At 39.5% G+C, this 288,358-nt stretch overlaps 6 protein-coding genes across 8 annotated transcripts; 3 read left to right on the top strand and 3 right to left on the bottom strand.

The window, feature by feature from the left end:
- The first annotated feature begins 51,111 nt into the window (after positions 1-51,111).
- On the top strand, positions 51,112-52,363 carry LOC135702286 (uncharacterized). The gene is made up of 2 exons (XM_065223314.1): positions 51,112-52,147; positions 52,218-52,363. The coding sequence occupies exons 1-2, from the start codon at positions 51,112-51,114 to the stop codon at positions 52,361-52,363; spliced, it is 1,182 nt and encodes a 393-aa protein (XP_065079386.1).
- A 20,074-nt stretch (positions 52,364-72,437) lies between these two features.
- Positions 72,438-75,051, bottom strand: LOC135702285 (uncharacterized). The gene is made up of 2 exons (XM_065223313.1): positions 74,992-75,051; positions 72,438-73,910 (listed from the first exon to the last, which is right to left on the bottom strand). The coding sequence occupies exon 2, from the start codon at positions 73,908-73,910 to the stop codon at positions 72,438-72,440; it is 1,473 nt and encodes a 490-aa protein (XP_065079385.1). The 5' UTR covers positions 74,992-75,051.
- Positions 75,052-79,638: 4,587 nt separating this feature from the next.
- On the bottom strand, positions 79,639-255,118 carry LOC135702299 (uncharacterized). Of its 2 annotated transcripts, none has more exons than XM_065223329.1 (2): positions 255,114-255,118; positions 79,639-81,055 (listed from the first exon to the last, which is right to left on the bottom strand). In XM_065223329.1, exon 2 carries the CDS (start codon positions 81,053-81,055, stop codon positions 79,640-79,642), a length of 1,416 nt encoding a protein of 471 aa, XP_065079401.1. In that variant the 5' UTR covers positions 255,114-255,118; the 3' UTR covers position 79,639. The 2 variants fall into 2 exon arrangements, with proteins under 2 accessions (XP_065079401.1, XP_065079403.1); XM_065223331.1 differs by lacking the exon at positions 255,114-255,118 and adding an exon at positions 81,958-81,976.
- LOC135702284 (uncharacterized) lies at positions 90,206-91,073 on the top strand. Its single transcript, XM_065223312.1, has 4 exons — positions 90,206-90,278; positions 90,342-90,456; positions 90,520-90,895; positions 90,951-91,073. Exons 1-4 carry the CDS (start codon positions 90,206-90,208, stop codon positions 91,071-91,073), a joined length of 687 nt encoding a protein of 228 aa, XP_065079384.1.
- Positions 141,065-144,002, top strand: rec (recombination-defective). Its single transcript, XM_065223310.1, has 4 exons — positions 141,065-141,387; positions 141,446-141,879; positions 141,936-143,214; positions 143,273-144,002. Exons 1-4 carry the CDS (start codon positions 141,090-141,092, stop codon positions 143,770-143,772), a joined length of 2,511 nt encoding a protein of 836 aa, XP_065079382.1. The 5' UTR covers positions 141,065-141,089; the 3' UTR covers positions 143,773-144,002.
- Positions 146,732-207,071, bottom strand: sas (stranded at second). Of its 2 annotated transcripts, XM_065223325.1 has the most exons (9): positions 206,342-207,071; positions 191,067-191,884; positions 165,397-165,604; positions 152,534-153,388; positions 151,644-152,357; positions 147,738-148,617; positions 147,498-147,673; positions 147,213-147,434; positions 146,732-147,151 (listed from the first exon to the last, which is right to left on the bottom strand). In XM_065223325.1, exons 1-9 carry the CDS (start codon positions 206,436-206,438, stop codon positions 147,144-147,146), a joined length of 3,978 nt encoding a protein of 1,325 aa, XP_065079397.1. In that variant the 5' UTR covers positions 206,439-207,071; the 3' UTR covers positions 146,732-147,143. The 2 variants fall into 2 exon arrangements, with proteins under 2 accessions (XP_065079397.1, XP_065079398.1); XM_065223326.1 differs by lacking the exon at positions 151,644-152,357.
- Positions 255,119-288,358: the final 33,240 nt, after the last annotated feature.

Below are 288,358 nucleotides of genomic sequence, written 5' to 3'. Positions count from 1 at the left end.
GCTCAAAAGCGTTTGACAAGCTCTACCGAATTGCGTATCACTTCTGCGTAAGCTCCGTAGACGCAGGTGCGTTGATTCCGACAGCCGCGAAAAGTTAAACATGCATCAAAACCACATAAGGAAAGATCGATGTTACGTAGGGTTTAGTTCATAGATTAACATTGACTGCTGTTTACAAATGTAAGTACTTGAACACTAAGAAATAAGTTATCTCAAATGCTTTAACCGCATATATAAGAGATTTCACGTATTGAGAGAATAATATAGTAATCCAGTACAACAAACTCAGGGGGATACAATACCTCCCCAAGTTTAAAAGTTGTTAATTGTCACATACCTCTACTTTTACTTATTTCCTAAACTATTCCTCTTCTTGTTAATCCGCTCAATGCTATTGGTCTACTTGCGTTTTCTTATTGCAGTTCAAGACTAAATAGGAAGATTTATTCTACCCCCCTCATCCTAATTCTTTTGTTAATCTACTTAATGTCATTAGACTTTCTGAAGTTTCTTATTTAAGTTCATTTGATGATTATGATATCTCATTAGTCTAATTTAATAAATTATTGAAATCTCTAATTCACCTAATCAATCATAACCCATGCTTTTTTAAGTACCTGCACTTGTGCTTGTACACTGGAGTCGCTTTTTACGCGGTTTTTTTTTACGCGGTTTTTTTACGCAGTTTTTTTTTCATCGGTTTTTTTTACACGGTTAGTGCCGCTGAGTCGCAATTTACGCGGTACGTTTTTAACGATTTCTCGACAACGATACGACCTATCGACTTGATTCCAATCACATTATCCGTTTCAAACTATAGGTAATCGAATGGCACAATTTTTGGTGTAAACACAGACATTTTTAAAATATGTCTATATGGACCATAGCATGCTATAATAACGAATGGCATTAAAATCCGATTTATAAAAAATATTTAAGCATGTGAAAAATCAAAATCTCGGTAGTTTTTTTTTACGCGGCACGTATCTCCCGCGTAAAAAGCGACTCCAGTGTAATCTATAATTGATCGTGTTTCAAGTACTTTTGATTTTGGCCTAAACCGATTAATTATATCTTAGTTCGACCCAGGTAACACCTTCATGTGACAAAAATGCTTCATTTTGAAGTTAGTTTCCTAGCAGATTTTTTAAATTATATAGGGTATATGCTCCAACTATGCTCACACGCTTCCACTATGTCACACCACAAAGATACGTATGGGTATGTCACAATAGAAGCACGCCACAGTGGAAATCCCGAGCCATAGTTCAAACACTTATCCCAAATTAAAATGAAGCAAATATAAGATTAGTTACAATACCATGTACAAAAATGATATTTAACATTGTGTCCTGAGTAATACTTCAATGAAAACAACAATGAAAGCTTGTCACGCAAATAGAAGGAGCACCGTTGGGCACTTTCTGAAATATTTCAATAGTATAATTCCCTTGTAAACCCAAGTAAATCTATCTGCGTAAAAATAAATAAAATAAGAGTGATCACAGTATCACACCCAACGTCAGTTCCTATACGTAAGCATGCTACAACGCGGCTCTCAATCAAAGGAGTAACAAGTGTGATATTATCACTGATAAACTAGATCTTTGGTTCTCTCATGCAGTGGTTTATCAGAGAGGGGAAGCATTCTATCGCGACATGAGCCAGCAACGCCGGGCATAAACCTACCGTCTCCAACACTCGACTATAAAGCATGAAATTAAGCCCGCCCACCAACAGCAAGGTGCAAAAACTAACCAAGGGGAGGGGCCACCGTACCACATATTGTTGGGATGATAACCCGAATAGGTTGTTAGGCACTCCTTATGCTTATCGTCTTTGTGGGTGTTTCAAAGCAATTTACATCTAATCAACCCTCTGTGCGACCCAACCCGTGCAATGTATTCAATGTTGAGAACCTTGTGTGCTTCATGAGTGATCACAGATCTGGCAATCCTCACATGACTAAGCGTCCCGGTGGAGACGACTGCGATCTAGCCGTTTTACAATAGAATAGATCGGAGTATACTTACCGTTTTCGACGTTCCCATGTACTCCTTGTTTATCTTCAATCCTACTTCCTTCTATTATTGTATTGTGTTTCTGGATGCGCCATTTCCATCATCCCTCTGACACAAGATAATGGATCCTCGCTCCGGAATGTCTTCAAAACTCGGGGGATTAAAATAGCTCCTCATGCACAACTCTTCCAGATGACAGTCCGCTCAGCATCCGAAAGAGCGCTCGGTCCGTAATACATTTGATATGGTTTGTAATGTGACATAGCAAACAACAAAAAGATAAAACCGTAATATTACCAATAAAACAAAGAAAATAATACAAGCGGAACACTGCATAAGCTCCCAAGCGACACCTACATACTCTTTTCATCGATACCCTCCCTGCATCCACATGGCCATGAAAAGACATTTTCAGCCATTGCAGTACACAGTTCGATATGTGCAGCTATTATCTAGCACATTAAACGGAAAACACGAAAAGAAACGTTTTTTTTTTTGCAAAGTTATTAACAAAAAAGGAAATAGATAAAGAGACTCGGTCAATGTCACTGTTGTGCGAGCAACCGACAGGAAGAAGAAGATTTCCAATTCTCTAATACGTAATTATGTTGATGGCTACTTACGTTTACTGTTCTTCTAGTAATAAATCTGTCCTTACTCGCAACAATCCGTACTATTAACGTGTAGCTGTGGGAAATTTTTATGGTTAGGTTAAACTGTGCATGATTTGCCTTTTGATTTTTTACCTGCCTTTTGTCTTTTGTGTAGTTAGTAGTATAGTTTGTAAAGGGTGATACGGTCAAAATTTGGTCAAGGGAAAACGCGTGTAAATCGGTGAAATCGTTTATTTAAAAAATCAAATTAAATTTCTTTTTCAAGTTCAATTAGTATAAAATTCAGGAAAAATATTCAGTTAGGCTTCCGCTTTTCCAAATCCGAATTGCCGGGCCTTACGCTTGACCCCTGCCATCAGATTTTGTACAGCCACCTTGTCCACCTTCTTCGCCGCAGAAAGCCAGTTTGCCTTGAACTGCTGCTCGCCCTTAGCAGTTTTTTTGATCTTCTTTAGGTTACGCTTGACAATAGCCCAGTATTTCTCAATTGGGCGGAGCTCTGGCGTGTTGGGAGGGTTCTTGTCCTTGGGAACCACCTGCACGTTGTTGGCGGCGTACCACTCCATGGCCTTTTTACCGTAATGGCAAGATGCCAAATCCGGCCAAAACAGTACGGAACAACCGTGTTTCTTCAGGAAAGGCAGCAGACGTTTATTCAAACACTCTTTCACGTAAATTTCTTGGTTGACAGTCCCGGAAGCTATGAAAATGCTGCTTTTCAAGCCACAGGTACAGATGGCTTGATGGCAGATGATGAACGAAGTAGGCTGTGGCGGCGAACGGTCGTGTTTATTTTTGCTGTCAAGATTTTTTCTCGTGATTCCCCGTTCTGAAGTGCTTTTAATGAAGAACAATCCCCAGTTTAGTTTTCGTGAAGTGGATTTTAGTCTGAAATGTTAGTTTCTGCTAAATTGGAACGCCTTTGGATACGGTTGTTTGTTCTCTGTTTTGTGGTGCGTTCGCGTTCATAGTTTTCGGCTGCATTTGCCGGATTAGCGCTGGTGCTCTGCCTCCCGGACGTTTATACGTGTGTGATTGGTAGTTTTCTCGCTTTCCGGGAAGTTTTAGAATAGAGAAAGAAAACGTGATTCAACATGTTTGCAAGCATCAGAAGAAATGTCGCAATCTGCGTTATTTGATTTTCTCCCGGACCAGAAATTAGTGGCATCGCGAGTGATAATTTTTAATTTCAGTTTATTTACGCGCTGCAAGGTGCGTGAAAGAGTTCGGCACAATCGGTGTTGATGTTGGCTCGCTGCTTGAAACTTTTTTTTGTGTGTTCGAAAGAAATTGATCGAAAGTGTACCAAAAGTGCTTCTGAACGTGTTTCGCAGTTGGAAGTGGTGAAGTTCGTTAATTCGCGGTTTATGTTCAGTGAAAATTCCGTATCACAAAATTGCTCAACGAGTTCCCTTTTTTTTGCCGTTTGACGATGACGGGCATACGAGAGAAAAATAAGCATCGGGAATGTACTCCCGGATGTATTGATTTGGTGAGTTCGTTCCAGTTGAAGATTGTTCTTATACATATCTCGATTGCATTTTCGAGGGGACGTCCGGAGAGCCTTGAGATTTAGGCGTTGTTGCTTTTGCGGGCAGACGAGTTGGTCGCCGGTAAGGTCCAGTAAGTGCTGCCAGCAGATGAATCAAGAGGTATTCGAAACAAAATTGGTAAGAATGTCCATTCAAATCGTTTTATTACAGTTAAACAAATTTCAAAACTATATACGTGCCAGATTTGGAAATAATATTTTTTGAATCTGGAAGTGTGTTTATGATACCTTTATCCATTTGATAAAGGTAGAGTGAACATGCGGGGCTTATTGTAAGTAAAAGTGACCTCGGAGTGGTCGTGAATTACCAGGCATTCTGAAATGGGTCACTGGAGCTGCAATAGAGCTAACACCTTCTAACTCCCGGACTAAACCTGCTTTAATTGAAGGGTAATAAAAAGCAGTTTTCTTCCATAATAACACTGCCGGACAGTGGGGGTTAGATTGTACACACACACACACACACACACACACACACACACACACACACACACACACACAGGTACAGATGGCTTGCCAAACCAGATATTTCTTTGCGAACTTTGACAGTTTCATGTGCTTGAAAACATCTGCTACCTTTCCCCTTCCTTTTGCCGTATAAAACTCCTGTCCCGGAAGCTGCTTGTAGTCGGCTTTGACGTAGGTTTCGTCGTCCATTACCACGAAGTCAAACTTCGTCAGCATCGTCGTGTACAGCCTCCGGGATCGCGCTTTGGCCGTCGTATTTTGTTTATCATCGCGATTTGGAGTCACTACCTTCTTGTAAGTCGATAGTCCGGCTCGTTTTTGGCTCGATTCACGGTTGTAGACGATACACCCAGCTTATTTGCGGCATCTCGGAGAGAGACGTTAGGGTTTCGCTTGAAACTACCGGCAACTCTCTTTGTCGTCTCAGCGGCTTCCGGTTTTCGATTTCTCCCCGATCCAGACTTCCTGGCTGTCGACAAACGTTCCCCAAACACTTTAATTACATTTGTAACGGTTGATTTGGCAACTTTTAGCGATTTTGCCAACTTTGCGTGCGAGTAGCTCGGATTTTCGCGATGCGCGAGCAAAATTTTGATACGCTGCTCTTCTTGCTTGGACGGCATTTTGACAACTGAAGAGTGAATTCCAAAATCAAAATAGGAACAACATTCTACACACACACACCTTCAAAATGAGGGGTGTTCAGGTTTTTTAAATGCAAAATTGAAAGAAATACGTCAAGTTGATATTGACCAAATTTTGACCGTATCACCCTTTAAGTAGTTCATAAGTTTGCAAAACACCGCCCTAGTATTTAATCTAGATTTAAGTAGGAGTAATTAATTTTTAAACAAAGTTGTTCCTCTTTCACAAAAAACCTCACCTATCCACATGGAAGTTGTTCACTGTTTTGCCCTACCAAGAAAAAACTTCCACATCATCGCGTTTGACAGCTGGAAACCACGGTCGGAGTTGAATTCTGGTGGCGAGGTTTTTGTGGTGGATTCTGCCACCGAGGTTGTTGTGGTAGGAGATGTGCGTCACAAGGCACAGGGTTGTGACAGTCACCTAGGACCCCACGCTCAGCTTTTATAAGTAATATCACATCACTAACCCATTGAAACGCCATTTAAACGCCAATTAATTTACTTCGGCCTATCGGATGCAGATAAAGATTGATTTTTATTTGAGAATATTGGATGCAAACATTCATATCACGCGTTCTTATTTACTTCGTTCAGTAGCATTTGAGTTAAAGTATCGTACCAAACGCATAATAACACCTGTTAACGCCGAAATCACGGATTAATTTGATGTTTTCTGCCTGATAGGCCCAAAATGAGCGCTAAGGCCGAAGTAGTTATCTACCCTACGTTGCAAAACACTTGCACTTTATCGAGCAGCACCGTACTCTACAGGTGGCGAAGGTGGCATTTGCTATACACAACAAAAGCCCGAGGGGCAGAAAATCGCCTTAATGTTCCCTGAATATCTACGAAGTACCTTTATCCTTTCTAATTGAAATTATGATTAGTTTCCAAAAGTTCTGTCAACATTTTCCAAGCACCATAAGGTGTGTTTTCTTATTTATCTCATATCATACTTTACTCTCTCCTAATTTCAGGAAAAACCTTTCTACAATTTTTAGAATTTTAATAAACATTCGTGGGCAAAACAAAGTTCCCAAAACTACCAGAATGTTATCAAATCAAAACCTCCGCACGGAAAGAAAACTCACATGATTACCAATCGCATCCGGGAGCTACTAGTCGAACGATGCAAGAAAATCTTGAACTTCCTTAAGCGAAAAAATCCGGTAATCCTGTTCACCGACGAGAGCATGTTTACCGTCGATCCCGTATCAAATTCCAGAACCGACCGGTATATTAGTTCTCTTCCGGTAAAAGACATGGCCGACGAGCACAAGAACGTGTATGTGACCAAGCATACTGCTAGCGTTATAGTGTTTGGATTGGTGGCTTCCGATGGCAAAAAATGGACCCGGTGTTCATTTCAGAAGGCGACAACCCAAGTAGCAATATCCAGTTGAAGAAACGCTTTCGTTTTGATTTTGCTCAGCTGCATGTTGAATAATAATTGCACAATGTGTTCACCACAACTTTTATAAAACCCTTGTTTACACTGGTTTGGAGAACCTATACAACTGCAACACAAAGGTGTTGTCTAACGTATTCAGTAAAACGTTTACCCAAAATCAATTTCTTGTTGAAGAAACGCTTCGATTGTGATTTTATTCAACTGCATGCTGAATAATAACTATACAATTTGTTTATTACAACTTCTGTAAAACTCTTGTTTACACTGGTTTGGAGAACCTGTTCAACTACAGCATTATATGTATACGCGGTATAGGAGTAGAAGCAACTTTTATACAACGTTTATAGATACATATTTAAACTCAAGCTTTATTATTTTGGTGAAAGCTCTTATACAACGTTTGTAGACACTTCTTAACAGCTGCTTTGAAATTTAGTAGAGAGTAAACCTGAGAGGCGTTTGTTGCACTCTTTTATGACTCCTAAATAATCATTGTACAGCAAGCGGTGAAAAGCGTTTATAGCACTTTTCAATGACTCCTTAACAACCGGATAGAAGCAACTTTTATACAACGTTTATAGATACATATTTAAAGTCAAGCTTTATTGTTTTGGTGAAAGCTCTAATACAACGTTTGTAGACACTTCCTGACAGCTGCTTTGAAATTTAGTAGAGAGGAAACATGAGAGGCGTTTTTTACACTCTTTTATGACTCCTAAATATTATTTTAACAGCAAGCGGTGAAAAGCGTTTATAACACTTTTCAATGACTCCTTAATAACCGGATAGAAGCAACTTTTATACAACGTTTATAGATACATATTAAACTCAAGCTTTATTATTTTGGTGAAAGCTCTTATACAACGTTTGTAGACACCTCCTAACAGCTGCTTCGAAATGTATTAGAGATTGAACCTGAGAGGCGTTTGTTACACTCTTTTATGGCTCCTAAATAATCACTATACAGCAAGCGGTGAAAAGCGTTTAAAGTACTCACAATATTCACAGATTAAAATTAGTTTAACAATTGTCGTGGTACGCCAAAATAATTGCTTGTACAGTTTTTATTAATTTAATTTATTTGTACACATTGAAAAAATATGTAATTATGCCATAATTCACATTTTGTGATCATGGAGGAAGTAGTAACAAGCATCTGTTTAATCTTTGATTGATATTCTTTCAATTAATCTCTCTAATCATTAATTGAGAGAATTTATCTAGAAATGTTATCGTTGATTATATGATATATGTCTTAAATTAATGTTTGCATTTATTAATAACACCTATATATAATTTACCTCTACTCCACCGAGGGTTTCTCGAAGCAAGATTCGAACTCATGATCCCGGATTGCCAGCCGCTTCTGTTTCCATCTGCTCTATTCTTGAATACATATTTTGATCATGTGAGAGAAGTATATGAAGCTCATCTTGAGTGACTTCTCTTGCAGTCGAATAATCATTTGCCTTATGGTCATATAAACGTGCCTATCACTTGTGCTATTTTTAGCCACAAAATTGTGGTTGGTGGTTGGTCGAACGTAAACAATCATTTAAGAGTGCTCCAAGCAGCTTTTGAAGCTTTTAACCAAATGGCAATACAACTACATTCTTGTTCAACTCTGAAAGCTATTATTCAACGTTTGATCAACTCAGGTGTTTTATAAGAGTTCCCAATGGTTTGTTTTTATGCGTTTATTCCACATCCTATATAGCTCTTGTCAATCAGTTTAACAAAGGTGCTATAAAAGTTATCGTAGGTCTTATAAAGCATATAGGTAAACCGAACGTAAACAATCATTTAAGAGTGCTCCAAGCAGCTTTTGAAGCGTTTAACCAAAAAGGCAACACAATTACATTCTTGTACAACTCTGGAAGCTATTATTCAACGTTTGATCAACTCAGGTGTTTTATAAGAGTTCTCAATTGTTTGTTGGGAAGGTCAACACGGAGGTCTACATCTGGATTTTAAGTAAGTATGTTTTTCCGTGGATCAAAGAACAGTACGGTCCGAAGCCAAATGTTGTATTTCAACAAGATAGGGCTCCGTGCCACACCTCGAACCGCACTCAGAAGTGGTTGCAGGAACATCTTCCGTTCTGGGCGAAGGATATGTGGCCACCATCCAGCCCCGATCTTAATCCGCTGGATTACTCAATATGGCGCGTCATAAAGGCCAAGGCCTGTTCTAAACGCCACCCGAGTACAGCAAGCCTCAGACAAACATACCTGGAGAGAAATGGATCCAGACTACAGTATTTGAACCTGCCGTGCATTCCGTAAGCGTGTGGAGGCCGTAATTGCAGTAAGTGGAAGCCCGATCGATGATTAACATAGTTTAAGACTCTGAGAAACATCCCCGAAAACGAAATTTTTGAGATTTTTTTTTTAAATTTTGGCATTGCTCAATGGTGCAAACATTATCACGCATACGGTACAGTGCACTCTCTACAACTCGAGTTATAGAATTATCGAGTTATAGAATAACAATCCCATACAAATTCGCTATCGCAGTAGCCATGTCACTCATTTTTATTATGGTTATACAACTCGATATCGAGTTAGTGCACATCGAGTTGTTGAGAGTGGACTGTACTTCATCTATGTTGCCTAAATCGAGACCTTTTTCGATGTGTCACAATTGAGTGGCTTAGCGATAAAAATCAAAACTCCCTTAAAATTCGTGGATGTGATGAGGATCTCTTGGTTTTTGATAGTCTAATTGACCTACATTTGGAAGCGACCAGCGCTATTAATGCCTATCGTAAAATATGAGATCACCAGTTTTTACACATTGCAGATGCATGCTAGTCCAACGTATCGTTTGTTGCTTCTCTGTCAGGTAATCTGGTAATAACAGAGTAGCAACCGCGAGCGGTTAACCATACTCATGCTCAATTATGTCTGTACTATCTGAAGTGATTCAGTACATTCTGAAGTTTTTCTGCAGTAATTAAGTACTTTGGCTGACGGGACATCTCTGCCGGACGGAGGATTACCCCTCCTACGGTAGAACTCCGATCTTTTTCAAAACCCTGCATAACTTTGATGTACCAGATTGTGATTTTTTTTGTCGTTGCCTGTGTTGTTACCCGAAAAAAGTCTTGATATCTTGATTAATATCAAAATTATATCAAATTATGTTTTTTGAAATCATATTGATAACATATTTTGATAAACTATTTTTTAATTTCAGTTGAATTCATATTTTGATATTATTTTGATATTTCTTAAAAATATAATTAAAAACTAATTTTGATATTTTATGACAAGAGCAATGTGGATCACTGAAATCTACATTTTTTTTCATACGAGTAAAAACTGTAAAAATCATAATTGTCTTTGTGATGTTCATAAAGAATACAGCAAGCATGCTGATTTGCTTACTGTTTTCTTCGTGAACATCACAAAGACAATTTTGATTTTTTACAGTTATATTTTACAGCATTTCCCCAGCAGGCCTGGGTTCAATCCCAGTCAGCGCCGCCGGGATGTTCTGAGGCATAACATCTCTGATCACGCCTTCCTTCGGATGGGAAGTAAAGCCGTTGGTCCCCGGTTCATGAGTTGATGGGTCGATAGGTAGGGTCCAGGTGTGGGAGCTGCCTTCGTGGCACGTCGGTAGCATTGGTGCTCAGCACGGAAAACAAGATCAACGGAAAAACAAACCAAAGGAAAAAAAAAAAAAAAAATTACAGCATTTATTGATATTAATATAACTGCAAATTTAATTCACAAATCGATATAAGATAGATATCGATAGAACTGATTGAAATATAGGTTTGTTTTAATTCGAATAAATCTTATTGATAACATTTTTCGATTTTGAATCTTGATATCAACCAATAGATTTCAAAACATACAGATTACTAAATTTGATATCATGATATCAAAATAATAACTAATTTAGTTTATTTTTTTTTGTTTTGCTACCATAGTTATAATAACCCAATGATTACTTATTTTGTTTATTATTAACGAAATACTGATATCAAAACGCATACATTAGATAAGTTATCAAGAAAACATGATTTGTTATCTTTTTAATATCCTTGATATACCATTTAGATCTCATTTTTGTTATGATTACTGTTAACTCGACCACACTGTAGGCAAAATATGTTATCACGGATGCTTATATCAAAATATCAAATTTATTTTTCATTTTGTTTTCATTCTCTGCTCGGGTAGTCTTTTTACTAGAATCTGTTTTAATTGCTTTTTTTTTGAGTACATGTGAATTGTAAACCAATTCCGTAACAAAATTTGCAGGAAGAACCCCCCCCCCCCCCTATTTTATAGAGATGAACTAGCCAACTGCTAAACATCTCTCTAATAAAGTCAAACAATATGTACTTTTTAAACTGAATCTGAGATTTTCTAAAGTGTTTCAGTATTTTCAGAAGAGATTTTGAATTTTTGACGTAGGACTACATCTTTGATTTCTATATGGCGGTACACTTTGTGAAAACCGAAGATGGAACATGTAACAAATTAAGAAAGATTTTGAACGTTAATAACTCAGCTGCCCCTGGTCCAATTTCAATAATTTTATCGCCAATCGATCAAAAATATGGCTAGCATCGATAACAATGCTTCCGAATGTTGATTTTCAACAAGAAACTATTGAAAAACTAGTAAATGTCTAGCATTGTCCAAAAGCGTCGAATTAACTAACAAATCCACCAATTACCTACATGCATATGCTGCTTCCCCAGCACAGTCGTCAGAGAGTAGTAAGTAGACGAAACAAGTCGAAGTGGCATTCGCCTCCGATCCTCGGACGCGTGCGACTAGGGAGGATGGAATTGCGTAATATTTTGCACACTCATCGCCATATTCAGCACCAAACGCAAATTCTTCAAGATAACCACCATCCGTTGTCTGGCTCGCCGTGGAGGTGTCTAACGTATCTCCGGTTTGATTTACGAGGTGTGCTGAAGGTGTTCCTGAAAAATGAGATCCGTGATGCTGTCACCTACACTAAACACGCCAAGCGTAAGCGGCCATGGATGTCATCTACGTTTTGAAGTGACAGAGACGTACTCTGTTTGGTTTCGAAGGTTAAATCATCACCAACTTTGGCAACAAAACGGCTCTTTTCAGGGCCACCAAGCTTATTACAGTAAAGAGTAGCAATAGAATTCATCTGCCTGTTTGTCCATATTCAGAACCAACGACCACACAAAATGCTCATGTAATCAAACTGGAAGCAGGGATACAAATTATTTTGATCAACCTTGATCAACTTTGAATCGCCACGGCCGGATATTTTCGATGGAAGCAACAATCTAGCATCTAATTCGACGAAGACGGCAGGAAACATTTGTGAAGCCGAGTTATTTATGAAAGAGAGTGTCGATGAAGAGAGATCAATGTAGATAGGACCTATTGAAAAGTGACGCGAGATTTGTTTTCAATACTGCGCTCCAATGCTACCGACGCCAGGGAGGCATCTCCCAGAGATGTTATGCCTTAGAACATGCCGGTGGCACCGACTGAGATTGGACCCAGGCCTGCTGGGGTGAGAGGTAATCACGCTAACCACAGGCGCCGATATCTATCACGGCGAATGAGAACGACCCAAGTTATCTCAGAAATAAGAAATAAAGTGCAGGAACTCAGCGATGAGTAAATTTGCCTCATGTTTTTCCAGGATTTTCCAGGGAAAAATACCTGAATTTGAGAAAAGTAAAGATTGGATTCACTATTGGTACTACACCGAGACTAAATAAAATTTTCGTCAATTTCCTCTTTTTCTGGCTTTGACTCGTCGTGGCAAAGTAGGTGCCAATCGTCATCGCAAATTCTTCGAGATAACCTCCATCCGTCGTCTGGCTCGCCGTGGCGGTGTCTGACGTATCTCCGGTCTGATCTACGAGGTGTGCTGAAGGTGTTCCTGGAAAATGAGGTCCAAGATGCTGTCACCTACACTAAACACGCCAAGCGTAAGTGGCCATGGATGTCCTCTTCAATAAAACGGCCTTTTTCAGGGCCTATTAAGCTTACATCAGCAAAGAGTTGGAATAGAATTTATCTGTGCTTGTTTGTCCATATTCAGAACCACAAGCCCCCAACGACCACACAAACTTGGAAGCAGGGGTGCAAGTGATTTTGATTGATTCTCGTAATCAACTTTCTCTTTGAAAAAGATTACTACAAATTTGGTACGCCTACAATTCAAAAACGGAAAGAGTTGAGATAATAGATAATTGATCAATTAAAAGAACTTAATTCTCTTCACATTTATTCCGTCCACTAGCGGTCCTACGTCAAGCTTCCGTTCATGCCCCTAGGCACAGACCCTTCTACCTTTTTTAAATGATCCTGTGCTCTCCAAAGTGATTTCGATTTTCCTGAAGATATTAAATAATTTCTGAAGGGATTCCAAGCTTTTCTGAAATGATTAAGTTATTACAAAGTGATTCAACTCTTGAGGAAGTGATTGTTAACTTGAGAGAATTGATACAGTACTTTCCGAAGTTTTGTGAAGTTTTTCAGTTCTTTCCGGAATTATTTAGTTTTTATGAAAGCGATTACAAACTTTCTGAAAAGGGATTCAGAAATTTTCTTAAGTCATTCAATACTATCCGAAGAATTTCTGAGCAGAGAGATTCATTTCTGTAGTGATTCAGTACTTTCAGGAGTGATTCCATTTTTTCTGAAGTGATTCATTTCTTCCTGGAATGGTACAGTGCTTTCCGAAGTGATTATGAACATTCTGAAGCGATTCAGTATTTCCAAAGCAATTCCGAACGTTGCTGAAGTGATTCAGTACATTCCTAACTGATCCAATTATTTTCGAAGTGGTTCCGTTCTTACGAAAATGATTACAAACTTTCTGGGGTGATTCAGTACTTTCCAATATGAATCCGAAATTTTCTGAACTGATTCAATACTATCCGAAGAGATTCCGAGCTTAAAGTGATTCAATACTTTCCGAAGTGATTAAGTGCTTTCTGAAATAATTCAGTACTTTCTGAAGTGATTCCAAACATTCCTGAAGATAAGTATTATCCGAAGTAATTCCGAACATTTCTGAAGTGATTCAGTGCATTCCTAAATGATTCAACTATTTTCAAAGTGAACTTTCCGCAATGATTTGGTACTTTCCAAAGGGATTTCGAATAGTTATTAAGTTTTTCCGGTCTTATTATGAAGTTATTCAGTACTTTGTGAAGTGACTGATAATATTTCTGAAGTTATTCAGTACTTTCTGAAGTGATTCCAAACTGTTCTGAACCGATTCAGTACGTTCAGAAGTGATTCCGAACATTTATAAAGTGATACAATACATTCCTACGTGATTCAATAGTTTCCGAAGTGATTGAAAACATTTCTGAAGTGATTCAGCACTTTCGAAGTGAGCCCAAACTTTTCTGAAGTGGTTTCGAACTTTCCATAAGCTATTTAGTGCTCTCTGAAATGATCCAGTACTTTCCGAAATGATTCCGAATGTTTAAGAAGTGATTTCATTATTGTCTTCAGTGATTCAGTACTTTTCGAAGTGATTACGAGCTATTCTCAAGTGATTAATTACTATCCGAAGTGATGTGGATCTTTTTTATATGATTCCAAACTTCTCATCCATACCTGACCGTGAAATTTTTTGAAACATCATCATGTCAAAATTTATATCTTACGCCACTAAGCAGCGCCGGCGCCGGTGGTGTAGTGGTAAGCGTGACTGCTTTCTAACACCCCAATGGGTCTGGGTTCAATCCCAGCCGAGGTCAGTGGAATTTTTCTGAGGCATAAAAATCTCTGGTCACGTCTTCCTTCGGAAGGGAAGTAAAGCCGTTGGTCCCGGCCCATGTGTGTTGAATGGGTGCGATATCCTGCGCAGGTGTGGAAGCTGCCTTCCTGCACATTCGGTTGCCGTCAATGGATAGCAATCAATGTCCGTTGGTAATTGGCACTAGATTGTGGAACAGAGACCGTCGTTAAATAAAAAAGGAAAGCCACTAAGCAGCGCCAACTTTTGTCCGCCAATCAGGATTTGCACCGTTAGTGGTTAACCACTTTTTAACAGAGTTCAGTTTTATAATTTAACTTTTTTTTTCCCCCGATTAGGGGCACAGGCAGCTTCAATTTACCATTTTTGATTGATTGTTTTCGTAACATGTTTATCAGGGGCGCAAGCCATTTCAAATTTAAGATTTTGTCAATTTTCCCGGAACATGTTCACCAGAGGTGTAAGCCATTTTAAATTTAATATTGTTTTAAAGATTTCATCATGATTAGTCCAATTTAAAGATTTTTGTCAATTTTTAAGAATATTTTTTCCTTACCAAAGACATGTTTATGACACCAGGGGCGCTAGCATTATACATTTTTTATTTTTCTTTGATCATATTTCCATTTAAAATTTAACTTTATTTTTAAATTTTTCCGGGATCATGTTCACCCGAATGGCAAGATATATTTTTTTTTATTTTTCCTTAAACTTGTCTACCAGGGACACTCCTTATTTCACATTTATATGTGTTTTTAAATGTCCCTCTGATCACGTTTAGCAGGGGACGCATTTCGCGTCAAATCGAATCGAAGCTGGCAGCACCCTCTCAGATTTCAATAAAATTTTCTGGATGTGTAGACTTTGACTAAATAAGCACTTTTGCATACTCGGTTTTTCCAAAATTTATCTAGACTAACATTTGAGAAGAGCCAAACTTTTTCTGCCGATTTTTTTCAAAACAATATTATGGAAAAATAACAACTCCAACGAAAATATGTTGTATAGATAACTTTTAGGAAATTGACCAAATTATCGAAAAAAAAATACTGGAAAAAAATTTCATTTGAGACCTACACTGAAAAAACTCGATTTTTAAAATTTAAAGTCGATTTAAAAAAAATGTCCATGTTTGATTTGGATGAATCTTTGCCCCAAGATAGGTAATTATGTTTACTACCATCCGTCCATACATCGCGAGATGGGCACTGTCTGAATTGATTTTTTTAACGTACCATTTTTACACAAAACTAAACCAGAAAAAATGCTTTGTAATATTTCTACTAGAACAACTGATTGCTTTTTCCGTGCTTGCGAAAAGTGTGCTTCCAATGAACATATTGAAGAGGAACTTACTTTGCTATTAGAATCAAATGACAAACAAGATGTTGTGTTTCAACAGTGGCTGAATACTGATCGTTGTAATTTGGAAACGATTATCAAGCCTGTTGATGAATTTGTTCCGTATCTCATTGATAAAATTAACAAACTTATAACTCATGACTTTATTTACAAACAACAGTCATCTTTTCTAAGAAATAAAAAAGAATCATTAAAAGAAGGTGAAATTCTAGCAATTTGTGATTTTTCTGAAAATTATTCATTCACTGTCCAAAACGCTGCTCAAGGATATCACTGGAATAATTCTCAAGCAACAATAAACTTGAAAATGTTAGCTTCATTATCATATCCGAAGTAATGACTCACGATACAGTTGCAGTTCAGTTGTTCATCTAAAAAATGACAGATTTTATTAAACAATCGATAGATTTTTCTAAAATTACTTTTATGTCAGATGGGGCAGCATCACAATACAAAAATAAAAAAAAAAACTTTGCTAGTCTGTGTAGATTTCAGTCAAAGCATGGATTAAAAGCAGAATGGCATTTTTTCCAACGTCTCATGGAAAAGGTCCCTGTGATGCCATTGGTGGCACTCTCAAGCGAATGGCAAAGAGAGCTAGTCTTGCTCGAGATTATGGAAACACCATAACAACTCCACGAGAATTATATAACTGGGCAGTTGAACAAACAGATAAAAATATCACAAAACTACGTTTCGAGTACATATCCATTGAACAGTACAGAATGTCAGAAGAACTCGAAGAACTATATAACAGCACAAAGACAATATCTGGCACACAGAAATTCCACAGTTTTGTGCCTATAACTGGTGACAAAGTAGCGGCAAAAAGGTATCCTAATTCAGAAGATAAACCAAAAATATTTAACTTGATTGGAAAAAGGAAAAAATAGCATGTATGAAAATAGGTTAAAAACATTGAAAATATATAAATAAATGATATATGAAAAATCTTGTCTTTTTTCTCTCACATATTATCAAATTTTGCATCAGTCGTAGACAACAGAATAAGGGAATGATATTTTTTGACAAGGTCTACATGTCAAAATAGTTTTATTGAACTCTAAGGGGGTGCTGCCAATTCCAAATACGATTTGACGAGAAATGCATCATGAGCCCTTTTCATCTGAAATTCTCGATTAATCAAAGTGAACTTAAGTGCTGATTAGACAAAATTGAATCGTAAATTGAGCTTCATTGGATTCTGAGATGATTTTCAGCTTCACTGGTTTAGTTTTGTGTGAAAATGGCAAATCAAAAAAAAAAATCAGTTCGGACATGAAAAAGTTTTTGTAAGAAAAACTTTTTTTTTCCATAAAAGTGCCCATCTCGCAATGTATGGACGGTTGGTAGTAAACATAATTACCTATCTTGAGGCAAAGTTTTATCCAAATCAAACATGGCCATTTTTTTTTAAATCGACTTTAAATTTCAAAAATTGTTTTTTTTTCTGTGTAGGTCTCAAATGAAATTTTTTCCAGTATTTTTTTTCGATAACTTGGACAATTTCCTAAAAGTCATCCATACAACACATTTTTGTAGGAGTTGTCTCTTTTCCATAATATTGTTTTGAAAAAAATCGGCAGAAAAAGTTTGGCCCTTCTCAAATGTTAGTCTAGATAAATTTTGGAAAAACTAAGTATGCAAAGTTTGCCCCGTAACGTGGGTAGATCACCTTTTCGTGGTACGTTACGGGATGTAAGATCTACCACCGATTCCTAATCCTGACTACTTCAAACTAGGGGAACAGGATTTTTCAGTAATCCAAGGAACACATCTTAGTCCTTGTTACTTTTTACGCCTTGTTGATAGTGACAAGACTCGGCTTTGTCTACCGAGGATGAACTGGATACAAGGAAAAAAATGAGTTAGTTGTCTTCATCTATGTGATTCCTAATCTTCTATTCGTTGTTCCCTAGTTTGAAGTGGTTAAGACTAGGGTTCTGATGCATGGTCATTATCGGTGTCATACCTTAATTTTGTTGCTAAGGAATCCAATTTTGACTGACAAAGGAGGGTGTTTCAACACTCCGAAGGGTATAAATAGCGGGACCTTTCAATTAGAGTCGGATCCTTGCGATAAATGCAAGAGTGGCAACTGTAAAAAAAATCGAATACTTCATCATTTCTCAATAGACGGATTTCACGCCAACTCATCCAGTGGTTGGCAGCACCCTCTCAGAACCTTATGGAACTTTGTGGGTGTGGAGGCTTAGCAATTTTAAGCAACTTTGAGTACTTATTTTTTTCAAAATTTATCTCGCCTAACATTTGATAAGGGTCAAAGTTTTTTGTCGATTTTTTTTTCAAATCGATATAGCTTAAAAATGACAAGCCCTACAAAAAAGTGATGTATGGCGAACTTTTAGCAAATAATCTGAAATTTTATAAAAAAATTTAAATAAAATAAAAAATCGGTTTCTACACTCTAAAAAAATATATTTAAAAATTAAAAGTCATTTTCCCAAAAATGGTACCCCTCAGATTTGCTTGATATTTTTTCTCATGAAAGGCAATATAATTACCTAACTTTTCTTCATACATCGCAAAGTGGGCGCTTTTAAGGAAAAAAAGTTGTTCGAACAACAACTTTTTCATGTTAATTTTTTTTAGCGTGTTCCACTCAAAGTCGAATAGTAATACGCGCACAACCTTATTAAAATTCGATTAAACTTTATGGGTATGCTTTTCGATAATCTGGGCGAAATCTAGCCTAACATTTGAAAAGGGTACAGAGAAGTTACCTGCAAATCGTCCAATAAGAGTTCAGAACAAAACGTTCTAATGAGGAACAGCCATCTCAGCATGGTTTGCACTTTCCTGTGATGGATTGTATTATAATATATGCATACACTCTATCCAACTTCTATAAAACCACCCTCAAATTGTTCCAAATCAACAGGTAAACTAAGTAAAAATCACTTAGTATGTGGCAGTGCGTAAAAATATATTTGGGATGGATTCAGACGATGTCAACAAATCAAATGATTTTGACGAAATGATCATGCAGTTAAAGGAGAAATTTAATTTGCCTTCTACGAGTACAAATGACAAATTAAAAGTGTTATCAGTGCTCCCTAAATCATGGTCAGTGAATCAAATAGTTAATGAGTTTAATGCACCCCATCATACAGTGAAACAGATGAAAAGGCTAGTCAGAGAACAAGGTATTCTTTGTAGTAAGAAAGCAAGAAGTGGTCATGGATTTAATGATACTGAAAATCAAATTGTTTTAAATTTCTTTGACAGTGATGATATTAGTAGGCCTATGCCAGGAAGTAATGATTATGTTTCTGAATATCGAAATGGATATAAAGAGCATGTTCAGAAACGTTTATTGATGATGTCTCTTAAAGAGGCTTTTATGATTTTTGAAGAGAAATACAAAAGTGTTAAAATCGGATTTACTTCGTTCACTCAGCTCCGACCAAAGCATTGCATACTGTTGGATAGTACAGGTACACATAATGTATGTGTCTGTACTATACATGAAAATGTTAAATTGATTATTAATAGTGTAAAATTTGATTCATATAAAGAAATTGCAGACAAAATACTTTGCAGTAGTCCTATTAGAACCATAGATTGTTTTTATCGTACATGTGAAGAATGCATTTCCACAGATAGTATCGTGAGGGAACTTACATCAGTATTAGAAGCAGATGATATGGAAGAAGTTTTATTTCAACAGTGGTTGACTACCGACCGTTGTAATTTGGAAACTATTATTAAACCTGCAGATGAGTTTGTTCAATATTTGACGGAAAAAGTTGAAAAGCTCATAACCCATGATTTTATTCATAAAGAGCAATCATCTTACCTAAGTAATAAAAAAAATTCTCTTCAAAACGGTGAAATTTTAGTGATTTGCGACTTTTCTGAAAATTATTCATTTATTATTCAAAACTCAGCACAGGGGTATCATTGGAACAATAATCAAGCTACGATACATCCTTTCGAAATTTACTACATAAAAGAAAACAAGTTGGAAAATTTAAGCTTTATTATTATTTCAGAAGTATTGACCCATGATACAATAGCAGTTCAATTATTTATATCAAAATTGTTAGATTTCATTAAACAATCTATTAGTTTCACAAAAATTACTTTCATGTCAGATGGAGCAGCGGCTCACTACAAAAATAAAAAGAATTTTGCCAGTTTGTGCAACTTCAAGTCCAAGTATGGATTGGAAGCAGAATGGCACTTCTTCGCAACGTCTCATGGGAAAGGCCCATGTGACGCAATTGGAGGAACTCTCAAACGAATGGCAAAGAGAGCAAGTCTTGCTCGAGATTATGGAAACACAATCACAACTCCACAAGAACTGTATGACTGGGCAGTTAAACAAACAGATACAAGCATAACAAAATTGAACTTCTGCTTCATATCAAATGATCAATACACAAAGATGTCCGATGAACTCAAGGAGCTGTTCAGTCATGTAAAAACTATACCTGGTACACAAAAATTCATTGTTTTGTACCTATTTCTCAAAACATAATTTCTACTAAGCGATTTTCACATTCAAAGGAAACTCCGAAAAATTTCACTCTGTTTCCGATAGACTAATAATCAATGAAAAACTCAAATTATGTATGGAGAATTATAGGAAAATAAATTATGCACTAAACAAAAACACTAGAGTTTTCATTTATTAAAACACCATTCGAAATGCAGGAAAATCCTCTGTATTAGGCCCTTTCAAATGTTAGGCTAGATTTTTGTTTTAAGCACGCCCAGATTATCAAAAGGTCAAAATCTTTATGCTCATTAAGTTTCAACGGATTTTAATAAGGTTGTGCGCGTATTACTATTCGACTTTGAGTGAAACACGCTAAAAAAAAATTAACATGAAAAAGTTGTTGTTCGAACAACTTTTTTTCCTTAAAAGCGCCCACTTTGCGATGTATGAAGAAAAGTTAGGTAATTATATTGCCTTTCATGAGAAAAAATATCAAGCAAATCTGAGGGGTACCATTTTTGGGAAAATGACTTTTAATTTTTAAATATATTTTTTTAGAGTGTAGAAACCGATTTTTTATTTTATTTAAATTTTTTTATAAAATTTCAGATTATTTGCTAAAAGTTCGCCATACATCACTTTTTTGTAGGGCTTGTCATTTTTAAGCTATATTGATTTGAAAAAAAAATCGACAAAAAACTTTGACCCTTATCAAATGTTAGGCGAGATAAATTTTGAAAAAAATAAGTACTCAAAGTTGCTTAAAATTGCTAAGTCTCCACACCCACAAAGTTTCATAAGGTTCTGAGAGGGTGCTGCCAACTCCGAAGACGAGTTGGCGTGAAATCCGTCAATAGTGATGGAGTAATACGACATGCACTAAACTAAGGACACGGGATATACTACAATAGATCAATTTACTGGTCGCAGTAGTGTTAGGTCCCGAACAGAGGAAAAAAAAAGTATGCAAAGTGGCATACTTAGTCAAAGTCCGCACATCCAGAAAGTTTCATTTAAAATCTGAGAGGGTGCTGCCAGCTCCGAATACGATTTGGCGCGAAATGCGTCAGGGGCACAAACCACTTCAAATTTAATAATTTTGATCAATTTTTACCTGCACATGTTTACCCGAGGTGCAAGCCATTTTAAATTTTACATATTTTTCATTTTTTTTCCCTGACGTTGTCTACCAGGAGCGCAAGCTGTTTGCAATTTGACATTATTTTTTGTCAAATTCGCTGAACCAAATTTAATATTTTTATCATTTTTTTTTTTCTAGAACATGTTTAACAGGCGCAATCCATTTCAAATTTAACGATTTTGTATCCTTGATCATATCAGGGGCGCAGACTATTTCAAATTTCATGTTTAACAGGTACACTAGCTATTTCTAATTTTCACCTGAACTTGTCTACCAGGGGCGCAAGCCACTTGAAAGTTAACATTTTTATTTAACTTTTACCGCAACTTGTCTACCAAGGGCGCTAGCTGTTTCAAACTTTATATTTTTTAAAGATTTTCCAGATTTAACATTTTTTTAAATTTTTCCCTGAACATCTATATTAGGGGTGATTGCAATCCTTTTAAACATACTAACCAGGGGTGTAAGTCATTTCAAATATATCCTTTTTAAATTTTTTCAAGAACGTGTTTATCAGGGTCGCAAAACATTTCCAATTTTACAATTTTGATAAATTTTCTCTGAACTTGTCTACCAGGGGCAAAGTTATGTTAAAGTTAAAGTTATGATAAAGTTAAGTTCAAATTAAGTTAAAGTTACGTTAAAGTCTAGTTTGAGTTAATTTGTAGTTAAGTTAAAGGTATTGTAAACTTATGTTAAAGTTAAAGTTGAGTTAAAGTTGCGTTAAAGTTAAAGTTATGTTAAAGTTAAGTTAAAATAAAGTTAAATTAAAGGTAAACTTATGTTAAAATTAAGTTAAAGATAAAGTTATGTTAAATTTAAATCAAAGTAATGTAAAAATTAAGTTACAGTTAAACGAAAGTTAAGTTGAATTTTTTTACGTTAAAGTTGTATTAAAGTTAAGTTAAAGTTATGTTAAAGTCAAATTTAAGTTAAAGCTATGTCAAAGTAAAGATAAAGTTTTGTTAAAGTTAGGGTAAAGTTAGCTTAAAGTCAATGTTAAGTTGAAGTTATGTTAAAGTTAAGGTTAAGTTGAAGTAAAGGTAAATTAAAAGAAAAGTTTAGTTATGTTAAATTTAAGCTAAAGTTACATTGAAATTAAGTGACAGTTATGTAAAAGATTCGTTTAGGTTAAGTTAAAGCTATGTCAAAGGCTTTGGCAACTTCTGACCCAGATGGCAGATATCTACATCAAGGTGATCGTGAATGAAATAGAGGAGACTCCTTTTGGGATTCATCATCTAAAGATGTTAGTGGAGACCGCATGAACCGAGGATGCGATATACCTAGCTGCGGTCCAATGCAAGAAAATTGGAGACCGAAAATGTGGAGTGTATTTGTGAGTGAAATGAATTATGTCGAATATAATATGTGTATATTTATATAATTATAAACTCCTGTTCCCCTAGTTTGAAGCAGTCAGAACCAGAATTTGGTGGAGATCTTACATCCCGTAATGTGCCACGAAAAGGTGATCTACCTACGTTACGGGCCACGTTGGCTTTACAGCGACCGTTTTTGCTTACTAAGCCGAAGATCGTGGGTTAGAACCCAAACACCTTACGCAGCCCCGTAGCGTGAGTAGATCACCTTTTTGTGGTACGTTACGGGATGTAAGATCTACCACCGATTCCTAGTCCTGACTACTTAAAACTAGGGGAACAGGATTTTTCAGTAATCAACGGAACACATCTTAGTCCTTGTTACTTTTTATGCCTTGTTGATAAAGACAAGACTCGGCTTAGTCCTCCGAGGATGAACTTGAAACAAAGAAAAAATGAGTTAGTTAGTCTATGTTAGTCTATGTGATTCCTAATCTTCTATTCGTTGTTCGCTAGTTTGAAGTGGTTAAGACTCGGGCTTTGATGCATGGTCAATATCGGTGTCATTCCTTAATTTTGTTGCTAACGAATCCAATTTTGACTGAAAACAGGGGCGCGCCTTTGGAGTGTGTTTCAACACTCCGAAAGGTATAAATAGCGGAATCTTTTTATTAGAGTCGGATCCTTGCAAGAATGATAACTGTAAAAAAATCGAATACTTCATCATTTCTCAATAGTGACATGCACTAAACTAAGGACACGGGATATACATTGGATCTAAACATAGTAACAACAAATTGAAAGGAACTTTGATCGTATTTGTTTTGCGATATAAGGAGCTCGGTGGCCTACTGGTGACCAATTTTGCTTACTGAGCAGAAGACTATGGGTTCAAACACTAGTTCCTGCACGTTCTTGAATCGTTAGGACATCAATTCAGCATATCGTTTACCAAAACGAATTCTGCTGCAATCCCAACCCTTTTATACAACATTCCAGTGATTTCTCGTGGAAGTGCAGAGGATTTCTCGGCTTACAACATAGCGGGTATCACGTCAACACATTCCTACCCATTCCTTTCTTAACCAGCAGTTGGGCGTGGCCAGCACTGGTATTGCCTAGTTTAAGATCACCAGTTTTTACAAATTTAGAATGAATACTAGTTCCAAGCATCGTCTATTGGTTCTATGTGTAATTGCACCTGATCTGGCAATAACAGAGTATCATCCGCGGGCGGTCAATCATGCTCATGCTAGACCTTTTGTCCATTCGATCTTTTGTTTTTTGACCTTTCAACATAGATTCGTACCAGTGTTGCATGATACCGACAGTATTTCTTGTAATCTTTAAGACACTCAACATACTAAGAAAAGTGTCACTATCGCAATCGGGCCACATCCCTGCCCTTCCGGGTATTAAATATTACGCACTGTTTTTTAGTATCAATGAAACATAACACTAACATACTTACGCTATTTCACGAAATTTACTATCAGCGAACTTTTGTAGAACCAAAATGCTGATAACTTTCGCCATGCTGTAGTTCTGGTCCAGGTAATCCTATATAAGTTTCATTGTTATGCTCACTTCAAGCAGTTACTTTTTAGAGTCAGAGAACCATTGAACGGTGAGTGGATTAATAAATAGTGCAGAAGTGAAAAAAAAACAATATGAACTTGAACATTGTGATACCATTTTCAAAAAGAACACGGACTCCTGTTAAAAAAAAAACAAACAGAAATCATAGAATGAAAAACCATTCGTATAGCGTGATTGGCGTTTCTCATATGGCAGAATTCAATGTTGTGTCAAAACTGGATTTTTAATACTTCATATAAGGGAAAAGATGCGTTTGCGATCATAACAATTCGATTCAAAACCCAAAAATTAAGGCAAGGGGCAAACTATTGTTAAATTTCATAAAGCTTGGGGTCACGTAAGTTTGTGTCGGGACACATTTCTACCACCTTTTCCCCCGTGTTTGTGAAAACTACACACCGTTGTTCACATCAACACAAGTGCCGCTGAAAGTGAAATCAACGTACTGGCTACGTTTGCATTGTGATCTGTTTTTATTACCAATAAAGCAATAGTTCATATGCCTTCATGGCGAGAATACAGTTCACGTTTTACTTTGTAAATAATCAAAACTAAGGAAATACTCGCCCGTACGCGATCATATTTTGGTCCCGTGACCATTCTCACCTTCGGTTTGAAGCCTGTCGGAGGTATTAAAAGGTGATTAAAAGTGAAGTTGGAATGCATTTTGGTTTTATACCGAGGAAGAAAGTATGTCCGTTGACCATTGGCTAATCCCATGTAGTCGAGAAAACTGAAAGTTACTTCACAACGTAGGACTACAACCTGGATCGATCACCCTGTTTTTATGACAGTCTGGATTTTTTGCCCTATTATTCGTGCCAAGTACACCAATGTTGCCTGCTGACCAGTTTATGGAGCATACCAGAAAAACATCATTTTCGTAATCAATTAATAACGAATTTTCACATTTTTACCGTTAGCAAACTTTTCCGTATATCGTGTAGAAAAAAATTCAAAGTCCAAAATTCCAAATTTTTGCAAAAATATTGATGATTGCCCATAACACACAATTTTCTAACACAATTGCTTCGATCAATCTTTGAAGTGACGACTATACTGGCCGAAAGTCACTCTTATAAAAAAAAATCAATCTCTTACTTATCGAAATTCAGCGCAATAGCCTTAAGCATAATTATACAGCCGTTCTATAGCAAAACAATATAGTGGTTCTCGAAATTTCGTAAAAAAATGTAGTTTTGTTCCATATCGCAAAACATTAGACCTAGGTATATATATTTTTTGTCATTAGAGTGACCATTTCCATGTTAAGGTGGACCAAAAAATCATTTTTTTTTTAAATTCATAACTTTTGAACCATTCATCCGATTTCAAAGATAAAAACATCAAATGAAAAGCAATAAAAAGTACTTTTTATAACAAAATTTAAATATTAAAAAAAATGATTTTGTATCGAAACCATTGATTTTTTTTTAATGGTTTTCAGATTTGCGTTTTTGACCAATACTCCTATGCGACTAGACTACCATGCGCCTCCATTGATTTATAGCATTTATAGCGACTGTAATCGTACTTTTGGACCACTCCAACATGCAAATGATCACCTTGATGACAAAAAAAAATACGGGTCGAATGTGTTGCGATAAGCAACAAAACTACCCATTTTTACGAAATTTGTTGATGGCATTCACTGGATGATTCCAGTGTTACATTCTTAATTCTGTTTACAAAATATTACCTTGTAAGATAAAATCAATTACATATAGAAATCTAATAATATTGCGTTCTTTATTGATGCACATATTTCATTTGCGTGGCAACACTTTTATTTCCAGACGTGAAAATCAGATAGGGTTTACGTGAAACGCACATAGAAACAGTGTATGTGAAAATCACGTACATTGCATTGATTAAATAAGTGTGCTTCATCTGAATTCCCTAACATATTCAACAGGCATAACTAACAATCTACGTGAATCACGTACAATTGAGGCAAGAAAATTATTTTGAGTGTATGATTTTGTTAATAAAAATAAATTTAAAAAATCTGAGGCCTTGAAAACATTCAAAATCTTGAACTGTAAAAGTAATCTTGAACAAGGAAAAAATGTAAAGGGGCCAGTGGTGTAGTGGTAATCGTGACTGCCTTTTAATTTTTTTGTGAGACATTAATTCTCTGATCACGTCTTCCTTCGGAAGGGAAGTAACCGGTTGGTCCCCGGTCCATGAGTTGATGGGTCGAAAGACAGAGTCCAGCTGTGGGAGCTGTCTTCCTGGCGTCAGTAGCATTAGTGCTCAGCACGGAAAACAAAATCGACGGAAATCAAATCAAGGAAAAAAAATGCCAAAAAATGTCAGAAAACACATAGAATTATTGCATATAAATTAGACCGTGAAAAGCCCAACCGAGCGAGAAGTTTGTCTCAATTAATTGTTTTGACGTTTTGTAAGTCTGGGAGATATACGGTATTTTAGATTCAATGTTGATCTATTATGTATTAAAAATTTTCCTAGAACCATGTGAATTTCAAATAGAACTGGCTGTGGTCCATTTTACCCCGTCTTCCCCAAGTACATAATCAAACATCGTAATCCTTGACAGTGACACCGAAACACACTTACATTGTATTCCGTACCCAGCGGTTGCGTAATCAGGTAACTCATGATTCCAATAATGCTGTCTTCTCGTTTCATTTCAGATGGGAACGTTCACTATAGCTTTAGCATGGATTTCGTTGCTGGTGATAAGCACCAGCACGACCTCGATCAGCTTACGTAATTTGAAACTCGATCCAACCAATTCAACCGACACAGGCAAATCGCCGCAAAATCGTACCAGCCGTCAGTTTGGAGCTCCCTGTCCCTACCAAAATATGTTTGGTGGTTCGTTGTGTTCTGCCGGAGTCCAACCGATGCCGATGCTTTGCCCAGCCGGTAGCGTCCTAGAAAACGGACAGTGCGTCGTCCGCCAGTCGTACTGCCCGGGTGGTTTTACGCTAGCGGGGAATACTTGTGTTGGGGCATCTACGTGCCCATCGGGTTATTCTCTTTCCAACAACATGTGCAATCGTCAGCCGATCAAAGCTCCGGACATTTGCACGAAGAATACCGCCTTGCCCACATGTCAAGCAGGGTATACTTTCTCCAATGGTCAGTGCGTAAAGCATGACGTTCAAAATTCAGTCATGAGAAATAAGACATCATTGATCACGGCTTCCGCACGTTGCCCTGAGGGATACAAAATAGACGGACAGAACTGTTTGTTTTACGAGCGCAGACCAGCCACATGTACACAAGGTGAGTTGCGATTGGGAGAGTGTGTCGTTCCAGCGGTATGCCAACCACCATACACGATGGATTCATTCGGTCGATGCGAGCAATCCATCCAGCAACCGTCAGCTTGTCCTCCTGGATCACGTTTCATCAATGGCATTTGTCAGTACGGCGCACCCACCTGTCCACAAGGCTATAGATTTTCCAATAGACAGTGCATACTGGAGCGGACGATTTCGGTTCAGTGCGCAAATGGAACCAGTATGATAAACAACTACTGCTTTGTTTCCGAAGCCAAATGTCCAACAGGCTACGAATCACGCAATAGCCAATGCGTACAGGTACGGTACGATCAGCTACGATGCCCTGCCGGTAGCACTATTCGGGATAATGTCTGTGTAGTTCAAGAGGTTAGCTGTCCAGCTGGCTACGAACAGAAGGACAGCCGTTGCAGTCGTTTCGAGAAACAACCCGTAATTTGTCCTTATGGATCCAGTTTGCGTAACGGTGTTTGTGTATCAGAGCAAGAGGTTTGCCGAAGGGACTATACATATGATGAACGATATGGAAGATGCATGAAGTATGATCAGCGACCCCTATCGTGCCCGGCTGGTTTTACTTTGCGAGGAGAAGAGTGTGTTACCTCTGTTAATTGTGACATGGGATACATTCTACAGAATGGAGAATGCATACAAATAGAAAGAAGCAGTGAGAAATGCCCCATGGGAAGTCAATTGAGGAATGGAGTGTGCATCACAGCTCAACCGTCTTGTGAAGTTGGCTACCAGTTCGAAAATGGAGTATGTGTCAGGCATCATCGGAGACATCCTGTCTGCCCAAATGGATCTCAATATATAGATGGTAACTGCCGACTTCAGAATGTTGGATGCCGCCCACAGTACAGGCTTCGAGACGGACAGTGCGTTCTAGAGACTTCCATTCAACCTAGATGTCCATCGGGATATACGTTTTTGAGAGGCTATTGCTTGACAAGACCTTACTGCGACAGTGAATATACCTTGCAAGACGGACTTTGCCGAAAACAAATTTTTCAATCGGTGATATGCCCAGCAGGGTCAAATCTACAGGACGGCGTTTGTGTTAGTAACGACTTCGACTGTATCACTGGCTTTGAAATGCGTAATAATATGTGCGTTCGGAGGCATACAACGTCCGCAACCTGTTCCGGTAATGCGGAATTCAGAAATGGTCAATGTTTGATTAAGACAACTCCATCGTGTCCGTTTGGGGCAGCATTTTCCAATAACAAGTGTACCACAGTCCAAACAATTGCACCCACCTGTCCAGCAGGATACACCTACACAAATGGGATGTGCCATGGAACGATGGTTTCAAACGTTGCACAACAGGCACCATCGCCATGTGCTACTGGTGTCTGCAACCAACAACCATGTGGTTACAACAACTATTTATGTGGTGCCCAACAAAACTGTGGATCATGTGGACAAACTCAGCAGGCACAGTACATCACCACTACTCAAGCGGCCGTATGTCCTGCTGGCTACGTGTCCGCAAACGGAATGTGCACTCGTCAACAGACTATTCCTAAACAATGTCCACCTTCGCATACCATGCAAGACAATGAATGCGTCTTATATATAGCCCCAGTCTGTGAACATGGCTCTGTGATGGAGAATGGACGCTGTGTTCGATTAGAACAGATGCCACTAAGCTGCCGAGCAGGTTTCATTCTACGAGACAACCGGTGCGTCTACATGAGTCCAGAATGTGGTGTTGGTTTCCACAATATTGGTGGAAAATGTACTCAAGCGCACGAAGTTCAACCCCGTTGTCCATCTAATCACAAACTACTGAAAAACTTTTGTGTTGCTCAAGCAGAATGCTCTTTTGGATATGAGCTGCGTGAAAATACGTGCTATAAGATCGAATACGAAGCTCCACAATGCCCTCCCAACTTTATGGTCCTGGATGACTATTGTGTTACGACGATTCAATGTGAACATGGATACAGTTTTGAAAATCAGACCTGTACTAAGAGTGAGCAACGTTCGGTCAATTGTCCACCAGGATCCCGGCATTTCGACAACTTCTGCATTGTTCCTGGTCCCGCTTGTGATCCTGGTTTTAGTTTGCAAAATGGCGAATGTGAACTTATGAAACGGAAACCAATCGTTTGTCCTCCCGGAAGCATCCTCCAGCGTGACTTCTGTGTTGTGCAAGCTGTCTGTAATCAAGGCTACCAGATGATATCTGGACAATGTACACGCCATGAGCTAGTTCCCACACAGTGTCCATCCGGCTTTTATGTTGAAGGTAATAGATGCACCTCCAAGAGATTGATCTGTCCGAATGGTTTCAATCAAGAGGGTGCAGAATGTGTCCGACATAACTACGAAACTATGACATGCCCCGCAGGTACAACGTATCGTAATAACCTCTGTATAAATGGTCAACCTTCGTGTGATATCGGATTCAAAGAAGAAAATAATCGGTGTGTAAGGTACTCATACCAAACGGTACAATGTCCGCCAGGTGCAATTATGATGGAAAATCGTTGTGTAATGAATCCTACCTGTCCAACCGGTTATCGATTTTCCAGAGGTCAGTGCATACAAATCCAACATGCATCAATGACCTGTAAGGAAGGTACTCTATTCAATGGCAACTGTATGGCTCCTGGCCCCGACTGTCCGGTTGGTTACCATTTTTCGGAAGGTCAATGTACCAAGAAAGATCACATCAATCCAACATGTTCATCTGGAGCAAAACTTCAGCAGAAGTACTGTATCATCGGCACTCCTATCTGTCCAATCGACTTCAAGCACACCAATGCCATGTGCTTAAAGATTTCTACAGCAACCGCTACCTGTCCACCCAGCTACACTAGCCGTGATGGTCGGTGTGTTTCTGAAGTCCACTCTTTCGATTACGTTTGCAATGCCGAATACACTCTTCAGGGTTCTCAGTGTATGAAGACTTTGTATGCTGCAGCCTCGTGTTCGGCCGGTTATACTCTACAAGGAGGGCTTTGTGAAAGTGTAACCTGTACGGCTGCTCCACAACCACAAGCCAGCAATCAACAGTTTGTTGCGACTGGTAACACTGCGACAGTGATTCAGCCTTCATATGCATCACAAATAACCAATATCGTATCCGAACAAAAGTACACACCATCACCATTTATAAATACTATCGCGGCATCGCCAGTTTTCAGTGCACCAGCAGTTTCTACAATAAGCGAATATGATGATTTTTTCAAAAACATACATGTCAGCAGCTCCTATACGGCAGTCCCAGAAGTATCATCTCTTACTAGCAGCTCCTTTACGGCATTCCCAGCAATATTCTCTTATTCCACACCATCTCCAATAACTACATACCAAGAGGTGATGGTAACGAGTGGATCGAATACGGGAGAACAAATCTTCACTTGCACAGTGTATTCTCCAAAGATTTGTACCAACAATGATGGCGTATGGGATTGTAAACATAAAGAGTTTTCTTATGTTCGCAGCCGCTACTGCGTGGAAGACAATGCAAGCCTATATCTGACTCTGGACGAAACTAGCTACGATGACGAGAGCAAGGTATTGATCATGGCTGCTAAGGGCACTGATCAATACGTGGAGGAGTATGATGAAGACTACAGGAATGAAATTGGTACGTAGACCATTGATTTTATTCTTCATTGTCGTTATTTCATTTTCTTTCTATTTTCAACAGATTGTTCCGGATGCACCTATGGAGACTACAGCTGCTCGAAGAGTTGCTACGAATACGAATGCAAAAAGTGCAACTACATCAGTATGCGGGACTTCTGCAGTGATCATCCCAAGCCCACTCATGGTTGCTCCTTTGATGAGGGATGTCGAGGAGACTTCTGTACTAAATGATACACTTAGTCAAATTAGCTCTGTCAAATGATGGTTTCTGGAAATCTTGAATGTAGACAGATTGCGCATTTAATTATTAAAACCTTCAAATATATTTCGCCTTTTGCTTCAACTGTGAAAATGGGCGAATTAACTGAAAAAAGTCGTCATTCATAATATACGTTAAAATACATCCGCGTCCAAGTTAGCTTCCAGAGCGGCACCGGTGGTGTAGTGGTAAGCTTGATTACCTCTCACCCCAGCTGCAGGCTTTGGTTCACTCCCAGTCGTCGCCACCGGGATGTTCTGAGGCATAACATCTCTGATCACGCAAGGGAAGTGAAGTCGTTGGTTCCCGGTTCATGAGTTGATGGGTCGATAGGTAGGAACCAGGCGTTGTAGCTTCCTCCCTGGCGTCGGTAGCATTGGTGTTCAGCACGGAAAACAAGGTCGACGGAAAACAAATCAAGGAAAACAAATCAAGGAAAAAAAGTTAACTGAAGACTGTTTTTTTTTTCTACCTTGATTTGTTTTTCGTCGATCTTGTTTTCCGTGCTGACCACCAATGCTACCGACGCCAGGTTAGGGAGGCAGCTCTCCCACACCTGGGCCCTACCTATTCGACCCTTCATGAATCAACGTCTTTACTGCCCCTTTACTTCCCTTTCGTGATCACATATTTTATACCTTAGAAAATCCCGGCGGCGCCGACTGGGATTGAGTTCATGCCTTTTAGGGTGAGAGGCAATCACGCATACCACTACACCACCGGCGCCGATTAGCTTCCAGCCTATCTTAGGCCGATGACATAGTAACGCGGAGCGTCGAGCAACGCGTGTTGTTCGCGTTTGCTGAAATTCAATAAAGCGTCGAGTGATGCGTGCTATGACATACTAGAAGCGTTTTTGAAAGCGCAGCTCACATTGTTGTCAGTCAAAATCACTGTCTTCGCGCTTATTCTAAACTACCCAATTTTCAGTAGGATCTACTCAAATTCCGTCCGTCTCAAAATTCAGTGCTAAAAGTTGGTACTAATAAGATGACATATTAACAACATCGGTCGGATTAAGGTCGATGTTGTCCATTTGATAATCTATTTTACATGTAGCATTTATTATTAAGCATTTAACATATAGCATTTATCATTTTTTTTTTCTTGTCTATTAATTTATTTGATAAGGCTCAACCGAATTAACTTTACAGAGCCGAGGATTCTTGGTCACTTTACAATACATCTTAAAACTATAGTCAAAAGGTACAACACAATAAACACTTTATCTTCCGCTATCCAAAAAGCCTCCTCCATCAGAACTGGAGCCGCTTCCAGTAGTTTCATTGTATGGCAAATTGTTGTACGCCAACGAGGGTCAGAGCGCGTCCATTGCAACAATGGACGCAAAACGTGGTCAGCACTCACACACTCATCACGAAACGGTTGCTTTCCAAAGTCGACGACGCATCGACCGAAAGAACTGCTGATGAAGAACAATGTGGAGGACCACACAATGGTTGCTGCCGAGAAAACAGACGATCGCGTAGCACACATCGAGAGTGGCCTGCTTTTGTCGACAGCCGAGTGAACACTGAGCATTTATCATTTACCATCTTACATTTAATGTTGAATATTTATCATTTGCTTTGAACATTCAACGTTTATGATTTCACATATTATATGTAACCTGTAACATTTAACATCTGAGCTTTAACATTCTCATTTAACATTTACCCATTAAAATTTAACATTTTACATTAAACATGTATTATTTAGTATAAAAAATTAAGCGTTTTATTTTTTACAATTCACATTTAGCATTTATTATTTAGTATTTAAATTTAGCATTTAACATTTACCATGTAATATTTAATATTTAACATTTATTATTTAACAATATGTAACATGTCATAATTAACAATTTACATTTAACATGTAACATTTAATATTCAGCATTTAGCATTTGACATGCACATTCAGCATTTAACCAACAATCAATACGAAACTAACGATTTTAAATTGGCTCACTACTTGACTAGCCTATTGGTCCCAAGCAACTCGATTAACGTACCCCATTCTAGTACAACACTATGTTTGTTTTGATTCGCTATGGAAGTTTGACAGATAAAATGAGGGGTTCGTGGATTTTTCTATGTTTAGAGGGGTGCATCGATTAGCTTGGGACCGAAAATAGTACCAGAGCTGAGCCAAAAAGTTGAGCTCGTTTCTTCGGGACCTTCTGGTCTTAGAGTTACCTCTATGATTTAACATCTAACATGAAACATTTCATATTAGCAATTAACATTTAACATTAAACATTTAACATTAGCAATTAACATTTAACATGCCCATTTAACAATTAACAATTAACATCTAACATTTTTACAATTACCATCCAACATTTGGCATTTAACATTAAGCATTCAGCATTTCACATTTAAAATTTATCATTTTGCATTTAAAATTAACCAATTTAATATTTAACACTTAAAATTTAACATATAAAATTTCAAATTTAACATTTAGCATTTAACATTTTACATATAACATTTATCATTTAACAATTTCTTATTATTAGTTTGGTTAACATATAACATGTAACATTTAACAAAACAAAAATGCCGGCTATATTTAAAATTTACTTTAACTTCTAGACGTCCGATCTACCGATGCTATTTATAACTTAATTATTCATATTCATTTTATAGAATACGACCGAAATTCCAGTTACCTAGTCGATCACAATTTAATTTCAATGGCACTACAACAGTCTTTTGCGTGCACGCGCGTGAAAACACTTCAAGGAGTGCTTTGACGCTATTGCTGACGCGTCGCAACGCGTTTACTATAAGGTATAAGCGTTTCACCAAGCATTTTGCATGGACGCTCATCAAAGCAGCTCAGACGCACACGCACACGTGCACGCGCACGCTTCGCTAAACGCGTTACTATGTCATCGGCCTTAGTCGTATTTACAGCAGTCGGAAAGGATATACTGAACTATGAGTTCTACTCCGCTAAGCTCACAATCTTTACTCTCGCTGGTGACAAGTGGGGTAATGAGTAATGTTCGTGTGTCCAATACATCCAATAGACATAGTTCGCTGTTCCTCATTTCATCTACCCGAAGATACGAAGAAACCTTTCGCTGGTGCTCCGCCATTTTTCTTCCCAGCTCCAACGAATGACATTGTTTACAATCTTTTTGGCATCATGCTCGGAATGGGCAGGTCGGCAAATCGCGGCAAGAGTATCTGCATTGTCGTTTCCACTGGTTCCCATATGCCCTGGAGCTCAACACAGTAATACGTTCCTAAATATAGCTAGCAATTAAGGTTTTTGAATCCAGGGGTCTTTTGATACTCCTTATCAATAGCTGATGGAATCGGAAAAGATTACCGTCCTTGATTGCTGTACCCCTCAGTATTTTTTAGAGCTGCCATTACCACAAACGCATCCGCCGGAAAAAGTGTGCACCTCGTCGATTCCGATGGTCACCCCGTATCCTAAATGATCCTCAACCACTAATCCGCCAGTGTATACAATTGAATATTCCTTGTGTTTGTCGTTGACCTGCTCCAGAAACAATTAATTAATTAATTTAGCTTTATTTAGGAGGCTTTCAGCCTTAGGCTGGTTCGCCTCCGCTCCAGAAACAAACTTTTCGCCTTTAAAGGTTGTTCAATAGCCTTGATTTGTTTTTCAGTGTCCTATGGATGATTACTCTACTTTCATGCCATGACCGTCTTCTTAGTCTTCATTTTTTTTTTGCAAACTGGAGGAATGGATAGATCCGATAGCTCATTGAAGCAATCAGCAGCTCTTCTATCGACAAAATCTCTGTGATGAAGAGACTGCTAACATACTTTTTTTCTGTAGAAGTCGATCAGCTTCACAGCATTTTAGCACCTCAGTCGGTGTCTACAAACAAATCGTTAATCCCTCTTTCACCCTTCACTTCATTCGTGTTTCTTTCAAGATTCGGTGAAGCGGGCGAGTGAAAGAGCGCTCGGCTTTGGTCTGTTCGTCTTTAATGAAGCACATAAACTGAGGTTTCATGACGTATATGAGGGAAAATAAAAATATATATTTGAAGCTTTTCTCACATGAAAACAATAGAAAATAACACGTAATGTGTTTAATTTATCTTCCATCAAAAGTTGCAGCTAATAAAAAGGAACGAAAACGGGACCTAACGCATATTCAACTAATTGAAAGATCCAGTGAACGGAATTGAAGGCCAAATGAGGCTTCGTTTCAACTGGAAAACCGACGTTACTTTCATTGAAAGGGTCGAGCAAAGCAAAGACGAGAAAATCCATAGTCAGCCTGTCGCTCTAAGCGTGCTTTTTTTCATTTCTCCTTTACAATCTGTCGCTTGACTGCCCCATGAGATGCTGTGTGAGTTAAAGTCTCTCATTCAAACTACTGGATGAGGCAGAAGTAGTACCTACCTGAGTACCTGATGGGCGACGACTCGTTGAATTCAAATCTGCGCCGAACGAAGTAACCGTCTCCTTTGGTCTCGATCCTGAGCCAATCGCTTCCAGTCGCCTTGGACGTTCAAGAACCTAATGTCCTCCTCAACTGCACAAAGCCAACACGTGCGTGGCCTACCCCGAAGCCGACGTCCTCTTCCGGGTTCCCTGCTGAATTTTGACTTCGCTTGACGCTCTTCCGGCATTCGTGCCGCATGCCCAGCCCACTGTAGCCTGCCGTGTTTTATAAGCTTCACAATATCCATGCCGTTATATGCTTGGTGCAACTCGTGATTCATGCGACGGCGCCAGATGCCATTTTCCAGTTTACCACCGAGTATTGTTCGCAGCACTTTACGCTCGAAGACACCGAAAGCTCTCCGATCGGCCTCTTTCAATGCCCACGATTCATGGCCATAAAGGGCTACCGGCAGAATCAACGTCTTGTACAGCGCGAATTTCGTTTTCGTACGCAAGCTGCGGGACTTCAGCTGGCTACGCAACCCGTAGAAAGCCCTGTTCGCGGCTGCAATACGCCTTTTCACCTCGCGGGTAACATCATTATCGCACGTCACTAAAGTACCAAGATAAACAAATTCGTCCACAACTTCAAATTTTTCGCCATCTAGCACCACTTCACTACCAACACCACTATTGCTCCCACGCTTTCTACTGGCGACCATGTACTTAGTTTTGGTAGAATTTATCGTGAGACCAATCCTCGCTGTCTCTCTCTTAAAAGGCGCGAACGCCTCTTCCACTGCTCTACGGTCGATTCCGATGATGTCGATGTCGTCCGCAAAACCAAGGAGCATGTGCGACTTTGTGATGATGGTACCGTTCCTCTGCACGCCAGCTCTCCTAATCGCTCCTTCGAGGGCGATGTTGAATAGCAAGTTCGAAAGAGCATCTCCCTGCTTCAACCCATCTAAGGTCACGAACGAGGCCGAAATCTCGTCTGTAACCCGTACACATGATTTCGAACCATCCAGCGTTGCACGAATCAGCCTAATTAGTTTCGTCGGAAAACCGTTTTCTTGCATTATCTGCCATAGCTCGTTTCTCTTTACTGAATCGTACGCTGCCTTGAAATCTATGAACAGATGACGAGTCTGCAAGTTGTATTCCCGGAATTTCTCAAGGGTTTGACGCAGGGTAAACATTTGATCCGTCGTTGATCGACCCTCACGAAAACCAGCCTGGTATTCGCCGATGAAGGATTCCTCAAGCGGTCTCAATCTGTTGAACAGAACACGTGATAATGTTTTGTACGCCGAATTCAGCAGCGTGGTTCCTCTGTAATTGGCGCACTCCAGTCTGTGTCCCTTTTTGTAGAGGGGACAAACGAGACCATCCAACCAACTAGCGGACAATTCTTCCTCCTCCCATATCTTGACCAGTATACGGTGGATCATTTGGTGCAGCTGCTCACTTCCGTGTTTGAGAAGTTCGGCCGGGAGCTCGTCCTTCCCCGCAGCTTTACTGTTTTCAGCTCTCGTATCGCCTTTTTCACCTCTTCTAGCGTTGGTGGTTCCACAGCTTGACCATCGTCGTCGATGTGTGTTCTGTTTGTAGATGCTCTCTCGTTCTCTCCGTTCAGCAACGTCTCGAAGTACTCCTTCCACCTGGCAGCCACCATCGTTTTATCTGTCAGCAGATTACCTTCACGGTCATAGCACATGGCGGAAGACGGCGCTGTCTTACTCCTCACGCCATTGACAGTTGCGTAAAACCTTCGCATATCATTCTGCTCCATACTTTCTTGCGCCTCAGCAATAACGCGTTACTCGTACTGCCTTTTTTCCTGCGATGGGTTCGTTTCTCGGCTGACCTTGCTACCCTGTACCGCTCTCTGTTCTGACGGGTACCAGACACCAACATACGGCTTCTTGCGACGTTCTTCTCCTCTGTCACTCGCTGGTACTCCTCGTCAAACCACCCGTTCCGGGGGCGCCTCTGAGCTGTACCTATCACCTCTCGTGCTGTTGTGCTCACCGCTCCGTGGACAGCTTCCCACAGATTGTTGAGATTCTCGTTCACGTTGATTTCCGCTATCCGCTCATTCAGCTTCTGGTGGTACTCTGCAGCAACACCATCTACTGTCAAACGCTGGATGTTGAAACGCATCGATCTCTGGTTTCTCAAACTCGTAACGGTCGATAGACGCACTCGAATTTTCGCGACAACGAGGTAGTGATCCGAGTCGATATAAAGACCCCTGAAGGTCCTGACATCTACGACATCCGAGAAATGCCGACCATTCACCAACACGTGGTCGATCTGGGAGCAAGTTTCGCCATTGGGCCGTATGAATAAAAAGAGTTTACTTTACTTTCCCGTGCTTTTCTTACGGGAAAAGTAAAGTAAACGCTTTTATTCATGCGACCTATTAGGGTGTCTCCAGGTGTGCTTTCGGATATCCTTGCGTGCAAAGTGGGTGCTACTGATGGGCATATCACGAGCAGCAGCGAAGTTTATCAGCTTCAGGCCATTATCATTCGATGCAGAGTGAAGGCTCTCTGTTCCAATGATTGGGCGAAAGAATTCCTCTCTTCCGACCTGCGCGTTTGCATCTCCGATGACAATCTTCACGTCGTGTTTAGGGCACTCATCATAGGTTTTATCCAGGCTTTCATAAACGCGTCCTTCACGTCATCGGATTTATCGTTAGTCGGTGCGTAGATGTTGATCAGGCTGTAATTGAAGAATTTGCCACGAATCCTCAAAACGCAGATGCGCTCGCTAACCGGTTTTCACCGCAAAACCCGCTTCATCTGTTTCCCAATTACTACGAAACCAACTCCGTGTTCTGCTCTATCGCCACCGCTGTAGTAGATATGGTACTTGCACGATGTGTTGGCGATAGGATCTACCGCCCTGAATTCACGTTCTCCAAATCTAAGCCACCGTACTTCTTGAATAGCAGCCACACTCACATTCACCTTTTGCAGTTCACGGGCCAGAAGGCCCACTCGTCCAGGTTCATTTAACGTTCTGACATTCCAAGAACCGAGTTTCCATTCATTGTCCTTATTTCGTTGCCGTTGGGTAAGTTGCCGAAAATTCCGTTCGTTTTTTTTCTTCTTCTTACTTCATTTTTCTGAGTACTTTTATAATTCAGTATGCTACCGTACTAGGGTCGCGATACCTACATCGTGTTGATGGGGCTGCCATCTTAGGTTTAGTTGACACGATTCAACATTTCTTGTTTCAGCCGCTGGATGCCAGACAGACGCTGTTTGAGCCACACCTCCTGGTGGACAGACGCTCGGGTTATTGTGTAGATGGGGCTGCCATCTTGGATTTAGCTGACACAATACAGCATTTCTTTTTCAGCCGCTGGATCCCAGACTGACGCTGTTCGAGCCGCACCTCCTGGTGGACAGACGCTCGACGATTCGCACCTCCTCAGCCTTGCTATCATCACGATATGGGTTAATCGTGATGACATTGCCCACACCCCGCTACCTGCACATATATGGGCAGGGCAAATACTGGCTGTCATCATCCGACACGTGGAAGCGTGAGGTAGGAGCTTGTGAAGACCAGAGCTATGTTGGACGCTCTTTCCCCTGTGGTCCTCACCATTTTGGGGTGCCAGAAGTAGTATGGTTACGTTTATTTCTGTTAATTATGATTTTACATTGATTTAGCATTTCAATTGATTAGCCTATTTGTTATTCTAATTAACGTATTCACGTTTTTCAACTATTTTACAGAATACCCCTTTGGGGATCATTTTGGTTGAATGGAAAATAGAATTTAATAAACTACCTAACTATGAATAATTTAACCTTATTAGTAAGATAGCGTATGATCTGTTGATTTGATCTTAGACAAGCGTCTCTGAACCTTTCAAGGATGAGCGTACTCCACTCCTCCAGTGATTGAAGACCAGCTAGGCGGGGGACTGTTGAGGATCATACTAAGGATCTTTTTCTGGATCCTTTGGAGTTTAAGGTGGTGGCACTTAGCACAGCTCTCCCAGATTGGCGTTCCGTACTTAATGGTGGGGAGGATGATTTGCTTGTGGACGACAAGCTTGTTTTTAAGGGAAACGGTGGACTTTCTGTTGATAAGAGGATAGAGTGACCTAACCAAGATGTTGTACTTGTTGGATGATTTGTCCACTTGGGGACGGAATAGCAACTTGCTATCAAGCGTGAGACCAAGGTAGACAACTTCACTCGACCATTCAATGGGAGTATTGACAAACCTGGCAACGTTAAACCTATCAGAACGTGAATAGTTCAATAAGACCTGGAATAATCTGCCCGACAAGTAGTTTTTGATGATCTTAACAAGGAAAATGTATCGATGCAGCTTGTACACTAGGCCATCATGCGACATTGTTGAACGCCTTCTCAACGTCCAAGTAGGCAGATGCATTGAAAACGGACTTGTTCCACTTGATGATGGTAGTAACCCGTGCGAGTTAGTGTATGGTAGAGTGGCCTTTCCTGAACCCGAATTGCTTTTTGAGAAAGATGTTATTATTATTTAAAAACACCAGCAGAGGTTGAGTATCATCTTTTCGAATAGCTTTGAGATGGATGACAAGAGACTGATGGGGCTTTTGACACTGGTAGGGTCTTTACCAGGCTTGTGGATTTGAATGACTTAGGCTAACTTTCAGTACCCAAGCACCAGACACTTATTAAAGACCGCTGCAAGGTGCTCGAAGAAGTCAACACCCAAATTTTTTAACTCGATGTTGACCACTCCATCGACACCAGCGGCCTTCCTGTTCTTGGTTGATTTAATGTCTGCTATCACCTCATTAGCCGATATTCTACTTTCGTCAGGGAAAACTACGGGGGTGGCAGCAACTCTAAACATTGCCTTCAATATTGCAGACTCGTGGGGACTCACCAAGGTTATGTGGATTCACAAAGTGCTGACCAAGAGCATTGGCCTTTTCAACTGGGATTATGAGTAAGGAGGAATCCATATTCTAGCTAACCTTTGAGTGCCTAACGATTGAATTTGTATAGATTTCAAAATTCAATCAGCTCTAAAAATATAATTTCTCAATCTTTTTCTGCACATCCAATTGCATTTTGTCGAGAATCTATTGACATTTTTAATCCGTCAGTAGAAATTTGGATCAACGCATGATTCCGGCAATTTCCAACAATAACCGTATCAATATCGATAATGTTCTCCCATGCAGAACTTGCGTCACTATTCATGGTAAAAATGGAAACTGAACACATTTGGCACACAGAACTGAATTCACCGACGATCCGGCGTGACAGCTCATATTTACAAGCTACATTTAAATTCTTGCCCAAGACGCCATATTTGAAATACGTTAAACACTACCGCCATCTACCTACTACCAATCGCTTCGTATCATGAGCAAGGATACGAACATACAAATAATTTATATTGTGTTGGTTTGTGTCTCACTTCGTTTGAAAGATCTGATCGCCCGTTTGACAGTTCAAATTGCTCGTGTCCAAAGCGTGCACAGCACTGGATAGCATTGCCATGATTCTTAAATAAGTATCTCCATCTGACAATAAAATTGAATACCCACTGACCTGAGTTTTTTTGACGGAACCCTTGGCAAAATATAAAAGATAGGGGGTGAGATCAGCTTTTGTTTTGGATAGAGCCTTGACATCAATTGGGTTGACATTAACCAATGCAAGTTCATCTTTCAACTCTGCATCTGATGGAAACAATGTCAATGCCAAATTTTCTCAGTTTATTTTGTAATGGTCTGGTTAAGTTATGGTCGTAATCAACATACACTCGTCGTAGGTTATCTGTTATTGGTGTTAATGTAGTCAATGATCTTTTGTATTCGATGTTTTGATGTTTTTCAATTATAGCTTGGATGGTTTTTCTTGGGTATCCGTTTAGTCTAGCTGTCTCAAATATATAGTCTAACTCTTTTTTCTTTCCTGTTACCCTAAGTGGTAAAGTCTCTAGTCTATGGATCATATGGTGCAAAGCATCCGCTTTATGTTCAAGAGGATGGTTGGAAGTGTGTGACTATGGCATGACCAAACACGCCCGGGTAACTAGCTCAGTAGCATGAAACCCCTGAACTGTGTCGCAGGGCCGGCATGTTACTGGGTATTCGGAGGGGCTACACGGAGAAAGTATGAAAACACAGGAATATTAACATTTTCTAACATTTTTTGCCCTTTCCTGTGGCGTGTGGGTGTGAGTTTTCATTTATATGTAGCGTGTATGCGGGGGTTTAGCAAATTTAATACTCACTGCTGCAGCGGGATCTCCTACGGCGTCGCGACGCTGGCGTTGGCCCACACGGCTGCTCCTGCACTACCGTGTGGCCGGAAACGCTTGCTATTTCTAAGAGAGATGTCATTTGTGTACAAAATAAAAAGAAGGGGACCTAGGTCCGAGCCATGAGGAACCCCTGACGTGACTTGAATTGGCTTAGATTTTTTTATAATGCGTTTATGTTTCCAGGCTCATTTTCTGTAGCTTTGCGGAGCCGATATTCAGTGTTTGGATTACAAACTTAGTTAAAACTTACGTTAATAAAGCGGGGGCCGATTACTCGTGACTATCTCGAGGTTGTAACAATTGGATGGCAGGGTAGGGATTGAGAACACAAGTTTTGAAGAGCAATGTGCTCTTGATCTCGAACTAAGCGACGTACTGATGAAAAAGACTAACATGGGGGTACACAGATGGGCAGCTAACAGCTTTGGAAATTAAAAGATGACACTAACTACTAGATCCTCAGATCGATCCGTTTTAAAAACACATAAATTAAATTTAAATAGTCGAGCTCTCGGCTCGTCAAGATGTCTCTAACGGGCTGCAAAGGATGTTTTCCTCGGGCCCTGAGGGATGCGGATAACTCGGATCTAGCAACACAATGTAGGGTGCATGACCAAATCACGTGGTCGATCTCGTGAAAACCACTACCACAAAGAAATGCGAGTCTAACGAGCAGTGATTGGACATGAGCCTGGACATGACACGTATAAAGGGTGATACGGTCAAAATTTGGTCAAGGGAAAACGCGTGTAAATCGGTGAAATCGTTTATTTAAAAAATCAAATTAAATTTCCTTTTCAAGTTCAATTAGTATAAAATTCAGGAAAAATATTCAGTTAGGCTTCCGCTTTTCAAAATCCGAATTGCCGGGCCTTACGCTTGACCCCTGCCATCAGATTTTGTACAGCCACCTTGTCCACCTTCTTCGCCGCAGAAAGCCAGTTTGCCTTGAACTGCTGCTCGCCCTTAGCAGTTTTTTTGGTCTTCTTTAGGTTCCGCTTGACAATAGCCCAGTATTTCTCAATTGGGCGGAGCTCTGGCGTGTTGGGAGGGTTCTTGTCCTTGGGAACCACCTGCACGTTGTTGGCGGCGTACCACTCCATGGCCTTTTTACCGTAATGGCAAGATGCCAAATCCGGCCAAAACAGTACGGAACAACCGTGTTTCTTCAGGAAAGGCAGCAGACGTTTATTCAAACACTCTTTCACGTAAATTTCTTGGTTGACAGTCCCGGAAGTTATGAAAATGCTGCTTTTCAAGCCACAGGTACAGATGGCTTGCCAAACCAGATATTTCTTTGCGAACTTTGACAGTTTCATGTGCTTGAAAACATCTGCTACCTTTCCCCTTCCTTTTGCCGTATAAAACTCCTGTCCCGGAAGCTGCTTGTAGTCGGCTTTGACGTAGGTTTCGTCGTCCATTACCACGCAGTCAAACTTCGTCAGCATCGTCGTGTACAGTAGGGTGCTTCATTCTGAAAAAAGTGATGAATTTCTGATGGGCCACCCTCCAGTTCGATTCATAGCCCCAAAATATGAACCTGTGCAAAAATTGGTAAAGATTGATGAAGGTTTAGAGGTCGCGCCAATGATTTGAAATTTGTATGGGAATTACTATGGAAGAATTTAAAAAATCGCTTATATCGCTATAACTTTGCTTCTACTTGTCCAAATGTCGAAAAAATTTAGTATGTTATTGCTATGGCAATAAACAAAAAGCCTACAGTTGCTACGCTCAGTTTTGCAGCGTATCAAGAATTATAAAAATGTGAAAAAATGGCAAAATAGGGTAAATTGACAGATGAATATGTACAAGGCAACAACGCCAATTTCATCGCAACAACAACAGGCTTGTTGATCATTGTCATGACAACCACATATTTTTTTTTTTCAACGTTTGGACAACTACAACCAAAGTTAGAGCAATGTAAACGAAAATCAATAATTTCCCATACTAATTCACCAAAATCTCCATACAAAATCCAAATCATTGGCGCGACCTCTAAACCTTCATCAATCTTTACCATTTTTTGCACAGGTTCATATTTTGGGGCTATGAATCGAACTGGAGGGTGGCCTATCAAAAATTCATCACTTTTTTCAAAATGAAACACCCTAGTGTACAGCCTCCGGGATCGCGCTTTGGCCGTCGTATTTTGTTTATCATCGCGATTTGGAGTCACTACCTTTTTGTAAGTCGATAGTCCGGCTCGTTTTTTGGCTTGATGCACGGTTGTAGACAATACACCCAGCTTATTTGCGGCATCTCGGAGAGAGAGGTTAGGGTTTCGCTTGAAACTACCGGCAACTCTCTTTGTCGTCTCAGCGGCTTCCGGTTTTCGATTTCCCCCCGATCCAGACTTCCTGGCTGTCGACAAACGTTCCCCAAACACTTTAATTACATTTGCAACGGTTGATTTGGCAACTTTTAGCGATTTTGCCAACTTTGCGTGCGAGTAGCTAGGATTTTCGCGATGCGCGAGCAAAATTTTGATACGCTGCTCTTCTTGCTTGGACGGCATTTTGACAACTGAAGAGTGAATTCCAAAATCAAAATAGGAGCAACATTCTACACACACACACCTTCAAAATGAGGGGTGTTCAGGTTTTTTAAATGCAAAATTGAAAGAAATACGTCAAGTTGATATTGACCAAATTTTGACCGTATCACCCTTTAAAGTCACGGCTCACGTCCAATCCTTTGAACCATGGCTTGTTCGATACCTGTGGGTATCGCCCACCTTAGCTAGCGAGTCCGTTTTCTCATTACCTATTGGCTTAGATGTTTTCTCGTTGAATTTTACAATTTGCTGGCGATCAACTAAATATGACTTAATACAAGTGAGGAGCTTGATCTCAATTTCCATTTTTCTAATTTAAACATCACCATTGGGATATCAATTCTGTCAAACGCTTTGCATTGTCAAACGCTTTGCAAATCAGCTTTCTGTCTAGTCTTTGCCGCGTCGATACGGATCTTCCAGCTGTTGAAATATTCAGACAGGTCGTCCAGGCCTCTCTGAAGTTTGGCAGTCAGAGCTCCGATGATCCTACCCTTGTAGACGATGAATGTGTTATCTGCGAACAGAGACATCGATCCACCATCAGGGAGAGCCGGCATATCGGAGGTGAACAGGTTGAATAGAATGGGGCCAAGGATGCTTCCTAGTGGAACACCAGCACCGATGTTGAAAACATCCGATGATATGCCATTCAGAGAGACTCTGAACGTCCTGTTCGATAGGTAGTTGTTAATTATCTTCACTAGGAAGATTGGAAGACCGTAGTGCTGCAATTTGAACACCAGCCAATCATGCCAGACATTGTTGAATGCTTTATCAACGTCCAACAACGCCGTGGCAGATGTTTTCGAAACAGACTTGTTCCGTCTGAGAATGTTTGTTACTCGAGTCAGCTGCTGGACGGTCGAACGACCTTTCCGAAAAACAAACTGTTCCTCGAGTAAGATGTTGTTTTGTTCGGCAGATGTTAGGAGCCGGTGGTAGACTGCTCTTTCGAACTGTTTTGATAACCCTGAGAGAAGGCTGATTGGTCGATACCTTGAAGGAGAGGACGGATCCTTCCCAGGTTTCCGGATGGGTATGACTTTAGCTGACTTCCAGCACGAGGGGAAGTAGCTAAGTCGGAGGCACAGATAAAAAATCAGTGCCAGATGGTTGTAGAATGTGCAACTCAAGTGTTTGAGTTCCAGATTCAGGATGTTGTCGAAACCTGGGGCCCTAATGTTTTTAGATGATTTCAACAGTTCGTCAGCCGTAATCTCGGATTCCTCAGAAAAAAAATATTGGGAATCTGAGGTTGGTTGCGTTTTCAGCAACCACAGCTTCGTGAGGGCTAACGATGTTTTGTCCGAGATTATGGGAGCTGACGAAGTGTTGACCTATCGCGGCAGCCTTCTCTTCAGGAGTTATCAGATGAACCACTGGGTCTCCATGACGATCCAGTGGGGTCAGTGGTAGAATGGGTCTTGGCTTATTTTTAAGAATTTTGGTTAGTATCCAAAAAGGGCTTTGCACAATCTGGGAGAGAACGGATCCTGTTAGCAAAGTCTTGATTTCTGAGGTTCACCATCCTGGATTGGATGGTTTTTGTTAGACGATTACAGTGGGTTTTAAGAACAGGCAGACCAGAGCGTTGGTACTGCCTTCGGATGGTGTTACGGAGTCTTATAAGGTCTTTGGTAGATCTGTCAAGGTTCAGAGTATTGCTCACCTGTCTGGATACTGGCACGTGTTGTTCCCTGGCACGGGATATCGCCTCCTCGATCGAATTCAGACACCGGTCAACGTCATTTGACGCCTCCGGAAGGGCACCGTAGTCGACAGTGGAGTCGACACAGTGTTGGAACTGATCCCAGCTGACGCAATGGTAGTTGCGTCGGGAAGCTTGGAATCGGTTGACGGATGAGCCCACATCGGCCACCACCGGATAGTGGTCCAAACTCAGCTCCTGGTGGGTCACAGATTGCGAGATGTTGTCTCTCATGTTGCTGACGAAGATGTCGATGGTAAAGTGTACGCCAGACCGGCTCAAGTGGGTGGGAGAGTCCGGCGTTATTATGGTGTACTGAGCCTCTTGCAGGTCGTCGTTCAGGATTGTGCCGTTTTGGTTGCGTCGACTGTTGCCCCAAGCCTGGTGTTCGGCGTTCAGGTTGCCTGCGATGATGTACTTCTCACGACGTCGAGCTAGTCTGATGATGTCTCTCTGCAGGTCTGCTGCCGACCCGTCCCTGATGGTGACTCGTTTGGGACAGTAGGCCGCAATGATGGTAATAGGCCCGACAGGAGTGGAGACTTCCACACCCACCGCTTCGATAATCTTCAGCTGGAAACTCGGTAGTAGTCGACAACCAATATTTCTCCTTAATGCGATAGCCATTCCTCCTCCGCGGGAGCTGGTCCGATCTAGCCTTACGAGTTGAATATAGGGAAGGTGAACATTTATCTCCGGCTTCAGGTGTGTTTCGGTCATGACGGCGATGTCAATGCTATGTTCATTGAGGAACATAACTGCACGAAGCTGTTCAGGTAGTGGTCTTGGTGGCGTGCAAGATTATGATCACCTCAGTCACTAGGATCGCGAGTTCGTCACTTGTGAGTGGAGAATTGTCTTCTGGCTCACCTGACACAGCACGGGCGTACGATAATCCCGGGGCAGTAGAGCCATGGCTTGGCTGGGCCGCAGCGGCAGTGAGGCGATGCTGAACTGAATGGTGACTGGGACCCGCTTGATCTTATGTTGGATTCGGGGGGGGAGGGGGGGCGCTGGTTTAGTGGAAGTGGTGCTAGGTTCGGGACCATACGACGAACCTTAAGTACTGGAAACGTGTCCATTTTGACAATAGGAGCATGATTATTGCGGTGTCAACCAGGTTGGTTCCTCGTGGACGCCTGTTGTCGGATCTGGATGAAGGCCGCTCGCTTAGGACACCTCCTATCGCTGCCCAGACGGTTGGAATCACAGTTCACTTAGGTTCAGTTTCTTCTTCCTTCTTGCAGGCGGTAGTATTATGAGCCCCAGCACATTTGCCACAATGAGCCTTCATGTGACAATTCTTTGCACCGTGCCCAACCACGATGTTGAACAGCGCGCGAATCTGCCGCAGAGCAGCCACACTGGTGGAGTCCTTATCGAAGTGTAACAGGTGCAACTGGCCCCGGAATGCACTGGTTTCATCACGTCTCGCAATGGGAAAAATATTGATTGGTTGCAGATGAAGGTGCTCCAATTCCCCTTTAATCTCCACAACAGGGAGATTTGGAAGACCACGGATCACTATTTTTAGTGGTCTGCTTCTAAGGACTTCGTGAGTGTAAAACTCAAACCGGTTCAGCTGAATAAAAGTGCCAACTGCGTTGTAGTCCGCCAGCGTCGAGCACAAGATGTTGATCCCCATGCTGCACAGCTTGAACAGCGGATGGATTTGATTTTTTGCCAGCTCATTCCTGCGCAACGCGAGTTCCTTCGTCGAGATGAACAGTGGGGGCACTTTTTTCCCGTTTCTCAACTGGATCTATAGCTGCTTCTTCGGGGAGTGGCGAGAACGGATTACTCTGAAGTAACCTTTCCGTGTGGTTGCTGGCACCAGCTTTCTTGCGAGGCCTTTTCGGGGCATCTTGAACGGATACGGTTGCATCCAAGCTTTGGCGACCCATCACCTTTTGTTTTTTCAACGGGTGAGTGGAGGCATTCAATTGTTGCTCCACTACCATCGATTAAGCGACTGCCACAAGAGAGGCGAGAACTGACGACACGTTGCTAGCCAAAGTGAAAGCTCGCGACGGGTACCACGACCAAACGACCGACTTAAAACACCGAGCTCTTATACGCCTTTAGCCATTCCATTTTCTTAAGCATTGAAAGACGAGTGGTCAACACACGAGCTCTCCGTAATCTCAACGTTCATGGTTCGGTTCCAGTCTCCTCCGATTTTTTATTTTTTATCAAAATTATTTTCATAAGGCAAATCAATGAAATTCTACTGATTTCTTGTGACTAAAATTCATAAGTGTTTCTTATGAAATTCTTACGTTCTTTTGCCTGCGTGTGGGGATTCGTAAGGGGCCGTTCATAAACTACAAAGACTTTCTAGTGAGTGGGAAAAAATCTACGTTAGTCTACGAGAGAGGTCCCAGTCACAGTCTACGTAGCTTAAATTTGATTTCCAAAATATCTGATTTCTCATAAAGTACAAATAAAAATCGCTACAGATATGGTCAAAGGCATACATGTTCTGATTCCTGCGTGAAAAGTATGCGAGTCAATTCTTTTCATATCAAAGGCATTTGTTCACCAACCAGAATCACATTTTTTGCACTTTATACTAAATACGTTGATGTGATTTGTTTTATTTTTTTCTATCATGTATTCAAAAATTATAGTCGGTATTTGGGCAACAAACTCTGTTTTATTGATCGTACAAGCTTAAGTTTTCTGATAAAGTCACTGCGAGCATCAGTGAGCAAGAGTATCTGATATTCATAACCAGAGGCGCATCCACCTTCAAAGATGTGGGTGGGACAAGGTACTATGGTCTCATAACACTTTTTGAATATTTTTTTATTACGGCCTGAAATGAATAAAACTCATCATTTGACATCAAATTTCATGATAATTTAAAATGCAGTTCAATGGTAATAATAATCAGAGCACAGGACTATACTGACCACATCCAGCCATAGTCCGGGAACCCTCGGCCCCAATTTCTAGCTACTCATGGCCAAAAATACATCATGCGTTACCTTAAATCACATTGGAATTTATTTATCTTTTCTCATCGTACGAGCAATTTAGTCGGGATTCCTAAATATTAGGCTTTCGGGGAAATGGCGTTTGGTGAAATGGCATTCGGCCAAATTTTCCATAGTAAATATTTTCGCCCCTCCCAAGCTCGAAACCTGGCTACGCCCTTGGCAAGACACACGACAACAATGGCCAAAATGCACCACAACATTGGGGTAAAATGCACCGCATGATAGACAAACCATAACCGCTGCAAGTAGAGGCAGCAAAGGCATGAGGTATGTTACATTAGAAATAAGGTCTCATTAGAGTGTTTAACTGTGATTCATGATTTTAACAACCGTGTCATGTTTTGCACAAAATGCAATTTATTAAAGAAATCTGGAGGTCAATATATGATTTTATGATCAGGAATTATTTGTGAAACCTCCAGTTGAAAACAAACACAATCCATTACCCGGAAAATGCATCTGAGGAAAAGTTATTGCTGTATTCCTATAAGTGGGCATTTTACCCCAGGGGTGCATTATGGGCTGTTCTCCCTTATGTACATATTTCGATGCAGCAGTCATTGTCGGAGCCTTGGTTAAGCTTGTAGAAAAAATTATCCGGACTTCTACACAAGTTGGAGAACATAGAACATCTTATATATGACATTAGGTCAACATAGGCACTATGAACCTGTTTGGACATATTTAGATGCAACACACGTTGTCTGAGTCTAGGTTGATCTTGCATAACAAATATCTGGACTCTATGACGATTTGGAGAACATAGAACATCTGAATTACATGACAATAGGTCATGCATGATCCTTATAAACACTGTAATCCTATTGCTTTCAAATGAGCCCAATTTTTCTGGGTCAAATAGACCCGTTAATGCACTATGTGTCATTTTTTTCGTTGCGCCGCTGATTCCAATTGCAAAATGTTTATTTTAGAAAGTTGGTAAAAGTTACAAAATCTCAGTTACAGCAATTTGTAAGTTTCGCTTGGGTCATACATACCTTAATGCACTAGGAAGGTTAATTTACCTCATTATGGGTTTTGACTCAAGTCGGAATCTGGCCACTTTCCCGAGAGCACGTGGAATATATCCGGATGTGGATAATATGGCCCTGGGCTCTCGATATGAACCTAGTTTTGAACAGCAATCAGTCGAATATTATCAAGCCAGAGGCGTTGCGTTCGATTTCCGGTCCGGACTAGCAAATATTTCGGGTTGGAAATTTTCTCGACAAGTACAGAACTGTAGTACATTTCTGAAGTGAAAAAAAAGGTTAAAAAGTACTGTGCTCGTGTTAAGTGCATAAAAGATGACGAATCATGACTGAAAGTCACGTCAAAAATGAAAACTAAAAGTTCATAAATTTAAAAAGCTGTGTTGTCGTGTAATTGTATACATTTTTATTTATTTATCAAAAAATGTGCTCCTGATGACTTTTGATGACATTAAAAAAAAAACGTTTTAAAAATTCCGCTGATAACCGATTCATCCTTGCAGGCATATTTGACGGTTGCTCTTCATTAGTGCTGTTTTAACGCACTGCCCTAAAGTTATCTGCCTTTTTTCCCTTTTCCTCAGTAGAGCTCTAATCATTATGCGACGACGTTGGTCTTCGAAGATTAAGTCTGCCACTGGACACTTGATCAGTTGCTCGTGTGGTTCCAATCGTTAAAGCAGTAATGAAGTGTCTAGTCGTTTTATTAACGCTGTTAGTACATACAGCAATCGGTGCCAATTCTTTAGAGACAACGAATAAGGATAATATCTGCTTAAATGGGTCATATGATTCCGAGGGTAAATGTGAGTGCAATGCGGGCTATGTCATGTATCGCGGAAGATGTTTTCTAGTTCATTCTTCAGCCGTCCATATCGCATCTGAGGACCCAACAATGTCGTACAGGTCTGGTACAACGGAATATAACGATCATCAAGGTCGACGTGAACTGAAATCCTGCTCCGGAGCACTGTGTGATAGCTCTTGTCCTCCGGGATACATCTTAAATAGAGGTTTCTGTGAGATTCAAAATCCAACATGTCCTCCTGATACATATTTCAAGAATGGATTTTGCTACTACCAACCAGTTCCTCCACATGTGCAAACAGCTCCGCCAATTGAAAAAAAAGAAGTCGTTGAACCTGTGAAAGTCAATATCCCTTTTCCGGAACTCGTCGAACCCCTAGATTCGAACGAATTCCAACCAAACGAAGACGATGATGAAAATATTGAAGTAGTTCCGGATCGACGACCACATCCAGGGAAAAACATAGTGCACAATGTGAACACCGTCAATTCGCCCACGAATGTAACATCTCATAACATCAACAATGTCTTCATTCACATCACTCGTCACAAGTCTGACGGCTCTATCAAGGCTGTGGTGATAAGGAACAACGAAACTAGCGTATACGAAGAGAAGCCACCAGCGATTCAAGAGTCTGAGGAGCGAGAAGTGGAACATGTAACCACAGAACAACCGCAGAAAGAAAAATGTTGCACAATCGTGTCGCCAAGGATCTGCCGAAAGCAGCAGGACGAATGGGCTTGTTTCCATCGAAAGCACTACCGTTGTGGAACTTTCTGCACTTCTAATGTGCTGTATTTGAAACCGCGTAGACCGATGCTTCGCAATTCTTCGCTCATCATGCCCCCGACAATGAATTATGATTCACGCATGCAGTTTGGCCTTTGCCGATGGGGTGTTTGTCCATCCATTGGTGAGTACGAATACCTAGAGCATACGAAATAAAATCCACATTAATTTAATTTGTCTTGAACTCTGATTAGATTGTTCGGGATGCCTTCGCGGGAGCTATCGCTGTCACGTACAATGCTACACATACGACTGTGCCCGGCAGGGAGGTTGTAACTTTGTCAATCAAGACGATTATTGTGACGATAAGGACGATGAGATGTGTACACTGGATGAATGAGCATCGTTTCAGATATTGAAATATTTACAATAATTATTCTTATTATAATCAATGGATCAACGGAAAGTGCATTCCATCTGTTGAAATATTCGCAAAAGATTCAACTGCAGGTAATAAATTAAGTTGTGTAAATCTTAACTAAGTTTATTATATCGATATCAATCCATAAACGCATCGATTTATTTTGATTGATTGCGAAAGTCTGTTAGACGTCACACGAGATTTTATGATAGGATTCTAGGCAGTAATAGTGGTGTTCCTATAGTTGCGGTATAAGGGTTGTACCGGAATAATGAGGAATAGCCAGACCAGAGGTTATTTTTCATAGTTAGTTCTCCTAAAATAAAGATTTTTTAACTTAAAATTTTCCATAAAATACGGAAAAAAAAATTGTTTCCTTAATACGTCGACTCCTTTCCTCCTATAGTTTCTTTAAAATACAACCCAAAAGAAACCAATGCATTTCACTATTATAGGAACCAAAAGTTGGCAACTACCACAACTACTGGAACAGTGTTCCTATAAATGGAGGACGAGTTTTCGGAAAATGCATGAATTTTTTTTCCTGATTTGTTTTCTCTCCTGTTACCGACTCCAGGGAGGCAGCTCCCACACCTGGACCCTACCTATCGACCCATCAACTCATGAACCGGGGACCAATGGCTTTACTTCCCTTCCGAAGGAAGTCGTGATCGAAGCTGTTATGCCTCAGAACATCCCGGCTGCGCCGACTGGGATTGAACCCAGGCCTGCTGGGGTGAGAGGTAATCGCACAATTATACTAATGCCAAAATGATACAGTCATCGAAGCACACAATTAACAACTGTGGAACACTAAGTTGAGAGCACGCAATAAGCTAATATACGATATGCAAAAAGTTTCAAATGCTATGAAGAAGAAAGAAGATGAAGAAGTGTCTAAGAGCGAAGTTATTATTTTGCTCTAAATCTTAAACGTCGACATGAAAGCACCGACAAACCGACATGAATGATCACACAAATTACAAAGAAATTTCTGATCAAAGCACAAAACTGATATCTTCCGCCGTGTTCGCGGAAAATGTTTATCCTAGCTACGAAAACGCGTACAAACATTATGAGGTTCGTGTCTCATCTATTTCGGACAAGTTATTTTTATTTTGATAAAACATTTCTATGCTTTTGACTGATGGGATCGCTGCACATCTGAATCAGCCGTTATGGCTTCTCGGTCAAGAGTTAAGTTTAAGTTTCATGTCGGTTTGTCGGTGATGAAAGTCTGTTCACGCTATTTCAAAATTACCCAAATTTGGGTAGAATCCACCCAGATCGGTCAAAACTTAACCTACCCAAAAATGGGTAAGCTGTGTTGGGAGTGACAAGTTGAAAAATGAACAAAATCGACATGAATCCGATAAACGTTGTTCATTTGTCATCTTGTCACTCCCGACACAGTTTACCCATTTTTGGGTAGGTTCAGTTTTGACCGACCTGGGTGGATTATACCCAAATTTGGGTAGTTTTGAAATAGCGTGCGTGATCGTAAAAACTGGTGACCGTCATACGTACGGTTGCCATAAAGATGGTTGCCATAAGTGGCGTCCATTAATTACGTGACGCTAAAAATCAAAATTGTAACAAAACGTAACGCACAAAGGAACTCCCTGGAATTTATTACGTAACGCTATTAACGTCCCCCTTCACCTCTCATGTCATGAAATTCATATTTTGCAATAAATTTTTGATTTGATTGTAACTTTTTTATTCCAAGGTAATTTTACATATATTCAAAATAAAAGCAAAAGATGAAAAAAGCAAGACAAAAATTAAAACACATCCATTTTGCAAGCACAGTAAAGTGATGATATTTTTTGACTTATATTTCCAAATTTGACATGAAAAAATAGATACTTTCATTTTATTTTCTTTTTGTTACGTAACGCAAAGCATTACTCCCCCTCCTCTATGTAACAATTCGTAACAATATATGAGACCCCCTCCCTCCCTATAAGTGTTATGTAATTTATGGATGTCGCCTGATAGACCATAGCCATAACGTTGATGTATTGGATTTTTGACGTAGAACAACGTCTTTGATTTCTATATGGGGGTACACTTTGTGAAAACTGAAAATGGAACATGTAACAAATTAAGAAAGATTTTGAACGTTAATAACTCAGCTGCCCCTGGTCCAATTTCAATAATTTTACCACCAATCAATCAGAAATATGGCTACGCATCGATGACAATGCTTCTGCAAGTATTGAAAAACTGGTGAATGTCCAGATTTGTCCAAAATCGTCGAAATAACTAACAAATCCACCAATTACCTGCATGCATATGCTGCTTCCCCAGCACAGTCGTCAGAGAGTAGTAAGTAGACGAAACAAGTGGAAGTGGCATTCGCCTCTGATCCTCGGGCGCGTGCAAATAGGGAGGATGGAATTGCGTAATATTTTGCACACTCATCGCCATATTCAGAACCAAACGCAAATTCTTCGAGATAACCACCATCCGTCGTCTGGCTCGCCGTGGCGGTGTCTGACGTATCTCCGGTGGTGTGCTGAAGGTATTCCTGAAAAATGAGATCCGTGGTGCTGTCACCTACACTAAACACGCCAAGCGTAAGCGGCCATGGATGTCATCTACGTTTTGAAGTGACAGAGACGCACTCTGTTTGGTTTCGGAGGTTAAATCATCACCAACTTTGGCAACAAAACGGCTCTTTTCAGGGCCACCAAGCTTATTACAGTAAAGAGTAGGCATAGAATTCATCTGCCTGTTTGTCCATATTCAGAATCAACGATCACACAAAATGCTCATGTAATCAAACTGGAAACAGGGGTACACATTATTTTGATCAACCTCGATCAACTTTGAATCGCCACGGCCGGATATTTTCGATGGAAGAAGCAACAATCTAACATTTGAAACATTTGTGAAGCCGAGTTATTTACGAAAGAGAGTGTCGATGAAGATAATCGATCAATGTAGATAGGACCTATTGAAAAGTGACGCGAGATTTGTTTTCCGTACTGAGCACCAATGCTACCGACGCCAGGGAGGCAGCTCCCACACCTACCAATCGACCCATCAACTCAACCGGGGACCAACGGCTTTACTTCCCGAAGGAAGGCGTGATCAGAGATGTTATGCCGTAGAACATGCCGGTGGCGCCGACTGAGATTGGACCCAGGTCTGCTGAGGTGAGAGGTAATCACGCTAATCACCGACGCCGATATCTTTCAAGGTGATATCACGCGAATGAGAACGACCCAAATTTGAGTTTAGTTATCTCAGAAATAAGAAATAAAGTGCAGGAACTCAGCGATGAGTAAATTTGCCACATGTTTTCCCAGGTTTTTCCAGGATTTTCCAGGGAAAAATTCCCGAATTTGAGAAAAGTAAAGATTGGATTCACTCAGTCTATTGGTACTACTCCGAGACTGAATAAAATTTTCATCAATTTCCTCATTTTCTGGCAGATTTTTTAGGTTTTCACAGGAAACCATGAGACAATTTTACTCATCGCTGAGCTCCTGCATTTTGGCGATTATGAGTGAACTAAACTCAAATTTGGGTCGTTCTCATTCGCCGTGTGCGCAAAAGGAAAAGAGCCAGTGTCGCTACTTGATAGCAAACTACTCATAATGGGAGGAGTCTTTGTAGCTTTTATACGACTTGGTTGCACATCATTTCTGCGTTAACCTGAAAAGATATAAAACAGCGCTGCTTTATGGCATTAGCTCATTTTTGCTTCGGACGGCGTGGTGAACAGCAATAGCAGCAGTAGGAAGGTGGTGGCTAGTCCACTCCCTACACCTAACAAGCAACAACTGACTGGTCGTGGCAACTTTCTCTTTGAAAAAAATTACTACAAATTTGGTACGCCTACAATTCAAAAACGGAAAGAGTTGAGATAATAGATAATTGATCAATTAAAAGAACTAAATGCTCTTCACATTTATTCCATCCACTAGCGGTCCTTCGTCAAGCTTCCGTTCGTGCCCCTAGGCACAGACCCTTCTACTTTTATTAATAATAATATTTTATTTCTCATTGAGTTTACCAACACACTACAAAAAAGGCATGTACATAAATTTCGGTGCCCTGAGACCGACACATGCAAGCGGCTCATATGACAGAAGAATCAGCTCAAAGAAAGGAGAAAATCAATTCAATAAATCGTCTCCGGCATTTTTCTTATTAACATGCAGTGATAAAACAGTTTACTGCAATGCTTATGTACTAATTTAAATAATTCACTAAATTCATTATTTTGTTGATTTTGCTATTTATGTTGTTGTATAGTTTAGATTAGTCAAGGCCTATCTTTGAAAACTATTGGTAATGACGGGTGGGGTCACCAGACTGTGCTATTAGTAGGGTTTGGAGGTTGGTCAGAAGTAGTGAACCTATGCCGGGTTTCTGTTTCTGATTTGGTTTTAAAGGATAAGAAAGGGGTACTTACGATTTACTTTGACCGATGTTCCTTCGGTAGGGGCCTCTCTTAGCTCAGTCGGTAAAGGCGCAGCTATAAAGCAAGACCATGCTGGAGATGGCTGGGTTCGATGTTTTGCGGGTTGGAAAATTTCTAGACTTCCCTGGGCATAGAGTATGATTGTATTTGCCACACAATTATACTAATGCAAAATTGGTACAGGCATCGTTACTTATCTTACCAATCAGGCTAAGGCCTTGTTGTCCTCTGCTGTCCGAAGAAGTCGTCTCCACTCTACTCGATCCATGGCCACACTTCGCCAGCCTCGTAGTCTGCTAAGGGTCCACAAGTCGCCTTCTACTTGGTCGATCCACCTTGCCCACTGCGCGCCGCTTCTTCTTGTTCATGTTGGGTAGCTTTCGAGAACCATTTTCACTGGGTCGTCGTGCGGCATTCTAACGACGTGCCCAGTCCACCGTAGTCGCCCATTTTTTGCAATGTGGGAGATGGATGGTTCTCCCAGCAGATGGTGCAATTCATGGTTCATTCGCCTCCTCCACGTTCCATCATCCATCTGCATTCCATCGTAGATGGTACGCAACACCTTCCGTTCGAAAACACCAAGGGCGCGTTGATCCTCCACAAGCATAGTGCAGGTCTCGTGAATGTAGAGGACCACCGGTCTAATCAGCGTCTTGTAGACAGTCAACTTCATGCGGCGGTGAATTTTATCCGACCGGAGCGTCCTCCGGAGTCCAAAGTAGACACACGATTTCCTGCCATAATGCGTATTTGAATTTCTCTGCTGGTATCATTTTCGGCGGTCACCACTCATCGACCAGCTTTATTTCGTCACTCGGGATGGGAGGCTAACATTGTCTTCCTTAGAACCTCTTCCTCTCATGTATTTTGTCTTTGATGCGGTGATGGCAAGTCCAATCCGCCTAGCTTCAGCCTTCAGTCTGATGTACGTTTCCGCCATCTTTTCAAAGTTCCGTGCCATGATGTCGATTTCATCGGCAAAGCTCAGAAGCTGGATGGACTTCCTGAAGATTGTGTCACTCGTGTCTATCCCAGCTCTTCTGATGATTCCTTCTAACGCTATGTTGAATAGCAGACACGAAAGTTCATCACCTTGCCGTATCCCCCTTTGAGATACTAAGTGCCCCCGATACTCGAACCACGCACATCAGTCGATCCATCGTCGCCTTGAACAATTACGTCAGTTTATCCGGAAATCCGTAGTCGTGCATAATCTGCCATACACAGCTAAAAAAAGTAGTGTAAATTTCCGTTACAATGATGCACATAAATGGAGCGTCATAAATCATACAAATGTACATTATAAATCGTGTAAATTTATGAGACATGTCATGCAATATTCCATATATTGTATGCAACTTTCCACCTTTGTTTGCAACATTTCTTGCAAGCTGCTAATTTACGTGAAAAGGAAGTTTACATGCATGAATGTTTGCATGCATGGATGTTTACATCACCAGTAAAATTCAGATTTTTTCAGTGTGTAGCTGATCTCGATCGATTGTGTCGTATGCGGATTTGAAATCGATGAACATATTATGTGTGGGCAAGTTGTATTAGCGGAATTTCTGCAGAAACTGCCGAATCGCGAAAATGTGGTCCGTGGCAGCGCGGGCACATATGAATCCCGCCTGGTGTTGCCCTACGAACCCTCTTGCAAATGGTGACAGGCGGTGGCATAGAATTGGGGAGAGTACCTTGTGGGCGGCGCTCAGCAATGTGATCGCTCGGTAGGTGCAGCAATCCAACTTGTCGCCCTTTTTGCAATTACCCAGTGCAGCGCTCTATTCAGTGCTTCACCACGTTGTTTCATTTTTACACAGCACGCGCAGAAGACGACAGGCGTTACTTAGGACCTAATGTATTGTTCTGGTATCACTCACCGTCAGATGTGAAAATAAGCGGAGGCATGACAGTAGCGCTGTTTTATAACTCAAGCAGAACAATGTGTAACCACAAACGAAGTGACAGACGGAGCTGCTCAAAATTTGTACCTCACGGCAGCACTAACAAAGTACTAACAAAGTAGCTGATGCTATTGGGGTACCGCCTGTTATCTCTTTTTCTCTAACGAAAATTGAAAGGAAGAGCCTGTTGTCAAAAAGCATGTCATTATGTCGTTTTCGTTGTTATCTGCACTTCTTTTGTATAATGAAAAAATCATAAGCCAAAATGATTAGGGGTGAACACATCGGGTTATTTGCTTACAAGTAAACGATGTTGAGCTGTCAATGACTCGCGCTTGTTGGCGGCAAATGTTGTTGCAGATTTTATTAGTCTGTGCTTCTAACCAAAGCCACAGTCATCCGCGATCGAGAAAACATCGTTGTTGGACGCCAAACAGGACCCGGCCATACTCGGTATGCATTCGCTCCTCCGTAGCGGAACCGGACATGATAAATTTAGTCACTAAAGGTAGTAGAATTAAATGGAAATTACTAATCCTTCTCTCTCTCATTATACAGGTATTCCACTAAGGCGCCCACATTCACCAGGATTCACTAAAGTCACTTTTTTACGACCTATGTTGAGAATAAAGAGTATGACTTTAAAATCTCAGCAAAGCGCTTGGATAGCTAACGAATTGGTGTTTGAAAGAATTATTTAAAATCAGTCTAACTAGAAGGTAGCAGGCGGAACAGTCCAGTGCCCAATTGGTATTGACAGAATTTCAGTACAGCGGCGCCGGTGGTGTAGTGGTAAGCGTGGTTACCTCTCACCCCAGCAGGCCTGGGTTCAATCCCAGTCGGCGCCGCCGAGATGTTCTGAGGCATAACATCTCTGATCACGTCTTCCTTCGGAAGGGAAGTAAAGCCGTTGGTCCCCGGTTCATGAGTTGATGGGTCGATAGGTAGGGTCCAGGTGTGGGAGCTGCCTTCCTAGCACGGAAAACAAGATCGACGGAAAACAAATCAAGGAATTTTTTTTTTTTTTTTTCAGGATATCTTCGTACTCCAATGGTAGATTCCCATTTACGAATGTTAGACAGAAATTATAAGGTATTTTATCCTTCGCTTTCTTCCATAAAACCCCGAACAAGTTTCGTTAGCAAGAGCAATAGGCTAAAATCAAACTTTACATGTTGAGGACGGCAAATTCAGCATCCATCGTACTGTCGCTCATAATTTGAACCCATTCAGTCCCAGCTTAAGTTTATTAGAAGGAACTTTTCCAACACAAATATAATATTCCATGAGATTTAATTATGATGCTTTAGGATGTTCAAATGACTCTGGAGTCCTGATCTTTGCATTTGCACTCTCAACAGGAGGAAATTGAAGCATTGGTATCCAATAATTATTGAAAAGCTTATTTGCATCCTATTAAACATAAAGAAACATATAGGAGGCGTCACAAGTTCTCCAAATTGTTCAGTAAGATTACATATGCTTGTTCTGTGAGGTTACATATACTTAACGAAGTTTTTCACGGTGTCCCTAATGGATGCACGAATATGTGAGGCTTCGTGGAACCCCGCCACATTATATTGGAAAGGTTGTGTTAACGGCAGATTACCTAAAGTAAGGGCACAGACAAACAGACATAACACTCACAATCACATTTATCGCAAAAAATGTTTTAGTTGGGAATATGCTTGTATTTGTCATGGTGGCGCCACTAAAGCATTGAGCAAGCCCCAACATTTCGAATTTATCAGTGATGCCAGTTTTTTTTTTTCACATCTAGTTGGTAGATTTTTTTTTCCTTTATTTAACGTCGGTCTCTGTTCCGCAATCTATTGCCAATCACCGACGGACATCGATTGCCATCCATTGACGGCAATCGAATGTGCAGGAAGGCAGCTTCCACACCTGCGTAGGATATCGCACCCATTCAACACACATTTACTTCCCTTCCGAAGGAAGACGTGACCAGAGATTTTTATGCCTCAGAAAAATCCCACCGACCTCGGCTGGGATTGAACCCAGACCCATTGGGGTGTTAGAAAGCAGTCACGCTTACCACTACACCACCGGCGCCGGCGCAAGTAGTTGGTAGATGTCAGCTCTTGAAAATGATAAGTGGTCAAGGCATCCCACTGGAGACACATACCACATCTGATGAATACAAAAAAAAAGTTGTTGAATATTACATACAAACTACTGCACATTAGTCATCCCGTTCCTAACATTACGTTGTACGATGTGCACATAACTCGAGAACAAATCATGTTGATGACTGTAATATTCTATCCACTTTTACCAGTTATTGATGTTCAATACTTCACAATGAATATCATTGATTGATACATATTACATTGACACATCCACATTTAAAAAAGGCACTAATAAGTGATGCATTACCTCGTTAAAAAATTTGTTTCCAGCAAAAAAAGAAGCACAATAAACAAACAAAACAAATCCCTAAAAAAGTCTTAGCTTCTGTGAATTTTTCCTACGGATCCGTATTTCTGCCGAATTCAATCAATTCTATAGATCTATGGAAAATTTCGTAGAACCGACAGCACTGACTGTCCATCTGTTTTGTTTTTATTCAACACAGCTGACGCGTTGACAGAACGAGGGAAAAGCAACTACATAGTGAAAAAATTGCATGAACGAGGGATGCTCCGGTTGCAAAACAATGCTTGGGAATGTGGGTGAAATTCGCTTGACGATATTTTTTGAAGAATATTCTTCTAAGTGTTATGTCTGTTTGTCTGTGGTAAGGGTTTAGAAAACATATTTTTATTTTATCGTTATTTTCCTGTTATTTCAAATCAATTGCTCATATGATTTGGCGACGATAGCGATGTGATTCGTTTATCACAGAATAAATCCAAAATTTAATAGTTTCAAAGGAAATTTATGTGGTAGCTTGGTAGAACAAATATATCATTTGCTTCCTTGGAAGCCTCAACGTACGCCAAAAGCCACTTCTTCATCGGATCCGGAGGAAACCGACATGATGGAGTAAATTCTGGTACACTACGACGAAGCAATAACTACACCTACTCTTCAACCCCGGTACGCAACACTTCTGGTATCACGGAAGGCCCTGATCCCCCCAGCACAGTCGAGCCTTTCCAGCCAGCGACCAACAGCCGTCCCGGTCCTGTGTCTGGGACTGGTGAAGGGTCCTTTCAAGCTGCTTATCCAGGCAAGTACAATTTTCATTTAAGTACTTCGATTCTTGATGTGTCAATCACTTCCAGCATTCCGTCTTTTTCAACGCTTCCATTATCAACTTCTGATTGCCCACTGAGACGCACCGCCGCTGGCATTACGGAAGCTCCCGATCCAACCGCCACAGTCGAGCCATTCCAGCCAGCGATCTACAGCCGTCCCGGTCCTGTGTGTGGGCCTGATGACGGGGTCAACCCGTCGTTTCTGACGAGTATGATCCCGCTCTTGACTATTCATCCGTTGATCCATCGCTTGGTTCTAGTTCGTCATTTCATAATCGATCATCGCTGCATGGCCAGTTGTCTATCTCTCCTATCGCTACGCGTCACGCAAATGGAAGCCACCGGATAATGAGACGCACCGCCGCCAGGTTCAAGCGGCAGTCCGTAGAAACGATAAGCAAGTATCATCTGATGATTTGCTGTATTATCAAAACCTGGGTGGAATCAACAGCTCCCTGGCAGAGTACCAGCTTGCATGCAGTGACGCCTGCTATGATATCTTCGCTTTTACCAAAACTTGGCTCAATGGCAATACAATATCATGCCAGTTGTTCGACCGTACATACATCGTTTTCCGCCAAGACTGGTCGCCATCCAACAGCAATAAAAACACTGGCAGTGGTGTTCTTTTAACCGTTCGTTCCTGCTACAACTCGCGGTTACTATCACCTCCTAAAAATTTGTCCGTTTAGCAATTGTTTTTTTTTTTTTTTCCTTTGGTTTGTTTTTTCCGTCGATCTTGTTTTCCGTGCTGAGCACCAATGCTACCGACGTGCCAGGAAGGCAGCTCCCACACCTGGACCCTACCTATCGACCCATCAACTCATGAACCGGGGACCAACGGCTTACTTCCCCCCATCCGAAGGAAGGCGTGATCAGAGATGTTATGCCCCAGAACATCCCGGCGGCGCCGACTGGGATTGAATCCAGGCCTGCTGGGGTGAGAGGTAATCACGCTTACCACTACACCACCGGCGCCGTTATTGAGCAATTGTGGGTGTCAATTACTTCTCGTGACTCTACCCTCTACATTTGCGTGGTGTACATTCCTCCAGATCGTGTAAACGATGGTACTCTCAAGCACCTGCTGTCACTGTTTCGCACATGGGTGCCAATGACAACTTAATCCTCCTGGGAGACTTCAACCTACGCTACGTCTGCTGGAAGAGCAATGCTCGTGGATTTCACTTTCACTTTCCACTTCGTCAATTTGTCAGGCATAATATAATTTGCTGGATGCCTATTGCACTGCAATACTCGGACAGATGAATGGAATTCCAAACCATAGCAACCGCATGCTCGATCTCTGTTTCGTAAGTGAGGAGATGTGCACTGATTGTTCCATCATATCAGCCCCCTCTGCGCTTGTTAAAAACTGTAGACATCATCCTCCTCTGCTGGTGAGCAGCAACGTTCGTCGTAATTTCAAAGACACTGTAGAAAGCGTCCTCTATAGCTTTGGCGAAGCCAACTTCAGCGAAATGGATGATTTTCTCTCAAATGTCGACTGGGAAGAGGCACTGCGTGACTGTGATTCTAATCTCGCGGCATCGACGATATCCAACATTCTTCTGTACGCAATCGATCAATTCGTACCTAAGCGAATCAGTCGCGAACCTGCTAAACCTGCCTGGACGAATTCAGAGCTTAAGCAATTGAAAAAAATTAAAAGGCTGCTCTTCGTAAGCACAGCAAATACCGAACCGATTCCACGAAATCATGTTATACTAAAGCGAACACGGATTACAAGTGACTCAACAACCAACTGTACCATGCACAGCAATACCAGCTTCAGTGTCGTCTGAAATCAAATCCTAAGAACTTTTGGCGCCATGTGAATGCCCAAAGAAATGAAAGCGGACTACCTATCTCTCTATCGTGGGTATTGCCGACTTGTTTCGCGCACAATTCAGCAGTGTTTTCAACGACGAGCGACTCAGCACTCAGGATGTAATTGCTGCGTCTAGTAACGTCTCTCACTCAACCTGAAAATGAAAGAAACTGATGAAAGAACCTAATGATGCCATTTTCTTGCAGCAACAATTGGAAGTCTTCGCTGAGTGGTGTCGTATTAATCGCATGTCACTGAATGTCTCGAAATGCTCTGTAATTTCCTTTGGCCGCAAGCGTTTGCTTCTTCACCATAACTACACCCTGACGGGCATAACTTTGAAACGTGAATCGACTATCAAGGAATACTGATCGACTCCAAGCTCAGCTTCAAGGTGCGTAGTATCCAAAGCTTCCTCACAACTCGGGTTCATACTCCGCTACGCCAAAAAAATTCAAATATGTATACTGTCTAAAAGCATTATACTGTTCTTTGGTCGTGTGGTCTCCATACTACCAAAATGAAACCATGCGTATTGAAGCTATTCAACGAAAGTTCATCCGGTATGCTTTAAGGCATTTTCGCTGGAATGACCCTAGAAATCTGCCTAGCTATGAAAGCCGTTGTATGCTTATCAACTTAGAGCTTTTGGATGCGAGACGTAACGTAGCAATGGCGAGCTTCGTCGGTGACCTTCTTCAGGGAAACGTTGATTGTTCTACACTGCTGAGTAGTATCGACATCAATACCCACCGCTGTAATCTACGATCGCATGCTTTCCTGAACAACCGCATTTCTCGAACCAACTACGGATAGGATGAGCACATGCTGTGGATGCGTCGCATCTTCAACTTCAATGTTTCCCGTTTTAGAAATAAGTGCAATTTCAAGAGTATTTTATGTTAATTTGTCTAGTTAGTAAGTATGCTGTCATTGGGGGGAATATTTTACCTGTTGACCATAACATAAATAAATAAATAAATAAATGAAAGAGAAAATCGATGAAGAGAATCGATTAATGTTACTTATTGCATTGTTCAGATTGAAATCTAGCGAGTTGTTAACAAAAGAGAAAATCGATGAAGAGACTCGATCATCGTGTTTACGCCCTTATGCACGCTCACTGTCAATTTTATTGAACGCAGAAAACAGGCACGCAACGAGACGCATCGACGGAGAATCGCAAGTGCTGTGATCAATTTGATTGGTGAGGCAGAAGGAAACAAGTCAGCTCTTTCAGTATCACGACGTTCTTATGCATAATCTAGTATGACGTAAAGTTGGATCATGCGTAAGAACCCCGTGAGAACGAAAGCGTCGACTACATTCCTTCTGCCGCACCTATAGTAACGCTGACTGTTCCTTACTTTCTCACTCTAATCAAAATTTCCTTCGATGAGTGAGAAAACAGCACCCGTCAACGCGAGCGAGAACGCAAGTGGCCAGATCATTGCACACAAAACCAACTTGAATTAATTGAAAACATAAATACTTTTGAACGTGGTTCAATGGTCTGGATGTAAGTCGGCGCTTCATTCGCGTGATGTCAAGACTAATGTCCAACCACTACTCGCTAGACGTACATCTTTACGGGATAAGCCTCGTTGACAGCAATATATGTAGGTGTAGAACCGGTTATGATGACATCGATCACGCAGTTTGGTATTGCCCGGGTAATGACGTCTCCAGAGCACGACTATTGGATACCCTAGTGGCCCGAGGTAGACAACCCTTCCGTGAAGTAAGAGATGTATTGGGAACCCGTGATCTTCCCTACATGCAAGCGATCTACGAATTCCTTTGTTTGTCTGATGTTAGAGTTTGATGTGACCATCCCCTCCTTTCCAAACAATTTCCAGTCATTGTGTCCCAGTCTTATTATCCTTCTGTTTCTGTGCTACTTGCCCCTGCCCAGCCAGGATTTGGTCAACCGTCCAAGAGTAGTATTTATTTTATTTATTTATTCTTATTTCATCTTACTTTTTTCAGTCTTAATGAAATCTAGGATGGGGAAAAGCCTCTTTGAGTAAACCATTCAGTTGGCTCATAGAGGCGTAAAAATCCCATGTGTTTTCATACATATAACAATAAATAAAATTACAAATAGTCAATACACAGAATAAGTTGAATACAAATGAATACAAATGACAAACATATTAAAAGTTAAGTCAATAATCTAAAATAATTAAACACAACAATCTGCAAATGCGTCGCAGCTCACGCGTCGGACGGTTGGAAACTCGGCGTAGTGTTGTAGAAGGACCATGTAATAAAAAAAAACAGCAGGTAATACACACTTTCGAAGAAGCAGTGATTGGACAGATACTCACCGCTGTGCATTGAGGCGGCGTTGAAAAGTGGCAGCAGAAACATTGAAGTCAAATTGTCCACTAACATCGTTAAACCGAGAAGACATTATCCTGATAGGATCGTGCTCCGTTCATTTCTTTATGTCTTCGGAGTATGGAAGCTGGAGCGCAGGTGGACGTTGTATATACAGATCTCAAGGCTGCATTCGACCGGGTTGACCACTCCATACTGCTAGCTAGACTTGAAAAACTCGGTGTATCCTCGGGTTTAACTCGTTGGTTCAAGTCCTATCTGACCAATCGGGAACTTTGTGTTAGAATCGGATCAGAGCAATCGGACTATTTTACAAACAGCTCCGGTGTTCCTCAAGGTAGCAACTTGGGACCATTGCTATTCTCGATTTTTGTGAATGAGGCCGAACTGATCCTCCCAACTGGTTGCCGATCGTTCTACGCGGAAGATGTGAAAATCTATGTGATTGTTCGTAGCTTCGCCGATTGCTTGCGGCTTCAGCACCTAATCGATACTTTCGAAGAGTGGTGCTCAAGAAACTATCTCACGTTGAATGTACAAAAATGTAATATTATCTCATTTCATCGCAAGCTGAAACCAGTGGCATTCCACTATACGATAAATCACCAACTTCTGCAACGTGTGGACAATGTTCGTGACCTAGGAATCACGCTGGACTGCGCCTTAACATTCAAGCTTCATTACTCGGGCATCGTTGCAAAAGCTAACAGGCAACTCGGGTTCATTTTCAAGATAGCTGACGAGTTTCGCGATCCTGCCTGTCTAAAAGCTCTATACTGCTCTCTAGTGCGATCGATCTTGGAATTCAGCTCGGTAGTATGGTGTCCGTATCAAGCAGTTTGGATAGCGAGGATTGAATCTGTTCAAAGGAAATTTGTTCAGTATGCCTTTCGTCACCTTCCTTGGAATGACCCTGTGAACCTTCCGCCGTACGAAGATCGTTGTCAACTCCTGGGTCTTGAAACACTAGAACATAGGGGGACGATTAGTCAGGCCGTGTTCGCAGCGAAAGTACTTATGGGTGATATCGACTCTCCAGGAATCTTGGCTGAATTCGAAATCTACGCACCCGAACGAGTTCTTCGGTCGAGGAGTTTCCTGCATCTTGGACCTCGTGCTGCGAACTACAGCTTGCATGACCCAATACGTTTCATGTCTGGGCGTTTCAACGAGTTTTATGAGTTTTTCGACTTCAACTGTGCAGCGGTAACCTTTCGTCACCGTATTCAACGCAGACTTCTGAGAAGGTGAGTAGCTGTTCATATAATGAACACGTGAAGGATTGCGCTACCTGTTTATTTTTTTGTTTCCGGTTCAACTGCATGACGAGGACTTCTACCTGATTCACGGACAACTCTATGCCATAGGAGGATAACTTTTTTTATGCTATAGACTTGATTAATGTTCGTTGTAATTGTATTGTATTGTATTATTGTGATTCATGTATTTCGAAAAGATATGGGGTTTTTACGCCTTTTCTAGGCTAATCCCCATCAGGCTTCATTTAGACACGTTAAGTCCGATGAAAAAAAACAAAATAAATAAATAAATAAATAACGGCTGTTCCGGGTAGCCAGGTGCAGGAAATAACGTTGCCTCAAAGGTCTTTGCGGCGCATATACGTTCAATTCAGCAAGAATATCTGGGGCATCGATTTCATTGGTCATTACCTTAACGACGAAGATGGCTTGCAAATTGGATCTTCGCTTCTCCAGAGTATCGATGCCTAACAGCATACAACGATGTTCATATGGAGGAAGATTTGACGAATCACGCCAGGGTAAGTGCCGAAGAGCGAGGCGCACAAACTTTTTCAGCACCGCCTCGATACGGTCAATCCAGTTTCTGTTGTACGGGCACCATACCAGCACGGAAGATTCCAAAATAGATCGAACCAGTGCACAGAAAAGGGACTTCAGGCAGAGAGGATCACGAAATCCATCAGCAAGCTCAAACATGAAGCCGAACTGTTTATTGGCTTTTGCAATCACGTCTTCGTAATGCGGTCGGAAAGTGAGTTCGCGGTCCAATATCACACCGAGATCCCTAACCTGATACAAGCGCTCGAGAGTTTGTCCACACATGCTGTAGTTGAAATTGATTGGTTGCCACTTCCTGCTGAATGATATTGTGTTGCATTTGGCTATGCATAAATCGAGTAGGTTTCGCTTGCTCCAGTCCTCGAACATATCTAATAACCTCTGCAACTCCAGGCAATCCTCAGTGCACGTGATGATCATAAAGATCTTAACATCGTCGGCATAGAATATTCGTTGTCCACGTGGCAACACAAAGGCAATGTCATTTATGAATAATGAGAAAAGCAGCAGTCCAAGATAATTCCCTTGTGGTACGCCAGAAGGAATCATAAACGGCTCCGAATGTGACGAACCAATCTTTACTCTCACGGATCTTTCAGACAGATATGATCTAAACCAGCTAACAAGCGCGGAAGATACCCCCAGCTTCTCGAGTTTTTGCAACAGGATATCATGATTCACACGATAGAATGCAGCCTTGAAGTCCGTGTATACGGCGTCCACTTGTGAACCAGCGTCCATATAGCGTATGCAGAGTGAGGTGAACTGGGTGAGGTTAGTTGTAACAGATCGTTTCGGGTAGAATCCATGCTGGGCACATGAAATGTAGTTTTTGTTGGCTTCAAAGAGAGCGTTGTTTACAATTATTTCAAAAACCTTAGAGCAAGCGCTCAAAGACGTTATTCCACGGTAGTTGACAACGTTACATTTGTCACCCTTTTGTGAAAGTTTTGCTGTTGGAACGAGAGATTGAACAGTTTTACTAACGGTGTCATCAGAGAACTCGAGCAGTTTTTCAACACAGATGAAGGAATCCCATCAGGACAAGGTGACACGGAATGTTTGAGCTTACGTAATGCATTTTCGACATGCTCCTCGCTGATCTGGAAAATTCCAAAGTCGATGCTGTCTAGCGGCGTATCACGAACAGCAGCCTCTATCTGCGGTGGTGTAGCAGGCGTATTTGAGAAGACATTCTTGAAGTGTTCAGCAAAGATCTCACATTTACTAGAGGCTGTGCTAGCAAATCGGTCGCCGAAATACATGGACGTAGGCAATCTATCTTCCTTGCGATTAGTACGAACAAAAAACCAGAACTGTTTGGGATGTAGACGTAAATTTCTCTGCGTACGATCAACATATCGAGCATACAATAGCATACAATATCGAGCATACAATAAAAAAAAAAAATCAGATTGACCGCCCACGGTTGCTGCTCTGTTATTACCAGATCAGCTGCAATTACACAGAGAACCAACAGATGATGTTTGGGACTAACATTCATCCTCAATGTGTAAGAACTGGAGATCTAATATTTAGCAATACCAGCGCCGGCCGTGTCCGAATGCAGGTCAACTATGGAATGGGAAGGAATGTGTTGACGTGGTACTCGCTGTGAAGGAAACCGAGAAATCCTCTGCGCTTGCACGAGAAATCACTGGGATGTTGGATGTGGGGAAAGGTTGCACGCACACGCATGGATCGTTTTTTGGTAGAGCGATTATAATACACAAACACACACACACACACACACACACACACACACACACACACACACACACACACGCGCGCGCACTCATCCAATTTCTATTTTTAGATCAGGACCCACACTGTGGTAAGTGATGCGATCGGTGTTAAAGAAGAATTTGTTTTCATTATAATCTAGTGGGTATAGAATAAGGCAAAGTGAAAAATTGCAAGGAAGGGGACGGGCCTGGGATTGAACTCCCGACCTTCTGCTCAGTAAGCAGAAACGGTAACCACTGAGCTACCGAGCCTCGTCATACAATATCGAGCATACAATAGGAGGCTTCAGAAACCAGTTTCATACCTAGCTCCTTTCAATCTTAATTGTTACCCATTAACCTCGAGCCCGCCACAAATAATTGGTACCCAATACTAACCTAGAACTACTGCTGTTTAAAATGTAAATTAAAACATTACTGATTTTTGGCTCCGCAAAGTTTCACACACGACTGAGCCTTGTAAATAAACGAACTAGTTTTAAAAAAAACTTAGTGGTGAGGGGCGGAAGGTGGACTAAAATTCTGTAACAGAGAACCACATTATTTTAATTAATCTCTTCCGAGAAAGTCGTCTGTCACTTCGTTTGTGGTATAACTAAGTGATACGCAATTATGATGACTGGGTTTAAGGAAAACTTTTATTCCATGAAAACAAAGATTAAATCACAGACAAATTATTTTTCAATATAAAACCTCCTCTGATGAGACAACGAAACCTTACCCCAAGCTCCTCCCCTGATATTATCCTTCGACAATGTACCTCTCTAATCTCGGCGAGTATTCGGCCCAACTCCTACTAGACATAGAATTAATTGAATTTTGTTACAAACAAAGAACAATGAACTATCGGCTCCGTAAAGCTAACGCGATTGAACCTTCCAAATAAACAAACTATTTAAATATAAAACATCGTTGCTAAAACACTACCGCTATCTGTTGAGAATACGCTGAACAAATGGCGGTAGTGTGTAAACGTCAAACGCAAGGGTTATTGACTATGCGCGCCACAATGGTGGTACTATCAACTAAAAACATTTAAATTTACCGTTAAATGCGTATTATATGAGCAAATTGCCAGTGTTATGTCTGTTTGTCTGTGATAAAATTATCCATTTTTTTAAGGTTTTCGAAAGTTTTTTCAAAGGAAATTCGGAAAATTATTTGTTAGTTTTTTCCTAACGATTGGTGAATTTGAATTATAAAGAACACTTTTTCGTAACGGCCGCAATTTTAGATTTAAGATGTACTCCCTGTAAGCATTCATAGGTATATGTTACACGTATTGACAAATTTTGGGTTATTGGGGAAAACAATATGAAGAAATTTGGCATAAGTTTTATTTTATTCTAAAATATTGACTAAATGTTTAACATTTGATTTATAATTTAGTTCACAAAATTCACAGCATGTAAATACCAAGTTCACAGATAATCATACAATTAATTTACCATAACGATATCTAGTAAGAGTCTGATTTATGGAATTTAGAATGATTAATTGAACTATGACAAATCATACAAAATTGATTATTCTTTCAAAAAATTATAAATAAATTCCAAAACTCCTAAAGCTTAAAGATTTTTCGGAAAACATACATATTTTTTTCCGTGTAAAAACATTCACCGTAGATTGCCGTGCCCTCCAATTGGATATCAACGCTCTTCTTGGATGCTGCTCATTGAACGGAATGGAAGTGAATGTTGGTAAATGTAATGTTATTTCATTCATCCGATCAAGGACTACTGCTATCTCAATCAACTTTGCAGAAAAAAAAGCGCTCTGTAATGGCAATATCGAGAAGTAATTTTTGTTACAGCGGCACCGGTGGTGTGGTGGTAAGCGTGATTTCCTCTCACCCCAGCAGGCCTGGATTCAATCGCAGTCGGCACCGCCGGGAAGTTCTGAGGCATAACATCTCTGATCACGCCTTCCTTCGGAAGGGAAGTAAAGCCGTTGGTCCCCGGTTCATGAGTTGATGGGTCAATAGATAGGGTCCAGGTGTGGGAGCTGCTTCTCTGGCGTCGGTAGCATTGATGCTCAGCACCGAAAACAAGATCGACGGAAAACAAATCAAATGAAAAAAAAGAAATTATTGTTTGCTTCGAAATGGAACTCCTTTGACCGCTGTTTCCTGGGAATATATGACGGATATTAAAATTATCATTAATATTCAATGAAAAAAAGATAAAAGTTTTATTTAAAAAATAAAATAAAATTTACATGCTACGACGTTTTTAAAATTTACACCATTAAATCCAGGAACCACGAATTTTCAGCTACAATTCACATGTATGGGAACTGTCAAGATGTTAGGGGACTGCTAAAACACAATAAAGCATAAACTCAGGCCTTTTTTACACGGGGGATATGTAACGTGCAAAAAAAAAACCGTGTTAAAAAACCAATCATGATTTTGACATATTTAAAAAATAATCTGTATTTACACCAAATGTTATGATCTTTTTTTTTCAAGTATGCCATTTGATTACCTATGGCATGAAACGAATAATGTGCTTTGAATCAAATGCATATAAATCGATACAAACGTACCGTGGGTAATAAACTCATTGGCACCAATCGTGTAAAAATAACCGCGTAAAAAAACGTGTATAAAAAGACTTGAGTGTAGGATCATAGTGGCAGCATAACTAGAGAGATTTATTGCTTAAATGTATTTTACCGGCATTTTTGTGGTCTGAACACACTTCAATCTGTTTTTTTTTTAACATAACGAACACCCATAATCTACTGACTATAATAATAGTAGTCATCATCTTCTACTACGAACGGCAAAGCAGAGTCCTGAATACGCACTCCGTCCCCGGACGAGGGATCACTGTCTTCAACTTCTTCTTCTTCTCCTCCTTCTTCTTCTCCTTCTTCTTCTTCTACTTCTTCTTCTTCTTTTTCTTCTATAATCTTTTGCCGCAATGTGGTCTGTTTCACGTTGTATTCCGGTTTCTGCTGATCCTGTAGTGGCCTGTAGTATGGATAGTTGGACGGAGCTGCTGCGTACTGGTTGTCTACCATATCGGTACAGTTCTGCACCGAAATCGTATTGTCGTCGGAAATAACCGTACATTTGTGCACTGGACTACCCCAGTCGTTTTCGGTATCGTTAACCATATTCAGTTGCTGGTCCAGATAGACTGTGTTGGCTTCATTCATTTTAGGATCATACAGAGATGAAGTTCCCCAGGCAGGATCAATCATATCATGTCCGTAGCATCCATAACCACAGTCGTCGTAGGACATGGGGCATTGTCCGGTTATATTGCACGGTGGTTCATGGTAATAGAATGGCCTTAAAACCGGTCCTCGTCGGTACAGCGGACCTTGGTCAAAGGCGTCGTCGTAACATCCTATGCATTGGATCGCTAGTTGTCCGTTGAATGCTTGGAAACCATAACCATAGTGGTCGTAGCATCCGTCGCAGACAACTTGCATATTAGCCGGCTTCCCGCAAGCCACGAATGGCCACTGTTCGATGTACACACACTTGGGTTTCTGTGGCTGAGGGACGTACGCTAGCTTCTGCTTACAGTTACCATGACTGTTGCAACGTTTTCGTCGCTGAACATGTACAATATCCGCAGTGCACTGAGGACCACATGTTCTGAACTTGTTGTGTTTACACTTGAATCCTTGCGTGGATGAATGGCAGGATTTTGGTTGAACAGCTGTACAGCATCTTTGCTCGTCCACTTGGTTCACTTCATCACCACCATCGGTATTGTTAGCATAGATGTGGATGTTGTTCACATTGGTAGCATTGACGTTCGTTGGCACATTTACGATATTGGTGTTGTTCACTACATTGGTAAGACGAATTATGGTGGTCACATTGGTAGGCACTCTGTACTCATAGTCTTCGTCATCGGTTTGGACTAGCACTTTTCGGTCTAGAGATTTAAGCATTGGTTTGAGGTCAGGAATGTGATTATATGCTATTGGATTAACGGTCACCACACTTTGTAATGCGGGGATTATCTGAACCGATGGTGCCACTACATCTTCCTGAACAGTATCGAACATTAGTGGACATAGTATTTGTCTTTTCGCACGTAGCAATCTGACTTCCTCTACGCAGTCACGATAAAGCTCATACTGTGTTTCGTTACAAACTCGAAGTCGCTCAAGGTTTTCGCATGGATTAGGAGCTCCTAGCACACCAGCCACTAGTAGTGTGCAAACGACAAACGCACCAAGTTCCTTCATCTGAAAAAGAAATACAATATGGTAAGTTTTTACTGATCGGACAGTTAATGTCAGGAAGTTAGATTTACGATAACTACAATTATTGATGTCCGATAAGTTCAGTATTTATATAATCACTAGATGAGTGTGCCTGGTCATGCTCGGGATTCAATAATAGCTTGAGTCTATGCGCCGATTCAAAAAAGCATGCTATATTTTTCTGTTTCATTTGTATGCAAGCCGGGGGGGGCCTTATAGAGAGGGGAGGGGTCTCGAACCATCATAAAAACTTTTCCCGGCCCCAAAAACGCCTGCATACAAATTTTCACGCTGATCGGTTCAGAAGTTTCCGAGTCTATAAGGGTCAGATAGACCGACAGAAATTCATTTTTGTATATATAGATAACAGTTGGGCAGTATATCTTAGCTAAGTTAGCATGCATAAATGTTGTAGCGCATTAGGGAGATGGGAGGGTTTGCAAAAGTTGTGTCCAGTCATTATTAGGTATAGGGAAATACGCCACGAGAGAGTGGGGGGAGCTTTGACATTATACAAAAATATGCTACATAATTTATGTATGCTCTCTTAGTTGTGCCTTTGCCAACCATCATTTCGGACAGTTTTACATATATGAGGCTAAGCTTCCTAGAAAAAAATGTAATCGTGATTAACCGTGTGATTTAATTGATCAGCCACGGTTCCCAAAATTCAATGATTCATCAAACGGACGGATAGGCTGACACATTAGTGTCAAAATTGGTCTTATCAATGCTATCTTGTGCCATATTTTGAAGAATCACTGATGAGCGTTGTCGTTTGAAAGATTGAAGTTTGAGTTTGCCATCTGTTTTTTGCTTGGTGGTATTTTTGCTTAGGCCCGGCTGAGGATGTCACTTTTTTTTATGTTTTGTAATGCAAACAAAATCATATCACAATGGTAATGATTGAATTTAAAATTTATCCAGTCCAAACAATTTCACATCATCTGCCCTTAATCGTTAAGCTCGGTGTAAACCCTGTTATGACCGTTTCACTTGAAAACCTCTTTGCATCTTTCACGATAAGGACTTTTTTTTATTATTACTAAATGAAAAAAGTTACCTTTGCTTCCGGAAGGTTGGTTGTGGTCGTTTTGGATCGGCAGAAAATTTCATACTGACCCAGTAGCAGTAACGCTCTCCGTCGATTTCTCGCATTCTCCTTACCAACGTTATCATCAGGCTATCGAGATTAAAGATTCGCGTGTGTGTTTTAAGATTGACGAATTGTTATCTTGGAATGTATGTGCCTTGTCGATAAACGTTTGGTCAATGTCACGCAGAAGGTGCTGTTGCATGAATATCGTAGAAAAACTTCGTTTCAATTCACATTCAGAAACATACAGGGAGGGTCAGATTATTTGGGAACTCGAATATTTTTGATTTCAATTGAATTCAGTTTCTTTATTATAAGTTTCAGACTTAAAGTGTGTTCATACAAAATGATCGTTGATTAATTTACTGTGGCTTAAAACCATCCGTACGCCTATTTGATTTTACAACAGATTCTAGACGAGGCCTGAAGCTCCAATTTAGGGTTTTGATTTATTTTCCTTCCTGCTAAGAACATCTCGCGCTTAATCTTCTTTTTCCGAACGGATTCCAATAGAAATAATTGAATACTATAGATTAGTTCTAAATTCGTTTCCCTTTCCATACCGATGCATTTGATAAAGAATCAGAATTTTTTTACATATTTTGTCGACACGGAACAAACGTATTACTGATTTTTGCACGGTGTAGTTTCCACTAAGCCATGGAGGACGGCATCTTCGTAACATCATCAGGAAAACATGTCACCGTTTCTTCCTTTCGAAGTCTGAGAGCGATCGTGATTACTTTCGCGAAGCAGAACTGCAGTACAAAACAGTTCTATTATCCACCTATGATAACCACACCCAACTGGGAAATATGAACAGATTCTGTAATGTGGCCGCCAGAAGTTTTTTTTTAATAATTTTGAGGTTTTTATGTTAGCCTCTTTTTCGAACAAAGTTTGTTTCCCCAAATGCATTGCGTCTAGATAATCATCTCGTGAATTATGCAGTCTGGAAAAACATGCTTCTACGATGCAGTACATTGAATGAACTGTCATTACATTTGTTGTATGAAACATTTGCCGAGGATGTATCCAATCTTACATCGGACGTAAGAGAAATTGGTTTTGTGTGTACAAATGTGGATGCCGCTAACCTTTTGCCATGTGCTTTGAAAGCGCGTTTAGCAAAGTGTCACCTGTACCAAAACGCGACTATTTTGCTTACATTCTTTCGCACAACATCAAACTATCCGGTATTCAGTTTACCGCAGACGAAGTAGTAAAACCTATGGTTTACCATGACATCAAAAAAGGGTATGGTACGGACGGTGTATACTACCCATGCTGCTGAAAAACTATTCCAGGGAAATAGCGAACCCAAATGCTCGCTTATTCAACCGATCGCTTCATGAAATAATATTTAAGGTGGCATTCCGGCGGATGCTAACATCGTTCCTATTCACAAGTCTGGCAACTGCAAAGTGGTCCAGAGTGGGAATTTAGCTAGAAAGATGCATTTAGTGCCTTAAATTGAAACTTTAGATAAAAGGTGTCTTGTAGAAAGTTGTTCCTAATAGTTTATTACCTTATTATGTTCTGTTAATGTTTGTAAAGAAATTCCCAACACACAATGCATACCAATTACATTTCATTTTAACCTGGGTGATCCAGCTACTAACGGCGCCGGTGGTGTAGTGGTAAGCGTGATTACCTCTCACCCCAGTATTCCTGGGTTCAATCCCCGTCGGCGCCGCCGGGATGTTCTGAGGCATAACATCTCTGATCACGCCTTCCTTCGGATGGGAAGTAAAGCCGTTGGTCCCCGGTTCATGAGTTGATGGGTCGATAGGTAGGGTCCAGGTGTGGGAGCTGCCTTCCTGGCACGTCGGTAGCATTGGTGCTCAGCACGGAAAACAAGATCGACGGAAAAAACAAACCAAAGGAAAAAAAAATCCAGCTACTACAGTAACTTACCAGCCTTAATTGTTATGATATATATCTAAGTGGTTTTACATTGTTCCTGCCTTGGCAATTCAGTGTTTTAAACAGGTTTTTTAACAGTTGGCATCTTAAAACTTAAAACATAAACTAAATCGCATCTAAATATAAAGGGAATTTATTGCTGCAATTGAAGATTGCAACGCTTATTGCCTGAAATTATTAATTATTTTGTTGGACATTTGGTCTAAAGTCTCAACATTCGAAATTATATGTACCTCGGTAGTACTGTTCCAGGGAGGCAACTTCAAAATCATCATCAGAACAGTGCGGTCTAAAAACTTGTTTAAATATTAGAAGTTTATTCGTCAGGCAAAGTTTGGATTTCCTGTTTATAAGAGGATACAAACATTTTATATATTTGTTACATTTGGCTTGAATGCCCTCAATGTGATCTTTAAAAGTTAATTTTTGGTCTAGTACTAATCCAAGATATTTCACTTGGTTTGACCAGGAAATTGGAACTCTGTTCAAAGTGACTATGTGACTACTACTAGGTTTCAAAAAGGAATCTCTAGGCTTATGTGAAAATATTTTAAGTTAAGTTTTAAAAGCGATGGGAGAAATCTTTCAATTTTGTAATCAAAAAGAGAAAATATCTAAGCTTTTCTGAAGTCGGCTGCAAATAACACGAAGACTTCTCAGCGAACAAAGATTTGTGGCAACCCTGAGGCAAATCAGGGAGGTCCGAAGTGAAAGTAGAGCTGTTGCCATTAGAAATTATTTCTTGGGTTATTTCAAAAGTTACTGCAAGGTGATCAGAACCTTAGTCAGCATGGGTAACCAATTGGCTACAAAGTTGACATGAAACAGCTAAGACCAAATCAATAGTTCAGGGATTTCTTGCTGAAGAAAAGCATGTTGGGCTGTTTGGATATTGAAAAGTGTAATAACCTGCAGAACAAGCAGCAAACAGAATATTACCATTGGAATTGCTGTTGAGAATTAGTAGAAACCAGCATTCCTGACAACCCGGACATGTTCCACAGTAGTGAAATAGTAGTTTCCCGTTCTCTCCCACAGCGATCGTTATCAGTTTTCCATATCACTATCTAGGGCGCAGGCTAGATGAGGATAGGACTGATCGTACACGATCGGTATTTCTCTCGATTTTCATATTCACCACTGACCCTAGGTATTATTTCAATATACCAGGGCACAGTTAGTTAGCTCTCAATTTTGCCCCCAATAGCACCAAATAAAATAGTTTTGAATCGAACTCCGTCGGTCAATAAATTATAATTTTGGTTTCGAATAAAGTGTTCGTTTTCGCATATTGCAACGCGAGTGTTCATTTATTCAAGAACAAATATTTGAAGTGTCCGAACTAAGAGTCTCCTCCACGGTACCGGTAAAAACATTTTGATCCTTCGAACCGGATTCGGGACCGGTGGACCGTTGGACTGGAGAATCCCGAAAAAATCGGACCCAGAAGAGGACAATAGTGACTCGTACTATACGTATTGTGGACAATAAAAGTGCGCATAATATAAGTGGCGTCGGTAACAGCCATCGTGAACGTTGTTGAAATGGCTCTTGTACCCGTCATTAAAGTGATCCAGAAGAACAGTTGAAGAATAGGTTCAACGGTCATTGTGATCTGGAGGACAGTGCACTTGCACCATCGAAACGGCCATCTAGCAGAAAACACAACGAGAGACCACGAATCGGTCAATTCTGAGAGGTAAGGTGGTATGGTTCAGCGTTCACAAATCATAGGCACTTTCACTGCCACTTCGAGTTTTCTAGGGAGTTAATCTCGAGCACTATTGTGATTTGATGCACTAAATTGTCATCACAGTTTTGTTAAATAACAACATGTATACAATACATGTAACAATATTGTATGTTTTCCGGTAGCAGATAATGGCCTCCTGGAAAAAGCGAAGTGGAACCATTTGGTATGTTGAAATCAGAAAACCACATTAAGATTAAAAAAATATAGCTAACCAAAGTTGGCAATACAAAAAAACATAAAATGTTGAATAACTCACTTAGCAGTCATTTCCGACCCTATGTTTCATGGGGATTTTTTCATAACTTTAGGAGCCCTATCTACCCATAAAATATGTAAAACCCGGAACCAAACACCCTGTATATCATAACAATTAAGGCTGGTTAGTTACTGTTGTAACTGGAGCACCTAGGTTAAAATGAAATGTAATTTATTTTGAATTTGGAACAAATAAAGAGTTGAATAAAAAATTTCAACAGTAAAAATACAATTAATTTCGTCCTTTTTGCATAGTTCTATGCAGTGGTTGGAAAGAAACACGTCTTCTTAAATTTAAAAGTATAAAACATATATGCTGGCGTATCAAAAACCGTCACGGCGGCGCGTGGACTCAAAAACGTCGGTGGCGGCGGCGGCGGCGTCTGAAAAAATGTCGGCAGCGGCGGCGTGGCGCGACGGTGCACAGGGTTAGTTCACACATAAATACAACGATTAGAATTTGTTGAGTGTAATGGATCCAGGAGCCACGAATTTTCAGCTACACTTTACCATGTATGGGGACTGTCAAGATGTTAGGGGACTGTTAAAAACACAATGAAGCATACAATCATAGTGGCAGCGTAACACGAGATTTATTGTTTAAATGTATTTACCGGCATTTTTGTGGTCTGAACACAATTCAATCTAAATTTAAAAAAAAAGGTTACAAACACCCATAACCTACTGACTATAATCATAGTATTCATCTTCGTCTTCTACGAACGGCACAGCAGAGTCCTGTATAAGCACTCCGTCCCCGGACGAGGGATCACTGTCTTCAACTTCTTCTTCTATAATATTTTGCCGTAACGTGGTCTGTTTCACTTTGTACACCGGTTTCTGCTGAACCTGTGGTGGCCTGTAGTATGGATAGTTGGACGGAGCTGCTGCGTACTGGTTGTCTACCATATCGGTACAGTTCTGCACCGAAATCGTATTGTCGTCGGAAATAACCGTACATTTGTGCACTGGACTACCCCAGTCGTTTTCGGTATCGTTAACCATATTCAGTTGCTGGTCCAGATAGACTGTGTTGGCTTCATTCATTTTAGGATCATACAGAGATGAAGTCCCCCAGGCAGGATCAATCATATCATGTCCGTAGCATCCATATCCACAGTCGTCGTAGCCAATGGGGCATTGTCCGGTTATATAGCACGGTGGTTCATGGTAATAGAATGGCCTTAAAACCGGTCCTCGTCGGTACAGCGGACCTTGGTCAAAGGCGTCGTCGTAACATCCTATGCATTGGATCGCTAGTTGTCCGTTGAATGCTTGGAAACCATAACCATAGTGGTCGTAGCATCCATCACAGACAACTTTCATATTAGCCGGCTTCCCGCAAACCACGAATGGCCACTGTTCGATGTACACACACTTGGGTTTCTGTGGCTGAGGGACGTACGCCAGCTTCTGCTTACAGTTACCATGGCTGTTGCAACGTTTTCGTCGCTGAACATGTACAATATCCGCAGTGCACTGAGGACCACATGTTCTGAACTTGTTGTGTTTACACTTGAATCCTTGCGTGGATGAATGGCAGGATTTTGGTTGAACAGCTGTACAGCATCTTTGCTCGTCCACTTGGTTCACTTCATCACCACCATCGGTATTGTTAGCATAGATGTGGATGTTGTTCACATTGGTAGCATTGACGTTCGTTGGCACATTTACGATATTGGTGTTGTTCACTACATTGGTAAGACGAATTATGGTTGTCACATTGGTAGGCACTCTGTACTCATAGTCTTCGTCATCGGTTTGGACAAGCACTTTTCGGTCTAGAGATTTAAGCATTGGTTTGAGGTCAGGAATGTGATTATATGCTATTGGATTAACGGTCACTACATTTTGTAGTGCGGGGATTATCTGAACCGATGGTACCACTACATCTTCCTGTACAGTAGCGAACATTAGTGGACATAGTATTTGTCTTTTCGCACGTAGCAATCTGACTTCCTCTACGCAGTCACGATAAAGCTCATACTGTGTTTCGTTACAAACTCGAAGTCGCTCAAGGTTTTCGCATGGATTAGGAGCTCCAAGTACACCAGCCACTAGTAGTGTGCAAACGACAAACGCACCAAGTTCCTTCATCTGAAAAAGAAATACAATATGGTTAGTTTTTACTGATCGGACAGATAATGTCAGGAAGTTAGATTTACGAAAACTACGATGAATGATGTCCGATAAGTTCAGTATATATTTATTTTCACAACAGTTGTCTTAGCTAAGTGAGCATGCATAAATGATGTAGCGCATAACATCTGGGTTTGCAAAAGTTGTGTCGGGCCATGTATTAGGTATAGGGAAATACGCTACGATAGAGTGGGGGGGGGGGGGGGGGTGGCTTTGACATTATCAAAAAATATGCTACATAATTTGTATGCTCTCTTAGTTGTGCCTTTGCCAACCATCATTTCTTATCGGACAGTTTTACATATATGAGGCTAAGCTTCCTAGAAAAGGGATTAACCGTGTGGTTTAATTGATCAGCCGCGGTTCCCGATAATCAATGATTCACAGAACAAACGGAGAGGCTGACACATTAGTGTCAAAATGGGTCTTATCAATGCTATCTTGTGCCATATTTTGAAGAATCACTGATGAGCGTTGTCGTTTGAAAGATTGAAGTTTGAGTTTGCCATCTGTTTTTTTGGATGGTGTTTTTTCTTGCTTAGCCCTGGCTGAACGTTGATTCATTAAAAACGATAGCCAATGCCACTTTCTTCTAGTTTCACGACGCGCAATGAATCATGTACGTTACGTTACAAAATGTATCGTAATGCAGGAAGCAAAAAAAAATACAACACAATGGTATTGATTGAATTTAAAATTCATCCAGTCTAAACAGTTTAGCATCTGTCCTTGACTATTAATCGTTAAGCTCGGTGTAAACCCTGTTATGACCGTTTTAATTGAAAACCTCTATGCACTTTCACAATAAAGACTTCTTTATTATTAATATTAATATTAATATATACCATTGAAAAAGTTACCTTTACTTTCGGAAGGTTGGTTGTGGTCGTTTTGAATCGGCAGAAAATTTCGTACTGACCCAGAAGCAGCAAAGCTCTCCGTCGATTTCTCGCATTCTCCTTACCAACGTTCTTATAGGCTATAGAGATTAAATATTCGAGTGTGAGTTTCAAGATTGGCGAATTGTTATCTTGGAATGTCTGTGCCTTGTCGATAAACGTTCGGTCAGTGTCACGCAGAAGGTGTTGTTGCAGTCCCCCAAATTAATAAATTTGGTGTTGCATGAATAACGTAGAAAAACATCGTTTCTATTCACATTCAGAACAAACAGGGTGTGTCAGAGTATTTCGGGACTCGATCATTTTTGATTTTAATCGAATTCAGTTACTTTATTATAAGTTTCATACTTAAAGTTTGCCCATACAAAATGATCGTTGATTAATTTTCATTGGCTTAAAACCATATGTACGCCTATTTGATTTTACAACAGATTCTAGACGAGGCCTGAAGCTCTAATTTAGGGTTTTTGGTCAAATTTCCGTCCTGCTAAGCACATCTCGCGCTTTATTTTTCTTTTTCGAATGGATTCCGATAGAAATAATTGAATACTATAGGTAACTCTTAAATTCGTTTCCCTTTCCAGATCGTTGGATTTGACAAAGAATCAGAAATTGTTTATATTTTGTCGACATGAAACAAACGTATTATTGATTTTTGTACGGTGAAGTTTCCACTAAGCCATGGAGGACGGCATCTTCGTAACATCATCAGGAAAACATGTCACCATTTCTTCCTTTCGAAGTCTGAGAGCGATCGTGGTTACTTTCACGAAGTAGAACTGCAGTACAAAACAGTTCTATTATCCACCTATGATAACTACACCCAACCGGGAAATATAACATTCTATTACATGACAACAACTGTCATTACATTTGTTGTATTAAACATTTGCCGAGGATGTATGCAATCTTACATCGGACGTAAGAGAAATTGGTTTTGTGTGTACAAATGTGGATGCCGCTAACATTTTGCCATGTGCTTTGAAAGCGCGTTTAGCAAAGTGTCACCTGTACCAAAACACGACTATTTTGCTTATATTCCTTCGCACAACATCAAACTACCCGGTATTCAGTTTACCGCAGACGAAGTAGTAAAACCTATGGTTTACCATGACATCAAAAAAGGGTATGGTACGGACGGTGTATACTACCCATGCTGCTGAAAAACTATTCCAGGGAAATAGCGAACCCAAATGCTCGCTTATTCAACCGATCGCTTCATGAAATAATATTTAAGGTGGCATTCCGACGGATGCTAACATCATTCCTATTCACAAGTCTGGCAACTGCAAAGTGGTCCAGAGTGGGAATTTAGCTAGAAAGATGCATTTAGTGCCTCAAATTGAAACTTTAGAGAAAAGGTGTCTTGTAGAACGTTGTTCCTTATAGTAAGGCCCTCATTTTGTTGCCTATTAATTATAGGGTGCTCTTATTACCAATTATGGGGCCTCATAGCCTAGTCAGTAAAGGCACTGTATTACCAAGCCGGAGGCGGCGGGTTCAATTCCCGGTCCGGTCGAGGGAATCATTCGGGTTGGACATTTTCTCGACTTCCCTGGGCATAGAGTATCATTGTGCTTGCCACACAATATACAAATTCATGCATTGGTAATTGGCATCGAAAGCTCTCAATTAATAACTGTGGAAGTGCATTTAGAACACTAAGTTGAGAGCACGCAATAAGCTAATATGCGCTAAGCAATAAGCTTGAAATGCGAATAAGAAGAAGAAGAAGAAGTTATTACCAATTATTATATTACTATGTTTTTTTTTAATAAATTCCCTGGAAACAATTTTAGCTGCATACCAGTTAATAGAGGTAAAGATAGATTTATAAGGCAAATGTTTCCATTATAAGATTGTATGCAGTTAGAATTGTTAGTTGGGTTATACTCAATTATAATTTAAGAAATGATCAAAGTATAATTGATGTTCAATAACATAACTCTATTTTTTATTGTAAATAGCAAATCATACAATTCAAATGCTGTTAAAATCAAGTTGTAAGTCATTTTCGGCAACAGATATCGATAATTTCTGTATAGTTGCGAAGATCTGAATCTGAAGTCAGCTTCACTGTGAAATATGAAATAAATCAATCAGATCAAAAACACTGCTTCTTGGAGACACCCGAAGTCAATTAAGGGAATTTGCTCTAAATTGCTCCATTCAAGATTCGTTCCTGCCAAATTCCCATTATGGACCACAGTGAACTGTAGTCAGGTGACAAATTAGCGGAGCGAATCTAGACTTTGCTGTCCGAGATGTAGCCAAAAGTACAACAAAAGACGTAACACTAATACCAGAAGGTCCCGAAGAAATGTGCTCAACTTTTTGGCTCAGCTCTGGTACTATCTTCAGTCTCAAGCTAATCGATGCACCCCTCGAAACATAGGAAAATCCACAAGCCCCTCATGTTATCTGTCAAACTTTCATAGCGAATCAAAACAAACATAGTGAAGTACTAAAATTTTGACTAGAATGGGGTACGTTAATCGATTTGCTTGGGACCAATAGGCTAGTCAAGTAGTGAGCCAATTTAAAATCGTTAGTTTGCACCGGTTGCCTCAACACCTTGCTGCGCAGCTGACGATCCCTGGCAGGCTTCCAAATAGTACAGCCTTCTCGCGACAGTTGGTTTATACCAAAATTGACTGTTGCTTTGTGTGTTTTACTACCGCTAGCAACCGTACGTTCAGATCTGAATTCGAAGTGTATTGGCAACAGCGCACGCACGAATGAATGAAAGCTGTATTAGAACAGTCGCATACCCCCTTTGTTAAAATCATCGTGCTTGGAACGTAGTGAACCGAATAGGCTGTATTTATAAATTTCTTTATGACCAGGTTTTCAATGTTTCTGTCGTCATGACAGCCTTCACAAACCGACGACCATGGTGGGTATAGATGGTGATACAAATTTGTCACTATATAGGCGAGGAGGTCGAGGGGGATAAGTTTGGTTTTAGAGCAAATTGTAAACAAACTCGATCGCTGTCCCATACAAAAATCCAACATGGCTGATTCATGAACACCTATATGTAGTCACCTTGCCGACGATATCCCTCAGCTTACCCAAGTGGCTGTCACGGAAAGGCTGTCACGAAACATTTTATAGAGGAAATGGCTCTAATGTTGGCCTATGGATCTAAGAGCGATGGGCCCGCTAAAAATCTGCTATTTATTAATTTTATTTAGATGAACGCGTCATTGGGACGGTACTATTGAATATTTTTGGTCGCTATTGAAAATTTAGTCGATTGCTTAATTTATGTATGGGCCCAAATTAGGGGCATTTAGGCAATCCTCTGGCACGGCCATTGGTTCTTGAAGCTGCCGTCGGTGATAGCGGTGACGTTGATGTTGGAATGATTTTAAGCTTCGGTCATACATTACCATCATCATGGCTTAGCGATGAGTTTCACCCCTCCTAGTATGACCATAGAGGTAACTCTAAGACTAGAAGCAAAGATGAATACTAAGATGAAACTGTCGGAAGAAAAACTTTCTATTTTAGTGTCCTCTTTCACGGTCCCTTTCATCCAATGAATACCCCCCGTATTCAAGGTAATTTTTGTGTTTTGCTGCCCCCTCGGCAGAGATGAAATTTTGCGCTCATTTTTATCAAAAAAAACACACCAAAATCAGAGGTGTCCCATTTTTTAATTACTCGATTAACAACCAATCGATTTTTTTTTTGTTCGCTGTGCTGCCATATTTCCACCAATGAGAGTGCAGCACATGTTTGAAACGATCGGTGATGTTCCTCTGGAGAAGTTATTGCTTATATCGGCATGATATAACCGATTACAAATATTTTACTCTTCGGTTCGTTAATCGATTAATCGATAATTCGAAAGAAAATCGGCCATCACTAGATGAATGTGAAACGTCATTTCAAATATATGGACCGTACATAAATAATGATACAATTTGAAAGTCACTGGGGCTCATCAGAAATTACGTCCACACGGTAACTGAAATAAACACGAGTGTTGACCGGTTGCTAGAAGGTCCCGAAATAACGTGCTCAACTTTTTGGCTCAGCTCTGGTACTATCTTCGGTCCCAAGCTAATCGATTCACCCCTCGAAACATAGGAAAATCCACTAATTTTATCTGTCAAACTTTCATAGCGTATCTAAACAAACATTGTGTAGTACTAGAATTTCGACTAGAATAAGGTACGTTAATCGTTTGCTTGGGACCAATAGGCTACACACTTAAAAATAACTAATTTTACACGTGACGGAATCCGTCTTTGACATAAAAGATGAGACGTAAACAAACATGTCATGTAAAATTAGGTGTTCCGAGACTGAAAAGTTCGTTGCTCGACGAAAAGTGCGTTTGATTGGACTATATTTCGCGTCTGTTATGATTCAAATTTATGTCAAAATTGACGCTCGTATATGTCACTCTCAGAGCACCTAAATTTACATGATTTTTTCTAAGTGTGTAGTCAAGTAGTGAGCCAATTTGAAATCGTTAGTTTCGTATTGATTGTTGGTGTGACCTACCGATAGGACGGTCATTTATTCTTGAAGCCACCGTGAACTCACTTTCATGCACTTCTGAAACAATTGAAAACACTAATCACCCTTGATAAATTTTCATCAATACCACAACGTTACCATGGCCGTGCAAAAAAACGCATAAACGGAGCTGAAACTCTTAACGTTTACATCAGCTGTCAATAACTGACGTATAATCAAACCAAAGAGCCAAAAACATCGGCTTCAAGCAAAGTGTTCTTGGTTGACTTTTGTGCCACCGAAGTGCATTAAGGCCGACATTACATCTATTTCTCCTACAATTGATTTACGGCAGTGGAGTATGGAAGAAACCCAGAAGAATGATCCCGAACAGACATGTCGGACCGATGGCGGATCAATGTATGGTCAATGAATGTTCGACGTTGGCCAAATGTCGGAAGGATTTCGGGTCAATCATGTGTTTTTGTCATAGATCGTAGATAGAGTCGCCCCCTCGGTTCTCCCATAAGACGAAGGAAATAATAAATTTTATCCCGATCGCACATTTGGTTGCGGAGATATGGTCAAACAAGTGAAATATTGAAATAATTCAGTAAAACTCTCTCACTTTTCTGACGATGGCTGAACCGATTTGAGTGAAACCACTTCCATTTTGTTTAAACTGTTCGCTGTGACGCTATTGAATTTTATCCTGAACGCACATTGGGTTCCGCACATTTGGGTTTTTCAGTGACAGTGACTATAGACAGTCAAGTTATAGACCGGCCAACGGGAGTTGACGTATCAAAACAAACCGTCAAATCGAATGGAAAATGTTCGTTTTGGATATAACATGGCAGCACATTGACAGGTCTACAACATGACCGTCTATAACAGTGACAGCTCGTTGGTGTGGTGGATTTAAAAACGCGCGAATTTCTAATGCGTGTTACAAAATGCATCGCACCTAATTTGATTAAAGAAGGAAAACAGTGTAACCAAATAAATTTTAAAATTTTCCCTAGATTATAAGAGTCTGTAAATATCTGTGAAAAAAACTTAAAAGTCTGTAAATGTCTGAAACGAAAAATATGTCTGCGAAAAAAATAAAAGTCTGTAAATTCACAGACATGTCTGTTCATCTGGCATATCTGGTCTTACGACATACAAACAAAATTTCAAAGACAGCAGCAACGAATCGGCAGTTTGACGGACTGCTTGTTGTGTATACGAGGAACGTTACGAATGACCATCCAAGGATGTCATAGCCGAACGAACAAAATACATGAATTAGAACGAGCTGTCGTGTACTGCACAAGACGGCTACGTTGCATGTCGTATGAAATCCTCACTGTGGGCTGTCGCTTATAGCTCAATCTCAAGGCTGTAGTACACTGTACACAAATACCATCCTCTGTTCGAATGAAACCTCATACCATTCCAACCGAAACATCTAAATCGCTTTTCCGAATGATAGCTGCAACCGGATGACGGATGTTTTGTCATCCGATGAATTTCCACTCGAATACAGGATGAACAATGTTATGAAAAGGAATAGAGCCTTCAGTTGAAATGCGTAATGAACCCTGCAGAATGATTGTCATCCTTAACTGAAATGGATATGGTACTGGTTCAGCCCTATAACGGAAATCATTCAAAATGATGATGTAAATAATTCTATCGAACGTCATTTGCTGATCTGAGCTGACAAACGAGGTGGAAGCATAGCCATTGCTATCATAGCTAATACGAGCATGGGTAAAGCATGGAAACCGAAGGTTGTCTATTTTGTGGTGGAGGAAGTTTCCTCTACCAACGGCGAATTTTTGAACCCATGGAATGGCTAGTTATGGCTATTCAGAATGGAAACATAAACAATCGAATTAAATATCTTATTAAAAGTATGTCTTACATGTCATACTATTCGTTAATTGTTGTACTCTGAGCGCTGTATGTTCCAAATAAAACTCATCCTTTATTTGGATGACAGTCATACACTGAAACAAAATCCATTGGCAAAAATACTATATTGATGGTTTAAATTAAATACCCTCACCAATAGATTTTTGCAGAAAACAATTTCATTTAATTTTACTATTATTTCTATCAAAATAACTATGCATTTTAAGCAAGCATAGTAGTTTTGCCAGAATCATAGTCAATTTGTTAACATTCATAGTCAACTATACTGAATTCATAGTAGATTCAACAGCAATAAGCGTGATTATATTGATAATAAGTGCTTTCTGCAAAATAGTATTCCTAACTATGGTCCTTGTTTCAGTGTATGGATGCTCATCATCTGACGACGAACTCAACCATAAGACAATCATCCGAAATTCGTATGCATATTGTTAAAGGGCTCGACCAATGCAATAATCATTCGAAATATTGAGGATGTTTTCGTACACTGTAGGAAAAAGAAAGCGACAGCCGTTGGAATACTGTCATGAGGTGGTACTTTTGGTATGCCTGATTCCTGGTTCCAGTTTTTTCGTAAGTCCGCTGATTCCTTTCCACACTCAAGGTTTCCTTGTAGGTTTTGAGCACCCGACAAACTGTTCAGCACTTTAGCCAGACCACTCCGGATTTTCCAAGTGTTTGTGAACAATATTTTTTCTTCTTCCGATTTCAATTTGACGTTATTTCTGAACGCGATCGACTACTTTGATCAAGATTGAACCAGTTGTTCTCTGTAGAAGGGCAAACAAACCACTGTCAAAGATTTTTGATTCCCAACACTACAGACATGCTAACGGTGCACGAGGGGCATTCCAATTTACTTTTAGTCAGCCTTTATGATAATTATACTTAACCGCCCTTTCCCCATATAGTTAAAAGGGGCCTTACGATATTCTCTATGCCAGCGCCGGTTGTGTAGTGGTAAGCGTGACTGCTTTCTTACACCCCAATGGGTCTGGGTTCAATCCCAGCCGAGGTCGGTGGGATTTTTCTGAGGCATAAAAATCTCTGGTCACGTCTTCCTTCGGAAGGGAAGTAAAGCCGTTGGTCCCTGGTTCATGAGTTGATGAGTCGATAGGTAGGATCCAGGTGTGGGAGCTGCCTCCCTGGTGTCGGTAGCATTGGTGCTCAGCACGGAAAACAAGATCGACGGCCAATTTGAGATTTTTTATTGCTTCTGCTTTGTTAATTAGGATCCGTATATATTTTAGTCATTTGACAACCCGTTTTATTCAGCATTGTACACTGTTATAAAGCATTTTTATACAATCTATATGCTTATTTGTGACTCTGAATTGTTCGTTGGGCAGTGTTGTGGAATAATGAATCTAATACGTCGTTTATAAAGCATTTACAAAGCATGCAATTAAAACATGGACAATTTTACTTGGAAATGGCCAATCGAATTTGTATTCCGAGAAGCGAAGTCAAATTTCACTCGGAACAACGCAATCGAATTTGTATTCCGAGAAGCGAAGTCAAATTTTACTTGGAAATGCGCAATCAAATTTGAATTCCGAGAAACGAAGTTTAATTTTTCTTGGAACAACGCAGTTGCTTCTTGAATATTAACGCATTGAATGCTCCTTTCAATTTATTGACCGAGCTCCGTCAGCCAAATAAGATTGGGCCATTGAATCGCAGACACTTATCGTAATTATCGATTGCTATTAGCTCATATCTCAGCAGTTTAAATCCGTCTGATAGGAGCCATAGCTCGAGCGATTCCATGGAAGCTACTTCTGGTTAGTCAAAAGTTCCACCCGAGTCCACGATGAAGGCCTCAGCAATATATTATGGAGTTATAGTTTTTCTTGCCTGCGACAGTGTACATGCTGCGGTAAATCGTACGTAGTTTAATAAAGCCTTGAAATTTGATTTATAGATGTTGACTATGATATCATTTTCAGTTATCGGCTCTGAAATGTACATTCGAAAGATTACCAAACGTGTTGTTGAAATTCTCGAAAACCGGTATATAACGGGGCCAGATTTGCCTATCGATGACTACACGGCACCCATTGAGTGACTATATTGGTGACTTTTAAAAACAGGATAAATATTTCTAAAGCATCTCATGATTTGCAGACTTCAATCCTATGGCATACAGCTGAGAGGCAACGTCTCGTTTCATTCTGGTTTCGTATCCAAAATCGGTACAATGGAATTGAATATGCAGCGTTTCCGGCAAGTTCTGCTCGATACGGAAGCTCAAATTGAAGCCAACATGCTTTGGCGCGACATTGGCATTGCTCTGGACTTTTACGCAGACCTGGAAGGGTACCAGGGCTCGGGGACATTACTGGTGACCTACGGTCAGTTTGACTTACCATTAACTACAAAACGGGTATTTGCCACAGGTGAGGTATCGGGCACATTGAAGTTCATGTCGATAAGCAGCCAGAACGATATTATTATCGTCGGGCACCCAAATAATGCCCACGTGCAAATGATAGCGCGAGCGGTAAGTAACACACATATTGCTAGGCAACATGTATTATGAATGGCTTATCTTTCAGATAAACACAAACTTCGATTTCCGAAATTACATGATGTTGTCCTTTCAGCGGTGGAACTTTCAGAATATTCTGAACATTGCTCTGTCAGAAATTCCCTATCCGGAAATATGTTACAATTGCTAAATGTGCGATGGAATTTTGAATGTAGGGAAAATGTATGTAATGTCGGCCTAAGTGTCCCTAATTTGGGCCCATACATAAATTCAGCAGTCGACTAAATTTTCAATAGCAACCAAAAATATCCACTAGTACCGTCCCAATGACGCGTTCATCTAGCAACAATTGATAAATAGCAGATTATTAGCGATGGGCCCAATCTTAGATCCATAGGCCAACATTAGAGCCATTTCCCCTATGAGTTGAAAGCATGAAACATTCTTCAGACCTTGTCAATTAATGGATACTCTTTTTTTTTGCTACACGTTGGTAATAATAAAGAAAATTATCAGCCTTTGCATAATCGTTTTGTATTATTAAATGTTTTATGCTTTTCTCGTACAATAGTGATACGCTAGTCTGTTTGCGGCTGGTCCAATAGATAGTCGCTTGCCCAAACTGTAACAAATACCCGGTGTTGGATTTGCGGTTATCCGTGTCGCCGCTCCAGTTGGCGTCGCTGTAACCGATTAACTGTAGTGGTTCACTCCTGATACTCGTTAGCTTGAGTTTGTAGTAACTGGTTTTAACGAGATATCTAACTACTTTTTTCAACTCCACCCAATCTGCTTCCGAAGGTGTACTCACGCTTCGACCAAGAATCGACACGCTTGCTGACACATCCGGTCGAGTATTAACAGCTACTTACAGTAACGCCCCGACTAAACACTGATACCATAGAGGTAACTCTAAGACTAGAAGGTCCCGAAGAAAATCATTATTATTTTTGGCTCACTCAGTACCAGAACAACGGTCCCAAGCAGTCCCAAGCTATTTCACTCACCCCTGCATGTTCTGCATGAATCCACACACCCCTGATGTTATCTGTCAAACTTTCATAGCGAATCAAAACAAACATAGTGTAGTAATAGAATTTCAACTAGAATAGGGTACGTTAATCGTTTGCTTGGGACCAATAGGCTACTAAAGTGGTGAGCCAATTTAAAATCGTTAGTTTCGTATTGATTGTTGCTGATACTGCTTGTTATCAGGCAACGTCTTACCAACTATCAATTCGAAACTAACGATTTTAAATTTGCTCACTACTTGACTAGCCTATTGGTTCCAAGCAAATCGATTAAGAGGCAACTAACCATCACTCGATTTGCTTTTGCTTCTTCTTCTTGTATTCCTAAATCATCACTTTCTAAAAGTATTGGTAAAATTCGTTTGTAGTGTGCGTCGACGTGCCAAAACAGTCAATGAATCATAAATATCAACTGGTATGGTGATCAAAATCTACCGTCTCTTTTATTCTTTTAATTTTCAATACAACAGCAAATGTGACGTCACACATGCAAGCGTATAAGAATGTCGTAGACAAAACATTCACACTGCCAGACAACGCTGTACGGCATTTTGTTTACACCCCTGAGCGGGAAAGCCAATAACAGGCTACATGCAATGCTGCCATCTTCCCTTTTTGTGTTTAATTCAATTTTTTTTAACCTTTGCAATTGGAACGTTTATGTTCCAAAAAAGGTCCTTTTAGTTTGATTTATTCAGTGTTTGATATTCATTCACCATTAAAATCATCCACTCATCTATGTTATTGGTTGAAACTTAGTATTTGCATGTTTTAATAAACTTATGTTGACTGCTAGACGTAATACATCTGGCAACGCTTGTTCAATGATTCTTTTACGTTCCCTAGCAAAGAAGTGGAGTCGGAGTGATTTTCTTGGTGTTTTATTTTGTTCACCAAGAGATTTGACCTCCAGTTTTTATTCATTTTGTGTATTCGATTACCTGAAATTGTTGAATGCTACGAAGAACACAAGTAAGTAAATGCAGTGATGGTGTTTTACCCAGAAAATATACGATGTAAAATCATGAAATACTTGCTTTAAATTTTCGAATAGCTTGTGTGTGAATGTATGTGTTAATGATGATGATTGAAGAATATTTCAAAAACAAGAAGAATCCTATTTGATTGACTGTGTTTTGAGCCTTAACGTACCCCATTCTAGTATGAATTCCAGTACTACACTATGTTTGTTTTGATTCGCTATGAAAGTTTGACAGATAAAATGAGGGGTTCGTGGATTTTCCTATGTTTCGAGGGGTGCATTGGAACCGAAGATGCCAAAGCTGAGCCAAAAAGTTGAGCACCTACTAGTTTTAGAGTTACCTCTATGGTTCTTCCCTTTTCACCGATCTGGGCCCATAACCTGATGGGCGGAATGGATAGAACCATCGACCAGGGCTACGCAGCGAACACAATTCCGACGGAACAAGCGGAGACCGTAAGACTTTCGGACGCGTGAAAAATAATGGTGAACCGAGTGAGTAATTCACTTGTTATATTTGCGAGCGTTAACTTGGTAATGAGAAAGAAAAGAAAGGATTACAAAATATATTGAAAGGTATACACTTTTTCCCTTTTCACCTAGCCTGCTTTTCGCCCCTCGCCGTACCACAGACATCTGGAAAGATACCCCATTTTTCACAACCAGAACCCGCCTGCTAATAGACCATTCAATATGGCTGACATTTTCTCTCTCTTAATTCTTAGTACATAGTGTTCATCGATTAATTCATTTGCATATATTCTAGTATCATGAGTCTGATTCCCTATTCTATACTTACGAGGAAGCGAACGTAGCGGTATACTCTGGCTGACTTATCTGTTTATTTTAGTTTTAATTTTGCTACTCTGCATGGCCCTGCTCTTTGTTGCCGTTTAGCTTCCTTGTTTGGAAGGTGACAATGAATGCTATTTTTCTGTTTCTATACCAACGTTCTCATTTCTTAACAGTATGCTGATTGCTCAAATGACCACTTTCTGTTGCCCTTCAATGTTTATTCGCTTACATAACTACACGAAAACATTCTCACCTGTTTGGCGTGTGGTGGTTTTGTGCATGTGCTAATCTTTTCTATGCTTACGTATACGCTGAGTCTGCGAATATTGGGTTTTTTTTTGCACCATGACTAATATTCATGATATCATGAGCTATTTTTGCGTAACGCAATCAAGATTCCCGAAATCATGAATCATCCGAGTGGAAACCATGAACTAAATTATTGAATTTAACTTTCAGCTTTTAACCAAAACATGTAAAACAAAATAAAATAAAACATCAGACTGGATTCGAACCAGGAACTTTGGGATCATTAAACCCATACTTTAATCACTAGATCAGTACTTGTTTAAGAAGGAAGGCAAAAGGTGTATAAGAGAGACCTATGTAGTTCGTTTTATGAACACGGTTTGTCAGGTACGTGTAACGCTTGTATCGGTGATGATTCCGCTGCATTGTGAAATCATGAATTTCCATCATAAAATTGTCGATCATTGTTATGATTTCATGGCATGGAACGTTTTTTCAGTTCTGATTTTTTATTCATGAAAATAGAATCGGATTTCTTCCCGTGTAGAGTTATTTGCTTTTCATTAGGAAAATCGGCTGGAGTAGATAATGTTTTTTTTTTCCTTTGGTTTGTTTTTTCCGTCGATCTTGTTTTCCGTGCTGAGCACCAATGCTACCGACGTGCCAGGAAGGCAGCTCCCACACCTGGACCCTACCTATCGACCCATCAACTCATGAACCGGGGACCAACGGCTTTACTTCCCATCCGAAGGAAGGCGTGATCAGAGATGCTATGCCTCAGAACATCCCGGCGGCGCCGACTGGGATTGAACCCAGGCCTGCTGGGGTGAGAGGTAATCACGCTTACCACTACACCACCGGCGCCGTTGAGTAGATAATGTTAATGCTAGAGTTATTCAAGATTGTCATTGGCCACATCTTTCTGGACCTTATTAATAGATCATTGCAGAATGGACATGTGCCACAAATTTGGAAGAAATCCTTAGTGGTTCCTATTCAAAAAGTTGCTGGAACGATTAAAGCCAAAGAGTTTCGTACTATCAACATGTTGCACACATTAGAGAAAATCTTAGAACTTGTTGTTAAAGGCCAGCTGTTGAAGTATTTGAATAGCAACTCTTTGTTGATACCAGAACAATCAGGATATCGGGAAGGTCATTCTTGTGAAACTGCGTTGAATTTGGTGTTAGCAAAGTGGAAAGACGCTTTGGAATTACGAGTACCGTAAAACGGGGTAACATTGATAGTTTTTTAAAGTATATTCTAAATATTTTTTACAGCAATGACTGTTTTTTAAATTTTATATTTTTAAAACAAGTACTGAGGATCCAAGAGTTTATTCGTTGGTAATATGTTGAACGAAAATTAAAGCATTTGCACTATTTTTTAAGTTTTGTGACCGAACTTCAGTATTTTGATTTGGGGTCACTTTGATAATGCTCGATGAATGTAGAAAAAAAGGAGGAAACTTAAACAATTTAGTTCTCTAAATATGAAACATTGAATGAGTATATAATCAGGAAACTTCATAAGCAATAAGAATACAACATTGAATTTGTGATGGCTGTATCGGAAATACATTTCATAAGTGATGATTTGAGTGCTTTTTCAAAAAGGCGAAAAACACGAAAATGGTTTATTAATATTTTTGTAAAATATGTAACACATACTGCATAAAAACTATATACCATATGAACGGAAAAACCCTAAGCTACAATATGGAACCAATTTTTCTCATTTGGAAAAAAGCACAGCGAGTAAATTTATTCTTTATATTATACTATCAAAGTTACCCGCATTATCAAAGATACCCCGTTTTACGGTACTACATATGTATAAATGGTTTGAGGGCTGTTTATCTGACAGAACTCAACGGACTTTTTTTAATGATTCTGTTTCCAGTCCCATGGAGAATAACCTTGGAGTGCCCCAGGGAAGTGTATTAGGGCCCCTTTTATTTATTATGAATATTAATGACTTGCGACTTTTACGACATTAATCTTTTTGCAGATGATACTGTGTTATTCATTGCAGCTACGGATTCAGAAGTTGCCGCCTCACACTTCAATGAAGATTTGCTGTATCTAAGTAGATTCACAGAGAACAGACATCCAAACTTGAACAAATGTTTCGAAAAATTGTGTGTAAGAATTCAAATTAAAATAGGTTAGAAACACTAGCGCCGCCGCGGAATGTTGCGACTCGAGTTTGCGATTAATGAGTAAACTGAACTTAAATTTGGGTTGATCTTATTGGCCGTGTCCATAACTAACTGTCAAATCAGTTCAAAACAAACAAGACAAAACAACGAAAATCGATCTAGTTTCTGCGGAACCATTATTTTCAAATAAAAAACTAAGCGGTGAAATGTTAGTTATTGTAATAATTTATTGCAACAGTGATTTGTTTCAAATCAATTTCAAAGAGGTATTCGAAAAGCCTTCGGAGGAAGTGGTCGCAACATAACTTTTTCGTTGCAAGCTCTTGGACTCCACGTGAGAATAAAATCTCCTGTAGTTCGGGCGACTCGCAGCGATTTATTCAGTGGCTGCACCTACAATTTGGAAGGATGTGTATGAATGAATCGATGTAAAACAAAACAATTGACGAGTGCACGGATGGATTTGAGTTCACTCACTCGACAAAAAGTGACACAACAGCGGGGCCCTGTTTACTAAAAATCTGGGACGGGACCCGACAATCGAGCTTCTTACTCTTCTTAATAATGTTGATGTATGCCCATGGAAACTTTTCGCATGATGCTTGACGGACTCGTCCAGTGATGCCAGGATTACAGAATGTTATTTAAATGTTAATTTTTTTGTGTTATGTATTTATGTGTTTCATTTCATGACCAAAAGTATAGTTGTTTGTTTTTGTTCACATGCGTGGACAATCCATACCACAACGGCTTTCTGGTGCTGATTCTCATATTGCCCTTTTTCTTCGTTTGACGTCGAAAAAAAAAACGAAAATCTGAAATCTTCCTTTTCTTTCGAAACTAAACGTATGAGCATAAGGATATGATGAACAGCAAAACCACAGACAAACAGACGTAACTCTTTGAAAAACTTGTTCTTGAAAACATAGTATCTCAAAACATATAACCTCAGTAACGACATCTCTCTGGCTTCTCGCGGAAAACAAGCTTGCTCGCTTACTCGTAAACAATATTGCATAAAAGTTCTATAGAATGTATAGAAACGTCAAAGTGATCCGATGCCAGCGCTGCGGCGAGTAGTTCGCGGAACTGATAATATTCAAATGAACCGTTAAATGCATGAACGAAGATACACAATGAAGAGTTACGTCTGTTTGTCTGTGGCAAAACGATGATAATATAAAGTGCCAACGGTTCCGCCACTGAAACTTTTGGACACTTGCCGTAATTTCGTCGCATCAAAAACCGAGAATTCGATTTTTCAGTTCCGTTTTTCCTGTGTAGTCGTCCACTAGTTTGTCGTTCCATCATGGATATCCTGGAAAAAATCTCCAATGTCCAGAAGGAAATCGCCAGAACTCAAAGGAATAAAGGTAGGTAACCAAACAGTTTTTGTATTCATTTTGGATGTTTACCGGATGATTTGACTTTCTCCGCAGCCACCGAGGACCATTTGGGATTGCTGAAGGCGAAGTTTGCCAACTACCGGTCGCAACTGCTGGAACCGTCGAAGAAGGGCGAAAAGGATAAAGGGTTCGATGTGCTGAAATCTGGTGATTGCGTTGATCTACTTCAAGATCAAGAAGGGCGGTGGCGTGAGCTTCAATTCAACCTGTCCGATGGCGAGATGCAACGAGAAGATGGTGCAAACGATTTTGAACACGTTTAGGATTTTCAACGCGGATGTGCTGTTCCAGGAAGGCTGCACCGAGGATGAGTTGATCGACGGGGTTTCGGGCAACCGGTTCTACTTGCCGTGCATCTACGTGTACAAAAAGATTGACAATATTGTAACTATTTATTAAAGGTTTTTTACGTTTCAGGGCGTCTCAGTGGAGCAAGTTTGCCACACAATCCATCGAACCTTGTCGGATCAGTTCAAGTACGCGTTGGTTTGGGGAACTTCAGCGAAGTATTCTCCGCAGCGAGTCCGAATTCCGCACATCATTTATAAGGAAACCCTTACACTGAACGATATGAAAGGAAAGCGTCGAGGAAAGAAAAGTTCAAATTAATTTTAATATTTATATTATTTATTCTCGCGTCAATCAACAAACCATGCTTCTGCTATCAAACTTTTTTTTGCGTGTTTTTCTTTGATGCCTTGTCTTAATCATAAACGAAACGAATTTCTTTATAATGCTTGTTTTGAAGGCCGGACAATGAAAAAAATCATTTGGTAGAGATTGCAGTTCATGAATTGTACTGGTTTGAAGGTTCATATCAGTTGAATTTGTGTTTTTCATGGCAATTCTATACATAATTTCTATTATTTTAAAAACGTTGAATCCATTTTCCGATACAAAGCAGAAACTTCTGCCTGCAGCTTTTGCACGAAATCTTGTGAAGATTGAATGAACATTTTTAATGTGTTCAATGTTTAAAAACTGATTTACACAGATCTGGCACGTTGACTTCCGCTTCTGCATTTTTTCAACGATATATCCTGCAATATAGTACAGCGCATTCATTTCAGCTCGGTCAAGTATCTTCTCTGATTCTTTCAAAATGCTTGTATAGTCAAGTTCGATACAGTCTTCCTCAGGTGTATCTAAAATCATCGAATTATTAATGTTTTCTGATGCATTCGCCTTCCTCTGCGTGCACTCATTCTTGCTTTATACCATGAGGTCCATCATACCGAGAAGATGTTGCTGATCATCACAATTATACGATGCGTTTGGGATTCCTTTCATGTACTGCGATAGACAGATAATTTTCAAATTTCTCGAGAATTGCAAAGGCGTTGGTCTTCGTTGCTTGGATCGAATTAAAGAAAACAAACTTTCAAGACAGTCTTGATCGAAACGAGATGTGAATATGCTTGTGTGTCCGCAGCTAATTAACCTTGTCACTAAACGAACTATCGCGTTAGTACTTAAAGCTAATCCTGATTGCCAAGGTTTCCAATGACCAGCATGTCCTACCTTAATATCAAGGATCAACTTTACAATACGTTGCAAACGAGAAATAGTGAAAGTGTACTGACTCTGATTCGAAGAGCGAAGAGATTTTTCTTCTGTACGGTTTGTGAGGATTTCAAACCACCACGAAATATCCTCGATAAAAGTTGCAGTTGTGCGAGGGGGACGACTCTATCTACGATGCAAAAAAGATTGTGTTTTGCTGTGGCTAGCTGCGCGCACGCTGAGTAGATAGAAAGAAGATTGATGACGATTCTGAAGATTTCCTGCAAAAAATTGATGAGCGATGCAAGTAGATGCGACAAATGAAAGAAGATTGTTCGAAGATTGATTCGCTAGTGTGAGATTTGTTGACCATCTAAACTTGAGATTTAGATGTGTCGCCCCCCTCGCAGTTGTGGTCAACTCAGAGAGACCAGTTTCAGCTACGACAACACGGATCCCTGCAGCCACGGCCTGATTGCAAAACTTCGTGGAATTGCTCACCTTCATTTTATCAATTGATGATGCTTTTTTGTCGAAACATACATCTTCTGCTGATAGTTTGTGCGCCATCCGTAGGTGGTTTCCATTCTCGTAGTGTACCAATGTTTTCAAATGCTCCCTGTGAACAATACCAGATGATAATCTATTCTCAACAACGTACCACTCGGGAACGACGATAAATTCATTGTTGATCCACCCATTGACCAGATTTTTGAAAACATGGACTGGATCCGGTATTACTTCCAACCTACGGGTATTGTCCACGGGATGTGGGATGGAAAGATCGTCTTTAATGGTAGTTTTGCTCAAAGTGACGCCAAGATCATGCCACATTCGCTGGTTTTCCGCTCCAGAATCGGACGTAACAAAATGCACACGCAAGCCTACATCTTCTGCCACTCTTATAACCGAAACCACTAAATCCTTCAGTAAGCCTTTCGGAACAGAACTAGAAGTGAATTCATATCCAACTACCTGTTTCCATCTATCGCTTATTCCCACCAACATCAGCACAAGAGCCTTTGATGCAAGCTTGGGTGACTTTGGGAGCGTTGTAGTACCGACAAACTGGTCAGAGTTTGGACAGAATTCTTGTGCTTCGTCCAAACTCATTTCGTCAAGTACGAGTCCACAATCTTTTTGTATGACTGACATTGCAGCAACTTTGTGTTTTAAAAGCTCTACAAAGTCCGTCAATATACCTGTGATTGATGACAATTTTGATACATGTATCATATTAATGTATTTATATTTATGTGAATTATTACCAGCGCCGAATCCTATTCCTTCGATGTGACGAAGAAGAGTTCTCGTTGATGGGAATGGATATCCACGTTTGATGAGTTCATCATACCCTCCTTGGCATGCGAATCGAATTTTCAGGCTGTCGACGACTGTTTCACAAGACCACTTCTGCACTTTACGGACATGTTTGGAGAGAAGTTTCAGCTGATCTTCACGGAAAATATTGTGCTCCACTCTTTTCGCTTGCTGATTCGATTGCTGGGATTTCAGTTTAAAAAATTATGTCTTCCACCTGTTACAAACCCTATGAAATAAATATGTTACGTTTTTTTTACCATTAAGAATAATAAACATACTTCTTAAGCTTCGAGATTTGTTGCCGCTGGTGAAAAATTTGCTGTCTTAAACTGTCTTCGAGCGTCAATTGTCTAATAGGTTCAAACCCACTACATTTCTCAAAATATTTCATTTCCGGACCGAAACGATCATCTGCTACCGCTGGTTTGTGTCGATGTTCGTCTGGGAAATGCTCCTGCAAAATCAATTACGTAAGTAAAAATTTCATATAATTCGTATCTCAACCTACGCCGAGATGCTTTTCACTTTCATTCATTTGGTAGGTACAATTAGGTTTCTCACTGTATTCCATTTCATAATCACAATCTACAATCTCGTTCGGCTCTCGCAATGTTGGAACAGCTGTTGAACCATCCACATTTTTTTTTCCCAGTTGGGAAATGAACCTAGAATATCATTACGTGCACATTGAGGATTTTGTAATCTATGTTCCAACTTACGCTGCAAACTCTTGAACTTCCTTTAACTTCAAAAAACTCAACATCGTCTTCATTTTTTACGCAAAACCGAATCCAAGCTAAACGAATTGTTTTATCTTTCGGAAACCGGAAAAACTTTAAAGTTGGATTTGACATTGCGTTTCTACCACAGTGTAGCGCCTTGCACTTCATCTTCAATCAGAGCACAATAAACACTATTTACAGTATCGATCACTTCAAAGCACGCAGTTCATTCCACTTCCGTTTCGCAAATAAAATCTTCAAATATCATCAATATCATTCACGTCAATGTTGATTTCGGCATCACTGCCAGCCAGATTGCTGCGTTCCCTCCCGAAAAAAAATAACAACAAAAATACATTAAAAAACAATGTAACAATAAGACGAAAATTATTGTCTTAACAATGATTTATATTGTTACGTCTACAATAAATTTACCTTGATTTATGTTGTACAAAACAATAAATTTCATGGTAAATGGAAAATTTACAATAAAAAAGGGGGGTTGTTAAGTATCTTAACAATGCAATTTTCGTGATTTTCCCATACATTTTTTTTTCAATAACATTATATATTATTGTTATTTTACTGTTGGTTGGCGAATTTATTGATTAAAAAAAAATAACAGTGTACTTTAGAGTGTATGTGTTGGCTTGACAGATCTACTTTATCGACTTTAAAAATAAATCGAAAAAATAAAACATTGCCCCGGGAAGGGGGTGGTGGTATGTCTGTTACGGGTGGTCCTTTTTTTACTGGTTATGGATCGAGATTCGATCCGGAACTTGTGAGAAATGCAGGCCAACTCCCCTGCGCTCGATATCCCTAGGTCACGTCTCCTTGGTGGTTGAGCGTCGTTGATAAGTTAATGCATTCGACTGGAGAGAATCACCCATGAAATATGCTTCCACCTGAGAGTTCCTTCCTGACATCTTCAAGTGGTGGAATTTTTTATTATTATTGTATGATTATTGACTGCACGGAAAAGGTCTCCATTAAGCTTTAGAGAGGGTCTAGGATAAGATATGAGCGGACGCGGACTGCCTGGTTTTGAGCCAAACGAACTGTCAAAGCCAGAGCCATACGAGCAGCGCCTATCTTAATTACATTGGCAGTGTTGCTGACCCTCTCATAGTCTGCATGCTTCAATCAGATTTATTTTTATTGTTCGTGAAGTAACCCACAATGAAAATACACCAATATTTAATGTAACAACAATTTTTATTGTAATAGAGTTGTTCATTATTGTTCATGATCGAATCATGTTAACAATAAAATAAATGAAAAATACGATAAAAATCATTGTAACAACATTTTATTATGTACATTCATTGTACAGCTAGGTACCAGTTTTGCCGTTTTCGGAAGAGTACAACATTATAACAATCATTTTTATTGTCGACAATAAATATTAATGTTAGAGCATTGTTTCCACTGAAAATTTCACTGTAATTTTTTTTTCGGGCTCTGTCTTCATTTTTCTACGATTGCTGCTGTCAAATCGTCCAATCAGCAACTGGCTCGGATTTGACAGAAAATTGGCTAGAAATCGCTACCCGATTGTCGGGTCCCGTCCCAGCTAAAAATGAACACATGAATAATGCTCGCGTAACATTTGAAAAGGGCCTATCAACTTTTGTAAATAATTTGCTAGGTCCTTTTCACGAGAACCGAAGTACGCCCACGCAAACCAAGAACACTATCGGGAAGGGGAGAATTTCCTCTGCCCGATGGAGTTGTTAGTTTACGTGAGCGTATTCGGTTCGCGCGAAAAAGGCTCAACAAGTGTTGTGTACATAAGTTGATAGACCCGTTTCAATTGTTACGTGAGTATTATTTATTCATGTGTTCATTTTTAGTAAACAGGGCCCCGCTGTTGTGTCACTTTTTGTCGAGTGTGTGTACTCAAATCCATCCGTGCACTCGTCAATAAGCAAATACTTACAATTAAGCATCCTTTGGAAAATTGTGACAAGATTTTCGCTTGGTAATACCATAGAGGTAACTCTAAGACCACTGGGTCCCGAAGAAAATCATTATTATTTTTGGCTCACTCAGTACCAGAACAACGGTCCCAAGCAGTCCCAAGCTATTTCACTCACCCCTGCATGTTCTGCATGAATCCACACACCCCTGATGTTATCTGTCAAACTTTCATAGCGAATCAAAACAAACATAGTGTAGTAATAGAATGTCAACTAGAATAGGGTACGTTAATCGTTTGCTTGGGACCAATAGGCTACTAAAGTGGTGAGCCAATTTAAAATCGTTAGTTTCGTATTGATTGTTGGTAATACCAACAAATGGATTGAACCATAACTGAACCATATATTGTTAAAATACTATACAAAAAATTATTTTATCACTCTTTTCATGAAATAGACGTTCTCCATCGCGTTCTCCCCAAACCCAGTCGTCATAATCGAGTACCACTTGCCACTTGGTTGCACATCCTTCTGCTTGAATCTAAAGAGGTCTGACAGCGTTGCTGTCATGCCGAGTGTCGTGCCTCAACTCATTTTCGCTTCGGACGGCGAGTGAGCATGTAGCTGCAGCAGCAGCAGCAGTATGGGCCGTATGAATAAAAAGAGTTTACTTTACTTTCCCGTGCTTTTCTTACGGAAAAGTAAAGTAAACGCTTTTATTCATACGACCTTATCAATGTAGCGGTTCCTGTTCACGAGTTTGCACCCCGAACCTTGCGTGTCGGTCCCGTCGAGATCACTAGCTGCTGGCAGCGAGACCCGTCGCCTCGATGGTGCAAGCACTCCGAAGTGAATCAAGCTCGCCTGAGTGATAACGATCCCGCATTCCACAAATCTCGATTACTTTTTCGTATGGACGTATCAGCTTTTGTAGACAACGTATTTTATCGTCGGTTTGGCGTAACTGATACTTCGCCCACGCATACTAACACCACTACCTGGTAGGGAAACATTTCCCCTATCTGATAGTAGTGTTAACATGCCCAGGGTGGCCAGACCTACCGATTTTCGGGATGCCAACCGATTCAAAGACGAAAGGTTCAAAACTACCGATTTTTCATTTTTACTACCGAGAATTCTAGATTTTTAGTAATCTCGAATAATCTTCAATACCTGTGTTTTGTTTTCCGTGTAGTCCGAGGGGTGGTCACTCAACGCACTTATTTTGCGCCAACATTTTTCTCAGTGTACCTCAGTGTGCCGCAGCTGTACCGGCAGTGCCAAGAAGTTATTGAACTGACTTTTGTTTGCTTGTGAATAATGCCTTGTTTGGAAACCCGGTATTTTAACAGCTCTTGTTATTGTTTTGTTTTTCAATGTTTTCAAAAACGACACGGACTCCAGTTGGGACTACACACTGGATGCATCCGTCTCCAAGGATGCCTGCAACGGATGACCTCCGTTGCTACACGATCCTTCCATCTTCGGTGGAAGGCCGACCCCGCACAACGAACGTCAATCATTAGTCAACCAACTCTTCTGGGAGCCAGCGGAGGAAACGGATCTGCACCTAATTTTTCACCGCCCGAGTATCATCCGTCAGAAAACTGGAAACCAACACCGGCCGGAACACACGTCGGACTGATGAAGGACGCACCGCTGACCCGAAACGGACCAGCCAACTTCATTCAACCGGCACAGCAACAGAGAGCAGTGATGATGGTCTACGGGGTCGATAACAACACCGCCAACACCGATAAGCTGTTCAATCTGTTCTGCCTGTATGGAAAATTTAATATTGTCAGGATAAAGTTCCTGAAGACCAAAGAGGGTAGCACCATGGTCCCGGAAAGTTCCTCCTCCGGATTGGTCGAGTTCCCGAGGGTAACCCTGGCGGTGAATTCTCGTTCATTATGAAGTTGTGCTTCTCCTCCTCCTTGCGTGGAGCAACGAGAACATCGAAAACACGTAAGCTTGGAAAGAGCGGAAACTTCTTTTTCTGAGAAAAGAAAGGATTTTCCTTTTGACGTAAGACTACGTCTGTGATTTCTTTATGGGGGTACACTTTGTGAAAACCAAAAATGGAACATGTAACAAAATTATGAAAGATTTTGAACGTTGATAGCTCAGCTACCCCTGGACCAATTTCAATAATTTTATCGCCAATCGATTAGAAATATTCCTACGCACCTGTTCAAGTTATTCAAGACTTTATCATTTTTCAAAATTTAACTATTGAAAAAAGCACGAATGTACAACTGTTGCTTTGATAATTAAAATTTTCCCCGGTTGCCTGCGAAAAGCGATTTCCCTAACACAGATTTCAAAGTTGAGTAGCATCCGGTACCACCAAACTTTGTTTATTCAATCACCGTGTAGTGAGTGTTGGTGTTCTCCAGTACACAACGAAAGGCTTTCCCCCAAGCAGCTAGCTATCAAGTCTGGCCTCAACTGTTGATCGAATTCAGTTCCAATCACCGTGTGTGGTGGTGTCGGGTCGTCGGCATCAGCAGCAGCAGCAGCAGCAGCAGTGCTTTCGGAACGTGACGTTGAACATTGTTTTCCAGTACACAACAAAAGGCTGCATGCAAGCAGCGAGCTGCAGCCCACATGACCATCCATAGAAGGAGGAAGAAGCCGCACAGCTATTGATCGAAATCAGTAGCTCTTCGTGAGTCGCTGTGGGTCATCTATGCCAAGCGCGTCACCTTCATTCCAGACAACGTACAGCTCACCAGCCTCATCTGTGTTTAACATCCTAATAGCTCAGCATCACTCAACCATCACGACAAAACGATCCTTTTCAGGACCACTATAATTTTGTAAAAGAGTATTTTTTGGAGATTTGTCAAAAGGTCATCAATCGGGTCACCATCAGGTGGGGTAAGACTTCTTCTACCCGACGGTAATGTTGGTTTGCGTAGGCGCGTGCCTTGTATTTCTAAAGATCATCGAGAGAAGTCGTTGTTTACAAAAGCTGTTACGCCTAATTCACGCTCTATCTAGATATGTTTAAATCTAACATACCATGTACTTTAAGGCAATAAGGTGCAATTTCAAAAACCAAAGTCAGTCGAAGCATAAAAGTGGTCTGATTTTGTTCCAGAGATGATGGATTCTAATTCTTAATACGCCAATTGATTCTACGAATTTGTTAAAATTAGGACTTCATCATTTTTCAAAATTTCACTTTTGAAAATTGCACGAATGTGCAACTGTTGCTATGATAATTGCCTGCAAAAAGCGATGTTCCTAACACAGATTTCAAAGTTGAATTCCTTCTGGTCTCACCAAACGGTGTTTATTCAATCACCGCGTGGTGAGAGGTGATGTTGTCCAGTTCACAACGAAAGGCTGCCTGCAAGCAGCGAGCTGCAGCCCATATGGCCATCCATAGAAGGAGGAAGAAGCCGCACAGCTATTGATCGGAATCAGTAGTTCTTCGTGAGTCGCTGTGAGCCATCCATATCAAGTGCGTCATAATAAAGAGTATAAACAGATAGCGAATTTGTTTATTATCGGGGTTGGAACCAGTTCCAACCCAGTGCGAAACCGAACTTTTTGTCAGTGCGAACCTCAACCTGACGTAGGTTTTAAAAACAAACGATCAAAGTGACGTTTGTCAGAAAGCAAGCAGAGCCGATCTTGATACCCGATCCAGGTTGGAACTGAATAATTTACAAATTCGCTAAGAGAGAACCCCGCTCAAATTCCTATTCCTACTCACAACACAAGCTCATGCTGTAGTTAACAAATTAAGATTTATTATATAAGACCACGTAGTCCTACGTCACCATTGCGTACAACCCCATAGGGCTGTCCCTTGTAGTTTGTTAATGTTATGATTCGTAATTATAATTCCTTATTGTGTTAGTTGCAAGTGTAAAAAGGCAGGAGAGTAAAAAAAATTTGTTGAACTATTTCAGTGCCAACATTTCAGAGGGGCGTAATTGCTTTTGTAAACAATGGCTTTAGCCGTCAATTTCTTGCGAATGAAAGCTCACCCCTCCAATGCTAGCTGGTAGAGGAAATATTCCTCTACATGTTGGTGTCATTATTTTTCATGAGTGAGCTTTAATTCACGAGAAATCGACGGCTAAAGCCATTGTTTACAAATGCAATTACGCCCCTTTGAAATGTTGGCACTGATTTGAGATTTTGCCAAGACGGTCCTGCAACATTATATTTTGGACGATGGAATGGTTGGTGTAGCAGCCACCGATGGATGTATTCGAGCAGTTCGAAAGGTCGGATGGTATAGTTTTTGTTTGGTTGTTGACTTTCCGATTAAAACTCAAGCACCGCTTGTCGTTACCGGCCCGAGATTTCCAGTGTCGGCCACGGCTACACGAATTAGCGATGTAGTTCTCATGGCTTCGGCTGCTTGCAATGCTCCTGCTGCTGCTTTAGTTGCTGATGCTGCTTTAGTTGCTGCTGCTGCTGGCCCGTCTCCTCTAAATTTCGTAAAAAAAACGGACCAGCAGCAGCATTGGAAACATTCCTCTACCTGTTAGTGTCACTATTCTTCATGAGTGAGCTTTAATTTATTCACGAGAAATCGACGGCTAAAGCCATTGTTTACAAATGCAACTACGCCCCTTTGAAATGTTGACACTGAACTGTCAAACTTTCCGTTTCCATTCCGCTTCCGCCGACATTGCGCTTGCGAAACAATTCATGCTGAACATTGCATTAGGTCCTAAGTAACATTGACAGATTCTCTTCGTCGACTTTCTCTTTCGCTCATAACGTTTCTTGTTGTGTATGTCGCTAGAAAAAAAAGCTTCTTTTATTGGAGAAAACAAGAATTTGGAATGGTAATGGTTCTTACCAACCCATTATTTGTAAGGCTCACTTCTAAAAAACCATAATACATAAGGTTAAAACTTCACCACACAAACGTTCATGTAAAGTTTCATAACCATTTCAATTAAAGTTTAGCAGGGATTATAAACTACACTCAAAATAATCGACACGTCAATGCTACGTGAAAACATACGTAGATTTTTTCCATAACACTTTTCACGTAAGTGCTACGTGATCTTCACATGGAAGAACTCATTTCAATACGCTTCATCGTCACTGGATTAATACGTAGAAGTTACGTGATTCTTGGGATGGATTTCATGGCGATTTCCAATGCTTTTGTTTTTAATTTGTTTCAAATAGAATATATTTTTGCTCAATACTAAAATTATAAAAAAAACACAATTTTTTTTTTTTTTATATTGTTCAGGTGTGATATTATAATAAAATCCGTTCGGGAACACGATAGATAATAACAGTATAATATGGTAATCATACTTCATAGAATAATGCGTTATAAGCTAGGGGAAGTACAACTTGATCTGAAGTAATATTTGGTGTAAAAATTGCACAAAATGGTAATTATTATAGATTTTAGTATAAATATTAATGATATTAACTGTCAAGCGGAAAGCTACAAAGCAAAAAAAAATTAACAGTGTAACTTTAAAGCATACATTCAATTACGTTTCACCGTTGTTGTTTATGTTTACTGCAGCTTTCTGTTTGTCATCATTTTTGCCTAGATTTTCGTTTTTGATAGCTCTGATCGTTTTCGGCTTCGGATTTTAATGATAAAAACGACACTGGACGTTCCCCCAGCAGCAAATTTCTGCAGGCGAATCGAGAGTAATACGACCACGGAACCATCACTCTGGGACTCCGTTTACAGGGACGGCGTAGTCAATCGATTCCCGTTCCATCGGAGGACAGTACATTGATTCGCAGACGTGGAAATTAATGGCTATTTCCTGGGAACGGAAGTGCGACCGAATTTATTAGAACAAGGAGTGGATCTCGGTGGTGGTGGCCAGCAAGATCATCAAGGAATGACTTCCCTTTCGTGTGAAATCCATTTTTGATTAAACGAATGTCAAATGTACACTTAAAACCAAACATAGTCAAACACAATCAAACAACTGTCAGACTAAGTATAAGATTCGCAAATATCACACATATTAAAATATTTAATATTTTCACCATCGGTATTGATGCCGATACTTGGAGCTGTCCTTCCCCTAGGTTATAAGTCCTCCTCAATACCATGGTACTCCCTGCCGTCCACAGTTCAACTAAATTATAAATGATATACGATACATAATTTCAAATGCAAAATCTTAATATTATACTAGCAATTTGAAAAGCGAACAATAGAATAGCAATCACAATTATTTGACTTTCTCGATGAAATGTAAACATTCTAATTGAACTGGCGCCATATTGTATTCCACAATGAGTGGGGCACTCAATGTTTTTCAGACGTGAAAATCACTTAAGGTTTACGTGAAACTAACATAGAATCTGTGTATGTGGATTTCACGTAAGTTTCATTGGAAATATCAGTGGCTTCGAATGGAATATCCTTTGATGTCTAAGTAACATCTTGTAGATTTTACTTATGCCACGTAAAATTGACTGAAAACAAAAAAGTGAGACTCCACGTGATTTTTCACGTAACAATAACGTGTCAATTATTTTGAGTGTAGTGTACCTCAAGGCAGTCATCTGGGACCGTTCATGGTATTATCACAGACAAACAGACATAACACTCGCAAATTGTTCATCGACTAAGCATTTAGCGGTCAATTTAAAAGTATCGTAGTTGGTAATACCGCCACCTATGGCGCACATAGTCAATTCCCTTGCGATTGACGTTTACACACTACCGCCATCTGTTCAGCGTACTGCCCACCACAGTGTACTCAACAGATGGTGGTAATGTTTTTGAGACGATGTTTTACAGTGAGAAATATTCAATGTGTTATGTCTGTCTTTCTGTGGTATTATTGTATCTGAATGACGTCCACTTTTCGATCCGTTGTCTGAAGCTGTCTTATGTTGACGATTTCAAACTATACTTTGTCATCAAAGATCGAAGTGATGCATTGTTTCTTCAGCAGCAGCTGGTCGTTTTTACTGTTTGGTATGACAAGAACAGGATGGTATTAAATGCTTCTAAATGTGCCATTATAATGTTTCCCCGGAACAAATCACTTATCTGTTATGCTTACAGCCTGCAGGAGCAAATATTAAGCCGTGAATCTACCATTAAGGACTTATACCATAGAGGTAACTCTAAGACTAGAAGCTCCCGAAATAACGTGCTCAACTTTTTGGCTCAGCTCTGGTACTCTCTTCGGTCCCAAGCTAATCGATTCACCCCTCGAAACATAGGAAAACCCAATAACCCCTAATTTTATCTGTCAAACTTTCAAAGCGAATCAAAACAAACATTGCGCTGTACTAAAATTTGACTAGAATGGGGTACGTTAATCGTTTGCTTGGGACCAATAGGCTAGTCAAGTAGTGAGCCAATTTAAAATCCTTAGTTTCGTATTGATTGTTGCTTATACCTCGTTCACATTACAGCGTACATCACGTGATATAAGATGTCTTGCAATGAGCACTCATACATCTAGTTTTCACTGGAAATCCTATGTATGAGTGCTCATTGCAAGACAGCCTATATTACGAGATATAGGCTGTAATGTGAACGGGTATTATTAGGCGTTCTACTTGATTCACAACTCACCTTCAAGGACCATGTGGCTTATGTTTCCGCTAAGGCGTCTTCTCAATTTGGTTTCATTTTTCGTTTCGCCAATGACTTTAGGGACATTTTCTGTTTAAAAACAATCTATTGTTTGCTAGTCCGCTCCGCATTAGAGTACTGTTCTGTAGTATGGGCTCCTTTTTATAGCAACGGGGTGAATCGTATTGAGGCCATTCAGTGAAGATTGGTACGTGTCGCCCTTCGTTGGCTACCCTGCCCGAATAGAAATTGTAATGTAGGAAACATCAGCAGACATCTTCAATACATTAAATTTTAACGTGTATTGCTGTACCCTTAATGTATTCAGACTTCAGTGTGACGTCCAAGTACATAAAAATACATTAGCCTCAAACGTTACACGCAGAAAAAAATATTTTAAACGTAATAATATTTGACGTAAAAATAATAAGAATTTCATTTTGTTTTGGCTGCAAAAAGAAATCACTATTATTTCAACAATCCAGTATCTTTGTTTCTAAAAACCCATGAATTGTTAAATCAAAAAGAAAATCTTTTCGAATTTACAAGAGCTTTCGTGGTTTTGACGTGAGCTGTCAAATTTGGCAGCTGGGTCAACAAAAAAATATTTTTGTTTTTAAAAACGATTTCTTGTTGATTCAATCAAATTTATTTTATTAAGCCTGAAAATAAACGCAGTAGAAATAAAAATATGTTTATTGATTCAATGTTTTGTTTTCTTTTGGTATCAATCAAAATTACAATTGAATTAAAAAAAAAAACTTTTCACTCCGGTTCATGAGTTGATGGGTCAATAGGTAGGGTCCAGGTGTGGGAGCTGCCTTCCTGGCGTCGGGAGCATTGGTAGTACGGAAAACAAGATGGACGAAAAAAAAATCAAGGAAAAAAAAGTAAAGAAAAACTGTTTATATTTCGCAACTGCAGCATACTTACTTACCTCAAGTCTCAAGATTTTCGGACATGTTGAACTTATTTCCCGAAATTCACCGTTAAAAACAATATTTACGCCGAACGTGAAAAAAAAACTGAATCAAACGAGAACAGTTTTGTGTTATTGTTTACATTTTTGTCCGGGAACGAGGGAATGGTTGGTAGTTATTTTTGCAATCATGGCCCGGGGAACGGACCCAACAAATAAATGCTAAATTAAAATGAGCTATTGTTGGCTTAATAAAAGAATATTGTTATTTTAACAATAGTTGCAGTTGAAGAGTGGCTTACTGAAATAAAAAGAATCTTATTTTGAATTTATTTGAATAAGTATTATCGAAACAATAAAACGCAATATAATTTCAACCGGAATTGTTTGATTAAATACAAATAAAGTTTTTTTTTTCGTTCAATGCAAACAATTTTCTGTCCGTGTACATTAGAATCAAACGTCTTGACGATCTAAAATTTGACATCAGAATACATCCAGTGACAACAGAACCTAACGTTACATTAGAATCAAACTTCATCAGGATGTAATTTGTTGCAGGCATAAAGCATCAGAATACATCCAATGACAACAGAACCAAACGTTACATTAGAATCAAAGTTCATCACAATGTAAATTGTTGTCCCTCGGTCTCCTTCTTCTTCTTCTTCTTCTTCTTATTTCCTTTATTTAACGTCGGTCTCTGTTCCGCAATCTAGTGCCAATCACCGACGGACATCGATTACCATCCATTGACGGCAATCGAATGTGCAGGAAGGCAGCTTCCACACCTGCGTAGGATATCGCACCCATTCAACATACATGGGCCGGGACCAACGGCTTTACTTCCCTTCCGAAGGAAGACGTGACCAGAGATTTTTATGCCTCAGAAAAATCCCACCGACCTCGACTGGGATTGAACCCAGACCCATCGGGGTGTAAGAAAGCAGTCACGCTTACCACTACACCACCGGCGCCGGCCCCCTCGGTCTCCGCCGCATGCAAAGTTTGTTTTGTTTTGTCCTGAGTCAGCACTACACGGCGAATGAGAACGACCCAAATTTGAGTTTAGTTCACTCATAAATCGCAAAAAGTGCAGGAACTCAGTTTTGAATTAATTTCCCTCATTTTTTCCAGTTTTTTCCAGGAAATTTTTTCCGAATATGAGAAAAGCAAAGATTGGATTCGCGTCAATTTTCTTAATTTTAGGGCAGATTTTTGAGGTTTTCCACAGGAAAACATGCGGAAAATTTACTCATCCTGTACTCTTTTCGATATTGAGTACACTGTACTCAAATTTGCGTTGATCTCATTAGCCGTGTAGTTTTTTTTCGCAGTGGGAAAAGTTTGGTTTTTCGACGAATTAGCCCGGGAAAGTGCCGATCAAGGTGACTACATAATATAGGTGTTCTAATGTGTCAAATTCACGATTCAGCTATAGAGATTGCTAAAGTATGATTGTGTCAGTGATTTGTTTTCATCGAGAAAATTTTCCGCTATGAAGTTTTTTTTCCCGATGAAAACATTTTGCGTATACGTATACGTGACGTAGTGTGCGTACGATAAACGTCAGCAATCTCTATGTTGGACAGCGACCAAGTTTGTTTACAATTTGCTCTAAAACCGCACTTTTCCCCCCGCGATCACCATAAAGTTACGCCAGTTCGCGGCTCATTCTTCTCCTCCATACACGCTCGTCTGATTTTACTCTAAAGTGAGTAACTTTGACTCAGTTTCGTATTTGTATGCTATAGAGTCGGTGTATAATGAGTCACGCCAAGAGTGAAGCCAAGTCTACCTATCGAACCGTCAAACCGGCTACCTATCGGGCAAAGTAAATAAACATTACGATGCTATGAAAGGTCCACGAAAGGTATTGCAATAAAATATAAAATATAATCGAAGAAATGAGCATAAACACGCAGTGAGCTTTAAATTGTCATGGGATACGTTCGGTAATGATCAGTAATGAGAATTTCTACTATTTTTTGTTAAGATAATTTGACAAAATCACTGATATAATGATTTACTACAGCCGCATGTTTTTTCTCTCGCTAGAAGTCATTTGAAGTTGTTGTAGAAGTCCTCTGTTGCCAAGTGAAAAGAATGGGAATCTTTCGAAAACCGTGATGCGAGTTCAACTGTTTTTCTCTTGGCGTGACTCATTATACACCGACTCTAGTATGCTAAATGTCAAAAATTGAGTAACATTAACTTAACAAAGTGAGTAACATTTACTCTTATTAAATAAATATGGATCTTTACTGTTTTGAGTAAGATCAAATGTAATAAACGTCGGAAAATTTTGAAATCCTGGTCTGAAAGCAATTTCCCCGAAAAATTCCCACAAAGCGTTCAAAGAGTGAAAGTTTCAGCGTTCTGTGAAACTTTTTTGGACTAGTAACTAGCGTGAGAAGCAGTTGGTGTTTTTCCTTAGATAATCTTTATTTCAGCCGAAATTTACACAGGTTACGTGAACTTCTGCAACAACTTTTGGTTGTGTACTTCAGAATCCCAAGCTCGATCCAAAGGAAAGTTCACTATGAGAGAATTACAAGTAAGCTTTATGAGAAAATCGGGAAATAGCAATATATTCAAAAAGAAATTAATTTTCAGAAAAAAAAATGCTGAGAAACTGATCCATAAGTTGTGCCAGGAAGCCGCTAAGTCCAATTCGAGATGTTCAATATGTTACATCGTCAAATGAAAAGCACGAATTCAAAACAAACTTTTGGCATGAAAGTTGGGATTAGTTGAAATAACGTTCACTGTTTCAAAACAAATAAAACTATTCTCAATTTAAACATCAGAATTATCAACATAACAGTTTTATTTTTCATTTTAATTCTAATGAATATCAAATTCAATGTCTTAATTATTCAATTGTAAGTTATTAATTAAGCTAGATTGTAAGTTATAAAATTAAGCTAGATTGTAAGTTATAAAAGTATATTTTCCAATTATTATATATCATTTGTTTTATGAATAACCATATATTATTCTTTGATCTCGTGAACACTTCAAATTCCTATATTTGTTTTCTTCAACTGAACATCTTTTTCGGGATATTATGCTCAGGTACTTGGCTACACCTTCCGACTCGAGATCGTTCAACGAGAAGATTGAGCATCACCAGCTGAGACACGACTCTCCAACGACTCGGTTACTCAGTAGATCGTTTTGGTGATGGTAACAATCACCAGATGCGATGATGGAAGCGCTGTGGAGACAGTAGAAAACGTATTTAGGGCAAAAATTATAAATTCAGTACATTACATTACATACCAATACACGGCTGGACTTGGTGATTGCCTTCTCCTGTATTTACATTTGGCACACTCTTCCGTATGATTGGGCATTGGTGAGATCTTCCTCATCTCGAACCAGATGATTCCACAGATGGTCAAATCGTGAGAACACTCCTTTATCCTCTCGATTCCCTTCTTGTCCGGTTAGGCGACTGCCGGGAATAACCAGTGGAAGCAAAACAAAACTTTTACGGGCGTATTTCATCTCCATACAAATAATTAAACACTCCGTGAATAATTGTTTTTCACCTCCCGGTTTGCGCGTTTTTCTGTGAGTAAATAACGTTATTCTAAAGCTATCCAGAAATGAGTAAAAATCTACCACAGAAGAAGTTATTTTGACAGTTAAACAATTTTTGATTTGAAAATTTGCACTTTTACAACCACAAGTTAAAATCAAAACATCTACTTATGAATTGAAAATTCCCTTGTTATTTTAAACATTTTCATTGTTCATCGAAGTTTTGGGTACTATTAAATTGAAAGGTCAATATTTTTATTGATACAATTTTCGTTTTTTGTGTGTAGTTACTTCTCGGAATGAAAATAGCACCTGGAGATGATAGTTGCAGTGGCCTGCGGAATCGCTTAATAAGCAAAATTATTATCAATTTGTTAATTAGAGTTAATAATTCTGTAGTGATAAAATAAATTGTTTTTTTTTGCACTTAAAAAAAAAATTCGATCAAATAATTTCCTGTCAAAATATAATATTTACAAAACTGAGTAACCTTTACTCAGTTGTGCTAATATTGCGAAAACCGAAACTGAGTAAGTGCTACTCAGATTTTGACAAATTCATACATTTGCAGTTCGTCAATAAGGTAGAAAACTGGTAGCCCAAAACTTTCCGCATTTGTGGATCATCTGTAGAACAGGCAGCAATTTTTGGAGCGATCCGTGAAGGGAAAGGCTTGCCACTTGTATATCCGAACAGTGGACCAAACAAGCCAGCAACCCCGTCCAAAGTGTCATGCATTATTGACAAATTGGCACAGCGGGTCGATTAAAGGGGAGCTCTGGAGGCGCAGCGATCTTATTGTCATGATTGTCTGGTAGTTCACTCAAAAATGCTATAACAATCGCCAAGCACGCTGTAATGTCACCAAATGCCTCGTCACCTACAAATTGGCGCCTATGTCAGTGGTCTAATAACTCTTAGCGCGCTAATGGCATAGTTCCCCTGCCGCATAGAGAGTTGCCGCAATGATATTAGGTTAGCTAAGGTCAGTTAACTGACTGGTGGGAAACGGGAGCTTCAGCATTGACTGTTATGTACGCATTTTTATGACAATGGTGTGTAGTGTTTACACGATCATGTTTCTAATTCTTATGTATTGTAAATATAATTGAAAGCATTTGAAAAGTAAGATTCTAGTGTTTTGTACTTCTAAAAACATTAGTAAACATCTACATTTGAAAACATTCAAACAACGTTTACTTTAAACGTTTTGTACATCTGAAAACATCAGAGAACAATAAACAGGAAGTACAATTGAAAACATCCGATAAACGTTTAGTTATCACGTTGTGTACATCCAAAAAACATTTGGTTCTAGCATCGGGAAACATCTACATAAGAAAACATTAGAATACATTTACATATAAAAACATCCGAACAACGTTTAGTTCTAACGTTTTTTATATCCGAAAACATCCAAAAACGTTTGGTTCTAACATTAGGAAACTTCTACATTAAAAAACATCAGAAAACATTTACACATAAAAACATCCTAACAACGTTTAGTTCTAACGTTATGTACATCCAAAAACGTTTGGTTCTAACATCAGGAAACATCTACATTAGAAAACATCAGAAAACGTTTACATATAAAAACATCCGAACAACGTTTAGTTCTAACGTAATGTACATCAGAAAACATCCTTGAAACGTTTGGTTCTAATGTCAAAAGATTGAAATTTTTGACGTCAGACCGACATAAGAATGGCAAAATTTTGTTCCAAAATTTCTGATGTATACACCATGTTACGTTGCTTAAATACAACTAAATCATAATGTTTTCTAATGTTTGACATCAGGCATACATTTGATTTCGATGCTTATGTAGACATCAAAATCAAACGTTGGGCTAATGTAAATTTCTATTCGGGCAACGCCGAATCTTTCTGTTCTGGAAACGGACCCTTGACTCGTGTGCACTGCGAAGGCCCGCCATCGGGCCCGCCTTTCCAGAGGTAACTAAACAGAGGAGAGTGAAGTTCGCCAGCCTCAAAGCGAAATAAACCCCGTCGGTCGTCAACTATCCATCGGTAAGGTCCTTTAAATACATAACCCTCGTGGACCAATTTCTTCCGAGAGCGAGTGCGCCGCCAATCGCGTGCCGCGGTCCAGATTCCATCCAACAGGAAGGAGGGTTGCATTTCATCTCGGGTGGTCTTAGCGGAAGCAAAGTACGCGAAGCCGTCCGACGGTACGTTGGCACATCTTCTATGCGGAGCCAATCTCCCGGGACAGCACGACTTACCGTCAACGCTTAGCTCTCGTGCCTAAATCGGAAGCCCTCTGTCCAGCTGCCACTCCCTCTATCTGAGTCTCTCTTAATTAAGATTGACGCTTAAGCCACTGTGTTTTACTGAAACCTCGAGTAATTTTCCGAACGGTTACAATCCACACCGAGATCCACACAAAATAAAAACAAAATCAAAGCCAGAACATCCACGGTCATAGCTTAATCCACTTAAATCCAGGACTTATGAGCTATCCAGTCAAAAATAAATGGTAGTTACTAAAAACAATGTTTCGTTACATAACGTTTCACTAAATACTATTATCTTACACCATATTATCTTATCAGTCAAAGCCCTCCAATTGCTGGATCGCTAATCTCAACCGAGGCGTGATAAATCAAATTATGGCGAGCGTTGAGAGCTGGATGGATCCAATGTCAATCATTTACAATTTAAATACCCTCCACGGTCATAGCTTAATCCGCTTAATGTCAGGAACTATGCGATATCTACACGGTAAGAAAAAAGTCCCCAACGGCCAGTTTACTTTTACCTACTTTTCTTTTCTCCTTCTAATGTTGTCTAAAACGGAGGAGCAAAACCACCCAACAGGGGTAGTAAAGTGTGGGAACCCAACGTTGAATATAATCATATTTACCTACTGTTGGGTAAAAGTAACTTACTTTTGATTAAAAGCCAGTGGAAAATTCCATACGAACTGCACACAAGTAAATGAAAATTACTTTGAACCGCTTTACCTACTTTTGGGTTCCTGCACTATAGAGATTGCTAAAGTATGTTTGTGTCAGTGATTTGTTTTCATCGGGAAAATGTTCCGCTATGAGCTTTTTGACGTAGAACTACGTCTTTGTCGACTATACTGGGGTGCAAATCAACAAATATGTGTGGTGAAGGAGTGTTAGGTTTTGAACGCTTGTAACTTTGTCATTTAGAGATGAAATTAAAATCCAAATACGCCAATCGATAGGATATTACATAATAAACCTGTTGAAATAAATATTTTTCCAATTAAACTTTTGAAAATGTACAAATGATAATTTTATCACTGATTTCATGAAATAAGCCTTTTTCCCAAACACAGTCATCATAAACGAATACCACTTGTTTGCACATCATTCTGCTTGAACCTGAAAAGATATAAATCAGCGCTGCTCTCATGCCTCTGCTCAAATTAAAATCAATGCCTCCAAAACACAAGCGATCATGTTCCTCCATCGGCAATCGCCGAAACTGAACCCGGCTCCATCTTGTACTGTAATCATGGATGGCACAAGGGTTGAGTGGTCTGCCGAAGTAACCTATCTCGGGATGTTGTTTGACGAAAAGCTCCTATTCCGCTCGCATGTGGAGAAAACCGTAGTCAAGTGTTCCGCCTTGGTTAGGAGTCTGTATCCGCTGATTTGCCGCAGATCCCGCCTCTCAAGGGTGAACAAACTGGCCGTCTACAAACAAATCGTAGCACCTGCGATCCTCTACGCAGCTCCGGTGTGGGAATCATGTGCACAGACTCACAGGAACAAAATTCAGGTCGCTCAGAATAGAGTGCTGAGGATGGTTCTTGATCGTCCTTTCGACACTAGAATAACAAATTTACATGAAGAGGCAGGCATTGCCAAAATAGATTCCAAAATTAACGAAATTAAGACTAAATTTACACAAAAATGTAATTTATCAGAACATGCTTTGATAAGCAATTTGTATATAGTAGGTTAGGTGTATATAGTAGTTGTAGGTTAGTTGTAGTTGTAAATAGTAGTTATAAGTAGTCTCCTTTTTCCAATTCAAATCAAACCAATCCCACCAAGGTGGTCATACTTTAAAATAGGCCTGATAGGACTAGGAACTGTAAATAATAATTAAAATCTCAAATGTACCAAAGTTGAAAAGACGCATCTGTGTCACTTAACAAATTCATACATGTAAACCACACAATCACAAGAAATAAAGATCATTTAAATGGCAAAAAAAAAAAAATGCCTCTGCTCATTACCGCTTCGGACGGCGTGGCACTAGGTCCTGCATCAAGCAGGACTAGGTTAGCGGCTAAAGGTGGATCACAGCGTATCCACCACAATGAGGAATGAGACTTGAAAAAACGTGCATGTAATACCCCCTCCCGATTAACAACCCCCTCCCCCTCCCCCTCTCCCTTTACAATAACCCGAAAAAGACATGGACTTTGACGATCATTTTTTTTTTTCGGGAAATAAATTTAAAGCAAACCCCAATAATGTATGAACAATTAATTTTTTACATGCAGAGCTAACATTTTCAAAAAAAATATTGCCTAATAGAAGACATACACTTGATAAATTACCAACAACTGACTGTAAAACATATCTCTTACCTCTATACATGCAATTATATTAACATCCAAAGTCCATCCGTTTTTACACATTCTGCACAAAAGAAACTTTTTGCTCCGCCCTATTCATAAAAAACGGCGGGAAATCCTATCAGGTTCTGAACCTGAAAAGATATAAAATAGCGCTGCTGTCATGCTTTTGCTGATTGTCGCTTCGGACGGCGTGGCACTTGGTCCTGCAGTAAGCAGGACCAAATGAGCGGCTAAAGGTGGATCACGGCGTGACCACATTAAGGAAAATTAATGTATGAAAACTCCCTCCTCCCTTCATAACAATCTCTCTCCCCCCCTCAACCACCTCTACCACCCCCCCCCCCCCCACTCATCAATAACTTTTATCCTCTCCCATCAACAACCTCTCGTAACCCCCACCCCTCAAATACCTCTCCTAACCGCCTCCCCCCCCCCACACCCCTCAACAATAACCCGAAAAAGACATAGATTTTGACGATCATTTTTTTCTGGGAAATAAATTTTAAACAAACCACAATTATTAGTAAAAACAAGTTTTCCCCTTAATTTCTTCCCACACCGAAATTTTCAAATTTGAACAAAAAATTGCTTGAAAGACATGTTCGATGACATTTAGTTGGTGAATGACACACAACTGACGGTGAACCTTTTTTTTTTTTTTTTGATTTTAAATGATTTTTATTTCTTGTATTGTGTGGTTTACATTTCGTTTACATGTATTACTTATCAAGTGACACAGATGCGTCTTTTCAACTTTAGTTCTTTTGATATTTCAATTATTATTAATTACAGTTCCTAGTCCTATCAGGCCTGTTTTAGAGAATGACCACCTTGGTGGGATTGGTTTGTTTTGAATTTGAAAAAGGAAACTACTTATAACTACTATTTACAACTAAAACTAACCTACAGGGTGCGTGACGAATTTTGCAGTAAATTTCAAATAGTAATTTCTTATGCTTGTGGATCATGATTTAGATATATTTGGCAGCACTGGATAGCTTACACTGTTGGGTGTAAGATGTAAACAAACAGTGTTGAGTAAACGTAAAGATGTCGAAACAAGAGAGCAATCGGTCAGCCGTTGTCGCTTCGTTGCGCGCCGGAGTAAGCGGAAATAATTCGGTCGGTAAATGTGTCTGAAAGAACAGTGTATAATATAAAAAAAGGCTTGGGAAAGTGATAACACGGAGCTCCTGCTCATACTGCTAATAAAACACAGAAATGGCATGCGGAAAATACTTCGGAATTTTGGGAAAAAGAAATTTTGCCCCCAAGCAGTCCGATATCAATCCGTTCGATTATTTTGTATTGGGCTTTGTCGAACGAGATACTAATAGAACCCCTCACACCACACTTAAGCCGCTAAAAGCTAAAATCAAGGCAGTGATGACATATATGGATCGAAACATTGTAAAACGTCTAACTACAGTCGTCGAAAGGGAAAGTGATTTTTTTGAATAAAAATAGTAACAACTTCCATATGTTGCGAAAGAAAATAAATCACATAACATTCATTACAAGAATAACTAACTAGTGTATTTTTTCTCAAATGTGTCATTTACTGCAAAAATTCGTCACGCACCCTGTACACTGTTCTATCACAAACGAAGTGACAGACGACTAACTGCCGAAGAAATCAATTAAAATAATGTGGTTCGCTGTAATAGAATTTTCTTAGAAGCTTGTGCCATCATCCACCAGATGGGATAGTATTTTTGTTTTGGTTTTGCACAAAGTTGATTTTGTGTACAATGATTCTTTGACAGTGTGCAAAGAGTGCGTATCATTTTGTCATTTTTTTATGCATTTCAGTTTTGAGTAGAGTGAAAGAGATAGAACCAAAACATTCTAGTACATTTGGTGAAAATGCTAGTTCAATCCAGTAGTAGTGTTGCCATGTGGTACAATCCATTAGTAGTGGTGTTGCCATGTGGTACACTGAAAAATTGCAATAGCAGGTAAGTCACCAAAGTTTTCGAGCCGCTCCGTCTGTCACTTCGTTTGTGGTTCTATCAGACACATTTACCGACCGAATTATTTCCGCTTACTCCGGCGCGCAACAAAGCGACAACGGCTGACCGATTGCTCTCTTGTTTCGACATCTTTACGTTTACTCAACACTGCTTGTTTACATCTTACACCCAACAGTGTAAGCTATCCAGTGCTGCCAAATATATCTAAATCATGATCCACAAGCATAAGAAATTACTATTTTAAATTTACTGCAAAAAATCGTCACGCACCCTGTACAACTACTATATACACCTAATCTACTATATACAAATTGCTTATCAAAGCATGTTCTGATAAAATACATTTTTGTGTAAATTTAGAGCTAATTTCATTAATTTTGGAATCTATTTTGGCAATGCCTGCCTCTTCGTGTAAATTTGTTATTCTAGTGTCGAAAGGACGATCAAATACCATCCTCAGCACTCTATTCTGAGCGACCTGAATTTTGTTCCTGCGAGTCTGAGCACATGATTCCCGCACCGGAGCTGCGTAGAGGATCGCAGGTGCTATGATTTGTTTGTAGACGGCCAGTTTGTTCACCCTTGAGAGGCGGGATCTGCGGCAAATCAGCGGATACAGACACCTAACCAAGACAGAACACTTGACTACTGTTTTCTTTACATGCGCACGGAAGAGGAGCTTTTCATCGAACAACATCCCGAGATAGGTTACTTCGGCAGACCACTCAACCCTTGTGCCATCCATGATTACAGTACAAGATGGAGCCGGGTTCAGTTTCGGCGATTGCCGATGGAGGAACATGATCGCTTGTGTTTTGGAGGCATTGATTTTAATTTTCCAATCAGCAAAGGCGGTAAGGCATCGTTGAAGTTTGTTCGTTATTTCGCGAGGCATCCTTCCTTTGACGGCTATTGCGGTATCATCTGCGAACAGGAAAAACACGCAACCGTCTCCAAGGGGAGGAATGTCGGAAGTGTAAATGCTGTAAAGCAAGGGGCCCAGCAGACTGCCTTGCGGGACTCCTGCTTGGATGGAAAACGTGTCGGAAAGACAACCATTCAACGATACCTTGAAGTCTTAAACGACCTTTGCTTGAGGTAGTTACGGGTGTTTTTAACCAGATGCAATGGAAAGTTGAAGTTACAAAGCTTGTACACAAGTCCATCATGCCAAACATTGTCAATCGCCTTTTCAATGTCTAACTTGGCCATGGCTGTGGTGTTAGATACAGCTTTGTTACTTCGGATGTTATTCATCACCCGTACTAGCTGATGATTGGTGGAGTGCCCCTTTCTGAACCCAAACTGTTCCGGAAGGAGAATGTTATTTTCCTCGACAAACTTGAGCAAACGATTGAGAATGAGTTTCTCGAACAATTTGCCCAGCGCTGAAAGGAGGCTGATTGGTCTGTAGCTTGAAGGCAATGTTGGATCCTTACCGGGCTTGCGGATTGGTATGATTTTTGCTACTTTCCAGATGCTTGGAAAGTAGTGCAGTTCCAAACATCTGTTGAAGATAGCGGTTAGAAGAGATTGCACTTTCATGCTGAGTCTCTTCAAGATCAAATTGAATATACCGTCAAACCCGGGAGCCTTCATGTTCTTGGTGCATTTCAGCGCTGAGCAAATCTTTTGTACTGTAATCATATCCGCCGGAGGCACGACACAAGGGGAGGCATCTACACAGTAAAAATATTTGAAAATTAAAGACGACTTAATTTGTAATGTATCGTAATAAATAGTAGCGTAATGCTTAATCTAATACAAATTTCCATTTAAACAAACGTAAAAAACAATAATATTACTAATATCTTAAAAATATATCCACTATCATTTAATTTTACAGTTGCAATTTAAATTTCATTCTTACGACACATAATTTTACGCTATACAATAACTTTTCAGTTACATACGCTATAAATTTACATGCATTCAACGTAAAAATGCTGTGCTTGGCGTTACCTGAAAAGTATCGCGGCAGCCATTATCATTGCGCACCGTGTTGAGCGTAAGTGTTGAAAAAAATATGAAAAGAGAAAATGCAGTGTATTTTTTTTTTTAATAAGCTGTGTGAGAACATTTCAAGCTTTTCGGAACATATTCGGGTACAGCGGAAGATAAAATGCTTGGTTGAAAATTGTGAAGCAGTGTTAAAGTGTTTATAAACCTTTCCGAAAACATCTGAGACAGCGACATTCAGAAGCAACGCACGCCCCTCTGCAGAAGTGTACACTTCCGACATGCACTTTCGAAGAGGCAAAGCGGAAAAAATAACTAAATGTTCAATAGCTATCATTGAAAAATCAGCGTCAATCCAAGTATGTTCTAAAAAATAATGATAAAAATAAATTTTAACAGCGGAAAAACAATGCAGCGTTTATTTTATTGATTGCGTTCTAAAAGAAACAACCCAAATGAGATTTTGGTACATAACCTCAATTATGGCCATAGAGCATTTCATACTGCTAATATTACATGAGATTTGAATTTTACAGCACGTATAAAATTACATTATTATGAAACGAAAGACGTGTAAATTTCAAACCACATGTAAAAATGCGTTATTAATCATGTAGTCCATTTGTTACATTTAATTAAACGGAAATTTACAGGTTTTGTTCGAACTGTGTAGGTTTTGAACGCATTGCGCAACCTGATCTTCGAGCGGACTTTTGATAGTCGAGCCAAGCAAATGCGATGAAGCGACATGCTTGCCGATCGCATTTGCTTTCTCCTGTGGGTAAAAGCCGATCGTCATCATTTTCGACTCTGAGAGGTGGAACGGATTTGGGATGAGTTTTCAGGACCTTGGCTACCTTCCAGAATGGTCTGGAGCGGTCGTCCAGATTCTGGACAACACGCCCGAAACTTTCATTTCGGAGTGAGTCCATTCTGGAAGCAATCTCCTTGTTCAGATCGGCCATTTCACGTTTTTTGCCCAGGTCTCCAGTCCTCTGAAACTGGCGTCTACGCACATCAATAGCAACAAACTTACCCCTCACAGGAACTTGTCGAACGCATGTTTCGTCAGCCTCGGATATGGCCTGTTGGAGTCCTTCCAGCGCCCTGTCGATGTCATCTACGGTGTCGAGCAGTGGATTTTCATCGATGTTGCTGTCCACCATTCGTCCGTACTGCACCCAGTTGACATGGTGGTAGTGTTTACGCAGGTAGCTTCTAGCAGGAACCACGTTGACACCGACTTCAGTAACCACCGGTTGATGGTCGGAGCTGAGATCGTTGTGCGCCTCCGGCTTGGATAGTCCGATGTTTGACAGGAAGAAGTCCAGGGCGGAGGGATTTCCCGCCGGAGAGATGAAAGTTGGTTCGTCCGGAAATTGCACAGTGTACAGACCATGTTGTGCGTGGTCGAACAATAGACATCCGTTCCGGTTCCGCTGGTAGTTCCGCCAAGCTTCATGGCGGGCGTTCAGGTCACCCCCAACGATGAATCGGGAGCTAGTACGAGTGATGGCGGTCAGGTCGTTCTTGAATTGGATGCCTAGGCCGTTGTTTGTGGTACACTGACGTGGGCAGTAAACTGCGATAAACCGGACGTTTCCAGTTGCTGATTCACTGACGGTGAAACATATCTGGTGCCCCTATATATGCAATTATATTAACATCCAAAATCCATCCTATTTGACATATTCTGCACAAAAGAAACTTTCTGCTCCGCCCCATTCATAAAAAAACTGCGGGAAATCCTGTCAGGTTCTGAACCTGAAACAGGACACAACCCTTTAATTTTTCTTCTTCTTCTTCTTCTTCTTCTTCTTCTTTCCTTTATTTAACGTCGGTCTCTGTCCGCAATCTAGTGCCAATCACCGACGGACATCGGCAATCGAATGTGCAGGAAGGCAGCTTCCACACCTGCGTAGGATATCGCACCCATTCAACACACATGGGCCGGGACCAACGGCTTTACTTCCCTTCCGAAGGAAGACGTGGCCAGAGATTTTTATGCCTCAGAAAAATCCCACCGACCTCGGCTGGGATTGAACCCAAGCATGGAAAAATTCATTCACTCGCGCGAGCACCACAGAATCAAAATAGCCATCCTCACCTACAAACAGATTGCCGAACGAGTGTAAATTCTTCCAACCAAGTGACTCTGCAGCTCGACTCAGAACTGACAGCAGTAGAAGGAAAGAAGGATAAGCTAAAAGGCAGCCGAACAATTTTCTCTAGCGAGGGAGAACCAGATTGAATGCGTAAAATCCGAATGCTAACGATTTAAATAGCCGAGTCAGATAATTTTTGGCTCACTGATTTAAATCAGTTGAATTGGCCAGAGCAGTTTTATGTTATTTGCGTGACACTTATGTTTCTGTGCTACAGTATGACAGTTTTCTCTCTCTTAATAGCGATTTATATGTGTTAATATATGTTTAAAGCTAGAAAATAAAAAGTGATTCTTTCTGCAAAATTCTCATTCAGCTCACTCAGCAGAATGCAATCGTAAAAGCACAGACAAACAGACATAACACTTGCAAGTTGTTCGTCGAACAAGCATTTAACGGACAATTTAAAAGTATCGTAGTTGGTAGTACCGCCACCTGTGGCGCGCATAGTCTATTCCCTTGCGTTTGACGTTTACACACTGCCGCCATCTGTTCAGTGTAGTGCCCACCAGAGTGTACTCAACAGATGGCGGTAATGTTTTAGCGACGATGTTTTACAGTGAGAAATATTCAATGTGTTATGTCTGTTTGTCTGTGGTAAAAGGCTCAGCATGGAAAAAATAATAAGAGAGGAATCATCCACACTACTACACTCAGGCTCTGAACCATTTGAAGGATTATTTTAACTTTTGGTTAAAATTTGACAGATGGAAAGTTATCGATTAACCCTGCTATCCGAGCGTGGTTATTTCTGACAGACAAGAAGTTAAATTTTGACGACCGTGGCTCGAAAACCGGTCGATCGACAGCACGGGGATTTTCGAACATAAGAAATAACTTTCGAAATGTCACTTTTAACTACGAGTTAAATTTAACTCGGCAAATGGTTCACAGCCTCAGAATCATTCATGTTACGCTCAGCTGTCTGTTTTGCTCAATCCTGCGCTCATCGAAGAAAATAGAAGCAATGCCAATACGAACGAAATCAGTGCGGCTCGCACAAGTTGCTGTTCGTTTCTGATGTTGTATGCGTGTGAGTGAGTAGTGAATGCAAAATGGAACGTTTTTTCCCATGCTTGATTGAACCCAGACCCATTGAGCTGTTAGAAAGCAGTCACGTTTACCACTACACCACCGGCGCCGGCAAGTTTTTTTTCCCGATGAAAATATATTGCGTATACGTATAGACGAGTGCACGGATGGATTTGATTTCACTCATTCGACAAAAAGTGACACAACAGCGGGGCCCTGTTTACTAAAAATGAACACATAAATAATACTCACGTAACATTTGAAGCCGGCCTATCAACTTTCGTACACAAAACTTGTTGAGCTTTTTTGGCGTGAACCGAATATGCCCACGCAAACTAACAACACCAAAGGGTAGAGGAAATTATCCCCTTCCCTATAGTTAGAGCTTCCAACCCGGGATGTCCCGGGATGAAAATCCCGGGATTGTTACATTTCCCGGGATTTCCGAATCCCGGGAAATTAATTTAAAAATCCCGGGATCGCGTGTACCCCAGGATTTTTTTATTTGAGACTCTTTTAACACTTTAAACCTTTCTTGGAATATCTGTAGCAGAATTTGAATCCAGAACTTTTACATCTTATGAAATATATCTCTTCCCTTAGTTTGCCATTCATTCTGATTTTTCGAAAGAATTGTACACAGACATCACGTTTTGTATATGATCGTTGTACAAGAAGCACTCGTGAAAAATACGATCTAGCAGTGAAACAAACCGTGAACATTTTGATTCAATCCGGTTGAACGTCGTGAGATGTCCATCACTCATAGTTGATCTAAAACCATTGAAATGCATTGTTAAGATGGTTGGAAGTACGTAGTGCTAGTCTCAACTGATGAAAAGACTCAGTATTTGCAGTTTTTAGAGTCCTTCCTTAGATTAGCTAGCGGAATCTTGTCGTTACGTTGAAAGGTATGCATTACCTTTACCCGTTAGTATGTAATCTATGTAATCCTAAAGCACGGCAAAATAGTTTTTACAAATACATTCATGAGAGAAATCATCCACCATAATCATCATGATCTGCACAGACTATTGTGCAGTTTGGCTGACAGACATAATATCACGTCCCATTAGGGAACTTCTTAGATGTCAAGAGACATTCATTTGATTTTAGAGAACTTCATAGAAGTTCGTGGAACTTCGTAAAAGTTCAGGGAACATCATAGATCTTCAGGATACTTCGTAGAATGTTAAACAACTTCGTGGAAGATGATTACGGAACATCGCATGAATTATTTGAAATTCATACAAGTTCAGCAAACTGGGCAGAAATTCAGTTGTACCCATCGAAAAATTAAAAGATGTAAGCTATGGAAAAATCTTTGAAGTACTGGGAACTTCGAAGAAGTTGCCGAAAAATCCCAGGATTCCGTAGAATATTCTACATATTCAGGGAACTTTATATAGGCTTTGAGTTTCATGGCACTGAGCTTAAGTTCAAGAAACTTCTTGAAAGTACACGAATCTTCGTATAACTGCTATTCACGGATTTGTGATGATATCTCTGGATATTATTCAAGACTTTCCAACTTAATCAAGTAATGTTCTGAATATTTTTAAGTGTTCAAAAATTCAAAAGACGTCTTCTTGACATCCTTCCCAGACGGAAGTTTGATGAGAGAGTATTTAAAGGATGTACAGCTGGTCGGAGATTTAAAGACCTCTGGATATTTTTCAAGACTTCAGGTCGATCAAGTATTATTGTGAAGATATTCTCCCAAAACTGAACGTTGATCAGAAAGTATTCAAAAGATCTCCAGCTAATCGAATATTTCCGTGAAAGTCCTGTGAATATTCAATTGGATCAAGTTTTATTTTGGAACATCCGATTTTGGTTACATTATTCATATTCAACATATTCAGGAAGAAGCTTAAAATATGAAATCAAAAACTTCATTTATTTAAAAAAAAATCTTCATATGCCAGCTTAAAATAAAAAAAAACCATCGGAAGTCTGCTTCAGCTTCCGCATGTCTTGAAACAACTTCACATATCATGAAATGTCTTCAAAATGTCTGCATATCTGCCTTCACAGAATTTTAAATGTCTTCAAAATGAAGATATGTCGTTAAATCTGGTGTCCCTAGTATTAAAGAAACCTCCTTTTTTAATCATTCTTCTAAGGAGATGAAACATACATTTCAGAACATCGCTAAAAGAAATTAGATACATACGAATATTAAAACAATTTACTGCCTTTATTGACTTCCCGGGATCCCGGGATTTCCCGGGATATCAAATAAATATTTCCCGAATCCCGGGATGGTGAAAACCACCGGGAAATGGAAGCTCTACCTATAGTGCTCTTGGTTTGCGTGGACGTACTTCGGTTCTCGTGGAAAGGACCTAGCCAATCGTTTACAAAAGTTGATGGGCACTTTTCAAATGTTACGCGAGCATTATTCATGTGTTCATTTTTAGTAAACAGGGCCCCGCTGTTGTGTCAATTTTGTTTCAGTAGATGAACAAAAGTTCACCCGTGCACTCGTCTATAGACGAGTGCACGGATGGAGTTCAGTTCACTCACTCGAAAAAAAGTGACACAACAGCGGGGCTCTGTTTACTAAAAATGAACACATATGCGTTCATTTTTAGTAAACAGGGCCCCGCTGTTGTGTCACTTTTTGTCGAGTGAGTGAACTCAAATCCATCCGTGCACTCGTCTATACGTGACGTAGTGTACGTACGATAAACGTCAGCAATCTCTATACTGCCGAGATGAGTGAAAAGAACTTAATTTTGGGTACTTTTTTCTTACCGTGTAGACGAAAATAAATGTGTAACACTAGAAAAACATTTCAAAATGTCCTATCTGTCATTGAAGCTGATTGGAGAAAAATTGATTTGAATTTTTGCAATATATTTTAAATGCCATTTATAATTACGACATAAAACGATAATCTTTTGTATTCTCAAATGCATAGGAAACACATAGAATTCGACTGAAGTGTATGTTTTTTCGTTTGATTCATAATTTTCAGGTTTAATTAGTGATTTTGTTACATAGGACCTTTGGCTTTTTTCAGTATCAGTTAGGACCTGTCAAATTGGTCTGATTGCAAAGTTAATGTTACTTTGGACCTTGGTAAGAATACGATTTAGAGGTCAGATAATTACAACTACATCATTATTTGTAATTGTTGATGGGCTTAAAACTACTATTCTGCCAATTTATTAAGTAAATAACGTTTATAATAAGAACTTGTCCATTATTTTTTTCTGATGTATGCAGGAAAAATGTAAGTGTATGGAAAATTTCCATATTTTTTTAATATTCGGTATATTTTTATAAACAAACTCTTTTTTGTTCATTCTACATGATTCGTTTTACATTTATTAGCTCAAGCTGTTCATCAATAATTTACATTCATTCATGTTATTCGATCAAATCTACATCGCTGTCCTCCAGTGGATCGAGATCCCGAGCGGGATCCACATCAAAGTGGTCTACAACGGTATTATTGCTCTGATTCCTGTTTTTTTCTGGAACTAAGTATTTGAGGAATGTTGCAAAATAATCTTTTTGCTTGACATATGGCATCAGTTTGCGTAAATCGTCCAATTTAGCACTTGGCAATTCACGCTTGTAATATCACATGTCGGATTTGACAGAATTTTGAATAAGCTTTTGCTTTGGTGTACTCCTGGAATCGCAATTAATTCGTCAACTCCATACCAGAAGCAGAGCGATTGATTACAGGCATCGTAAATGAAACTTTCTCATATCCCACTTCCCAGTTAGATGTTGGATCCATAGGAATTTCTAAAGTTTCATGTTGATATTAGTATAGCATTTCCAACTAACTGTTATGAGTTTTAGTTTTTCTATTCCACGTGAAACACGAGATGAAACAAAGGTCCTAATAGCATTTGTAATTTTTTTTGGTTGAATGACAGATTGGACTGTAAACATGTTTAAGGTCCAATCAGAGAGCTTTGCGATATTATAAAAACTTTCAAATTGGACGTTTTTTTCACATGTTTTTATAATTTTCTGAATATTGATAATTAAAATTTCTAGAACAATACTTAGAGATGGTGAGCTCTGCAGTACAGAGAAGCATTAAACTCGATTTGTTTACAAATGTCAGATAGGACCCTTTGAAATGTTTATCTAGAATAAGATAAAAAATATTCACGGCGAATGAGAACGACTCAAATTCGAGTTTAGTTCACTCATAATCGCCAAAAGTGCACGAACGAATATTAGCGTCCTATAAAACCATTTCTCCATTATCACCAGCATGATACAATCTTTCCTAAGTAAATTCACTTAATTTCCACTTTCATCCTAGTGGAAATCACACAAATTCACCATTTTCCGAAAAATGCAGCTGCGCAGGAGGTAACCTCTAGCCACAGACAAACAGACATAACACTCACAATCACATTCATCGCAAATAATGTTTTAGTTGGGAATGTGCTTGCATTTGTCATGGTGGCGCCACTGAAGCATTGAGCAAGCCACCACATTTCGAACTTATCAGTGATGCCAGTTCTTTTTCACGTCGAGTTAGTAGATCTCAGCTCTTGAAAATAATAAGTGGTCATGTCATCCTACTGGAAACACATACCACATCTGAAGAATACAGAAAAAAAGATGTTTTGCTGTACGATTAACACAGAATTCGAGAACAAATCATATTGATGACTGTAACATTCTATCAACTTTTACCAGTTATTGGTGTTCAATACTTCACCATGAATTTCATTGATTGATACATATTATATTTTTTGCTGGGGAGGAGGGACATAGTGAACAGCTGGGGCATAGTGAGCTTCCTGCAGTTTGGCTCTGGATCTCCAGATGCATGAAACAAATCAACTGGTAGTAGGTTCAATATCATTATGATATTGATCTTACCACCACCTGTTCACTATGCCCCTCTTACCCCTACACACATTAAAGTGATGAGCAGTGGTAGAAAGGGCACTAATTAGTTATGCATTACTTCGTTTAAAAACTTGTTTCCAGCAAAAAAAAAGGACACTAAACAAACAAAACAAATCCCTAAAAAAAAGACTTAGCTTTTGTGAATTTTTCCAACGGATCCGTATTTCTACAGATTTCAATCAGTTCTATAGGTCTACGGAAAATTTCGTAGAACCGACATCACTGACTTCCATCTGTTTTGTTTTCATTCAACACAGCTGATGCGTTGACAGAACGAGGAAAAGCAACTGGTGAAAAAAATGGCATGAACGAGGGATGCTCTGGTTGCACATCAATGCTTGGGAATGTGGATGATAGATGGTGCACGCAGAAAAAAACACTGAGGCGTAAACCAATAAAATATTTTGTTATTATTTAATACGAAATTTCTATTTGTTTCAGTTCATAATGAAGTTTCAAATCAATAAAGAAGCCCATTTAAATCAAACCAACACAATTTTTAAAAATCTTTTTTATGATTGCGTGTGTAATGCACGTTTCAAACTGTCAGTCTGTATCGACATCATAACATTGTTAATAAAAAAGCAAAAAAGTAAAATGATCATTTTCCTTGGCATTTTCTAATATTCTATCATTTCAGGAACTCCTCCTCCACCAACAATAACATTAGAATCTACACCATGGTGTACAGAAAGGCGCACAAGGGAAACATGTTCTTCCAGCCATTCACGCTCCAAATAATTAATAAAAAACAGTGGCTTAGTTAGTAACTTAATTGAAACCATAATTGAAAAATGTGGGTGTATTATAAATCCTCCTTCTAGTAGTTCTCACCAGAAGAGAAGTTGACAAAATTAACAATATCGATGAATCCGATCGGGTAGTTTTAAAATAGCGTGTCGAAAGATAAAAGGAGACAAATTAGTCAAAAGCAGGTAAAAGTACTGGGCGTTGGCACAGAGAACAGACATGGAGGCTCGAACATAATTTCTCTAAAAACTTGTGTAAAGATTCCTATTCGACTTAAGCGCCACTAACGGTGACTTCCCCACTTAAAAACCCTCTTTGACAACATGATGGCGCTGGCGTTGCACAAATTACACTAGACACTAAGTGCTAGTAGCGCCAAGTGGCAATTTTCAACAGAAAATTTATCGATACTAGCGCCAAATTGGTCGAAAGTGGAAAATTTATAGAGAAAATCAGGAGATGCTAACACCACGTAACGGCGACGTTCCCACTTATTTTACATAAGTTTCTGACCGAACTTGAACGTCTGTTCTCTGTGGCGTTGGTTTCATTTTTCTGACAGTGCACGGAGATGAAAAACTACCCAAAATTAAGTGCACGCTATTTTGAGGCTACTCATTTTTAAGTCGAAAATCACTCAGTCCAGCCAAAAAGGGAAGATACTCAAAAATGAGTAAACATGATTTTACTCAAATTTGAGTAAACGTGCCTACACGGTAACCGCAAAATACCCAATAATAACTACAAAGTATTCATTTACGAAGGAAACTGGGACTACCCATTAAAGAAGTAAAATTTTACCCATGTATGAGTAATTACGACTACAAAAACAAGTAGTAATTATTCATTTTTAAATAACAAATACTCATAAATGGGTAATAGTTTTACTCATTTAATGGGTAGTTCCACCCTAATAAAAAATAACCATAAACGAACGATAACCCAAATCATTGAACTATTCCACAAATGGTTTGGATGATACCCAGAACACGTCGTTAAGCAAATTAACCATACAATTTTTATTAGGGCAGTCTCCCTCGAAAATGCTTACTTTGTAATCATTATTGGGTGCTTAGCGGTTACCGTGTTTAAAGGAAACTGGGTAACGGTTACTCAGATTATAACATTTGTCAACTGAGTAAATCTTACCCATTTCAGTAGAAGCAAATGAATGCCCAATGAATGCTTTGTAGGGGAAAAGGCTCTAATGCTCAAAATCAGCTATTTATCAATTTATCTAGATGAACAGCGCATTGGGACGGTACTAATGGATATTTTGGGTAGCTATTGAAAATTTAGTTGATTGCTGAGTTTATGTATGTGCCCAAATTAGGGGCATTTAGGTCGACATTACATCCATTTCCCCTATATAAATTGTGTCGGCCAGGAAGATTATAAAAAAACCATTATGAAAATGGTTATTCTGTATTTATTGATACCAACAAACTATTTCAAGCGTAACATAACGGCACAAAAGTTTTTGTAAACAAACTTTTTAAGGCCTTTTAAACGCGAACCGAAGTATGCTCAAGCAAACCAACAACATCATCGGTTAGGGGCAACCACCACCTTTCCGAAAGTGGAATTGGTTTGCGTGGGCGTACTTTGGTTGGCGTGTAAAGGGCCTTAGAAAGTTTGTTTACAAATGCTTTTGTGCCGTTATCAAATGTTATGCCTGATTTGTTAGAGTTGTATCAACAATCAATACGAAGCTTACGATTTTAAATTGGCTCACTACTTGACTAGCCTATTGGTCCCAAGTAAACGATTAACGTATCCCATTCTAGTCGAAATTCTACTACTACACTATGTTTGTTTTGATTCGCCATGAAATTTTGACAGATAAAATGAGGGGTTCGCGGATTTTCCTATGTTTCGAGGGGTGCATCGATTAGCTTGGGACTGAAGCGAGTACCAGAGCTGAGCCAAAAAGTTGAGCACGTTATTTCGGGACCTTCTTGTCTTAGAGTTACCTCTATGGTTGTATACCTTACCAACTAGCTGCTGATAACTTTCGCCATCGAGGCTAGTCATAGCTGCTCTATTTTCACTGCATCACTTCTAAAAACTAATTTTAAACTCACTGCGTAAAAATCGCCTGTTTACAACTTCAAAGTGCGCCATTTTGAATTTAGGTAAAAAATTACAATAAAGTAATGAAATTGGGTTGTTAGCGGAATGCTAAATAAAACAGCAAAAGGGTTTATCTTCCATTTAATTCCACTTATTTAATTTTGGTATCCATGACAGAGGGAATGACACTGATGAAGACTGCACATTGTAGTCGAAATGCGTATCTGTCATGGATACCAAAATTAAATAAGTGGAATTAAATGGAAGATAAACCCTTTTGCTGTTTTAAAAAATTACATTAGAACCATTTACCCAGAATCTGGGTGGATCCCACCCTAATAAGCAAAAACCATAAACGAACTATATCCCGGATGGGTAAACTATCCCACAAATGGTTTGGATGATACCCCGAACACGTCGTTAAGCTCTATTTTATGGTTATTTTTATTAGGGCACTCATCGGAGCAAAATCAGTTCTCATTTTTTGACAACTCCATACAGCATGCAAAAATGAGTGCGATCAACCCAGTCACTGAGTAGCCTCAAAATAGCGTGTACTTTTTGAGATTTATGAGTAAACTAGACTCAAATTTGTGTGGATGTCATTGGCCGTGTAATATTTATTTTATTATTTTGAAAACCGCTGAGAGCAAGAATAATAATTCAGTGCTAACATTTGAAAACGGCGCAAAAGCCATTTGTAAACAAATGGTTTGTGGGCCCTTTACTCGCTACCCGAAGAACGCCCACGCAAACCAACAGCATCGTCAGGAAGGGGAAAATTTCCCCTACCCGATGTTGCTGTTGTGTCGCGTGGGTGTACTTCAAGTAGTGAGTAAAGGGCCCACAAACCATTTGTTTACAAATGGCTTTTGTGCCGTTTTCAAATGTTAGCACTGAATTATTAAATTCTGGAGTAACATGTCAGAAGGGCCTAACTCGAAAATGTAAACAAACTTTTTTTTTGTGTGTTTCGCATGATGACGTGGGCATTTTACGCTTCCATTAATAAAAAATGCGTAAAATACATGAAAACATACATAAATTATTTTGAAAGAAAAGGCCTAACTCATATTACTCAATTTTTGAGTTAGTCCCTTTTAGTGCAAAAGGGTATAATTAGAATCGGAACTTTTTACGAGATAGGCCTTTTTGTTAAAAGTATTTGTTTATATTTTCTCTCTCATTGTTGTATTTCTTTCATTATTTTTCGTATTAATTGCAAGTCGAATTAATTGTTCGTGATAATCGCCGGTCAGTTTATTATGATGGAGAACAATCGTGAGCATAGCAGAGGATTACAGCTTTTGTTGGGTAAATATTATTTTAATTCATGATTGTAGCCGAGATTGTAGCATTATTTAAAAATATTCAATTCCAGAAGCGGCAGAAGTTGTCCTCAAGGAAGACATTGATGTCAATATCGGTGTTGTTTGCGAAACACCAACCGTAGCGCAGTATGAGGAAGTGAATTTCACAGGCTGTCTGGCGTCTGGAAATTGTTCCCGGAACACGAGTGTCTCTTTCGCCAATATTGCTGCATCAACTCCAATTAGAGAATTTGGAGACCCAGTGATATTTCCTGCTCTGGACCTTTCCCAGTCCTTCATAGAAGAAGCACCACTCGATTTGTCGTACAGAAGCAATGAGACGTGTAGTGTTCTCGATACCCCACTGGACTTAGCTCCTGTCAGTCGTAACGAACGTACTGCATCTATGCCAGTGAATGACTGTGCTCCACTAAATTTGGCTCCTGTGAATAAAATCATTTCTAGATTGCCTATTACATTTTATCAATCGGTTAACAGCAGCCAGCAAGCTTATGCTCGTAGCCCTTTGGCACATCTGGACATGAATGTTATTACACATTCTCACACAGGTCCGTACAAAAACAGCAGTGCTGTTACGGTACCCAGTCCGGCATTAGCTCGCAGTTTTGGTTACAAAGTCCAACCACGATATGCAATGCACGATACTTCTGCCGGTAGTGTCCAAGCCGTGGCTCAGCCGGAACATTCAATCACCAGTGCTCACACAATAGAGAAAAGTCAACCAATGCGAAACACGGATTCTTGCGACACCAGTCGTTCAGGTACTTCATTTAATGATCGCGATCATGGACATAGTATTAATTTATGTTCAGAAAAATCAGCGGGAACAGATCAGAAGAAGGAAGCTCCGCTAATCACAGATGAGGACTGGATTCCACGAAGTGATGAAGATGATGATGAACAAGTTGGTGACGCTACTCTTCTGAACGATTTTTCGATACACGAATACTTTGAGCCGTATCGTAACCAAGCAGTGATTGGGGACGAGGATGAAGAAATCGTTGGCGTAAAATCTTGTGTTGATCCAAAGAAGTGCTTACAGTCTGATTACTCCGAAGGTATTTAATAATGTTTTGTTCTGATTAAGTTGTGGTTATGAATATAGATTTTATGAACAGGTCCGTCTTCCCGATCCGCTGTCGTTGGAATAGATGACCTTGGATTTATCGAGTTGGAAAAAGAGAACGTCATAGTCAAGCTTAATGCTCTTCGGAAACGAACGAAAAATAGAAATTTAAAAGAGAAAGGACTGGAATACAGCCGATACAATGGTGCCAAGGTTGCAGCACGCAGTGTTAAGCAAGCATGTGCCTGCTCAAAGCTTCGCTGTGACGATTTTGAATAATTTTTTGAAGCTTTCGTTTTCTGCGCAAAATCAGTTTTTGAGTTGCCATATCGCTGTATCGCATGTGAACACTCATACGGTGAGCTAAAAACATATTTATATTTGTATGCTTTAAATTTTATTCTGCATTTTATTTTAGGTTGTCAATTCGAAAAGAGAATACACTGTAAGATATTTTCTTCCAGGAGTTGGTGGGATGGCACGAGTGTGCAAGTCGATGTTTTTGGCCACGTTGGATGTTACATCCAAAAAAATGAGATGCTTAACCGTGAAGAAATTGAACGGCTTGGGAGTCAGTGCCGACGATAAGCGAGGTGATAATAGTAATAGAAATCCAATCAGCATCGAAGCAAAACAATACATCGAGGATCATATTCTATCATATCCAGCCTATACGTCCCACTACAGCAGGAAAAAGTCATCAAAGTTGTATTTGTCAAGTGACCTGAACGTTGCAAAGATGTATGAAATGTACAAATCAAAATGTACAAAAGACAGCTTAAATCCAGTCCACTATAATAGCTTTCGGCTCATATTTAAACAGTTTAATATGAGCTTCCGCAAGCCTAAAACGGATACGTGCTGCGAGTGTGATAGACTGAATATACAAATAAAACAACATGCTAACACGGCGGAACTTGAAAAAATCCAAGCCATCCAGCGAGAGCATCAAGAACTGGCGCAGTATGTACACGCAGCGAAAAAAAGGGATGTACAAGATGCTAAGGTCGATCATACGGTATATACCGCATCGTTCGATTTACAAAAATGCCTGCCAACACCCCATCTTTTGTGCGGGCAAGCATTTTACAGCCGGCAACTATACACTCTCAATCTCACCATTTTCGAAACTTGCCAGGGACGAAACTCCGCTCGATGCTTCCTGTGGGATGAATCAAAGGCTCGCCGGGGATCACAAGAAATTGGGTCGTGTATCCTACACAACCTTCGGTCTCTACTAAATGGAGATTCTTACTCTAAAGTTCGTGTTGTCAAACTTTATTCAGATAGGTGCGGTGGACAGAATCATAATATTACAATGTGCATGACAATGAGCCTTTTCATTGAGGAGTGCAAAAGAGCAAACCGAGAAATGACCATTCAGCATAAATTTATGGTCAGTGGCCATAGCCATATGGAGGTGGACTCTGTACACGCTGCCATTGAGCGGGCCAAGAAGCAGAACACGATGGATATTGAAACGCCGCGGGACTGGGCGGTTTTTATATCACAGGTTAAAAGAAAAATTCCGTTCAATGTTACGGAATTAGAGCAAAGCGATTTTTTCGCTTTAAAATCACTTGAAGCCAGATATAAACGCCCAAAGCATAACTCGTCAGGACACCTAATCAAATTCAAACAAATCATGCAGTTTGAATACCGCACTACCTCTCCTGGCGTTGTATTTTATAAAACGAATATTAAGGAACAAGACTTCTCTAGTTTCACTTTGGGCGATGAGAAAGTATTTCAAGACACAGATATGCCTCTCCCTCAGCTCTTGCCAATAGAAAAAGAACCGATTCCATTACCCAAGGAGAAGCTGGATGATCTTAAAAAGTTGATGCCATTCATTCAGAACAAGCAGTATTATGACACGCTACTTAAAAATCTCGTGGCACCAAAACGAGGCAGAAAAAGAAAACTGATTGAAAAAGACCACTTCGATGCTGATTTGGATCCAAACACTGACGACTGGCCAGTGGAATATTTAGAGGCAGTCGACAACGAGTGGCCTATGTAGTACAAATCACTCACTGGTTTCCCAGCAAAAACCCATCAACCCAGCAAACCCAAACAACCGTTCTACAATTATTGTTCAGCATTGTCATCAATCGTTATCCACATATATTAATACAAATACAATTTATTAAATAAAATATGTTGAACGTTACAAATCTAACTCTTATTAGTGTAGTCCGAAGTCTTATAACGGAAAACATTATCAGTCTAACTTTCCGCTTTCTTCATTGATCGCCACGTAGGTGTTGTATTCTACAAAGCTATAGCTTATAATAACAATCTTGATTTCTATTTTTCTGCCCGTTCTACAATCTTTTCAACGGTATTTTTGTTGATGAAACTGCTTTTTCTGAACAATACGATAGAGGCGGTCCATAGCCTGTACGTCCATTTAAGGGTGTCAGTTGGATACGTAGATGACTAAATCGTCGGCCGTATCGGCCAATTAATACCCAACCCACCGGTTTTATCACAATAAATAAAGAATTCAAAACAATCTGCAGCTAGTCAAAAAAGATCTAATCAAAATGCCATGTAAATAAAGATTCAACTAAAAGGTTCTAACTAAAATTAAAGACAAAATACGTGCTAACAGAAAGGGTCTAACTCAGGGTAACGAGTATAAAGGGACTATTACGGTTTATTTTCACATTTTCGCATTTTTTACATGTTGGTAGTGGATTTTCGACGGATATGATGCATTATACTTAAAGCTTTCGTTTTTGTGCTTCTTTTAGTGTTCCTTAATGATTTCTATAATGTTACTGTTTTAAATAGGATTTGAAAATTTATACCAAAATTTGAAATTTATTTTTTTCAAAACTGTCAAATTCTAGATAGGCCCTTCTGACATGTTACTCCAGAATTGTGCTACCTACACGGTGTTTCGTGAAAACCCATTAATGGGTAAAAAAATACCCATTTTCAAACCATGTATGCAGCTGTCAAAAAATGGGGGAATTTTGAAATCATAAAATGGGTGAAAAAATACCCATTTAAAGAATCAGTTCACGGTTGAATAATGGGTATATTTTTTACCCATTAATGGGTGAAAAAACACTTCGAAATTTTATCGTCTCATTTCCGTCACCGGCTCATTGGGAATGCAAACCTCGATGCAAACAGTTACTGTCCGCAGCATATTTGGCGAAAATAGACGATCTCCGGAAAATGTTAGAATCCAAAACGTTGGAGAGGCTTACGGATAAGTCAATACAATGGATAATTTGTATTATAATGTTTCGTGAAAAATTTGAGCGGAACACCTGCATTTATTGTGAATGTTTTAGAAACATTTTTACATCAACGAGCGCTTGCATCCTCCATTTGTAAAAATGGGTATTTTTTCACCCATTTTACGGTAAACACAATATAAGAAAATGGGTGAAAAAACACACATTTATTGACAGACCGCCCATTTACCCATTTATGAGTAAACCATAGTTTACCCATTAAATGAGGAGGGGCACTTTTAGCGGAAATGGGTATTTTTATACCCATTAATGGGTTTTCGCGAAACACCGTGTAATGAGTCACGCCAAGAGAAAAACAGTTGAACTCGCATCACGGTTTTCGAAAGATTCCCATTCTTTTCACTTGGCAACAGAGAACTTCTACAACAACTTAGGCTGTGAACCATTTGCCGAGTTAAATTTAACTCGTGGTTAAAAGTGACATTTCGAAAGTTATTTTCTATGTTCGAAAATCCCCGTGCTGTCGATCGACCGGTTTTCGAGCCACAGTTGTCAAAATTTAACTTCTTGTCTGTCAGAAGTAACCACGCTCGGATAGCAGGGTTAATCGATAACTTTCCATCTGTCAAATTTTAACCAAAAGTTAAAATAATTCGCCAAATGGTTCAGAGCCTTAAAATGACTTCTAGCGAGAGAAAAAACATGCGGCTGTAGTAAATCATTATATCAGTGATTTTGTCAAATTATCTTAACAAAAAATAGTAGAAATTCTCATTACTGATCATTACCGAACGTATCCCATGACAATTTAAAGCTCACTGCGTGTTTATGCTCATTTCTTCGATTATATTTTATATTTTATTGCAATACCTTTCGTGGACCTTTCATAGCATCGTAATGTTTATTTACTTTGCCCGATAAGTAGCCGGTTTGACGGTTCGATAGGTAGACTTGGCTTCACTCTTGGCGTGACTCATTATACACCGACTCTAGTGCTACTCCCAGGTGCTACCTATTAAACTATCTGAAATCGCACAAAATGGAACCAGCAGGAGGACCCTCCACTTCGCGCGGTGGCCGTCCGTCTCGAGGTTCACGGGGAAATGCTGGTCGGCGCGGGCGAGGATTTTGGCGTCCGTACCACCGTGGTGCTTCTGGGCCACCTCGTGAACGTCCCGTGGGCTTTGCCCTTCCGCGAATGGACGGTGGCGATAAGAACGATCTTTCATCGTCCGGATTGCTGCCGGGTGCTTCTCAAACTCAACCACTTCTATCGGTGATGCTCGAGAAAGAACCGTGTGAGTATCCGGGCTGGAAGCTGTACCTACCGCAGGAAGGTGAGTTGAATTGGGTATTGTATTGAATTCAATGCTAGAACAGTTTTGGTGTTTTTAGGGTACCGTGAAGGATCACAAACATTGAACAAAATTCAAGTAACAGAACGTCACTACGTAAAATATCCGGATCAGTACGCCCTAGCAGCGATCAGGACAAATTTGTGGTTTGAGTTAGATATCGCCGTTGCCGAAGCGGATGCCAATTTCGTACAAGACTGGCCTACATTCCGGCAAGACTTAGTTGACAATCCAGAGCAAACGTTGGCCATGACCGGTTTGGCCATGCACCAGGTTGTCACCAAATCACTTTCCGGAGAAATTTTCTCCCAATCATCGGAATCCTCAGCGTCCCAGGACAAATTAATGCTGCAAGCAATCCGGCCTCGTGTCGTAGGTCACGGGCCAGAGGTTCATTTGCGTCATATGAAAATCAACAGCTTTGGCAAACTATTTGCCGTTCGTGGGACAATCATCCGAGCTGGTAATTCGCAGGTCTGATAGCCGAGGCATGGAATGAGGTTATCATATTGATAGTGTATTTATGTTAGGTGCTGAATTCGTGGATGGCGTTCCGATGTTCCCTATGTCATGGCCAGCAAGCCATCCGCCAGGTCGATGGTGTTCTGACTCTTCCTACATCCTGCCGTGAAGGCTGTAAGGCAAGAAGTAATTTTATGGCTCAGAGATCGTCGATATTTACTCGAACAGAAGCGTTTCAAACGGTACGGCTGCAGGAATCGATGCTAGGTGCTCGCTCCGGACATGGTCAGGTTCCTAGAAGTATCGAAGTCGAGCTCACTCACGAACTTGTCGATGCCGTCTGCCCTGGTGATGATGTGACCATTACAGGAATCCTGAAAGGAAGACCCCAGGAAGAGAACAGCTCGAAGGCTCGGAACACGGCCAGTATGTACAAAATGTACATGCAGGCAGTTGCTGTTCGTAGCAACAAGAACTCGTCGACCAGCTGGCATCGTGCTGCAGAGTTTTCTGATTTGGATATGGAAGCCATACGTGCCATTCGATCGGAACCATGCGCTTTTCGTTTGCTGGTTCAATCTTTGTGTCCAATGATTTACGGACACGAAATGATTAAGGCCGGTCTGTTGCTTGGGCTGTTTGGAGGCTCATCCATCACGAAAGGTCGTCGTTCTGAGATTCATGTCCTCATTGTTGGTGATCCCGGAATTGGGAAAAGTCAAATGCTACAATCGTGTGCAGAGGTGTCACCAAGAGGAATTTTCGTTTGCGGAAACAGCACTTCGAACGCTGGACTGACGGTAGCTGTTCGAACAGAAAAGGGCTCAGGAGGATCCCTGGAAGCAGGTGCACTGGTATTGGCAGATCAAGGTGCTTGTTGCATCGATGAGTTTGATAAAATGTCCGGTAACCATCAGATTCTATTGGAAGCAATGGAACAACAGGTGGTTAGCGTGGCTAAAGCTGGAGTAATTTGTTCCTTACCGGCCCGGACATGTATTCTTGCTGCTGCCAATCCTTCTGGAGGACACTACGACAAATCAAAAACCGTTTCGGAAAACCTCAAAATGAAACCAGCTCTCCTGTCTCGTTTCGATTTGGTGTTTATTCAACTTGATCGACCAAATGCCCATCTGGATAATTTACTAGCCGCACATGTTCAGAGGCTGCACGGAACGAAAGAAGGACAATTTCCGCAGGGGGCTGCTTTCCAAGCGCTACTTACCGGAATGGGTAGCACCAGTCTGCACGGATCACAGGCGGAAGCACCTCTTCACGAACGGCTTAAGATCACAGCCAACGATAAAATGGACTTGCTGCCAGTCCAACTGATACAGAAATACATTGGTAAAATTTCCGAACCTGGTCATCTTAAACTTCGATTGATCAAATTTCCGCTTTTCAGCCTACGCCCGCAAGAACGTCCAACCCAAGTTGACGGAAGAAGCGGGGTTGGAGATTCGAAATTTCTACACCGAAATGCGTCACGCTCAGCAGGGAATGGACTCGATTCCGGTAACGACCCGTCAGCTGGAAGCTCTGGTACGTCTTACTCAAGCCCGGGCACGGACGGAGCTGGAATCGGAAGCGACGCTGAAACACGCCCAGGATGTTATCGCCATCCTGCGGTACAGTATGATCGATGTGTTCAGCAACGATGTGGGTGATTTGCAACCAAACAGGCTGATGAACGGAGCCGGAGTAAGTCAGACGAGTTTGGTCAAGCGGTTCGTCCGGTTGCTCCAGACGAAGGTGGCAGCACACAACAAAACCATCTTCTCGCTGGCCGAACTGAAACAGATGGCTGGGGTGGGAACGGATTTCAATCGACTGCTGGATGCACTAAATATTCAAGGATTTTTGCTCAAGAAAGGTAGAGATCTGTACAAATTTATGGCTGACTGAAAGGGCGAGACTTGACGATTTCTTAAGATTAGTTTAGTTATAAAGATAGTACGTACCTAAATATAGACTTTAATGGACCTGAACTCGGTAGTGATAGTTGTAGCGGCCAATCATTGAATTTGTTGATGTTTCATTTCATTATTCCATTTTTAGTGCCGACAGCACGAATCAGTATCTATAGTGTAAAAACTAATTTGTTAATATAAAACACGAAGTAAGTCCCAGGGACATCAAAAGCAGATATGCGTTTTCGGAAATTGTGAAAGTTTTGAAGAATTCCTTTTGAGCAGCTTCACGCCAAATGACGAATCGGAAAAACTCGACTTTCTCCGATTTGCATAAAACTTTGTATGTGCAATCCAGGGCCGGATTTGAGAGGGGGATATTGTCCCGGGCCCCCACTTGGGAGAACCCCCGGCCATGGAGGCTGAGCAAATATTAGTTGTATTTTTTTTTTAATTTATCATATTTTTTTCTGCTTAAGCAAATTATTTTCATTTTACGTTCAATCATAAAGTTTAGCTCTGAACTTCGGATTTAGTTTTATACGTTGGCCTGCCAATATATCTGAGCTTGTTGGTCACCAATTGTTCAGTTGAGGTAAAAGATCGTTCAATAAATTAGCTTTGATTAATTGCAAATGAAGGTCATTGAGGCCAATGAATGGCTGAGTTTTGTTTGTTTGCTGAACATCCCAAGTAATGTTCTTAAGAAGATTGCTTTTGAAGACTTTACGTATGTATAGAAGATAAATGTAGACATCAAGGCTTTTTTTTCCTTTGGTTTGTTTTTTTTCCGTCGATTTTGTTTTCCGTGCTGAGCACCAATGCTACCGACGTGCCAGGAAGGCAGCTCCCACACCTGGACCCTACCTATCGACCCATCAACTCATGAACCGGGGACCAACGGCTTCATGGGTGTTTACAATTCTTTTTACTCATTTGAATTGTTTTTATGTAGCATTGAAACAAAGAGGCAAAACGCAATTCTAAATTGAATACCGTAATTCGGGGGTAAATTGAATAATAAATAATATGGAAATTAATTCTTGCATTAGAGAAAATTTAAATTTACAAACTCATGGTATTAAAATCAATAGGCTAAGCTGATGCTATCGTTCCGCACGGTTACTAATTATATTGAGCAGTCAAATCGATGAGAGATAGTACCAGAGCTGAGCCAAAAAGTTGAACACGTTTCTTCGAGACCTTCTGGTCTTAGAGTTACCTCTATGCTATAACCATAGAGGTAACTCTAAGACCAGAAGGTCCCGAAGAAACGTGTTCAACTTTTTGGCTCAGCTGTGGTACCAACCGGTGGAAACTAACGATTTTAAATTGGCTCACTACTCGACTAGCCTATTGGTCCCAAGCAAATCGATTAACGTATCCCATTCTAGTCGAAATTCTAGTACTACACTATGTTTGTTTTGATTCGCTATGAAAGTTTGACAGATAAAATGAGAGGTTCGTGGATTTTTTCTATGTTTCGAGGGGTGCATCGATTAGCTTGGGAAAATATAATATCACTAAACAAACTTCTTAAAACGTGATAGATTTTAATTTACACTTATCCATACGCGAAAACTAATATTTTTTGATTTGGTACAGTTAAAAAATATGCGGAAACAGATGAAATCAGCGCCAGCGAAAACAAAACCAACCGTTCGCGGGCAGAGCCTACTCGGATCTCCGGGACCTGGGATAGTACCAGAGCTGAGCCAAAAAGTTGAGCACGTTTCTTCGGGACCTTCTAGAGTGATACCATAGAGGTAACTCTAAGACTAGTAGGTCCCGAAGAATCGTGCTCAACTTTTTGGCTCAGCTCTGGTACTATCTTCCGCGATGGACATCAGCAGCACAGGACCGTTTTCCGCTAACTAATTAGGGTGCCTTGTTTCGATTCACGACGATTCGAAAGAGATTCCTATCGTTACTGGCTTGGAGTATAGTCGCTTTATTCATAGTCTTGCGGATAAAATTTCGATCTATAAAAAAGCGGAACCAATTCAATATATTTTAGACCAACAATTGAAAAGGTACTATCAACTTTTATAAACAAAACGTTGATTATTCTTTCCTCGCCAATCGAACGCAAATTACCGGCATCATCGGATAGGGGAAATTTTTTTCAACCCAAAGATGGTGTTAGTTTGCGTAGGCTAGCCTTGAGTCACGAGAAAAGGGTTTCCAACTTTTTGTTCCCAATAGCTGATGTGTTCTTTTCTGTTGTTGGTCGTGATTTGCTCGATTGGTTCCACTATTTGACAGCTCAATTGGTTCCAGAGATTCTATCCGCCTGCCCCTAGGCTATATAGGGGAAATGGCTCTAATATTGGCCTATGGATCTAAGATCTGCTATTTATCAATTTTATCTAGATGAACGCGTCATAGGGACGGTTCTAATGAATATTATTGGTCGCTATTGAAAATTTAGTCGATTACTGAATTTATGTATGAGCCCAAATTAGAGACATGTAGGCCAACAATACATCCATTTCCCTTATATTATTTAAACATTTCGTTACTGCTAGCGTTTTTTTTAATTAAACAATAAAGCATTACAAAACAGGTTTTGAGTTTTGTACAAGATTCATCCATTTTAACAAGTGATTTGTATGGATTTACATTAAAATTCCTATATTTTGTAGAAAATTAACGAAATTTCAAGGGCTGTCACAGGCTTATCACCGTCGGTTAATACTTATTCCTGCCACCGCGCATTATTTTAATTTGGATTGCTCAATTAAGAGGATTGGATTTCGGATTCCAAGAAAACAACATTTCCCAACGATTATTTAAAAATAAATCTCTTATTTACAAAAAAAAAAGTATTCAAAGATCATACAAGTACTTATCTAGGTCGAATGAGCTTAAAATGATTCAGTTTAGAATAAATATATACAGCCTTGAACTAAGATCGGGTCTAACCTTACACTGGAATCGTAAGCGATAGTGTATTTTCGTTCAATAATGCTAACTACTCGCGCAACATTCATACATCGTAACGGTTCGAACACTGTTCGAATTGACTCTACGTTTTTTTTACTAGAAATGGTCACTGGGAATTCTCGAAGAGCGTTGCATACGTGCACAACGTTCGTTATAGGTAATCGGGTGTGTGTTCAGTGCTTTGGACTTTTAATCTAATGGAAATCAGGGACTGACTGTGAGAATTTGAGGACGGAGTTTTGTTTCACATGCATAACCCATCTGGAATGCTTTCGGCTTCTAGCTTATGTACAATTGGACAGGGGTTCTATTGGTTAGAATAAATATACAGAGAATATGCCTTTCGATGGCAGTCGCAGTTAGATAAATAGATTAAAACCATTTCGTCGTTGGGGCAGTTTGGGATGTGAATTCTCGCTGTTATAAATCTGCGGAAGAGGTCATGTCTTTAGAGGAGAGGAAGCGTTTGGAGACAATTTTAATCCTTACTCATTGTTTCCTGTTGGATTTCGACTTTGTAGCTAGGATTGTCGTAGGAAACTTCATTCTTACGAGGAGGAGTAATTGTGGCACTTTGCACTCGTCGTCTGGTGAGGATGAGCAGCAGTATCAGGGTGGACATTACGGCCAGAGCGGCTATCACCGCAACTACCACAAGCAGTCCGTAGTAATCACCCGGGGAGGAATCTGTGCCAGCTACCGATAATTTACCTGTAATTAAGATGTACGATTTTAGTAAAGGATCTTAAAGGAATGCCCTTGAAGCGCTCGTGCCTGTTTTGCCAGGAATTGCCGGTCCGCCCGGTTTGGTGATGAAGTTCACCACATTGCTCTTCTTGATGCTTCCATTTGTGAGATACATTTCTAACCATAGCCTGTATCGAGTGCCTGGTTTAAGATCCATGATGAGAGTTCCCGTCGTCGAATCCCGTTTCGCCACTTTGAATACACTGAAATTAAAGTAATTCCCCCGTTAACGACCCACTCTACAGATGTACTGAATCAAATTCCAACCTCGAATCTTCCTTGCCGCTATCACTCTGATAGATGGCACGATAGATGTTGATGTACTTGTCCTCTGGGTAGGGGACACCGGACCAGCTCACTTCGACGCTGCTCGCCTTAACTTTGCTTACGTTAACCACCACCTCAAAACCGTACATGTCAACACGCTGGGCAGTGGCAAACTGTAGCATCTCACCTGCACGAACCTCCTCGCCATGTCCCGGGAATGGAATGAAGAATATTCCTACCTCATACCGAGTTTGTGGTTTCAAGTTCTCCAGCGTGTACTCGCTCAGCGCCCGGTGGATCAACGGAGTTGCATCGTATACCATTCCGTCGATCTCTTTGTACCGAAGCTGAATGCCATCTACGTAGTCCAGCTCTTCATCGTCCAGCTTGCGCCACGTGATCTTAGCCCACGTAGCATTCACATCGTTCGTCTGTAGGACCGGATCTTGGATGATCTCCTTGAGGAAGTTTGTTGGCTGTCCCAGATGCGGATAATGTAGATCGGTGTTGATCAACGGTGGTGGGGTTATGACACGATCGGACGGCGTTCGGACGTTGTAGATTTGACTAGACGGTTGCGAGTTAACGTCACGAAGGACCAGAGTGATCTTAACTCGATATTCGGTGTTCGGTTCCAGACCGGGCAGTTCAAATTCCAGCTGGGAAGTGGCGATCAGATCATCGGGTGGGGCGAATACTTGCGCTTGCCACGTTGAAGTGTCGTTGTTGCGAGTGCGGGTGTACCGAAGTTCTACGCGGCCGTGTAGACCCACGTATACCTGGGGAACGATGAAGATCACCCGAACCGTGTTGGGATCGATGGCGTCCAGTGCAAGCACCTTCAGGTCCGCTTGGAGTGACGGGAAACTGAGGCCTGGTCCTGGAGAAATGGATGTTGTTTTGTTTAGTTATTACGGCATTTATGTAGGGGAAATGGCGGATTCGGCACTTCTGCATCTATGATCGTCAGGGGAGTTGATGAAGTTTTAGAGTGTTCGTTTTTTACACCTTCATGCAACAAACCAGCGCTCAAGGACTTTATTTTAACCCCTGACGAAAATAGGTAAACAAGCCGTAGTCGTTATTTCCCCTAGTTATTGTTTGGATTATTCTGTAAATGTCGTGTATTAAATAGAATGGAAATATAAGAAAATGTTCATAACAATAATGACAAGTTTACAATCTTGAACCATCAAAACATGACCAGTAAGTTCTCATAGTACCGGAACAAATATTGTTTACTTTTGTCGCATCACATTAGAAACTGGCGAGGGGGTGGGGCGGGACAATAAAACATAAATTAAAAAAAAAAACAACAACAAAACATGAAATAATTAGTTAACTTAAAACTCCTTTTGCATTATTTTAAGGAAATTTCCAGAGAGCAGTTCCACGCCAAATAACGAATCGAAAAAACTCGGTCTTCTCCGATTTGCATAATTGTGAGTTATGGGCAATCATTTACATTTTTACAAAAACTCGGCCATTTTGGATGTTGAAATTGTTTTCAAAATGGCGTCATATTTTTCAATAAATTGTAGCACGAAAACGTCACTTCTGGTCGAAATGACTTCGGAGACCAAGTTGTAGAGAAAAACAATTATCTTTCTGCAGTCCTCATCGTGCTCTCTTGCCATGTGGATCTATTTGCTTTTTGCTGTGTTACTGCTACCTAATGCTACATCAAATTTAAACAGCACTTTTCAGTGCTCAGTATTACATGCAAAATTTCTACCTTGGACCCCACTCGAAAATTCCTCTTCGATCCTCGGATTCTGCTTTGAAGTCGATTTGGACAAACTTGATTCTGCCACCATGATGCTTAAGCGAAAAAGAAAAAGGCAATCTCTTGATCTCCCTGCTGATGAAATTCAATTGAGCAATGAATTTTATATGCTTACGGATGATAAAAATGCTCCATCATCCAGGCAAAATTCCATTAAACATTCCCGGCTTAATGCCAAAAAGGAAAAGGTTCCCCCTATCGTTGTAATCACTTCCTATTCACATGCTGTTCGCAAGGAACTTTTGAACTTCGTGAAATTCAAGTTTCACTGCAAATTGGTCGTCGAGGTGAATGCCGTGTATTGGCAGAAACCTTGGACATATTCAAATGTCTTCTCAAGTACACGAAACGAAAATCAATTATTTAATTCATGTGTTTCACTTATATATTTTTGCCAAAGCATCAGCCTTATACATTCCATAAGACAAACCACATAGGTCCTATTAGAATGCATAAAAGGTATGTGTGACCGCTTATACATTTCATTTGACACATGATCTTTATTAACTTTTTGCAAGGCGTCTGCTCATTAGTTGACTTATACATTTTATGAATAATCAGCAATGGAAATTTGCCAAAAGGTATAAGGAGATTTCTATCCGTGTACCGTACTGAGAAGCAGCATATATTTTTTTTTACTTATGACACCAAAACTGAACGTCTGTTCAAGGTTGTCTTGAAAGGTCTGCCCAGTGGTGAATCCCTGGGTCAGATCAAAGATGAATTAACTGTTGAGCCTGTCCAAGTAATCACAATGAAAATGAAATCCCATCCTGGTGATTCACGCAACGGGATTTCGAATGATTTTTATTAAGTTCACTTCATGTCTTGTGAACTAAACAACCTTCAGGCTTAAGAAAAAGCTAGCCTAACGGAAACTATGATATTTTTGACTTAGGAAGCATTACTGCTTCCAAAATGGAATTTTTACAGAAATCATTATTTGACATGCTTACTGATATGCTGAAAACCAACTCCATCTTTGATGCTATTCAAACTGGATTTAATTTTGCGAATAATCGTCATGACTTTGAAATTCAGTAATGGATTTTAAATCATTAAATGTTTTGAATTGGAATGCTAGATCTCTTAGAGATAATGAGGACGAGCTATTTAACTTTTTGAGAGTTCATAACGTGCATATTGCCGTTATAACTGAAATAGCACTGCACAACTGCAAAACACCGCTTATGGAATAATGCTCGAAGCAATTCCAATGGTAATATTCTGTTTGATGATTCTTAACTCTATTCAATATCCAAACAACCCAACATACTTTTCTTCAGCAAGAAATCCCTCAATCATTGATTTGGTCTTAACTGATTCATGTCAACTTTGTAGCCAATTGGTTACCCATGCTGACTTCGATTATGATCACCTTCCAGTAACTTTTGAAATATCCCAAGAAATAATTTCTAATCCCAACAGCACTACTATCAATTGCCATAGATGATGATCGAATATTTATGGAGTATAGCTTTGAGATAAAAATTCCTTTGCATACCAACTATGAAACCAATTATGCTCTTGAATCTCTGACTATTTCTATAGTTGAAGCAAGAGGTGACGCAGTACCAAAATGCGAGGTTAAATTCAATTCAATTATAATAGACGACGATCATCAGGTCTTAATCCGTCTGAAAAATGTCCGTAGAAGGCAATATAAAAAAACACGCGATTCTGCCTTGAAAGTTATCTGTCAGGATTTGCAAAAATCTGCCCAGAAGAACAAAACTTTAAAAAATAATGTTTCGAAATTAGAGCCAAGTGCCAAACCCTTTTGGAAAGTCATAAATTTTTTGAAAAACCTCAAAAGCCTATTCCAGCGCTGACTGTAATTACAAATTTTTATAAGCTTTTCAAGAGATTATTGGCTCCGGACCGCGAGATGCTGAAAAGTGTCGGGATAAGACCCGGCTGCAACCCCATAGAATCACCGACCCATGGTCTAGCTGCTGATAGCTCTTGGTATGCAACATAAAAAATACAGCCCACAGAAACATTTTTAGGCACACACAAGCACGATGCAGAGCATATCAGATAGTATGAGTAGATTTTTGGAAGTAGATAGGGAAAAGTAGGAAGAGAGCAATACGAATGAATGCGTGCAAAATGTGAACCTGTTGGTGGTGATGGTGGTGCCTGGTGCGGTCTTTGGTGCGGTACAAGTCCAATGTCTAGCGGCTCACCGTACTGATTGTAGTTAATACCGTTGGCTGAAGCCGCCGGTGGATGCTGGAAGGGAATGTTCTGACCGTGCAGGATGGGACCGGTATTGGGGTCGGTGGCATGAATCTGCTGAAGCAACTGTTCGATGCGAATGTTGGGGGGAATGTTTTGCGGATTGCCGCCGAGTGCGTTGATGAGCTGCTTGTCCAGGGGATGATGAGGCAGTTGGCCACCGGGTGGAAGGGGAACCGAACCAGGTGGACCGTTTACGTGGATGTACGGATTGTAGTCGTTGTAGCCGGGTTTGATTTCTGGACCGTAATATCCAGGTGGCCCCGGTCGTTGGACGCCGAGGGTTGCTGGTTTTTGGGTTTCGCCATAGAGGCCGTAATCGCCCGGTCCCGAAGTCTCACCGCCAGGGTATATATTGTTGTAATGATCCTTCTTAGAATCCTCCTTAGGATGTTTCTTATGGGGTTTCTCCTGGGGGACCTTTGGCGGCCTTCCATCGACCGTGGGATAGAATGGGACGTGTTGAGGTTCCTTAGGCGCTTCCGGTTCTTTCTCTGGTTTCGCCTTCTCTCCTTTCTCACTTTTGGGCGACTTGGTCGGGAGAAACTGATTGATAGTGTCGGGCATAAGCAAGGGCTTAAGCACATCGTTGCCTGAAAGGTATGATTAGAGAGGTGTGTTTTGAACATGAAATGACACGATACTGTGCGAGGGAAATGTTTATGGGAGAAGAAGTGCTTGTGAGCTATGAACACGTCAAGAAGATAGCAAAGGAACAGAGTTCAAGCAGTTAGTTATTAGCACAGACTGTAATCGAGACGGTACATACCGGTAATTGATGGCTCTCCATTGGAACACGTCCAATGCTTGCAGCAATCATCGTCGGGTAGAGGAGCTAGCCTAGCCATTCTAGGATTGCACGGTAGATTTGTCGGAGGAGTAGCCGGTACCGGTGGACAAGCAGGTCTACATTCTACTTTACCCGATTCACAGTAACAATGTTGATCACAACCAGTCAGGTTGCTGGGAATCTCGGACCAGTTATCGAAGCTTTGACCTTTGAACACACACGTCCCGTTTTCGACGCATCTCATCCGTTCTGGACAGCAACGGGGCTGTATCGCACGGAACGTTGCTGGTTCCGGTTCCCATCGCAGACAGTGTGGATCTAACACATCGAGACCAAAGTGGGAAGGACATTCAATCTTGGCACAGTGCACTCCTGCATCCGTGCATAAGCACAGTGAGTTACATTCGTCATGAAATTGTTGATTCTTAGTGTACATCTTTCCCTTGTATTCACATTGATCGATTTCTCCGCTTAAATCGGTTTTTACTACTCCGTGGCCAGCAGTAGTCGATGAAGCAGGTGCAGCCGTCGAAGGGGCCATCATCATCATTCCTCCGCTTTGTTCATGGTCGTCCAGAATCACGTCGCAAAACTCACGGTTGCAGCAGGCATCGTTAGGATCCGGGACCGTTACGCAGTGTTCCGATCGGGTTTCGTTCATCTGAGGACACCGCGGTACGCAATCCAGTTCGCCTTCACTGTTACAAGTGCAGATCTTGTCGCATCCCATTTCAACTTTCGCATTCACATCGTACGACTGGTTTCGATAGATGCAACTGGTTACGATCGCTGTAGATGTCGTCGGTATCTTGTCCGTTGATTCGTCCGAGTGGTCTGCAAAAAAAAGTAAAGACCCCAATTACTTCACGATCATAAGTAAATCTTACTCAATTGGTCCATAAACCAAATTATCGTGATTAGATTATGAAACCATTTTTCACACCCGGCGTGTTATCCATATTTAGCCGTCGATTCCGATCCAACATTCCGATCGCATAACTGCGAAGCCAGTGCCAAACAACAACATCGACCAATTTCGTATAGCTCTTATTTTTTGCACCAATTTCTTTCGTTATTCCCCAGTTTTCGTGCAACAGTCGCCATAACAAGAAGGGGAATGGATGCAATGCGGAGAGGAAAATTAATTTGCAATTCCAATTTTCCAATTTGTACGCGTCTTGTGAAGCTTTATTGTTCGATTGCTGTTTCCTATCCGCTCTGCATGGGCTGGGTAGATATGCGAGCGAGTGCATTTAGATGCTGTTGGGACGCGAGATTTCGTAAATCCATGCAACCTGACGATTAGATAACAATCGATCATAAATCTTTCCGCTCGGATGTACGCGTGTCTTTTTGTGCGGGCTTAAAAAAAAGCTCTGTGATAGGAAGATTTATGAACCTTTGGAGCTTTGAATGGATATACGTGGAGTTGAGTCACACGAGATTGGATAATTACTGAAGTGCTGGAAAGCATTGTTGAGGAATAAACGATTTATAATGCAGAGGTTTTCGCAAACAAGAATTTCAAATCAAATGTCAAAGAAATCAATCCAATAATTTTCAGCTGTTTTTATCGGGAAGACTAATTTCTATTTTTTTTTCTATCAATGCCAGGGAGGTTTAAACAATCTGCATGGATGTTCTTCAGCGAATTTCAAGAAGTTTTCAAAATATTCCCAATAAATTTTTAGGAAAGTTTCGCAGAGTTCCCAATTTCACATCTGAATTTAAAAAAAAAAGTGCAACACGCAGTCAGTTCGCCATATAGAGGTGTTGTAAAACAGCAGAAGCGCCAGCTTAACTGCAGAATGTAATTTAAAAGTTTGTTCAACTCCTTCGTATCAACTTGTACTCTTTCATTTAAAGAAATATATAAAAACAATAAGGGCCCATGCATTAATTATGTCACGCTAAATCGAGTAAAAAATTACCCCCCCCCCTTCATGACGTTTTTCCTATACCTAATGCATTGCTTGTCACAAAATCTTAGACCCCCCCCTCCCCCCTTAGAGCGTGACATAATATATGCATCAACCCTAAAGAGGTTGTATCCAAGACACGATTTGACGTAGGATTACGTGCTCGGTTTCAATATTCGGCGACTGTGTTGGGGAAACCACTTTTTCTCTTCACGGAAACGCATCTGATGACCAAATTACGCATTTTCGTGCACAAAACGCTCGGAATTTTTGATTTATTCAATAGATAATAATAATAGTAAAAAAAATGCTAAAATTGATTGAAGGAATTTCTTGCTAAATTTTCCATTCGCGAGATATTCGCGATCAGTCACATAAATTTGAGCGTCCTGGAGAAAACCTTACTTTAATTCGAAATGTTGCTGGTTAATTGACAAGGTCATGTGGTATTCGGTCATAGCGAGAATGTTTAAGTACCACGCATTTGACCATTAACGTTTGTTTGCTGGGTACATTATCAAAGAAGCGAGCGAACGTTGAATGAAACTTAACTCTTAAACAACAATAATTTATGGTGGTCCTGAAAGAACCAGTTTGCCGTGATGGTTGAGTAATGCTGAGCTGTTAGGATGTTCAACACGGATGAGGCTAGTGAGCTGTACGTTATTTGGAACGAGGGTGACGCATTTGGCATAGAAGGCTCACAGCGGCTTACGACGAGCAACTGAATTCAATCAGTAGCGGTGCGGATTCTTACTTCTTCTTCGGTGAAGTGAGGGCTCTTGAGGGCAGCCTTGATAGCTAGTTTCTTGCTAGTTACAATGCTACGCGACGAAAGCACTGCTGCTGAAGACGACCGAACACCACCACGCACTCGGCTTAAATTCGATTTTGAAATCTATGTTAGGTAAAGCGGCAATCGTTGATAATTTTAGTTATCATAGCAACAGTTGCACATTCGTGTAATTTTCAATAGTGACCTTTTGAAAATTGATAAAGTCTTAATTTCAACAGATTCGTAGTAAAAATTCCTATCGATTTTCGTATTAAGAATTAAAATCCATCATCTCTGGATCAAAACCAGACCACTTTCATGCCGCGACCGACTTCGATTTTTGAAACTGCACCCCCTATGTTCGCTTAAAAATAGATTTAAACTTATGGGAACTGAAATCCGATTGATGACCTTGATAATGTCCTGAAAATACTCCTTAACAAATGCATGGTGGTTCTGAAAAGAACCGTTTTGCCGTGATGGTTGAGTAATGCTGAGTTATTAGGATGTTCAACAGGGATGAGGCTAGTGAGCTGTATGTTGTTTGGAACGAGGGTGATGCGCGCTTGGCATATATGGCCCACAGTGACTCACGAAAAGCTTCTGAATCCGATCAGTAGCAGAGCGGCTTCTTCCTCCTTCTTCGGTGAATGGATACTCATTAGACTGATGCAAAATTTGAAATTTTTGTTCGACAGTGCTCAAACGGTTCCAAATTGGGCCAAATTGAACTCATTTTGTGAGAAACTGACTTGGCACAAACCATTTGAAGTTTATATGGGAGTTACTATGAAGAAACCATAATTTCGGTTCATATCTATCTCAAAATTCACCAGTTCATTCTACTTTAGAAAATGATAGCTGAGCTTGTTGGTCATTTTCTCAGCTACAACTTTGTTAAAGACCACTTTTCGATCAAATGTAAGGAACAAAAACTATTAATGATTCAAGTCACTGATGTCTTATGATTATCTCAATCTCAAACTGTTCAGCAGGCAACATTGGTAGCGCGCAGAATAGAGGACAAAAATCATGGCTACTATGCCACACTGCAGAATACAGTGTTGCCCACAGTACAGTTGCTTAATCTTGCCATAAGATTATCAGTATCTTAAACAATTATTAACTACTTTGACTATATGTTTTTAGTATTACTTCTACGTGAAGTCAACGATTTACATAGTTGAAGATGCTAATTTCAAATAACAGACTGTAGTGGTAATTTTTATACGATAGATGGAGTAGATGAAAGCATAGAGTTGATAGTTCCGTTAGAGTACGGCAGTGTGAAGATTGTATATAGATATTAGACAAGCGAGCTAGGACAACTTTTAAGGAAGGTACAAATCGGTTTTTTCATCTCTCTTTACCAAACTCCCCCTTTGGAGAGGGATGGTGAGGGGTGTCCCCCCCGCCACCACTGGCAAAAAGAGATGAAAACCGACCCGCTCAAGTACCAACTGTGTGTTTGAAACAGTTCTACCGATTTTTTACCGCACTTCAGTTGTTATTTGAAGGAAGGCATCCAGTCGTAGGTTTTGGAAATTGCAACTATTGTTTACCCCTACCACGATATGTGCTCCTGTCATCGTCGACTTGACGATCTCGAGGGGACACGGGTGGGGTAGGTGCTGCTTTCGACCATTGACAGTAATTGATGGTATGCTCCCATCCATGCTCATGTGGGGTGCAGCTCACTGCTTGCGGGCAGCCTATTGTTGTGTACTGGAGAACAATGTTCAACGCCACGCGTCGAAAGCACTGCTGATGCTGCTGCTGATGATGATGACCGACCGGAAACCACCACACACGGTGATTGAATAAGCACCGTTCGGCGAGACCGGATGGAATTCGATTTTGAAATCTGTGTTAGGGAAAGCACTTTTTGCTTACAATCGGTGATAATTTTGATCCCCGTTGTAACAGTTGGACATTTGTTCTATTTTAAATAGTGATCTATTGAAAAATGATAAAATGTTCGTTTTAGCAGGCTTGTTAAGAATCAAAATCCATCCAATAACAGAGTTATAAGTAGTCAAAACCTGAGCACTTTTCGTAACGCGGTCGATTTGGGTTTTTTGAAATTGCAGTCCCAAGATGTTGCCGAAGGACGTAGTTCTACGTCAAAGTCATACAACTTAAATGGCGCATGGTTTGGAAAACATTATAATAGGAACAGGAACAGGAACACTGCTTCGGTTCGTCATATAAACGTTTTGTAAAGAAGCAGATCCAGCAAATTAATTACCTGAGTGTAGTTTAAAATTATTGTTAAGTCCTTTATAACAACCTTCAGTTTTTCAGTTGTAAATGTATGGAATTAAATATTTTAACAAAATTATATAAACTTGATCTTGGAATATAGTACGGTCAGGCAGGGTTGCTTTCACTCACTGGCTATAAAAAAAAACTGTTTTTCCGAATTATGAAATCGTTAGATGTTGTAATGATAATTAATAATTGTAAGTTACAAGATGAGGTTTTAAAGTATGCGTTTGACACATAAAATCTGTCAATATTGCTTTTAGAGCACCACAATAAGCGATTTTACGATTCGTGAGCGCTCACTCTGAGTGAACACTCACGAATCATAAAATCGCTGATGGCGACGCTCTGAAAGCGAAATTGACAGGTTTTATGAGTCAAACCCATACTTTACAACCTCTTCTTCTAACTTGCAAGTACTAACTATCATTACACCGTCTAATGATTTCATAATTCCGAAAAATATTTTTTTTATAGCATGTGAGTGGAAGTAACCCTGCGGTCAGGAATAAAAGCCGGACATAGTTTAAGAAGCTTGTGTCTTCAACGGAGGTTTCTTACGAACTACCTTATTGTGCCATACTAACCAATCAGGTTACTAGGGTGATGTAGCTAGGGATACACACAGATTGCTAACTAGATTATACCCCCTCTCACTCTGATAGTTCTATTTTTGATCTAAGGTTCTTGAAACGATTGTATGTAGGTACTCCAGAGCTTTTGTTAAAACATCCGCTAGGTGATTTCGGGTCTCGATAGCTTCAATTTTCAATGCTCCTGAAGAAACATGATTGCTCACAAAATAATGCTTGACATCAATATGTTTTGTGCACTTTGTCCTTAAATTTGATGCTATGCAAATGTAGCTTCTGTTGTACTCGTACAAAGTAACAGGTGACCTGGAGTGTCATAGTACACCTTGCAGCCACAGGAAAGAACATATTACGCTTCACTTGATGAAGTTGCAACAGTAGTTTGCTTTTTGCTGCATCAGATGGCCGTACATCCAAAAACTTGGAATTGGTAGCCGCTAAAGGATTTCCGATTTTCGGTGTCTGAGGCTAAATCTGCATCCACATATCCAATTAATGGACGACTCGATGTGTTTCGCTTGAACTGTAGTGCCATGTTCTTTGTGCCTTGCAAATATCGAACAACACGTTTCAGAGCTTGCCAGTGATCAACCGTTGGTTTCTGTTGGAACCGTCCAAGGTAGCCGACAAAAAAGCAAACGTCTAACGCTCAACATCACGTACATCAAGGAACCTATCAGTTCTCGATACGGTTGGTTTGCATCCGCTCCACTTTGTTGAAGTACCAAACACTTTTCCATCGGAGTACAAACCGGATTACAGTCAGCCATTTCGAAACGCCAGCTTTTCGATGCTGGCAACAGTCCACTTTCACGATTGTATTCCACCTTCATGCCTAGGAAATGTCGTAGCTCTTCACAGTCGGACATCTCGAACATCAAAGCCAAATCCTTCTTAACTTTCTCGATCGACATCAGATTGCAGCCTGCCACCAATAGGTCATCAACGTATTGGCAAATCAAAGTTGGCACTCGTGGAGGATAGACGAACTATGAAAGTGATGATGGTTTTAAAAATTTTCCACGGAGAACTATACGAGTGCAATCTTAAAATGCTTTTATTTTGAAAATGGATTTTTTTTTTCTTTATTTTTGTGATTTTTAGCCGTAGGCTAGTTCATCACATTTGATAGTAGAAGGTCAGGCTTAGGGTCTGCCTCTAAGGAAACGTTTCAGTCTAACATTAACGTAACGTAAAACTGGCTCTGGAACAACATTAAAAAAAAAAAACTTAATGTAAAATGGGAGTTACATCGGGACTGTGGTGAGGAATGGATGCGCGAACAAGGTAGAGCTCCACCGTAAGAGACAGTGAGACAGTCCGGCAGAGATACCCCGACGGCAGGAAAATAGGAAAGTGGAAGAACACGGACAGCGCAGCCAACGACGAGAGTGCTAGATTTGGTTGTACAGGTGGGCGTCCTTCAAGAAAGCAATCAGCGCAGCCAGCGTCGAGGGGTCGTTGCCAAGTAGCTCCCTGATGTTCTCTGGGAGTCGGTGTTGTTCGCGTAGCCTTTGAAACTCTGGGCAGACACACAGCACGTGTTCCACCGAGGCAGGGATGCTTCAGATTGGACAAACCTTGTGGAAGGGTGTCCCACCAAAATTGTGGGAAATCCTCGCATGGCCGGTCCGGAGTCTTGAAATGATCCGTTGGTCCTTGTACTTGTGGCTGTCTAGCCAGGGTCGTACGGTTTCTTTGATCTTTCTCAGGAAAGTGGTCCGCGACTGAAACCATTCCTCCTGCCAGGCTTCCATGATAATATTCGCGATCCAACGCTTGACGTCTAGGAGTGGTACGTTCCTGGTGAAGCGGGGACCAGATGGACCGGATCCCGCCAGCCTGTCCGCAGCCTCATTTCCAGGAACACCGCAGTGCCCGGGAATCCACGTAAAAACGGTTGAGGGTGGGGCATATCGTGTAATGGCTTGTATCCAGGGGTGGCGCGGGGCTTCGGCTTCCAGCGCCTGGATGACGCTGTGTGAGTCCGTTAGCACAAGGATCGGTTGATCTGCAGGAGTGATGGCGGCATCAAGAATAGCAGCGGCTTCTGCGGAAAAAACGGAACACTCCTCCGGTAGACTTTGACTTGTTGCGGAGTTTGGTCCTGCCACTCCGAGTCCCACTCCAGCCCGTGATCGTGATCCGTCCGTAAAGCGAGGAACGTGCCCCGGATAGACCGACCCAAGAAGTTCTGCAACTGAACGCCTCAACGCTACAGAGTTATCTCCGGCTTGGAATCCTCTCTTAATCCGCTTATCTATTTTGATAACGTTAGATCGCCAACTTTTCTCTCCATGCCAGTGGACCCTGGCCACCGGGGGGAGGTCAAGGTTGGCTGCAGTGCGGAGGGCTCTGCTCCCCTCGTTGAGGAGAAAGACCCTATCATTCCAGGATGTTTTAGCAGCGAGGGCAGCGGCTTTCGTAGCAGTAGCTGCAGCAGATCCATAGCGGAAAGGGAGGACTCCGATTTCCGCACAAGCAGCGTCTGCAGGCGTGGAAGGTAGAAGGCCGGATACGATGCGTACGTAGGTATTGTATACCGGAGCGAGGATGCGGTTCAGCTTCTCGGTGGCTAAGCAGGTAATTTCAATGCCGTAGAAAAGTCGACTGTCGATAACAGCCCGGGCGACACGAAGGCGGATCTCGCGGTTACTGGAGCGGTGCGGGCGGGAGATTGTCCTGACGATGTTGATGCGGCTACTACAGTTTTCATTCACCGATCTGAAGTGCTGGTCGAAACTTAGAGTCCGATCCAGAACTACCCCCAGAACACGTACTGTTTTCTTAAGCGGAATTGGATGGTCCTGGATGGTGATCGGTGGTTCCCGAATCAGATGGCCCGAGTGGCAGATATGGCACCGTACACTCTTTGGAGCGGAGAGCTGGAAACCAACAGAGAGCGCCCACCTGCTGACGGCGGAGACAGCTGCTTGGGCAATATTCCTGGTCCGTTTAGTCGTTCGTCCCGTTACGACGATGAGTATGTCATCGGCATAGACGATTACGTGCACGTTCTTGGGCAGTCGGCTGAACACCCCGTTCATTGCCACCAGGAATAGCGTAACCGCTATGACGGATCCCTGGGGCACTCCAGTTTCCTCGGGGAACGGATCCGATCGAGTGTTCCCGACAGTCACCTGGAAGGTACGATCAAGGAGGAAATTCCGTACAAAGTGCGTGATGTGGCCTTTCAGGCCCCAGCCGATGAGCTGCCTGATGACGCCAGGCGTCCACGTCCTGTTGAACGCCTTTGATATATCAAGGGATACTAACTCCGCATGGTGACCGTTGTCCTGGGCTTCCTTGAGTACATTCCCGAGGGCTGCAAAGTAAGTGGAGGAGCCATGTCCTTGCCGGAATGCATGCTGCCGTTCGTCAAGGAGACTGTTAGACTCCAGGAACTGCCTAAGTCGACGATTTACCATTCTCTCCATCACTTTTGCCGCGCAGCAAGTGAGCGCAATCGGCCTAAAGGAGGAGGCTTCTCCACTCGCCGCGTTGTTCTTCGGAATGGGCACTACCAGGCTTTGTTTCCAGAGGTCCGGATACGAGTCAGTGAGCCATAGGTCGTTGAAGAGGGCGAGTAGCCTCGTTTTTCCGTCGAGGGAGAGGTTTTTTAACACCGGGTATCCAATCTCGTCCGGCCCGGCAGATTTACCAGTACTGCTGCCGAGGGCAAACTGAAGCTCCCGGAAGGTAAGAGCATCGTTGATCTGGAGGGAAGGGACATCGGGTGGAATTCGCAGGTCACGAATGCTGCTTGTGGAAGGTTTGACGCGCTGGACGAAATCGCTGTCGTAGCCACTCACAGCGGACAGGCCGGCAAAATAGTTCCCTAAATTGTCAGCGATGTCCTTCGGTTCTGAGATCGTGGTGCCATGAGCTTGGATAGTAGGTGGAGTAGACCGCCGCTTGCCACTCAGAGCGTTGACGCGATTCCACAAGTCGCTCGACGATTGGGATTCGTCGATTGAATCCAGGAAATCCATCCAGCTGGATCGCTTTGCGTCACGGATCACCTGTCTGCACGAGAGATGGCGTTCTCGGTAGACCTTCAGCGCTTCCTCCTTTGAAAATGGAGCATTGTATTTAAATCTGGTTGTTGCTACAGTTGTAGAAAAGCTGAAATCTAGGCATACACCTAAAAATCTGAAAAGAAATTATTTTTTTTCTATATTATATATCTATTGAGTAGTCCTTAAGTTTTCTACTAACGTAGCATTAACCAGATTTAAATAAAATGCTCCATTTGCAAAATAAAGGCATTTTAAGATTGAACTCGTATACCTCTCCGTATAAAATTTTGAAACCATCATCACTTTCATAGTGTTCATCTATTCTCCACGAGTGTCAACTTTGATTTGGATCAGGATATTTAATCATCGCCATAGGCCTTTTTAATAGAAACTAAACGATCGATTCTGCCTCTGGTGGTAAATAGGAGAACGTCAAAAAGAGTGTTGTGCGCAGAAATTTTTGCCTTGAGACATAGGAAGCCCTCACGTATGTGTTGGTAGAGGAGAAAAGGTAAACATTGCGGAAGAGGATGACCACGACGTCATAGCAGTCGAAAGAAAATTTGTGAAATATGACGTACAGCAAATTCTAGATATGTTTGCATGATGATTGCGCTTGCTTGTATGCTTTTGTTAAGTATCCGGGAAGTATCAGCAGGCGTTTTGTATTTTTATAGTAACTCCTTACTTGGAAACGGGCAAAAACTAACCAGAAGGCTGCATTGTCATGGTATACAGTGTGCTAATAAAATAATCAATACATTATCTCAACATTCAGTGGACAAACATTCTTAAATTTTGACTTCATACGGAAATTCTATAATTCATATTAAATTTCCAATGCAAACGCTGATAGAAACAAACGTTATGACGTAACTACGAGCGTGTTTGAGCGTACGAAAGAAGCAAATCGTGAGAGGCCGACTGAAAGCCGAGTGAAAAACGAACTGCACCAATACGTACAGGCCATCAATTCCACACCTTGTATAGACCAGGTTGGTATCTAGCTTCGTGTAAATGCAGTAATCGTGTTTCGATCTTGTGAAACCCATGTTCAGGATTGCTTCGTTGAACCGATCATTCCACTTCGGGACTGTTTTAAACCATACAGCGATTTGAGCAGCCGACAAACTTGACCTGATTTCGCACATCCATTTGGTGGACATAGTATTGTCTGTGCACACCTACTGCTAAAACGATCCTGATGGTAGCCAATCGAGCTACAGCTGCATACACTCAAAAAATTCCACACGTCATCATCATGTGTCTCACACTTAATTTTGCGCATATTGTGAAACACATCCATTTCATGTGTGAATTTTATGCTATGAACCATGCCCGAACACTATGGATTTGAATTATGACACTCTTGGATTCTACTGTTAGCTGAAGAGCCTCCTGGATCTCGCGGACAGTTACCTTCGGGTTCTTCTTCACTTCACGCATGATCTTGGTGTCCGTTCTCGCATCCGTTTTGCGCATCCTGCCTCTGCCAGGGCGATCCACCACTGATCCGAACGATTTCATTTTCTGCAGAATTTTCCCGACCGCTGTTTTGCTGATATTGTACTTCCTAGCGACAGACCGGTGCGATTCACCGTTTTGCACATCACGAACAACCAATTTTCGGATACACACGGGAATTGCTTTCGAAATCACTACGTCCTCCATTTTTTTCAACTGATTCAAATGCGATCACGTGTACAAATGCACCAGTTCCACCCGTTTGCTTCAATACATGTCAAACTTTCAAAACAAAAACAATCGAGGGGTTTTCCGATGGAAACTTATCGAAAACATACCGATTTTTGAAGTGGGCACTTTTTTTTGTCACTGTTTTCTTTTTCAATCCAAATTGATTTTCTTTTACTTCAAGTAAAACTTTATATTTTCAGTATTCCATAGGTGTAACTTTAAAAGAATAATAAAGGTAAGACATCGAAACAGACTACGGTGTGTTTATTTGAATTTGAACCAAATAAATGAGAGAAATTTCAAAAATGATGGGGTGGGCACTTTATTTTGCCTATCAGTGTATGTGCCTCATATGGTGATATCAATAGCTTTGCACATCATAGTTCAATATTCTACAATATTCTACTTTATCGACTTCTACTTTACCGACTCTAAAAATGAATCGACAAATATATAAACAAAACTGCCAGAGGCCAGATCTGTCACATATCTTTTTAATGGATCTGATTTGGGATTCGATTATGGACTGTTGGGGTGAGCTGCTGCCGGAGTCTTCGTTCGATCTCACTGTGCCACGGTTGTCATCATTTATGAGGCGGGTTGATAGGATAAAGTCACAACTCTTGTTTTCGATGTTTACCTTTCTGAGCAAGCAATTCACATCGTATTGAAATTTAAAACACTTTAAATCCATCTGTTTTGAACAGTAGTGTGATTCAATGTGCTATACACTTGAATGTATAGTGAATGATTTTCAACATTTCAAAGTTTGAAACACCAGAAATTAACGTGTATAACACATTGAACCAAGGTGAAATACACTTAAAGTAAATGTGATTGTGCATTTAAAAAATCAAGTGTTTAAACACTTTGATCAAACGTGTGCAATTTTTTGAGTGTAGGTTTCTTCATAACCCGGCCTTGCTTCTGGAGATATCCGAATTGGTCTGCCGTTCTCATCTTCCTTCAGCTGGAACACCCATCTCGACTTGAAAGGTTTCACATCCTTGGGACAGGTCGTCAGTTGCCAAACATGGTTCTCCTGAGTGATTCCAACTCATTCGCCACGGCACACATCCAATCGTCTTTGTCGTCTCGGTTGGCAATTTGACCATACGTTTCGGGAACATCTGAATAATGTGAATAGTATAATACCCCGTTCACATTTCAGCGTATATCACGTGATATATGCTGTCTTGCAATGAGCACTCATACAACTAGTTGTCACTGGAAATCCTATGTATGAGTGCTCAAGACAGCCTATATTACGTGATATAGACTGTAATGTGAACGGGGTATTAGATAGCAATAGTAAAGATTCTACCCGGTTGGTGTTTTGTCTTCCGTGATAAGGATACCACATGCGGTCATTGTTCTTATTACTGATGCCCCATGCATTAAGGAAATCGTAATATATAATACCGCCAAAAAACCAATCCGCGAATTCCTCTCGGTATTTTGAGAACACTATTTGTCACGCAGTATCAATCAATATCAAGCCTACGTATCTTTGGTCCAAAACAGAAGCATCAACCCTACTGCTTGACGGAGCGATAAAATCTCAATCCACACTTACCGGACTGCCCGTCAGTCAGACGCTCCGAGGGGCACACCAACGTAGCGCAGCAATCGTCCGTTTTCGAGGGGCTCTCGTAGCATCCGGCCTCCGGCAGCGTTTTGCCACGTTTGATGAATGGCCTTGCACAACGGGGCTCGCAGCGCCATTTACCGTCTTCCTCGCAGGTGCATCGCTCGTCGCATCCCCGGTCAACGGTTTGGTTCGTCTGGAGGTGCATGCAAGGAGAGGAAAAAGTGAATGCTTCAGTTTAGATACAGCAACATAAAATGATGCGATTGGTTGTTTGCATTTAGAAAATCATGTGACCGACGACGTCGCGTCTCGCATCGCTTCGTCGTTGGTTGTCGTCGGTTTGAGGTAGTGAAGGCACATTTCAACGATTCGCTCGTAAATCTGGTAAATTGCAGTACAGCGGATTTCATTATTTGCTAATAAACTTTTTTTAACACCCCGCGCTACTGGATGCTGCAGAGTGGTTTGAAAACTATCCATCGTACACGCATGACATGTCAACAGTTTATTGTTAAACGTTGAAGTTTGTGGAAATTGCACGTAATATTTCAAATCACAGATTCAATTGCTCTAGGTGACGGGCTGTGAAATACGACTCATTCTAAATCCTACACGCGAATGCCAAGTGAATGTGAACGTGATTTCGTCGCCGCGTGTTAGCCAGATAGATGGTTTTAGATTCAATATTAATCTTTCGTGATATTCGGGTTAAGTGTACTTGTTCATGTGAGAACCGTCCAATGTGTGGTTCGGGTGTCAGGATGAACTGGTCCAGCAACTATATCAGAAGCATTGCGGTACAGACACTCTAATTGAAAAGGTTTCGGCCTTGAGTGGGCATTAGAAGCGATTGCGAGTCGTGAGACTATACGCTTGAAAATGTTCATCGTCGAATTCGGTGCCATCGTATAGCAATCTGAAGCTGTCGACGCTTTCTCGGTTGCAACTAGTGCAGACCATGCAACAGTTCTTTTAGAAATGGTGATATGATGAATACTCTGCACAGTGCGATGTCTGAAAATTTTCAAAAATGTCTGCAACATAGTTTTTGACCAAACTTGACCTGATACTTACGAAAAAACCAGAAAGTTCACACTACAGGATCGTTTTCTCTGCCACATCACTTCAGATTGCAAGAAGCTCCCGTCGATGTTTTCATTTTATTATTTCACACAAAACGATGAGAGTTTTTATTTCAATCTGAAGGGATGTTTCAGAGAACCATTTTTAACATTTTAATTTACTCACTAGGTCACTTTCACCTTTAGTACTTTTATGTACCTGTATTAAAACCAATGACTAATTCTGCCAGTTATTTTTGATTTGCGCAACTGTTCGGTAAAGTTTTGAAAATAAATAAAAACCAGAGAATGAAATATTAACCTTGAATTAGTTGAACCTATTTACTGTTGGTACTATTTATGATAAATTTTTGATTCATCAGTGAATAACGGTCACTTGAACTGATTTTTTCAGTAATTCAAATACCTAGAAAAATACTGGCCTCCGTAAAATAATTTAAAATCCTATACAGCAAATTTATACATTTACACTACACTCGATTAATTTAAGTTAAGCCCAACCTCTTTTTGTGGATCAAAATATCGATTATATAGTTTGGCTTTCTACCACGACGAGAGGGGTATTTCCACAATAATTATGGATATGCTCTTCAATTTACATTTTAAAGTTATGATTATATGCATCAACAATGCGAATCCAACGGTCGCAGTAATAAGTATAAAGAGTTGATATGTTTTTGATCGATAAAAAAGATAGAGCCAGTTCAAAAATCAATCAAGGCTTGTGTTTCCATTTCTCGGCAATTTTTGGCTATCCGGGAATTGGGAAATAGCTTATGGGTCCTCCCAGGCATGCTTGGCATACATAGTTGTACACACGAACTGCTCATTTGTTAATAACTTTTCACTCAGTTGTTGAAATTTGTTTTTCTTTATAGTAATTGATAGATTAGGATCATAGTTTACTATAGATATGCAAAGAGTAGGTAAATCTTAACATTTGAATCAACGCCAATGATTTTTTACACTTAAGGTCCGAGATGTGCAGCGAGCATTTCTCACTTAATTGTTATAACGCAGAAACAAATACAGTTTATTACTAGAATGAAAATCTACTTGTTTTTACGTATCTATAACAAGCTTAAACTCTATTCTATCTACTGCTTCAAACAGAACTATGTTACGTCAACTGTGTGCGAAGTTGGTGAGTACAACTGTGTATGCCAAGCATGCTCCCAGGAATTCCTTGACATCGAGAAATCATTTTACCCGGTGACTAGATCAGAGCCATCAGATCGAATAAGATGTTTGCACGTTAAACTAATAGATTGAACGTGAAATCTGGAAATGTTATATTAATTAACAGTCATAACCCGACCAGAACGTTATAACAAAATTATATCATGATTATATCAACTTCTGTTATATATAATAACCGTTGATATAATCTTGTTTTAAGAGCTCTGTGGTGAAATGAGGAATAAAAAATCGTCATGGTATTTGATATAAAATTGTTACACAATTTGTTAGAATAAAATTTATAACAACATTTTAACTAAGTTCGTTAGCATTAGCAGCACGAAAAATGAAACGTTTTGTTTTATTTTAATTTTTGTTTTGTTTTAGTCTTGAGCCGGTTGTAGAATTTAAATTTATTTAAGGACTACGGAAAAGTTTTTCACATGGAATTGGGCTAGTAGGGTTAATGTCCTTAATGTCAGCCTAAGTGTCCCTAATATTGGGCCCATAATTTAATTTCGAAGGCAAGCATATTTTTGATAATTATAAACTAAAAATCAAACATTCATTTGTATTGTCCAGATGATGCATTGTTTTACGAAAAATTGAAGAACGAGAGATTTTTATTAGATCCATAGGCCAAAGTTAGTGCTTTTTCCCCTATTTTTTTTACAGCATTCTCTCCTCTTTTTTTGGTTTGTTTTTTCCGTCGATCTTGTTTTCCGTGCTGAGCACCAATGCTACCGACGAGCCAGGAAGGCAGCTCCCACACCTGGACCCTACCTATCGACCCATCAACTCATGAACCGTGGACCAACGGCTTTACTTCCCATCCGAAGGAAGGCGTGATCAGAGATGTTATGCCTCAGAACATCCCGGCGGCGCCGACTGGGATTGAACCCAGGCCTGCTGGGGTGAGAGGTAATCACGCTTACCACTGTACCACCGGTGCCATTAGCATTCTCTTTTGATTGGGATGCTAAGAATTAAATAAATCATTACAGTCAACTCTCCCTTACTCGATCTCTCCTTAACTCGATTCTCCCTAACTCGATGGAAATCCAGGGGCCTCATTTCGCAAGTCAAATCAAACTACCTATCCCAAAGCGAGAGCAGATGATTTGTCAAATATTTTAACAACAATCTAAAAATATAATACACTCAAAAAATGTATTACCCAAAAACCGTGTTAAAAAATTCAGTTCATACCCTTTTTAGTTTTTACCCTAATGGGTTATTTTGCAACAAGGTTTGTTAAAAATATGACATAACCCTAACAATAGTTGTTATATTCTTGATAGTACGTAGAAGATTTCTTGTTATATTTTTTGTTTTTTTTTAACTACTAACGGTACATGTTGTATAACAGAGCATGTTACGAATAATTTTATATCTCAGTAACACAGTGTGTATTATTTCTGATACTTCTTTCTGGTCGGGAATGTTATACCTTCACAATGCTTAGTGATGCTGCGAACAAGCTCGCTTCACGACAGCGGGACAGTACTTATAACAAAACGGTATGTTTCAGAACAATGGAACCATCTCGAATCTTGCCCTCAAGTCATTGGATTGCTGTCTTGAACACTGCCATCTTTTTCCTAGCGTTATTCCACATCAAGACATTGAAGAGAGCAGTCATATTTCTATCGTTAATAAAACTTGTTCGTTGTTACTAGTTTTCCTGGTTGTTTCCGTACCATATTACTTAAGGTTATGGGCTCTGCTACGATGGAAGGTTCTGGAATTCCACAGTTGGATGGAACAAATTTTGAGAATTGGTGATTTCGAGTTCAACTCTATCTGGATGCGGTGGATGTTTCAGAAACGCTTACGGGACAAGTTCCTGGTGCAACGGATCCTGGAAGAGCGATGCAGGAAGGTACTGCGGCATAACTTCCAACAGTTCGACGACATCGTACGGCAACTCAAGACCGCTGCACAGTGGTCCAGAATGCAGATTTAGGTGGAATGATATGTTTTGAGCCTGAAATTGAAACTTTAGACTAAAAGTCTTTTCTACAAAGTTGTTCCTTATAGTTAGGCCCTCATTTTTATGACAATGAATTCTAGGGTGGTTCCTATTATCATTAAAATCAAAAATCTAACTTTTTTGTTTGAATAAATTAAGGTATACATTCTTCAGCAAAGTTATAGCTGAGCTAATTTCAAGCAACTTTGTTGAAAATAACTTTTTTGTATCTCTTAAATTGGCCGATTTAGAGCTATTTTCTTGAATTGAGTTATTGTGACTCTTAAAAAAACAGTATTTTTGCTCTATTTTTCTTATTTCGAATTTCTCAGCAAAGGTGAAAATTCTCATGAAAGTTATCTTCTAGAGACTTTTAAAACTCTTCAAGACGAATGTTTTATACCTGAATTTGTTGCCTGTATCTCTTCTAATAAAAAAGATATACTCAAATATAGTAAAAAATATGAATAAATTCAAATTGATTTTATACGAGTTTAAAAAATAACATACCTCCAATTTTTTCATATTATTGAGAATTACATACGCCCTTTCAAATGCTGCAAAAAAACTTTTTTTTTTGTTTGCCCCAACCAGAGATATTAACATTTGGAAAGTGCATATTTTAAGTATAACAACGTCATTAACTCTTGATCGTCGAAAGATATTGACAAGCTTTGTGCACCAAAAATTTGCGCCTTTTTAAGATCTAAAAGTTATCTGAAAACACCTTTGCTGAGAAATTCGAAATAAGAAAAATAGAGCAAAAATACTGTTTTTTTAAGAGTCACCCTAACTCAATTCAAGAAAATAGCTCTAAATCGGCCAATTTAAGAGATACAAAAAAGTTATTTTCAACAAAGTTGCTTGAAATTAGCTCAGCTATAACTTTGCTGAAAAATGTATACCTTAATTTATTCAAACAAAAAAGTTAGATTTTTGATTTTAATGATAATAGGAACCACCCTAGAATTCATTGTCATAAAAATGAGGGCCTAACTATAAGGAACAACTTTGTAGAAGAGATTTTTAGTCTAAAGTTTCAATTTCAGGCTCAAAACATATCATTCCATCTAAATCTGCATTCTGTACCACTGTGCGCTGGTGCCAAATTGGAGGAGAACGATATGGTATCCCAGTTATTTTTGACCCTTCTCGACAGCTGCGACTCCATGGTTACAGCTTTAAAGAGCATCAACGAGAAGGACCTGACGTTGGAAACTGTGAAGCAACGATTGTTGGCGGAGGAACTCAAACGGTCTGATCGGATGGAAGATTCTTGTGAAGATAGGAGTGCAGCGTTTGTCGGAGGAAGAAATAAGAAGCCCAAAAAGTTCGCTGGAAAATGCCACCTCTCACCCCAGCAGGCCTGGGTTGAATCCCAGTCGGCACCGCCGGGATTTTCTGAGGCATAACATCTCTGATCACGTCTTCCTTCGGAAGGGAGGTACAGCCGTTGGTCCCAAGGTTCATGAGTTGATGGGTCGATAGGTATAGTCCAGGTGTGGGAGATGCCTCCCTGGCGTCGGTAGCATTGGTGCTCAGCACGGAAAACAAGATCGACGGAAAACAAACCAAGAAAAAAAAGAAGCCAGAAGGTTAGGTGAATGCAGCCGTTAACAACAAGTCTGTTTCGTTTATGATGAACAAGATGATGACAAAGACAGAACACAAAAAGTCGGTATTCGTTGGAGATTCTGGATGTAGCGACCATCTGGTGTACAGCTTGGAATGCATGCAGTCGGTGAGGAAACTCAAACAAGCGTTCGTGATCGATGTGGCCAAAGATGGTGTTTCGATTATTAGAAACTACGAAGGTAAAGCTGCTGGACTATTAAGAAAAGGTGTGCGGTTTGAAATGAAGAATGTAATATTTGTGCCAGAGCTGAGAGGAAACCTGCTGTCCATGAAGTAGATGTCCCAAGCGGGAATCGACGTATTGTTCACAAGTAGTGATGGAAAACATCAAGCGAACATCAAACACCAAAGAAGGATGACGCGGTTTTTGGAGTAGCGCATCTACGAGGTAATTTATAAAGATCGATTAAAAGTAAATCTGGACGCACGGTTTAATACACTACCACGCCCCTGGTGGTTGGAACAAAAAACGTTTGACAGGCATTTGTTGATGTTTCATTGATGATCGACGCGTCCCGAAATTACGGATCATGGTACTTTTTTTTTTCCTTGATTTGTTTTCCGTCGATCTTGTTTTCCGTGCTGAGCACCAATGCTACCGACGCCAGGAAGGCAGCTCTCACACCTGGACCCTACCTACCTATCGACCCATCAACTCATGAACCGGGGACCAACGGCTTTACTTCCCTTCCGAAGGAAGGCGTGATCAGAGATGTTATGCCTCAGAACATCCCGGCGGCGCCGACTGGGATTGAACCCAGGCCTGCTGGGGTGAGAGGTAATCACGCTTACCACTACACCACCGGCACCGCTATCATGGAACTTGAGAAAAGAAAATTAATTGTGCACAAACATCTAGAGAACCTTTCGTGGTCTGCCTCAAAAATAGCAAAAGTGTTAAAATTCCCAAAGTCAACGGTGAGTCTTGTAATCAAAGGTTACAAGGAGTGTGGATAGAACACAGCGCATCTATCATAAAAGTGGCACTAGGGACAAAGAGCTGAGGAGAAAGGTGTTGAAGTACAGGAAAAGTAGCCCAGGTGTCTCCATACGTGATTTGGCAAAGAAATACGATTCCAACTTTTCCACCGTGCGTAACATCCTTTCAAGAGAAAGATATGAGTCTTTTTGTGCCAGTAAACATCCGAATCGCTCCCTGAACCAAATTTAGTGGCCAAAAAGCGAGCACAATTACTATACGAACGAATTTTGACGAAATTTGATGGCTGCATTTTAATGGATGACGAAACATATGTCAAAATGGATTATAAACAAATCCCCGGACGAAAATTTTACCTGGCAACTGGTCGTGGGGATGTCCCTTCCAGGTATAAATTTGTTTTTGCTGATAAGTTTGCTCGGAAACTAATGATTTGGCAAGGAATCTGCAGTTTTGGCCTTAAAACCAAGGTTTTCATCACATCTCACACAATGACGTCGAAGGTTTACATTAAAGAGCGTCTGAAAAAGCGGATTTTACCCTTCATTCGGCAACACAAGACCAACGTTATGTTTTGGTCGGATCTAGCCAGCTGCCACTACTCTAAGGAGGTACTGGAATGGTATACTGCAAACAATGTTAATTTAGTCGCCAAAGAGATTAATCCTCCGAATTGCCCTGAGTTCAGACCGATCGAAAAATATTGGGCAATTGTCAAGCGAAAACTTCGAGGATGCGGTAAAGAAGTGACAAATGCAGAACAAATGCGTTTAAAGTGGAATAAGTTTGCTGGTACAGTGTCACCAGCGACTATGCAGATCATGATGGCATCGATCACAAGTAAAGTGCAACAGTTCGTTCGAAACGGTGAAATGTAATAACTTGTTATATATCGTTTGAAAGCTGAATAAATACCCTTTTGTTTGACGTTTTGATCAATTCTTGAGTTATGATCACTTGAATGTGTTCAAAATTACTTTGAATCGGGCTTTATGAATTGGATTTAGACTTGGACATGAAAGGAGCTACCGCAAAGCTATGCGAATCGGACGCTGGAAACCGCTGGTATCGTTGATTGGTTCACGCCAGTCAGACCACGATGAACACGTTGGTCCGGTACAATATGGCAGAAGGATTCGGTCCGAAGGTCAATGCTGTCGGATTCTGTGACACTTGCGTACTTGGCAAGCACTGTAGAGTCGTTTTCAAGATAATGAGGCGATGGTGATGGACGTGAGTACTGCTCTAAGGAACAAAAAGCATACTAAAAGCGAAAGGGTATATCCGGATGTCAAAGATGACCAGAAAACTAACTTGGAGGACGCGATGTCTGTTTCAACTAATGGCGAAGATGAGGTTAAACTGGAAGAACTACAAGACAACCAGCAAGATGAATTCAAAGACGCGAAGCCCTTTTCACGTAATGACAAAGAAGACGTTGAACTGAAAGAACCACCTGAGGAACAACTTGAGAATCCTTGGGCTCTCCTTTTCACATGCAAGAGGTGACGACTATTCAGAGTCAAACACTAGGCGCGGTGAACGGGAGCGCAAACTCCCAGCTAAGTTGATGATGAACTAAAATCCCTGGAGGCCAATAAGGTATGGCAACTGGTTCCGTGTCAAGCCGATGTCAAACCCTTGCAGTCGAAGTGGATCTTCCGTATAAAAGAGGATGAAGAAGGAAACCCGGTGTGCTATAAATCAAAATTGGTCGTCAAAGTTTTCTGGCTGAAAGCCGGTTTGGACTGCAACGAAACTTATGCACCTGTTGCGAAGCTAACGACAATCCGTATTGTGCTGGCTGTTGGTGTTCTAAAAGGGTTCCATTTCCACCAAATGGATGTGAAGACGGCGTTTCTTCATGGTGAGCTGCAAGAACAAATATTCATGGCAGTTCCAGACGGCGTCAACGCGAGAGCCGGCGTGCCAATTGAAGAAAAGTCTATATGATCGAAAGGTCTCGGTCCTGATCGTATCCCGCCTGCTTTTATTAAAAATTGTTTCAACTTATCGCGATATCCCGAAGCGTCGATAACTCCTATTTTTTAAACAGGCAACATTCACAGTGTAGAAAACCACCGTCCGATATTCATTCTGAACTGTTTGGTCAAAGTTCTTGAGAGTTTGAATCATGATTCATTCATATCCGAGTGTGCAGCCTGTGATCTCGGAGTTTCAGCATGTATTCGTGACAAAGTGCCCCACGAACTCGCCATCTTGGATCATAAATTGGCTGGAATCGTATCTATCGTCCTGTAAAGCTTTTGTTAAATGTCATGGTGCTAAATCCGTTGACTTTGCAATGCCATCGGGTGTGCCACAAGGAAGTCATTTAGGTCTTCTGATCTGTGTGTTATTCGTAAATGATTTTTGAAGTATTCTGTGCTCCGAATAGATATAGTATGCGGTTGACCTGAAAATCTTTCGAGCGATACAATCACCTCTGGACTGCAGTGGTCTGCAAGTTGACATTGAGCGGCTGTCTATATGGGGCCAGGAAAATGGAATGCATACGAACGTTGATAAATGTAAAGTCATCAATTTTACGCGTAATCGGTTTCCAATTGTGAACGACTATATGCTGCTACTTTCACTCTTAGAAAAAGTCAAGGAATAAGGATTTAGGAGTCATTCTTGAAAGCAAGTTGCGGTTTCATGAACACATCTTATAAGTTGCTAAAGCGTATGTGATGGTTGGATTCATACGCAGCTATGCAGCTCATTTCGACTACGTTTATACTTATGCTGTATTAACCATTAGTCCTGAGTGTTCTAGAATATACCGTACAGATTTAGACCCCTGATATGCTAATGTTCATGTACAACGAATCAAACGAGTTCAGAATCACTTCGTCAGATATGCTTTACGGAGTCTACCTTGGGATGATCCCTTCAAATTACCACCTTACGATCAATCGTGTGCACTTATTGGAATGCAAACCTTAGACAGCAGACGGTTGATGCTCCAGAGGTTGTACATCTTCGACATTTTAACCGGAAACCGAAGAGATAGTTCCGTCAGAGTACGGCTGTATGAAAATTGAATAGAAGTTGATAATGAGCGAAGGGCCATTAATGCGACAGTATAAAGTCAAACGCACATCTTTTGCCTAGCCCGTACGATGTACGCGGAGACTTGAAGTATGTCTTCAAGTCTACAGGCAGTTTAACATTTACTGAAGTTTACTAACTCTAAGATCTCTTAATATATCTTGATGTTTTGAAATCCATGTCCAAGATCCTACTTCTAAAATTCTAGAATTAAATGAATGAAATCTAAGAAATCTGTTTGATTTCAAGTTTGCAATCAAAACATTCAATTTCGGCTTTTCAAATATGTTTGCTAGTTTTGGAACATAAAAATGTCTGATGTTCCCTTATCTTGCAAATTTCTCCATGTCCAGGATATTTAATTTTAAATAAAAGCTCTTGAATCTTGAATGTTTTGCCAAATCCACGGTCACATAATTTTCTAACCATGAAATCTTAAAAATCGAACCCTCCGGGTTTTATTTTTTCCCAAACCTTGAATCTTCATTTTTTTTGTCCAAGATCTCGACATTTTTATGAAAAAATTGAATTCCATTTTAATTTCCTCCACAGCTCATGAAAATTTTCTGCAAATTACTCACTCTGAAATGCTCTTCATATTATTAATAATTCTACCACTTCCCCGAAAAACACTCCTGATAAAATTCACTCAGCAGTATTCTCCTGAAAATCCCATAGATTTACTATAGGAATTCTAGTTAAGTTTCGCTCAGAATTCCCATTGATTCTTTGAAATGTTCCTCATAATTTCAATGGAACTCTTTTTCAAAACTTTCTAAAAAATATCACCTGAATATCTTTGGAATTCCTCAAATTGTGTTGGAACTATCTTTGGAATTAAGAATTCAATTCCCTTGCAATTATCCAAAAAAAATGCTGTAGACTCTTTTGGAATGCTCCTTAGATTAATTATGTTTCAGAATTTTGGTTCCATTTACTTCAGAATTTCCTGTGAATTTCTCCTAAAAATTCACTTGCGCACTGTCCTCCTATTTTTTTTATGATTCCTCCTCAATTTTTTTGGCATTCTTAGCATTCCTTTCAAGTTCTTCTGGAATAATCTCAGATTTAATTGAAGGATTTCTTCTAAAAACTTCTTGAAATTTTCCTCAGAATTGATTTCTCATTTGAGTTGCTTTGGAGCTCTCCTCAGAATTATCGTGAAATAAAAAAAAAAAAATTCCTTTGGATTTTTCGTAAAATTTCGTTTGAGCTTTCTTAGGATTCAAATTTTATTGGAATTTTCCTCAGAATTCCATTGAAAATTTTCTCAGCTAGCTATTGAAAATATACTTATATACTCTTTTTAAATTCATTTTGGCCTCTTCATCTTCCCTTGTGATTTTGTCGCAAATTTTGAATTCTTCTTAGAATCCACTTACAGTTTTCGTCATAAATTCCTTAGAATTATCCTCAAATTCGTTAGGAATTTTAATCACAACTCTTATGAAGATCTACTCCGCATTCCTATTAAGTTGTGCTGAAATTGTTCGCACAGTTACAATTATCTTTCTTAACATACCCTTAGTATAACGGCGCCGGTGGTGTAGTGGTAAGCGTGATTACCTCTCACCCCAGCATGCCTGGGTTCAATCCCAGTCGGCGCCGCCGGGATGTTCTGAGGCATAACATCTCTGATCACGCCTTCCTTCGGATGGGAAGTAAAGCCGTTGGTCCCCGGTTCATGAGTTGATGGGTCGATAGGTAGGGTTCAGGTGTGGGAGCTGCCTTCCTGGCACGTCGGTAGCATTGGTGCTCAGCACGGAAAACAAGATCGACGGAAAAAACAAACCATAGAAAAAAAAAAAAAAATACCCTTAGTATACTCCGAAAATTCAAATGGAATTATGCTTTGAATTCCTGTTATATATTTCGAGAAAAAAAAAGTTGATGTATGACTAAATTGACAGTCTGTAAATGTAAATGTCTGCAACAACAATAAAAAGTCTGGTAAATGACTGTATTGTGAACAATGTCTGAAAAATGAATGAATAGTCTTCATATTCACAAACATATCTGCAAATCTGGCATCTCTGAGTCCATTACATCTTTCGGAGGTGTAGAGCTGCCAGAAGTATGTTCAGGAACACTAATGTCGTTTTCGTTTTTGGAACACTACACCGATGTAGTGTAAGCAGCAATAAGCGCGAGTCATTGACAGCTCATCATCATTTGTAGAGCATTGTGTAGAGCATTGTTTGTTAACAAAGGTGCAACCGATAGCTACACCCTGATTTTTTACGGTGTTCGGCGGTGCAGCACCGGTGTAGCTACACCGCAAAAACGAAAACGACATAAGATTCACTGGCAACACGGCAGGATAATCAAGATGCAACTGATGACGAAAACATCACCAGGATTGGAGCTATTCGCACTGTTAGTGGTGAATGTAAACGAGATATAACCGAGATATATGGAGTTCTTTTTGAATAGGTCTACCGCCTACCGTGAATATTGATGCATATCATCAGAAGTTCAAAATGGATAAATGGACATAACTAGGACGTATTCAAAAATCAATCGAGATATCTCTTCTACCACTGGACTAGGAAGTGAATCCTGATGATTGAAATGAGTTATTTCAATGCGGGGGAGACTGCATACACAGGTTGTTACGTCCTTGTAAAACCTCTTGTATTCTCAATAAATGTGCAGGACACTTTTTATTCCGTGTAAAATTTATCGATAAAGCATTTAAGCTTCTTCCACCCACTCAGGGGAAGATTTGCCAATCATCCAAGCAAATGATGTAACGACACAAATATACTGCTCGTGTACGCAAATTGAGTCATATTGCGCCTCGATCTGATGATGAATAGCTTTCCTTTTCGAACGCGAACGACGGCACACGTTTGAGTTCCTTTCAATTCAATTCAAAGCACTACTCCAATTTGTAAGAGCAGTTTGCGTTCATTATTGTATTACGGCGATCTAACTAACCTTTTTTTATCCGTCTTCTTCTGTTCGTTCCGTACCGAAGGTCTTCCAAGATTGCCTCATATTGAGCTATATTGTGGGCTACCTTGCCTTGAGCGAGTGCGTAACAGTTCGACTGAAGATGGCACGCAAATGATGAAACCCAAAATAATCGTTTGTGTGAAGGTAGCGAAGGAATCGACTTTAGGTGGATTCTTGTTTACAATGGCTTTTGAAGTCCTAGTGAGCCTAAAAGGTCTCATGGCAACGATGAACCGTTTTGAATTGTGACCAGGAAAGGTATTTACCACAGAGAGGTAGTTGAAGAAGAATTGGCACATTCAATCGTTACTCATTGATTTGACACATCAATACTGCTACTGCTTTCCATTATTTAATGTACGTACACAACAATCGTAATCGCCACTCTGGCGATGATCCATCTAAAATCCATTGGGCTTTGGTGGGGGGGGGGGGGGGAGGAATAAGGTGATGGTACCACAAAGGTGGTGAATCATCGATTGAAGTGGTTGGCTTTGTTGTTGAAATTGGCGTGGTTTGCATACAAATTGCTGTTTATAAAATATGCATAGTGTCAACGGATACCGAACAAAACTCTCCTCTCTTTGGTGGTCATTTTGTAGGAATGCAGCAAATACTGTGCTGTGATCGTAAAAGTAGTATTTTTTCCCCGAATAAATAACGTAATTGGTATCTAACACATCGACGGCACTGTTGCAAAAAATAATTCTCAAGAATATCTTACTCAGTTCTTGTATCGTAGAACTGATAGAGTTTGCCACTTAGGGGCTGTTCTCTAACTACGTCGACAGTTTTTTTTGGAATTCTTGACCCCTCCCATCACCCTGCTTAGATAATTGTCCATACATTTTTTTAATTGTATAAGCCGTGGATAATTCCCCCCTAACATGTATACGTAGTTTATGGACAGCCCATTATTGCCTTTCTTGGATTAATTAATCAAAGAACTGTTTCGATTCAAATAAATGTAGATTCATCACAATCACACACCTACGTTGTCCATTTTTTCGATTATCCTAATTGCTATTCCTATTATCCAAATCCACCATGTTTTCATCTGTGTTAACATAATTTTAATTTTTATTTTTTTATTTGTTCCAAATTCAAAATAAATTACATTTCTGAATCCTTTGAAGTGCTTTTTTGCTGGTAGTGCAACAACAATACCATATTGGCACAGCGTAAAGCATGACCGGTCTAAAAATTTGTTTAAATATTAGAAGTTTATTCGTCAGGCAAAGTTTGGATTTCATGTTTATAAGAGGATACACACATTTTTTGTATTTGTTACATTTGGCTTGAATGCCCTCAATGGGATTTTTAAAAGTAAAATTTTGATCAAATACTAATCCAAGATATTTCACTTGGTTTGACCAGGACATTGGAACTCCGTTCATAGTGACTATGTGACTACTTATAGGTTTAAAAAACGAACCTTTAGGCTTATGTGCTTATTATAAGTTGAGTTTTGGAAGCGTTGGGAGAAATCTTCCATTTTTGCAAATAAGAAGAGAAAATATCTAAACTTTCTTGCAGTCTGCTGCAAATAACACGAAGACTTCTTCCTTTAGCAGAAATGCCTGTGTCATCAGGGAACAAAGATTTGTGGCAACCCTGAGGCAAATCGGGGAGGTCCGAAGAGAAAATGTTATACAATATAGGCCCAAGAATGCTACCCTGAGGAACTCCTGCTCTAACAAGTAGTCTATTAGATTTGGAATTTTGATAATTTACCTGCAGAGTTCTGTCAGTTAAATAATTTTGAACTAATTTCATAATATAGAGTAGAAAATTGAACTTTTTCAACTTAGCAATCAAACCTTCATGCCAAACACTGTCGAATGCATTTTCTATGTCTAGAAGAGCAACTCCAGTTGAGTAGCCTTCATATTTGTTTGAACGAATTAAATTGGTAACTCTTAAGAGTTGATGAGTAGTTGAATGCCCATGGCGAAATCCAAACTGCTCATCTGCAAAAATTGAGTTCGTATTGATGTGAAACATCATTCTATTTAAAATTATCTTTTCAAAACGTTTACTTATTGAAGAATGCAAACTTATTGGGCGGTAGCTAGAAGCTTCAACTGGATTTTTATCCAGCTTCAAAATTGGAACAACTTTTGCAATTTTCCATTTATCAGGAAAGTATGCCAAATGGAAAAATCTGTTAAATAATTTTACCAAGAAAGACAAGGTACTCTATGGGAGTTTTTTGATGAGCCTGGAACTTCATATTTAATTTTTTTAGTTATAGCTCTTAATTTGTCCAAATAAGTCCCCCAGGAATCATCAAAAATATTTTCCCGAGAGAAAATATTCAGATAATCCCGAGCAACCTGATTTTCAATGGGACGAGCAAGACCCAAATTAAAATTATGGGAACTCTCGAATTGCTTTGCAAGTTTCTGAGCTTTTTTTTCAAATTTGTGATCAAAATTTTACCACCTTCTTTAAGCGCTGGAATAGGATTTTGAAGTTTAAAAAAATTTGAGTTTCCAAAAGGGTTTGAAACTCGAGTCTAATTTAGAAACATTATTTTCAAAAGTTTTGTTCCTCAGGGCAGAGAATCGCTTTTTAATTTGTTTTTGCAAATCCCGCCAGATAACTTTCATGGCAGGATCGCGTGTTCTTTGATATTGCCTCTTGCGGATATTTTTTAAGACGGATCCAGAGCTGAAGATCGTCGTCTATTCTAACTGAATCGAATTTAACCTCACATTTTGGTACTGAGGCAGCTCTTGTTTCAACTATAGAAGTAGTCAGAGATTCAAGAGCATAATTAACATCATCTTTGGTTCGCAAAGGAATATTTGGATCGAAGTTATGTTCCATAAATGTTCGATATTGCTCCCAATCAGCTCTATGGTAATTGAAAGTAGAGCTACAATTCAATCAGTAGAAAGAAGATGCTCAGAACCGAAGTCAGCATGGGTAACCAATTGGCTACAAAGTTGACATGAATCAGTTAAGACCAAATCAATAGTTGAGGGATTTCTTAATGAAGAAAAGCATGTTGGGCTGTTTGGATATTGAATAGTGTAATAACCTGCAGAACGATCATCAAACAGAATATTACCATTGGAATTGCTTTGTGCATTATTCCATGAGCGCTGTTTTTTATTTAAATCATCAACAATGAAGAATTTAGACCTATGACGGGTAAGTTTCTAAAGTTCACCCTTGAGAAAATTCTTTTGCTGGCCTACGCATTGGAATAGCAAATAGGCAGCTATAAACGTAAGTTGTCCAAATTTTGTTTCAACAACTTTGGTTTCAAATGAAGAAAGAATTTCATGTTTGATTCGTCTATGAACAATGATGGCAACGCCACCACAGGCTCCATCAAGACGATCATTTCTATAAATGAAATAATTTGCGTCCCTCTTAACCTTATGGTCAGGTTTAAAGAACGTTTCAGCTATGACGGCAATATGCACGTTATGAACTCCCAAAAAGTTAAATAGCTCGTCTTCATTATCTTTAAAAGATCGAGCATTCCAATTTAAAACATTTAATGATTTAAAATCCATTACTGAATTTCAAAGTCATGATAATATTGTTCGCAAATTTTACTCCAGTTTGAATAGCATCAAACATGGAGTTAGATTTTAGCATATCATTAATCATGTCAATTAATGATTTCTGTAAAAAATCCATTTTAGGAAAAGTAAGCTCCCTGAGTAAATTTTTTCAAAATTTCCATTAGGATTACGTTGGTTAGTATTATGATTTCTACCCACTGCAATAGCAGCATAAGTAGCTTCATTAGCTCGCTGAAAATTATTAGCAGCGAGGGGAGTATACTCCTATAGATGAAAAAATTGAAGCAGGGGTGATATTTGTACCTACGGGTCCAAATGTAGAATTTGTTCCTCGCTGACCGTTATTAACAACAGAGGAGTTTGTACCTGGTCGGGAACGTGGAGCGTTTCCTACCTGTCGCTTGGAACGAGATTGTAGGATCGCTTTGCGAGTCTTACATTCCCAAACATTGGATTTGCGCCAATCGCCAGGACGGGATTTCATTTTCATTTTGATTACTTGGAGTGGCACAACTTCAAGTAATTTTGCCAGTTCATCTTTGATCTGATCTAGGGATCCACCACAGACGTGCAGTTTTGGTGTCGCAAGTAAAAAATTGGGGCTGCTTCTCAGTAAGATGATTTAGAAGACGTTTGAATCCGTTCAAGGTTTCAGCCAATACACGGCATTCACCCCGACGGCCAATTTGAAGTGAAACTTGAATTTAACGAAGCTCAACAGTTCCGTGCAAAGAGCATGGAAATCGGTAGTGGTTATCACAATAGGGCTCCTCCTTCTTGGCTTTAAGCCGGTAAAGTTTACTAGAATTTTTCCTGGATGATGGATCATTCTCATCATCCGTGAGAAAATCAAATTAATTTCATCAGAAGGAGGATCGAGAGTTTGCCCTTTTCTTTTGCGCTTAGGCGCCATGGCGGCAGTAAATTTTTATTCAAATCGACATCCAAGCAGATTATTGTAAGAATCTGAAGGAAGAGGAATTTTCCAAATCGATATCCAAGAAGGATTACCTCGGGTAGGGTCCAAACAAGGATCGAAGAGGAATAAGAGTTGAACAAGGTAGAAATTTTACAGGTTGAGCACTGAAAAGTGCTGTTTAAATGTGTTGTAGCTTTAGGTAGTAGTAACAGCAAAAAGCAAATAGATCCGCACGGCAAGAGACCACGATGCGGACTATGATTGCATTCTATGTCATTTGAAGCTATGAACTTTGTTCAGTTTGAAGTGAATGACTTTGTTTGTTAACGATTGGGTTATTGTCGTGGTTATTTGTTGGGGTACAGATGACAGTATAATATTTTGAGAGTTTCATGAATAGTTGAAAAAGTTTCAGTTTAAAACTTAATTTTGGTACCGTTTAGGATTGAAGTCCAAACACTAAGCTCAAACTGGTATTATCCTTGGATTAAATCCTGACCAATAATGTCCGGTTGGTTGAATATCGGCATCAGAGTCAATCAACACGACTCTAAGCAAACATTTGGCATATTATCGAAATAGGGTCGGTATTAAAAGCTAGTCAGAGTTGGAGCTTAGTCTACAAATTCGGACACTTTTAAAATGCACGTCAATTTTAACACGGTTTTATTATGCCGATATAAAAAATATTTGCATTTAATGTCCAACATCATTCAAATAGGTCGAAGGGGAAGCAAACAATAAATAACTAGGAATTATATATTTTTAATATTTCCCAATATATATGTAGAAGATATGTATTTTGAAACACAAAAAGCTTAAAGCTAGTATTCTAGCTATAATCAATTTATTGTCCCATATTAATAGGAAATCATTATTGGAGGCGAACCAGCCCAAGGCTGAAAGCCTCCTTAATAAAGCTAAATAATAATAATAATAATAATAGGAAATCATTATTCCCTCCCCTTGGCTAGTTTTTAAACTGGAAGTTGGTGGGCGGGCCTAATCTTATGCTTCATAGTGGAGCGTTGGAGACGGTTGGTTTAGGTCCGGCATCGTTGGGTCATGCCGTGGCATGAGCATGCGATGAGGATTACTGAACTTCCCCTCTCTGATAAACCATTGCATGAGAGAACCAAAGATCTATCGTTGGGTGCGATACTGGCGAGTTTTGCCGCAAATCACTCTTATTTAATTTATTTTTACGCAGATAGATTTATTTGGGTTTGCAAGGGAATTATATTATTGAAATATTTCAGAATGTGCCCATCGGTGCTCCTTCTATTTGCGTGACAAGCTTTCATTATTGTTTTCATTGAAGGAAACAATGTTAAACATCATTTTTGTACATGGTATTGTAACTAATCTTATATATGCTTCATTTTGGTTTGGGATAAATGTTTGAAGTATGGCTCGTGTGAGTATAATTGGAGCATAATAGGGTATATAATTTAAAAATCAGCTAGGAAACTAACTTCAAAGTGAAGCATTTTAGTCACTTGAAGGTGTCACCTGGGACAAACTAGTTTATAATAAATTTTAGATTACATGCACAAGTGCAGTGTAGATTAGAGATTTCAATTATTTATTAAATTGGGCTAATGAGATATCATAATCATCAAACGAACGTAAATAAGAAAATTTAGACAGCCTAATAACATTAAGTAGATTAACAAAAGAGTTAGGATGCGGGGGTCTGCTTAGGGAGGCAACTAGCCTTTAAAGCAACTGGCAACTAGCCTTTTCATATATTGTCTGTTTATTTTGATGGTTGCTTTAAAATGTCAATTTGGTATATATGTGAAAGGATGAATCAGTGGGAGATGGATTTTCGGTTTCTTTACATTTTGCAGCACAAATCTAGTACTATGTGTCTTTTTCTCAAAACCCTCCAATAACCGACCTCTGCAATCCCTTCCTCTTCCCATGGCGTTCAAGTGGTCCGCATAGACTATTCAGCCATTACCCTTCCTTTATCCTCGGCTTTGGATTGACTTGCGCTCCTATTGCCCCACCAAACGCTGCAAAATGAAAATGAAAATATTAATAGGAAATCATTATTGGCAGGACTCTTCTGGTTCTTTTTTAAATTTGTTCCTTCAATATTTTGTGGGGGGCAGCCTTATCGTACGCAACCATCACAAATATTTATTATTTTGCAAAATAAACGTTATTTTGAATATGGAATTAAATGTTCAGACTTATGAACCGTTCAGTGTTCCGTACATTTCGGTTATTTAACTAGCGTCAAAAAACTACCCTATTTCAATTCAAAATATTTTCAGAATAAAGAGGATTTCTTCAAAATTCTTTAAAGGTCATCAACATTTGAAGAGTTTGTGATTTTTTTAGACCCCGTCATTTCTGAAGTTATGATAGTTTTAGAATTTTTCAGTGTGTTGGGGGTTTGAGGATTAAAATCGAAATTGACCTGTCGAAATAGAAAACAAAACTTTGCATATGAAATTGAAAACCAATAAATTGCCAATCTGGAAAAACTTTATCTTTCCTTCGCCAAGTAGGTTTTTGAACATTCACTGGTCGATTAAATATCGGGTTTTTCTTTTTAATGTACATTTAACTATTGCTCTGCAAAGCTGACACAATTGGGCCTTGACAAATACTTGTTTTTAATGGGAAGCGCCCAAACAAATTATTTTTTCTAGCGCATTTTTGTTTTTAAAAAAATATTGGAAAATGATATAAAAATTTAAGCGAATCGCAATGGATACTGTTGTACCCTACTTTATTTTCCATCTATTATGTCCAAAATGAATCCCATTACGTATAAGAGAAGTTATGCTGTTTTTTTTTGTTAGTTCTACGCCCACTACACCGGTTTAGTACTAAACGTACATCAAATATTCTTCAGGGTGATCCACTAGACTGATGCAAAATTTGAAATTTTTTGCTCCACAGTGTCCAAATGGTTTCAAATCGGGTCCTTATTAGCCTCCGAAAGTTTAAACTCATTTGATCAGAAACTGACTTGGCACATACCATTTGAAGTTTATATGGAAATTACTATGGGAAAACTAAACTTTTTGTTCAATGTCTTCTAGCCTTTTTACATATTGAACTGCTAAAATTTTTTATTACTATGCTTATGGGAACTTTTATCAGCTACTACTTTGCAGAACATCGTTTTCCGCCAAACGTCAAATTAAATAGTTATTAATTGTTTAAGAGATTGATAATCTTATGTCAAGATTAAGCAACTGTATTGTGGGCAACACTGTATTCTGCAGTGTGACATAGTAGCCATGATTTTTGTCCTCTATTCTACGCGCCATAAATACCAATGTTGCCTGCTGAACAGTTGATTGAGCGTAATTATAAGACATCATTGACTTGAATCATTAATAATTTTTGTTCCTTATATTTGATCAAAAAGCGGTATCTCACAAAGTTGTAGCTGATAAAATTTTCAACAAGCTCAGCTCTCATTTTCTTGAGTAAAGTGTACTGGTGAATTTTGAGATAGATATGAACCGAAATTATGGTTTATCCATAGTAATTCCCATATAAACTTCAAACGGTTTGTGCCAAGTCAGTTTCTCACTAAATGAGTTCAAATTTTGGGAGGCTAATCAGGGCCCAATTTGGAACCGTTTGAGCACTGTGGAGCGAAAATTTCAAATTTTGCATCAGTCTAGTGATCCATGATCATACATTGGGCTTACGTTCGCTACAACGCAACAACGAAAGCGGCATACATATGTACGGATGTCTCGATTCACTACCCAAGCCTGCTTTCGGGACCCTATAAAAACTTCTGTAATCAAATTACAGCTCAGCTCTAGTATGTTAATTAATCACCTGCTGTGACCGGTTCTACCACTATCTTCGTCAGCAGTCATTCGAGCTATTGTCCAAAATTAGTCTCGCATATCTAATGAGCGCTGGTTGCTGGACTCGACTCGATTCCGTGAAATACAAATTCAAACCTATTAATGTAATTCTTTTCTTTCGCCCAATCACAATAATTCAATGTGCAGCCACAATTGTGCGATAGATTTGGTTTTTGGAATATATTGTTTTAATTGCCGCTGGAAACGGAAGCAAAAGACAAAGATAAAATCCTGTTTGGCAATGGCGCGATGAATTGGTGGTAAATTTTAGCACACTAATATTAATGATTGCGCAACACGTATGTGTAACAAATAGCATCATTGTGTTAGAGTACTACGAAAAAGGCCTTCGGGGTCAACCTGGGTCTGAATGTAATTATCTCCGGGTTGCTGTTGTGCATTCATTTTCTTTTAAGTTCAAGGTCAGCATCTACTTGCAGCGTGCATGAGGTATACCGGTGACCGTGGAGGCGTTATTGTGTCTGTGTGTAAATATGGGAATGATTTCTTATCACGGGCGGAGAAAACTCTATTTTAACCTACTTGCAGTAATGTGGTGAGACAATAGAAGGTGAGATGGTTCGCCAGTATCGGACTGCTTTTCATGTATCATTAACTCGAAGCGAGTGCATCGGGTAATGGGTGAACTTGAAAAACGTTGGGTGCTTTTGTGTGTGTTAAATGCTGCATTGCTCTGGAAATTGCAGTTCTTTTAGCACATCTTATAATTCACTACATTTATATCCGAACTGAGGCCTTCCTTCAACTAAGTGTGGTTTGAGCACTGTCACAGTTGTTAGTTGAGAGCTTTCAAAACCTGTACCGTTTTTTCATCCGTAAATTGTGTGTCAAGTACAACGATATTCTAAGCAGATGGAAGTCGAACGTAATTTCATTTTAATATCTTGTTTAATCAGGGCCTTAACAATTGTTACGTCGGTCATAGCTTGTTATGATGTAAGAGGCACGATAGAAATAGAAAGTGGAACTCAATGAAGACCTAAGTGCTTTTTCGTAGCTTTTGGTTTTCGGAGTTGAAAGATCGTCGGTAGCAGGGGCTTGCTTACTGAACAGAAAAACAAGGTCCCAGGTTCTTTAATATTATAGAAATTTATGGTCAAATCGCTTGGTTATCGTGTATTTTGAGAAACTTGTCGTCACCGGTGCCGAGTTTGAATGGTTACAACAACTCGAGTAAAGATGTGATGTGATATGAGGGGCTCGTTGGCCTTAGAGCGATCATTTCTGCTTACTGAGCAGAACATCATGTGTCTAATCTCAGGCCTATCCACATTTAAGACTCGTCAATCGGTTTATTTGTTATTATGACTACATGGTAATAACCGCAACTTGATGATTAAAAAGGAGCTCGTTTACCTAGTGGCAAACGTTTTTGCTTACTGAGCAGAAGCTCGTGGGTTCAATACAAAGCTCCTTCGCGTTATATGATCGTTAGGACATCAATTCAGTAATCACAACCCTCTTATCCAATATCCCAGTGATTCCTCGTGGAAGTTCAGAGTTTTCTCGGCTTCCATTCTTTTCTTGGCCTGTGTTCGGGCGCGGCCGGTGCTGGTATTGCCTAGTTTGAGATCACCAGTTTTTACACATTGAGGATGATTGCCAGTCCCAAGCATCGTCTATTTATTATCTGTGTAATTACAGCTTGTAGCCGGCATGAAGTCGGCGAGCCAAAATTGGTCTACTAGGGTGTTCCGAAGATTGGTTTAAAACAAATGGCTTAAGCGCCACCTCCATAGAGGTCGTTTCGGATGCCCGGCAAACTCAAAACCCCAGGGCGGGTTCAGTCTAACGCAAAGGATTGGAACGCGCTAGTAGACATTAAGGATTCGAAAGAAAACACTAAATCCAACCGAATGAAAACGAATCAGAAACCATCTTTCTACCGGAGCAAATGCACTGGGTGGCCTGTTCTCATCACAGGTCAAGCTCTTCCCCAAACACAAAATCTACACGCTTTAGGATAGAAATGGTGGCTGAGATTCCCAAGCAGTCCGACTTTGAGTAAAACCAAACAACGAAAAACTACAACAACGAACGAAACGTGAAAAACTTCTTCAGACCAGTGCACTCATTGAACGGGAAATTCTAACCTAAAAAACAAAACAATTATTTAGTAGAATTAAAAAAAAACACATTTATTTAGAAAAAAAACTAATGGAACGAGAAATTTATTAACCTAAACATTTTTATTCGGGAACCATCATTCTTCTCTTTACTCTCTCTCTAATTCCCTAGCAAACTATGCGGATTTTCTAAATGGCTATGGCGCTTCATCCAGATTTAATGCATGCATGCGGACATTTTACGGTTCGACTCCCGCTTCTGCTTTACCGACTGCTCCTCACCATCGTCTGTCGCCCCTGCAACGCTCGCTGCACGGAATATAATGGACTCACCAAATTGGGTGCGAGTCTCGATGGGGCAAAATTGCTCACCTGGAGCGCGATATAGACGGCGCAGCTCCCTTCTAACTCCAGCCGATGTTAGGTCCTTTAATGCCGACACGTGGGGTCAGGGTAGTGGTAATAATGAAGGGGCGTGGTATGCCAAGCGAGAGGTGGGATAAACTATAGACAAAAGGCCGTCAAACGGTTGTTCAACTGGAGGAGCGCATTGTTGCAAAACTGCAGAGCAAATAATTTACCTTTTTTTAAATCGCGCACAGTACCGCACTAGCCTACTAAATTAATTCAATAGTAACTACACCTAATCAAAAGGAATTAACGAACAATTAATTACACTGAACTTAAAGACACTTCTCACATTTAAATATACCTCTACAAACACACCGCGAACTATACCAAAAAACTTCACAGTCCTGCCTCTTCCACGGGTTGGATTAAAGTGGACGAGAAAGAACTTGGGATTCTTCAGAAAGGCCGCTAAAACAATTCTTGGCCTTCGTTCCGAAAACCGAAAAAAAAAACGATCTTATCAAAAGGCTATATCCGATTACCTTCCGATTCGATCAGAGATACTATCTCTTTTCCTCTCAAGTATCCCATATCTGTCTATCTCATTCCAATCTTTAACTTACAGTGTTTTTCTTATTATTAAATTTCCGATGACAAGCAATCCTACTGGGAGATTATACTCAATCCCACGGATCAAATTTCAAATGAGGAAACTTACGCACCATTTCAAATGAGAAAACTTAGCATTTGAACTTCATGCTACATTAATTTAATATCTAGTCAGAATACCGCTACAAGCTGATCTGGCAATAGCAGAGTAGCAACCGTGGGCGGTCAATCATGCTCATGCTCAGTATTTTACGATTCTATCTGTGCATTGTTATACGACTTCTGGTTGTCTGGGTTTGTGAGTTTACGAAATATCAAACCTGATTAGTCAACGTAACAATATCTGAAATTTCAACTCGAATGTTAAATCTGTGATGTTATACGACAGTGAGACATGGAATTAGTGGAGAACACTGCACAGCTGCAGGTTTTCATCAACCGTTGTCTGCGGTTCATAATTCGTGCATGGCGGCTCCACAACTGGAACTCAAATGCGGAGCTCTATCATCGATGACATAAGCCGATATCAACTGAAATTCTGGGACGTAAGTAGAAATTGTTTGGCCACACACTACGAGGGAGTGGAAACTAAATCTGCAAGCAGAACATCGCAGCAGTGGCAGACCCCGCCAGACACGAATATTTAACAATTCGATAGGAATTTATCCTGGGCCCAGGTTAAAGCAAAAGCAAGCAGCCTCCCAGGATGGAAATCTTTCATGTTGGACCTTTGCAGCACTGATGGTGCCCAGGATACATGAAAAAAGACTCATTTGGGATTCGAATGCTTTTACTTAGGCCTAATAGGGTCACAATTCAAATGTAAGACCATAGTGACTCATCCGGTATCAGCCCTTTTTGTAGTTTAAAATGTGCGTCTATTTATAATCACCATTTAAGAGCGTTATGCACGTTTAACATATTTATCGATCCATGCAACTTGAGGAATAAGGAAATACTGTTACTCAAAAACTTACTTAAGAACTAATAGGAAGAGTAAGCCGTTTTGTAAAATTATCGATTATCTTTTCAAACACTCGTTGCACTTAACTGCTAAACCCGTCCCGTTCGTCGATTTGTATGCATTTACTTATATGTTTTACTAGAATTGAGTTGTTTCAATAACCGTTCAATTTTCCCATCCTGTGTTAGCGTTTTATTGCTCACACAAAATACCCATTTGGCTTCCTACTGCTGCGGAGTAATAAAAAAACCGACTAGAACCGTCCCATGGTTCACGTGGGTAGTTGCTAAGCAATCACAACCGGAGCGAATTCCACGGGTACCCATCTGGAAAGGCATGAAACCGCATTTTACAGGCAATTAATTTCATTTCCCTCAACAATCATCGTAAACGGTGCCAACCTCACCATACACTTCCACTACTGGCCCACATTTTCACGGCACACCTGCCCACATGTGGCTGCAGCCACAAAAATCCATCGTTAGAGAGACAATCCAAGCAACGATAATTACCTTGTACTCGACGCCATTGTAGATGCACTCATCGACGACCATCATGTGTTTCATGGTCTTGTTGTGGTCCATCTGCTCATTGCCCTTTTGCCCAGCCTCCTCTTCCTCGTCATCTTCCATGCTGATATCGGAAAGTTCCGGCAGTTCGATGTGGTGTTGCTTTTTCTCATGACCCATCGTCGTTGCCGGTGTTTCAGTCGTTGGGCCTTTGGTGGTCATCCCGGTGGTTGCCAGGTCGGGGGCTGTAACGAAATTGATTGGCCCATCGGCAGAGCCAAAGTTAATGGCACGACCGCGAGGAGTCACCTCGTCCGATGATGATCTCATGTCACTCATTTTAAGCAACTCTTCCGACGAGCTTTCACCGACCGGAACAAAGTGATCCAATATGGAAGGCGGATTGGCCGGATTTCGATCGTTGTTGACCTCTTCGGGTGTCTTCACATGCAGCAGAACCGGTTTCTGCTGGGTTGATGTTGATGATTCTTCGATCGAGGTCACACCGGATTCAGTGCCAGCGTGCTTGGTAGCAACATCGGATTCGGTGCTTACCTCATTGGTGACGGGATCAGACGAGATCAAGTGGGAAGTTGTTGTTTCCATCAGTGATGGCTCTGGGGCATAGTCGGATGCAACAGTACTGCTGCTATCGGGATTTATTGTGCTTTCCGCGTTTTCTTTGGCTAACGATTCATTTTGGCTCACGTTGTCTTTGCTTAATGGTAGAACACCTAACGGTATCGTGGTCGAGGAGGAACTTTCTGCTTCTATGGCATTGTTTGGCATTGTGCTGGATACGGCGGTTGTCGTCGAGACATCTGGAAAAGAGAAAGAAGGTTGGGCTCATTAGAATTTTTATGTCGATCAAACGGTTTATTCACGTGAGCGAAAAGCCTAATCAAGCTAAGCCTTCGGTCAATCCGTTCACATTGTATGTGGCGCTGCGCTGGTGATAGACGGTACGTTCCATCACGTTTGTCTTGTATTAACGTTGTACTACAAACACATATTCATGTGTATACTGAGAAAAGAGCGGTTGTTGAACACATTGCCTAGAAGGAGTCGAAAGTAGAGCGTTAAAGTGAAACAAACCTTGCTATGGTGGAGGCGCTTGTTGGAAAATCCGTGATGGTGTGTATATCCAATTACGGCATCTAATCCGTGGCTGTGCGTGCAAAGCGCTGAATGGTAGTGAAATATCTCAGCATACCAAGCTGCATATAGCTAGTCAATTTGAATACGGGTTAATTTGTTGTACGTACATAGAAAAGCTATTTCTCGGTAAGGGGACGTTTTGAGACCATTCTCAACCTGGTCATGTTTAATGTCTATGTGTTTAATGTCTATGTGTTTTACCTTACTAATACATTAGGAAAAAAATACACAGTGTTTCCAGGCTAAAAATGACCCCAATGCACTAGGAAGGTTAAATCGTGTTTTCCATTCAACAACACTTTTAAGCAGGGCATAACAAACAGTGGACACATTGACAATATACCAAGTAACATTGCAAGCTTTATTGATGTTTTATAGCATTCTACAAGTCTAAATCATGGTCTACAGAACCCTCATAAAACCAAAATTGTTACTTGGGATATGCCCTACGCATCTCCTTTTTTAAAGTTAAAGTTCAATAACAGCCAAGTCATCGAATGATAAACATCATTTTTAAAGTTAACAGAGTAACGAACCTATAATGAAGTGATTTAGACTACGGCTCTGATGTGTGGTCAATATTGATGTCATTGCTTTGTTTTGTTGCTAAGAAATCCTATTTTAACTGACAAAGGGGAGCGGAGGGTGTTTTATATCTTCGAAGGACATAAATAGCGAGTACTTTCAATTATAATCGGTTCCTTGCGATGAGAGCAAGAATGACAATTGTATCAAAACCGAATACTTCATCATTTCTCAATAGTGATGGAGTAATACGACATGCATTAAACTAAGGACACGGAATATACCACCATATTTTTTTTCGATAACTTGGACAATTTCCTAAAAGTCATCCATACAACACATTTTTGTAGGAGTTGTCATTTTTCCATAATATTTTTTTGAAAAAAAATCGGCTGAAAAGTTTGGCCCTTCTCAAATGTTAGTCTAGATAAATTTTGGAAAAACTAAGTATGCAAAGTGGCATATTTAGTCAAGGTCCACACATCCAGAAAGTTTCATTGAAATCTGAGAGGGTGCTGCCAGCTCCGACTACGATTTGGCGCGAAATGCGTCAGCTGTATCTGCAGCTTTTTTCAGCTACTTTACAGCACAACGCTGGAAAAGTTGGCTTATAAAGCGGAAAATGTTAGTTGGGTTAATCGTTGTTCAGCTTTAAAACTTTTAAATATGGTGATTTTAATCAGCCGAAAGCTTAACAGTGACATAAATTTTAAGCATTTTAAGGCATTAAATAACAGTATTTTTCAACCCGTGTGCAGTCTTCTAGTTTTAGTTAAAACATTTCATGGTTGATAAATTGGCTTTAAATGTTTATATTGTTGTAATGTGTCAAAAAATGACCGTTGCATTTCGGGATTTAAACCGGCAATCACTGATTAGCAGGCGTCAACCATATTTACTGGACCACTTAAGCATATATGTTGCATTAGGTATGATCATTTCAGTTTAATAATAGGAACCGGAAGATTGGTGACAAATGGTGACAGTAAAACATTCCTCTCAAATTCAAGTGCAGTAAACAAATGCGCCATTTATTTCGATGGTCATTTGAATGCTTTTTAAGTGTCATAATTGGATTATATTTTTGGAATGTGGTTTGAAAATGCAGTGCACATCTAATCGAGATGCAGTGCACATCTTAACAATTCAAAACACATGGATACGTCGTCGCAGTCCACTTCTACCTGGATATATTTCTTGTCTCGCTGCTTGGGATTAGAAACGGTGCGAGTAAATTTAGAAAAGGATTAAATCATGGAAAAGCACCGCTAGACACTGACGACATTTAACAATATTGTGCAATAGATTCATCAGGCTATCAAAATATGTGTAGCGCATTGCTGATTTGTGGAGTAGTTTTAAGCTTAAATAAGTATTGTTCAGTCTATAGTTCAGCTAATTTGTTGAGGTTAAGTTATGGGGATAAAATTCGCTTTATGCATTACTAATCAGCAATATATTCAGCATGGTTTCAAACATATGTGTGCACCTTAAATCAATCACTAACCAGCTTCTGTTCTTCAGCTTGAATTATTTATTGGGTGATTACAAGCTTTCTGGAATGATTCCGTACTTACCGAAGTGATTCCAAACTTTTCTGAAGGTATTCAGTACTTTGTGAAGGGATTCAAACTTTTTGATATGGTGCAGTACTTTCCGAAAAGTTTGCCACTTTTTCTGAAGCAATTCAGTACTTCCGAAGTGATTCCAAAAATTCCTAAAGTGATTAAGTATGTGCCGAAGTAATTCCGAGCATTTTTGAAGTGATTCAGGGCATTACAAAGTGGTTACAATTTTAAGAAGTGATTCCGGCCTTGTGGAAGTCATTACAAAATTCCTGGAATGATTCATTCCTTTTCGCAGTGAATCCAAATTTTTTGGAGGGTTTCAGTACTTTGCAAAGTGATTCTAAACCCTTCTGAAGTGATTCAATTAATTCTGAAATAATTTTAATCTTTTCCGAAGTGATTTAGTACCTCCCGAAGTGAATCCGAACATTACTAAAGTCAGAGTTGGTTGGAAATGCTAACATGAAGCTTTAGTGTGATGATTTATTAGCTAGAGAATGATCTTTAGAAGAGTGTAGGTGGATAGTTCCGTTAGAGTACGGCAGTATGAAAATTGAATAGAAGTTGAAAATGAGCGAAGGGCCATTAAAGCGACAGTTTTCAAGATAGACGCACATTTTGCCTAGCCCGTACGATGTACGCGGGGACTTGAAGTATGTCTCCAAGTCCACAGGCAAAAATGTGCGTCCCTCTTGTTGCTCATAAACTGACTGCGGCTGTGGCACGTCTATCTTGAAAACTGTCGCTTTAATGGCCCTTCGCTCATTTTCAACTTCTATTCAATTTTCATACTGCCGTACTCTAACGGAACTATCCACCTACACTCTTCTAAAGATCATTCTCTAGCTAATAAATCATCACACTAAAGCTTCATGTTAGCATTTCCAACCAACTCTGAAAATCGTTAACTTCGCGTATGAAGTAACATAAAAAACACTTTGAATATTACTAAAGTGATCCAGTGCTTTCTAGTGATTTCAAACTTTTCGGAACTGATTCAGAATCTTCATAAGTGATTCCCGATAATCCCCAAGTAACATTGCAAGTTTTATCGCGGTTTTAAGCCATGCTACAAATCTAATTCATAGTCTACAGAACCCTCATAGAACCCTAATTGTAACATGGGTCCGGCAATGATTTTTTCGGATGAGCGGAGGGATACTGTACATGCCGAAGTGATTCAATATTTTCCGAAGTGAATGAAAGCATATATGAAGTGATTCAGCATTTTCTGAAGTGATTTCAATCTTTTCATAAGTTATTAAGTATTTGTGGTAATCCAGTCCGTTTCGAAGTGATTCTGAACATTCCTAAAGTGATTCAGTATTTTCCGAAGTGATTCAGTATTTTCCGAAGTGATTCTGAACGTTTCTGAAGTGATTTTTTTCGGTCGATCTTGTTTTCCGTACTGAGTGCCAATGCTACTGACGCCAGGAAAGAAGCTTCCACACCAGGACCCTACCTATCGACCCAACAACTCATGAACCGGGGACCAACGGCTTTACTTTCCTTCCGAAGGAAGGCGTGATAAGAGATATTATGCCTCAGAAAATCCCGGCGGAGCCGACTGGGATATAACTCAGGTCTTTTGAGATGAGAGGCAATCACGCTAACCACTACACTACCGGCACCGCGGTTTCTGAAATGATGAACTACTTTCCGAAGTGATTCAATATTTTTTAAAGTGATTTAGTACTTTCAGAAGTGGTTCTAAAGTGATACTTTCCGAAGTGATTTCGAACTATACTCAAGTGATTCAGCTCTTTTTGAAGTGATTTCAAACTTTTCTGATGTGATTCAAAATTTTCCTAAAGTGGTTATGTACTTTCCGATGTGATTCAAAACACTTCTGAAGTGACTCACTGCTTTCCGAAGTAATTCCAAGCACATTGACCCATTTTCTTTGAGTGATGCTAAACTTTTCAAGATGATGCAATATTCAAATGAGTGTTGCAATACTTTTCTATGCGAGTCCATACTTATGACGGGTAGTGTATTTATACATTCGTACACGGGAAACAAAAAAGTATCCAACATTACAATTAAGCTAAAAAAGAAAACTCAATTTTGAGCAATTTTGATCAAGAATTTATGGAGTGGAAATTACCTAACCATAAATCGAATGAAATAGGTAAAATAGGTAAAGGTAACCCAATGTTGAAAAACATTTTGTTGAATTTTCCTGTCTTTAGAATGGAAATCAACAATTTTATGGCTACCAGCATCCAACCGGCTTTCGTAACAATTTTTCTTGTCATTGTGTGCCAGGCACTAAACGCCCAAACGCAATGTGGGCAGAAGCGGAACGGAAACGGAAAGTTTGAAAGTGTTGTCACCAATGACATCAAGATGCCTATCACGCTCGTTTGAGGGAACTCAAAAGTGAGTTGGAGTAACTCATTTTTATATCTTCCTTTGAAACGTGGTTTGGATTTATAAATTTGAGTAAAATCAACTCAACAAAACATAAATAAGTATGGATCTCAATTACGAGTTTTCAGCTTGTTTATTGACTCAAAAAAAAAACAATAATTTAAAATTTGGAAAGAAATCTTGCGAACGTGGAGCTCGGTTAATGCGAAAACGTTCTAAGATAATCATCATAAATTCGCTAAGGTTCATAATGGTATGTACACATTCTCGCTGCATTTGTAATGCACACTAATATAATCCCACTCAAATGTCAGAATACATCCGGGCATTACATTAATGACAAGATGCCAGTTCGTGGAAACCACCGCAGGTTAAAATTCGTCGATGGACGAAGCACGAGCCATTCAATACCGCTTCTATTGGGTATCTGTAAGAAATAGTCAGATATTTAATGCATTTGTGAAATCTATGCATCATTTACTATACGGCATTTCAGCCTTCAGAAAATGCATTGATGGACCACATGACCTCACGTAATAGTGTCCTTCCCTACTTCGTATCGTATGCATTGCCAATCCTATCAGTGCTGGAAAGCTTTAATTGGTGATTATCAATCAAGTTTACGTGGAAGCGAAATCGTCCATTCACGCCATCGATGTTTTATTTAATAGTTTTCCGGGCTTCGGAATTAATGTTCCTACTGGACTTATTATGTTGATCGATTTTCTTGTGCCATCGTTCTCTACAAGACACTAAATCACAGTACACCAATGACGGTCAACAGACTCGCCGCCCCATTCAATGAAGCAGCACATGCTAAAGATCATGAATGAGATTTTTTGTTTGTTTCTGTGACCTGTTACATTACGTTACTTACATGAGCATGGTATGAAATAGAGTCACTTGATCCTTTTTATTTTAACAGGGTGTTTTTCGTTTTGACATTATTTCTACATATTTTCTGATTTTTCACCATTTTTACTATACACTCTTGATCTTATGGAATTGAGTAAAAATTACTCGAACATAAAGAAATGCCTGTTTCACTCAAAATTGAGTTCTGCCTACACGGTAACCGCAAAATACCCAATAATGACTACAAAGTAAACATTTTCGAGGGGAACTGGGACTACCCATTAAATGAGTAAAATTTTACCCACTTAAGAGTAATTACAACTACTAAAATAAGTAGTAAGTATTTATTTGTGAGTATCAAATACTCATAAATGGGTTTTTTTTTTACTCGAAAATTTAGAGTACTCTCGAACGAGCAACCAATGTCGATTTGGTTCTAATCTGAGGGAGAGTCGCGAAGAGAGAAAAATGGAACGTCAAATGCAGCCAGCTGCTGTCACGAACTGTCATTGGGAACCAAGCAATTTTATGATGCTTTTCTTACAGTTCAACAAGAATACACAAGATGGTAGTGAAATCTTGCGTAAAGCAATTTTTGACAGTCTGTTGATTCCAGCTATTTTATTCAATGGGACACCGTGTCTTTTTTAATTCATTCAAAATACACACAAATCAAGGTTTGTTCAAAACATCTAATGGCATAATAAAATACCAAACAGAAAAGAACAGTTTCTCACTGCACACAGTACAATCTCAAACAATCACTACACGCTCAAAGCAAAACACGCTATTTTACTACGCCTGTTTTGATTTGATTTCAATTGCACTAATTTTAATGACAAAAAGAACAAGTCAAGAGCAAATTTTCATTATGTCGTAAGTAACATTCGCACCAATCCGAGAAAAATAAAGTTTTGTTTTGATGACCGAAAAGTTATTCCTATTTCCAAGTAAACACATATAATCTCATAGTGATAGCAATGTTTAACATATTTAGCAGGGTTTTAATCATACAAATGCAAATCGCTAGCTTTCATGCTAAAAAATACTGGTTTTTTAGTCAAAAGTTATTATACGTCGTTTGGTGGCCCCTATTGTTACTTAAGTCAAAGTGTATTTACCAGGATATTCGGGAGAATTATCAATTACGTCTCCTTACGTGCAGCCCATTCATCATTTTAGGACCACCGAAATCATCTTAGCAACAAACAGTTCGATTTATTCACTTTAATAATGAGAAAGCGAAACGACGAACGTACACTTTTCACGGGTTTCTCAGCGCTGTTACTTAAGTCAAACGGCATCTCCATAGAAATTGGGTGACTTAAGTAACATCGAAAACTATTTTGATCGGAAGGTGATTACTAGGGACAGTGGAAATTCGCGATTTCGCGGAAGCCGCGAATTCCGCGAAATTTGGCATCGTCCGCGAAATTTAGAAAAACCCGCGAAATGCCGCGAAATGCCGCGAAATGCCGCGAAATTCATGAAAAAAACTAACACTGCATGTCGACCTTGAAATATTTCGTTTTGTTTTTATGCGACTTGCATGCAATACCCATGGGGTTTCATTCTTTCGACGAGTTTCCACATTTGTGCCAATCCCCCTTTTTGACGTTTGATTGTCCTTCTCTATCTAGCACACGGGGATGCATGATTTCGTAGTTTTCTCACTATTTTTTCCATCCTTCTTGCATTTTTTCATGTGTGCGTCATTAAACGTCAAAAAGCTCTGCTTAGGAAATTCCGCTCGGTGCTGAGCTCGCTGTTTATCGCGCTATTTTGTCCGGAAACAATTGGTACAAAGTGAATTTGTGATTGCGTTTCGACGTGTTGTGATAGAATCATGAAGAAAGCTGTGAACATATCGTGCCAAGACCGTGTTAAACAATACCCGCAGGGAGTTTTACATGCGGATGCCGGACAACTGTTTTGTTCCTGCTGCAACGTGACCCTGGACAACTCGAGGAAAAACTCAATCGACAAGCACCTGAAATCACAACAGCACTTGCAAAAGCTAAAATTGCAACAGGACGAGGCTGCGCAAAAAGAAAAAAAAACAAGCGAGTATTGTCGGAGCATTTCAGCGTCAAACGATCTCCAGAGATGCGCGAAACGTGGCACACTTCGAGTTGGTAGAGGCTTTCTGTGCCGCGAATGTACCGTTACATAAATTGGACCATCCTAAACTGCGTGAGTATCTCCAATCGAGTGTTAAAAATCTGGGACAACTACAACTATTCGATCAGAACCAAAAAGAACTTGAAGCTAGAGTTAGAACAACCGGTGAACACTCGTGTTTATTTCAGTTACCATGGAGACGTAATTTGTGATTAGCCCCAGTCCCTTTCAAATTGTATCATTATTTATGAACGGCCTTATATTTGAAATGACGTTTCACATTCATCTAGTGATGTCCATTTTTCATTCGAATAATCGTTTAATCGATTAACGAACCGAAAAGTAAACTATTTATAATCGGTTAGATCATGCCGATATAAGCATTAACATCTCCACAGGATCATCACCGATCGTTTCAAACATGTGCTGCACTCTCATTGGTGGAAAAATGGCAGCACAGTGAACAAAAAATAATCGATTAGTTGTTAATCGAGTAATTAAAAAATGGGACATCTCTGATTTTGGTGTGATTGTTTTGATAAAAATGAGCGCAAAATTTTATCTCTTCCGAGGGGGCAGCAAAACCACAAAATTACCATGAATACGGGGGGTTCTCATTGGATGAAAGGGACCGTGAAAGAAGACACTAAAATAGAAAGTTTTTCTTCCGACAGTTTCATCTTAGTATTCATCTTTGGTTAAAACCTCAACCTCGATTGCAATCATAACAGATGAAGCCAGTGATTCACAGGATCGTTTTGTTCTACATGTAATATTTGTTCTTCCTGTTACGACCTCTGAACAGGAGAAGATGGAAGCTGTAACAGCTGATATTATTTACTTGGAACATGTCAATGCTACAACTGTGTCCCAAAGTATAATAAAAACATTGGCTAAATATGGTGTTAATTTTGATGCTGTTACAGCCTTTGTGACGGATAACGCCACTTACATGACTAAAGCTTTCGAGAATCTAAAAGGACTACTTCCGTGTTGCATTCACATGACGTGCAATGCACATATTTTGGGGTTGATCGGTGAAGTGTGGAGGAAGAAGTTCCCTAGCGTTGATCGTTTAGTGGCAGGCTTCAAGTCCATTTTTACTCATTCTACCTCGAGAAAGCAACGTTTTAAGGAGTTGATGGCTGAACTTACCGGGGTTGAGAAGGACAAAGTACCGTTACCTCCCGTTCCAGTCATTACGAGATGGAATAGTTGGCTGAATGCTGTCGCCTACCATGCTGAGCATGTGAATCACTACCAAAATTTCATCGGCAACGAACTTGAAATATCAGCAGCAACAAATGCGTTGAATGAGCTACATGAATTGCTTCAGGACCGAAAACTGAGAGAGAAAATACTTGGTTGAGCTTTTGACCTGGTTTGAAAGCCGCCATGTTCTGATACATTTAGAGTACAATAAAATCATGGACTTGCTAGCAGGTACATTCATGGAGTACTTTTTCAAAAAAATCCACTGATCATTTTTTTCTTACAGTATTTTCAGACAAATCTGAAGAAAAGTCTGTACCTCGATGGCAGCGGGAAGCCTTTGCAGATGCATCGAATAAGATGAAACAGTACTATCACACACCCACAGCCACAACGCGATTCTGTCAACCTGGTTTGAAGTTTCTTCGGGCGGTTCGACTACTGGATCCCCATCAAGCGAAGTTTTTGTCTATTGATGACCTGTACGACGGGATTCCAGAGTGCACAACCAGAAAATTGACCTTGCAAGATGAACTGACAGCATACAAGCAAGCAGTACTGGAAATATGTGACAGTGTGAAACCATTGACGTTTTGGTTTTCGAATCGTAATCGTTTTCCTGAGCTTTTCAGAATAGCGATAAAGTACCTGTCAATCCCTGGAAACTTGGTTGATGCAGAACGGAGCGTAAGTCAGTACAATTTAATTAATACTTGTAGACGACAGAATATGACCGAAGATAATTTGACAAATCATGTACTTTTGGTTAATAATGCAAAGAAAGCATAAAATGTACCGTTGAATAACTGTATTTTAGTTCAATAAAGACTCATTGGTTGTTTTAGCAAAGAAAATTTCACTTTTCTACGGTATATTGAAAGAAAAAAATCAACCGCGAAATTGCCGCGAAATTTCCACTTTTTCTCATTTATCGACCGCGAAATTTTGGATTTTTGACCGCGAATTTCCACTGTCCCTAGTGATTACGTCAAAAAGCAATTTGACTGGTAAATAAATTTAAAAATGGGATTCGATCCTATATTCGGACAGTATATAGTGTAATAGCAGGAGAATCGATTGACACTGATAGCTCGACTTTGTTTACCTTTGTTACATTCGACGTAATGAAAATTTGCTCTTGAAGTATTCAATGATTTCCGTGTGTGCTATCTGCTTCTCGCTCCCAGGTTCTTAATCAGATCAAACTTTTCCGCTTCCACTGTAATTGCGCTTGGGCCTAAATGAATACTAATGGGGAGGACGGCTTTAATGCGAGTGTCTCTTTAGCTGAGAGTTACTCAGAGTAACTCTGATTTGCTCTGATCTGCATCGGAAAAAATAAAGAACAATGCGAGATATGCTGCGTAACATTTGAAGAGGGCCTATAATCAAAATGCAAACAAAACTATTTTCGATACCATTCTATAGAGATTAGTGATGTTTTACGCACGCACACTAACGGGCATCTATCGCCATGTAAAGTTGTTTATTATTTTCCTCGATCTCAAAATGTATGTAATACGATCTGTCAAAATGAATTTTGAAAAATGTATTTTCCTCGGATTTTCACTACCACAGTTTCACACAGCGCACCAATACAACCAGGCGTGATAATCTCTATAGCACCGCTTGAAAGCTGCCAATCGTGTAGGAATGTTCCGCATAATCGGTAAAACTCATTATAAATAACTCGGTTTTCAAAACGTACGATCAAAGAAATTTTTCGGATCATTTATTGGCCCGCACGCTAAAACGGGCAACCATGTATTATTTGGGTGTTGTGTGTTGAGATGCAGATATTATTGTCATACTGAACTGTACAAATGCTATCAAAAAACTTAGATTTTCTTATATAGGGATGGAAATTGACAGATTAAAGGGTGATACGGTCAAAATTTGGTCAATATCAACTTGACGTATTTCTTTCAATTTTGCATTTAAAAAACCTGAACACCCCTCATTTTGAAGGTGTGTGTGTGTAGAATGTTGCTCCTATTTTGATTTTGGAATTCACTCTTCAGTTGTCAAAATGCCGTCCAAGCAAGAAGAGCAGCGTATCAAAATTTTGCTCGCGCATCGCGAAAATCCGAGCTACTCGCACGCAAAGTTGGCAAAATCGCTAAAAGTTGCCAAATCAACCGTTACAAATGTAATTAAAGTGTTTGGGGAACGTTTGTCGACAGCCAGGAAGTCTGGATCGGGGGGAAATCGAAAACCGGAAGCCGCTGAGACGACAAAGAGAGTTGCCGGTAGTTTCAAGCGAAACCCTAACCTCTCTCTCCGAGATGCCGCAAATAAGCTGGGTGTATCGTCTAAAACCGTGCATCGAGCCAAAAAACGAGCCGGACTATCGACTTACAAGAAGGTAGTGACTCCAAATCGCGATGATAAACAAAATACGACGGCCAAAGCGCGATCCCGGAGGCTGTACACGACGATGCTGACGAAGTTTGACTGCGTGGTAATGGACGACGAAACCTACGTCAAAGCCGACTACAAGCAGCTTCCGGGACAGGAGTTTTATACGGCAAAAGGAAGGGGAAAGGTAGCAGATGTTTTCAAGCACATGAAACTGTCAAAGTTCGCAAAGAAATATCTGGTTTGGCAAGCCATCTGTACCTGTGGCTTGAAAAGCAGCATTTTCATAGCTTCCGGGACTGTCAACCAAGAAATTTACGTGAAAGAGTGTTTGAATAAACGTCTGCTGCCTTTCCTGAAGAAACACGGTTGTTCCGTACTGTTTTGGCCGGATTTGGCATCTTGCCATTACGGTAAAAAGGCCATGGAGTGGTACGCCGCCAACAACGTGCAGGTGGTTCCCAAGGACAAGAACCCTCCCAACACGCCAGAGCTCCGCCCAATTGAGAAATACTGGGCTATTGTCAAGCGGAACCTAAAGAAGACCAAAAAAACTTCTAAGGGCGAGCAGCAGTTCAAGGCAAACTGGCTTTCTGCGGCGAAGAAGGTGGACAAGGTGGCTGTACAAAATCTGATGGCAGGGGTCAAGCGTAAGGCCCGGCAATTCGGATTTGGAAAAGCGGAAGCCTAACTGAATATTTTTCCTGAATTTTATACTAATTGAACTTGAAAAAGAAATTTAATTTGATATTTTAAATAAACGATTTCACCGATTTACACGCGTTTTCCCTTGACCAAATTTTGACCGTATCACCCTTTATTTGCAATCCATTTTATGGTTTGCTTATTTTTTGGTTGTAGACCCTTTAAAATGTTACGCGGAACAGGAATTCAAATGATTAAAAAGGCCGAGAAAAAGGCAGACATTATTTACCATCCATTGTATAGTTTGTTTACATTTTAGTTGTAGGCTCTTTTCAAATGTGAACCTCTCGGGGTCTTCATAGAAACTGCCGTAAAAATCTGATATTTTCAGGGATCCATTAGAGTTTTGGACCAGTCTGGAAATTTTTGTGGAAGCACATCACGTTGTTGTTCAATGCTGGATTGAATTGCAGTCAGCTCTTGGAAGTGAATGATGTTTTGAAAATGCAGACCTACATCTCCAACTTTTTGCTGCGTTAGATGCCAAAATATATTCTTGATAGAAATATTTATATGTATCAATAACTTTTCAAAAGCCCTAGACTGTCCTTTTTCCGGCTTGCTTGGAGCTGCAACCTGAGTGTGACTCCGTTGATGAGGAAACATTATTCTGCATCTCGATGTTTGATTCGGATTTAAGTATTCAAGACAGTTAAAATTAACAACAGTGAAATATAAGTCTTCTGCTGCTGTTCATCATTTTCAAAACAAAAGAGGTTAAATATCTAGCTGAAGATTTCAAAAAGTTTTAAACGAAGCTTAAACTCGAATTGTTCTGAAGAAATAAATAAGACCATCTGCAAAAATCCACTAGCAATGAGAGAAAGATTCGCTCAGAGAGCAAGAGAGTTTCTCAGAGTAACTCTAGATTGCTCTAAATTTTTCATAAGTCAACACAATTTACAAATATGTAAGTTTTAAACAAATACGGAGAGTACTATATCAATCGATAGTGCAAAATATTAAGTTTTGACCTTAACAATGATTAATAGCAAATAAACTTAAATTTGAGTTCATCTATTATTGCTCAATAAATGAGTAAATTTGAACCAACGCCACTATGGCGGACCTCAAATGATACGTTATCAACGTAAAGTTTTTTTTTAAAACCTAATCTTGAATATTTTTACCTTACACTGTACATTACAATTATGGACGCTCGTGAAAGGGGGCGCATGAATTTCAGGTGGTTGAAGGGCACACATATGAAAATTCATCGAGTAACCAGCTCTCAATTTACTATGACAGCACTGTTTAGAATCGTTTGAGCACTGGAGAGCAAAAAATTTAAAATTTGCTTTGCTCTAGTGAGCACTTTTATGCTTCTTTCCGTACGCCAAATATGAAGCTTCTACTATTGCTTTAAAGCTGCACCTTTAAATAGTGATTTATTGTGACCAAACGTCAAATGAACTATTGATGTTATAGCAGGTATTTCAAATACTAATTTATTATCATATTTAAATTAAACTTATGATTTCGTGCTGGCATAACAAGTGATAGTGAGATAAGTACCGAAGCCCCTGTCCGACTCTTTCTACACTCAATCCGCAGCTTCATTGATCGAGCAATTTCCAACGAACGTGTTTGAGAACCCTTGGTCACGTGCTAGTCGGTACCGACGACTCTCATCAGCATAAAGATTCAGTGGAAGTCGAAACGACTGACTTTTTCATGAAAGCATTCATACAAAAAATGACTCGTCTCGACTTCCTCAACGAGAACCCCAGAAGAAACCGACGAAGCACCAAGAAGGAAATCAACTCATTTTCGATCCTGGTCGACACCATGCGGATACCTAAAATCGAACCAGTCAATTGCGTTTTAATAGATGAGAACAATTTGACGGTAGTGGTAGTGGTGGTGGTATGGAAAAAAAGCAGACGCTGATGTTTTTGTTTGTTTGTTCGTTATTGACTCGCACGAGATTGATCCGTTCCATACGCGGTTTGAAGAGAGAAATCTTCATCAACATTTCAAAAGAGCGAAACTACGTTTGTAAACAATGGCTTTAGCCATCGATTTCTCGGGAATAATAGCATCAAGTAGAGGAACGGTTCCAGCTGGTATGGTTAGTTAGCAGGAGTGAGATAAATCGGTGCGTTTACAAAATCAATTTCGCCCTAATGAAATGTTGGCATCGAAAAATCGAATCTAGGGAGAAAGACAAAAAAACAGGTTTCTGCTGTTCAGACGTGTTTAAGTCTTTCAGATGTTTTAGCGTTGAATGGCATTCAACCGGTTAGGTTCGTATTTCGTTTCGAATGATGGGAAGCCTGGGTCACCTTCGATTATTCATCAAGCGAGAATTGTGTACGGATTAATCTTAATTATAATTTGAATTTTCGTGGGTTGTTTTTATTTTACTTAAAAGAAAACTTATCAATAAGTATAGCATCATACCTTCTCCACTGCTCTGCGCCGCACAAACTGCAATCACCAAGCACTGTAATACAATCAGCTCAATCAGCCGTATCAATCGGTGGTTTGATTTTCCCATTTTCTCCCGCACTTTTCACTTTCCCGATGCTGAATTGAAACTTAATGTGCCACTCGCAGCACCAGCAGCAGGTTGAAATACTACCCAGTGGTGGGTGTTTCTTCTTCCGGCTCACTCAGAAAGAAGCAATTTAAGAAACAATAACAAAATATCACTAGCAAATCATCTGTGCGATTCCTTCCAATATCTCACTAATTACATACACCCGTGTGGTTTCGGCGGTACGCGCGATCGCGATTCCGATTCCGGCCGCACCCCGTTCGGCCCAATCAAACAACACGCGCCACTGCCAGTGAAAGCTCCTGGTTCGATTTTTTTTCTTTCTCTCTTCAACACCACGACCGCTGGTGATGATGATGTTTATGGTTGTTACGCAACGATGACGGTGGCTCATAAAACATTTTTTCTCTTATTTCTTAACGCAGATGAAATTGATCACATTTCTTTTCAACCCGATCTTTACGACAGGTTGCAGCTATTTCGATCGGATTTGAGTGACACTTTCCAATAAACTTCTTCTGACACCAGCACAAGCTTCTTTGCCCAAACGATTACCGCGCCCACACTTATTTACAGTTGTCCCCTCCCAATGGATGTCCATTCGATGAAGGGGTTTTTTTCCGTCCTTTGATGCAAGCTGAAAGATAGAGTAAAACGAACTGATTAGAATAAAAGTGATATTTTATTGTGCTTTGTTAAAGTTTCCCATCCTGTTATTTGAAATGCTATTTTTTTTTGTTTGTTTACCACCCCATTACTTGTTACTAAATTGGGTAACTAATTTAAGGGAAATGGAAGGTAACTCGCTTTTGTTTGCAGCTGTGAATCATGTAGGATTGTGTATGTGTAGGATTGTTTTACGTAAGATGGGATAATATAGCTTATTATTATTATTTAGCTTTATTTAGGAGGCTTTCAGCCTTAGGCTGGTTCGCCTCCAATAATATAGCTTTTTTTAAGACTCGAAGTAGCTCTGAAAAGCATTTCTCAGACTCATTTTGTTCAGAAAGTAGCAAATCGCAAAATATCGTCCAAAAGTTTGCCATTTACCATTTCTGAACAAACATACTGATCATTTTTTGAATATCTGCAATTCTAAGAATAGCGAATGATGTACGATCCAAGGTTTTCTTATACCCCTGTAACGTACGATTGCTTGTTTTTGAATCGGTTGTGTGAATTTGTTACAGAAAAGAGATCCTTGAAATACTTATGGATATGTGTACGGAAAAGTGACATTTAGGTCAATTTGCACTTTTTTGAATGTTAAAATTCCATTAATGTGTTGACATCACCTATTGACGCTCAAAGACTCGAATTTGTACCATTCAAACGTGCGAAAAAGGCCGTTGCAGCGTTGTATGCGGTCACGGTAGTCAACGCAATTTATGTGATAACCGGCTGCTTTTGCTTCCTAAACTTGCAAAACAAGCTCTCAACATGCAGTAAAGTAATAAAGTAAATAATGTCTCTCATGCTGTGGAATGCTGGAATTCTCTGGAATACTGCACCCGGCTGAGAAATTCATACTCACTGACAGGGCTGTCATCTAATCACTCAATGTGCACAATGTACTGATTTTCTGAAATAAACAAAGTGAGAATCAAGCAAACACAGTCTGCTTGTCTTTCACCCTGCGCAAGTGTAAAGCAGCGGAGGAGAGAAGACAGACACACACCCAGAAATAACGAAAGCTCAATCCAGTCCGCATCGTGCTCTCTTGCCGTGCGGATCTATTTGCTTTTTGCTGAAGGAAGTGTTACTACTACCTAAAGCTACAACAAATTTAAACAGCACTTTTCAGTGCTCAACCTGTAAAAAAAAATTTTCTACCTTGTTCAACTCTTATTCCTCTTCGATCCTTGTTTGGACCCTACCCGAGGTAATCCTTCTTGGATATCGATTTGGAAAATTCCTCTTCGATCCTTCAGATTCTTATAGTAATCTGCTTGGAAGTCGATTTGGATAAAAATTTACTGCCGCCATGGCGCCTAAACGCAAAAGAAAGGGGCAAACTCTTGACCCCCCTTCTGATGAAATTAATTTGAGTAATCAATTTGATTTGCTCACGGATGATGAGAATGATCCATCATCCAAGAAAAATTCTAGTAAACTTTCCCGGCTTAATGCCAAGAAGGAAAAGATTCCCCCTATTGTGATAACCACTACCGATTTCCATGCTCTTCGCATGGAACTTTTGAATTTCGTGAAAGTTAAGTTTTCACTACAAATTGGACGTCGGGGTGAATGCCGTGTATTGGCTGAAACCTTGGACGGATTTAAATGTCTTCTCAAGTATCTTACTGAGAAGAAGCACACATTTTTTACTTACGACACCAAAACTGAACGTGTGTTCAAGGTTGTCATGAAAGGACTGCCCAGTGGTGAATCCCTGGATCAGATCAAAGATGAACTGGCAAAATTACTTGGAGTTGTGCCACTCCAAGTAATCAAAATGAAAATGAAATCCCGTCCTGGCGATTCGCGCAACGGGATTTCTAATGATTTTTATTTAGTTCACTTCAAGTCTAGTGAACTAAACAACCTTAAGGCCTTAGAAAAAGCTAGCCTTATGCTCCATGTCCGAGTGAAGTGGGAACACTTCAGGATGACTGGAGGAAATTTCCAAAACCTCACCCAGTGCCGTAAGTGCCAGGGATGGGGTCACGGAACTAAAAATTGCTACATGCCAGCTAAATGCATGAATTGTGGTGATTCCTCTCACGCAAAGGACGACTGTCCTGTGAAGGAAGATCCTAAGAAATTTAAATGTTCAAATTGTGGTGAAAACCACAAATCCAATTTTTGGGAATGTAAGACTCGCAAAGCGATCCTACAATCTCGTTCTAACCGTCAGGTAGGAAACGCTCCACGTTTCCGACCAGGTACAAATTCCTCTGCTGTTAACAACGGTCAGCGAGGAACAAATTCTACATTCGTACCCGTAGGTACAAATATCTCCCCTGCTTCAAATGTTTCATCTGTACCTACTCCCCTCGCTGCTAACAATGTTCAGCGAGGTAATGGAGCTACCTATGCTGCTATTGCAGCGGGTAGAAATCAAAATACTAACCAACGTACTAACGGAAATTTTGACAATTTTGACTTAGGAAGCATTACTGCCCCTAAAATGGAATTTTTACAGAATTCATTAATTGACATGATTTCTGATATGCTTAAATCTAACTCCATGTTTGATGCTATTCAAACTGGAGTAAAATTTGCAAATAATATTGTCATGACTTTAAAATTCAGTAATGGATTTTAAAGCATTAAATATTGTAAATTGGAATGCTCGATCTCTTAAAGATAATGAAGACGAGCTATTTAATTTTTTAAGAGTTCATAACGTGCATATTGCCGTTATAACTGAAACGTTCCTTAAACCTGACCATAAGGTTAAGAAGGACGCAAATTACTTGATTTATAGAAATGATCGTCTTGATGGACCCTGTGGTGGCGTTGCCATCATTATTCATAGACGAATCAAACATAAAATTCTTTCTTCATTTGAAACCAAAGTTTTTGAAACTTTGGGGGTTTCTGTTGAAACAAAATTTGGACAACTTACGTTTATAGCTGCCTATTTGCCATTCCAATGCGTAGGCCAGCAAAAGAATTTTCTCAAGGGTGACCTCCAGAAACTTACCCGTCATAGGTCTAAATTCTTCATTATTGGTGATTTTAATGCAAAACACCGCTCATGGAATAATGCTCAAAGCAATTCCAATGGTAATATTCTGTTTGATGATTGTTCTGCAGGTTATTACACTATTCAATATCCAAACAGCCCAACATGCTTTTCTTCTGCAAGAAATCCCTCCACTATTGATTTGGTCTTAACTGATTCATGTCAACTTTGTAGCCAACTGGTTACCCATGCTGACTTCGGTTCTGATCACCTTCCAGTAACTTTTGAAATATCCCAAGAAATAATTTGTAATCCCAACAGCTCTACTTTCAATTACCATAGAGCTGATTGGGAGCAGTATCGAACATTTATGGAATATAACTTCGATCCAAACATTCCTTTGCAAACCAAAGATGAAATTAATTATGCTCTTGAATCTCTGACTACTTCTATAGTTGAAGCAAGAGCTGCCTCAGTACCAAAATGCGAGGTTAAATTCGATTCAATTATAATAGACGATGATCTTCAGCTCTTGATCCGTCTTAAAAATGTCCGTAGGAGACAATATCAAAGAACACGCGATCCTGCCATGAAAGTTATCTGGCGGGATTTGCAAAAACAAATTAAAAAGCGATTCTCTGCCCTGAGGAACAAAACTTTTGAAAATAATATTTCTAAATTAGACCCGAGTTCCAAACCCTTTTGGAAACTCACAAAAATTTTGAAAAAACCTCAAAAGCCAATTCCAGCGCTTAAAGAAGGTGGTAAAATTTTGATCACAAATTTGGAAAAAGCTCAGAAACTTGCTAAGCAATTCGAGAGTTCCCATAATTTCAGTTTGGGTCTTACTAGTCCTATTGAGAATCAGGTTGCTCGGGATTTTCTGAATATTTTCTCTCGGGAAAATATTTTTGATGATTCCTGGGGGACTGATTTGGACGAATTAAGGTCTATAACTAAAAAATTTCAAAATATGAAAGCTCCAGGTGATGATGGAATTTTCTATATCCTCATCAAAAAACTCCCAGAGAGTACCTTGTCTTTCTTGGTAAAATTATTTAACAGATGTTTCCATTTGGCATACTTTCCTGATAAATGGAAAAATGCAAAAGTTGTTCCAATTTTGAAGCCGGATAAAAATCCAGCTGAAGCTTCTAGCTACCGTCCAATAAGTTTGCTTTCTTCAATAAGTAAACTTTTTGAAAAGATAATTTTGAATAGAATGATGTTTCACATCAATACGAACTCAATTTTTGCAGATGAGCAGTTTGGATTTCGCCATGGGCATTCAACTACTCATCAACTCTTAAGAGTTACCAATTTAATTCGTTCAAACAAATCTGAAGGCCACTCAACTGGAGTTGCTCTTCTAGACATAGAAAAAGCATTCGACAGTGTTTGGCATGAAGGTTTGATTGCTAAATTGAAAAAGTTTAATTTTCCACTTTACATTATGAAATTAGTTCAAAATTATTTAACTGACAGAACTCTGCAGGTAAATTATCAAAATTCCAAATCTAATCAACTACCTGTTAGAGCAGGAGTTCCTCAGGGTAGCATTCTTGGGCCTATATTGTATAACATTTTCACTTCGGACCTCCCTGATTTGCCTCAGGGTTGCCACAAATCTTTGTTCGCTGATGACACAGGCATTTCCGCTAAAGGAAGAAGTCTTCGTGTTATTTGCAGCAGACTGCAAAAAAGTTTAGATATTTTCTCTTCTTATTTACAAAAATGGAAGATTTCTCCCAACGCTTCCAAAACTCAACTTATAATATTTCCACATAAGCCTAGAGCTTCGTTTTTGAAACCTAGTAGTAGTCACATAGTCACTATGAACGGAGTTCCAATTTCCTGGTCAAACCAAGTGAAATATCTTGGATTAATACTTGACCAAAAATTAACTTTTAAAGATCACATTGAGGGCATTCAAGCCAAATGTAACAAATATATAAAATGTTTGTATCCTCTTATAAACAGGAAATCCAAACTTTGCCTGACGAATAAACTTCTAATATTTAAACAAGTTTTTAGACCGGCCATGCTTTACGCTGTGCCAATATGGTCTAGTTGCTGCACTACCAGGAAAAAAGCACTTCAAAGGATTCAGAACAAAATTCTGAAAATGATTTTGAAGTTGCCTCCCTGGTACAGTACAACCGAAGTACATAGAATTTCGAATGTTGAGACTTTAGCACAAATGTCCAACAAAATAATTAATAATTTCAGGCAAAAATCGTTGCAATCCTCAATTGCAACGATTAATTCCCTTTATACTTAGATAAGATTTAGTTTTAGTTTTTAGTTTTAAGATATCAATTGTTATACTGACATGCAGGTTAAAAAACCTGTTTAAAATACTGAATTGCCAAGACATGAACAATGTAAAAACACTTAGATATATATCATAACAATTAAGGCTGGTACGTTACTGCAGTAACTGGAGCACCTAGGTTAAAATGAAATGTAATTTATTTTGAATTTGGAACAAATAAAGAGTTAAAAAAAAAAAACGAAAGCTCAATGTGTAGTCATCGCTCCGACCTCTCGGACGCAAAGAGTGTAGGGTTGCAAATGGGAAACCCAGCAAAAAGTCTTCTTCGATATGCTCTTTTTCATCTCCTATGCATGCAGTCGTGGTAAGCTAAGTCTGTAAAGAATTCAAAGAAGACATTAGCGCTTGTTGTATTATATTCGCTCCCTGTGCAGTACGAAGTGTACCGCTCATTGTGTGGATAGCTTTCTCACAGATTAGTTGGAAAAGATAGTGTGAAGTAAATGAGAGAACCACACACTCTTTGTCGAGTGTTGTCTGAGGTGCTTTCCAGCTCTGCTCACTGGGGTCAATCACTGATCGTCTCTGCGGTGGTTCTCTACGGGAACCACTGAAGAGAAAACAGATATGGAAAGGGAGTGCGTGAGGGTTGAAGATTTTGACGTAGGACTACGTCTGTGATTTCTATATGGGGGTATACTTTGTGAAAACCGAAAATGGAACATGTAACAAAATTATGAAAGATTTTGAACATTAATAACTTAGCTGCCCCTGGACCAATTTTAATAATGTTATCACCAATTGATCAGAAATATTCCTACGCATCTGATAAATTTAAGACAGTATCATTTTTCAAAATGACACTATTGAAAATTGCACGAATGTGTAACTGTTGCTATGATAATTAAAATTATCACCGATTGCCTGCGAAAAGCACACAGATTTCAAAGTTGAATTCCATCCGGTCTCGCCAAACGGTGTTTATACAATCAACGCGTGGTGAGTGGTGGTGTTCTCCAGTACACAGCGAAAGGCTGCCTGCAAGCAGCGAGCTGCAGCCCACATGAGCATCCATAGAAGGAGAAAGAAGCCACACCGCTATTGATTGGAATCAGTAGCTCTTCGTGAGTCGCTGTGGGTCATCTATGTCAAGCGCGTCATACTAAAAAGTATAAACAGAGAGAACCTCACTCAAATTCCTATTCCTACACAAAACACAAACTCCTGCTGCAGTTAACAAATAAGATTTATTATATAAGACCACGTAGTCCTACGTTACCATTGCGTACATGTCCCTTGTAGCTTTCTATAATTTGATGTTTGTTTGTTTATGAACAAAAATAAATCTGGGTACCCAAAAATTATGTAGATTAATGAAAGTCTTGTTTTGGACAGCTTGAAGCTGAAATAGGTTTTATTAAACTAATATAAAATCTAAACCAATCTTAATGCGTGCGATAAAACCTATTTCAGCTTCAAGCTGTCCAAAACGAGACTGCTCTGAAGATGTTGCTTTTATTAATCCGATCAATCTTGAAGAACAACATCGGATATAACCTCAAAATGTCAGAGGGATCAACACCACCGTAGAGTGAAGAACAGAACAGCGATCGAAATTGTACGCTTTGTGAAGGCCATGACCACGTAGATGATATGGTGCAGTGTGCTGTCTGCGATTTTTGGACCCATTATTGTGCTGGTACGACAACAGCTGTAAAGGAGGTTCGGTAGACGTGCTCGAAGTGCACAAATATGCTGAAGGTGTCAAAAGAAACCAAGAAGTCCGTCCCAAAGAAACCACCTGATGCCGGATCCGAATCTGGAAAAGGAAGTACCAATGAAGTCAGCCAGAAGGAATCCCTATACCAGTTGCAGCAGGAGAAAAGCGCAAAGGAGAAAGCGCCGGAGGAAGAGAAATTCCTCCGTGAAAAGCGATTGGAGGCTGAGTGGGAGATTTTTCAAACCGAGAGTTATCTTCCGTCACTCTTTCGACAAAGATTTTGCTAGATTTAGGATTAAGGGATACAATTATTATTTTAGTTTGGCACGCAAACGATGTAGAATGAGCTACTTGGAATTCTGCCTTCTTTTCTTCTTTTTTTTTCTCGTTCTTACTCTGACCTATAAACTCACAGTTCCGTTGAACCATACTGACAGCGACCGTTACCGTAGCTCTCCGAATCTCCCACAGGGTTTTAGCTGGGCTTGGCGGCGAGCTTGGCGGTACAGGGTTATTCCGATATTCCGAACAGCCATGATCCATAAATTAGACGTATATTATTCACGTTTTGGAAACAATTTTATAAATCTTGATCCATAAACCATGATTTACCTTGTTTTTTAGGTAGATGTGCGCGATGGTCATGCGTCTAGAATTAGTTTCCAAAAGAAGCTTCTATAATAATCTTCTTAAGAAAATATGAAAAATAAATGTTAATTTTATGGATCATACCTAGGGTAGGTGTTACAGTTATTGGTATACGTTCCTATTATGGTGTGTTCCAATTATAGTCTATGGGATATACATATTTTTTTCATGTTTTGGACCCTTTTTTTAAATTTGATCCATAAACCTTGGAAAATTGCTACATTACTGTGTAGCTACTCAGGTTTACTGTTCTGCCCGTGTTTTTTTTTGTCAGAAGAGTGAAACGATGAAAGCGCGTCTAAAATAAGCATCTTAAAGAAGTTTCTAAATGAAGCTTTTATAGGAAGCTTCTTAAGAATATTATTATAGAATCTTCTTTTGGAAGCTAATTCTAGACGCTTGCCCGTCGCTTCGCACCTCTACCTAAAAATACATAGGCAGAACAGTTAATCTAAGTAAATACGCAGTGAAGCAATGTTTCAAGGTTCATCGATCAAAATTAAAAAAAAAAATAGTGTCCTAAGCATGCATAATATACGTCTAATTTATGGCTCATGCCTATATTTTTAAAAATGCAAACTTGATTTTCTATGGATCACTTTCTTTAGTTTAAGGCTCGTTGCTTAATGTTTTATGGATCAATTGCAATATGTTTATGGGTAATTTGTACAATTTCAATGCTCATTCTTTAGAAATTTAGCGGTGCATTTTTACAATTGTGTTGCTTAATTTTGCATAAAATATGGATAAAATTTATATATTTTTATGGATCATCCACACTTTTCTAGGGATTTTCTCCGATGTTTTATGGATCGTTTGGATGTTTTTAATGGAACGTTTTTTCATATTTTATGGATCGTTTTATCAATTCTAAAGGTGCATACTTAGGGCTACCATTTCGTGCATTCGTTCACATTCATTTGCCCTATTTTTTCATTATCAGAAATTTTAAGTAAATTACAATCAACGAAAAACAACAAAAAGTTCTGCCCGCTCTAGTTCGTCATGCATAAGAGATACATATTTAAGCTATTTACAAAAGTTTTAGTCAATATCAAAACCTCCGAAAGCTTCATACATCATTTTACAGAATTCTGTTGTTGAATAAACTTAGAGGAAAATTCATGTAAATGTATGCACGAAATGAATGTAAATGATTTTCCATGCCTGGTCACAAGGGCATCACCCACTCTCAAAAAGCCATTACCCACCAAAACGGTGTTGGGAAGGGTCCGTTAAACCATCGTTATGGTCCTTCGACCCGAATCGCCCTGGAAGGATTATAGAAGGTCATCACGTTAAAGGAAGATGGCTCCGAGAGGACAGGTCATCCCGCTAATGGAAACTGCTCTTGTCATTGGAAAGCTTGGGTAAAGGAGCAGATACCATTAAATGTTGTTCACTGCTTATGTTTGCGTTGTTGCGTAGTTCATCGTAGATTCGGAATGTCATTTATCATGTGACAATTGTCACAGATTCATTGGAAGAGCGAAGGCATGGGAAATAATTTTGTGCATTCATTTACATTTATTTGTCACTGACTTTTTCCATCAACAAAATTCCGTAAAATGGTAAATGAAACTTTTGTTGGTTTTGATATTGACTACAACTTTTGCTTATCTTTAAAATCTGTATCTCTTATTTATGACGAACTAGACCGGACAGAACTTGTTGATTAGTACACTAACCGCTCTCAGGTCTTCATGTATAAAAGATACAGATTTTAAACACTGACAAAAATTGTAGCTAATATCAAAACCTACAAAGCTTCATAAACCATTTTCCGTAATCCTGTTGATGAAAAAAGTCAGAGGCAAATGAATGCCTGAAGTTAATGTAAATGATTTTTCATGCCTAGCCCAATAACGGCACGGAAAAACCACCCAAGGTATACGAATTCACCTCATCCTTCTGTGGGAAAATCATCAAATTACGTGTTGGGGCTTGGCCGAAGGAATTCCCCGACATAATGGTCCTTTGAGCCGGATCACCCCGGAAGGATTATCGAAGGTCATCACGTTAAAGTAAGATGGCCCGAGAGGACAGGTCATCACGCTAATGGAAACTACTCTTGTCATTGGAATGTGATGGTGTTGTTACTCGCGAACTTCGCTATACAAGTCTGTACCAGCACATATGTTTGGAATCGCAAAACAATGCGTAGAGCAATGATCGTCACTTACAAGCAGGGTTGCTTCCACTCATTCAAAAAATGATTTTAAGAATCATGAAATCATTAGATGTTATAATAATATGTTGTAGGGGAAATGGATGTAATATCGGCCTAAATGCCCTTAATTTGGGCCCATACATAAATTCAGCAATCGACTAAATTTTCAATAGCGACCACACAGTACCGTCAAAATGACGCGTTAATCTAGATAAAATTGACAAATAGCAGATTTTTAGCGATGGGCCCAATCTTAGATCGATAGGCCAACATAAGAGCCATTCCTCCTACTTGCAAGATTCAAGAAGAGGTTGTCAAGTATGAGTTTGACACATAAAACCTGTCAATTTCGCTTTCAAAACGTCACAATTAACGATTTTATGATTCGTGAGCGTTCAATCCGAATGGGCGTTGACGAATCGTAAAACCACTGATTATGTCGCTCTGAAAGCGAAAGTGATAGGTTTTATGTAGTGCAAAATATCATTACAGCATCTAATGATTTCATAATTCCGAAAAACAATTGATAAAGCAAGTGAGTGGATATACCCTCTCAGCTGAGCAAATTGATCTGAATGTGCTGGTGTGAGTCTCATCAGCGTACAAATAATAGTCGTGCGCTGGTCAGTTCACAGTGAGTCTTCACATGTCGCCTGTCCACATTTGATCTTCATCTGCAAACTTAAAATACAACAAAACAAATTGTTCAGCACCTTAAGAAACCCGTTTCTTTTGCGTATAGCTAATAGTATAAAACTATTGAAAAAAAAAATTAAATCTTATCGGACCCCAAATATTTACACTCTAATATTTACCTCTTCCTGTGATTTAAATACAAATCCACAAGACATCTAGATAAACTTCAGTACACCCTGTAAGTAGCTACCACCAACATTGCTCTTAGTCGCATTGCCGACAACACATTTCAACCAAAGTACACCAATCAGATCGCACTTAATTTACGACTATTTACACATCAAAACACTGCTCTGAATGCCCGACAAACCACATAAAATAGAAGCCGAATAGATATTACCAGTTCAAGTTTACTGCCTCCAGGTTAGGTAACTCTTGCAGTTGAATTCATGAATACTAATAGCACAAAATCCGACACAACACAATTTAAATCTCTTCAGCGCGGGATTGTTACGAGCGACCCTACAACAACAACAGCAAAAACTCTAGATTCATCCGACCCGACAACAACCATCACCGGCAGCAACGATTTGTACCGTCCGAACGCGGGAGTGCAACTAAAGCGCGCGGATCTACAACGTGGAGCGCCTTCCTTCGGGGGGTCTCAACACTCATCGTGCAGTGTGTGTGTGAACGTAAAAAAAAAAATCGCATGGTGTAGCGGGGGTGGGGAGTTTGAGGTGTACGACTATGATGAATGAATCAGTCGCACGGCTGCTGAATTATGCGAAATCTGGGTTGTTGTGACGTCAATTTTGGCCAAGTCTAACCCGACTTGAGAAGGGGTGTGAAAATTGGTGAGTTATACGGATCTGATGTGGCAGACCTTAAGCGGTGGTTGCTGCAGCGCATAGTCGGTGCCGCAGGCCACGGTTTGATGAATGGGCAACGTGGTTAACCCTGAACCATCAAAATACATCGAACGTCTTCGCCTTGGGAAAATCCACAATCCGATGACGACGCGACGGGGAGCAAACGCAAAGCGGAAACGCTACTTCCAAGAAAGGGATCGAGAAGGTAAATGACTGTGTTTTGCTTATAAGTTGTGATTCGATGATTTATTTATAGCACCACACGAGAGCGATGTCAACTGATGAGGCGCTTATGAACACCGTACTGCCGTGTTACAGCAATGTGGCGTATACGCCAAAATCCAAATTGTCCGGGAGAGGCTTTTTTTCTGCTTAAGTATAAATAGGCTATTTGTATGTACCATCAATGAAGAGTGCGCTAACCGATTTTGAGAGGAAATGTCATTCAATCCATTTGTTTTCAAAACGTAAAATAACGTACATTTTATTGCACAACTTGCAAATTTTCATCGGGAGTGGCCTTATTTTTCGATTAGATTTAAATAAAATTCTCCATTTGCAAAATAAAAGCATTTTAAGATTGCACTCCTATACCTCCCCGTGGAAAATTTTGAAACCATCATCTCTCTCATAGTTCTTCTATTCTCCACGAGTGCCAACTTTGATTTGCCAATTGGATTCGCCTATTGGTAAATTTGCACCGCAGATCGATACCCTGATGCAAGAGCAAGATTTTATTTTGTTCTCCGAACGTCACTTTTCAAATCGACAAGCTGGAACAAAGTGACGTTTGCAGAACAAACTTCCCTACGAATAATGGTCCAAATAAGTGCTATTTGATGCACTTAATATGAACATTGGCGATAGTGGTGTATACGTCACTTTACTGTCACACGGCAGCATAGCAAACATACACACAGTCATTGGGAGTTACATAACAGGGATGTGTTTACCTTGCAATTAGCCCACGTGCGTACCTATTTGTAGGAATGTGTGACTGAGCAGTACGGGTATTTCATTGGCGGCGGCGCTGGCGTCGCTGTTGATGAGTAAGATTAACGAGCTGCTGGTACTGCTGCTGAAGGAGGCATTTATTAAGTTAATTGGAATTCAATTCGCGACGACGAGGCGCTTTTGCAGTATCAGTGGCAGTCAGTACAGGTGTGGAGAAACCTGTGGAAATGTCAGCAATACTGTTACGGAAACGGCACAATGCAAACGTGTTATTGCTTGTGGCTTACGAGTATCGGAAAAGTTTGCATGGCATTTCTGTCGTCAAGAACTTGGCATAAGTATATGATAGGCTTCTGATGAAGCTGGCTGTGGTGGTTTTTTTTTGGTGAGGAGATGTGGGTTTTAATTAACGTAAGCGAAATGCTTACTAAATGAATAACGATTTAGCTTTTTCCTTACGTGTTAACCGCTCTAAGGGTGTAAAACTGTTCATAAATGTATGGGTATGATGAGTATATACATGTTAGAACGTATTTTTTCTGATTGCGCTTAGTGAATTAATACTATATTTTTCTATTATAATAATTGGAAATCTCATACCGCTCAAACGTTAGCAGATTACTTTTTATGATGCTAGATGGAGTTGCATTCTTGTCCGTAGCATGATGTATAGAAAGCAAAGAGTGGACCATATTGTTTGTCATATCTACCTTTGTTCTGGTCGCACAAAATGTTTTTTAATTAGTTCCACAAGACATAAGATTCACTCAAATTAAACCTCACAAAGAGCGGCGCCGGTGGTGTAGTGGTAAGCGTGATTACCTCTCACCCAAGCAGGTCTGGATTCAATCCCAGTCGGCGCAGCTGGGATGTTCTGAGGCATAACATCTCTGATCACGCCTTCCTTTGGAAGGGAAGTGAGCCGTTGGTCACCGGTCCATGAGTTGATGGGTTGATAGATAAAGTCCAGGTGTGGGAGGAGCTGCCTCCCTGGCGTCGGAAGCATTGGTGCCCAGCACGGAAAACAAGATCGACGGGAAACAAATCAAGGGAAAAAAAAGTCTCACAAAGCATTTAAGATATTTAAATACAACCTCTACAACGGTACAATTCTTACCAATTTTAGTAAAACCTGAATCATTAATCTTGCTTCATTAAGTAAACCTCTAGACATGTCCCAATTATGGATTTACCATACATGCCCTCAGACCTTGTCCCATGAAGTCCCTGCATATGTCCCATGACTTCTCTAGGTTTGATCAATGTGGGTTCTGGAATTGACCCACAAGACCTTTGAACTTGTTCCGTACCTCCTCTGAATTTGGCCCACAGGCTACTAGACTTCTCGTATAAGGCACCTATCTTGTTGCGAAAGACAGAGATTTCAAAGCATTCTTCTAGTCTCAAAAATGGTCTGCACAAGCATTAGTTACACACTTAGAATAATTATGTAAATTAAGGTGCTCTGAGAGTGATATATACGAGTGTCAATTTTGACATAAATTTAAAATTTATTTAAATAGTTCTCATAAAGTGGCCTAGTCTTAGGTACCATATTAAATCTCATGTGAAATGTACGTGATAACACCGAAAAAAATTAGTACGCCCACGGAAAATGTCGATTTTACTAATTATTTTAAATTTAAGTAACAACAAAACTATTCTCAATCGATCATCTAGCTTAACCAAGTTTTTTTTAAGCTTTGTTTATTGCTAAATTGACCAAAATTAAGTTATATGCATAGTAATGTAAATTCAAAAACGAAGATTGTGAAAAACCAACAAAATAATTGTAATATGGCGGAGGCATAAAAATTGATTTTCATGGACCATTTGTGAAAAAGTTGTTTTGCTGTCAAGAAATCCCTAACAAATTAAAAAGGTTTTAATAAGGCTTTTATGAAGAAAACTTGCAGACTGAATTGTATTTATCTAAAGTCGTTTTGCTTGATCCTAGACCGTTCAGATTTATGCCAGCATTTTTGGAGGCAAAGCTGCCGGCAAAAATTTAAACGACAAAGTTTGTTTATCTTTCTATATTTGCGCTGTGCGATCCAGCGTTCTTCCAGGGAATGGAATGAAAGCAGTTACTCAGAAAGTGTGCAATACTGTAGTATTATATTTAGCATTTCGAAGAGATTGTTCCCGAAGAAGATCCCCCTCTTCCGGATGGTTCCCGAAGTGCACCATCAAACGACGCAGGAATGTACACTTGAATTAAATTTTTGATGAGTTGACCCTTTCCCCGAATAAAATCGCTGCCATGGATCGGAAATCAGCTAATCTCTGCTAACTGGCCGCTTGGTAGTTTGCTGTCGGTACTGACCCAAGTAATTCCGATCGTCACCTATTGGTACCGGTTCAGCCAGACGTGCTGGTTCTTCTAAAGCAGTAAATTTTTGCTGAATTCGACTTCCCTTCTATCGTTAGAATCACTAGAATTTGTCATCCTGCTTTGTCTATCCTTCGAGATTTCCTTGCCATACATTTTGGTTTAAATCACTATGAGGATCCATATCTTTTAAGTTCAATTTTAAAACAGAGTAATTGTGGATTTTATAATACACTTTGAAAAGACTAAACAGCATTAAAAGTTGCCTTTCGCTCTCATTGAAAACTCAATGTTTTTATGGTTGATTTTATAATGATAGAACACTTTTATAGAGTATATGATCAAGACATTAATCACTGGCGTGCACAGGGTGGGGCAAGGTGGGGGCAATTGCCCACCCTTTTAAAAATAAGATTTTTATTTTCAGATTTACAAAATTATGATATAAAATAACTTGATTTGAAGGTAAAATAACCTGAACTTGATTTGAAGGTAAATGAAAACCTTTTATTGCGTCAATTCCTTTGAGATGGTGCCTGAAAATTGCACCACAAAGGTGCAAGAAGGGACAAACTTCAATGAAATGCTTTGGTCAAAAAATTGCGCCGGTGCATACAAAAAAAATTCTGGTGTTATTTTTTTTTTCAATGTGGCTCATGGAGGGTTAAATCAAGATGGCAAATTTAAGGATGAAAAATTAAACTTCGTGGTGGTAAATCGAAGAAAAAGCTTTTATTGAATATTTCTGGTGTAAAAATATCATCAAGGTGGTGCATGCAGGGACTAATAAAACTGAATAACATGGAGGGACTAATCAAAATGAATGACTAATCATAATGAATTAATTGAATCACGCTAAAAATCTGGAGCTGCACATTTAAGTGAAAATTTCTGGTGGAAAGTTCGCAACACGTGAGTGTAGAAACAAGATTTATTCATTTTTCTGGTACATAATTTGCATCGTTCTGATGAATGTAAGCTTCATTAAAAATTTATGGTGGATAATTTGCACCATGAAAAGGTAAAGCCTGAAAATTGTCTCACAAAGGTGCATGGTGAAACAAACATCACTGACAATTTTTGGTGCACCGAAGTTTGGAGCATGATTTATTGAAAAACTCTGGTGCAAAATTTGCATCGCTCTGATAAATGAAATGAACAGAAAATTTCTGGTGGAAAACTTGCACTGGTCCGGCAAATGAAGGTACAAGCTTTATTTAAAATTAAGCTATATTGAAAATTTCTGGTGGAAAATCTGCACCACAACAATGAACGGATCAGTAAGCTTTTCGGAAATGTTTTGGTCTTAAATTTGCATCCTTCTGCTGAATAGAGAAACATACTTTAATAATAATTTCTGGTGTAAAATTTGCACCATTCTGATGATTGAAGGGAAGCTGCTTTACTGAAAATTTATGATGAAAAATCTGAAAATAGGGGCAAGCTTTATTTGGTGGAAAACCTGCATCATTCTGATGATAGGAAAAGCAAGCTTTATTGAAAATTACTGGTGGAAAATGAAAAAAAAGGAAATCTGCACAAATCAGAAGATTGGAGAAGCAATTTTTATTAAACATTAACGGTGGAAAATTTGCATCGTTCTGGTCAAATGAAATTTTCTGGTGTAAAATTTTCTGGGAACAAGTTTGTATTGAAAGTTTCTGGTGTAAGATTTGCAACAATCTGCTACATGGAGGGTCAAGCTGAATTGAAAATTCCTCATGCAACAATTGCACAGTTCTGGTGAAGGGAGGGGCAAGCTTTAATGAACATTGCTGGTAGAAAAACTACAACGTTTTGGTGGATGGACGGACAACTTAAACTTGACTTCCGAGAAGAACCTCAAGGGTATTGAATTCTGAGGATTGTTCCAAAATAAAGGATTTCTGGGGATGATTCCATGAAAATTCTGCGAATGATTTCTAGTGAATCTTGCAGATAGTTCCAAGGTAATCAAATTTTGAATGAAATTACAAAGATATGTTGAGGAAAATTTCAAGGAAATTCCGAGGATAATTTCAAGTTCATTTTGGGAAGAATTTCTGGAGAATTCAGAGGAAATTCTTCTAAAACTTTAGAGGAATTTCTGTTCCAATGTGTTCTGAGAAAAAAAAAGGTCTAAAATATTCCGAGAAGAACCTCAAGGATATTGGATTCTTAGGACAGTTCTAAAATATTTCTGGGTAGAGTTCAAAGAAAATTCTGCGGATAATTTGTAGTGCATCCTGCAGATAGTTCCAAGATAATTTCGAAAAGAATAACGAGAAAATCAAATTTGGAGTGAAATTCCAAAGGAACTTGACGCAAAATTTAAAGCGAATTCCGAGGATAATCTCAAGCTCATTCAGGTAAAATTTTCTGAAACTCAAAACGAATTTCAGTTTTGAGGTGTTCTGAGAAAAAACATGAAGAGTTCTAAATATAACTCCAGTGTACTTCTGAGAAGAATTTCAAAAGAGCTCTCCCAAGTCCCATTTCTTTGTTGTATTAGTGGTTTTTGAGATCAATTTTATAAAACCGTCAATAAAATTAATAGCTCCAGCACAACCTTTTGATAACCGCTCTAAGATCGTTTTCCAGCTTAGTGGACCACTCTTGGTAAGGTTTATAAAGCATGTTTGAGAATCACAATAAAGCTGTCTTAAAACCTTTTGTAAGAAAACCCCATACTCTACAAAAGGTTCTCATAGCCTCTTTAAGGGCAATATTGTATTCAAGCAGTTTTATTACGCTTTGGTGGAAATCAGTTATACATCCAATTTAATGCTTATGGCTTCAAAGCAACCGCCATAAATTAGCTTGTTGTTGTTCTGTTCTGCTGAAACTTATTTTTCCATATGGAAATCTTTAGCGGTAAAAATGCGTTTGAGTGTTGGTGTCAAGATCACCATGCAATCATATGCACTTGAAATTTTATCGTGTATCTTGGGATAATATGAGCGTTCAATAAATGCGCCTCCAATTTTTTTTGTGAAAAACAAAATTTCAGAGTTCTTCATGGGATTTGAGTTGTCTTAGTGACTATTCCCATAACTGTGTAACTAAATAATAGAACATACAAACTTATGACTCACCTGTTTCTTGAAGCTTAAACGTGTGTAACAAAAGACAAGTACTTAATTTTATTAGTTTTAGAAGCTCATTATGAATATTTTTTGCGAGACCCTTTATTTAGATTTAGATAATTTTTTTTTTTTTATTTTGGCAATTTTAAATGTTCGTCTTCACCCAGCTACTCACCGCAAAATACAATCAATTTGGTTATTTTTTTGCGGATGGAATTCTTAATGTCTCCTTTGTTTTCGATATATTCCTCAAGGCGGAGTTTGAAATAAAAATCAGTGCACAATTTTATCAATATATTGCGATGATTGTTTACTGCATCCTGTATGTAAGGTAGCCACCATCCCTTCAAGACTTATCTTGTATGCAGCTCCACTTAATAGCAAGATCAATTTGAGCTACCGATCTGAATTCACAATATCGCTGTATGAAGGGCCAAAAACGGAAGGGCGGACCCGTAAGCAGAGACACTTACGCGAAATCCACGGGAATTTAAGAATCTCCTTCCAACGATACGCTCCAACAAATCGAATAACACAATTCGCAATACTTATTAAGCTTCCTACTGGATGGTTTGTTAAGAAGGGCGCGTCAATCGCCCTGAAACTGTTGGAGTAGAATTCGCACCACCACAATCGAATCGGTAGGATAAAGAAAATGATAGTGTTTATTCCCTCCTAGACTCCGGCTGTCAATCATACCATCGTCCAGTTTCAGTTTGAATGATACCCTGATGCTCCCTCCCAACCCAGTATTTATTTATATAATGAAAATATGCAATGGAGAAATGAAATATATAAGAACATTAAAATATTACATAATAAAATACATTTATATGGATAATATAGTTGCTACTGCAATGAAGAGGTATTTTACATATAATAAGATGCAGCTCTATACCTCCTCAGCTCACACTGGCAAGTGGATGCAACACTGAAATGTATAGGATATATTAAACAATTAAATATATTTTGCTAAAATGATACTAACAATAATGCTAAAAATTGTGATACATAACTAACATGACGAGAGATAATCTGCTTAATAATTATATACATATAATATTATTTAATGTTGTTATTTTCTCTACTTCATCAGCTTCATATTAATTTCGATGACTTGCTTGGGTGAACTGAAATATTAAGCTGATAGTAATAGTATATCATGCAATGTATAATTTATATAATATATGTAGTGAAATATAAAATATAAAAAAATAAACAAGTTTTGGTATTTATAAATCATTGGTCGTTGGTACCTGTATAATAATTATAAGCATATAGTGTTAAGTATTGTTGTTGCTTGCTTCCTCTGCCTTATCTGCTTAGTTTTAATTTCGATGAGTAATAAAATACAATAAAGTGAACAATAAAATGGTGCCTTCCTTCTCTCATATTTTAAATGCATTGTTATCAAGCAACATTTAGATAAATCAACGCCTAGCGCGCTCCAGAAACAATACAGGTTGTAAAACAATATAACAAGTATGTAGTAATATTCAGGATCCACATATAAGGCGACTCATGAATATGTATGTTCATGTGCAGGATTCGCCTCAAGTTGGCGATGCAACCAAAAGTATGTATTGTTTATTTGTTGTTTTTTTTTATTCTCTCGATAGCCGACATATTTATTTTGTATAGTGATCATGAATTTTAAGAGTCATGACGGAGAGCTTGGGATTGAACCCATGATTTTCTGCTCAGTAAGCTAAAACGATCGAGCATCTCATAATCCACAGCGCTTCGCTTCAAAGTGCGATGCATTAGACTATTCTTGAATTAATCTGAACGAATGCTGAAAAAATAAATTATTACAATACAAATCTAAAGATGTTTCTCCTTTGAAGAGCTGAAAAAAGTTGAAAAAAGCTGAAAAAAGGCTGAAAAACACATATCAAGATCAGTGTTTGGAAAAACTCGAAACCTCAAATCTCGTGCTCTTGGCTCGCAAAACTCAATCACCCCGATGAGTTTTCTGGTTCAAAAAATCATTGCTTTTTATTTTTTGCATCAGCGGATGGAAAACTAACACATAATTGTATAAACATGCAATCAATTGACGTTTGAGAGGAGCAATACAATAGTTGGGTAAAGAAGAATTGCATTATAACACACCATCCACTGAAAATGCTTTTGGCAATGCGGGGCTGCGGGTAGTTATGAAACGTCGCTAGAACAATTCCACAGCCGCAGACAGTATATGAGCAATAATATCAAACAAATGTATATATCTATATATTGCAGTTATGTTAATTCTGAAATTAAAAAAAAATAAAATCATTCAGCTGTCATTGAATATCAAAATTTTAGTTATTGGAATCCGATAGCTAGAAAACGGAATCCCTCCTACAGATGCCCTGGATGATTTAAAATACTTTACCATGAATTGAATATAAAAAACTAATATCACATAATTTGAAAACTAATGCCATGATGCAATAAACCATAAGCGGATGAAATACAAATTAATATTATATAACACAATTTCATATGAAAAGAAGGAGTAAGGAATAATGTATGCAGGTATGTTGAACTGAAAAATTGTATTCAAGAAATCAACATATTTACAGCCAAGCTAGACCAATAGAAAATAATGCTTTTTGTGTAATATTGTTCAGTATGTTGTATAATATTAATTAAATCATTTGGCATCGTGGGCTAACGGATTTCTAGTTTGACTGAAACAAAATGAGAAATATTGATGTTAAACAATCATGTATTCCATTTAATTACAATGTGAAGTACCAAAACAAAAACCTGGTCCACAACCTATAAATAATAAATAAATAATATCTGGTCAAAAGTGATTTAAATAATTATTACGGAAATGGAAAATCATTCATCTAGCTCTTATAAGCACCGTCGGTCATTCTGCTAACACCACGTCCACACCACGTCCACCACGTTGTACCATACAAACTCGAGCAAAAGAAAGGGACGACCAGTTTCACACCGCTCGTTCTCCTCTACAAGTCATGAGTCAAAAGCAACACGAGACAACTACATTTACATCGTCATGGGGAAAAAAACATACACAAACAGGAAAAATTTCTAGGCCGAGCAGCATCAAAAGGCGCCATCCATTCAGTACGTCACGCTTTAAGAAGAGTCGATGGGGGTTTTAGAAATCTGTTACAAACAGCCCATGTTATAGGAAAAGCGTAGTGAAAATGAGAAGGGAAAGTTTATTTATAATAAGCAAATTGTGACGTAATTAATGGATGCTGGGAACAATAAAGTTACATGGTATGTAAAGCGAACAAACAAGAGGTTGAACAAAAAATCGGGCAACCAGAAGGGAAACGTCGATACCTAATATTAAAAAAAAAACAGCAAATCAAAGAACATAGTTGTAATGGAACATTCTCACCAAGTTCTCCACCATGATAAACACAGCATGCCAATTATCGCAATCGTGATGCTTTTTTTTTTTCGCACATGAAGTTGAACGTTGCTGTCAGCATATGTCACAGCACGCCTGAGATTATAACATCGCCGTCTCGCCGGTCTCGCCAGCTAACTATCGCCCGCTCTTCCAGATTTGTACGACAGCACTACACACTCACTAATATTCTTCTTATACGAACACAATCACACCGAAGACCGTTGCTTTGTTTTCCAACACAAACGCACACAACAAGGAGGCGAAAACCGATTGTATCGTAGCACAACTTTTAAATAAACACACTAACACTATCATCAGGCGGAAAGCTTCCATGTTCGAGCCACGCCGATAAGCACTCAAAATCGGAACTAAATAAACTGTAATGCTATCAACAATCGCGGATTTTGGATTTAAATCACTTTTCACGGTTTTCATGCTTGCCAGGAACATACGCTAACTAAAATAATTTCAAAATAATGAAGCACTACGGTTAAATACACGACACTCAAGCAGAGACACCAACGTACGTCCGACCGCCAGCATACGTCAACCTGAACTGATGATTGTTTACTGCATCCTGCTCCAAAATATGTCCTGTTACAAAAAACATGTTGATGAATGCTGCAGATGCTTATAGGATGCTATTTTCAAGCCGTTCGGAAAATTTCCCAACGTTGGGATTTTTGTGGTGATTAATGAGTATTTTCAGTTCAGTTTCGGAAATCTTGCATATCAGAAGAACACACAAGAATATAAAAACACAGGAAAGTAAACACTTTTTATTCATACGGCTCATGGCAAGCCTTCATCGCAAAATTATGGTCAAAACAAATTATCTGAAGCCTGATTAAATTCAAGAACAAAATAAAATAGAAGACAGCAAAGTTTTTCTATTGCCATTTGATTATAAAAAAAGAACCTCCAGCAATTCGTTTAGATTTATTTCATTTCACCACGAAAATCATAAATTCGCGCTATCCATATAGCATTCTTGCCTGTTGTTTGTCATCCACACATGGAGAAACAAAAAGGTGATTTCCCATAGAGAAATACCATTGCAATGGTGGAGGAAAATCCATTTGTTTACGATGCGTGGCGACATCTACTATTTGCAAGTGGGTACGTGAAACTAATAGCGAATTTGTTTATTATCGGGGTTAACACCAGTTCCAACCCAGTGCGAAACCGAACTTTTTGTCAGTGTGAACCTCAACCTGAGCTAGGTTTAAAAAAAAAGCAAACTGACGTTTGTCAGAAAACAAGCAGACCCAATCTTGATACCCGATCCAAGTTGGAACTGAACAATAAACGAATTCGCTATAAGATTATCTGCCATCTTGCCGAGGACTTGAGAGAAAACGATTGTAATTTCGGTAACTACGACTCGCAAAATTGAACAGTCGTTTGTAGTACGGCGAGCGAGTGTTACAATACTTTCGGAGGGCGGCAGAGCGTTGAAGTTTTAGCACGCGTAGGCGTGGGTTAGACCATGGAGGCCTTTGCGGGGGTCGTCGTGCTGGGACAATGCGGAAAATAGCATCTTCCAGTGCAGCATTGAAAAAATCCATAGCATCATTCACGCTAGCGGCTGTTTCGATAAATTGCCAATCAATTTCCGCAAGCGCATTGTTCAATGCAACATAATCAGCTCGGCGAAAGTCCCAAGAGTAGCATTCAGATGACGGCGTAAAAACAATCGGCGATGGTAAACTAAATGACACGACGAGAGCGAGATGATCGGCATCTAGTGGCTCGACCGGCAAGGAAACAGAAGTACCCGGTAATGCGGAATCAATTGCCAGGACAAGATCTAGATCCATTTCGGTTCGGAAAAGTATTCGCTTGTGTGAACCCGTAAAATTTAAAACCGTCCAAAAGATCACAGCAAGCAACCGGCATATGCGAACGCAGTTGGTCAATTAATGGTGTGCCACTGTCTGTAAAGCGCCACTGCAAACCAGCTTGATTGTAGTCGCCAAATACGAAAACGGGAGAGCAGGGACTTAATTGAGAAGAAATCGAGCCTAACGATTCCAAATGCTCCAAATGGGGAGGAGGATTACGCCTACACTAAGCTTGCTTTATGGAAGTTCTACGACAATCCACAGCTGTTCCAGTTGACTGGAAATTGGTAACATACTTATGTAACAAGGCTAACCTCGTTGACACTGCAATCATGACTCCGCCACCGCGCGATTTTTGACTGTATAGGGGAGACCGGTCAGTTCTGAAGACGGAATAGAGTGACCCGAAAAGTTGCGATGAGTAAATTCGGTCGTCCAGCCACGTTTCCGTCAGCACAATCAAATCATATTCAGCCTCCGCAACAGCCAGGAAAAACGAGTCGATTTTAGTCCTCAGCCCACGCACGTTTTGGTAGTAGATCCGGAGACCACTCGAGGAGCAATCACGGAAGCTGGAAATCGAAAGGACATCAGGTACCGAAAGCTCGGAATCGCAAACATACTCGCCTGAGGTTGCAGATCGGTTGATGTTAAATAAACTCGTTTAAAACTAAATTAAAATTTGCACTTATATCGCCTCCACTTTTGTAGGTATAAGCCATTTTTTGCATTCTTATGATTTGTTTGTTTGTATATATGTTTGTACATCACAGAAAACAAACTTTGAATATACGTGCATTTTGCTTGTCTGGGTTCATCCTTCGTCGTAGAAGTACGTGGATTGTGTCATACAGATTATGTTAGCTATTTATATGATGTATATACCGACTTATTAGGTATCGTGTGTATAGCATCGCCAACTTGAACGAATAGTCTTTAAGTCCTCCCACAGGATGCAATCTGGAGAATCTGATCCTACATTAAAATAAGAGGTCAACCGAATGCCATTCACATGCAACACAATTGACGGAAAACTGTTAGTCAAGGTTGCCTAGTCGAGTAGTGGTTTGACATTTACAACTAAGATTCAAATGCCGTGAATAATGAAGAAAACAATGCGGCATGATGCGCCTTACACAATGCCATCGTGGAGCATCCGTCAATGGCAGTGAGATGATGACGAGACGGAGACGATCCACTGATGCTGCTGTTTGAAATGGCAATCGTCTCTGTTCGGACATTTACGACTGCATGGATCGAGATTTATAATTTTGTTAGGGCATCTCGGGGGGTAAAGATGTTCGTAAGCCATAAAATCGATCTATCGGTCGACCGACCGACACACTACAAGGTACAAGAGCCACAAGCGTTGATTATCCAGCTCACCACTAAATGCGATGACCACGACGGACGACCGACACCGAAGACGACGATAGTCAAGCTCCTCTGTTAAGCAACTACAGAATCATAAATTGCTTTTTCCCCACGGTTGATGGCTCTTCGGTCGCCGAGCCTTACGGGTTATGCCTATTCCGATCTACTGGTTGTAGACAAACAGAGCACCATCATCATCGTCATCGTCCTCGTCCGTCGTCGTGGTGATGTCTGTTGTTTACTCGTTCGTTCCCAAATTCTAGCACCAACTTGGAAAGTCAGAAATCGACGGTGCCGACTTGCGACTCTGTAATGATGACTTGTAATGGAAAGCGATCGACACCCGCTCCCTCAACCACCGACCGCCTTGCCAGGCAAGAACCTCCGACAGGTAAAAGGGAATACAAATTTAATGTCTAGGCTTTTGGATGTTGTAACTCACGTTTGCTCGGATGAATATGGATGACTGTGTGAACCGCTCGCAAGAGCATAGAGCATGGAAGTTCTATGGGAAAATAGTTCGGTTGTTGAGATTGACTATTTAAATGTTTTTTCCGCTTGTACTGCTCTTTGTTCGCTCTGGTTCTGGTGGCTCTTTAGCATTCATCTCGTGGAGAATTACGATGGGGGATGTGCGGGGAATGCGATAATAAGCTTCTAAGGTGAGATATATAGAATGAGGTGCAGATAAAAAAAAGCTGTTAAAATGCCTATTTTGGTTGATTAGCAGTCTTGTGTGCAAACATCAAAAAAGCTTTTAATTAATCTCAATCCTATGCAACAGTTTTGTGTCAGTGGCAGTGAGCAGCAGATGTTTGTTTCAGATTTTCTTCAAAGTGTTTTATTGCTCTATCTCTCTATGTTAATTAAAAAATGTCCGTGAATCACCTGTTTAGAGAAATAAGTTGAAAATAGTTTACTGTTCCAGATGGTTTGTTTGACACGAATGTGTTTTTAATCGAAAGAAAATTACATTTTTAAATCAAAGTTTACTACAGCAATTATGCCGTTTTAAAAAATTCTGTTGATTTGAGGCTTCAGTTTTTCACTCTTTATGCATCATGATTATTCACAACAGCTTCTATAGCGATAGAATTATAAAATTAGTTGTGAAACGTGGTTGTTTAATGCAGAACGATAATTGTACATATGTCATAGCATACGACAATAGACAGAATTAGGTAAACCTCGCACCAACGTCAACTGAAAAGTTAGCCGTGTGAACTTGCTAGTAATCTAACAAGACCTACCTAAATAATGTCATTATGAAAGGGTGGGAGCCTAACCAAATAAAAAAGACACCGTCGCGTCGTGGTCTTGCTCGTCGACGACATTCAGTGAATTATCTCGGCATCATAAATTCACTTCCAACAGGTATCTTACTTCATTTTTCAAGAGTAATGCAATAGAGGCAATCATTTTTTTATTTGGCTGCAAAAGCGAAAACATCCCAAATCACACCGGTTGTCGTTGTTGCGCTGCCACTTTGCATGCTACACGAATCAACATCATCACACCGGAGGAAAATTGAATCCGGTATGGAAACTGACATAATCAGACCATTTTCCTCGTGCCTGGCATTTCCATTCGTCACCACCATCATCTGGTTTTGGTCATGGACAAACAGACAGACAAACATCATGCAGACGTAGATTTGACGAAAGTGAGAGCAGAGCAGATTAAATGCACGCAAGGGGAAAGGGGGTGCTTGTGTGTTAGATAATGCATTTTGATATACATGCCGGGTAATTAGAGATCGTATTTCAAAAAAGGTGCTGAAAAACAGCAATTTGATCTCGTACTTTGTGGTGGGTGTGAAGTTGGAGTGCATAATATGCAAAACGAGTTGTCTTTTTTTTTCTCTTCTGTGGAAACTATACGGTGCAGTCACGCAATGACGTGAGCGATAGGCAATGGATTTCAAAATTTGTCACTCTGTATGTGCCCGGACTGCTCTCTTTCTTTTACGAGGTTGTTTGGATGGAATTGCAACGTAGCTCGCGGTCGTAGACCCCATGGGTGTGGGCTGGGAATATTAAATCTGTCCAACCGGGCTTGTCAGCTGGAAGGTTTCGTAATCAGATGTATTATTTAACAACTAGGGCATATCTCCGAGTTGCCGTAGACTTTGTTCGACAGCATCACTAGCAACATGCTCAACATTGACGTGGTTAAACTATGTAGAATGGTGCTTGTTACTACTCTGCACGGCGTATACACATTTGTGACACCAGAGAGTCACGGGCCGTGCGTAGATAACTTTCCTGATCCACCTGGCATACTCAGTTACGCCAACCAATTCGGATCGTGCCTGCTTGTCTCCAGTTTCTTGAGCATCCCATATGCTTCATTTGATCGAACCACCTAGCTCACTGTGCTCCTCTTAGTCTTGGATGCGAAGCGAACAAGGATCATTGTCCGGCATTCTTACAACGTGCCCAAGTAACACATAAAACATCTTTTTGAAAAAGAATTAGAACGGCTTGTTGTATAAATGTATTATAAGAGATGCAGAAAACATCGCACGTTATATATGAGGTTTAAAGATGTTTTCTTCATACTTCTTTGAGTCAACATTTTCCAAAATAGTTTTCTTTTGCTTTTATCTTTAAATGTTATTTGAACGTGCATCTTACTGTTTAAATACCACTATAAAACTTGTCGTATACAAAATCAATCCAGATTGACGTAAACATTGACGGTGCCATTGAACCGGACTGTCTCTTCATGCAATGATTGACAGTTTCTTATGAGGTATTCGGAAGTTTGTTATAAAGAAAGTTGAAAATACTTTTTTATGACATCTCATAAATTAATACAACTGAAAATGTGCAGGTTGTCTTATAAGGAGTTGAAAATACGTTTAAATAACATTCTGGCAATTAGATGTACGCTTTGCTACTAACAAAACGTCTTCATGATGGATCGAAGGCGTGTTGAACGAGAAAATAATGTTCATGCCATTGGCAAGAACATGATAGATACTTATAACAAACCTTTCATTAAGCGGTGTTGGTCTAGTTAGGTAGTAACAAGTCTACCACGCCAAGGACCAGTGATCGAATCCCATGCTCAAGTTTTTTTTATTGTTTTTTTTTTGTCGCTGGTTTTTATGATGTTTTCAAAACATGTTATAAGACCAGTATTTAGTTGTATAAGCTCCGCGTCTTGCGCTTTTTAGGTTGTATAAATGTATTAAATGAGGTATTTTAAAGTATTAGTGATTCTTTGCGTTAGTCATTACAAAGTATTTTCAACTTCTTTATGACAAGCCGTGTTGCTTGGGTGTCCTGCACATTGTGCCCTTCTACCTTTAGCGACTTTCCGGACTTTTCTTCGAAGATTTGTGCCAGCTCGTGGCTCATTAATCTGCTCCGTAGATCGTTTTTAAATACGCCACCAAAGATATTATTAAGCACGCGTCTTCTGTCCGAAGAGAACTACCGGTATTATCAGTATTTTATACATGGTTCATGGGGTGAAGTTTACCAGGCCTTAACGTGTTGGGGAGTCCGTAATAAGCAGGACTTCAGACAATAATGCGTCTCAGAATTTCTCTGCCGCAGTTGTTATCCAACGTCACACGCTACGTCTGAAGGCACTTTTTTTGCAACATTCATGTACCTCAGATTTTCCTTGACAGGATGTTAGTATTGATCCTAACAATCAAATCTGTGATGGTTTTAAAATATTTCATCTTGGGTTTTTTGAGATAAAGTGTTTTGAAGTTTACAAAGCCGATTATTAAGGCATATATGGACTATTGACGATACAAAACTATTACGAATTGAACAAATGCAGTTAAACAAGGTTCAAATGATGATTGCATTAATCTAAATGGCATTAAAGAGTTCTCTTTGACTCTCAAGTAAGATCCGTATTGATTATGTCGACTTTGACCAAAGTCAATTAATATTTTTTGCTAGAACAACTTCTTAATTGATTTCTCTTTCCTCATAAGAATAAAAAAGAAAGAAACGAGCAGGACAGTCTGAGGCAGCCACGTAATCGTAGTAGGCATTGATATTCGTCCTGTTTCGAGTGTTTTTGTTTTTATTTGAGATATCGTGTAGAAAATCTGGAGAAAAAAATTAAAAAAAAATTGCATGAAGAAAATAGAGAATTCGCTTGTTGTGCTTCGAAAAAGCGACTCTGTAAAAAAAAATCAAGCCACTTTAGTAGCGACGATCGTTGAAAGATTTTTACTGGAGTTCAATAAAGGAGATAGTGAGTATCAGAAAGTTTTGTGTCCCGTACTCAGCAGGTGGTGAAGTTAAATTTGCTTGGATTTAAAAAAAAATAAATATATATGTTTGACTTAATGGCGAGATCGAAAATAAATTCTGGCAACAATGACGAATTGGTTTGAAAATCGTCTTTCCGATAATACAGAAATGAAACTCACATGCAGTTAGCTACGTTTGCCCAGTGAGTTTAGGTAGTACTAACCTTGAATTACTACAGAATTGCTAGAGCTTCATTGCAATTCCCATATTTTGAATAAGGAAACATTCAGGAAGGTTCAGCGACTTTCTAGGAAATTCTGCGAACTATAGGGAACTATAGTGAATTTTAGGAAAGTTCGGCAAACTTTAAATAAGTTCCTCCAAAGAAGCAGAGAAATTCAATAACTTTCAGAGAAGTTCATTGAACTTCAGGAAAGACTTCAGGAAAATTCTTCAAACTTTAAGGGTGTGCTTCGCTCTCCAGATCTGCCAACTTCAGGGACATTTTGTGAGCTTCAGAGGAGTTGAATGTCCTCCTGGTAAGTTCTACGAACTTCAAGAGAGTTCTGTGAACTATAGAAACATTATATGAATTTCAATGATGTTCTGCAAACAGTTCTTTAAACGTGAGGAAATTTTTGCAAACTTTAGGATGGTCTGTGAACCACAGGGAAAATTTAATAATATTAGGAAAGTACTATGATTTTTTTTAAATATCTGAGAATTCCAGGAAAAAAAAAATCGAGAACATCAAAGAAAATCATGAAAGTTTGAAGAATTTCATCGAAGTTCAACGAAATCAAGGAAAAACTTATGAACAGGGATTTGAATTTGAATGTAACTTCTATAATCTGTATCATAGGGTCGTTGGTGGAACAACTCCCACCCCATGTCTTAGAAAACAGGTAAAATAGTGAGAATTGGTTGCGATATTATTTTCTCTTTTACGCTTCCTTTATGACATGTGATCGAAGGCATGAGCAGGGTGGAAGGGCGTAAAAATGAGAGTTTATCAACTAAAAAAATCGTGAGTACGGCTCACGCATGTTACATTGCCGTTTACCGGTATAAAAAAGGGAGCAGTTTATAAAATTGAGGTTCACAAATATCCAGAAGAAAGATGTTAACAAGAAGTTCAAACCAAACTCGACAGTCAAAGTTGTGCGGGTGTGAAGATATTTGTAAGAAAAAAACACCACAGAAAAAAGGAATTCATAAAAAATTTCAAATTATGTTGAACGCAGGTTTCTCCTGAGAAACGTCATGCATATAGTGAACACCGGAACTTCAGAATCTCTCCAAATTGGAAGATGAAAACATCACTTTGTTGCCAAAAGCATTAGATAGTTAGCATGTAAAAAACTAGCCTAGGTTAGTTTTTCAAACGTAGCAGGAAGACCAATGGGTTTAAATTTGAAACAGTCAGGAAAAAAATCTAAGATTTCTCACGAAGATTTACTCAGCTTTAAGAAAGATCTTAATCTGAGTGTTAATAAGGTTAGTATGTAACAGTTATCTTTATAACTTTATATTTTACATGACTTCAAACTATACTTTTGTTATATTTCAGACGCTAAAATTGGCTAAATATATGAGACATACCGACCGTCAAACTATCCAGCCCGGCCTCAAATCAGCTATGAGGAAAGACAACGCGACCAAGAATGATCCCAATAACGCAATATGGTGGCTGCCGCAGATGCGACTCAGCATACGCAATTTGGATTCGCTGCTTGCCATTGTAGGTGCATGATAAACGCCATTGCCTGATTGATAATCGTGCAGTTTTTGAAGGATGAAATTTAATCATCAGCTAATGAAAAACAACACATCGCTGATTTTTTGATATGTTGTGTAAAAAAGCCTAAATTTTTTAAGAAAAATATAAAAAAAAACCCTCTATCTACAACCATGAAAACCATAATAAACGAAAACAATCAATGTTTTCAAATATAAAATCGCTATATTTTAATATCATTACATTTCATAATTAAAAGTACTTTTAATAACCTTTCATTTGATATTTTGATCTTTGAAATTGGCCCTGTTGTTCAAAAGTTATAAATTTTTGAAAAAAGTCATTTTTGAAAAAAATAAATAAAAAATAAACGATTTTTTGGACTACCCTAACGTTGAAATAGTCACCCTAATGACAAAATAAAAAAATATTTTGCGATAAGGATCAAAACTACCATTTCCTACCAAATTCTGAGAACCACTATATCGTTTTGCAATGGAATGGCTCAATAATAGTAAATTTAGAGACTAAATAAACCATTGTTTAATTATTTTATTAATTTAAACATTCTGACATTGTTACGATATCTGACGGTACCGAAGAGCGAATCTTACTGTATCATTGAAACTTAGTGTTTTGACAACTGTAATCCCCTTTTGAATCATTTTCAGCTGAATTTGTTTCGATCCGTAACAGTTTTGTATAATCAATAGTCCGTATACGCCTTTGTTAACAGCTAAGTAAACTTCAAAACACTTTTTCTCAAAAAACCCAAGATGAAATATTTTAAAACCTTCGCAGATTTGATTGTTAGGATCAATACTAACTTTCTGTGAAGATAAAACTGAGGTACATGAATGTTGCAAAAAAAGTGCCTTCAGACATAGCGTGCGTCATCAATGATCCAAGGTACACACATCCATCACGAACACATCTTTGTTAATTATCACAATTCCGCCTATGCGAGCTTAGTTTTCAACATATTGATCTTTAATCCATCCTTCTGTGCTTCACGTTTCAGCCGGGCGTTCTGCTCTGCCACCCTCTAAAGGCTTAAGGTTAATCAGTTCTTATTGTGAAAACCGTCAACTGTTCAAAGATTATAATACCGTCCCTTATACGTACATTCATTCAATATGGCGTGTTGATCATAAAGTATTCAATGATCATCAGCTAATTAAATATTACTATAAAATTTTGAGGATATTCAGATCGAAACAAAACGAATAAAATTTGGTGACATTATTCATAATCATCATGATCAAGACCGAGCTTAAATGACCGTGTCTAGTGTAAGTTGTGCAACGTTCGCACCATCATGTTGTCAAAAAGAGGTTTGTAAGTGGGAAAGTCGGCGATGGTGGCGCTTAAGTCGAATAGGATTCTTTGAATTTGTTTTTACAGAAATTTTGTTCGAGTCTAATCGTGTGTTCTCTGTGGTAATAACAAGGAAACTTCTAAGGGAATTGAATTTCGAATTCTGAGGGTAGTTCCAACAAACATTGAAGATAATTTCAAAGGAATTCCGAGTATTATTTCATACATATTCCAGTGTTAGTTTTTAAAAAATTCAAAAGAAAGTTCCACGGAAACTATCAGGCATTTCAATGAATTTATGAGAAGAACGTAAACGGAAATTTATTGTATTTCCATGGGGTTTTCAGGAGAATACCAAGTGAATGCTCAGGAGAACTCAAAGAGCTTTTTTAAGTAGTATTCTTCGGGAATTGAATTGCAGGGTGCACTCAGAGAGTGTTCTGCAGATGATTTTCAAAAGTATTATGGCGAATATTATAAGGGATTTAATTGTTTTCATAACAAATTTAGATGAGTGTTCACTCGGCTGTCGACAGAAGCCGGCCACTCTCGATGTGTGTCACGTGGTCGTGTTTTGTATTGTGAACATGAAACCTCGGCTCTGTAAAGTTAATTCGATTGAACCTTACCCAATAAATGAATGGACAAAAAACAAGCAATTTAGGAAGTCTGGACCCAGAGACAAATTTGAATTCCTGATACTTTTAGGTGTTGTGCTAAAAAAATTGTATAGTCCTGAATTTAGAAAAAGGCTCAAGATCTTCACGGAGTTTTATTCAAAATTAAATATTCTGGGCTTGGAGATATGTCCTCGATTAGGGAACATGAAAATTTTCAATTTCCAGAACTAGCATAAATATTTGAATTGCCTATATAGATTGTGAACTTGGAATTAATTCAAATGTCTGAGACTTAATTCTTTTGGTTCTGAGATTCTGGCACTTCGATAATTTTCTAGATTTTAAAATCTGAGCTCGAAATTTCAAGGCTTTGATTTTTATGCGATCTTAGACTTAGTAAACAAATGTTAAAATTATACTTTTATTGGTTTTGACATCAGAGATACATCATGCATGTTGACGGCAAGATTTGAGATGATTCCATTGTTCTGAAACGTACTGCTTGGTAACAAGCAGGGCTATGCATTTTCGAAACAAAGAAAAGAAGATGAACTCTCCGCAAACAATCGCTTCCTTTCGAGCAATATCATTTTCGTGTAAGTCATTGTGTTTCTTGTTATCGAGTCACGATGAACATTCCTCTTTTCAAACAGTTCAGCTTCGAACCTCTTCGGATACGGTTGTGTATAAGTTTGTTTCTGTTTTGTGCGTGCGTTCGCTGATTTTGCCAGATTAGCGCTGGCACTCTGCCTCCCGGACGGTTATACGTGTGTGATGGGTGGTTTTTCTCGCTTTCCGAGAAGTTTTGGAATCGAAAAAGAAAACGTGATGCATCATGTTTGCAGGCATCAGAAGAGATGTCGCAATCTGCGTTGTTTGTTTTTTTCTTCGCTTGTGCTCCCGGTACAGAAATTTGTTGCGTCGCGAGTGATAGTTTTTGATTTCAGTTTGTTTACGCGATGTATGATTTTGTGAGCGATCGCTTCGTGTTCGCGTCATGGAGCAATCGACTACATTCGACCAGAGGATTGATCCCCGTAGGGCGGGTCTATGATCGGAGCTACTACACCAAGCGTGACATAGCTGCTTGCAAGGGATTCAGTTGGACTGAATTGGTGAGATTGTTCCTTTTTTCTACTTTTGTCTATTTAAACTTAATTTCTATGAATGCGTATCGTTTGGAATCATTTGATACGGATGAGACTCTTAACTTTTATTTGTTTACATTGTGTTTCAATCGGTATTCTTAAGAACTTCACAAAATAAGGTTTCAATATTTAAATTGAGCAGCTCGACTAGTCTGGTGGCTGCCGCTTTTGCTTACTGAGTAGAAGACCTTGGGGGATCCACATTGTAAAGATTCCCTATTTTCAGCTTTTTACAGGTTGGAGTTGTTGTTTGAACCATTTAGTTTATCAATTTAATTTATCTGTATAACAATTATTCACAAGCATTCTTCCAGGTCAATTCAAGAATAGTTTGATGATGATAAATCTTTCTAATATTCACATTACAGTTATGACCCGATCCTGTCAACCTCTCCGCGCATCAGACTGTTATTTTTCAATAATTCCACATAATTGTAATTTCATACCTTCCTCCTTCAAGATGAATGTTTAAGATACACATACTTTGCTAGAGCGGAGGCGAACCAGCCTAAGGCTGAAAGCCTCCTAAATAAAGCTAAATTAATTAAATTACTTTGCTAGCTGACAAAATGGGGTCATTGCTGTATAATTATTCTCTTTTTGCAGCCTTCATTCAGACTGGATCTATTGATTTAAATTATTTGAGTTTTCTTCCAGCTCTTTGATGACGGAACATCATTAGATTTATACTGTAATGATTCACTCTTACAGCTTTCACCCTAGTTTTGTCTGTTGATTTGATTTGTTTGAATTGGTTTTCAGCTCTTTGGTGTTGGCAGTCGCGGGCGATCAATTTTGCTCATGCTATGCTCTAAGTTTATTTTCAGCATTTCGATGATGGAACGTCTTCAGATTTATATTATAATGGGGCTTATTACGGGTGTCACATCACGGTGAAAAGTTGTCACTTGTCGTCACGGTGAAGTGATTCCCATTTGATTTGTACGGCAATCACGGCTCTTATTCTGAGTATCACTTGCTTATCACCGTGTAGTGACACCCAAAATAAGGCCCAAGGATACACCATTTGGTTTTGGCTTCGGGCAAATCCAAGTATAATGCACTGATTCATTAAAACCATGGTCGCATCACTTATCAAGGTGAATCCTGATCCAACGAACCCAACTTACTAACAAAATCTCCTTTTCTGTGTCTTTTGTTGGAGTGCAGAGGTAAACACGGCCCACAAACAACAAAGGTCACTCTAATATTCCTTCCCTACTCCCACCTGATTGCAAGGACGTGGCCGGCGCCGTTATTGATCTACAACATATAGAGTCACTGAAACTTGTACAATGAGAATGGACGGTCACTCCCAGCCCCATTCAGTTGATTCATTGTACAATTTCACTGATTCTGATCAATCACGGAGTAGCAACCATTGATATGTGCAGTCAATCTAAGCTAAGCTAGCTATTGGTTATCGTATATGTATAGTGTTTATAGTACTACATATCTTTCATTATTAACTTTACATCATTTAATATTATTGTAAATTACATTTTATTATACTTAATTCTTAATGTTAGCTATTATGAGCGGCTCCAGGGAAGCATAGTGCCAGCTTGAGAAGAAATCTGAATCGTTCATTATCTGTTTTGTAAAAATCTTGTGTTTATTGTATCTTGTTACATGGCATTATAACGCATTTTCAATATTACATTACATTTAAATAAGTATTAACCCGGTTACACACATTTCAGGTCATCCAGGTCTTAAATAAGATGGGATCCGTTCCTTTTATCAACAGTTGTGATATTGCATCATATGCTGAAACTATATGAATTATCGCGTATTTCTGTTGTTTATTACCAGATGAGGGCTTAATCATGTTTTGCCGTGGAGTGTTTTGGTTTTGAGATGCTCGATAACCTTAGAGGGGTCGGTTTTGCTTAATGAGCAGAATATCATGGGTTTAATCCCAAGCTTTCCCACAACATAACACAACACAAACATATCATGTATCATTCTAGCTAAAAATATTTATTTGCATAATATAACCTGGAAATTTCAGGGTTACATCTTCCTTATTGGGAGCTGAGGAGACATAGAGCTGCATCATATTGTATGTAAAATAATTATTATTTTCATTGCGGAATACCAGTTTTTTTATCCATATAAATGTATTTTCATTATTACGTATTTTAATGTTCTGATATATTACATATGTTTACTATATATATATATAAATAAATACTGGGTTGGAAGGGAGCATCAGGGTATCATTTGACCTGGAACTGGACGATTGGAGTGGTATGACAACCGGAGTCTAGGAGGGAATAAACACTATCATTTTCTTTATCCTACCGATTCGATTGTGATGGTGTGAATTCTACTCCAACAGTTTCATGGAGATTGACGCGCCCTTCTTAACAAACCATCCTGTAGGAAGCTTAATAAGTATTGCGAATTGCGTTATTCGATTTGTTGGATCGTATCGTTGGAAGGAGATTCTTAAATTCCCGTGGATTTCGCGTAAGTGCCTCTGCTAACGGGTCCACCCCACCGTTTTTGGCCCTTCATACAGCGATATTGTGAATTCAGATCGGTAGCTCAATTTGATCTTGCTATTAAGTGGAGCTGCATACAAGACAAGATCTTCGAAGGGATGGTGGCTACCTTACATACATACATACATACGATGAACATTCCTCTTTTCAAACATGACTTGACTATCGCTTGTTTCGTTCGTCAAGTGCTTCAGTTCATTTCATTTGAAGCAAAGACTTGTTTCAATTGACGCAATGAATGACTCGAAAACTGCATCCTTCGTTTTTTTTCATTCATTTCAATTCGGGCGCATTCGACTTGTCACGCATCGCGTCGTCAAGCATCAAAATACAGTATCCGCACAATATCGGTTGCCGATGGGGATGGCATCCGGATTATATGTAGTAATAATATATTATTTTATGTTAAACGAAAATTAAATTAACGAGGCCATTCTGGAGTCCAAGATGGCGGCCATCGGGGACAGGAAAGTCTCAAATAACGTACAATATGGGTATTTTCGGAACGGGGACGTCGCGACGGTGCCGAAAATCGATATCCGATGCTATTTTGGAATCCAAAATGGCGGCCATGGGGTTTCAGAAAATGTGTGAAATACCCTACAATAGGATATTTTCGGAACGGGGATGGTGCGTAGATGCTGAAAATCGATACCCGACGCCATTTTGGAATTCAAAATAGTGACATTTGATTTTCGGAAGTGTCGAATACCCTGAGATATGAAACGGAAACAACGCGTGGCTGCCAAAAATCGATATCCGACGCTATGTTGGAATCCAATATGACGGCCAAAAGGATTCAGAAAGTGTCAAATACCCTACAATATGGGTATTTTCGGAACGGGGACGACGCAGAGATGCCAAAAGCCGATATTCAACGCCATTTTGGAATCCAAGATGGTGGCCGTCATGTTTCATAAAACGTGTCAAATACCCTAAGATATGGGTATTTTCGGAACGGGGACAACGCGTGGATGCCGATGCTATGTTGGACTCCAATATGGCGGCGGCCAACGGGTTTCAGAAAAATTTCAAATACCCTACAATATGGGTATTCTCGGAACGGGGAAAACGCGTAAATGCCGAAAATCGGTATCAGATACCATTTTGGAATCCAATATGGCGGCCATCAGAGTTCAGAAAGCGTCAAATACCCTACAATTGGGTATTTTCGGAACGGGGACAACGTGTAGATTCCGAAAATCGATATCCGATGCCATTTTGGAATCCAATATGGCGGCCATTAGGTTTCATAAAAAGTGTCAAATACCCTAATATCAGAGTATTTTTCGGAACGGGGACCTTTCCGATTCCCACGACGCGTAGATGCTGAAAATCGATATTTGATGCCATTTGAAACTTCAGCAAAGGTGTCTTCAAATAACTTTTAGATCTTTAGAACGCGCAAATTTTGCTGCACAAAGCTTGTCAATATCTTTCGCCGATCAAGAGTTATTGATGAAAAGTGCTAAAAATATGCACTTTTCAAATGTTAATATCTCTGGTTGGGGCAAACAAAAAAAAGTTTTTATACGGCATTTGAAGGGGCGCATGTTATTCTCAATAATGTTAAAAAATTGGAGGTATGTTATTTTTTAAACTTAACGGTGGTGTAGTGGTAAGCGTGATTACCTCTCACCCCAGCAGGCCTGGGTTCAATCCCAGTCGGCGCCGCCGGGATGTTCTGAGGCATAACATCTCTGATCACGCCTTCCTTCGGATGGGAAGTAAAGCCGTTGGTCCCCGGTTCATGAGTTGATGGGTCGATAGGTAGGGTCCAGGTGTGGGAGCTGCCTTCCTGGCACGTCAGTAGCATTGGTAATCAGCACGGAAAACAAGATCGACGAAAAAACAAACAAAACAAAAAAAAAAGAAAATTTTTTAAACTCGTATAAAATCAATTTGAATTTATTCATATTTTTTGCTATATTTGAGTATATCTTTTTTATTAGAAGAGATACAGACAACAAATTTGCTATAAAACATTCGTCTTAAAGAGTTTTAAAAGTCTCTAGAAGATGACTTTCATGAGAAATTTCAAAAAATGTATACCTTAATTTATTCAAACGAAAAAGTTAAATTTTTTATTTTAATGATAATAAGATCCACCCTAGAATTTATTGTCATAAAAATGAGGGCCTAACTATAAGGAACAACTTTGTAGAAGAGACTTTTAGTCTAAAGTTTCAATTTCAGGCTCAAAACATATCATTCCACCTAAATCTGCATTCTGGACCACTGTGCAATGATAAATTTGACATCCACGTGCACAGATCTATGCGCAAACGCTTAAATGAACCGAGTGAACAATCAACAAAAGTCATGAAAAAACTGCGCGAATTTGGATCGAACAGCTTCGTTTCAATGCGTAAATAGTAAGTATTTTCATTTGACAATGATAGAAGAAATGAACACGAGTCAAGCTCAAACAAACAGCATGAACATTGATCGAATGTGGTTCTGTTGATGTTGACGGGGAAGAGAAGACAGAATGACTTTCAATTGAAAGTGATGGTTTACAGCTTGATGATTTTCGATTGAAAGTGGCGTTGTGGGGCCCTGGTAACAAGTACGTAATATAGGTGGTTGATCGAAGCAAAAACAGAAATTTTCAAACATGATTATGTAATGAGTACATCAAACTTTGTCCATATTTTGAACACTGCATATTATCAAACATATCTACCAAATGGCGCAGTCGGTAGAATGATTTAATGATTAGTGTTCACTTTAAAATATCCATTCTGAACTGAGAGCTTTGTAATCCTACATAATTAGCTACGAACTAAGGTTCGAAAATTTTCTGAATTAATCAAGTGGCAAGATCGTGTTAGCACAGTTGAATGATTTCGATTTTACTGATGATGCAATTTTGGAATTCGAGTAGAAAGTTTCTCAACTAAAGGAAGCTTTGATGATTTTATCAAAAGGATTCAATGAGTTGTCTTTACTCTTGAATCTTCATTCTGAACTGAGAGCCTTGTAAACTCATTTAATTAGTTGCAAAGTAAGGTTTTAGAATTATCTAAATTAATTAAATCTATGAGGGGTTGTGAGCTTCTGTTTACTTAGCAAAATCGTTTGGATCTTTCTGATGAGGTATTTCTGGAATTTGAGTAGGAAATTGCTCATATGAATGTTGTTTTTATAATTCTTTTAGACGAATTTGGTGATTTTTGTTTACTAAGGAATACTAGCTCTGAAATGATAGCCTGCAATGTTCAAATAGATAGTGCAGAGTGAAGGTTGATTTTTTTTAATCAATCAAATCTATGAGGTGTTCTGAGCTTGTAGCTTACTTAGAAAATAATTTTGATTTTGCTGTTGAGGTATTTTTGCAATTTGAGTAGGAAATTGCTCAACTGAAGGAAGTTTTGATAAATTTTTTTTCCAGATGGATTTGATGATTTTGGTTACTCTTGAATCATCACTCTGATCTTATTAGCTTATTAGTTACAGAGTGTAGTTTCTTGACAGAGTTACGAGATTGTGTGTGTTCAGTTGAATGATTTAGGATTGTTATATTAAATTTGGCTGTAAAGATACATTGAGGGCGATGTGAAAATGTTGGAGTTTGAAATATTTTTGAAAATTTTGGTATTATGCATGTTTATGAATTTGTATCATAATTCATAAGAGTAGAGGAAGGGAATAATGCGGTAGATAAAGGTTAGTATGATAATGCTGATGCTAATAATGTTTCAGTGCATTAACTAATCTGAAAATTTAAGTTGCGTTACACTCAACTTGAATGAAATCTAGTCAGAATGTATTGTGATTTAAATAAACTTCTCTGACACACACAGCTGCATGTGTAAACGAACCGTGGCTAGATCTGAGCTCCACCTTGTAATGGATATTGAAGCGAATTGTTGTGTTAATTATGTACTAGTAATCATACTTTCAGAAATGTTGCTATTAATAACATACATCTGGATATATTTTTTTCCATGATCACGCCTTCCGAAAAAAGGCGTGATCAGAGATGTTATGCCTCAGAGCATCCCGGCAGTGCTGACTGGGATTGAACCCAGGCCTGCTGGAGTGAGAGGTAATCCCGCTTACCACTACACCACCGGCACCGCTCAACATACATCTGGATAAAACTGGATGAATCCTAAAAAAATGGAAGATTCTAACATTAACTGTTTCTCTGGAAGCGTCCAAAAAACTAAAAGAATCCAGTTTAAACTAGAATGTTGGCATCACTAGTTGCACCCCTCGATGATTGTTGCTGACCTTTTTCAACGCTACACGGTTCGAAAAAAGTACCCAAAATTAAGTTCTTTTCACTCATCTCGGCACTATAGTGCAGGAACCCAAAAGTAGGTAAAGCGGGTCAAAGCTATTTTCATTTACTTGTGTGCAGTTCGTATGGAATTTTCCACTAGCTTTTGAACCAAAAGTAAGTTGGTTGTACCCAACAGTAGGTAAATATTATTATACCCAACGTTGGGTTACCACACTTTACTACCCATGTTGGGTGGTTTTGCTCCTTCTTTTTTGACAACATTAGAAGGAGAAAAGGAGACAAACTAGTCAAAAGTAGGTAAAAGTGAACTGACCGTTGGGTACTGTTTTCTTACCGTGTAGATGGTGAAGCAATATTTTTCGGATCACTTTTGCATTCTTTGGAAAGGCATGAACGGATTGTTGATATGATATATGTGGTTTTATTCAAAAATGTGGATTCAAGAAAAACTAGCTTGTTCATTGCAAGAACTGCCATTACATTGGTCGGATGAAACAAATTTAGAGGATGTAATCAATGCAAGCTTGCATTAGATGTACGAGAAATTTTTTTTCCGTATACCACAGCAAAAATCAACAGGAAAATATGATGCAATTTAACTCAAAAGAATTGATAAGTATATTATTTTTTTTATTGAACTAGGAATAATGAAAACAAATAAAGATCCACGATCTTAAAAATATTTTGAAACTTTAGGTCTTAAAAACTCATGAGTGTGACCCAAGATGATGAGAATTCTACTTCTTGAGCAACATGTGAAAATGGCATACAAGCCAAACGTAAACAATGACTTTGAACGTCGATTGCTCACGAAGCACAACACGCCCACACAATCTAACTATACCATCTGATAAAGTCATTGTTTACATTTGACACATAGGCCCTTTGCTCATGTTGCTCTAGACTTACTTTGATCATACAATTTTTGTGACCTTTTCATCGAGCTCCATAAGGAAGATCCTACGAATGTGAAGTGTGCACAGTTTCCAAAGTTATTCGCAGTCAACATTCCAACCGTTGGCATAACTTTTGCAATAAACTCAAACTAGCACTAATTTACTAGACACCGAAAAATCGTGGAGCGAAAAAATGTCAAACAACCATTTGCATTCGCAAACATATACCGTCGCACCGTAAGTACCATAAGACAACAATTCGAACGTGTCATTGCGTTGCGTCGCGACGCATCGTGCAAAAGAGAAAGTTTTCTTCATTGGCGTGTCACTGAATGTGCTCCTTCTGCACCCGCGAACGACTTCTTTCACCCCAACAAGGGAATGGAAAACATTGACTGCGGAGAAAGGAGGTGCAAATTTAAACCGGTTATATTAGCGATCTGCTTTTTTCGATTCGATTTACTTTTGCAACTACACAGTAGGGGCATGCACGCAGACGATAATGGTAAATCTCATGAGCGGCCGGATCGGACAAATAGACGTCCAAAGACCTTGAAAGACCTCTGTGAGAGGGTAGCAAGCGGAGGAAAAACGGTCTCGTCGGTAAACAGAGCACAATCGCTGAACCGACCGGCACTGGACGACCGTCGCAAAGTTTGGATTGAGAAAAAACGCTCCTTGCCGGAGGTTGTCGGCTTCATCATCGGTGTACTTAGCTCGGTATATCAACTGCGAGCTGGTGAAGTCACAGCAGCCGCATTCATGACACACCTTTTGCAAATACGGATTGAATCCGAGCGAGAGCACTAACCGGATTGACCATTTGGCTATGCTGCTGTTGGCGCTCTGTTTGCGAGGGATGGCTGATGAGAGCCGGTTTTTCGGTACAGCTTTCTAGTGTAACACCACAGACCAGACCAGACAGAGCTCGACTCATGCCGGATCAAAATTAAAAGTCAGTGAAAATTTACTCGGTTCAAACATCTGGGGAAATTGGCTGCCTGACTGGCTGGATCTGCACTAGAAAGGTGATAAGCGACTTTTGTCAGGTGGGAGTGATGGTAAATTTGAAAACCGACAGTGATTTATGCTTGCCAGTTGGTTGGTAGCGATTGGAGAATATTTTTTCTTGGGGCAATTGATGAGAGTTTCGTGTTGCAATCTGTAAACGAACGTTGCTATCGAATGCATTTTGAACCGAAAAAAAAGTTTAATAATCATTTACACTAGGGGCACTGGCACCTCCCATACCCACACTCCCCCTTCCTGAGAATGTTGAAAATAAATACCGGAGCAATCTCTTTTTACGTTTCACTTTGCTACGATATAAAATTGCTTAATTTACTACCTATTCATGGCTGATAATTGGCCTTCATCTTTAATGTATCTCTTTGCTACACTAGGGTGCAGCATTTAAAAAAAATCTCAAATTTCTTATGGACCACCCTCCAGTTTGATTAATATTCCCAAAATATAAGCCTTTGCAAATATAGGTAAAGATTGATAAAGGTTTAGAGGTCACGCAAAAGGTTTGAAATTTATATGAGAATTACTGTGGAAGCATTCTTAATTCCACTTATATGAACACTTTGGTTTTAGTAGCCCAAATGCTTAAAAACAAACACATTTGGTTAATATGACAACGGCCAACAATCCAGTTGTTGTTACGGTCAGTTTGGCAACAATTCAAGAAAGATAGAAATTTTAAAAAAATACAAAAAAGGTCAAATTGATAGTTGAATATGCACCAGACAACAACACCAATTTCATCAAAACAACAACAGGATTGTGGCAACTGTCATGGCAACCACATATTATTATTTTTTTTCAACTTTTTGACAACTAGATCCAAAGTTAGAGCGATGTAAGTGAAATTCAATCATTTCCTACAGTAATTCGCCAAAATTTCCTTATAAACTTCAAACCATTTGCGTGACCTCTAAACCTTCATCAATCTTTACCATTTTGACGAATCAAACTGGAGGATGGCCTATAGGAAATCTAACACTTTTTTTTTCAAAGTGAATCACCCTACTTCTACACGCATACGTCTCATACAAATGTTGATTTGCTTTAGCAGGGAAGCCAGATTTGAAGATATGTCATTTTGATGATATTTAAAATTCTATGAAGAATATTTTTTCCCGCCGAAATCTGCAGAAAGACGGTTATTTTTAGATGGATAGACAAAAAAAATCTGTTTATAATTGATGGAGTTATGATAATTTTAGCATTTTTAGTATCGGCCATTTTCCCGGAATTTTGGAAATTTTCCTGATTGTGCTATATGCATTTTATTCACACCAAATGCGATGAAGCCGAAAAGATCAATAGATTAAATGGGTAATTACTAAGACTTAAGTAGCATTTTTCCTGTATCTTAAATTTTAATTTACTTTCATCAAATTTGTCTATCTACTTTGAACATTCCTTCAAATCCCTGTTCAGGATTTAGTTGCATTGTTCTCAAACAATTCCTTTAGAATTAGTTCCCTTCAAAAAGTCCTTTTCAAAATTCTTCTAAAATAAATTTGAGATTCACTCTGGAAACTTCTTTGAACATATTTTCATTCCAAGCCAGAAATTATCTGCAGAAAGATTTTTTTTTATTTCTCTAAGCATTCACTAAAAGTTTTATCCATTTCCCATTTTTCCCAACTTAAAACGCTCGAATTATGCTTAAAAATACCATGCAATGTACCTCAAAATTGTCCTAAAATTTTACTTACAATAATATGGGAGTTTTCCTTTGAATTTATCTGAAAATTCACTTGTAATCCTCCTAAAATTTCACATAATAAAAAACTTTTTTCGATGCCCTTGAAAATGTCCTCGTTATTTAATAATCACATAAAAGTATTAAGAGGGACAAGGTTGATGAGTTCTTCTTACTCTTCCTTGGAGGCGATTTGAGTTAAGCTTTCGCTTTCATCCGTGCCCTCCACTCCCTTGCTTTTGCCAATTGTTTTTTCACCACCATCTCTTCTTCCAGGACCACAACCGCTATTTCGTTTGGCGATGCACCTCCAGTCACTAAACCAGCGTACGTTCCAACCAATCCGTTGTTGGTTTTCTGCTTCCGTTCGTTATTATACTGGCTGCTTTCGAACCTTTCGCTTGGGGCAGACATTCATCCGATGCCCCTCAGTCTTGCAAAGGAAACACACATTTGTTCCCCTTTCGATTGAGGAAATGCAGCCAGTCGGGAATCTCCTGTTTTACGTCCTTTAGGCCTCACACACGATGCGTGAACTTTGCAGTCTCTCGGGGTATGGCAGTCCACAGTACCTTTTTCCCCGGCAAGGATATCCACAAAGCCACCTGGACATCACCTGACCAACACACAGAAAACCAAATCGATCACGTTCTAATCGATGGGAAATTCTTCTCCGACATTATCAACGTCCGCATGTACCGCAATGCGAACATAGATTCGTACCACTACCTCTCGACGGTGCATAACACCCGTCGAAGTCTAACGCCGCGACCCAACATTGAGCAATTACGGGACGCCGGAGTTGCCCAGGACTACGCGCAGCAGCTAGAAGTTGCACTACCCACGGAAGAGCAGCTTGACGCAGCTACTCTTGAAGATGGCCGAAGGGACATCCACTCCACCATAGGTAGTACTGCTGCAGCGGCACTAGGTACTGCGATCCCGGACTGAAGAAATGACTGGTTTGACGGCGAATGCAAACTGTTAGTAGAGGAGAAGAATGCAGCACGGGCGAGAATGCTGCAACACCGCACGAGATTGAAACAAACAAAACTTGGTTTTCCGAAGGAAGAAGCGTCAGCAGGAAGACCGAGATCGCGAGGCTATTAAAGCTATTAAAATACGGTGGTGTAGCACTGGCTAGAGTGCTCCAATGGGTAATTGCCAAGATTTGGGAGGAGGAGATATTACCGGAGGAGTGGATGGAAGGTGTCGTATGCCCAATCTACAAAAAGGGCGACAAGTTGGATTGCTGCAACTACCGCGCGATTACACTGCTGAGCGCCGCCTACAAGGCACTCTCTCAAATTCTATGCCGCCGCCTGTCACCATTTGTAAGAGAGTTCGTGGGGCAATACCAGGCGGGATTCATGGGTGCCCGCGCTACCACGGAACAAATTTTCGCGATTCGGCAGGTTCTGCAGAAATGCCGCGAATACAACGTGCCCACACATCATTTGTTCATCGATTTCAAGTCCGCATACGACACAATTGATCGAGATCAGCTTTGGCAGATTATGCACGACTACGGATTTCCGGATAAACTGAAAATATATATATATATATATATATTCTATAAAATTACTCACTATAAATTTCATGCATTGTTTCTTCTCATTGTAGACAGCGAATAACGAATAGCGAGCAAGGGCGCTATAACCTAGGCGAATACAGCATTCCCTCCGTATGGGTTACGTCCGCACACCGCTCTCTGTTGTCCTTCGACTGAGGTCGGCTGGATCGATTGAGGGATGGCAGTGGGTGGGCGGTGCCGTCCACGCTTGTACGGAGGGAGGACTGTACGCTCGAACACAAGGGGTAAATACCTGTGTTCCATCCCAGGAGATCGGACAACCAAGGAGTGTACATTAACTTTCTTAGCTCTGTCACTCCCAACGATTTATATAGCCTATTTTCAAATCCTGCATACGGAGTGGTTGGTACGGTATGTCCCCGCTCTTTGATTACCTGTGGATTAAATGTTAACCACTGTCTATACTTATTAAGTAGACATGGTAAACATTCACTTCCACAAAAATTAACTAAACGCTACACAGTAGGCCTGGCCGCTTTATTGTTTGTTTCACATCCTTGATGTGCAGCAGGCATTAATAATGACAAGAAAATGATAGATGGATTTCTATCATTTCCAGGATTCTTTCAAGTACTGGCTGTGTATGTGTAGACTAGACTAGACTAGACTAGACTACGGATTTCCGGATAAACTGACGCGATTGGTCAAGGCGTCGATGGATCGAGTGATGTGCGTTGTTCGAGTATCGGGGACATTCTCGTTCTCGTCCCTTTGAATCTTGAAAGGGGTTACGGCAAGGTGATGGACTTTCGTTAATAGGTGTGATCAGAAGAGCTGGGATAGACACGAGTGGCACGATCTTCAGGAAGTCCATCCAGGTTCTTGGCTTCGTTGATGACATCGACATCATTGCACGGAACTTTGAGACGATGGGGGAAAAGTTCATCAGACTGAAGGCTGAAGATTGCCGGATTGGACTTGTGATCAACGCATCGATGACAAAATACATGAAAAGAAGAGGTTCTAGAGATGTTAGCCTCCCACCCCGTTCAGATTGACGGTGACGAAATTGCGGTGGTCGATGAGTTCGTGTATTCGGGCTAACTAATGACCGTTGAAAATGATACCAGCAGACAAATTCAAAGACGCATTATGGCAGGGAATCGTGCCTACTTTGGACTCCGGAGGACGCTCCGGTCGAATAAAATTCGCCGCCGCACGAAGTTGACTGCCTACAAGACGCTGATTAGACCGGTGGTCCTCTACGGCCACGAGACCTGGACTATGCTCGTGGAGGACCACGTGGTTTTTTTGAACGGAAAGTGTTGCGTACCATCTACGGTGGAGCGCAGATGGATAACGGAGCGTGGAGAAGGTGAATGAACCACGAATTGCATCAGCTGCTGGGAGAACCATCTATCGTCCACATTGCAAAAAATGGGTGACTACGGTGGGCTGGGCACGTCGTAAGAATGCCGCACGACGACCCAGTGAAAATGGTTCTAGAAAGCGACCCAACAGGAACAAGAAGAAGAGGCGCGCAGCGGGCAAGGTGGATCGACCAAGTAGAAGGTGACCTGCGGACCCTCCACAGACTACGAGGCTGGCGAAGTGCGGCCATGGATCGAGTAGAGTGGAGACGACTTCTTCGGACAACAGAGGACAACAAGGCCTTAGCCTGATTGGCAGTGATGGAAAAGTTCGCGAAAACTCACTATGACTCGCGAACTTTTCCCTTTGGTGAACTTCGTGAAATATCGCGAACTTTTACAACACTGCTGATTGGTAAGGTAAGGCCTCACACACCTGTAAGCATATCGAGGTCCAAGGCCAATGCTTCGACGATCCATGTGGGGAGCTGAATCAACAATGAGTTGTTATCGAAAAACAGACTATAGAATGACTCGCATCGCATAAACACACAGCTACTTGTGTCGACAGCTAAGAGTGAACTGAACTGACCCTCATGGATTATTTCACAGATTTTACTCTGAACCCTCACAATTGAGTTTGCGTTCTATTCAAAACTCTCGTAGACTTGGGCGTAGAAACTCTTTTGGAAGTTTACTTTGAAATACTTCTGTTAATTCATACTTACTTTATTTTGCTCAGCTTTGTAGAAGTCAAGTGAATTACGTAAAAAATCGAGTGAATCGTTAAACTTCATAGAAGTGTTGGTATTTTTTTTAAGTTCATGGAACTTAGTAGAAGTTCAGCCAACATTTTTGGAGCTCAGGGAGTATTGTAAAAGTTAGACACAGTTAAATTGCATCACTTTCAAAAAGCTGTAACATTTTACCCTTTGGGTTAATTTTAATTAATTTTTAGGTGAGATGGACTGAGAGTGTTTTGTTTAAACTGGGTGAGTTTCATTGTGAAATTTCTAGTAGTTTTGAAAATGGAGTCGAAGGACAATCTACTGTTTCTCGTGTCATGAAACGTTTAACTGTCGATCGGAAGCAAACCCAACAATTGTATTTCTGGATGTCGTGAAAAAACTGCACCCGACGAAAAGCTCGTGCAGAAAGTCAAGAAACGAGCAGGACTACGTTCATTCAAGGTTCAGAAAACACCAAACCGCAATGAACGACGGAATGGAACAAAACTGCTGTATCGTGGACTATGCGAGTGAACTTACGAAAAAGTGGACTTTAAACAAATTTCGGGAAACCAGTATGTGACTGCGTAAGTTCGGTGTTTCAAAGTCCCGCAGGAAACAGCAACTGTCGAAGTTCATGATTTGGCAGGCGATTTGTTCGTGCGGAAAACGGAGCAAATGGCCAAGTCTAAATGAATGAGTGCCTGAAGAAACGACTGCTTCCGTTTCTCAAATTACACAACGTTCCTACTTGTCACTTCTCCAAGGACGTTATGGAGTGGTACAATACGAATGGGGTTAATTTCGTGGTGCAGGATTTCAATCCCCCAAACACACAGGAGTAGCGGTCGATCGAAAGATACTGGGTAGGTAATGAAGCACAAAATCCGTAAGCATCCTAAAGTTGTCACTACGGAGCAGGAAATGTCAAAAACATGGTTGAAAGCAGAAACAAATGTCGATCAACCGTTGTACAAAACCTTATGGGTGGAATTAAGAAGAAAGTTCGGGAATTTGGCTTTGGTAAAGAAATAGAGTGAAATAAAGATACGTAAACCAAGCTTATATATAGTATTACATTCCCTCAAAATTTTGACTTATTTTAGCGAGTACTTCTAAGTGATCCAAAACCTAACCTCAGTTCAAGAAATCTTGAAAAAATACCCAAGATTATTAGACATATTTCAGACGTAAGACTTAAGAAAACTTTCATGTTCCCATAATTGAGATAGAAATCAATCTTGGGCCCTGGAAAACGGTCAAAGCTCTTTGCTTGGACGATCGTCGAAGCTTAAGCTAACATGAAGAATATTAAAAAGAATTGCAAAGAGAACAGAGAGAATTACAAAAAGAACTGAGATAGGGTTAACTACCCCATTTCCGGCCTATTAAGCACAACCCGCACCTAATCTTACTTAATCTAGAGCAGTTTAGCACCAAACGGAATGTTATTATCACTAATGGCTTTCAAATTTATTTACCTTTCCGTATGTACCGTAAGATTTGATAAAGAGAAACCAATCATTGAGATATTGTCAAAAGTCTAACACTGCTTCTTGACGCCAAACTCGGCCTACGGATTCTAAACTCGGCCTAACGCATTGAAACGTCATTCAAACGTCAATGAATTCACTTCGGCCTATTGGATGAAGATAAAAATTGATTCAGTCGGAGCGCTTCTTTTGTTTTTGGGAATAATGGGTGCAAACCTTCATATCACGCGTTCTCATTGACTTCGTTCCGTAGCTTATTAACTAAAGTATCGTACCAAACGCATTATTGACTTGTTAAATCTGAAATCATGGATTATTTGAAGTTTTCTGCTCGATAGGCCCAAAATGGGCGATTAGGCCGAAGTAGTTCTCTACCCTATTTCCAATATTTTAAGTAATGCAATTTAACTGTAGACATACTTATTAGAGCGTCAGGGTTTGATAGCGGAGCTAGCTGGTAGTTTTGAGAACTTTGTTTCGCCCATATGTTTAGGAAAACTCGTAGAAATGCTTCAAGGCATTTCTTGAAATTTGAAGAACGTTAAGGCTCCCTTGAGATCTTGATAAAATAGAGAGAACTTAGAGAAAAATATTTGTACAACATGGAGGAGTTGATGTAATTTCGTAGAATTTGAGAAAATTTTCAAGAAGTAAAGATAAGGGAGCTTTGTAGAAGTTCATGAAACATTGGAACAAGTTTTCCGCAGACAGGAAATTTTTGGTGGCAAATACCTTCGCCATCTGCTGTTTATGGAGCTGCATGTATGATCATCCAATCTGTTAGTCAACTATCATGTTTTAACTAATGTTGCTTGAATGGCCATTGAAATGACTTGACGCTTCTACAAAAGTCTCCCTGATGGCGATCATGATAAGCGGCACTTTGAAAGATTGAAGCTAGGTACTTCTCAATTTATTTCTTACCATGCATCCGTCAAAACAACCATTCTTTATTACACTCTCTCATACTCCATCGAGCGGTTAATCTTCCTCTCATTTCAAATTTACTCCCTCCTGTTATAGCTAATAGGAATCCCTATTAATCAACCGATTAACGGACGCCTATCATTAGCATTCTCGTACTATGCTGGAGGAAAACAGTTTTCGGGTATCCACAGCTACGTCGTCAGTTACTGGACTGGAAAGCCCATGCAAACACAGCTCATACCTTCCACAGGGCTTTGTCCAACCTGATCCACCACCTTTCATCTTCCCTTCCGCAAATTTCATCTCGTTTCACATTTGCCCATTCCAAATCTGAGTGGACCGAACGGGTAGGGGAGAACAGTCCATAATGCACCCCTGAAGTTAAATGACCTCGCGCGGTTTTTTTTTATTGTTTCCCCATTACTAATTGAGTAGGTCCAGGCCAAAACGAATCGATCAGACTCGACCTTCTCCGATTTGCATGAAACCTTGCATAATACTTTATTTAACCAAAAGAATTTATTTATGAATTTCATACGATAGAAATATGAACGCGCACCTCTGTTATCATTTATGTTTTTTGCAGTAGACAAATATGGATATCATAAATGTGTCGTATGAAAATGATACTTATTTATTTATTTCCATTTCTTCAAGCCAGTGTAGACTACATACAATGATTATTACAATGTTTACTTACATACTATGCATTAAATCTATTCTGTTTTAGCTTAGTTTTTATTTGCTGCTTGGACATAGTGATGTCAATAGTTCCGCAATGCAAATTATATAGGCGCATCATTCGATTGATTGGGCTATTTTTTGCATAGTTTGTTCTATACGATTTTTCTGAAAATAAATTCCGTATTCTAAGATATCGACAAGGTGCAAGAAATAATAGCAATTCCACGATAATTTCGAATGTCTGATTTTGCACCTGATTTGAAAATAGGAATCAAGCTATAGGATTTCCAAATTTCAGGGAATTTTCCATTTTTCAGAGACATGTTGAAAAGACGCTCAAGAGGAAATGCGAGTTCTTCAGAAAGGTTTTTCAAAAATATGGGTGCGATGCCGTCAGTTCCAGACCCTTTCGACGCGTTTAAGTTTTTTAGTGCATTGAGGACTTCATGCTGAGAAAGTTGGTTGACAGAGATGTTTTAAGAAATTTCAGGAATGAATGAAAAGATATCGCGGTCACGATTCCAAGTAACAATTCAAGCTGAACAGTAAGAACAGAAGCTGATTATTGGTTGATTTAAGGTGTACAAAGCTGATTAACATCAGGCTGAATAAAAAGTTGATTAGTAGTGCATGAAGCGAATTGTATCCCCATTATCCAACCTCAATAAGGTAGCTGATCTACAGATTGAACAAGCCTTTTATAAGCTTAACACAACTCCGCAAATCAGCAATGCGTTACACATATTTTGATAGCTTGATCTGTTAAATGTCGTCAGTGTCTGTGTCACTCGTTGCATTTCCGGCATTTAGTTCTTCTAAATTCACTACCTATATTTCTAATTACAAGCAGTGGTAGCAGTAGATACAAGGAAGAGGAGATTTTTAGGAATAGCTACAGGTAGATGTATTGTATTTTTGTATTTTGTCTATTATATTGCACTGAAGTTTCCAACCGCACTGCACTTGAAAATGAGAGGAATGTTTTACTGTCACCAGTTGTTGTTTTCAATTCTGCATTGCTGTATAATACTCTTCCGGTTGCTGTTATTGAACTTAAATTTGACGTGCTTCAAGATAATGATCATACCTTTTGCCACACATATGCTTAAATGGTCCAGTAGATATTATTGGGGCCTCATAGCCTAGTCAGTAAAGGCACGGTATTACCAAGCCCGAGGTGGCGGGTTCGGTTCCCGGTCCGGTCGAGGGAATCTTTCGGTTTGGATATTTTCTCGACTTCCCTGGGCATAGAGTATCATTGTGCTTGCCACATAATATACAAATTCATGCATTGGTATTGGCATCGAAAGCTCTCAATTAATAACTGTGGAAGTGCATTTAGAACACTAAGTTAAGAGAACGCAATAAGCTAATATGCACTAGGCAATAAGCTTGACATGCGAATAAGAAGAAAGAAAAATATATGATTGACGCCTGTCTGCCTGCAACTCCCAGTTCGAGTCCCGAAATGCAAAGGTAATTTTAGACTTATATTAACAATATCAATATGTAAATCCAATTAGTCAGCAACAATTGAAAGCAGTTCCATATAAATGCATAGGATAAGATACAGTCTTCCATTATTATTTTTGAAATTATAACTAGAAGGCTGAAAAAGGGTTGGAAAAGACTGTTATTTAATGCCTTCAAAAGCTTATAATGTAGATTGCTGTTAAGCTTTTGGCTGATTAAAATCACCAGATTTAGATGTTTAAAGCTGAACAAAGGCTAACGAGGTCTATGTACAGCAATTTTTCAATCTAAGGCTGAATTAAAATCGATTAAACAACACTTGTTAAAAATCAAATTGTTACCTGGGGATTCGTCTTCGGAAAATGTGGTGTATACTTCTTGGAAGAAATTTGCAAAGAGATTGCAAATTTCAGAAGAATTTCAGAGAAATTCATTCGCGAAGGAAAATAGCTGCTTTTTAATTTCGTGTTTACATATTTAAAAAAGTTCTTAGGACATGATTTGACTTCATTTTCGACTTTGCGGTTATAGTCGTCATATGCAGAGTTGATGGCTGTATTTAATTGGTTGCATAAGTTGTGATAGTTTCGCAAATTGGTTTCAGTTTTTTCTTTTTTGTATATTTTATGAGCTTTCTGTTTTTTATTCTTCAAATTTTTCAGTTGTGGATTGAACCATGCGGGTAGTTTATTGTTTTGTGTTCGTATTCTTTTTTTTATGGTACAGTTTCTAAAATTAAACTTTGAAGAATTGAGTGAATTTTTTCTACTTCAGTATCGACATTTCCTGCAATACTTATTAAATTTTGCCAATTTATTGTACATAGTCTACGTTTGGCTTCTTCGTAATTTGCTTTATGGTATTCCGGCACTTCCTCGTATTCCCAGTCGCTGGAGGAAGAAGAATTTTATACGAAGATTGAGTATTCGATTGCTGTGTGAAACACTTCATTTTTCCATAAAGGTGCTAATGATGTATCCACACAGAAGTCTTCAGTACAATTTGCAAATAAAAGGTCTAAATATGAGTTTTGTTGATTTTTTACATGGTTTATTTGATTAAGTCCAAAATATGATATTTTGTCAAATAATAATTGTAATGTTTCGTCTTCACCTACGACCGGGAGTAAAAATGATTCATTTTCAATGTCTGTAATAAAGTCTGCGTTTCGTCGATTGTGCAATATTTGAATGAATTTGGTTATAATCTCGATCTGCCGGAGAATTTTAATTTTGTATCGGAAAAACAAGAATCGTTCATTTGCTTATTAATAAATCCAAATGTTGTTCAAATTTCATAAAATCTCTTACTTAGATTGAAAATATTATACAAAACAACTTTGTCGAAGACTGCAAATCGGTTTGATCTTTGTACGAACAGTACTTTAGGCCAAGTGTTCCGCTCGTACCTACAAGTTCATGTAAACGTCTGTACGTATACGCGGAGCAATAGGTCTAAATCAATATAATACTAACGTTTTTCTCGGAAATCTAACCGATTTGCAGTCTTCAACAAAGTTGTTTTACATAGTATCCCCAATCTATTTCCAATATTTGGTTAAATTTGAGCAATATTTTATTTTTTTTGGCATGCAAATTAAAAGGATATAAACTATAAAATTCTCCCGCAAACCAGATCATTAACAAATTCGTTAAAAATTTACACAACTGTTGGGAACCTCAATACACATTGGAAGATCAATTGGAAATAAGATGTTATGACACATCCACATTCACAATAGTGGTAAAATTTGACATTTTTTTAATAAACCGTTTTTTTTTATCAAGATGAAGTCTGAGACAAAGTCGTAGGGATAAATATTTAATTTTCGAGGAAAAATATACACGGTAGTTTATTTTTAATTTTTACAAAAATATAGGTCTATAATTGTATTGACAGAGACATGGCTCGATGGACGCACCTAATCTTTTCAGTTATTCTCTGATCATTATCAGGTCGTCCGTTGCTACCGCAATGCAACCAACAACCACTAGTCCCACGGCGGAGGTATGTTAATCGATCTTAACTCCAAACTCAAAGTAAGAATGATCGAGAACGCTCTGTGGGATTGTATCGCACAGATCTGGATTGAAGTAAAACTGGCCGATCATATCATATGCGCTTAACGGCGCCGGCGGTGTAGTGGTAAGCGTGATTACCTCTCACCCCAGCAGGCCTGGGTTCAATCCCAGTCGGCGCCGCCGGGATGTTCTGAGGCATAACATCTCTGATCACGCCTTCCTTCGGATGGGAAGTAAAGCCGTTGGTCCCCGATTCATGAGTTGATAAGTCGATAGGTAGGGTCCAGGTGTGGGAGCTGCCTTCCTGACACGTCAGTAGCATTGGTGCTCAGCACGGAAAACAAGATCGACGGAAAAAACAAACCAAAGAAAAAAAAAAAAAAAATATCATATGCGCTCATACGTTCTCCTGCGCAGTCGGTTATGACCGTTCTCGAAAAAGCTTTTGCAGTGGATGAAGTGATTATTCTCGGAGATTTCAATCTTCCGGGAGTTGCAAGGCGCCCGTTCTATTGCGGTTTTCTCCATCCTGACCTAGAACATTTGGTTTTGCACGCTGGAGCTACTGAACTTATAGACAGCTACAGTGCAGCTACACTACTGCAAATCAACAACGTCGTCAACGAATCTTTGCTTTATCAGTGAACGTGACTGTGCCCCTCCATTATCTGCTGCATTATCCACTAGTGAAGGATATCGCTCATCACCCTGCTTTAGTGATTACCTTGGAGGAACGTCGCATCATCAGTTAGTCTCTCTACTGTAACCTAAAATTTCCGGAAAGCTGATCACAATAGTATCACTGAGGTCTTATCAAGCATCGATTGGGAAGCTGTGCTCGATAGCACCGACGTTGGAATTGCCGCACGCACTTTAGCTAATGTTCTGTCATATGTTATCGATAAGCATGTGCCGAGATTCCGCACTAGATCACTTCGAGACTATTACGTTAGACTAAACTTGACGTATAAAAAGGCAACGCTGGAAAGCTTTTCCCACTACCAGCAGAACCTGCAGCGCGAATTCAAATTTTCCGGCGTGTTTGCCAACGAGAGTGTATCGTCCCAGCAAGTAGCTATATCTGCTTGCAATGTACCCGTCTAAAATCACGTGCTGAACGAAATCCCGGTCGGTGAAGCTCTCATCTTATCGGTAGCACCCAGGCTGAAATCGTCTCACAATTCCGGACCAGACGGAATACCATCCGTTTTCCTCAAGGAACACTTAACGTGTTTACTGAAGCCTCTGTGTCATCTCTTCGGATTGTCTTTCAGCACTGGAATCTTCCCGATCTGCTGAAAGAACGCACCAATGTATCCAGTTCATAAGAAAAAGGGACAGGAAGGATGTAGATAACTACCGTGGAATCACCTCGAATTAGTTGTTGTGGAGCCACTGTTATTGCACTGTAAGCAGTATCTCCATGAAGTCCAACACTGATTCGTTTCCAACCGATCGACGATTACTAATCTGTTATGCTCCACCTAGCACGTTACGAGAAACCTAGTTGAGAGACATTAGACCAATGCAATCTACACCGACCTATAAGCAGCATTTGACAAGATGAATCACGCTATCACTGCTATTTCAATTGAACAAGTAAGTCACGTGAAGCATCTGGGTATTCTCTTGTACTCACAACTGACGTTCAAACAGCACATTTCATTCATGGTAGACAAAGCCTCCAGATCTTTGGGGCTTATCTTTAGGATAGCTAAGGATTTTCCTGACTTGCACTGTTTTAAATCGTTATACTGTTCCCTAGTACGATCTACTTTAGAATATGGTGCAGCTGTTTAGAACCCGTTCTATGATAATAGAGTTGAGCGCATCGAGTGAGTTCAACGCAAATTCATTCGCTACGCACTTCGGCGATTATCGTGGCGAAATCCTTTTAGGCTGCCCCCTATGAGGAACGTTGTTTATTAATACAGAACCTCTCAACACTCGTCGCGACACTCTAAGAGCTATGTTTGTCACTGATGTTCTGCAGAATCAAGGTGATTGCCCAGCTGTATTGGAACAAATGAACATCAATGTGCAGCCTAGCTCCTTGAGAAACAACCAGATGCTTCGATTGCCACTTATTAGAAGTAACTATGGTTTGCAAAGCGCTATCATCGGTCTTCAAAGATTATTCAACCGAGTTGCATCTGTGTTTGACTTTCACATGCCACGTGAGCTACTGTGACGAAAATTTACCGCTCTATTTCCTTGGAGATCAAATAGTAACGAGCAGAGTTGATAATAGAAGAGTTACGCAGAATGAAACCAAAATCTACCTATCGAACTGTCAAACCGTCTACCTATTGAGCATAGTAGACAAACTGACTCTGTTGCGAGTGAAGTATTGTTATCGAAACTAGAGGAAACTTTCACAATCTAGGTGAAGTCATCCGAGGTGTAAACAAACACAAAGATTGTGTGACAAGTTGTGACAGGGGGTGAGGGGATTACAATTATGTGAAGGCCATCGAAAACATATGAATTAATAAGACCATTCAAACAAATTACATAATCATATTTCTGCTGAAAAATGATTTAAACTTTAAATTTTCACAAACTTCTTAAGATTTTATTAGTTATAGACATCCAAAAATAGGGAGGGCGTCTATTATTTGTGACACCATGTGACAAAGGGGAGGGGGGAGGGCAAAAAATGCTAAAATTTGATGGACTTGATTTTTGAATCGATCATTAGCATCAGCTAAATTTTACTTCACTCGCAGATGACATACGTTGCAGTCCTGTGATACAAATTTCCAAAAGTTTATTGACGGCGTCAAATGATGTAACCACCATCTGAATTAAATGGTGTAAAACGAATGGAAATCCATCCATAAATGGCCAAGTTATAAACGTTTAAAACCTGACACTATTTCGTCACACATTTTTTTTGATTTGCACCCCAGTATAGTCCAATAAGACGTAGTCCTACGTCAAAAATTGAGTTTGAAATTATCAAAATGCAGCAAAGTAAAATGCACCTTAAGATTCTTTATCAGTTCCCCATTGAGTTAGAAAAGCAAGCTTACTTTGTTTTTGTTTTGCCACTGTTGTATCGGTTTCGGGAAATGCTTAGAGTTCCTATTCAAGAAATACATCGAAGGCATCATATCATGAAAACTGGCAACATTGCAAGAATCCAAGCGGCAGATACAGTAGCACTGCGCTTGAGCGAATGATCAAGCAACGCATAGGAAAATACGGATATACACAAACTGAGATTGGAATTTTTTTCTATTAAATTCGATAGGAGTATTTAGTTTTGAGCGGCAGATGACGTGATTGTGTTTTTTGTTTTGTTTTATAGCAGCGTATGAGAAACCGGGAAAGTTGCCAGTCTTCTTGATATATTGGCTTTGGTTAGATCCATTGGATGCAGTTGTATTTGCAGATATTAAAGAAATAGCATAATGCTATGTAGGATTCGAATTGAATGTACAGTTGATGAATCAACCCTACGTCACATTTTGTGTTATGAATTTATTTAAATAGCTACCCTTGTATAGAAAATCTGTCAAATCTAGATAGAGCTGGAATTAGGGCGTAACAGCTTTTGTAAACAATGACTTCTCTCGATGATTTCTCGGAAGTCATGGCTCTCCCTGGCAAATTGACATCACCAGTAGAGAAAGATTTCTCCTACCCAATGGATATGTTGGTTTGTGTAGGCGTGCCTTGAATTCCGAGAAATCAACAAGAGAAGTCATTGTTTACAAAGGCTTTTACGCCCTAATTCCAGCTCTATCTATAAATGTTCAAGTTTCAGCCAACATATAACAGATCTTCTATACAGGGCTGGTCATAAAAGTTAATGCTTACCATACCATCGTCATTGTTTTTCTTAGCGTATGTTTCTATGACCTACTACGATCAAGTATATTGAATTTAATACACCTCCGATTTGGTAGTCGACTAGTGTGCAAACAAAAAAGTGTGACGCCGAAATGAAACGGCTTAGCTGGACAGCAAGCAATAATGATAAATTGCGGCGGAGAAAATTAATGCCAGTTGCATCTCAAGCGGTCTAAAAATATTTAAAAAAAAATCCCGGGGAATCTCAGGAAATGAAAATTATGTTCCCGGGTATCGGGAATCCCAGAAAATCTCATTTCCCGTAAAGTTCGTTCCTGGGAATGCAAACACTTATCAAAAGTTTTTCATAATGAAAAAAAAAAAAAAATCACAAATATGGAACAATGAAATTTTGTTGTTGTTTAAGTTTTTAACATTTTTTTTTGATTTTTTGCTCAAAATTACATAGAACATTTAACCGTGCTTATTTTTCCAAAAATTACTTATTTTTTCCCTAAAACTTTGTATCAGGCGTCATTGAGATTAGAAGTGATGTTTTCGTGCCACGATTTATTAAAAAAATGTCGACTACGCCATTTAGAAAAAAAAAACACACTATTCAAAATTTTAGCACAAATGTGAACTATTACCTGTAACAAACAATTATGCAAAATTTCATGCAAATTCATTGAAGGTCGATTCAAAAATTAATTTTTGGTTTGCTATTTGTCCTGGAAATGCTCAATTCTAGGCAAAAAACAATGAATCAACAATGCCGCTAGAAAAATTCACAAACTGAGAAACGGAAAACTAGGAAAAACAGCGCGTGCCATTTTACCCCAGGGGTGCGTTTTAGAATATCCTACCCTACCTACATACCCACCAATCCGCGCGGGGCACATAGCTGCGAGAACGAGAAACCGGTTTTGGATCTAGCGGCGCGTTGCTCGGTTGTTTACGGTTTTGCTCCGTGTGTTGTTCTTCACTTTCCACCTTTCTTGTCCCCACAATATAATCATCATAATCATCATCATCATCATCAACATCAAAAACAACAACAACAACAACATCAACATCGTTATGCGATGTGTTATGCCGGCTTGCCGCATTCTTTTCTGGAAGATTTTTCGATTTCTTTTCATCTTCACGTGTAAGCTCTTCGTTGTGTATTGCATTGTTTGCTTTTGCTCGTTTTCTTTATTTTTATTCCTTCCTTTTTGCTACCTTCCACTTGTGGATGTGGCCGGAGAGATTCCTGTGCGCTCGTTCCTGGGAGCAAGAGCAAAACTACGGATGTGGTGGAAGATTGGCTCTTGATTTACCCTTGCCTGTATTCAACCCTTTCACTGGCTTAAGTGGCCAGCGCACGATTAAAAAAATACGCAAAAGTATTGTCGATAGTATTGATGCAAATATGGATGACGGAAATATTGATGCAAATATTGGCACAAATTCAATCAAGTTTGATTTTGTGTTTCAATATTTCCCCTTCTGTTTGACTACATCATGGGGCAAAAACCTGAGCAAGGTGCGCACAATGCATTAGGTCCTAAATAACATTGATCGATTCTCTTCATCGACTTTCTCTTTCGTTAATAACTAGGGTATTGGATCGTGCCTGGTCGTTTTTGTCACATAAAATGTCAGATAATAGCTTGTATCATCGATCTGTGTGCTGAAATTGGCTGGGAATGTCTTGACATGACCGTGAGGATGCAAAGTGAGAGTCAACGAGGAGAATCTGTCAATGTTACTAAGGATCTAATGCATTGTTCAGCTTGAAATGACCACTTTCTTGACTAAAAATGCTCAGAAGTTTGCCCCATCTGCTGCTGTAGTCGAATAGAAGAGGGAAGAGTCAATGTTACTTAGGACCTAATGCATTGTTCAGCTTGATTTCTCACGGAATAGTCAATCGGATATTACAAATTTTGGTAAGGAGTAACTCTATATTGATGATCCGGCAAAAATATTGTAGGAAAGATTGACGTGAAAATATTGACGGAAAAATTGAAGACCTTCTGTCGTATGGGGTGCACTTAAAGTCAAAGTTGTTATTAAGTTGTTTCCTCGATGAAGAAATGATGGTTCTAGTAAGAGGCTATTACCACTCGGAAAAAAATCCGTTCCCGAAAACGGGAACGGACCGTGAACTAGAAATCACGGCCAGCTATCCAGAACAAAATTGTCTCAAATATACACCGTGAACTATGGTTCACGGCTGTGGTTCACGAATATGGGAACTCTTTTTTTTCCCGTGCATAGAGGTAACTCTAAGGCCAACATCGTGTGCTCTTGTTGCCTGTTTTTCCGATCGAAATTATTCAAATAAATAAACCGATTTACTGAATTATTAACACAATTCGGCTTCACATCACAACACGCTATCTACCTCCCGGAAGCCACATCAAAAATGATCCAGTCGAGAAGTTTAAGTACACATAGGAAGAAGACGAACACCAATTCTACTGCCTTGACGTTACTTCTTCTTCTTATTTGGCTTTATTACGTCCCCACTGGGACTTTACTCCGGCTCTCAACTTAGTGTTCTTTGAGCACTCTTACCACAAACGAAGTTACAGAAATTAATTAAAATTATTGTGGTTCGCTGTAATCCAGCTTTCCATGCTCGGTAATGGCGGCCTGCTTGTATGAATAAATGTATCCTTCACTGTGCTTTTTGACACTAACTGGAGTGCGTATGTTGTTCCATTTTCTTCTGTTCCTGGGAGAGGGAAAGGGAGGGATCAAAATCCGAACCTCCAGATAGTGTCAAAAAGCACAGTGAAGGATACATTTATTCATACAAACAGGCCGCCATTACCGAGCATGGAAAGCTGGATAGAATTTTCTTATAAGCTTGTGCCATTAGGCACCATATGGGCTAGTATTTTTGTTTTGATTTGAACAAAGTTGATTTTGTGTTCAATGATCTTTGTCAGTGTGCTAAGAGTGTACCATTTTGTCATTTTTTTTAGGTATTTCAGCTTTGAGTAGAGTGAAAGAGATAGAACCAAAACATTCTAGTACATTTATTGTTGCCATGTGGTTCAATCAACAATCAGTACGAAACTATCGATTTTAAATTGGCTCACTACTTGACTAGCCTTTTGGTCCCAAGCAAATCGTTTAACGTACCCCATTCTAGTCGAAATTCTAGTATTACACATTGTTTGTTTTGATTTGCCATGAAAGTTTGACAGATAAAATGAGGGATTCGTGGATTTTCCTATGTTTCGAGAGGTGCATCGATTAGCTTGGGATCGAAGGTAGTACCAGAACTTAGCCAAAAAGTTGAGCACGTTTCTTCGGGACCTTCTGGTCTTAGAGTTACCTCTATGGTTCAATTCAGTAGTATCATAGATGTAACGCTAAGACTAGAAGGTCCTGAAGAAACGTGCTCAACTTTTTGGCTCAGCTCTGGTACTATCTTCGGTCCTAAGCTAATCGATGCGCCCCTCGAAACATCGGAAAATCCAAGAACCCCTCATTTTATCTGTCAAACTTTCATAGCGAATCAAAACAAACGTAGTGTAGAGCTAGAATTTTGATTAGAATCGGGTACGTTAATTGGTTTGCTTGGGACCAATAGGCTAGTCAAGTAGTGAGCCAATTTAAAATCGATAGTTTCCACCCGTTGGTAGTAGTGTTGCCATGTGGTACGCTGAAAAATTGCAATAGCAGGTTAGTCACCAAAGTTTTCAAGCCGCTCCGTGTGTCACTTCGTTTGCGCTTCTACTGTTGTTAAAACCAGTAACGCTGGTCGATCACCTTTTCGTGGTTTGTTACTAGTATAAGATCTACCACCGAATCTTAGTCCTGACAACTTCAAACTAGGAGAACGGGATTTTTCAGTAATCAAAGAACCACACTTTTGGTCCTTGTTACTATTTATGCCTTGTTAAAACTGACATAACCCCAAGGCTGCAAAATGCGTGTCGATGCATGTTGACATGACTGGTTCTCAGCAATACAATCACCAATCGTTATGATTCAGCCACCAATCGAAAGATATGGCTATCTAATTTTATTTTGAACAGATAGAAAACCAATTGGACCTGTGGTTGGCCAGCCGGAACGGAAAAACCCGGAAAAGTCCCGAGCAAAATGCGTGTCGATTGAAGTTGACATGACTGGTTCTCGGTGATTTGGTTACCAAATTTCAAGATTGAGCCACTATTTGAAAGGTATAACTATCTACTTACGAACGGAACAGACAACGAACTGATTGCACTTGTGGTTGGCAAATCGGAACGGGAACACCCGCGAAAGGTGGCTCTGTGGAAATTCGGATTCACCGATAAAATGGTCAATTCCTGAAAGTAGACCTAGAGATCCGCGATTTTTTTCTAAATTGCTAACAATTATGAGCAGAGAAGAAATAAACCATCAACATATCGATTCTGCAACCAAGTGGCCAGAAAACGGTCCTCTGGATATCCGGAATCACCGGAAAAATAGTAAATTCTTGAAAGTAGACCTAGAGATCCGCGATTTTTTCTAAATTGCATACAATCATGAGCATAGAAGAAATAAACCATCCACATATCGATTCTGCAACCAAGTGGCCAGAAAACGGTCCTCTGGATATCCGGAATCACCGGAAAAATAGTAAATTCTTGAAAGTAGACCTAGAGATCCGCGATTTTTTCTAAATTGCATACAATCATGAGCATAGAGGAAATATGACATCAAAATATTGATACTGCTACCGGGTGGCCGGAATATGGTGCTCTGGATATCCGGAATCACCGGAAAAATAGCCAATTCTTAAAAGTAAACCTAGAGATCCGTGATTTTTTAGAACATGAGAAGAACCCTTAGTTGAGAAGAGATATCTCAGTGCCATAGTGATTCGGTCCTCCGGTGGCCATAAAACGCCCTTCTGGATATCCGGATTCACCAGAAAAATGTTCAATTCCTAAAAGTAGTCCTAGAGATTCGCGATTTTTTCTAAATTGCTTAGCATCATGAGCATAGAGGAAATATGACACCAAAATATTGATACTGCTACCGGGTGGCCGGAATATGGTGCTCTGGATATCCGGAATCACCGGAAAAATAGCCAATTCTTAAAAGTAAACCTAGAGATCCGTGATTTTTTAGAACATGTGAAGAACCCTTAGTTGAGAAGAGATATCTCAGTGCCATAGTGATTCGGTCCTCCGGTGGCCATAAAACGCCCTTCTGGATATCCGGATTCACCAGAAAAATGTTCAATTCCTAAAAGTAGTCCTAGAGATTCGTGATTTTTTCTAAATTGCATAGCATCATGAGCATAAAGAAAATATGCTGTCACCATATCGATTATGCTACCGAGGGGCCAGAAAACGGTCCTCTAGATGGCCGGAATAATCGGTAAAATTATCCATTCCTGAAAGTAGCCTAGAGTTCCGCGATTTTTTCTAAATTGCATATAATCTTGAGCTTAGAGGAAATATGCCATCGCTGAATCGATTTTGCTGCCGGGTGTCCATAAAGCACCCTCGTGGATATCCGGATTCACTGAGAAAATGGCCAATTCCTAAAAGTGATCCTAGAGTTCCGCGATTTTTTTCATAAATTGCACACAATAATAATCATAGAGGAAATAAGCTATCACTATATCTATGCGGCTGCTAGGTGACCAGAAAACGGTCCTCTGGATATCCGTGAAATAGTTGTTGATAACTTTTTTACATCCTACGAGCTAGCAGAACATTTACATTGTAAGAGCCTTTTCATCACAGGAACTTTGCGGAAGAACAAAAAGGAGATTCCACATCAGTTTCTTCCTAACCGTTCGCGAACGGTTGGTGGTACACTGGTCTGCTACAGTGAGCAAAACGCGTTAACATCATACGTTCCTAAGAAAAATGCTGCGGTGCTTATCCTGAGCTCGAATTGCGAGGTTCCAATGACTCCAAACATTGATGCTAAGCCAGAAATAATCAAACATTACAATACGCACATGGCTGGAGTTGACAACCTGGACAAGCTGACAAAAGATTATTCCTTTTCCCGAAAATGCTCAAGGTGGCCATTGCGATTCAACACGGATGTGCTTGAAATAATGGTTTATAATTCCTATGTCATATACACCATGAAACATCCACAATGGGAAATTGATAATCCTTGCAGACGAGCTATTTTCATGGAAGCATTGGTGTACCATCTTGCTTCTGAAAATGTTGCTGCGCGACAGCAAAAATCGAAGAAAGGAGGAGCGCACACTGAATTACAAAGAGACTTTGAATTGTTCCTGCAAAAGGTGAAATTAATTCAAGCCAATCAAGATCCTCCGCATAAAACAAGTTGTAAGAGTTGCACTCGATCAAACCATTTGAGAAAGTGTAGTGTTTGCAATTCTCAGGTGTGTCAGCGTTACAGCTTGCAAAAACCGTGTTATGTTTGCATCAATTGTGAAGGAGAAAACCTAAAACGAAGAACCATCAAGTCAGATTACTTATGCTATTTCTGTACCGAAAACTCATCAAAATGTCGAGTAAAATGTAACACTTGCGGAAACACCATTTGCTCTGCACATCGATCATGCTATATTGAATATAAATGTAAGGAATGCTGTGAATGATGGCAATGATAAATTTTCATTGTGTTTTTTTTTTATCTATATACGCAAAACCATAAAATAATACATAATTATGATTACTGTTTATGTTCGATTTATTCAAAACAATTTATTATTATCCGAAACAATACTAAAATCTCTTTGTCAGACTGATGATATCTTAAGTGATATTTATGGCCCTTCGGTAACAAATCGACCACATGTAGGTGAATTACTATATCTGTAGAGCCATGTTATGATTATCGAGTAAGTGAATGCATTTGTTGGTAAGATATTTCAGCCTTATTCACGATACTATGGATTTTGGAATAAAATAAGAGCAAAGCTCTTCTGTGTTACCCCATAACGAATATGCGTTATTTCCGCGGAATAATTTAACATAGTGTAATTAACAAAAAAAAATAGAACAGCAGGTAACTCAGGACCATATTCAGAAATCTACCACTTGTCAGAGGAATCCGGATATCCAAGTTAATATTCTATGACTACCACGTGAGTGAATCGATATAACGCAGATAAATTTCAATTTTTCTCAGCATTCTGAGCATTTATTAAAGTCAAAAAATCATAGGTCCAGGCACACATTCAAAAACTGACCACTTTTATGAAGAATCTGGATATTCAGAAGAGTGTTTTATGGCTACTGGGTGTTTGAATTAATATGGTGCTGAGATGTATCCTCCTCGCAGAGTTTTATGATTACTTTTACGGTGATTCGGGAAATCCAGTTTTATGGTGGCATAATCAATATGGTGATGGCATTTTTCTCTATGCTCAAGATTGTACGCAATTTAGAAAAATATTATGGACCTCAAGGACTAATTTAAGGAATTAACCATTTTACCGGCCTTTTATAGCTTCTGGGAGATCGAATCAATATCGTGCTGAGACATATTTGTTCAAATAAGCGCTCTATTCATTTTCTAAAAACATGCAGAGCTCTAGGTCCACTTCCTGAAAATGACTAGTTTTCCAGTGATTCCGTATATCCTGAGAACCGTTTTCTAGCAACCCCGGGCAGAATCTATATGGTAGTGGTATATTTCCTCTATACTCAAGATTGTATGCAATTTGGAAAAAATCGCGAATCTCTAGGACTACTTTTAGGAATTGACCATTTTTCTGGTGAATCCGGATATCCAGAGGACCGTTTTCTGGCCACTTGGTTGCAGAATCGATATGTTGATGGTTTATTTCTTCTATGCTCATGATTGTAAGCAATTTAGAAAAAATCGCGGATCTCTAGGTCTACTTTCAAGAATTTACTATTTTTCCGGTGATTCCGGATATCCAGAGGACCGTTTTCTGGCCACTTGGTGGCAGAATCGATATGTTGATGGTTTATTTCTTCTATGCTCATGATTGTAAGCAATTTAGAAAAAATCGCGGATCTCTAGGTCTACTTTCAAGAATTTACTATTTTTCCGGTGATTCCGGATATCCAGAGGACCGTTTTCTGGCCACTTGGTTGCAGAATCGATATGTTGATGGTTTATTTCTTCTATGCTCATGATTGTAAGCAATTTAGAAAAAGTCGCGGATCTCTAGGTCTACTTTCAAGAATTTACTATTTTTCCGGTGATTCCAGATATCCAGAGGACCGTTTTCTGGCCACTTGGTTGCAGAATCGATATGTTGATGGTTTATTTCTTCTATGCTCATGATTGTAAGCAATTTAGAAAAAATCGCGGATCTCTAGGTCTACTTTCAGGAATTGACCATTTTATCGGTGAATCCGAATTTCCACAGAGCCACCTTTCGCGGGTGTTCCCGTTCCGATTTGCCAACCACAAGTGCAATCAGTTCGTTGTCTGTTCCGTTCGTAAGTAGATAGTTATACCTTTCAAATAGTGGCTCAATCTTGAAATTTGGTAACCAAATCACCGAGAACCAGTCATGTCAACTTCAATCGACACGCATTTTACTCGGGACTTTTCCGGGTTTTTCCGTTTCGGATGGCCAACCACAGGTCCAATCGGGTATCTATCTGTATTAAATGAAAGACGATAGCCATACCTTTCGAATGGTGGCTAAATCATAAAGATTGATCATCGCATTATTGAGAACCAACCATGTCAACCATGAATCGACACGCATTTTGCAGCCTTGGGGCTTTGAGGAAGTTTTTATGGCTTGGGGTTATGTCAGTTAACAGGGACAAGACTTGGGTAATGACCACCTCCGTTATGAATTTTTATATAAGTGTTTTTAATAGAAACTTAGCGATCGATTCAACCTCTGGTGATGAATAGAAGAACGTCGAAAAGAGTGTTGTGAGCAGAATTTGTTGCCGTGAGACATAGGAAGTGGAATACTTTTTAACTTTCCCTCATAAATCATCTGAGATGCTCCAAAGCTGTATCTACAGTTGAAAAAATTAATTCTGTATCATTTTTGTACCCAAGCAACACACATCCATCAAAATTGGTTGATGCAACTTGATTGTGACTGAAATAAGGTGCATACAAGTAACCACAACCGTTAAATGAGAAGTGTGCTGCTAAGGCAATGATCATGCTAGTATTCAGGAATATTCTTGTTGAGAAACATGTAAAATTAGAATGGTGACTTAAGGTGGTTCGCTGTGAGATCCTTATTGTCGCTACCACTTCGGAACTTTAAGTGCACAAATATCAGTTTCCACGACGCGTACTACAATGAAACCGTTACTCCACGTTTGCTGCGCTGCAGCATACATGCAGTAGCAATTTCAGGTGAAATGGAACTCTAATTTCCGAGATGTGTGCAATTGAAAATTCGAGATGGAAATGCATTTATAGCCTACGTGGCGGCCATTTGTGGACTCTACAAGGAATCACCTTAATGGTTATGATCTTCCGGGTTTCTAGTGTGTGATTAGTTGAAGTACAAATCAGTTTAGATCGGTGGAAAATCGTATAGTAAGATAATTACCGATAGAAATTGGCAAGATGTTCAATGAACAATGCTTTAATTTGTGTTGTAAAAATTCTCATTCTCATGTAAACAAACGGTTTGGTCGACGTCTCCTCTCGAACTCGCCTGGCGCCCTCTAATTGGTTGTGCATTAAAATATCCTATTGTATATTTCAAATTAAAAATATTGTTGATGTTCATAGACTACGTATAATCCTTTTCCCTTTGTCATTCTCCTTTTCCTTTCCCTCTCATATTTCTAGCTTAGATGCTTCCAACGACCAACCAACCATATAATAGGCCTTTTAATAGAACCTAAGCGATCGATTCAGCCTCTGGTGGTGAATAGGAGAACGTCAAAAAAGTGTAGTGAGCAGAAATTTTGGCCATAATACATAGGAAGCGGCACACTTTTTCACTTTTTTTGATAAATTGCTTCATCTGAGATGCTCCAAAACTGTATCTGCAGTTGCAAAATTTAAGTCTGTGTCATTTTTGCAATAGGCCTTTTCAATAGAAACTAAACGATCGATTCAACCTCTGGTGGTGAATAGGAGAACGTCAAAAAGAGTGTTGTGAGCATAAATTTTTGCATTGAGACATAGGAAGCGGAACACTTTTTTAATTTTCCTGACAAATTGATTCATCTGAGATGCTGCAAAACTTAATCTACAGTTGAAAAATTCAATTCTGTAACGTTTTTGAAAAGATCCTGCTGGTGTTCAGGAATATTTTTGTTGAAAAAAAAATGGAAAATTAGAAAAGTGCCTTAGTGGTTATGATCTTCCGGATTTCTTGTATGTGAATAGTTAAGGTGCAAATCAGTTCAGATTTGTGGAAAATCGTACAATAAGACAATTACAGATGGAAATTGGCAAGATTTTGAATGAAAAATGCTGTTATTTGCGTTGGGGAAAATACTTATCCTGATGTAAAGAAACGGTTTGGTTGACGTTTCTTCTCGAACTCGCGTGGCGCACTCTACATTGGTGGTGCATTAAAAAGGCGTATAGGCTCTTTTTATGCACCATCCATGTAGAGTGCGCTAGCCGATTTTGAGAGGAAATGTCATTCAATCGATTTGTTAACATCATAATGATGATTTTCAAATTTCCATCGAGAGTTGTCTTATTTTTCGAGTATCTACAGATCTAAACTGATCTACAGTTGAAATAACCACACATTAAAAATCCGGAAGCTCATAACCGCTGGGAAAATTTTATCAATCTTAATTTTTCTCATTAAAAATATATGGAAGCACCAGCCGGATCACTGCAAACCCGATACAGAAAACAAAATATTCCACGTGGATGATGATTTCAAGCAACTGCGGTGGATAAATTAATCAGGAAAGGTGAAAATATTGTCCTCTTCCTATGCTTCAAGGTGAAAATTTCCACCCTCATCACTCTTTTGAGGGTTCCCCTATTAACCGCCAGAGGCTGAAACGATTGCTTGGCTTCTTTTGGATTCACCTATGATCATGCTAGTGTTCAGGAATATTCTTGTTGAGAAAAATTGAAAATTAGAATAGTGATTATGATCTTCCGGATTTCTTGTGTGTGAATAGTTAAGATACAAATCAGTTCAGGTCTGTGGAAAATCGTAGAATAAGGCAATTACTGATGGAAATTGGCAAGATGTTCAATGAAAAATGCATTTATTTTCATTGTGAAAAATACTTATTCTGATGTAAGCAAACGGTTTGGTTGACGTTTCCTCTCGAATACGCCTGGTGCACTCTACATTAGTGGCCTATTAGCAAAAAAGGAACGTACGGTACCAGATGTCGACGTTTCATCAATTTATTGGATTCTGAAGCATCAATGTAACATGTTCTTTAACAGGATGCTTTCTGAATCTTCTTGCCCCTTAAATACTGCACTGTAGGCCTGGGCGTTTTGGTATGTGTGACGCATTTCGGTGTGAAACATATTTCAATTTGACAAAAAAATGATGGAGGTATATGTTTCATTTTCCAGCATGCTTCCAAGAACTGGTTGTGTTGGTGATAGATTATATTAGATTAGATTTGAGCACTTTACAATTGTTTGAGAGTTTTTAAAACCTGTACCATTTTTGCACGAAAAAATTTCCAACCCGAAAAATTCCTAGACCAGACCGGGTATCGAACCCCACCGCCCTGGCATGGTTCTGTTTTATAGCTTGCGCCATTACCGACTGAGCTAAGCGGGGATAAACGATGATAGAGATTTACTTCAAAATGTCATCAATTTGTTTGTCATTTGAACGTGACAGTGTTGTAAACATTGCAATAGCAAGCTCATTTATTGATATTTTTTGTTATTTATTCAGAAAAATCCTTAAGACATATTTACACTACCAATTAGAGACTGTGACTTGCCTAAATTAATCTGAATCAGCTAGACCATATGGGTAATTACCTCACGAGAGCTTGATCACTGGAAAATGACACGAAAGCTTATGATAGGTATTTTCGTCTCGTGATAGTGAGAGAACCTGTTTGCTCATTTTCACATCAAGGCCGTGATATTTACCAGCTCTTCCGGGGTAAGCTAATTGCTGCTTGCAACACGAGGTTCGACCATATCATGATATCATTACTCGCAAATCGCCTGAGTCACTCATTCTTGCAGTTAATCTCAGGACGAGCAAATCTTAATTGAGTTGATACAATGTCTTTAGCGCAAACTCGGTCAGCTCCAGTATACAAACATAACGGCCACGCTCTTGATTTTAATGCTTCTCGGAATCATTCTTTCAAACGTAAAGTGTTCTATATTGTGAGCTTCCGGTTTGTGCGCGAGAAGTTTATGGCAGACAAATATAGTCGGATAGGACCAGTCTGGTCGTTTTGTTGTTCTTCTCCGTTCCGTCTTTGATTGAATTAAATAAGTGAGCATTCGGCCGCGAAATTGTGCGTCTCTACGGAATCTGTTCTACTCGAGACATTGCCCAAAGCAACTGATAAATTTCAAGCACACGGTGCCTGAGACTAACTCAAAGTTGTGTTGTATTGCTCAGATTTTGGTAAAACCCGAGCTACTTATGCACTGAGTAAATGGTACCGTAAAACGGGGTATCTTTGATCATGCGGGTAACTTTGATAGTATAATATAAAGAATAAATTTACTCGCTGTGCTTTTTCCAAATAAGAAACATTGGTTCCATTGATATGGTATATAGTTTTTAAATAGTATGTGTTATATATTTTACAAAAATATTAAAAAACCATTTTCGTGTTTTTCGCCTTTTTGAAAAAGCACTCAAACTACACTGAAAAAAGTTTTCACTTAGTTTCTATTAGGAACGCACATAGTATTTTTCCAAAAACAAAAACAATGATTTTTACCTGAATATCACATAGCATTAGAAATTCTATACGAGAAATCATATAGATTTCATTGGACACATAACGTTCATGTGATTTAGTGGTGCAATTTCCAATTATGGGATGACATGAAAGTTATGTGAAATTCACATGGATATTTTCCACTGGTTATGTGATTTATTTTATGAGTGTATCACTTATGAAATGTATTTCCGATACAGTTACCACAAATTCAATGTTGTATTCTTATTGCTTATGTAGTTTCCTGATTATATACTCATTAAAAGTTTCATATTTAAAGAACTAAATTGTTTGAGTTTCACTCATTTTTTTTCTACATTCATCGAGCATTATCAAAGTAACCCCATATCAAAATACTGAAGTTCGGTCACAAAAAAAAAGTGCAAATGCTTTAATTTTTGTTCAACATATTACTAAAGAATTAACTCTTGGATCCTCGGTTCTTGTTTTAAAAATATAAAATTTGAAAAACAGTCATTGCTGTTAAAAATATTTAGAATATACTTTTAAAAAACTATCAATGTTACCCCGTTTTACGGTACTCATTAATGAGACTGTCGAGTATTAGTATAAGACCCTGAAGAAGTCTGCACATTGTAGACGAAATATGCGTATCTGTCAAAGATAAGCAATTAAGGTTGTGGAATTAAATTGAAATTACTAATCCTGCTCTATTTCTTTACAATAACCTAGCGTTATCATTTACATATGAGCAGAAACGGTTGAAATGAGCAGAAACCGCTGTGTTGTATGAAAGCTGTTTAATAGTTTTCTTTTATCTTGAATGTTCTTCAATCGCTCGTGCTGTGTGAGACAGGTACATGCCAAATGACGAATCAATCTGACGTGACCTTCACCAATTTCCATGAAACATTGCATAATTATTTGTTATGGTCAATCATTCAAACGCCGGCGCCGGTGGTGTAGTGGTAAGCGTGACTGCTTTCTTACACCCCAATGGGTCTGGGTTCAATCCCAGCCGAGGTCGGTGGGATTTTTCTGAGGCATTAAAATCTCTGGTCACGTCTTCCTTCGGAAGGGAAGTAAAGCCGTTGGTCCCGGCCCATGTGTGTTTGAATGGGTGCGATATCCTACGCAGGTGTGGAAGCAGCCTTCCTGCACATTCGATTGCCGTCAATGGATGGCAATCGATGTCCGTCGGTGATTGGCACTAGATTGCGGAACAGAGACCGACGTTAAATAAAGGAAAGAAGATTAACAAAAGAGAAAATCGACGAAGAGAATCAATCATCGCGTATACGCCCTTATGGATGCTCACTGTCGATATTAATTTTATACTGGTATTAGCAAATTTATTTATGTACCCGGTTCTTATTGCTGTTGTTATTCCTCCAGCATATGTGCTCTCACCTCTCCACCCATCACTCTCTGGGAGAGCGGAAGATCCGCACAAAAGCAAATAACCGAAAAGCGAAATGCAGCTATCCAGCTTATCAGCTCAGCTCCGGATCCGAATGATTTACTATCGAATAATAAATTCACTGGGAGCTTTTTAGGATGACAACTCTCGGACCCGTCCAGCTCTCGAACCCATCCAGCTCTTCGGATCTTTTTTTCCTCTCTCTCGATTCTTCACGATTCAACTCCGGATCTGGGATCTGAGCTGATGATCTGGAGCTGAAGCCGAGAATAGTGACAGAAATTCTGCTGGAGAATTAACATCAGAAATAAAATCTGTAGGTAAACTGGATTGCATATCTTGAGAAAAGCCGTAACATTGTGTGCCACGATGTGAATCATATCATCGCATGTGACATAGGTGTAGCTAAGCGCTGCCAGAATGTTCTAAAGCTTATCGGTATCAAAGGTTTGAAAAAAAGTTATTTTAATGAATTTTAAATTTTTGCCGTTTTTTAAAGCGAAATTTTTTATCTTTTGAACTATGATCGGAAAACTCCGTGGAATGTTTAAATTAGCTTCTGGAAGAAGCTGAAAACAACATCCAGAGAAAGAAGAAAGAAGCTCTCCTGGAGGAAATTTGAGGAAAGTTCTAAGAGAAGTCGGAAAATCATCCGCGAAACTTCCAAGACGTAAATTGAGAAAATTTTTGCGAAAATTTATAGAAACATTCAGAAAAAAATCGGATTTCACATTCAAAGACAGACAGAACAGTTTCGGAAATCGGAAATAAATTCCAGAAGTAGTCATTTACATGGGAAGCCAGAAGAAGCTCGGAAAAACCTACCAATAGAAGCAAAAAAAAAAAAAAAAAAAACAACTGGACAAAATTCCAGAACTAAAGAAATTTCTGGGAGAAGTTTAATTGAACCTCCTGGAGAAGACGGACGAAACTTTCTAAGGTAGATTGGGAAAAAAATAATTCTGGAGGAAGTCGGAAACCAAAGCGCTAACGGAACTGTCGAAAGAAACAACGACATAATTCCGGAAGAAAGAGCTATTGGGGGATGTTCTAATGATCCAGAAAATTTTCCAATTGTTCATAAAACATCCCTGAAGATCTCGCAAAGCCCCTGAACTTTATGGAACATTCCTGAAATGTACTTAGGAATATTCCATATTTCCTCGGGCTGTTTTGGTGTACGCTGATCATATATGAAATACTTGGAACTTCCCAGATTATAATGAGACTACCAGAATATCTCTAATCAACTTTGAAGGTCTCTAGACTTTTTTGAAGATTACGAAATTTCTTAAGCGCTCTCACAATTTTCTTGAATTTATTGTAACATCAGCATTGAAGTTCTCTGATCTTCCCCTAAGAGATGAACTAGCCTATGGCTAAAAATCTCTATAATAAAGGAAAAAAAAAATCTGATCTTCCCGATTTTTATAATTTTTAAAAGTTATCAACACTGCCATTAATAAGCAGTAATAACGTAATAAAATATTCTCACAATGTGCTAATGTAATAAAATGTTCTCACAATGTGCTAATGTTCCTGAAATTTCCCTTACGTTTCTTAAATTTGCATGAGTCCCTCGGAACATTGCTGAAGTTTTCGGGAATTGGCTGAGTTTCTCGAAACTCATTTAAAATTACAGTGATTTCCTTGGAGCTTCCTAAAGTTCTCTCAATTCTCCTGAAACTAATGGAACTGTCCTGAAAACCATTGAATTTCCAAAAGTTCTTTGGATTTGTGAAGTATCCAAAATATTTATGATGTTTGCTTAAGTTCACTGGAGTTCGCAAAAGTTTTAACAGAAGTTGTTGAAACATTCTTTAATTTATCAAAACTTACTCAAAAGTCTGGACTTTTCTGAAGTTTCAGAACTTCTTTAAAGTTCCTGCAGCTAGTTTGGAACCGCAATCAAAATCTGGAAGCATCCTTGAATACCGGGAAAGTTGAAAAAACTGGCTTAAAAAGATGGCAGAATCATTCGAGCGAAGGTTGGAGAAACTTCCTAGGGAAGTCGAAATAAGTTTCCGAGAGGAATCGTAAAATAATTTACGATGTAAGGTGGAAGAAAATTCCGGAAGTTAAATAATGTTTAAAAAGTATTTTCCGATTCCCCCGGAGTTACCAGAAAGAGCCATCGACTGTTTTAGATTCATGGGTAGCCAAAATCAGTGAGGAAATTGAAACATTAATCAAAAGAGTATCCATAAGGCATTTTTAAAGATGACATTTTTTTTTTATTTTAGAGGCTCAAAAAATTTGAGATATTCAAAAAGATACAAGTCTCTCACCATAATTTCTCCGAAATTCAAGCGGCAGGCAGGCAATAATCATTTTGATTATTTAATAAAATCGGTATAAATCGGTATAAAACCTCAAAAATCGGTATTCTGAGGAACCTTATCTGTATATCGGTATCTAGTTCGGAAATGGGTATGAATACCGATAAATCGGTATACCTGGCAACGCTGGTTTAGCTCTCTGGCAAACATTTTTTGTTTATTTTGCTGGCACATTTTGCGCGCATTTTGGTTTACGCGATGGTTGATCAGTTGTTACGTTAGTGGCGTTTTCCATTGAAAAGTAGAGCCATATTGCAAGGTACGGATTTATTGGTCTTGACGACTTTTACGATTTTATGCAGTTTTAAGCAATAAAACCACTTATTAATTTTCCGAGTTTGAATTTGTGTCATTATTTCTATAATTTCAATGTGAGCTGAAGAGCTGATCAAAAGAATCGACTCGCTTTAGTGAGCTGGATAGGTTTGATCCACTCAGCCAGATGAGCTGTTTTGCACACCTTTAATCAAAACCGAATACTTCATCATTTCTCAATAGTGATGGAGTAATACGACATGCACTAAATTAAGGACACGGGATATAATTCAATAGATCAAAGTAATGGTTGCAAACAAACGTAAACTTTGCGACTGTTCTGAGCACTTCAAATCACTTGCTTGAATATCAGGAAAACTGTCAGAACAGCAAGGAGGTTCTGATAGCTTCAAATAAATTTTGTGAATTTTAGGGAAGTTCCATTATTTAAATTCAGGAAAAGCGAGAAAATTGCAAAAGTTCCAAACATTAAAGATATTCTACAAAACATCAGGAAATAAAAAGAAATTAGGACAAATTTCGGAAACTTCACATAAGCACCGATAAATTCAAGGAAGTGCGGGAAACGTCGTACATTTCAGAGCAGTTTCAATTACATCAGGATATTCCAGAAACAGCCTCAGAAGAATAAGGAGAATATCAAAATAGATAGGAAAAACTGTTTGTTCCTGTTTCCCAAACAACTCGAAAACAGTCGCCTGTGAAATTTTGACGTTTACAGAAGAGTTGTTTATTTTGTTAAGATGGACAACTTTATCTTCAGAATTGCGTTTCAAAATGTTAGATTATGGCACCACCTATGTGGTTGAGTAGCAAACTATTTGTTTTTTTTTTTTTTTTTTTCAATTGATGGGAAACTGTGCTCAACACAGCAAGTCACGAAAATGTTTTGCTTTGGAGTTATTAATTTTGCCCCACTATATTGCATTCCTGGCCCATAGTGCACTGAAAGAACGGTTGTTAAGCATTATATTATTACCTAGGAACATTGTTTAAACTTAAAACGAAAGTTTTTTAATGAATTGGTTTCAACATATTTTAGTTGACTGTCCATGCGATGCAGATACAGTGCTGTAGTCAAGGGTAGTCATGGTTAGCCAACGACTAGCTGTTACTCGGAAACCATCTTATTTTTAGTAATATGTGCGCGCCCTCATATTAATATAGCGACTAACTAGCTTAAATTTTTCGACAACAGCACTGTGCAGGTAGGTCTACTGCTGGCTGTTTCCAGTCTATTCTTGACTTTTACTTTTTCCATGCTAGCAAAGGTTACATGATGATGTTTCTCATTAACTGGACACCGAGTTCTACATAATAACTGCTCGCATGCCCAATCAACCAATTTGTCCAACACTGAGCAGTACCTATTCATTTGCCAATTTTCCCATTTTCTCCGCTTAGTAGGTTACCAGATACGAAAACAAACAATAACAGTGCACCAGTCAGACTAATGACACCCCTGTCAGTTACACACACAAAAAAAAAAACTGTACCAACAGAGCCCGACCAATCCGGGTTGTGTGCGCGCTATGCAATTACATCACACTTTTCCTCTTGTTTCGCGAGTAACAACACTTTCCCAGCCGGGCATCAGCAACAAATAATGGTCCGTTGAAAAGTCGAAACCTATCGATGGTTGGTGGCGTTTTTCGTTGCCGCTGACAGCTTTTGGGTAACTTGTTTTCCGATTTCGAAAATAAATGCCGTCGTCGTAGGTCGCAAGCTGAGTGGTACCTCAAAAGTGGGTTTTTCAACTTGTGCCTATTTTCCACCGGTATTGATTCAAAAAAGTAAGTACAGGAATCCCCCGAATAGCGCGGTGCCGTCCACCCACCGCAACTTTTCGGCTGTCCTCCATCCAATAGAGCTGATTTTTTGTATGTGATTAGGATCAACTTGTCACCTACAGAAATTCTGCTCAACGGGTTTGAAGACAGCCGAGAAATCGCGGTGGGTGGTAGCATCACCCCCCGCACTATTCGGAGGATTCCTGTAGGCACATAGCAATCTTCGACGGTTTTCTGTTTAAGGTGATGTTAATCATTTGAACATTTGAGAAAATTTAGAGTACAGTGCCTTCCAAGGTGTCCCTCCGAATTTAATTTCCCAGGTTGTGTAAAAGCAAATTTTCATTCACACTGCAAGCATCAATTGGGGTGTCATGGTAGGTGCTTTTTTCGATTTTGCGTCGCCATCGTCGTCGTCGGTCAGATTGTTTGCATGAAACATTTTGTAACACAGTTTTGTGTGGTCTATGTTTTTAAGCTGCTCACCTGCACTTGCACTTCATTCGATGCACCGCTGGTAAATTAGTATACAAACAATAATCACATTATTGTCCGTGGTGGCGATGGAGGCGGTTTGCTACTGTACGGCTCAATTTAAGTGTGCAGTGTGTCTACTTTGTTGGGGGTTCATTTTCCCATAAACATGATGAAAGTTGGAGTCGGTGGTCGTCGGCGAATGCGTGGGCTCGCGGAAAATTGGTTTGCAATCCGCGGAATCTGAACTGATTGACTGACTGATGGATGGACGGTGCGAGCAAATAGCGTGATCGATGCCATTGGCCACTGCAAAATGATGTTATTTAATCTGATTAACGAAAACTGATTTTGGTCGCACACTGGTTTGCTGGTGATGGATTGGATGCATGCCGTGTGTGCTACTATTTTCGACATGGTTGAGATAATCTGATTGCCGAATAGCGTTCCATTTTCCGCAGTAGAATTGAAAAAGGAAACGGGTCGAACCCAATTTTCCGGATTAATGTGAATACTTTTTCTACATATTGTGAACCATACATTTTTGACTGATACGCAAACCAACCAAACTTTCGGGAAGGGGAGAATTTCCCTTACCCGATGGTGTTGTTGTTTTGCACAGGCGAGCTTTGATTCACACAAAAAGGGCATCACAAGTTTTGTTTACAAAAGCTGATAAGCATGTTTCTATTGTTGGACGAGATTTCACATGCTGCGTTGTGAAATCATGTGATATTACATGTCATGATCGCATGTTTTAGGGGGCATAAAAGGCAAGATTAAAGTAATCAAATTATATGAATTTTGAACATAATTTACCTGATACCAGGAATTTAATTTATTTTTCATGTCTGAAATCTCGGAAAGTTTTTGAAATCCAAATTTTTCGAAGACTAAAAAGTGCGAGATTTGATTTACCGGACACGCCATTTTCAAAAACGAGCCCTGAGATATCTAGTTATTGTGTGGTTGGAATTACTCGAGGAGGATGTGCGCGAAATGATGGTCATGCATGTCGGTTTTTCGGTGAATATAATGGAGATTGATTCGGGCCCGTCTGCCATATGCAGAATGTATCCATTGGACGAGTTCCGGGTCATTTTCTTCCAGTTTTGAAACAAGTGCAATTTGAATTCATAATGTATGAATCCGCACCACTGGACAACGATCATCGTTGGATTTGGTGAGTTTGTTCCGGTTGAAGAACGTTCTTTATGCATTTGTTATCAGTGTTCTTGATTTTGTGAGTTTTTGTGATTGGCATTTGGCTGATCGGAGTGTGTGATTGGGATTGGTGATGAAGGCTCTGGCCAGTATCATTATACATATCAGATCGTTATACATATCAGATTATCGTGCAGCTTTAGAATTAACAGCACAACATTTGTGACATACACATCAAATTTAAATCGCTGAAAATCAGCAAAGTTTTGCTGATTTTGGACTTGATGAACAATAAGAAAACTTTCCAGCAAAATAATGCTGCTGAATCTACCAGCAATTTCAACTTCTGTCAAAAAGACAACATTTTACTGAAAATCAGTTAAAATTTCAGCAATACTTTTTTACAGATTTTTTCAGGAATCCAAAAATCTGATATTTGCGAGGATTTTGCTGAAAATATCAGAAAAGCTTTTTTTCATTAGCAGAGTGTTCTTGAATATTTTCTTTATTATTTAAAAGAATAAAGCATGCACTTTTCCATGATTAATAATTTGGTGCTATCAGTTTTTACATCAATTTAATTTTTATAGGCTAATACCTCTACCTCTATCGTATTAGACGAGGTATACGGTAGGTCCTTGAGAGAGAATTATTCTCATCAAGCCAGGAGCATGTTTCTTGACAGTTGTGGAGCAACAGTTCTTACATAATAACAGGGAAACTTACCATCTTAAATCACCGAAAAATTTGAGATATAAATTCGCGGCAACCCATTTTAACTTTTGTGCAAAGTTACTTGATTGCTTGTGACGCTAACACTTTGACAACTTTCGGCAAAAATCATGGTTTGCTGATCTTGTTCCAGTAATCCGTTTTGCTGGTTTTCAAATCTGAAATTTGGTGTGTAGATGTTACAAAACTTCCAGTGGATCAATTGATTAAAATTATTTAAGTTTATCAGAAGTTTCCTTAATAAGGAAACAACAATAACATTTTATTAAGGTTTATTTTGAGCTCCTCGATGATAAGACATCTTTAGATTCACTTTTTCAGCCTTCCTTCAGGCTAGATTTTTTGAATTATTTTAGTTTATTTTCAGCTCTTCGATGATGCAACATCTTTAGATTTTCTTTTTTCTCAGCCTTCGTTCAGGTTGAATTTATTCAGAGTTGGTTGGAAATGCTATCTAACATGAAGCTTTAGTGTGATAATTTATTAGCTAGAGAATGATCTTAGAAGAGGGTAGGTGGATAGTTCCGTTAGAGTACGGCAGTATGGTTCAATAGAAGTTGAAAATGAACGAAGGGCCATTAATGCGACAGTACAAAGTCAAACGCACACCTTTTGCCTAACCCGTACGATGTACGCGGAGATTTGAAGTAGGGGTTTTGATCTAATTTCCGTCCTACTAAGCACAACCCGTGCTTCACCTCTCGAGTTTGAACGAAAAATGGAATATTTCTGCCAAAAATGACTTTTAAATTTATTCACCTTTCCATAAATACCTTTGGATTTGATAAAGAGCCACAAATTGTTGAGATATGGTTTAAAATCTAATACTGCTTCTTGATTCTAAATTCGTTCTACGAGTTTGCATTATGCGACCGCCATCCTGATGATCAGGAATATCCGTAAAAGTGGTCAATCCATAAAACTGAACCTAGAGCTCCACGTTTTTTTTTGAAAACATTAGGAACTGGGATATAAGAAATAATTTGAGGTCGTAACATAATCATGAACCCGGATGGACATGGGACCATTTTCGGGAAGATCTGGAAGATATGGAAGATCCGAAAGATCCGGAACATCCGTAAAAGTAGTCATTCCATGATTTTTTTATTTTTTTTTTATCTCAAACTGATCCTAGAGTTCCTCGGTTTTATTTGAAAACACTTGAAACTGTGATATAAGAAAGAATTTGAAGTTGTGAAACATGAACCCGGATGGCCATGAAACCGTCCTGTGGAAGATCAGGATCGTCCGTAAAATGTTCAATCCATGAAATTGATCCTAGAGCTAAATACACGGAACTGTGATATAGGAAAGAATGTTGGGTCGTGACGTAAGCATGGACACGAATGATCATGGAAGCGTCCTATGGAAGATCCTGAATATTCGTAAAAGTGTTAAATCTATGACACTGATTCTAGAGCACCACAAAAATATTAGGAACTGTGATATAAGAATTAATTTGGGACCATGACATAAACATGGATCCGGATGGTTATTGGACCGTACTTCAGGACAGCCGAAACATCTGTAAGAGTGCTAATTCCATGAAACTGATACTAGAGTTTCGTGTTTTGTTTTGTAAATCATCTCCTGAAATGCTTACATTTTTCCCTCTACCAACACATACGTGAGAAGCTACACACCAGGTTGCACGAATACAACTGTATTGCTAAATGTGCACGGACACACATCCGCAGTTAAAGTGAGTTGGTTCAATTCAAGATTTTTGGCAAAGGTTCAGCCATTTTGAAATCCTCAGCTAATGCTGAACAGGTACATGGTTTTGTCACGACTCCAAATTAATTCTTATATCACAGATCCTAATATTTTTGAAAAAAATACTGCTGAGCTCTAGGATCAGTCTAATGGATTTATCACTTTTACGGATGTTCCAGATCTTCCGGAGGACGGTCTCATGGCCATCCGGTTCCATGTTTATGTCACGAACCCAAATTCATTATATCATCACAGTTCCTAGTGTTTTTCAAAAACTGCGGAGCTCCAAGATCAGTTTCCTGAATTGACCACTTTTGCGGATGATCCGGATTCATGAGGACGATTTCATCTTCTTCTTCTTCTTCGCATTTCAAGCTTATTGCATATCGCATATTAGCTTATTGCGTGCTCTCAACTTAGTGTTCTAGATGCACTTCCACAGTTATTAATTGAGAGCTTTCGATGCCTGTACCATTTTTGCATTGGTATAATTGTGTGGCAAGTCCAATCATACTTCTATGCCCAGGGAAGTCGAGAAATTTTCCAACCCGAAAAATGTCTAGATCGGACCGGGAATTGAACACAGCCACCTCCAGCATGGTCTTGCTTTGTAGCTGCGCCTTTACCGACTGAGCTAAGGGAGGCCCATGGTCATGTTTATTTCACGACTCTAAATTCATTCTATCAACACAGTTCCAAGTGTTTTTGAAAAAAACCGCGGGGCTCTAGGATCCGTTTCGTGGATTAACCACTTTTACGGATGTTTCGGATCTTCCGCAGGACCGTTATGTTGTCTCCAGGATCCATATATAGGAACACTGACTGTATTCTAAATAATTATGAACATTTGTGTCTATTAATCAAACCTTGAAAAAAGTGTAACGACTCTATTCG

Source organism: Ochlerotatus camptorhynchus, unplaced genomic scaffold (assembly GCF_037179485.1).
Source record: "Ochlerotatus camptorhynchus isolate MF236.1 unplaced genomic scaffold, CSIRO-AGI_Acam_v1.1 ptg000191l, whole genome shotgun sequence".
NCBI lineage: Eukaryota > Metazoa > Arthropoda > Insecta > Diptera > Culicidae > Ochlerotatus > Ochlerotatus camptorhynchus.
The sequence above is the reverse complement of the archived record's forward strand: the minus strand, read 5'-3'. Positions and strand labels throughout refer to the sequence as shown.

Coding starts and splice junctions, on each gene's coding strand:
- LOC135702285 (XM_065223313.1), bottom strand. CDS start 73,910: ATGAAGGAACTTGGTGCGTTTGTCGTTTGCACACTACTAGTGGCTGGT.
- LOC135702286 (XM_065223314.1), top strand. CDS start 51,112: ATGAAGTGTCTAGTCGTTTTATTAACGCTGTTAGTACATACAGCAATC. Junction 52,148..52,217: donor GGGTGTTTGTCCATCCATTG/GTGAGTACGAAT, acceptor AACTCTGATTAG/ATTGTTCGGGATGCCTTCGC.
- LOC135702299 (XM_065223329.1), bottom strand. CDS start 81,055: ATGAAGGAACTTGGTGCGTTTGTCGTTTGCACACTACTAGTGGCTGGT.
- LOC135702284 (XM_065223312.1), top strand. CDS start 90,206: ATGAAGGCCTCAGCAATATATTATGGAGTTATAGTTTTTCTTGCCTGC. Junction 90,457..90,519: donor GACTACACGGCACCCATTGA/GTGACTATATTG, acceptor CATGATTTGCAG/ACTTCAATCCTATGGCATAC. Junction 90,896..90,950: donor TGCAAATGATAGCGCGAGCG/GTAAGTAACACA, acceptor CTTATCTTTCAG/ATAAACACAAACTTCGATTT.
- rec (XM_065223310.1), top strand. CDS start 141,090: ATGGAACCAGCAGGAGGACCCTCCACTTCGCGCGGTGGCCGTCCGTCT. Junction 141,388..141,445: donor GCTGTACCTACCGCAGGAAG/GTGAGTTGAATT, acceptor TGGTGTTTTTAG/GGTACCGTGAAGGATCACAA. Junction 143,215..143,272: donor ACTGATACAGAAATACATTG/GTAAAATTTCCG, acceptor TCCGCTTTTCAG/CCTACGCCCGCAAGAACGTC.
- sas (XM_065223325.1), bottom strand. CDS start 206,438: ATGGGAAAATCAAACCACCGATTGATACGGCTGATTGAGCTGATTGTA. Junction 147,674..147,737: donor AGCGGCAAGGAAGATTCGAG/GTTGGAATTTGA, acceptor CTTTAATTTCAG/TGTATTCAAAGTGGCGAAAC. Junction 147,435..147,497: donor GGCAATTCCTGGCAAAACAG/GCACGAGCGCTT, acceptor TCTTAATTACAG/GTAAATTATCGGTAGCTGGC.